This window comes from Rhinatrema bivittatum, chromosome 5, assembly GCF_901001135.1.
Source record: "Rhinatrema bivittatum chromosome 5, aRhiBiv1.1, whole genome shotgun sequence".
Lineage (NCBI taxonomy): Eukaryota > Metazoa > Chordata > Amphibia > Gymnophiona > Rhinatrematidae > Rhinatrema > Rhinatrema bivittatum.
The window spans coordinates 126,366,296-126,654,653 of NC_042619.1; the positions used below are offsets into that span (position 1 = coordinate 126,366,296).

Genomic DNA, 288,358 nt, shown 5'->3' on the forward strand with positions numbered 1-288,358 from the left:
ACAGAAGGCCCGTAGGCCACACACCATAAGCGGGGCAAGGCAGGTCAGAAGGCCCGTAGGCCACACACATACACACAGAAGGCCCGTAGGCCACACACCGTAAGCAGAGCAGGCAGGTCAGAAGGCCCGTAGGCCACACATACACAGAAGGCCCGTAGGCCACACACCGTAAGCAGAGCAGGCAGGTCAGAAGGCCCGTAGGCCAGGTAAGAAAAGCGAGGAAGAAGGCCCGAAGGCCGCGCAAGGCAAGGAAAGGCCCGAAGGCCGCGCAGGGCTAAAGCAGGGAGCCCAGGTGAGCTCGATGCCGAAGCACCGAGGGAACTGTCAGGCAGGGTTATAAGGGCCAACCCAGAACATAGAGTGGACAGGGGAGATGGCCTGGGCCTGTCAGAGGAGAGCCAGCACTAGAGGGACCCCTGGTGGTGAGGCGGTTGCACTGCAGCCAAAACTGTAACACTATGTCATACAAGCGACCGTATGACATAGTGACGTCGGGAGCCAGGACGTCGGGACGCCGTGACGTCGGGAGCCAGGAAACAAAATGGCGCCGGCGCTACCTTTGCCCTGTCACATGATAAGGGCAAAGGGCCACCGGCGCCATTTCGCAACGCAGTGGTGGCCAGAGAGCAGGAGGAGATTGCGTCAGGACCCCCCCCCCCCACTGGACCCCAGGTAATTTAAAACATTTTGGGGGGGGCGTTTGGGAGGGTGGGGGATTTGTTTTAAAGGTTTGGGTGGGATTTAGGGTTTTTTTGGTGTGCCGGTTTTCCCACCCTCCCCCGATTTACGATTTTTAACGATTTTTAGAAAAAAAAAACTTGACGATCAGATTTCCCTCCCCCCCAGCCAAAATTGATCGTTAAGACGATAAGACTAGGACGAGACCTCTACTTGGTAGCCCTTCCATACCCACCGCTAGAGAGTGATGAGTGTGTGAGGTCAAATGGAGGCAGAGGGCTGGAAATGAAGAGACAAGGAACCAGAACAGGAGACTCCGGACACTTGGGAAACATGGACAGAGTCAGTGTACTTAGAAAATTTGGACTGAGGACTCAGACGAAGACTTGAAGACTCAGAAGACTCGGTATACCTGGAAAACACGAAGAAGAGTCAGAGTACTTGGATGAGACGAGGACTCTTGGAACTTGGATGAGATGAGACTCTGGGAACTTGGACGAGACGAGGGCTCCTGGAACTAGGACGAGATGAGACTCTTGGAACTAGAATGAGACAAGACTCTTGGAATATGGATGAGATGAGACTCTTGGAACTTGGATGAGATGAGACTCTTGGAATATAGATGAAACGAGGGCTCCTGGAACTAGGATGAGACAAGACTCTAAGAGCTTGGACAAGACCAGACTCTTGGAACTTGAATGAGATGAGACTCTGGAACTTGGATGAGACGAGGGCTCCTGGAACTAGGACGAGACGAGACGAGACTCTAGGAGCTTGGACGAGATGAGACATTTGGGACTTGGATGGCACTGTCCCTCTGGGCACCCTACACAGCCCACAATGGACTGGACACAGACCACCCTGTTCCACTGCACGTCCTATACAACCTGAGAGGCTGGTTGCGGACAACGCGGAGAGCAGGACATGCACATGATGGAGAAGGGATACAGATAGCACTTGAAGAGAATTCTAGCTGGAAGGGGACTCCAGTCACCAGAAACAGTCACCAAATGTGACGGATTTACTCCCAGGAAGGTCGGCTGCAGACAAAGTCTGACGGACAGCAAGGCTGCTCATCAGGAACGGGACTGGAACGAAGGAAATTGGGTACACAGGAGACCGGTACCTCTGGACACGAGAACTTCTGGTTCTGGTGCTGAGGAGAGACATGGAGGTGCAATCGCCTGCTCCTGGGGGATAGTGAGCCCTTGGCCCATGGGGCGACTCAGGGAGGAGCCCAAGAAACACCCCAAGGGAGGTGAGCGAGTACAGGCATTGTCATGGCAGGAACACAAGAACCGGAACGAGGCAGGGTCAGCCCCCCTCTGAACCAACACGCACTAGTGAGACACAGCAATGCAATGCTGGTCTCAGGGGTAGCCCTCTGGCCACTTGTAGCACTTCTGGACCCGCCACTAGGGAGTGATGAGTGCGTGAGGGCAAACGGAGGCAGAGGGCTGAAAACGAAGAGAAAAGGAACCGGAACAGGAGACTCCGGACACTTGGGAGACACAGAAAGAGTCAGTGTACTTAAAGAATTCGGACTGAGGACTCAGATGAAGACTTGAAGACTCAGAATACTTGGAAAACATGAAGAAAAGTCAGAGTACTTGGATGAGATGAGGACGTCTGGAACTTGGATGAGACAAGACTCTAGGAGCTTGGACGAGACGCGACACTTGGAACTTACTTATTTATTTATTTATTTATTTATTTATTTATTTATTTAGGATTTTTATATACCGACCTTCTTAATACAAGTATCAAATCAGGTCGGTTTCCAAAGAACAAAACTGTCGCGGTTAAGGCGTTACAATAAACAGAGTTTCTGAACATAGGAACATCAATAAATATTACATAGGCAACAGTAACTTGACAAAGTAACGTGGATAACTATGGGTACTAGCTAAATAGGGGTAGTGTAACTTGGGATATACAGTTAATAGAATAATGTGTAGATGGGCGCAAATATGATTAGTGCATGAGCTCGACGAACTAATGCATCAACAGAAGAGTGTATTCAATACGGGTGGACTGTCCAGATCATGGGTGGTCGAGGAGCTTGTGGTGGACTATTTTGTTCTTTGACCGGTGTCAGAATGATCTTGTGATTCTGGATAGGCTTGCCGGAAGAGCCATGTTTTTAGGTTTTTCTTAAAAGTTAGATGGCAAGTCTCTTGGCGTAGATCCGGCGGTAATGAGTTCCAGGGGGTGGGCCCGGCTGTGGAGAGTGCTCGTTTTGTAAGTGAAGTTTTCATCGGGGGAGCATATAAGGAACCTTTGTATTTGTATCTGATGGGTCTTTGTGATGTATGAGGGCGGAGTTGCGAGTTTAGATTTAGATGGGCGATGCCCATAATATCCTTGTGAATCATTGATAGTGTCTTGAAGGTAATTCTGGCTTTTATAGGAAGCCAGTGAAGGCTGTGAAGAATAGGTGTGATGTGGGCTCTTTTGTTTGTGTTGGTGAGTAGCCTCGCTGCAGCGTTCTGCACCATCTGTAAGGGTTTTGTAGATAAGAGCGGGAGACCTAGCAGTAAAGAATTGCAGTAGTCTAACTTCGACAGAATTATAGATTGGACTACTAGACGGAAGTCACTAAAGTGGAGGAGTGGTTTCAGATTTTTTAGCACTTGCAGTTTGAAATAACATTCTTTAGTTGTGTTGGTAATGAAGGATTTAAGGTTGAATTTGTTGTCGAGATGCACCCCTAGGTCTCTGACGGAAGGGGAGTGGTTGATAGATAATTTTGAGAATTGTGTTGCGCTTTGGGAGTTGATGAGAGTATGGTTTTCGTCTGGCGAGATGATTAGGATTTCTGTTTTGTTTGAATTGAGTATGAGGTTCAGGCTGGATAGCAGAGAGTTGATGGATTGTAGGCAATTAATCCAATGTGCCCAAGTTCTTTGCAGAGATTCTGTGATGGGAAGGAGTATCTGAATGTCATCAGCGAAAATATAATGTTTTAGCTTGAGGTTGGAGAGAAGGTGGCAGAGTGGAAGCAGATAAATATTAAATAGCGTAGGGGAGAGGGATGATCCTTGTGGTACTCCTCGAGTTGATTTGATAGGAGGCGATTCTTCGTTGTTGATTTTAACTTTATAGAATCTATTCTCCAGGAATGATTGGAACCAGCAATGAGCTTCTCCTTGAATTCCTATATCGGATAGCCGCTCGAGAAGGATGGCGTGGTTAACTGTGTCGAATGCGGCGGATAGGTCAAGAAGAGCTAGGAGGTATGGTTGTTTTTTTTCAAGATTGAGGAGGATGGTGTCAGATAGCGATGCAAGTAAAGCTTCTGTGTTTTGCGATTTCCTGAAGCCGAACTGGAACGGGGAGAGTATGTTGTTCTCCTCCAGGTACTCCGACAGTTGCTTGTTGATGAATCTTTCCATCACTCTTGAGATCAGGGGAAGGTTAGCGATAGGGCGGAAGTTTGCAGGGTCATCTGTTGAAAGGTTAGGTTTTTTTTAATAAGGGTTTCAGAATGGCTATTTTGAGCTGATCTGGGACCTTTCCTTGAGTTAAAGAGCAGTTGATGATGTCTGCTAATGCTTTGGAAATGGTGTTGGGAATGGACTTGGACGGCAATGTCCCTCAGGGCACCCTACAGTGACTTAGGGATAACTATTGACTGTCAATTAAATTTTAAAAAACATATCACTACTAAATTAAGGGAAGGTTACTATAAACTGCTGGTTCTGAGAAGACTAAAACCTCTGCTTGATGCGAATGATTTTTGCTCAGTGTTACAAGCCTTGATTTTCTCCTCATTAGACTACTGTAATTCCCTTCTGTTGGGTCGTCCACAAACCACATTATGTCCATTGCAAGTACTCCAGAACTCTGCGGCCAGAGTACTAACAAACTGCAAAAAACGAGATCATATCACACCTGTTTTGATAAATTAAAACTGGCTTCCAATAACACAAAGAATATATTATAAAACCTGCTGTATTCTTCACAAAGCAATGTATGGGCAAAAATCTGATTGGCTGAATTTCTCTATTCGTTTACACAGTCCACATAGAAAACTAAGATCAGCCAATAAAGGATTACTTCAAATCCCTTCAGTAAATACAGCCCACCTCACGTTAGTCCATGAGAGAATCATCTCTATCGCAGGACTCAGTTTCTGGAATACTATGCCTGCTGAAATTAGACTCAAAATGTAGTTTAAAAATTTTTTAAAAGTTTTAAAGACCTGGCTTTTTGAACAAGCCTACTCACACAACCTTGTGAAAAGCTAATAACACCAAGAACCAAAGGTTGCCTTAAATCCTTATATGTTTGTATCTCTTCTTATTAAGGTGTATTTTCCTATTTAATGTGAGTTCTAGAAATTTGGATGTATACTCTGTGCTTTTATGTAATTTTATGTAAACTGTTGTGATGTAGTTTTGACGACGGTATACAAAAAAACGTTCAATTAATTAATTAATTAATTAAAGAGTGCACGTAAATATAATATGCATTTTGTAAGTGATATTGTTGCCTTAGATGACTGTACTTTTAAATGTTCTTTTTCATGTAAAATTTGTTATAAATGCATAATTTAATTGTGTGTATATAAAGGGTGTGGGAGTGTGTGAGTGTGAGTGGGGGGCAGTGCAAGGCTGTAAGGTTTGCCTAGAGTATCTAATATCCTTTTCTATCCATGTCAGTTTTAAAAAAAAGATTGCAGGACAAAGCTGGGCTTTATTTGATGGGCCCAGGCAGGCACTGAATGAATCCAGGGGAGGGGGCAGTACAATACTTTTTTGTACAGGGCACAAAAAAAAATGCTAGCACCGGCCCTGCTGACCTGCATTGCTCTAGCTTGAAAATAGGACTCACCCGGGGCTTATTAGTAACCAAATAATGACTATATATAATACTAGCGAAAAGTGTCTGGCATAGCTCAGGTAGTCTGGTCTATTACAGCATGTGTATGTGTGTGTGTGTCTGTGTGTGTGTACACCTGTCCCTGTGGGTGATGGGATCTGTGCCTGTTTGTGAGTGTGGATGCATCTGCTTGTGTGTGTGAGTGTCTGTGCATGTGAAACCCCCACTCCCAAGAGATGGAGGTTAAAGAGCATGCTAGCATTTAAGTGAACTGCAGCAGAGAAAAAATAAAGGACAATACAGCTATGTAACCAGCCGCCAACCCAGGAAACCCAGAATGAGATTGAAAAGGTTGCCAGACCACTTACTGTGAAGGAGCTTAAATGACCTTTGAATAGATGAGTCAGAGACGTAGGTAGGGGATTTGCATGTCACAGCCCCCTGGACTACTGTTGGTAAATTTCAGTGAAATATCACTTTAAATCAAAGGATAGTAAAATCCTAAATTACAGAACTATGACTGGAAAAGTCCTACATTGGAGAATTCTGAATGAGAAAGGGATTTATGAGAGAAATGTACTGAAAAACTGTCCTAGGAAGCAAACAGATACTCACCCTGACTAACAAGGGGAGTCAGATCCTTGGTTACCTAGTTCTCAGACAACAGAAAAAAAAAAAAGGCCAGGCAGGATGGAAGGGTATGCACATATTCTTTTTCCATGGTCCTACCTAGGTCTTGGCTTTTTGGCTGAGAGAAGGTGACCCATCCAGGCTGGGAAACAGCACTGGACTGCCATGAGCTTAGCAGAATTAACATCACTAAAAGCTGAGACTGTGGAGGGCTTGAATCACTGAACGCTAAATAAGCCATGAGCCTAGTGGAACTGTAAACCCAAGCCAGGGAAAACCCTCCTACCAAGGGAGAATAACTGAAGGACAGCGGGAGATCTGGAGGTGGAGCAGTACCCGAGAAGGAAGGGGACCTCAGTGGCAGATCAAGTAGTCTCTAGGTGGGTTTGGACCCCAGTGGAAGATTGGGAGGTGATCTTGGGTCCACCTTGAGCAAGGAAACCCCAGCAGCAGATTGAGTGGTTCCCCTGGAGGGTGTGTACCCCAGTGGCAGATCGAGCAGTCTGCAAGGAGGGTATGACCCCAGCAGCAGATTGAGCAGTCCCCCAGGAGGAAGGGAACCCCAGTGGCAGGTCCAGAGGGACAGTTGGCTTCCCCAGGAGAGCATGGACCCCAGCAGCATTCCAGGAGATGGACTTGGATCCTTCAGGAGGGTGAAGATCCCAGCGACGACCAGGAGATATGGATTTTTCAGCAGAGCAGAAGCAGCACCGAGGAGATGGCAGCAATTTAGATACAATGCCCCCCCCCCCCCCTCCCAAGCCAACACTGTCCACCAGCCCAGTTGCTTCATTTCACATGGGTGAGACTTGGGATAAAAGGGGGAGGATAATACTTTAATAAGCGGGAACTTAAGAGGTCCTTTCTATTCTATATGGTGGTATACTATGGGGACTAAAAATTGCCAAATATTAAATGTTCCTGCTACTTTGTAAAAATGTATGTAGTTGCATGACCTGAAACTATTAACCTTGAGTAGATAAGTGTGCTGATTGACATCCTATTAGCAAAGTACATAGTCAAGTAGAAATGTATATACTTATATAGTCTAATAAAGCAGTATATATTTGTATATACTGCCAGCCTTGTTCATAGTCCCATTTGTTTTCCTGGGGTGAAGGGAGGGAAATCCTATCCACTAACACCTTCTTCCCTAGGTGGATGCTCCAGGCATGGACCACCAGAGTCTACCCTAGAAGGGCTCCCACCAGGTCAGTCCCGGATCCAGGAACACCCTGCTTGGCAAATGGTCAAGGGGTGTTACATATTTAACACTAGCGAAAATTGCCTGGCATAGCTCAGGTAGTCTGGTTTATTATATCTAACCCAGGGCTGTCCTCCAGCAGTCATTAATCAATTCAGGTGACTCTAATAACTGATCACAGTCATGGTAGCCCTGCAGGATTCTAGTATTCTCACCTTAATCCCAGAAATGTATGGTTACATTGGACTCAGTCCCATCCCATAAGTGGATTTTATTTACTGATCCCCTCAGGAAACATACCCCTGGATGTATAGGCTCAGTTCTTCAAGGAAAATGGAATTCAGTGGTTAACTTTATCAGAAGCACAATGATAGTGTCTCATTACCAGTTAACTGCTTCCACCAACCACATGGGATCACTCTAAACTTTACTCTGCAGCAGATCTCCAACAAGAACTGACAGCAGCATCTGACAATTGTAGCACACCAGAGCTCTCCCAGGGCCTGACTACACCCTTTAACTAATCAAAGCAGCAGAGATCCCACTGAGTCTGACTACAACAATGACTCTCCAACAGAAACTCCCCAAGAACTTAGTATTCCATCCAAAGAAAATCAGAAGACCAATCCACTAGGTCTTTCTGACTCCTCCCACTCATGGTATACATTGTAAAAAATAGGCATTCAAGGCTATAATATTTTCTAACTTTCAGTAAAGTAAGAGCCCAATTTAGGGACTCTGCCACATATAAAATTATTAAAAGACTCATTAACAACATAAATGCCATACTGGGCCAGACCAATGATCCATCAAACCCAACATCCTGTCTCTGTCAGGTCAAAGTACTCAGCAGGACCCAAAAGAATAGTTCCAATCTTTCTTGTTCATAGCTAGCGATAAGCAGCGGCTTCCCAAGTCTAACTCTAGACCAGACTCGGTCATTTCACAATGTATTTAATTTAATACCCTCTTAAGGCTTCTCTTTTTCCAGCTGAATCAGCTTCCTAGTTCATGGTCCTTGTTATTATGTAACTTTTTTACTTCTCTGCTTTTGTCTTCGCTAATTATAAAAAGTTGTTCCTTATGTTACGTTATGTTATACTGATCTACCCCCTGTTCGATGTAAACCGACCTGATATGGTATTCAACCTTGAAGGTCGGTATAGAAAAATGTTAAATAAATAAATAAATAAATACATGGCTATAGTGGTTTATGGACTTTTCCTCCAGGAATTTGCCTAAACCACTTTTAAACCAGCTACGCTAATTGCTTTCACCATATCCTATGGTAACAAAATCCACAGTTTAATTGTATGCTGATTGTTGAATGAAAAATACCTTTTCCAGTTTCCTTAAAAAGTGTTACTCATTAGCTCCATGGAGTGTCCCCTAGTCCTAGTACTATGGAAAATGTAAGTAGTTTAGTTAGTTTAGTTTAGTTTAGTTTATTGACATTTATATACCATTGAATCAGACATACCTACACAGCGGTTTACAAAGTTAAAACATATTCAGAAATACAATGATTAATAAAATAGTAACAGCTAAAAACTACACAAGATAAAGGAAATAAATTAGCTGTTAATAAAAGATAATCTATAAACCAATCAATAAACTAAAAAGTGATTCTTAGGAAATAGGAATCAAATTAAACTAAAAAATAAAAAAACATAACAATAAAACAACAATAAAATACAAATAAAAATGGTAGCCAATCAAAGAAGTTAAGGACCACGTGTAGACTGGACCTTTGCTGCTCACTTGTAACATTTAAAGCTCTTATTAACGCTCTGATTTGTAGTTTCGTACTCTGTAAATGCACATTTAAATAACCAGGTCTTTAAATTGGATTTAAATTGCTTTTTTTCTGCAGCCAGTCTCAATGAAGTTGGTAAAAAGTTCCAAAGTTTTGTTCCGGCAATAGATAGAACATGCTCTCTAACATGGCTGAGCTTTGCTGATCTAATAGTGGGAACTGATAGGAGGCCCTTATCAGCGAATCTCAAATCTCTCTGTGGTACATGAAGGCGCATAGATATATTAAGCCATTCAGTATGTTCTCCATATATAACGTTGTGAATTAGGCAGGCAACTTTATATTGAATGCGATAGTGAATTGGAAGCCAATGCAGTTTGATTAACATTGGAGTAATATGGTCACATTTTCGTTGTCCTGTTAAAATTTGTGCCGCAGCATTCTGCAAGTAACCATTCCCTATTTCCCAACTCTGCTCCACTCATGATTTTATAGACTTCTATTGTATCTCCTCTCAGCCATCTCTTCTCCAGGCTGAATAGCTCTAACCTCTTTAGCTTTTCCTCACAGGAGAGTCGTTTCATTCCCTTTATCTTGGTGCTCTCCCTTCCCTGTACATTTTCTACTTCTGCTATATCTTTTTTGAGATGGGGTGACCAGAACTGCACGCAATACTCAAGATTAGGGATGTGAATCGTTTTTCAACGATTAAAATTATCGTCCGATAATGTTTATATCGTCTTAAATCGTTATAGAACACGATACAATAGAAATTCTAACGATTTATTGTTAAAAATCGTTAAATCGTGTTAGTGCGCACTAACTCGAGTTAGTGCGCACTAACTCCCCGTTAGTGCGCACTAACTCGATTTAGTGCGCACTAACTGAAAATGATACAAATAAACACTTTCCAGGTCACTGAAGGTCAGTTAGGAATGAATATGTGTTCCTATTGGCTGGCTGCCCTCTTATCTATTGATATTACCAAGGTTACCACTGAGGTGATGGTTGGGGGGATGGGAAATGGAACTGGAAACTAACGAACACCAACAGAAAATGAAACAAAGTGTTCACACTTCCCAGGTCAGTAAAGGTCACTTAGGAATGAATATGTATGTATGTATTCCTATTGGCTGGCTGTGCTCTTATCTATTGATGTTACCAATATGGTTGGGGGGATGTGAAATGGAAACAGTTGGAAGCTTGACAAAAAAAGTAATGTAATGATCAGCACTCACGTGACTAGAACTTGTTTGTTTATTATTTTTGTTAGCAGGCACCTGAAATGCTAGTGCATGTTGAATTTGCCAATCACTGTGCATTTTAGAAAGGTGGTCCTGGCTGGAACTGTACACAGTTCAAATATATGTAATTGATTGTTGGTAAGTGTATTTTTTAAGTAGCCACACTGGCACCAGTATGTTTACTTTTCCTCCTACTTAACTCACTAGCTCAGCTTTGTAAGAAGGGCTTCTCTGCTTGTGTGTTGTTTTTGTTTGGTGTGAGGAGAGCAGAAACATCAGATCTTTATTCAATCTACTACAGTCATCTCTTACAGTGCCCTATCCCTATTAATACCAGGAGTGTTGTGATCTTCCTGCACACAGTGCCCTAACCCTGATACCAGTCTGAGACAGCTCCCTCCCTGCATTACTAGTGAGAGGCTGGCTTCACAGACAGGGGGGAGCTGCCTGACCCTCACTCCTGACTTCCCCCATGTCCCAGCTAGTGAATGGTGTGTGGGTGAGGGGGGGGGGAGGATGGTGAAGTCTGAGACAGCTCCCTCCCTGCATTACTAGTGAGAGGCTGGCTTCACAGACAGGGGGGAGCTGCCTGACCCTCACTCCTGACTTCCCCCATGTCCCAGCTAGTGAATGGTGTGTGGGTGAGGGGGGGGGGGAGGATGGTGAAGTCTGAGACAGCTCCCTCCCTGCATTACTAGTGAGAGGCTGGCTTCACAGACAGGGGGGAGCTGCCTGACCCTCACTCCTGACTTCCCCCATGTCCCAGCTAGTGAATGGTGTGTGGGTGAGGGGGGGGGGGGAGGATGGTGAAGTCTGAGACAGCTCCCTCCCTGCATTACTAGTGAGAGGCTGGCTTCGCAGACAGGGGGGACCTGCCTGACCCTCACTCCTGACTTCCCCCATGTCCCAGCTAGTGAATGGTGTGTGGGTGAGGGGGGGGGAGGATGGTGAAGTCTGAGACAGCTCCCTCCCTGCATTACTAGTGAGAGGCTGGCTTCACAGACAGGGGGGAGCTGCCTGACCCTCACTCCTGACTTCCCCCATGTCCCAGCTAGTGAATGGTGTGTGGGTGAGGGGGGGGGGGGGAGGATGGTGAAGTCTGAGACAGCTCCCTCCCTGCATTACTAGTGAGAGGCTGGCTTCACAGACAGGGGGGAGCTGCCTGACCCTCACTCCTGACTTCCCCCATGTCCCAGCTAGTGAATGGTGTGTGGGTGAGGGGGGGGGGGGAGGATGGTGAAGTCTGAGACAGCTCCCTCCCTGCATTACTAGTGAGAGGCTGGCTTCGCAGACAGGGGGGAGCTGCCTGACCCTCACTCCTGACTTCCCCCATGTCCCAGCTAGTGAATGGTGTGTGGGTGAGGGGGGGGGGGGGAGGATGGTGAAGTCTGAGACAGCTCCCTCCCTGCATTACTAGTGAGAGGCTGGCTTCACAGACAGGGGGGAGCTGCCTGACCCTCACTCCTGACTTCCCCCATGTCCCAGCTAGTGAATGGTGTGTGGGTGAGGGGGGGGGGGGAGGATGGTGAAGTCTGAGACAGCTCCCTCCCTGCATTACTAGTGAGAGGCTGGCTTCACAGACAGGGGGGAGCTGCCTGTCCCTCACTCCTGACTTCCCCCATGTCCCAGCTAGTGAATGGTGTGTGGGTGAGGGGGGGGGTGGATGGTGAAGTCTGAGACAGCTCCCTCCCTGCATTACTAGTGAGAGGCTGGCTTCACAGACAGGGGGGAGCTGCCTGACCCTCACTCCTGACTTCCCCCATGTCCCAGCTAGTGAATGGTGTGTGGGTGAGGGGGGGGGGAGGATGGTGAAGTCTGAGACAGCTCCCTCCCTGCATTACTAGTGAGAGGCTGGCTTTGCAGACAGGGGGGAGCTGCCTGACCCTCACTCCTGACTTCCCCCATGTCCCAGCTAGTGAATGGTGTGTGGGTGAGGGGGGGGGAGGATGGTGAAGTCTGAGACAGCTCCCTCCCTGCATTACTAGTGAGAGGCTGGCTTCACAGACAGGGGGGAGCTGCCTGTCCCTCACTCCTGACTTCCCCCATGTCCCAGCTAGTGAATGGTGTGTGGGTGAGGGGGGGGGGGGGGGAGGATGGTGAAGTCTGAGACAGCTCCCTCCCTGCATTACTAGTGAGAGGCTGGCTTCACAGACAGGGGGGAGCTGCCTGTCCCTCACTCCTGACTTCCCCCATGTCCCAGCTAGTGAATGGTGTGTGGGTGAGGGGGGGGGGGGAGGATGGTGAAGTCTGAGACAGCTCCCTCCCTGCATTACTAGTGAGAGGCTGGCTTCACAGACAGGGGGGAGCTGCCTGTCCCTCACTCCTGACTTCCCCCATGTCCCAGCTAGTGAATGGTGTGTGGGTGAGGGGGGGGGGGTGGATGGTGAAGTCTGAGACAGCTCCCTCCCTGCATTACTAGTGAGAGGCTGGCTTCACAGACAGGGGGGAGCTGCCTGACCCTCACTCCTGACTTCCCCCATGTCCCAGCTAGTGAATGGTGTGTGGGTAAGGGGGTGGGGGGGAGGATGGTGAAGTCTGAGACAGCTCCCTCCCTGCATTACTAGTGAGAGGCTGGCTTCACAGACAGGGGGGAGCTGCCTGACCCTCACTCCTCCGGGGTATTGTGATCTTCCTGCACACAGTGCCCTATCCCTGATACCAGGGGTGTTGTGATCTTCCTGCATGCAGTGCCCTATCCCTATTAATACCAGGAGTGTTGTGATCTTCCTGCATGCAGTGCCCTATCCCTATTAATACCAGGAGTGTTGTGATCTTCCTGCATGCAGTGCCCTATCCCTGATATCGGGATGTGTGCAAGAAGATCACAACACCCCCGGTATCAGGAATAGGGCACTGTGTGCAGGAAGATCACAACACCCCCAGTATCAGGAATAGGGCACTGTGTGCAGGAAGATCACAACACCCCTGGTATTAGGGATAGGGCACTGTGTGCAGGAAGATCACAACACTCCTGGTATTAATAGGGATAGGGCACTGTGTGCAGGAAGATCACAATACCCCTGGTATTAGGGTTAGGGCACAAGTTCTAGTCACATTGACTGATCACATTACTTGTTTTGTCAAGCTACCAACTGTTTCCATTTCCCATCCCCCATATACTGTCAGTAGGAAACTTGGTAACATGAATAAATAAGAGGGCAGCCAATAGGAATACATATTCATTCCTAAACTGACCTTAACTGACCTGAAAAGTGTCAAATTGTATCATTTTCAGTTAGTGCGCACTAACTCCCAGTTAGTGCGCGCTAACTCCCGTTAGTGCGCACTAACTCGAGTTAGTGCGCACTAATCGGAAAAAACGATTTTTAACGATTTTTTAACTAAAAAATCGTGCCTAAGACGATTTTCTTGCCCTGCCACACGATTTCTATCGTTAAGACGATATGGAAAACGATTCACATCCCTACTCAAGATGCAGTTATATCATGGATACTTAGATACAGAGGCATTGTGATGTCTTCTGTTTTATTTCCATTTCTTTCCTAATCATACCTATTTGCTTTTGTGACCGCCACCACACACCAGACCAAGGAGGATGAACATGGCTATAACGAATTCATTCTGAGGACAATTTTCAAAGTCGTTTGCACCAGTAAATACTAGTGATTTAGCCATGCAAACTGGGTGTCTGAAGGCTGCCCTCCCTCAGTACAACCACAAGGACACATGGTGACCCACAATGCACACACTTCCAAATGCATTTAGGGAAGGTTTCTGGGGCCAGTTTTAGGATAGAGAGTTGCAAGGAAATCTTTGTTTTCATTTCATTTTTTCATTTTGAGCATATTTTTTATTCATGTTTGGTTTATTTTGGTTCATTTTATTTCCTGAACCAAATGAACATTAAACTTTAAAAAATGAAAGAAAAAAATAAAAGGATAAAAGAGCTAACACCCCCTGAACCCTGACAGCTCTTCCCCAAAAGCTTCCCAAAAGTCTCTTGGCCCCTTCCTGGAATCTGTGAAGTAGAAATGGCAGTTGCTTCTGCTATGCTGGTTCAGGCAGGTCCTGAGCCTGGCACTATTTTGTTATCTGGGCATGTGTTATATGTTTGCATAACAAAATGGCACTGTCCTCAGGGGTAGCTGGAACCATTTTTTAACTGGAACCTGGTGGGTCAGGAGCAACTGAGGAGTGCCCCTGCCTCTTTGTATTTCGTAGACTCCAGGAAGGGGGTAAGAGACCTCTGGGAGAGTGGGAGCTGGTGGGGGGGGGGGGGGGGGGGGAGTTATGGGAAGGTCCAAGGGGTTGAAGTTAATTTTGCTGATTTGACAATTCGCAGTTGGTATTTTTTTGGTTGACTTTCTGAAAAATGTCCAAACAAAACAAAACAAAATGAGGGTGTTTTGTCATGTTTTTCATGTTGTTTAAAAATTAATGCATATCCCTAGTTTTGGTCAAGATCAGAAAAATAACACAGGAAGATTGTATTTTCAAGTCTATTTATTATTATGTTTCCTTACAAAATCTACCCACATAAAAAAAATAGGTGAAAACATCCTCGGATGCTTTGTACCCGTGGCAAGTTTACAAGAAAACACACGTGTCTGCTGCGTCTCTGAAACCTGGAGCAAAGTCCATAGGTAAAAAAGATATTTCTCACCGCCTCCCCAAAATCTACTCAAAATGCAAGATATCTGTCACACTCAGTCTGACCAAATAAACTACAAGTGAAAAACCCAGAAAAGTACAGTTGCTTTTCTCAGTAGCTAAAGCTGTAATTCAGGCAACTAATCCAATACACTCAAAACAAAGAATCAATACACAAAACAGTTTTAGATAATAATATGTACAGGTAAGTAATTTTCCATGGTTCTTTGTAGCCATAACAGAGCATGCCAAAAGCAATTACAAAATGGCACACACAACACACACACACACACACATACACACACACACACACACACCACACGCACGCACACACACACACACACACACACATACACACATACACACACACACACACACACACACATTCTCTCTCTCTCTCTCTCTCTCTCTCCCTCACTTGCACTCCCAGTCCCTAATGAACTTTACCTGAACTGCCCGCTTCCAGGAAAGAGAAAATTAGTAAAGGCACTTCAGCTAATAGAAAATGTGTATTAAACTAATTAAAATAAATAAAAATGCCTATGTGAACCCTTATTTATTATATGGAATATATGATGACAAAGGATCAAATATAAGAAAATAAATCCTGCTCAGTGCTTTTGCAGGACAGGTTAAAGTGCTGATTTCCTTTCAAATTCATTCTTTAACCTCATTTCCTGTAGAAACCCCATGCCTGGCTTTTGGCCATTAATCTCTTCTTAGATTTTCTCCCATTTGCTTGCCATGTATGTTTTCTGTATTAAATCATCCTGAAAATCCAAGAAGTTATATGACATGGCCACTTCAACTACAGCCTGTTGTAAAGAACTGCTTTTTTGAGGGCTGGTTGTGGACTTCTGTGACTTCAACTTATTCACAGAGTCCTAAATTTGAACTTCCCCAGTGCAGAAAGATGTTTTTATATTTTGTATTCATCAAATAATAATAGAGAATTGTAAAAATGTTTAAACATTTATTATGACCTAAACCCCTGACTCTAGAATGGATAGTCCTTTAGTCTTATGTAGGAGCTTTATATATATATTTTAAGAATAATCTGAAACTATCCTAGCTTCTCAATCAGGTGTAAGGTATTCAAACCCCCTTATCTCTACATATGAGTTTTTATAGGATATGCAATGCATTAAAAATTTAAAGTATAATAATGTATATGATTGAAAGAGCTAGATAAGTGGTAAAACCATGACTGTAGCACAAATCTAAAAGGGATGAGTGCTTTAACCACTTCTGAAGTATCTTAATTGGTTTATTTTCCCATATCAGGTTTTACTGTATATTATGTGTTTTACATTTAGATTAAGGATGATCACAGTCACAGTAATTTTTGATCCTAGTGTTTTTATAGTTGAACTAGCTGACACCCATAGAAATTCCTCAGAGACCCCTATGAATTGCCCTCTCCTACAGCCCCAGCACAGCCTTCCCTCCTGCTCTGAGCCCCAATACAGCCTATTCAGCCCCATCACAGACTACTCAACTCTCCCCCCCCCCCTCCCCAAGCCTGCCTTCTCTCCTCCCCTTTCAGTCCCAGCCCAGGCTCTCCCACCAAGTCCCAGTCGCAGCCCCAGCTGCAGCACAGTCACCCATGGAAATTACCTGAAAGCTCCTATTTATTGCCCTCCCCCCCCCCCCCAGGCCTAGCCTAGCAACCTGCCCTTCCCCCTCCAGCCTCAGCCCCAGCATAGCCTGCCCTTACTCCACGGCAGTTTCAGCATAGCCTGCACCCTCCAGTAGAGCCCGCCCCCCCCCCCCCCAGGCCAAGCCCTTCCCCAACCTCAGCACAGCCAGCTCCTCCCAGGCTGAGCCCCTCCCCCAGTCACAGCACAGCCTGCTCCCTCCACCCACCCACCAGCCATTCTAACCTCCAGATATAAGGCATTCTCTGAGGGGTAGGAGCTCTTTGCACCGAGTGCACACATACAACCTCACCAACTGGTAGTTAATCATACATGTGGCACTCAGTGCAAAAGAGTGGATAGTGCCCCTCTCACTGCTGGACTATCGCCTGTATCTTAAATTTGTTCAGTTGTTAGTGATTTAAAATTTCTAAGGGAGTAGGGATATTCAAACTAATCTAAAGTACATTTAATCTATTGGTTTATTTTATATTTGGGTCAGTGATCTTCCAGAGGCTACAATTAGTCTACTTATAACTACCTGGTTTTATACCTTACTAGCCCTTGTTTTGAACTAATTCCCAATTATTGTATCAAATAAATAAATCTATTGTTGAAAATTCATAGGACGTGGTGTTTGGCATATAACCTCTGATCCTCTGCTGCTAGAAAGAAGGGGGGGTGTAGAAGCTGGCTCATGGGAGCTGAAGCCTAGAATCCTCTGCTGGGAGAGATATGCAAATAAGCTTTCTGGTCCTTAGTGCTAGAAAAAGTGTTGGGGGCTGCAAAAACTGAAACCTAGAAGGCTTCCAGTGTCCTTTGCTGGGGAAACTGAGTGAAGTATGCAAATGAGCTTTTAGAGCCTTTGGTGCGAGAAAAAGTGCTGAGGCTGTGAAAGCTGAATCCTAGGTGCCTCACAGTGTCCTCTGGAGGCCTCTGTTAGGGCTGCTTGGAAAAGTATGCAAATAAGCCTTCCAGTTTTCTGTAGCTGGAAACAGTGTGGGGGCTATGGAAGTTGAAGCCTAGATAGCTCACAGTGTCCTCTAGAGTACTCTGTTGAGACTGCAGTAAAAAGTACACAAATGAGCCTTCTGGTCCTCTGGTATTAAAAAGAGTGCTGGGACTGTGAAAGCTGGAACCTAGATGGCTTGCAATATCCTCTGGAGTCCTCTGCTGGAACTGCTAGAAAAAGTATACAAATGATTAACCTTCCAGTTTGATGTAGCTGGAAACAGAATAGGGGCTGTAGAAACTGAAAACTAGACACAGTCTGGCATCCTTTGTTTAGCCTACTAGAAGAAGTATGCAAATGAGCTTTTTGACCCTCTGGAACTTAAAGAGTGCTAAGACTATGAAAGCTGGAATCTAGATAGCTCATAATAGCCTCATATTCTCCACTGAGGCTGCTAGGAAAAGCTTACAAATGAACCTTCCAGTTTGATGCAGCTGGAAACAACATAAGGGCCTGTAGGAAGTGAAACCTAGACACCCCAGGGTTCTCTGTTTGGACTACTGGAAGAAGCATACAAGTGAGCCTTCAGGTCCTCTGGTGCTAGAAGGAATGCAGGCGCTGAGGAAGTTGCAGCCTAGACAGCTCGCAGTATCCTCTGGAGTCCTCTGCTGGGGCTGCTGGGAAAAGTATATACGGTAAATGAACATTTTAATCCTCTTCTGCAGACAGAGAGATACCACTTTCTCTTAAGTGCATTTTATAGATATAGATAGATGATTACTAGACATGTATTAAATAGTGATGGGTACCAAAGAGTTAAGAGAGTTTTTCTAAGAAGCACCTAATTTAATTGTATATGCTATATTAGTTTATGAGATTCACTTTATGTTCCTTGGTAAAGAAGATAACCTTTCATCTATTTCTGTAACAGAAATTTAGAGTAACTGTTTCAAGTTAATTAAATTACATTTCTTTAGACTATGTGTAATTTGATTAGAAAAAAACCTTTTTAAAATTATTTCATTTTCTCTATGGGAGTGTGTTTTGTATGGCATGTGTTTGGTTTCGTGGAGTCAGTGGGATGCTTTTTATAGCAATTTTTTATGGGATAAAAATGCTGAATTATTATACATAGCAATACTGATCTACTAAGGCAAAAATTTCTCATTGCTTTTAATGTTTCACTTGGATAATAAATATGGAAATTTACATTTTGCTCAATCTGTTATCTTGTTTGTTTTTTCTATTCATTTCTGGGTGATGAAGGTTAGGTGATCATGGTGTCTGCAACTTTTTTTTTTACAAAACACAACAGAAGTTTGCTATTGTTTTTCTGTAGCCCACAGTATCTTGTCTTGCCCAGTGGTTCATCATCTGATCTTAGTTCTAGCTAGGCCTAACCCTGCTTAGCTTCTAAGCTCTAACAAGTTTAGACTCTTTCAGGCATTTTTATTTTAGTTAGTTAATTCCTTTATGTTTTGATGCACCCAAAATTGTTTTTGCCTCTGGAAGGCAAAACAGGCCAAAAATCCTATAGTAACTTCTATAAAATATTTGGGAGATAATCTATAAATAAGAAAATATATATGTAAGCCCGAAAGAAAATATTTGGGGCATAAAGGAGAAAAAGTCACTACACATGCTTTGTTAATTCTCTCTACTCATTCCACACCCCTTTACCCAAATGCATGCTTATTATTTATTTTCCTCTGGCTGCTCCCAGACCCAAATATATTTACTTCCCATTCAAGGCAGAAGTAACTTGGGCAGGAACATGGCCATACACACAGAGCTTCCATTCTATGATATTGGCAGTTTTTTTAACACTTGTAAATGTTCAGTCTCATTTTCATAAACAATAGCAGACATGCTCTATTACAGTGGGTCTCAACCTTTTTTAGGCCAGGACACACCTGACAGATGGTTCTCACATGCATGAAACACTGAACATGTGACCATCATGGGGCTAAATGTAAACATATACTCTGCATCCTCGGGATCCCCCTCGACCCCCCCAACAATGCAGATCTAGGGCATTACCCTGTACAACTCACCATACAAAAAAGATATTCTGGTTCTGATGACATCTCAGTAAAAGCAAAACAAACTCCCTTTACTGGCAGGCACAAAAGTCTTCCTTATGAAAAGACAGTAATTTACCACTAATGCATGTCCTATTGAGAAAACACAACAAATAAGATTGATACAAATGCCTACATGCTAGTAAAATACCTCACCTCGGTCACACACCCAGAACTGACCTTCACCAAGTACAGAAAGACCACAAATTATAAATATGGAGACAGAAACTGGAATGGAAAACCAAAAAAACCAGTCTGCATGCAGTGCGAACCTGGAGAAATGGAAACAAAATATAGCACCTAACATAGTCCCAGGATCTGTAATAATGCACACAAACTAATCCACTCAAAGTTACACCTGTATTAAGGAACACACTCAAACAGTAACAACCCTATCTATGAAAAGGCAACACTACAAATAATAAACCAGGCCCTAAACACTAATATACTTCCTATTAGGAAAACAGAATAAGCCAAGCTGCTGTAGATTCCCACACAGAAATAATTGTAAAGCTATACTAAAAATGTTGCAAAACAGCTGCTGAACAGAATAACATCCAACAATTAAAAACTAATAAAAATTATTAAAAATTGTCCAAATATCAATAAAATATTTCAAACAGCAGACACATCACATAATACCAAATAATTAAAATGGTAGTCAATAAAGAAAAATAAACTTAAAAAGCTACTTTTGCCCTCTCCAGCAACTCTCCTACTCCTTTCCCTTGCAGGCCAATAGCACGTACGAGAAGCAGCAGTGGCTGCTGAAGTTCTGTCCTCATGGTCCTCTTTCTTTGGGCCCACAACCAATCACTCATACAAAGTCTCTGTCTCACACACACCAGTAACTACCCTAACCAGTCTCTCTTCCTCACATAGACACCAGTCACCTCCCTGACTAGTCTGTCTCTCACACACACCAGTCATCTTCCTGACCAGTCTCTCTCTCTCTCTCTCTCTCACGGAAACACATCACCTCCCTGAGCAGTCTCTCTCTCAAACACATCACCTCCGACCAGTCTCTCTCTCAATTACATACATGCTCTCTCACTTACATACAAGCATTCAATCACATACAAATGCTCTTGCTCCCATTCTACCACACACACACACAAAGCTGCCACTCATGCACCCAGGCACTCATTCTACCACACACACACAAGCTGCCACTCATGCACCCAGACACCCATTCTATCACTTGCACACAAAGCTGCCACTCACACACATACACACACACACACACACAAAGCTGCCACTCACATACATACACATACAAGCTGCCACTCACATACACACACAAGCTAGTTTCCTCTCTCACGTGGAGCTTCTTCTCATTGTTCAGCCCAATAAGCCTGGCCTCCGCATGTCAGCCGCTACCGGCCTGGCCTCCGGCAGCGGCACACAGCATCTCTTCGCTTTTCGGCTGGCCTGGCCTCCAGTGGCAGCATGCAGAATCTCTCCTCTCTTTGGCCGGCCTGGCCTCCAGCGGCAGCACACAGCATCTCCCCACTCTTCGACCGGCCTGGCCTCTGGCGGAAACGTGCAGCATCTCTCCGCTCTTCAGTCACTGCCAGCCTGACTTCCAGTGGTGGCACAGTGCCATGCAGTTTCACTCTGCTCTTCAGCCACTGCCGGCTTAGCCTCCGCAGCCCCCTACCTTAGCCGCAGCATTCCCGCGCCACGGGAGCCCTGGGGGAGGGCTCCGATCCTGGCCGTCACCCCCGCATGGCCTCCCAAGCTGCTCGCTGCAGGGGGAGCCGTTCTGCTCCCCCCTCGTGGTGTCCAGCGGCGTCTCTCCTCCGCGGGACAAAATCAAAGATGGCCACCACCATCTTTAGGCACGAGGCCGCGCCTCCTCATTAGCCTTAAAGGGACATGATCCCTTTAACCAGGCTCAGCTGTTCCCTATGAGCTGGAGCAGAGGAAGTATAAAGGGAGACTTCCTCTGCTCATTCCTCGACTTGGCAACGTCTTCGATTGCTGTCTAGTCTGCTTGCTTCGGTGAGTTCCTTGAGCTTGGCTTCTGGTTCCTGCTTCGTCTTGGTGTTCCTGGTTCCTGACTTACGGTGATTCTCTGGTTCCTGACTTTGGATTGGCTTCGGTGATTCTCTGGTTCCTGACTTCGGATTGGCAAGCGGTGATCCTCTGGTGCATGACCTCGGACTGGTGAGCAACGACCCTCTGGCACTCGACCTAGGACTCCTTCAAGACTCTGTCTCCAAGGGCCCACCTAAGTCCCAGCGGCCCGGGTCCCTACGGGCTCTTCCTGGGGGGACCGCGGGCTTCCAGGGCGAAGCTCCAGTTGGCCTTTGCACCATTACCCTGACCTCCCTAGGTCCACCTAAGTCCCAGCGGTTGGGTCCCTACGGGCTCCTCCCGAGGGGACCGCAGACCACCAGTGGTGAAGACACAGTGCTTTATCTCGTCTCTTCATCATTTCCGTGTTCACTTCAGTCTCCAGTGCCAAGGGTCAGCTGTCCTGTCTCCTGTTCTGCCTCGCCACCCGACGAGAGAGCCTACGGACCCTCTGAAAGGTATACCATCCTCTCGTCGGCCAAGGGTCCACAAGCCTGAACATAACAATGTACTATAAGATTACTTCTAATCCTTTTCTTTTTGGTAAAAATAAACTTGCTAAACTTGTTGATTAGTAATTCTTTATTTCCAAGGTACTCCAGGTAACATCCTCCCTCAGGACAGTTATCCTAAATTTCTCCCTGCTTCCCCTCACTACCCCTGGGATACTTTGCTGGGTGGGTTCTGGACCTCATTTCTGTGCAGGAGACCCAGTAGGGAACATGGCATCAAACAGTACTCCATGAGGGTCCATCTAGAGGCCTTGCAGCACAGCAACCTTTAACACCCCACCAGCCTCAGCCATGACAGCGGAAGAAGGTCTCTGCCACAGAGGCACACTGTTTAGATTAATCTCAGGTTCCCTGGGATGAGGTTTACCTTTTCCGTACTGAGTGCATATGTGGCCCCTACATGCCAGAATGAGTGTGGAAGATTGATGTTTTAAGGATGGGTATTGTAAAAGTGGAGATTTCCCCCCTAAAGGAAGTCTGCAAAGGGTGCATTGAAGTAATATCAGAAGGTTCGTCAGAGGGAGTTACAGACACTTTTTGGCACACTGGCTGTTACAGCCTCATTGAGCTTGGTTTCAGGAGAAGGTTATAAAAACACTGACAATCTATGGTCTGATGCTTCTCCACCCGTTCAGAAATAAAATAAGGATATAGCTGTGACCCTCTCCCAAGCTACAACAAAGGGGACAAGCAGGAGGGTAAGCAGAGATTCTCTCCCAGAGTCTCAGGAAGCCTAAAGGACAGACAAATAAGATGTTGTTATGCTGTTTTGAAGATTTTGAAAGAAAGCTGTACTTTAACTGTGGAGGGAGCTTACTTGGACCAGGAAGCAACTATGCCAGCTAGAACTTGCTATGGGACTCAGATTCCTGTCTGCAGAACTAGAGGACTATCTTCCTTGAGCTGATCAGGACCTTGTGAATAACTAAATTGATAATGGAAAGGAAAAGAGGGCCAAGGTAGGCTGAAGAAGAGACTATGTAAAGAGAAAGAAATATTTTGTGTTGAGAGGAGAGAAGATCTGTGATTTTTGTTTTCCTGGAGATTTATACTTCTTGTGCCGTTTCACTATGTTTTATTCTGAATCTATAACAATAAACTATTTTTATGATGGAGCACAATTATTGTTGGACATTGGTTTATTTTTGGGGAGTGTCTTTGGCCCAGTACTGGGTCCTGCAGGTTATCTTGTGCCCAGCCCAAGGTCCACCTTGGCAGAGTGGCCCCAGTGCTTCCCAAGGCTAGGAAGGTGACCCCAAGTGGAACAGGGCTTACACATAAACTGTCCCAGTGGGCCAGGAAAATCCTATTGGTGATGAAGTCCTGTAAATCCCAGAAAAAATCCTATAAAGAGGGAATCCCCTTAGTCCAAGATAGATCCTACCTTAGTCCAAACAGTTCATCCCAGCTATTGTACAGTGTCCCTTAGAGAGGAGATCCTGTTGAGTCCCCAGTCTTGCTCCTTACTCCTGAACTCCTGATAGATGTGACTTCTCTGAATAAAAAGTCTGATGTGAGCAGGAAACCAGCTATCACAACCCAGTGTCCCTGTGGAGGTGGAGGTCAGATCATCTGTAGGGGCACAGTCCACATATACTTTCTGTCTGCCATGCTCACAACTAACATCCAAGATAATGGCCAGACGCATTGAGTCAGGCCGAAATGCTGGGCGCTCCCATTCCATTTTTTTGGGATGAATCCATTGGAGGGGCTCCTATAACTATCTCTTTTTGGCAACAGTTCTGGGGCTCCTTAGGCCAGATGGCTCCTCTATTCACTCTCGCCTGAGCCCAGAACCCATTATTTGGGTATCGGGCCATAGCTGTGGAGTCAAATAATAATAATACCAAACAAAAAACAAAAATCATAAACTTTTCACAGGCAAAGACAAAATGATACAGAAGTGGACAGCTAAACAATTTACAAAAATCTCTGAATTCAAGTTGACAAATGCTATAAGAATTCCCATAGGGAATAGTTGAAAATGTAGGACCCACTGTTCTTTGGGCAATGATGAGGCAGCAGCTGCTGCTGCTTTCTCAAAACTAAGCAGGTAGGGCCTCTGTAGACCTCATGTCACTCATGTGAATTTCCTACACTAACGTGGCCACAGTTCTGCCAGCCCTGGGTAATTGCTCCCTCAATTGGAATTATAATTGCTGCTGTTGTGCCTGATTAGTTACTGTGCAGAAAATTTTCATTAATCTATTCCTCCTGGCTCCATTCTAGGAGTGATACAAGAGGACTGAAGAAAAGAGTCTGTATTTTTCTCCCCTGCTGCCTCCTTTTGATCTCATTCTGGGGAGGTGTTAGACCCTACTTTTAAGCACTATATAAGGCAGCTTAGGTTGGGTGAAACAGCACTGCTCTGCCACACCAGTTAAAGTCACAGCAAATGCTATTTTGTCGGCATTTGGCCACAAAAGAATACAGCTTTTTCAACAGCAGTAAGCAATAAAACAAGATAGTTTACTGGTATAGTGAAGGCCTCTCAAACTGAGTATCAGCTGATCAAGCTTCTTCAGCTGCTCCCTGAGGAAAGGAGTACCTTCAGTTAGAAGTAGCCAACTACACCCTACCAGCTTCACGCCTATCCTGAGAGAAGAAACATTGGCCTGGTTTTAGATATGGATTGTCTTTCTGTTACATTGAGTAACATATAGAAAAAGAGAAATGATGGCAGAAAAGGACCAAACGGTCCATTCAGTCTGCCCAACAAGCTCATGGTAGCATTTGCCACGCCATACTGGTCACCCCCATAATTAGTTTCCCAAACTGTCAAAGTCAGGGCCTTTGTAGATTGCTGTCTGAGTCTAATTCCCCGTCACTTCCTGCTGTTGAAGCAGAGAGCAATGTTGAGGTTACATCAACAGTATCAGGCTTATTGGTTAAGGATAGCAACAGCTACATCAGCTAGGTACCCCCATTCTTATTTGTTTTCCCAGACCGTAAAATTCAATGTCCTTGTGGTTGCTGTCTGAATCTAATTCCCTTGTCCTCTTTTCCCCCTGCCATTGAAGCAGAGAGCAATAATTGAGTTGCATCAACAGTATGAAGGCCCATTGGTTAAGGGTAATAACCATCGCATCAGCAAATTACCCCCATGCGTTCTTTTCTTCATTTCATCCTCTAGCCTTTATGGAACCACAGGGCCAGATTTTAAAAGCCCTGTGCGCGTAAATCCGGCCGGCCTATTTTGCATAGGCCGCCGGCACGCGCACAGCCCTGGGACGCGCGTAATTCCCGGGGCTTCGTAAAAGGGGTGGGGAGGGGGCGTGTCCGGGGTCAGGGGGCGGTTCGGGGCAGAACCAGGGGCGTGGTGCCGGCCCGGGGGCGTGGTCGAGGCCTTCGGACCAGCCCCCGGGTCGGGTGATGGCGCGGGTTGGGTGATCTGCACACTAGGGGGGGGGGTTTAGATAGGACCGGGGGGGGTGGGTTAGGTAGGGGAAGGGAGGGAACAGGCAGCACGCGCCGGGCTCGGCGTGCGCAAGTTGCACAAATGTGCACCCCCTTGCGTGCGCTAACCCCGTATTTTGTAAGATACGCGTGGCTACGCGCATATCTTATAAAATCCAACGTACTTTTGTTCACGCCTGGTGCGCGAACAAAAGTACGTGCTCACGTAAATTTATAAAATCTACCCAACAGTGTTTATCCCATGCCCCTTTGAAATCTTTCACCATTTTTGTCTTCACCACATCCTCCGGAAGGGCATTCCTCTCCATGAAGAAATATTTCCTGACTTTGGTTCAGAGTCATCCTCCCTGGAGTATGATACAGACTTTCAGGTATCTGAAGGTCTGTATCATATCTCCCCTGCACCTCCTCTCATCCAGGGTATACATATTTAGGTCCTTCATCCTCTCCTCATTTGATGGAGATCCCCCACCATTTGATGGAGACCCCCCCACCATTTTTGTTGCCTTTGTCTGGACCACCTCCATCCTGTCTCTGCCCCTTATGAGATGCAGCCTCCAGAACTGAACACAATACTCCAGGTGATGCCTCACCAAGGATCCGTGCAAGGGGATTATCACCTCCTTTTTCTTACTGGTTATTCCTCTCTCTATGCAGCCCAGCATAGCAGGTATACATACTCCATTACAGAGGGAAACGCATACGGGAAGGTGTAAGGGGAAGTGATAGGCCTATAAATAAAGGGCCTGCTTCCAGCAACAACTCCAGAACACAGAGCTGTAGCTACCCTGCGGCCATTGGCGCCATCCATCCTCTGGCGCCACTGCTCTCACACGGTGTTCCAGAAAAGCTGCCTCCCCCTCCTCCCGAAAAAGCCCAGAGGTTTGCTACCGGGAAGGGGGGAGGGCGGAGATGATGAAATACTGCACCTGTTCTTGTTGTGCCCCCCTCCCCTCAGAGCCATCCTTGAAGGGAGAAGGGGGAAATCAGGACAAAAAATATCAATGCTGCTGCCCAGTGGAGGCGGCCTGAGCAGCATTCCCCCCCCCCTTCTGCCATCTGGAACAGTGCGGTCCCCAGATTGCAAGATGAATTGTTGGCCTTCCCCGCTCAGGTAGGGAGCAGGAAAAGCAGGGTGCCCGCCGGCTTAAAGAAGATGCTTTGGTCTCCCTTCCACCCCAACAGCTGTCAGAGCAGCGTGGCCCACAGGGCTGCAAGAAGCATCAGCCTCCTTTGCCCTGGGCACTCACAAGCAGCATAGCCCGCGGTTCCATAAGAAGAATTTCCATCTTCCCCTCTTCTCCTGGCAGCCAGATGCAGAAGAGGCAGCACCACCCACCGGCCAGAAAATGCAACATTGGCTTTCCCTAAGTCTAGAGCAGGAGCAGCACAGGCACTGACACAAGAAGGAGGAGTCAGGTAGGCCCTGGGGCTGAAGAGGGAAACTGCTGTTACTTCTGTTGCTCCTTCTGCTTCCAGAAGGGGGAAATGAGTGAGAGAAAGCGAGAGTGAGTTTGTGGATGTGATTGTCCACGGCAGAGAGAGTTTGTGTGTGTGTGATTGAGTATGGGAGAGAGAGGAGAAAGTTTGTGCGCAACAATCCCCCTACTAATCCACGACAATTTCAGGGCATCTGGAAATCAAAAGTTGCCAGGTATGGAAAGCAAGGAACTTTTTAAAATTCTTATTAGTTTTAATTATTGGATGTTATTTGATGTGCCTGCTGTTTTGAAATATTTTTGAGCTTTTCATTTTTGGATTTTTTTTATCATCTGTTTTGAGATATTTGTTCTTTTTATTAATATGGTTTTACTATTATGATTAATGTTTTATATTTCTTGAGGTTGATATTCAAAAGCTAGTTAGACAGATAACTGAAAAGTAATTCGTCTAAATGGCTACCCAGCGATATTCATTCCTGTATACGGCTAAATTCTAGCCACATAAGCCAGGGACAGGCAGGAGGTGTTTCTGAGTGGAGCAGAGTTAGCCGCATAAGTTATGCAGCTCACTCTGGTTGGGCTGTAGGGCTGTCCTAAGGTTAGCCAGTTCGACATAATCAGCTATCTTTAAGATAGCTGGGTATATTCAGTGGTATATTCAGCTAATTAGCCTAGCTGCACAGCAGCTGAAAATGGACCCTCTTGATTTTATTTGATGCTTTATAAGGAATGATGTGGTTTCTGTTTTCCATTGTTGCACTGCATGCAGAGTCTGGCAAGTTGTGGTTTCCAGTTCATTTTTTGTCTGCCCATTTCTATCTATTTTTTATGATCTCTTTATTCTATGTTTGATGGTCTGTCTGTGTTCTGCATGAGTGACTAAGATGAGGGATTCTGCTAGTTTGTAGTTTCTGTATAGTGATCTATAATTGTCTGGCTTGTTCTGTTTTCCTAATAGGAGGTGTATTGGTGTTCTAGGACCTGGTGTCTTTTCATAGGTAAGGTTCTTACTGTTTATGGTGGCTTTTAGTTCTGTTTTGGTACAGGGCATTTCCTTTGTTGTAATTGTAATTCAGTTTACTCATGGCTTTCTCAGGGCCAAGCCCAAACCCAGCAAGCATTGCCATAGATGTAATACTATATGGGTTCCAAGCATATTTTTTTGCTTTGTTGTTAGTGCTATATTTACTCAGCAGACTGTACTTTGAATGTTCTTTTTCATATATTCTAAATGTATGTTTTAATTATGTGTGGGGAAGGTGTGATTGTGGAAGTGGGTAGCACAAGGTTTTAACGGGGAGGGTGGAGGCAGCAAACAACATGCTTGGATTTCGTTTTGAAATTTCTGCCCATCCTTCATGGTACTGACTTTGTATCTGCTATAAAGCAAGAGCAAATTCTGTGGGTGTGCAAGTACCCATGGCTCCAGCTGGCCCCCAGATTTTCAAAGAGAAACTTCATGGGCAGTTTCCCAGCCTCTTACAATAATGTAAGAGGCTGGGAAATTGCCCAGCCTCTTACAATATTATTAGATAAGACTATTATTGGATAAGTCTGATGATACTGAATCCTTTCATCTATCCATAAGATACAAATGAAAAGTTTGTCCATGCTCATTATTTCAATTTTAGAAACCTAACTAATTTAACCATGGTGAAAAGTATTTGATGCCTGGATGTATAAATATTTTTCTTTGTCTCATTTGTGAGCCTTTTGATGATTATACATTTTAATATATATGTAATTTTGTACCCTGCCTAGATAGAGTAGGTTATATATTTTTATAAATAAACAAGACTCATGGCGGCAGGATCCCCGTACTAGTTGCGATTGAGCTGGAAGCAGCCCAAAGGAGCAGGAGGAAACAGCTGGGTCAAAGATATAGAGAAAGTACAGAGAAGGGTGACCAAAAATGATAAGGGGATGGAAAGGCTTCCCTATGAGGAGAGGCTAAAAAGATTAGGGCAGTTCAGCTTGGAGAAGAAACGGCTGAGGGAGGATATGATAGAGGTCTACAAAATCATGAAAGGTCTTGAACAGGTAAATGTGAAATGATTATTTAGTATTTACTCTTTTGGGTAATACAAGGACTAGGGGGCACTCCTTGAAGTTAGCAAGTAGCACATTTAAAACAAATCAGAGAAATTCTTTTTCACTCAACTCACAATCAAGCTCTGGAATTTGTTGCCAGAGGATGTGATTAAGGCAGTTAGTGTAGCAGGGTTTATAAAAGGTTTTTATAAGTTTCTGGAGACGTCCATAAATTACAATTAATCAATAGGAAATAGCCGGTGCTTGTTGCCAGCATTAGTAACATAGGATCTATTTAATGTTTGGGTACTTGCTAGGTACTTGTGACTTGGATAAGCCACTGTTGAAAACAGGATACTGGGCTTGATGGACCCTTGGTCTGACCCAGTATGGAATATCTTATGTTCTTATGTTATGTTAAATAAAAATAAAGTCAAAGCCCCTACATCTTGGCTTGTGGTTTTGTATGTTGTATTCAGGGTGAGAGTACACATTTTCACTAGGCCATAGGTGCCAAATGGCCTGGCTACAGCTCTGCCAGAACCTCTGCCAGAACCCCTGGCTCTCAATAATGTCTGGGAAGGAGTTTGTGACTTCAGAGATGCCAAATGATCCAGTTCAAGGAAGGAGACTTTTGGCCAGTACTAGTTTTTGAACTTATATACCAATGCATTGTGGTATTTGTAGTTCATACATCTACCATTTGGAATCAGAGCTACAGGTACCATAATGCAGCATTGATGAGGCTGTGAGCAAACCAGGATTGCTCTAAAATTTCCCTTCTTAAACTGAGTCACCTGATTTCTCTCGTAACCTAGAGGGTAGATGTGTCTTCAGAAGGAGAGATGATGCAAAAGAGAAGTCCCAACCACTGCTTGGCGTTCAACCACTACTACCCTTTCAAAGGGTCTGAAAGACAGATTCCTGATTATCTACAACCCTTATTTCTGGCTCTGAATCTTCCCACTTCCCTAGAGATTGGAATGTTGCAATAGGTACTGTTCTAAGTGAGATGATATCATTGTTGATTTGATAGAACAGTCTAAGCGGTCTTGCTGTGTGACACTAGTAAAATAAACTAAAAACCACACCCTAAGATGTTTGTCAGAGCTTATATAGCAGAGGAATATACCATTTACTCTTTTACACTTGGGGGAGCTCTACACCCACACTTTAGTTATTATGTTTCCCTCAAAATAAAAGTGGTTTGCTCCTACACCTGTTCCTAGGGATCTCTACATACAAATGCACAACCCCTTCTAATGGGAAATGGTACAACTCACTAACACACCTCATTATACTGACCTCAACAGGTATTTTTGCCAGCAGTAGGTGTCAGAGGTCTCAATGGACCTCTGACACCTACTGTCCTATATCTTTATGGCCACTGCTGCCATAAAGATACAGATACCATTGCTAGTAAGGGGCAGATTTTGGCACCCCCTTACATGTAGATGCATGCAATAGTAGCCTCTAGCAAATCATGATTAGAATACCACTCAATGCCTACAAATAAATGACATTCAATTACTCAATTATTGTCACCCCCTTAGTTCATTATTTCATTAGTTTCTTTTTTTTTCTGTTTCATGTCTTTTAAACTCCCGTGAAAACTTGAAATCTGTTTTTCAACACTTATTCCAAAAACTTCAAATTAGGTCTCAACAAAAACCAACGAAAAAATTTTTTAAAGGTAGGAGTGGAATGGAATGGAAAAATGACAACATTTGTATAACAAAGTATTTGGAAAAAAATGAGAAAATCACAATATATTAACTGTCTGTTTAATAAGGTTGTGAATCATGTATGCGAGTAATCTGTTGACCAAAAACTCTTTACATGTTTCCTGACATGTGCACCAATTAAGCATTAGCTTGTTTCTAGGACACCAGCAGGTTATTCTTTTGCTTCCTGGAAAGAGATAAGGTCCATGTGGGGGAGAAGGTCAACGCTGCTCTCGTTTTTCCAGGGAGCACTGTCCCCGAAAGCACTTGCCTGCATAGGAGGAGGACACTGTAAGCTTTCGTCTTATGTCTGCAATTAGTATATGAGCTCACTACATATTACATCTTATTCTGAACAGAGGCTGGTCTGAAAAAAAGATCAGAAAGGGAGTTTATGTGAATTTTCTAAGACTTGCAGAGCCTTCAAGCTGCAACTTTTTAACATAAGTGATTATTTTTATTCACAGAACTCAAACTACCTTTGACCTTAAATCTTTCCTCTTCTCCAATTTGAAGGAATCAAGCCCTACTGTATGAGTTTGGTTATAGGACTGATTAACTACATTATTCTTAAACCTTCAGTGAAAATGTCAGATATGTATAATTACAAGAAATGATGCAGTGCAAGGCCAGGTAAGCTTCTTAGCCCTATGCTTTCCCATACACGGGCCGATACAGTAAAATCCGTGGGAGAGCTGGTGCTCTGAGGCAAGCACCCGCTCTCCCGACGTGCGCCCAGGCCACTCTCCTGGGTGCACTATTTAATATTCAAATGAGGGCCCGCGGTAATAAGGAGGCACTAGGGACACTAGTGCATCCCTGGCGCCTCCTTATTGGCAGAAGCGGCGGCAGTCAGCTTTTCTGTACACCCTCCGAGTTTGACAGCCGACACTTAATTTTACCTGTGTCAGTTGTCGAACCTGCTGACAGCCACGGGTTCAGAAAACAGATGCCGGCAAAATTGAGCGTCCGTCTTCCAACCCGCGAGCAGCGGGCTGAATTTTTTTTTTTTTTTATGATTTTTAATTTTTTTAATTTTTGGGACCTCCGGCTTAATATCGCTACGATATTAAGTCGGAAGGTGTACAGAAAAGCAGTTTTTTCTGCTTTTCTGTACACTTTCCCAGTGCCGGCCAAAATTAACTCCTGCCTTTGGCAGGAGTTAATTTCTGAGAGTAAAATGTGCGGCTTGGCTGCACATTTTACTTTCTGGATCGCGCGGTACTAACTAATAGGCTCATCAACATGCATTTGCATGTTGCGGACACAATTAGTTTCGGGGGGTTGGCCGCGCATTTTCTACGCGCTATTACTAACTCTTAGGGGCGGATTTTAAAAGGAGCGTGAATAGCCTACTTTTGTTTGCGCTCCAGGCGCAAACAAAAGTACGCTGGATTTTAGTAGATACGCGCGGAGCCGCGCGTATCTGCTAAAAACCTGGATCGGCGCGCGCAAGGCTATGGATTTTGTATAGCCGGCACGCGCCGAGCCGCGCAGCCTACCCCCGTTCCCTCCAAGGCCGCTCCGAAATCGGAGCGGCCTCGGAGGGAACTTTCCTTTGCGCTCCCCTCACCTTCCCCTCCCTTCCCCTACCTAACCCACCCGCCCGGCCCTGTCTAAACCCCCCCCCCCTTACCTTTGTCGGGGGATTTACGCCTCTCTCTGGGAGGCGTAAATCCCCGCGCGCCAGCGGGCCTCTGGCGCGCCGGGCCGTGACCTGGGGGCGGGTATGGAGGGCGCGGCCACGCCCCCGGACCTCCCCGGGCCGTAGCCACGTCCCCGTACCCGCCCCCAAAACGCTGCCGACACGCCCCCGAAATGCCGCGACGACCGGGCCCGCCCCCCGACACGCCCCCGACACGCCCCCCTCGGAGAACCCCGGGACTTACGTGAGTCCCGGGGCTCTGCGCGCGCCGGTAGGCCTATGTAAAATAGGCTTCCCGGCGCGCAGGGCCCTGCTCGCCTAAATCCGCCCGGTTTTGGGCGGATTTAGGCGAGCAGGGCTCTGAAAATCCGCCCCTTACTGTATAAGGGGTAAAAATAGCGCGTCGAAAACGCGCGGCCAAACGGGGGCTAACGGTACGCTCGGTCAAGCGCACCAAACTGCATCTGCCCGACAGAAAATAAAAAAGAAAACAAAAAAATCAAGAGCAGGAAAAGAAACAGCTGAGGGCGGTACTTAACAATGAATCTAAACAGCAGATGTCATTTTGTTTCCATAAGGGTTAGCATTCTGGCCTTCTCATTTTTTTCCTTAAATTCTGCTAGTCTTATTGCATCTATGACTTTTTCCAGAAAGTTGTTCTATGCATCTATCGCCCTCTCCATAAAGTAATAACTACTGATGTTACTTTTGAATCTACCCCCTTGGAGCCTCATATTATTCATTTTTGTTAGAGTTTTCATCCACTGGAAAAGGGTTTCTTCTTAAACATAATGAATAGTGTGCGTCAAAACCTTTGCTGAAATCCGAACATAATCTTGTGAGGGAATGCATTAGAAACTCCTTCAAGACCACCTTAAAGAATCATCCACAGCTAAGAGCCAACCCAGCAAGGGATTTTAGGCCAGGGAGGATCCCTGCTGCTTTGGGTAAGAAGGCAAGGTCTAAAAGGCTGGGGAGGCTCAGAGAGAAGGCAGGAAGCCAGCCTAAGCAAGAACTGCACATATTGGATTGTTGCAAGACTGCTGAGGTAAGCAACCTCTGCACTTTACTTTTGTTTTTGTTTGTAAATAAAGAGTTTCTTTGTGTGGAATCAGCCAGAGTTTGGCTTCTTTTTTGCACTCCTGGTGGTTTCCCAACTTATGGCCGCATCTAAGAGATCTCAAACCTATGGTTAAAGTGGTATGTCCCACTATTTCCTTGAACACAAACAACCTAGATTCAGAACCCAGAGTTTAACTGTGTGATCAATGCAGGGAGTGTGCAGCAGTAGGCAGCCATCCTGGAGGGTCTGTCTAAGTCCAGTGCTAGAAATACTGTACGGGCATCACAGAACCCTCCTATTAGAGAGTGGAGAAATTTACAATCCAGATCAGGGAACTGGTTGAAAAGTGAAAACCCTAGTGAGGGGAAAAGGGGATCATATGCCCTATGAGACACCTGCAGATATCCCCTCAACTCCTCTACTGAAACATAGTCCTGCTTAAGCAGATCCTTTTGAATTCTTGCATCATACTTCAACTGCTCTTCGCAGAAACTGAGAACTGCAACAATGAATTGTTTCCTGTTGGATACTACTATTATTTGTTATTGTATATAGAGATGTGCATCGTTTTTTGTGTTCGTGTCATTCTTCGTTTTTCGGCCGCCATGGAAAATGTCGGTTTTTTTCGGTTTGGGTCTTTTTTTTTTTTTTTTGCGAAAAATCGAATTTTTTTTAGTGCGCACTAACTCCCCGTTAGTGCGCGCTAACTCCCATTAGTTCGCGCTAACTCCCTGTTAATGCATACTAACAAAAACCGTTAGATTATGTTACGTTTTGTTACTTTTTGTTAGTTTTTGTTAGCGCGCACTAACTGGGAGTTAGCGCGCACTGACTCCCGTTAGTGCGCACTAACCTGAAAAACGAATTTTTGCGAAAAAACGGGAAAATCCTGATTTTTTTCGGGCTCCCTGAAACATGCTGAATTGGACAATTTCGTTGCAATTTTCCAACTCGGCAAAAATGAATGCACATCTCTATTGTATAATAGAACTCGCACCAGTAACCACAGAGAAAAATATTTCCTTTATTATAAAGCACCCCATTTGGCTGTCAGGAACACCAACAGAACATATTGGGGTAAATTTTCAAAGACTTTGTCACTTTTACATAGGTAAAAAATAGAGTTAATCCTATAATTATTGATTAACCTAAGAAATTCAGGTACCAATAGCCATTTGGACATTCCCCCCTACAGTATCAGCTTCACAAATAAACCATATCTAGGACATTCCCAGTGATTTAGTTCTCCTGTCACATAGGCAAAGATGTAGATCAGATTTGTTTGTCAATATCTCTTGTTGGTAAAATCAGGCCATTTCAGATCCTGCAACCCAAGAAGCTGCAGTAACCTACCCTTTAGTAGTCTCTCTGTCAAGTTCAGACCAACTGGCCTTTAGTGACCAACTTTCTCCCTATGTGAGTTAATGGGCTAAATTTTCAATAAGTCACCTAACTGCAAACTTTTAAGAGCACACTAAACAAGATAATTTTCAAACCCAAGGTATCCACCTAAGTTGAATCTGAAAATCAAATTGTTGCTATGCAACTAAATATATATGTGTAGAGTCTATCAAGACCTTACCAAAAGTAGTGTGTTCTAAAACAATAATTCCCAAACTTTTTATTTTGTTGCACACCCGGCCCTAGGTTTATTTATTTATTTATTTATTTATTTATTGGTTTTTATATACCGGAAGTTCCTGTATACAATACATATCACTCCGGTTCACATTTAACAGAGATAACTATCGCCGGGGAGGCGGTTTACATGGAACATATCGAATATAATGAACGGATAATCTATAATAAAGTACAATCTATTATGAAACAACTAAGATCAACTTAGAACACAACTTGGAAAATATAACTGAAGCAATATAAACATAACATTATTGCTGTAAGACAAGGGTGGTTGTTTTTCTTCTTGATTTTAGCTCTCTGGGAAAGCTTGACGGAAAAGCCAAGTCTTGAGTTTCGCTTTAAAAGTAGTATGGCACGGCTCAAGGCGGAGGTCCGGTGGTAGGGAGTTCCAGAGAGATGGGCCCGCTGTGGATAGAGCATGTTTTCTCAGGGTAGATTTTGCAGGTTGGGTGATCATTCTGTTCTGGTATGCCCTTCTGGTTGGTTTGTTAGAAGAGTGTAGTTGAAGCTGGAAGGTTAAATTGAGTGGAGAGATGTTATGTAGGGCCTTATGAATCATCATGCAGGTTTTGAACTGAATCCTGTATTTGATGGGAAGCCAATGGAGATGCTGGAGGATCGGGGTGATATGGTCCCTTTTTTTGGCATTGGTAAGGATCCTTGCAGTGGCATTCAGTACCATCTGGAAGGTTCACTTTTTTGTGGATCACCATCTCCTCCTCCACTCCCTAACCTGGCATCATTATCTTCCTTTCCTTCCTTCCCTCCCACCCCCAACATTACCACCTTCATTTACCACCCAAGGCATCACCACAATCTTCTCTTCCCTCCCACCCCCTGCTATCAACCCCTCACCTTCCCTTCCCTCCCATCCCCTGACATCAGCACCTTCTTTCCCTTCCCTCCAGTCCCCTTGAATATAAGAACGTAGGAAATGCCATGCTAAATCAGATCAAGGTTAATCGAGCCCAACAACCGTCTCTGATAATGGCCAGTCCTGGGAATTACCTGACAGATCCTATAAAGTAGATCTATTTCCTGTTACTTATTTCCAGGGATAGCATTAGATTTTTTTTAGTCTACCTAGATAATAATGTGTTATGGACTTTTCCTCCAGGAACTTGTCCAAACCTCTTTTAAAACCCACTATGCTAGTTGCCTTAATCACATCCTCAAGCAACAGATTCCACAGCCTGCATGAAAAAGTACATTCTACAATTTGTGCTGGCTATAAGTTTCATTGAGTGTCCCCTTGTTTTAATATTTTTTGAAAGAGTAAATAACTGTCCTTTATTTACCCATTCCATCCCACTCATGATTTTATAATTTTCCATCATATCTCTTCGTAGCCGACTCTTTTCCAAGCCGCATAGCCTACCATCATAAGAGAAGCCAATCCATCTCTTTATCATTTTCATTGCCCTCCTCTGCGACCAGACCTGCACACAATATGCAAGGTGTAGTCACACCATGTCTCAATGCACAGCATCACTTCCTTCCCTTTCACCCCCTGGCATCACTATCTTCCTTTTCCTTCCCCTACTCCCTGGCATCACCTTCTCTTCCTTCTCACCCTCTTGCATAAGCATCTTCCATCCAAACCATCCTGCCATAACCACTTTCCCTGCCCTCTTCCCATGCCTGGCATCAGCAGCTTCTCTTTTTTCCCATTCCTCTGACATTAGCACATTTCCTCCCCTCCTACTGCCCTGGCACATACCTGGGAAATCTCTGGATTTGGCCTGGAGACTCCAGAATTCTAAAGGGTCTCTGGGCCTAGAAAATTCCCAGTGCTGTAGCAGAAGCAGGCCTGCGGGAACATAGGAAGAAGAAGCAGCATTGGGCCTGTGTGGCTGAAGGAGGAACATCAAGTTGCGTGGTCTGGGAGAAAGAGGCGCAGCGTCACACCCTTGTGACTGAAGGAGAAGCATTGGGCCTCTAGAAGAAGAAACATCAATAAATAAAGAAGCTGCTGCTCCAGGAGCCCAAGGAGGAGGCTGATGTTTTTGGTAGGTTTTAGTGGAGGGGGAAGAAAATGAGTAAGAATGTCTGGGAGAGTGAGTGAGTGTGTGTGTGTGTGTAGGAGAAACATGAACAGTGTGAGTGAATGTGTGTTAGAGCAAATGGGCGTGTGTGTGTGTGGAAGAGGGAGAGGTGGGTGAATGTGTGTGAATGTGGAAGATTGAGAGGATTAAAGGTATAAGCATGTGAGAATATGTGAGAGAATGAGGAGGGAGAATGAACCTGTGAGAATGAGCTAGTGTGTTTTATTTTATTTATTTATTCATTTTTATATACCGACATTCGTGTACACACATCGCATTGGTTTACAATTATTATCAAATGTACAAATTAAGAACATTTGCATTTCCAAAGAAAAAAATATTGTAAATACATAAAATTCATATAAAACATATATAAAAAATAAAAATATGAATTCTAAAAATATTTAAAAGTAGCAGAAAGAAATAAAAGTTATAAAAAAGAAAACACACTATCCTGATAATGAAAAGGCTTGTTGAAACAACCATGTTCTAAGGTTTTTTTTAAAAATGTCTTAATACTTGTTTCGAGCCTGAGGTCTTGTGGCAGTGAGTTCCAGGGTTGGGGCCCAGCGATGGATAGGGCTCTCTCTATCTAACTGAGTTCAGATGGGCTGATTTAGGGGAAAAGTGTGAAAGTGCGTGTGAGCATGTGAGTATGTGTGTTAAGTATGTTTGTGTGCATCTGGTTTTACTTGCCTATCCCTGCTCCTCCTCCCCCCGCCCCTAGCTAATCCATGGTAATCTCAGGGTGGCTGGAAATCAAAAGTTCCCAGGTATATCCTGGTATCACTACCTTCCTACTCTCTGACATAAGCATCATTTGTCTTTTTTTCCCACACTCCTGGCATCAGTTTCCCTTCCTCCCTCTAGATGGTCTTCTGCCAGCAAGAGGAATCCAGTGAATGGCACTTCTTACCTGCTGCCACCAACACCTCTTCTGTCAGCTTCTCTCTGGACCTGCATTAGGACAGCAGGTCTTGTGATATGGGGCCTCCACGCCAGCAGAGGAGAAGGCAACATCAGAGGTAAGGAGTGCTGTTTGCTGCTTCCCCTGCCAGCTAGAGGCCACTGCATAGGGGACTAGGGTGGGAGGAAAAGAGAAAGCAAGACTTTACTGCCAGCAGCAGTGGCTGTAACCTATCCCCATTTGCAGGCAGTCTATGTTCTGTCCCCAGCAGTGTGTACACATTTGCATTTATTTACCTTGTGGCTGTGAACTGTGTTCAATGCTGCAGTACTGCCTTACAACTGTGAAAATTGTATTGTGGGTAACGTAGTCTTTTACATTCTGCAGCTAACCTTGCTAATGTACATACTGTGTCTTGTTGGCCTTTGTCTGCAAGGCTCGCCCCCTTTCCCCTCGTGTAGGCTTGATCATTGACTCCCCCTGACTTAGGTCCTCCAGATATGTTTCCCAGTTCAAAGACTTCCTGGATGAACCCCGTGTCACATGGGTCTTAGGCCAGACCATTGGCCACACCTTTGACCCCTGCCCCTTGAGGAGGCTGGTTTCTTGCTTCCTCGGACCATGAGGCAGTTCCTCCATGCTTGCCTGCATGTGACAGGGCTCTTCGCTATCCCCTGAAGCAAACTGGCTTTTCACCTCTCTTCTTTCATTAAATCAGCCTCATTCTCTGGATAAGTATCCTCATTTAATCTCCTCACCTCCTTATCTCTGCAATAAAGCCACACATCTCTCCAAGAATCCTCCCCCCAGCCTTTCTTCAGCTACATCTCCAAATCAAAAGATTCTTGTCCTGGGGGCACTACTTCTGAAGTGCAACAATTGTAAGTAACCGATTACTTGTACAATAAATAATTTCAGAAATACTGAATCTTTTTGCGAGTCTGATTGGGAGGAAGGTTTAGCCATCTGGATATTAAAACATTAATGTTTTATGTGGGCCAGAACAGTCAAATTTTCACATTACACGTGAGGTTCTAGTGCTGGAAATGGAGTTTATTACTATGGTCCATCCTTCTTGTGAAGGATCTCCATAGTACTATAAAAGTACTCACTCAGAGTCATTAGTCGGGATCTGTCTTGGAGTTAAGGAATTTTAGAGTAAGACGCAGTGTGTTTGCTGGCCTAGGGGGCCGATGCAATAATTGTGCGCTGAAAGCGGGCGCTGAACAGTCAGCGCCTGCTTTCCTAACGCCCCCCCCCAGGCACCCTTCCTGGGGGCGCCATGCAATTTTTAAATTAGGGGTCGTATTATCAAGAAGGCCCGTGAGCGTCGGCGGTCTGCCGGTTAGGAAAACAGACGGCAAATCGGTATTCCTAAACAGCGCAGAGCCAGGGGTCCAGGAAACGGATGCTTGTCAACTGAGTGTCCATTTCCCGCACCTGACTGCCAGCGTTTTTTTTAAACATTTTTTGTTAAATTATTTTTTGAAAGATTTTTTCCTCCTACTTAATATCGCAATGATTGCATCGGCCCCCTAGTGTCTAGGGAAATTTGCAGAGGAAGGGGAGATTGCCTTCTCTCTCCAAGTGGAGAACAGAACAAGGGTCCTCTTGTCCTGAGACTAAGATGTTGGTATTGTGAAGTGGTGAGAGAGCTGCATTCGTATCCAGAGGAGGTTATCCATTCCCAGGCTGGAGGACAGATGCACCAGCCCCCGGGAGTTGCAGATTGCAAGAATCAAAGGGAAAATCTGTAAAAGCAACAGTAGATCCTTCAATTGCTATTTAAGAAATCTAGGAAGGCAAGGCAGGCCACCAGAGACTTAGGAGCTCTAAGTGCTGAAAATGTTTTAAGCATTTTGAGTGACTGTAAATCCTAATATTTTGTACTATTTTCTGGAAGTGGAATTCATGTTACCTGCCACTTGTCTGCAACAGTAAATTGTTTTCTTTTACATGAACCACACTCTTTGATGCAAAGCCTTTTTTTTTTTTTTTTTTGAGTGACTGTGCCATAGATCCCTTGGACCTAGGAGCAGATTTCTCCCACCAGCCCGGAAGACCTCTCAGTATTGCAGCAACTTTGCGGACACTCAGCAGTTCCCAAAGGTGTGGCCTTTTCCTCAGAAAGGTACATGTGCATACTTTTAGGTGATGCAAAATGGGGATGTAAAGTTAGGAATGTTAGTGGCATGTCATGTAGGCATGCGCTTTTTGAAAATATGAGTGTGGTGGTTTCTATATGATTCTCTGCGCGGAAGAGAGAATTTAAAACTCTGAGGCAGGATTCTTCCTGGAGCAGGTCAGTCTGAAGCTAAGATGGCCACTCCTAGGGAACGATATCACTATCAAAAAATGCCCAGTAACTGTCCTTACTCCAAAGTTTAAACAACGTGAGTAGTGAGCTACTAGAATCCTATAAAGTCTCTTTAAACTCAGTGATGTTATTTATCTTAAACCTCGTATAAGCTCTTGAAACAACCCTGTTTGAAATTTGTAGACAGAGTTGCCCCGAGATAAACTGTGCGATGGATGCATTGGGAGCACTCTGTCTACAAAGTTCAAACAGGGTTGTTTCAAGAGCTTATACGAGGTTTAAGGTAAATAACATCATTGACTTTAAAGAGACTTTATAGGATTCTAGTAGCTCACTACTCACACTGTTTAAACTTTGTAGACTAGGGATGTGAATTTTTTTTGACGATTTAAAATATCGTCCAATATATTTTAAATCGTCAAAAATCGTTAGAGCCGTGATACAATAACAATTCCCCCGATTTATCGTCAAAAAATCGTAAATCGGGGGGAGGGGAAGGGGGAGGGCGGGAAAACCGGCACACTAAAACAACCCTAAAACCCACCCCGACCCTTTAAAATAAATCCCCCACCCTCCCGAACCCCCCCAAAATGCCTTAAATTACCTGGGGTCCAGAGGAAGGGTCCCGGTGTGATCTTTTACTCTCGGACCTCCTGTCCGCTACCTTTGACCTGTCATATGACAGGTCAAAGGTAGCGCCGGCGCCATTTTGTTTTTTTGTCCCCCGACGTCAGGAGCGTAGGAGATCGCTCCCGGACCCCCACTGGACCCCCAGGGACTTTTGGCCAGCTTGGGGGGGGCCTCCTGACCCCCACAAGACTTGCCAAAAGTCCAGCGGGGGTCAGGAACGACCTCCTGCAGTCGAATCGTGTTGCCGTACGGCGCCAAGCCGGCCCCCCAAGCTGGCCAAAAGTCCCTGGGGGTCCAGCGGGGGTCCGGAACGACCTCCTGCAGTCGAATCGTTTTTCCGTACGGAAAATGGCGCCAGCCATACGGCGTATGGCCGGCGCCATTTTCCGTACGGAAAAACGATTCACGGTAGGAGATCGTTCCGGACCCCCGCTGGACTTTTGGCAAGTCTTGTGGGGGTCAGGAGGCCCCCCCCCAAGCTGTCCAAAAGTCCCTGGGGGTCCAGCGGGGGTCCGGGAGCGATCTCCTACGCTCCTGACGTCGGGGGACAAAAAAACAAAATGGCGCCGGCGCTACCTTTGACCTGTCATATGACAGGTCAAAGGTAGCGCCGGCGCCATTTCTACAACGCACGGAGGTCTGAGAGTAAAAGATCACACCGGGACCCTTCCTCTGGACCCCAGGTAATTTAAGGCATTTTGGGGGGGTTCGGGAGGGTGGGGGATTTATTTTAAAGGGTCGGGGTGGGTTTTAGGGTTGTTTTAGTGTGCCGGTTTTCCCGCCCTCCCCCTTCCCCTCCCCCTTCCCCTCCCCCCCCCCCCCACTGGACCCCAGGTAATTTAAGGCATTTTGGGGGGGTTCGGGAGGGTGGGGGATTTATTTTAAAGGGTCGGGGTGGGTTTTAGGGATGTTTTAGTGTGCCGGTTTTCGATTTACACGATTTACACGATATTTAAAAAACCCAAACTGCGACGATCCGATTCCCTCCCCCTCCCAGCCAAAATCGATCGTTAAGACGATCGATCACACGATTCACATCTCTATTGTAGACAGAGTTGCCCCGAGATAAACTGTGCAATGAAAGCATTGGGAGCACTATTTTAAATGCAATTCAAAAAATATATAAAGATTTCAGAAAAGTGGACCTATATTATACAGCGTACTAGATAGAGTAGTAGCTGTCAAAGAAGGTCCTACATATTTATTAAAATTACCAAGATCTCTTTTATGTTTTTGGACTCCTAGGGAACTACATTTCCCAAAATTCTCAGGATAAGCCTGGAAGATGATGTCACCAGGGAACAGCTGATCAGGTAGGAGTCAACTCCTTGCAGCTATAGGCTGCCAGGTGCCATAAAAGGGCAGCAAAGAGACAGTGTGGGGGATGGAAGGAGAACAGAACAGCATGGAACTGCGCAAGTCTTAGACGTGGTTCCCAAACCTGTCCTGGAGGACTCCCAGCCAGTCGGGTTTTCACTGGATATCCACAGCATGCCTCCATAGCATGCAAATTTTACCTAATGCATACTCACCATGGATATATAGAAACATAGAAACATAGAAATGACGGCAGAAGAAGACCAAACGGCCCATCCAGTCTGCCCAGCAAGCTTCACACATTTTTTTTCTCATACTTCTCTTAGCTCTTTGGTTCTATTTCCCTTCTACCCCCACCATTAATGTAGAGAGCAGTGATGGAGCTGCAACCAAGTGAAATATCAAGCTTGATTAGTTACGGGTAGTAGGGGAAGTAACCACCGCAATAAGCAAGCTACACCCATGCTTATTTGTTTTACCCAGACTGTGTTATTCAGCCCTTATTGGTTGTTTTTCTTCTCCCCTGCTGTTGAAGCAGGGAGCTATGCTGGATATGCTCTGAATATGCGTGTAGTACCAGTTTTTCTTCTCCCCTGCCGTTGAAGCAGAGAGCTATGCTGGATATGCGTGAAGTATCAGTTTTTCTTCTCCCCTGCTGTTGAAGCAGGATATGCATTGAAAGTGAAGTATCAGGCTTATTTGGTTTGGGGTAGTAACCGCCGTAACAAGCCAGCTACTCCCCACTTTGTGAGTGCGAATCCTTTTTTCCACATTTCCTCTTGCTGTTGTAGCTTAGAGCGATGTTGGAGTCACAGTAACCATGTGTATGTTTATTGAATAAGGGTATTATCTCCAGGCAGTAGCCGTCATTCTGGTGAGCCACCCACTCTTTATTGACGGCCTCTTGATTTTATGGATCCACAGTGTTTATCCCACGCCCCTTTGAAGTCCTTCACAGTTCTGGTCTTCACCACATCCTCCGGAAGGGCATTCCAGGCATCCACCACCCTCTCCGTGAAGAAATACTTCCTGACATTGGTTCTGAATCTTCCTCCCTGGAGCTTCAAATTGTGACCCCTGGTTCTGCTGATTTTTTTCCTATGGAAAAGGTTTGTCGTTGTCTTTGGATCATTAAAACCTTTCAAGTATCTGAAAGTCTGTATCATATCACCTCTGCTCCTCCTTTCCTCCAGAGTGTACATATTTAGATTCTTCAATCTCTCCTCATAAGTCATTTGATGAAGACCTTCCACCTTTTTGGTCACCCTTCTCTGGACCGCCTCCATCTTGTCTCTGTCTCTTCGGAGATACGGTCTCCAGAACTGAACACAATACTCCAGGTGAGTATTGTGATATCCCGGAAACCCGACTGGCTGGGGGTCCCCCAGGACAATTTTAGGAACCTCTGTCTTAAATAATGAGGACTCTGAGCCAGGCGAACTGTTCCATTGTTAAGCTAAGTTATGCCTGGAATTACTAAGGGAACAAGCTGTGTCTATATTGAAGCAGGCTGTAGAACTGAAATACTTGCACGAGTTCTGAGGGAAGATAGACTTTAAGAAATAAAGTATGTCTGTCCAGCATGGAGAGGGGGAGCCATAAAAGAATTTGTAACTCTTTGAGGTAGGGACCCTGGCTAGCTCTTCTTTGTGCCCCTTTCCCCAGGGTGTGGATTCTTTTGGTTGGAGGGAAAAGTATACTTTCAGGGCCTAGTGCAGGGGTGACTGACTTCCTTCCTGATAATATCCCTGGGAGAGGGGTATTTTCTTCACTGTCTGTGCTGTATGCCAACAAATCACGCAGGACACACTGGGTTAGTGTCCAAAATAAAACTTTACTGTTCAGAAATGAGATGAGTAATGGCGCAATAAATATGAATCCAGCACCACAGACTTTCCTTGGTTACAGTCTTTATCCTCTATCTGTGCAGGAATCTTTTAAACAAGCACGGGATCCATCCTCCACTCTCTTGGATTAGGTAAAGTGCTGGCCCCAGTGGGCAGGGTAACCCTTAAGCTGGTCGGGGAACCCCTTCCAATGTTAACCAAAAAATCCTGCCCTCACACAGAGAGTCCAAACCTCTCCTCAGGATGAAGACTCCTGATGGGTGTCCTCAGTGATTTTTAAAAGTTTCTTTCTGACAATTAGTGGATCTTTAGGGTCTGTAAAAACGATGGGGATCCCTGTTGTATCTTCACAGGTCCTTAGATGGGTAGGAAGAGGGGCAGAAAGACACTTCCTTCCAGATCTTCAAGAAACAATTTCTTCTGGGCCCCCAAAAAGAGAATAATACCAGAGTTGCCCCTTGCAGCGGGCCACCACTTCAGAGGGCAGGTCTTCCCTATCCCTGGGTGCCCCCAGACACAGCGTCCTCCATTCCCTGAATCCGGGAAAGGCCCGGCAAGGCTCCTGCCAGGGAAAAGTCCAAAATTCCCCAAACTTCTCAGGACAACAACCCTGCACCTTGGGAGAAGATCATAGCAGTGGCGCTCTCGACCTGTCCCGAAGGATCCCAGGCAGGATGGAGCTCAGGTCCTCAGGTAGGCCAAAAACACAGCTTAGGTAAAATCTCCAACCTTCCTCCTGAACTGCAACTTATACTGCCTCCCCCAGAGCTCTAAGCAGAGATGGGATGTCCTCAAAGGGAGGGGGCCGCACATGAACGGATCCTCCGATAATCATTTCCTCCCTAACTGCACTTCTTGGCATGTCCCAGGGCTTACTGGTAACCTGGCAGGATGGCTGGGTTACACCGTTATTAGACACAACTAGTAGAAGGGGGTCTGAATACACTGCGTGCCCTTGAGAATTAGGGAAAAATGAATGAGAAAAGGCTGTAACCAAGGGGACTCTAGTAGGAAGAAAATGCAGCACTGTTACTGTGAAAGCAAAAGAATTAAACCCAGTGTGATTGTTAATGTAGGGTTAAGCTTGGCTCTGCAAATGCAAAGATGTTACTGTAAAACAAAAGTATTGAAATCAGTGTGTTTGTTAATTAAAGTTGAGCTCGGCTGTGTAAATGTAGCAGTGCTCCTGTGAAAGCTAAAGAAATTAAACCAAGAGTGTAAGCTTGGCTGTGTAAACGCAGAAGTGTTACTGTAAAACTAAAGCATTGTACTCAAGAGTGTTTGTTAATTAAGGCTGAGCTGGGCTATGCAACTGGGGAAACTAAGCATGCTGACTCCCAGTGTTTAATTCCCAATTCAGTTCAATGTGGAGTCAAAAGCAGCAATACTTGGCCTGCTAGGTTTAAACATGTTATTGTTGTGTTTAATTTAAACCATGAGAAGTAGAGCCTTTTGCTTGGAGGAGATCATTGATTAAAAGCTTAGTGACTTGTGCAGAGGTTAACCAGGACTAAGGTTGTGCGTTATTGCAGAAATGCCACGGCTGGCGAGTAAGACTGGAGCTAGTCCTAAGAACTCTGGTGTTAATAGCTAGAAATCAGAGAAAATGTTATGTAATAGAATTTTACAAAGGTGACTGCTGTGATGTATGTTTTGAGAAAACTGCTGATTTTGTAGTTCCTGGAAAGCAGCCTAGAGTTATGCAATAAAAAAGTGTTTAAAACACTAAGTGGCGAGTCAGTGAAACTTATCGGGGTGGAAGGGAACAAGGAAGTTATGAGCCAGGGGAAAGCCTCACATGTGTCTAGTTGGTAGGAGCCTGCCTTTTGATGTAAGGGGGCCTCTTATACACTCTAGGCCATCATTACCCTTTATGTTCCATGCTCCCAAAGTACACGTGTTCCCCAAGACCTACTGTGCCTAGGGGGAATGAGGCAGAACCAAAGCATGCTAATCTAAGAGGCTGATCTAACCTCTTAAAGCTATAGGAGCCACAGAACATCAGTCCTCCTACCCAGAATACACAGACATGCCTCAGACTCCATCAAACCACTCCAAGGCCAGGTGTCCCTCCATTACAATGAGATATGAGCATGCATCTAACACATACCTCTGGAATGCCTTTTTAAGGCAGCCAAGTTTGAACGCATTATGAAAGTATACATGTACATACTTTCAGGCATCTGAAAATGCATTTACCTGCATATGGCTGACTTTTGTGCATTAACTCTATCCTTTGTAAAAAGTGAAAAAGTCATTGAAAATGTACCCCAATATGTTCTGTTGGTGTTTCTGGCAGCCAAACATGTGGATAATAAAACTCATAACCATAGGAGGAGAAGTCAATTAACTACCATTAATCAAGTTGTTCTTAGGGAATGGCCTCTGCTATTACTGGCATCAGTAGCATGGGATCTTCTTAGTGTTTGGGTAACTGCCAGGTTCTTGTGGCCTGGTTTGGCCACTATTGGAAACAGGATGCTGGGCTTGATGGCCCCTTGGTCTTACCCAGCATGGCAATTTCTTATGTTCTTAAGGCACTATCAATGGCATATTTCAAATTATTATAAAGCACTTAAAATGTATATTTGCAGACACTTTATAATAAGATGTGGGGGAAGGGGGTTACAGTATTCAAGAATGCTTCAGAGAAAGTTCCCTGGCGGGCTACAGCAGAATTATCCAATTGTTGTTTCACTACATGTCTGGTCACGGGTGTAAACTTTGAGGAAGGAGGCATGTCAGTTAATTGAGCAAGTGGCTGGTTGATCCACCCTTGGTTCTCTATTATATCCATGGCCACCTTCTTTAACAGGTCCTCTGAGTATTGGGGTGGAGCAGCAGCCTTACCCATATATACATGCCAGAGTTATACAATTAATTATATGGCAGAAAAAGATCATTTGGCCCATCTAATCTGACCAGTAATTCTTGTTCACAATACCAGGCATAGAAGCTTGACTGCTTGGCGGGTTTCATATCTTATCAAAGTGGGTGTTTTGTTTTCTTCATTGATTCTCTACTATCTTGGGTGGATGAGCGTACAAGATCCTATATTCAAGCCAACTCACCGCCAGTGTTCACTCTAATTTTCTGTGGGCTGTGTGTGCAAAAAAAAAAAGTACTTTGTGTGCAACATTATAGAAGCAGTGAACAAAGTACACAGCATTCTTTGAAGCATCATTCCATTTTTCTTTTCTTGTACTTGCTAAGTTTTCCTGAGTGTGTGTTTGTTTCATGACCTGTGTGCGTACACACACGTGTGCAACTTACAAAGAAGCTTGCACCCAAGCTGACTTCCTCCTCTGCCGCCCCCAGCTCCACCATCACCATGTCCTGCTGCCAAACTCTATAATAATCTAAACAGCTACCAAAACGACTGAGGCTGTTGCCTGAACCTCTAGCCTCCTATACACCTCTAAAAGGGTTAGGTCCCCATTAAATATTATACAAAACATAGATTTACCATGGGAAACAAAAATAACATTAGCTAGTATGAAACAATTCATGTTGCCAACAGTCACAGTTTCTGTAGTGCCATATATAATAAAGTCTGCATATTTTATGAAAATAATTAACCCTATATAGAATAACAGTTCTTAGAATTTCATGAAAATAATGGGTTACTGTGCAGCATGCAAATAGTAGAAATATGTAGTTGTATGTGAGCTTTCACAACCATGTAAATCCCTTAAAAATGCTACAATCAGTCAATTCAAACAATTTAATTTAATGCATTCATCCATGCATTTCAGTAAAACAGTTGCAAAGGAAGTTGGACACCTAATAGCTGAACCAGAAAATGGAGTTTATAGGTTCTTTTTGTTTGAGCTGATATTTTCTAGAAAAGAAAAATAACATACAATCAATCCAACCTGTTCATATTTCAATGCTTACAATTTCCTTTCCAAGTCACTGCCTTTTAGGCAATGATTTCTCTGTGTTGTTGATCACATAGACAACTTGTATCACTGAAAAGCAGAGAATTATGGCTTTCTAAAGATATAAATTTTTTGTGCGACAAATCGTTAAGATTTAATGGCTTGACTCAAGGCTCTTTCCTGGGCCCTCTTCTCTTTACTTTCAACACTTCTTCGTTCAGTGCTCCGATTTCTTTCCATGGCTTTCGGGTTCAGTTCTATGCTGATGACTGCCTCGCTGCACCCTGAATCCAATCCCAAATTTCAGCCTGCTTGTCTGACACTGCCACCTGGATGTCCTGCTGCCACCTTAAACTTAGTCTCTCTTTTTCTGGCTATGTGGATGATACTCATCCTCCTGATTCTCTCGGTCAGTAACCTTGGGATCATCTTTGATGCCTCTCTCTCCTTCTCTCTACATATATGCAAAGCACTGCTAAAGTGCATTGTTTGTTTTCTCTTTAACATTGATAAAATTCATCCTTTCTTCTTTGAGCCATGCTACCAAAATGCTCAACCACTATCTTATCACCTCCCACTTAAACTACTGCAATTTGCTATTCTCAGGCCTGCTGCTGAACTGTCTTTCTCCACTGCAGACTATTCAGAATTCAGCTGTACGATTTATTTTCCTTCAGCAATGCAATGACCATATAACCCCTTTTCTCAACTCGCTACATTGGCTCCCCGTCCGCTTACTCATACAATTCAATCTTCTCTTACTCTCCTGTAATTGCATTCACTCCACAGCCCCTCATTACCAATCTTGTCTTCTCTCTTCCCTACACCCTTCCTTGTGAACTACATTCATTGAGCAAGTCACTCTTATCTGTGCCCTTCTCCCCCACCACCAGCTCCACCGCCACACTTTCCCCACCTTGCCGTGCTGTACGCCTGTTACAGACTTCCTGGATCAGTGTGCCACGATCCGTCTCTGCCCATGTTCACACCAATTTAAAACTCAGCTTTTTTTTAAAGCTGCTTTTAACTCCTTCTCTACAAGAAATACTCTTCCCATGAACTCTTGTTTGTCATGTAAGTTTGTCTTAACTAGATTGTAAGCTCCATGGAGAAGGAACTACCACTTTTATGTATCTGTACAGTGCTGTGTATGTCCAGTAGCACTTTAGAAATTAATATTTTATTTAAAACACTTGTAATTCGCCTATGTCAAACCTGTTGTTCTAAGTGGATTACAAAAATAGTTACATAAATAAACATATGTATAAAAAAAATTACATAAAATAAAAACATATTACAAAACAATACATAAGCATTAAAAACATAAAGAGTAGTTGTTTTAATATTACCTAGTATTTTGGAATCCTATTTGTGTGGTTTTTATCTTATGTGGGTGCCAAACTGTTGAGAAATTATAATTGGGTAATTTAACTTCTCTTTTGTAGCCCCTCTTCTGGTATTATTTGGGAAGGCACGGGTTACAATTAGTCCTGCACAGTCCCAGGATGTGATTCTCCAAAACAGGGGAAGGATAGACCTCCAGGGCTCAGTATGCAGGGGTGTGACACTTGCTGTTAGTGCTGAATCAGAGGGTATAAGATGGATAGGTGTAGGTACCCAAATAAACTGTCTGGACACTCTGGATGGGGGTTCCAAATAAAACCTTGAGTGCAGAAAATCTTCATATGAAATTAAATGGCACCATATACATTTATTTCTTCACATCCATATCCAGAATCAGATTTCCAAAACTTGTTTATTGCAGGAGTCTCTCAATATTTGGAGTCCCAGGGACATCTCACCCTCCAGGATCTGGAGAAGAAAACATCCCAGGTGGGCAAGGTGGTTCCTAGATGTGGGCAGGATCCCTTTCCCAAAATTACCTGAGGCACTCTTCTCAAGACAATCCAAGTCTCTCAACTTCTCTTTTCCTGGAGGAAGATTCTGGTTGGAGTGTCCAGATGAAAAAACAACTCTTATTCATTTTTCTCCTTTCTAGATGTGTCAGAACCTTTGGATGAAGAGTCCCTCATAGAATAGCTGGGAAATCCTCCTCTGTTCCCCATTCCTGGGCAGGAAGGGAGGCAGACAAATCTTCCTCCTGAACCAAAAGGTGACACTCTTAAAAATAGCTTGAAACAGATTCACACAGAGTCACCACTGTCCATACACTGGATGGGAGATGGAACAGCAAGTCTTCTCTCTTCTTAGAATGGATAGCCAGGGGGTATAATAAGACCTAGCCCACTAGGGATAGGAAAACTAGGGCAAAAAACAGCTCCTTCTCCTTTGATTGCTAACCAAAAATGCCACACAGCTGTCTGATGCAGCCTGCCCATGAGCATACTGGAACCTATCACTGCAACATATAAGGGTGATGTAGCAAATTGTTTGCTCCACTCATACATCCTCTATCCCAGGTCTGTTACTGGGGCCATCTAGTGGAGAACCCAAAGGGCTTCCACACTTAGGGATTTTTCTCTCTCACACACATAAACACACACTTATGCTCTCTCAGACACATACACACACATACGCACACACATGCTCTCACACACACACTCATGCTCTACTCTCTCTCTCTCCCCCTCCCCTTCAAGGAACACTTAAACAGCATCAGGCCCATGGTCCTGATGTCTCCTCTCTCCATGCAGGCCCAGCCAATGCTACTCCTCGCTTCCTGCCACTGCTGCGCAGGTCCAGCAAACGCCACAGCTCTCTTGGGCTGCCTGGGTGGCCAATGTTGCTCCTGCTCCTGCTCAGTGCTCCTCTTCTGCCTCTGCACACTCTTTGGCTGTGTGGGCCAAATCGATGCTGGCCCAGAGTCCTTTCTTCTGGCCCGTGAAGCTATTCTCCTTCCTGCTTCTTAGTGCTATTGCAGTTAAAACGTTTTTTTCTTCCAACCCCCACGGCCCAAGCAACATGACTCCGTCTTCCAGCCATGGGCGATGGCAAGAAGGAGGTTCAATTTGGTGAGTACCGCAATCCTGGCACCAGCCAAGAGTCCTAAGGTTTATCTGCTGCTTAAAGGTGACATCTGAGTAGGGCCGGTAGAAGTACTAGGCAGTTGCCCCAAAAAACTATGGCACTGTAGGTGGCGACCTAGTCTGCTTAGTGCTTCCACTGGCCCTGTTATTATATACATTTACAGACAGATTAGACACATATCATGCAGGTCCTTTGATTTTCCAGAATGGCTTTTGCAATCTGTCAGAGACAGCACTGTGATACTGATACCATGTAGTAACTGTGTCAATTCAAGTCACAAACTAAGCCTGGCATTGTGAATGTGTGCTGATCATCTGGAGCAAATTTCTAATCCTGTGCCTGGCTTCCAATCTGAAACTCCTTCTTTATTACCATGTCTTGTTCTTTTGGGAGGTGGAGGGGGGGGGGCGGGGGATAGAAAAGAGATTAAAAAGAGCCTTCTAAATCCAGCAAGTGCCATGTAGAATTGTAAACTGCCCAACCTGATATGAAGAGTGGTCTGAGCACTGATTTAATTAATGAATTAATACCCTTGATTTAGCATTACGGGCAGAGATCATCATATTCAGGAATCCCCAACCAAAGCATTAGGCATGACAACACACAGTCACAGACCGCAGTGAGAGAGACTCTGCACTTTTTTTTCTTTCTGCATGTCTTTGATCTGACATTTTAGAACAGGCTCACTCCCAGTCTGAAATCAAGTGATGTCTTGTTCACAATAAAGGCAAATTATCTTGCATGCACACTCCTAATCCCTTTTATTTTTATGTCTAGAACAATCCAGTGGTTAATTAGCAACATGCTACCCACCAATATGCAAATTGGTGATGATTCTGTTTGATTCGCATGCCACTTTGCCCTCTGTGTGGATTTTCTCTGTGTGCATTCATGTATCATGGATTGTATTAATTTTAGGAGTAAGCTGTGCAAATTCATATACTTTTATGGTTCCATTGTCAAATCACTGCATTGTTTGACACTCTATTTGTAAGGGAGACATCATTTTTTTTCTTAATGTATTTGTCTAAGACATCACTGGAAATATGATTTAGAAAGCATATGAGTGACATTAATCCTGTTGGAAACATAAATGCAATCTTGTTTATTGCTGTCACATTCCTATCAGAAAAGGCTGGAAATCTTCTGCCTTACCTGAGAAACATTTCATTTCCCCCCAAACCTTCTCCTAGAAGTGAAATGCAGAGCTGTTTAATCTACTTAACCACTTTCCAGCAGCTTTTTACCCATTCCCATTCAAATTTTTCCTCCGGATTAAACAGCACTTTCATGTTAAATTAAGTCAATTAATAAATGGAGACATTACGCAATCAATTTTGCTTGCTTCTCTCCACAGCGCTGCATGGAGCTGGCTGTAATCACAAGATAAATGCAATGTGCTGATGTATGGTAATGTTCAATAATACATTCTCCACCAGCCTCAATTCATCAGGGAGTTTCTGCTGGGTGGGAGGGAGGCATCTGTTATTGGCTGTCTCTGGACCTCAAGGATAACATTTCTGTCCTTTCGATTGGCCGACCCACTGCTGCAAGATTCTAAGCATCTTATTTTGATGGCGAATATGAAAGCATGCTAAGCTGTGCAGGAGAGAGTAGTGCATACAGGGCTACGCTCCCCTCCAGGACTGCTGGGCGGCTGCATTGGGTTTTCTCTAGCAAGAGGGCAAAAAAAAAAAAGTTGTGATGCTTTTCTTCACACAGTGCTTTGGAGCTGTTTTAGATCTCATTCATCTCAGGTTTCAACACTACAAAGCAAAGAGGGTCTTTTCGGCTGCCGGGCAACTTGTCTGCATAGTCAACCCAAGGCACAGCCTAAAGGTGAGTTCACTTACCATTACTTTCTATTCAGTTGTTCTCTCTGCGGGGAGAGGTCCAGTTTAAAACTAGGAGCAAATGTTCAGCCAGAAATGCCTCAGTCTTTCTCTCTCTTTGAATGATGCTCATAAACTCTTGGAAGAGGGTGGGAAGTCAGTGATTGCACTGTTAATTTTTTAAATGCCTTTTAGCATCAGTTCAATATATTGCCTGCAATTAAGATTTATGAGTAAAGCTTTGGTGAAAGGGCAGGGAAAAAAAAGTTGGCTGGATGAATATCTCTTCTTTTTTTGTGAAAGAGTGACAGCATTAAAAATACTGGCAATCATCATATCACATCCCCGTAATAATTCTGAAAGAGATTTACCAGTCCTGAGATTATGAGTAAGGAGGCACTTATCTGGAAAAGTAGCCCAGCACTTCAGCTCTTAACACAGAGGTAATTCTACTGATTGTCCTGGCATGCAGCGAGACCCCGAAAGATACAATGATAGCAAGTGTCAGTCAGAAGGTGCCACAAGAAAAATTAACTGCTCTAATGCCACTTACAGTCACCGTTTATTATATTGTATATTCTCTGGATATTATTTTTTTTTTTACTGTTGCCGCTAACTAGCTTTTGAGAGTAAATATATATATATCTATATATATATTTTTAGTCCCAGCAATTTTGATACAGGCATAAAATGAAGATGCTATCAGAGTTTCTGTTAGCAAAGTTTTCGTGTGCGGCAGTTAGTATTCACTGTCTGTATGGTATCCTGCATGCTGTGAGTTGAACCTGATCGAGAAGCAACTCTGTGGAACTTTACATTTTTGGGGGCTATGAATGCTCAGCGACATCGTAATCACGGAAACAACTTATTCACATATCACTAGGAATTCAAGCGCCTTAACCGCCATGGACTAGAGCGAGGTTAGCTATTAATGAGCTCCAACAGTCTCCTGCTAATTTGATACAGGCTCTTAAAATATGAAGATCATTCCGTTAACTGTGGCGCTTTACATTTAAAGGGTAAATTCTCAATAAGTTGCCAAGCTACAAAATACACACGCATTTTTTAGCCAGCCAAACTGAATTCGAAACACAAATTACCCACATAGTTTGTGTTTTCAGATCAAACTGTGATGTGGATATAAAGTGCATGTGTACTTAAAGTTATCTCAGATGGAGGTATCAAGCATGTGTATTGGCTATGTGCATACATTTTCGAGCCTTTGGAGGACAGTCGTGGAACACCGCGCATAGCGGTAAAAGTCTGCCTGTATCTGTCACGTGCAGACTTTGCTGCTAATTTTCAGAGTGATTTTATGTGCATAAAATTGCCTTGAACATGCTGGGAATAAAATACCCCCGGTACATGCGCACGTTACTCGCAGGAGGGTTACATCTGTTCCTAACAGTGCGTAACTTCCACATGTACACTTAGGAGCACGTGCAAGTTACGCGCAGGAGGTTACACCTGCTCCTAACAGTGCGTAAGTAAGTACCGCATGTACACCTAATGCAGATTCTTGAAAATCCAAATGTCTGCGCATAAATCCTACCCCTGCTCCAGCTCCACCTCCCTGAATGCCTATCTCAAGTGTATGTAGATGTATGTATGGAATCGGATTACGTCCATAAACCTTTGCATGCACTCACTCATTGGTGCTGTCTTCAAAGAGCTACTTAAGCATATAAAACCAGGTTTTATGCACATAAATGATTTTGAAAATGACCCGAGGTAGCTTTCATCCAAGCTCACGAGCCACACTCCTCCCTGCCCCCACTCCCCCAAGAATGCCTGATTTTACTGTAGCTAAAAGTTTGGGAGCTGTGAAACTACACATGCGTTTAGGAAGCCCAAAAATCCACTTGGACAGATTAAGTCATTCTACCATGTAATCCTTGTTTTTACCCATGTACATTCTCAATTAAGCCTTTGAAAATTACCCTTGATTCGTCAAGGTCTTTGCCCATAGATACTGAATGGGTAAAAAGCCTTAGTGAATTGGCCCCTTAAGTGTTTATAATCTACACTTTGCACAGTAGCTGCCAGTAGCTTGTACATCAATATTATAATATCATGTTTTAATAGGCTGTCTTAACCAGAACTCCCACTAACGTTCACTCAGTATTATGAATGGGTCTGCACCTACACTGTTGCTGGGTGCTCATCTCTGCAAGTCAAGGAATCTATGCCACTATCCTGCTTCAGCTGTAGTTACCCATCAGCCTGGTGTATGGTAGCTCATGCAGGACAAGCATAAATCATTTGGCATGGGATTACAATAAAGCATTTTGAAGCAAATCAGTGTCAATTTGCTTGGCTTGCATACATGGATCCCCTGCAGTGGTGAATCTACAATCCATCCTTTTTACTGAGTGCAGATGACTGTTTTCAGGCACTAGCAAATAATCACTGGCTGGCACTGAAATCCGCTTCTCTGCAGCTTTGGTGGGGCATACGCCATACATTTCTTCATTTGGATAAAGTCCCCATCTCTCATTGCATCAATAGCCGCTACTGCACTGTGCTATGTTCTGAGAAAGCCCTAAGACTTTAGCAGTTCCTACCTAAAGTAAAGCAGTATTTTTAGTACTGCATAAATAACCTTGTTTGTAGAGGGAGAGAGATGTGCTCAGTATCTGATCTGCAGCTATGCACTTGGCACCCTCCTTGTTAAATAACAAATCCAATGAGCCTAACAAACATTTAAGTACAGACTATGAAAATACCTTTAAAGTGTTCACAGTAAATTGCTGTTTAGCAGCTTTATTTACCATTAACCATCACTGTGTTCGGTGCTAACTTAGATACACCAAAAGCTGACTTTAGAAATGACTGAAAAGTGTCTACAGCCTGGAAGGGGATAAGCTGTGAGACATTCACACAAACCTGGCCTACATAAAGAAACAAAATCATACGTGTGTGTCTTTGCTGGAGGCTTTTAATGTGTGTTAAACTGTAGGTGTGAGTGGGAAAATGTTCATGATACAGATATTCTTTGGTTCAAACTGATTACATGAATTAAAACAAAGAACTTATTGCCTTCTGAAAAAGCAATAGTTCACATTTTAAGCAACTGTTGACATAAAGTGGGTAATTTTCAGTGGCTCCTGTAGGGCTATAGTTTGCATGTACAAAGTACCCACGGACTTTAGGATAAAATTTCAAAGCGGGCTTATGCACAAAAGTCTGTTTTCAAAATTCCCAGCCGTGTACAGAACCAGCGCCAACATCCACAGGCACACACATTTAGACTGGGCAGAAAATCGAAAGTACTCACGTAGATGCTTTCCCCCACCTCAACTCCGCCCTCTGAAATGCCCAACTTTTGCACGTGCTTTTACGCTCACTGAGCCCCGACTGATTTTCAAAACGCCACTTACAGGATTAAAACAGCATTTTATGTGTGGAAAAATCAGAGCCCCAAAAGTCTTTCCCTGCACCTTGTAAAAGAAATGTTATATATGCTCTCCGCCCCGAACTTTCAAGGATCTTGGGCAATAAATTAACTAAATAAATAAATAAATAACTTCAACTGAGGGGGAAAAAAATCTTTCCAAAGAACCAAATCAAAACGAGCAAACTACCACTAATCAAACTTCAAATTAGCTAAAATTAAACCAACATAGTAGCTGAGTAGAGATGATACCTTTATGAGGTTTCTGAATACTGATGAAAGATACAAGCTTTCAGGACTACTAAGGTCATTTCATCTGGCAGTTGTCCTAAAAGCTTGCATCTTTATTTATTTATCAACCTTACAAAGGTATCCTCTCTATCCAACTACTTTGCTGGTTTTCTTTTAACTAATTGTATTTTTAGAATGATAGCATGGCTCTCCCTTTGTGCTTAAACTTATTGATTCCATAATGGTAACCACTGCTGTACAGAGTGCAGCGTTGCAGTTACAGTATCTTGTGTGGTTGTGGATGAGCAGTTCAATTTTCATTTCATCAGTCCAAAGCTTTTTGTTCCAAAATTTTTCAGGTTTATCAAGGTTTGCTTTGCAGGCTTTAGACTTTTTTTATGCACCAAGAGCCAAGAAACTAAAATTCACAGTACCAAAAAGCCTCATGCTTTCAAGAGAATGGGGGTGGGGAGGTGGTTTGAACAAGGATCCTCCTTCCCCCTTATCTCCAAAGTATCTCCCTCTCAGTATCCCACTCTGTTTCTCCACCAGTCTCTATCATTTCACTCAACCTGTTCCAACCAGCCTTTCTCAATCCACCACTCTGTCCCTATCAGGTTCTCTCACTCAATCCCCCACCCTGTTCCCACCAGCCTCTCACACTCAACCCCTCCACCCTGTCTCCAGAAGTATTTCTCTGTGCCCCTCCACCTGAACCAACCAGTCTTTCTCAATCCTCCCACTGGCCTCTCTATCTTGCTCTCTATTCACCTACCCTGTACCTAACAGTTTCCCTCTCTGTCTTTCACCCTGCCCCACCAGTCTCTCTCTTTATCTCCCCATCCTGTTCCCACATTTCCCCACCAGTCTCTCTTTCACTTCCCTCAACCTGTCTCAACCAGTATTTCTATCCTCCCACTCTGTCTCCATCAGTTTCAATTTTCCCACTAGACTGTCTTTTAATCCCTCACTCTTTCCCAATCTTTCTGTTGTGTTTGGCCTTGGAAGGCCTTGCATACTTTTGTGTTTGGGACGCTAGGAGAACGATCCCAACTTGAGGGGATTGTGTGCCCATGGGCCTCGGCACGATCCCAGAAGACTCCAAGACAGCACCGAGGACGGCGAGGCATGTCCCAGCATGGGCGAAGACAAAGTCTGACCCTCTGCCGGACCTGCATGCTTCTGGAAGACCAACAACGCAATGTTGGTTATTGAACAGTCTTCCGACCGTTTCCAGCCCTTTCGGACCTGCCGCTCGATATTGGCAAGAAGCAGCAGGTCGGACTGAGGATGAGGGCAGACAGAGGCCTTGTGACACAGAAGACTCAAGACGTGGACGAGAAGACTCTGGATGTGGACAAAGAGCTTGGAAAACTCTGGACTAGGCAAGGAACTTGGAAGACTCTGGACGAGACAAGGAACTTGGAAGACTCTGGACAAGATGAGAAGCTTGGAAGGTTCGGACATTGGCACTGTCTCTCAGGGGGCCCTACACAGCCCACCGACATGGGCGGACCCAATGGGCTGGTCACGGACCACCCTGTCCCACTGCATGCCCTACACAACCTGAAGAGGCTGGTCACGGACCATGCGGAGAGTAGGACAAGCGCAGGAAGGGAATCCAGCTGAGACGAAACTCCAATGAGGAAAACAGGAACTGATGAGATGGATTTACCCCAACAAGGTGTCATCTGGAGAACCAAAGGAGCTGGAGGGTCAAGAGGACTCGAAACAAGCGAAGGAGGAACGGAACCTCGGAATATCAGGAAGCAGAACATCAGGAAGAGGAACACCAGGAGTCTGGAACATCAGGAAGTGGAACATCAGGAAGCCTGGACTAGGAACCTTGGAACATGAAGACAGGAAACAACGAAGACTCAGGCGAGACAGGACATGGAGCTCCAATGAAGACCGAAGACCTAACAGAGTGCTGGAAGATGAGACTTCCAGGAACAAGAAACTCCAATGCAAGGCAAAGCAGGACTGAACCTGAAGCCCTCTTATAGGGCTGAGATGGGAAGACATCATCAGGTGGGGCCCGGGGCATATCCGGCTGCGGGCCCTTTAAATAAAATGAAGAGGCGCATGCCAGTGCCTAGAGGCAGGAACAGAGACATGAGCAGCACCACGGACAACGGCGCCGCCGCCACTGTGCACAGGAACAGGAAGCAGGCCGAGCAGAAGCAGGACGGCATCAGGAGCGGCCTCCAGGCCGTGAAGAGAACTAAAGTCTGCGGTTACCTGCTGCTAAAGGCCAGCTGACTCGTGGCACCCTGCCACAAGGGATAACAGGGCTGGAAGTGGCCTCCTGGCCGCGTAGGAGATAGAAAACACGGTGATCCGGGCCGCGCAGATGCGGCAGGTTGGCAGCAGGTCCCGACTGCTGCGAAGCGCAGCGTTGAAGTTGGCGGCCTCCGGGCCGCATCGGGAACACAGTACAGGAGGTAAGAGAGAGGCCTGCCAGCGGAGGAAACTCCACGGGCTGGAATCATAATACTTTCCCCCTCCATTCCCACCAGTTTCTTTTAATCCCTTACCCTGTACCACAAGTTTTTCTCTCTGTCTCAGTCCTCCCACCCTATCCCAGACTCATCATCAGTTTCTGTCTCAATCCCATCCTATCCCTACCAATCTCTCTATCCTCTTATCATTCTTTCTTGCATTTCCCCTAGCCTGGCCTTACCAGTCTCTCTCTGTTTTTCCATTCTGCCCCAACCAGTCTCTCACTTAATCCCCCCACTCTTTTCCTACCTAACTCTCAGTTCTCCCTCCAGTCACTCTCTGTTCCCTCACCATCTTCTGACCAGTCTCCCTTAATCCTTCTATCCCGTCCCCATCAGTCTCTCTCTCAATTAATTCCATCCTGTCCCCAATACTCTCTCAGGCCCCCTCTCTATTCCCACAAGCCATTCTCAATACTCCCACCAGTCTCTCTTGCTCTCAGTTCCCCCACCCTGCTCTCCACCAGTCTCTCTTTACCCCTCAATACCCTATCCTGTCCTCCCCAGTCTCTCTTTCAGTTCCCTCAACCTACCCCAACCAATTTCTCTTTCAGTTCTTCAACCTTGTCCCCACCACTCTCTCTCTGTTCTTTCACTTTGCCCCACCACTCTCTCTGTCAAGTGCCCCATCCTTTCCCCATGTCTATCACTTGCAGCCATAGCATAACAACCTCTACCCCAAACATAAACAATAATGGAGGATCAGCAGCGCTAACAGAACATCTTTCATCCCATACCTTGTACTACTTTGCCCATTCCCATTTCCCTACCCACTGCTGAGCACCAATATCCCCGCCCCCCTCTTTTTTTCCTTGTCCCACAACCCCTCTCTCTCTCCTACCTGCCCTCCCACAGTGTCTGCTTCTCTATCCTCTGCCCAGCACGAGTATCCTCAGCACTTCCTTTCCTGTCCTGTACCAGTGCTGTCCAGTTCTGTGGGTACAGGAGAATAAGAGCCACATTTTGCATATAAAGAGCCACAGATTGGTTAACCCTGCTTTAGATGATAACACTTGTGATGAGGTCGTAAAAAAGATTTCCTTCTGACAACTCTCCCATGCAGATCATTATTGTGTAAACAACACTGTACTATGGCCCCACAGAGAACTACTTCAGTCAGGTCATTTCAGCAGGTCATTTGCAGTGATCTGTGGGTTCTGTTTTTTAGATCACACCAATTTTTAGTCAGGTCTAGAAGGGATTTTTCTTGAACTTCTACTAGAAGTTGTTTCACTCCAACAGTTCCATGTAACTTATTTCTTAAAAATGTTTCTGACAGTTGAAATTGCTAGCTTGACGTGTTTAAAGATTTTTTATAGCCTTCCCTTGCTTTGTAAAAGTGAATTATCTTCCTTTTCAAATGCTCAGACAGCTGCTGCTTAGAAAAGAACATGGTTGTTGAAAGTAGTCAGAACAAAATCACATCCTGAGATGTTAGAAGGGTCAGAGTATTTGTTCAACCTTAGAATTGTCTTTAACTGACCAATGAAAGTCTAACAAGTCAATCAACATTTTGGGCCTTATTAACAAATTAAAAAAAAAAAAAAAAAATCAACTAGAAGGATGTCCAAACTTTTCAATATGCCATATTCACTGTTTTATTATTTTCAATCTGTTAAAATCAGCAAAGTAATTTTCTATTATAAACTGCAGAAAGATGATGAGGTTCATATTCAAAAGCATTTAGCTGGATAATGCAGAAATGATCCAGATAAATGAAGATTTAGACAATTTGGCTAAATTCTAGCTGAATAAAAAGTCAGCTGACTAGAATTTAGCCAAATAAGATAGGGTCATTCTGGGGGTGTAACTGGGAGGAATAGAGTTAGCCGGTTAAATTATATGGCTAACTTCAATATTCAGAGTTAGCTGGATAACTTATCCGGCTAAATCTGGTCGGCCCATAGACCTGTACTAAAGTTAGCCGGATAAATTTATGTGGCTAACTTTAAGATAGCCATGCTGGCCATGCTGTTGAATATATGGGCTAAGTTCACCAGATAAATTTATCCAGCTAACTAACCAAGCTGCACAGTGGGCTGCATGTGGACCTCATTGTGTTTAACTTTTTTGTCATGTAAAGTTTGTGTCAGCTTCTGTTCACTTAGAGATTCATTGACAGCTACAGTTTGACTGGGGGTACCTATATTTTTGCATACAACTGTATATATATGTAATTATGTATGTCCGTATTCAAAGAATTTGTCTGGCTAAATTTGGCACTTAGATGGACAAACTGTGGAATGTAAAATTCCCACCACATTGACTGCCACTGATTTATATGGATAAGGTTTTAGCCAGATAAAACTTATCCAGATAAATTGTAGATGTTCTGGGGGCTTTCTAGGGTGGGGGCTACATTTAACCTTATCTGTGTAGGCCTGGTCATGCCATAGACCAGTCCTAAAGTTATTCAGATAAACTTATTCAGATAACTTGGTCTTAACCGGGTATATTCAGTAGCTTGTCTGTGCCACTGAATATCTGGTTTAAGTTATCCGGATAACATGCCCAGACAGCCTGAATATTGACCTCCTAACATATATAGGCATCTCATCACACCATTGGATGAATTATAAAAGTTCTAGACCGGTCCCAAATCTTCTTATAATCATTAAAATTGTGTCTATATATCACAATATACAGTAAAACCATGCTGACAATGTAATATATTATAATACTTTGGGAGTTAGTAATTACAAATGTAACATAACAATTAATTACTAAGCATCTCCAGCAGCAGAAATTCATGGTTATAAGGAGAAGAATACACAATTACTCTGTAACTGCATGGAACTGTAATCGAGTAGGGCACAAGTCACTAAAAATCTGCAGTTAGAAAAATTAACAGCCAAAAGCTATTCAGTGAGATTGGAGAATAAAAATAATCACATCTAATGTTAAAAATGTGTTTAAGTAGTCCTGCATATTTTAGAAAAACAGGTGAAGTCCAAGTCATCGTGTAATTAATACATTATTAGTCTCATTACAATAATCATGAGCCTCTTTGTCCCTTTCCTATTAATTAGAGGGGTTTTTCTGGTGTCGCCCACATTTGCTTAGTGTTAAGATGTACTGTGAGCATGCACAGTCTGTGCTGTTAGTGCAAACTAATGTTGAGAAGTCAGAACTGCTTGCCCATACTTCATTCAACAAACTGCCTAATTTAAGTATGCTCAAAAACACTTATGCAGCCTAACTCCATAGTAATTAATGGAGAAAAAGAAGGAACAAATGAAACAGAAATCTTTCAGTCTTGGTAGAAAAAACACTGTCATAAGTAGAAGGAAGTTAAAAAGAATACTATACAGTATATCACTCCCTTGAGAGCAGCATTGTACATTATAGGGGATCATTCGCTTTGTTATGAACACATATTAGCATTTCGCAACAATCAAGAATCACATTTGACTAAAATCATCCTAGGGCCATGTTCACTGATAAGGCTACAGAGCATAGAACTAAGCAACCTAACACAGTAAGGGCAGGGGGACATCACCATATACATGGAAGTTATGCTTGAATAAATTGATTAGAATGGATATTATATCCCTCCATCTGCATTCTTTTATTGACAGCCATTGCTTTCAATTGATATTTATTTATTTAGATTTTGCTCACGCCTTGTCATGGTGTGGGAGCCCTTACACTGTGGAGAGGTTGGCACAGCCCAACCGGGGTCCCAGCGAGTCCCCTGCCGACTGTAGGCAAACTCATGGGAACCGGGACAAGGTCTGAACTTTACCTGTGCCTGCCCCATCCTCCGCAGGTTGAGTCTTTGGAATTGAGGGCTGGCAGGACTTTTTGCGAAGGTCCCATAAGCAGTAGGCAGACGCCAAAGAGCAGGCTGTGTTCAGGGCAAGTGGCAGGCAGGCACAGTCAAGGTCAGGACAGGCGGCAGGCAGGCACGATCAAGGTCAGGGCAGGCGGCAGGCAGGCATGGTCAAGGTTCAGGCTATGGTCAGGCACGAGAGATCAGTCCGAGGAAGGGAGGGCAGACTTGGATAGGGCATGGAGGAACAAGGCAGGAGTGAGGTAAAGCTGGGCAAAGCAGGGAAGGGGCAAAACATGATCAAGGCAGAAGTGGAACAGGGAGGGCTGGAAGATGGAGAAGCAGAGCATGCCACACACTGCAAAGCAGGAGAACCTGTTGCTGAAGCGCTGGATGGGTTTAAATCTCTGGCTGGTGCTGACATCACTGGGGCAAGCCTCTTGAGTTTTCCCGCTGAGGGGTCTTGAAGTCTAGGGGCCGTCCTGCAACCAACCCAACGTTACAGGTCTTTTCATTAGTAGCTCAAGATGAGTTACATTCAGGTATAGTAAGTATTTACCTGTCCTCAGAGGGCTTACATTCTATGGCGCACATTTTCAAAGGATTGTTTTGCATAATAGCATATACATGTGTAAGTAGTATGTACTCACATATATGATATTTTATAAACATTGAGAGTATGCACGTATTTTCCATTTCACGCATACATTTTACTGGCGGAAAAAAGGGCAGTCTAGTGATGATCCAGAATAGGATTCAGAGGCACATCAGGTAGTTGCTATTTTATAAGAGAGATATACATATACATTACCTAACTTATTCATACACTTTTACACTTGCTAGTTGACTTGTGCAAGTGAAATCGGATTTGTATTTGTCAGCAGTTTTTTTTTTTGGTGGGAGGTCTAACCACATGGTTTATAAAATAGTAGCATTACTCTCTACGCTTCTACTTATGCATGCAAATGCTGTATCAAGGATAGGTTTGAAAGTTAGGCTTCCTGTTTGTACCGAAGGCAATGGAGGATAAAGTAACTTGCCCAAGGCCACAAGGAGCATCACTGGGATCTAAATCCTGGCTTGCCTGCTGCGCTAATCGCTAGGCAACCCCTCTACTTCAAGTTAATCAGTTGTGTGAACTGGCAAGCATTTTGCAATAATATATAATCATTGATTAATTTCTGCTGTCATTGCAGTCAGTTATGGAACTAGAAAAAAACTCATCCAAAAAATAATCCACACTAAGGGGGTCATTCTCTAAAGGGATCGCACGTGAAAAGGGACTTTTCATGTGCGATACCTAAATCGGGGTGGAGTCGGCCCCGGAAGAGGAGGAGTCGGGGTGGCACCGGGGCCGACGCTGCGGAGACATCGCTGGCGGCGAAAGGTAAGGACCCTTATCACCGCCAGTTTCGCACCGAATAACTACACCTTTTATGGTGTAGTTATTCGGTGCGAAAGCCGGCAGCTATCGACCTTAGAGAATCCAGGCCTAAGTGAGAGTGAAAAAATGAATCAAAACATAAGACACTCATACTTAAATATGATTGTTGAGCTAGGCACAAAATTCAATAAAGCATAAGAGTAATTTATTAGGGATGTGAATCGGGCTTCGGACGATTGAAAATATTGTCGATATTTTCAAAATCGTCAGAAATCGGGGGCTCCCCCAAAACGATAGGAAAACCCCACGATATTGTTCGTGGGGGTTCTCGTATCATTTTGAGAGAGGGTGGAAAAAACGGCACACAAAAATAACCCCTAAACCCACCCCGACCCTTTAAAATTAATCCCTTAGCTTCCCCCAATGACACGGATACCCTGTCACATGGTAAGGGCAAAGGCCATCGGCGCCATTTTTATTAGTGGCAGCCGACGGCCTGAGAGTGGGAGATCGCTCCCGGGACCCCCACTGGACCACCAGGTACCTGTAAAATGTTTTATTGGGGGGTCGGGAGGGTGGGGGAAGCTAAGGGATTAGTTTTAATGGGTCGGGGTGGGTTTTTTGTTTATCGGCTCGGGCGCAGCCGATAAACAAAACCGTGATCGGGCCAGACGAAAAAAAAAACACGATGTGAATTGGAACCGGAATCCTAACCGATTCCAGTTCCGATTCACATCTCTATAATTTATTAAAGGACCATCATAACACCGGGGCTGTTACTTGGTAAAACATTTTTCTGTGCGAGAAGGGCCATATCTAATCATGGGACCAAGGGTCTTTTTTTGACAAATTACTTATTAAGGGGTAGATTTTCAAAGGGTTGCACGCGCACAACCCCCGAAAACCTCCCCCTGCCTCCCCCTGCACGCGCCGAGCCAAATGGGTGGTCCGGGCAGGGCCGTGGGTGGGGCTGCGGTTCGGGGGCGTGTCCAGGGGCATGGCCGAGTACCCCGACACAGCGGCCTTTGTCGGGGCCTGGCCAGCCAGCATGCGCAAGTTAAGCCTGCCTCGGGCAGGCGTAACTTTCTCAACAAAGGTAGGGGGTTGGATTTATTTAGGGCTGGGGGTGGGTTAGGTAGGGGAAGGGAGGGGAAGGTGGGGGGGCCAGAAAAAAAGTTCCCTCCGAGGCCGCTCCGATTTCGGAGCGGCCTTGGAGGGAATGGAGGCAGGCTGCGCGGTTCGGCGCACGCAGGTTGCACAATTGTGTACCCCCCTGCACGCGCCGACCCTGGATTTTATAACATGCGTGCGGCAGCCGGGTTGCGCAAACAAATCTACGCCCGCGCATATGTTTTAAGATCTGCCCCTAAGTGTCCATGCAGAATCTGTGAAAGGTAACAAAGTTGTTTAAAGTTCAAAGTTCTTGAAAATATCCAAAATTCTCGGGATTGACATATGTAAAAATGCTTACTTGTGCTCAGGAATAAGGTTCAACTGTGCCCAACATGGCACCATGTTTTGGAGTACCAGCTTCAGGGGCTTCAATTGACAAGAATGTTGGCCCATGAACCCATGCAAAAATGCATCTGTACAGTTAAAGAAATGCTAGCTTGTGCTCTTGTCTTAGAATAGAGGCGGCATTGATCGCAGCAAAGCTTCAGTTGCAAAAGGTTTCCTCCTTCACTGCTGTTCATGGTTTTCCCCATTCTTGATTTATCAAGGTAGAGGCTGTAGTATCTATACTGCAAGCCCTTCTATACTTCTTCCAGCTTGTCCATCCAATCCATCCAGAGTGGTGTCATGGCACAGAATGGGTCCCCTGGTAGCATCTCTGTATAACGTTTGTGTAAGTAACATTTTACAGAATGATCATAGTTTGAGGACAGTTTATGGATTTTGTCTTTAAAAGAGGGTAATGAAAGGTTGGTCTGGTGTCTCGTGGCAAGGAAGGTGCACTGTCATATAGAAGATCTGGGTTTGATTCCCAGGTTGAACTTCTGCTCCTTGAGCTAGCTAGGGGTAGGATTGCTGTGGAGGCAATGTTCGGAGGCCCTGCGAGGGGGGGGGGGGGGGATAATCTCAACATTCACTCAATAGTAGCAGTTAGTGGCCTGATTCAGGGTACACATTAGCCAGGTTCTGGAGGAAGTTGCAGGTTGTGACTCTTTGCCAAAGACTGTGTCTGATGATGGGACCGAGTTAGGAGAAAGATATAAAAATCAGGGGAAACCCTGGGTAGTTGGAATAAAGGCTGTAGCCCAAATAAGGGTGGTTATGATTGAGATGGAAACCCAAAGGAGCTCAAGGAAACTGATGGGAAATAAAAAGAGCAGTGAGTAAGGAATGTATTGCTAATAAGTTGTTTAGAACATTTTGGGGTTGATTTTCAAAGGGGTACGCACGTAAGATACGTGCGTACCCCCTGAAAACCTACCCCAAACCCCCCCTGCGCGTGCCGAGCCTATTTTGCATTGGCTCGGTGGCGCGCGCAAGCCCCGGGACGCGCATAAGTCCCGGGGCTTGCATGGAGGGGCATGTCGGGGGGGCGTACCGGGAGTGACGCAGCGTTTCGGGGGCATGTCCGGAGTGACGTGGCATTTCGGGGGCATGTCCGGGGGCGTGGTTCAGCCCCCGGACCGGAACATGGAGCACGGCAGCCGGCCCAGCGCACGCAAAGTTACGCCTGCTTCCAGCAGGCGTAACTTTCGGGATAGAGGTAGGGGGGAGGTTTAGATAGGGCCGGGGGGGTGGGTTAGGTAGGAGAAGGGAGGGGAAGGTGGGCGAGGGCGAAGGAAATCGGAGCGGCCTCGGAGGGAACGGAGGCAGGCTGCGTGGCTCGGCTCGCTCAGGCTGCCGATTTTGGGCAGCCTTGCGCGCGCCAACCCCAGCTTTTAATGGATACGCGTGGCTACGCGCGTATCTATTGAAATCCCGCGTACTCTTGTTCGCACCTGGTGCGCGAACAAAAGTACGCGAGTGCGCAGATTTATAAAATCTGCCTCCCTATGTCATAAATGGGTGATATGATAAATGTGCTTCTTTCTGTTATTCATCTTGTGCAGACAGACACCAGTAATGAAGAAAATATCCTTACCTTAGTGCAGGACATTGACAGTGGCTACCTCCTTTTCCCATACAGGAAGGATCAAATAGAGAATGGGAGGGCACCTCGTATGAATGATCCAGTGGATACCATTCTAGGGATGGAAGCAAGTGGTCTTCTTTGTACTTAAATGAGTTATTTATAGTCATGGTATTTCATACCTGAGTTCTCTTCCAGCACCATCTGTGATGGCAGTGCGCTAGCATTTTGTAAGAAGAGTAGCTATACATGTGGCATTTATTGCAATGTCTAAGGTAAAAATCCGCCCAAAAAACAACTTGGAAGACAAACCCAACCAGCGAAGGAGTGGACTGGAAAGGCAGCTTCTTGACCTTTTCCCAGGATGACAGGCCGAAGTGCTTGATCCCCCAGAAGTAAACACAAAACAAAATAGAGGCTAAATTCTTCTGCTTCCTCTAACTCCAAAAATCAAGCTGCACTGCCTACTCTTGCACTATTGCAAGTTGCTTTTATACCATCAAGGTCTAGTCATTCCAGCAACCTCAAGGGAGGAGCTGTTATGAATGGTACCTCCCCTTTTTCTCTACTGCTGCCTCTTCTAGCTCAAAAGATGTGACTTGGGCCTTTTGGTAATGAACTCAAAAGGTTATTACAAGGGGTGTGCAGAAGTAAAAAATGTTTCATTTTTCATTTTTTGTTTTTTTTTTTATGGGGGTCCCCATGAATTTTATTTTGTTTAATGTTTATTTTGTTTATTTATTTAAAACCCCCCCAAAATAAACATTAACCCCCCCCCCCCAAAAAAAAAAAGAAACGGGGCTCCCAAGGCCTTCTGCCCTCACCACCCATCCTTACCACCCCAAAATATGCCAAAGCCAGGATCCTCCACAACCCCTGGGGGGTATCCAATGATGAGGACTAGGCCATGGTAGGTCACCGCAATCTTGGCCTAGGCCATTCGCAAGGCCCAGGCTTTGAGGCCTGATCCCAAAGTTGGGTCCTCAGTCTAGCTCAGGCCCAGGCTGGAAGCCCAGACTTTGGAAGTCCTCTTCAGATGTCTTCTGTCTTCTTTTTGAAATGATGCCATCTGCTGGGACCATGCTGGAGTAAATGAACTGCGCATGCTCCCCAGCGGAGGGCACCTTTTTGATGTACAGCAGCTAATTGAACTGCCGTAAAGTACATCAAAATGGTGCCCTCTGCTGGGGAGCATGCACTGGAATTAATTTTCTTTGGTGCGTCCTCAGCAGACGGCATCATTTCAAGAAGAAAGAAGATGGAAGATATCTGAAGAGGACCTCCGAGGCCTAGGCATTGGGACCTGACCTCCAGATCTGGCCTAGGCAACGGGACCCAGCCTCTGGGCCTGGGCCTAAGCCAAAGCCTAGGCATTGAGACACAGTCTCCGGACCAAGCCCCAGTATTGGGCCTGGTCCCAGGCCTTAGCCTAAGCCAAGGCCCAGGCATTGGGGCCTGGCCTCTGGACTGGGCCAAGACATCAGATCAGGTAAGTGCAAACATTTTGGAGGCCTGGGCCTTCAGGTCTCACCTGAGGCCCTGACATTGGGCTGGGGCCTAGGCCAAGACCCCAGTGTTGCACTTGGACATAGGCCATGGCCTATGCCTATGCCTAGGCCAAGGTGCCGGAGTCATGCTCGGACATAGGCCATGGCTCCTGCTTTGGATCTTGGCTTATTCCCAATGTGAGGCCCTGGCTTTGGGCCTAGGTCTAGGCCTAATGGGTGAATCCCCTCCCCGCCTCGATTTTCAAAATGGAATGAAATTCAGATGAATTTCATTAGAATTTAAATTGTTCCATTTTGAAAATGACACAAAATGAAATAGGAAATTTAATAAACTAATGATATATACTGGCTCAAAAAACCTCAAATGTATAACTACAAAACAAAAACAGAACGTTACAACTTGAGGTACTGCAAAATAGCAGATGTGTCCTTCTATTGCTTTTAATGTATAATTAAAAAGACTTACCAGAGAGAGTGGTATCAGAAAGATGTCAGTGTGTTCGCAGTCTCATGAGCTCTTGCCCTTACAGGGCTACAGCCCCTCTCTTGACTTCACCACTTATTAATCACGTCATTTACCTACTCTCTTCAGGTTTGTCAATTAATGTTATATTTTTATAAAGTGCAAATATGCCTCCCTTAAAATCCCTAAAACCACCCGTATTTGACCATCTAACATGCCACAACTAGTCATTAAAACATTATGTGCTTCGATTTATGCTTATCTCTCAACAGTGTTTCTACTATATTTCTTCGCCGTGTTTCTTCACTGCTTCAGATAAATCGCACGACATTGGCCATGTTTCGGCGCGCTCCTCGCGCCTGCTTCAGGGGCTACCGTTCCTTCACAAACTCTGTTACAAAAAACATAAGTCTATAAATACCTTTAAGACGATGTCTATATATATCTCACTCTACTAATGCATTGTTACTTACAAGAGACGGAAGAGTAGCGCTTGAGCGCCATTTTTGAAAGATAAAGCGGTAGGAATAACCTGTGCCACACTGAATTGTAAGTAACAATGCATTAGTAGAGTGAGATATATATAGACATCGTCTTAAAGGTATTTATAGACTTATGTTTTTTGTAACACAGTTTGTGAAGGAACGGTAGCCCCTGAAGCAGGCGCGAGGAGCGCGCCGAAACATGGCCAATGTCGGGCGATTTATCTGAAGCAGTGAAGAAACACGGCGAAGAAATATAGTAGAAACACTGTTGAGAGATAAGCATAAATCGAAGCACATAATGTTTTAATGACTAGTTGTGGCATGTTAGATGGTCAAATACGGGTGGTTTTAGGGATTTTAAGGGAGGCATATTTGCACTTTATAAAAATATAACATTAATTGACAAACCTGAAGAGAGTAGGTAAATGACGTGATTAATAAGTGGTGAAGTCAAGAGAGGGGCTGTAGCCCTGTAAGGGCAAGAGCTCATGAGACTGCGAACACACTGACATCTTTCTGATACCACTCTCTCTGGTAAGTCTTTTTAATTATACATTAAAAGCAATAGAAGGACACATCTGCTATTTTGCAGTACCTCAAGTTGTAACGTTCTGTTTTTGTTTTATAGGAAATTTAATATCATTTCCTATTTTGTTTCTCCCAATTTCCCCTCCTTTTTATGTATGTGGCTAGTTTTCTTCTATTTGTACAAAAATGGTCAAAGTTTTAAAAATGTCAAAATAATTTCTGTAGGAAGTAAGAGTTGCTGTTCAGCTAAAGCAATGCTCCAGCCGGACATGTGATCGCTTGCAGTAGGCAAAAATATCCTCCTGTCTATGTCCCATGTAATAATGTGCCCTTGGCTGTGCACACTTATCAATGCATGATTGTGTGTACAACTTTACTCCTGATTTAACAAGAAGTGCTCACAAACATGAGTAAAATTATATGCACAAATTAGCGCTCCTCCATGCAAATCTTATGTTAATCAAAGTATTAGCTCTTATTCCCCAATGTAGAGTTGTGTAGACTTAATTCATCTTTCTTTAATGCTGAAAATGTTACTCCTAGTCAGAGGAGGATTAAAGTTTCTGGGGCTCGTGTTAGTCAATAGGGCTGAACCTGAAGCTCATAGTGCGGGGGTGGGGGTGGGGGTGGGGGAATATAGTCCTGTTCTTGGGATTTATGTACATAAAACATGTTTTCTGTGAAAAAAGCATGATTTTTCTGCATAGCATATGTTTCCTGTCCATAGTTTTTGGTTACCGACCTTTTTTAAACTCCCAATGGAGTAGCACGCCATTATCTTATTGCACTGTGACTTAATTCTTTTCTTAGCGCATAAAGAAAATGCAGGCTGAAGTTCAGCGTATATTTTTTACTCATGTCTTATTACATCGGGGCCTGAGTTCTCTGGGAGAAAAATGAAAGCGTGAGCAGTTGATTGTGGATATATGGATTTATGGAAAATATTAATAAAACCTATATCATGGTTTCTTCTATTGAGAACCTGAATATTTCCCACTATTTGGCTTCCAGAGGCCAAAATGATTTTGAGTGATTTAAGCCTATAAGCATGTAAAATCAATTTAAACCAAGGCACTCAATTTCCAGGTGCTGATTTTCAAAAGGATTTATGTCCATAAAACCGATATTTCCACACATAAATTGGCTTTTGAAAACTGTCTGGGAGCCTTGTTTGTGTAAAAGTACGTGTATAACTCACTTTTTGTGCGTATTTGTGTGCACACAAAAAAAGAGGTGTTCCAAGAGGTGGAGCTGTGGCATTAGTCTGCTTTGAAAATTCAGACTAAAGTCTGCAAATACTTTCTACTCACAGACTTTAACTCTATGTGCACAGTTATAAAATTACCCTCATAATAATTTTGATACATATCCATGTATGTAATATATATATGTGAATGAATATCTATATCTATCTATCTATCATATATATATATATATATATATATATATATACACACATACACACTGCATGAAGATAATTTTATAACAACCTATGAATGCACCTAAGTCCGCTTTGAAAATAGAAGATCTATGCGACATTCTGTGTGGCAGACGCTCACTGCTCCCAAAATTGTCTGTTTGGGAGCAGGTGTACATTTCTGTGCACGCTTTCCACAATCAAGAGTATGCATGTAAATTGTTTCCCTGCCCCCACCTCCTGTCCTGGGAATGCCTCTTTCAAGAATACATGTATAAGTAAAAATTTGTGCAAAATTGCGTTCACACATAATTTTAGGTTTATAAACACCCTTTCCCCCTAGGGTAATTTCCAAAAGGGCCATATACATGCGTAAAATTTAAAAACTTAAATGCTTTTGAAAATTATTCCACTCTCTCTCTGTATGTATATATATATATATACCAAAATATACGGAATATACCCAATCACTCTATTACCAGACTTTTGCATAAATCTTTTATTTGATTCTGGTACAAAATTTATACTTTTAAAACTTGCACATTATAATGCCCACTCCCTTCTTTTAAACCATGCATACATACCTTAAACGTACCAAACACACTACACTAAAGCCCACACCATCAAACACACTTCTAAATGTCAAACCATCTTTATCATACATCCAAAATTCTCCTGAATATAACACCTTACAGAGGCTAACTTAGCAGTTTCACAGGGTAACATACTACTCATAAATTATCACATTATCCCAACATAGGCCTAAGTTTCGCTATGTAATAGGCTTCTTCAGGGGAACGCCATATATTGCACCAAAAGATTCCCTTCTTTTAAACCCATCACACTGGAAAATGTCCAGTCATTTATCTTTAAATGTGACATTTTTCCGCTTTCCAGCGCATTTCATATACAGTCTGTTAATCATGCCACATTCATCTTGCTTCAGCTGTTCTGTTCCTTCTCTATGGACTGGATTAAAATGTATTTCCAAGTGGCGGGAGAGGACAATAGTTGTCATGGATAACTCAACTTCATTATAGCCACATTTTAACTACTCAGCCATGCACTACTCCTTTTTCAGACATGTCATATCTTATGGGACCACAACAGTTACTGATTGAGATTCACACTACCACTTACTTCTAATCATAGTATCTCTCTCATGGTGAGAATAGATCCCTTACATGCGATGCATTTGAAAAAAAAAAGAAAAGAAAAAAAAAGTGTATATATATAAATATATATATATATACACACACACCACACCTCTACATTTTGACATAAATATATATGGCTATATAAAATGACTGTTGTACAATACATTTGCTTATTGTCTTATACTGTATATCTAATGTAAATATAAAAATACAATTTCTTGTATACTGTATATGTCTAATGTAAATATAAAAATACAATTTCTTGTGACCATTTTTTTGATGACCATTTTAAATAATGACATTTCCAGGACTATTAATCTCACAGATGAAAGCCATGTATCGCCAGAAAGCTTTGAGCTTTCTAGTGGATTTTGTTATTCATTGACTGAATAAATATTTATAGGTATATTTCTTAAAAATTGTAGCAGGTCAGCATACTTTCAATATATGCATCAGAGAACTTATTTGTATGGAAAGTGGCACAGACATTAATAACATTTAAATAGAAATGGGTCTGTTTACTGCATTTCAGCAATTCTGCCTAACAGAAAGGATGTTTCCTGGAAGTTAATGCCCTCACTGGAGATAGTGAAGGCTCAAGGTGAGGTGAAAAGCTTTCCCCCAAGATATGGTGGTGTCATTAGCAGCTATTACCTGCCCCCTATCCATAAAGCAAGATTTATGTTTGAAGATATAAAACAATTGATCTATATTTCTCATAATTTATAAGTAGAATTAAGATTAGTCCAATTCATAGGAATCACCTACAACTTCAATTTCATCACCATCATCCGTATTTATGTACACCATGCTTTTCCAGCAAGAGTTTAAAGCATGTTACAATGGGATTTAGTAACAGCAGTTACAACACGCAGGGATTTAAGACAAGGGGATTATAGAATATAGTTGTTAGTTCAACATAGGGTATCCAAGTGGACTAGTGTGGCAACCACAATCCTTTTCTCGTATTTTGTAAGGAGTAAGTTACCAAAATGAAAACTCTGAACAATCAGGATATCGAAACGGTGCATTTCAAAGGGGATTATGCCCTGCGTTCTAGTCAATCAAAATCTTACTAAACATTCAATGTAGAAAATTAAATGAAATAAAAGACAGACGTGAAAATGCCAGTACTGATCCACGAGTTTACCCTCCTTAAACTGGTGTAATGCTGGCAGACGGAGGCATAGATAGACAGACTCATTATAATTCCACCCTCCGTGTTAAGTATTTGATGTTAGCACAGATAGGTTTTTGAAAACTGATTTTTTTTGTTCTGGTAACCTTTAGCATTTTGTCCTTTCCCTGTGTTTCCCTGAGAATGTTTAAGGTCCTAGGAATCAAACACAGGCACCGAGTCTCAATCAAAATGCATGCGCTGACAAGAGGAAACTCATGTATTTCATTTACTCTGCTTCTATAGGTCACCTTCATTCTCCCTTATATTACTGTTGTACCCATTACTGTGCGACCGTGAATTCCTTCTGGCACAGAATCTGATGGCCATCTATTAAAACAAGAGTTAATGAGTTAATGTCTATGGGAAAGAGGAATTGCAATACACAGTGGCTGGTACTTGGTTGGTGTTGAGAACCAGTGCTCCTGGTATTTTATCTCTGTTCTCTGATTGGCCCAGTGCTTGGACAAGTCATTTTACTTCCCTGTGTACAAGCTACCCAATCAGAATGCCATGATATTACTACTACTACTAATGTTCCTATTCAAAATTGGACGCTCACTTAAATTGTGTAATTAAAAGGATAAGGGGTAGATTTTGAAAAAGAATGCGCGCGCGTCCGTGTGCCCAGCGTGGGCACACGGACTCGTGATTTTATAACATGCGCACGCTGGCGCGCGCATGTTGTAAAATCCCAGTTGGCATGCGCAAGGGGAGGTATAATTTAGTGAATTCGCGCAGCGACGCATCGTCGGGCTTCCCCAGTTCGCTCCCCCCTCCCCTAACCTCCCTTCCCCTATCCTACCCACCCCCCATCCTAGCCCCCCCCCCCCCCATTTTTTAACTTACTTTTTGCTCCTGCAAAGGAGCAGGAGCAAGTTGCGCGCGCCGGCGCAGCAGCAAATGGCCACTGTATCGGGTGTCTCTAGCCCCGCCCCTGGACCGCCCCACTGACGAGGCCTGGCTCTTGTGCGCGTAACAGGGGTTACGTGGCACGGCTGGGCTCCTTTCAAAATGTGCGCGGTGCACGCAAAGCCCGGCCACACGCATAACCCCTGTGTTTTACGCGCATGCGGGTCATTAAAAATCCAGCCTTAATTTTGTAACAGCCCACAGAAATTTGCAAGCTGTTACATGTGGAAATTACACCGATTATCAAAGCAAACTCACCATGAAAATTACCCCGGCAAAACTATTCACACAGACTTACACCTTCAGATTAGTGTGGGGAGTTTTGCAGTGGGAATTTACATGCATATTTTTTAAACTCAAAAATATAAGAACATAAGAAATTGCCATGCTGGGTCAGACCAAGGGTCCATCAAGCCCAGCATCCTGTTTCCAACAGAGGCCAAAACCAGGCCACAAGAACCTGGCAATTACCCAAACACTAAGAAGATCCCATGCCACTGAAGCAATTAATAGCAGTGGCTATTCCCTAAGTAAACTTGATTAATAGCAGTTAATGGACTTCTCCTCCAAGAACTTATCCAAACCTTTTTTGAACCCAGCTACACTAACTGCACTAACCACATCCTCTAGCAACAAATTCCAGAGCTTTATTGTGCGTTGAGTGAAAAAGAATTTTCTCCGATTAGTCTTAAATGTGCTACTTGCTGACTTCATGGAATGCCCCCTAGTCCTTCTATTATTCGAAAGTGTAAATAACCGATTCACATCTACTCGTTCAAGTAGATGTGAATCTCATTTATGCACAAAAGTATGTACATAAATGAAAAACCCACCCAGACCCTGCCCGTCCCCAAGAACGCCTCTCTCAAATGCAGGTAAATGTACAAACATACATGGTTTATGTACATATGTTTACCCACATATCAGGAGGAAGGCAATTTTGTAATATACCATTTTTTGTGCATAAACCATAGTTTTATGCACAGAAATGGCTTTGAAAATTACCCAGAAGTGTACATGCAAAGTATCTCAGGAGGTAGCTGCCAGTGCTCTATGCATATAAAGTTCTATGACTGTAAAATGTGTATTATGTTTGGGTGAGCTATTATATAATTTATTTATTTAAAAAAATGTTTTACTTGTATTCAACAAAGATTGAAGTGAGAAAAAAGCATCCATAAAATTGACATAAAAATGTATAGACATCATATAACAAAGTAAACAGAGATGACATGGAGCTGTAGATGGAAAAATGCCATTTATCTGCAAAGGATGTACAAATGCAGCCCCTCTTTTTGAAGGGTGTAGAATGGGCATCCCCCTGAGAGGTTTTTTAACCTGTTCCCTAGAGGGAGTCTGGAGGCAGTCCCTTATGGTTTGCTCAGAGTTCAGAAATAGAGAGTTTTGCTAAAGTTGTTTTCCAAGCCCAGTCAGAGGAGCCAGGTAAACCCTGCTTGGGGAGACTGACCAGGGTTGGGAGGGGGTTCCTTATCCAGTCCACTCCCTGGCTGTTTAGGATTTTCCCTCTGGGTATATTTTTTGGGTTAGAGAATTTTAGTGGTAGAAGCCTTGTGAGAACCTGTACACCACTTGCATTCAGGGCATGGGGAACCCTGTGTCTGGGGCTGTGCAGTTAGGAGAGACCTGCTCTCTATACCCTCTACAAGGAAGGAGGTGTCAGTGAACTGCAGCAAGGAGGAACTCTGGTGTTAAATTCAGTTGAAGGGAAAGATTTTGATTTAAAGATCCAGGAGGAAGTTTTGGCTGCCCTTCCTTCCTGTTTGAAGCAAAGAAAGCTGCTTGCATCAAGGAGATCCCTCCCATCAGAGATCCAGAGAGAAGAATTAAAGAGACTGTGTAAGAACCAATGAAATCCAGAAGACCATCTAACCATGAGTAAAGGGAACTTTGAGATCACTGAGGGCACCCATCAGTTTTTTTTCATATCCTGGGGAAGAAAGAGAGGATTTTCAACTCTCTGTGACAAGGCTGTTTTACCTATTTTCATCCAGGGTTGAAGGGGATCCCGGTCACCTAAAAATGGGTACTTTCCTTACCCAAGGTCTTCACTTTTCCACACCCTGGAGGGTGGAAAAACTGGGATCCCTGTGAAGAAATATCTTGCACAGATTGAGAAAAAGAACTGTAATCAAGTCAACCTCATCGGTGGAGCTTCCTCAGAATGAATTGTGCCACTACACTATTTTTATCTGAAAGTAAACTTTGATTATGCACACCACGTCAACATCTGGAGTAGTTCTTGCACAATGAGCCCGCAATGTGAATTTTCTTATTGGGTACTCCTCTTCCAGGGGTGTGCAAGCTTACAAGAGACACACTTGGGGTATTGAAAGGTAAATTTGCCACCATTCAACAAAAGACCCATGCCTTGGAGAGAAAAGAGTCAGTGTTTATTGCTAGCCAGGGTCCCTGCCCCAAAGAGACTATAAATTCTTTAATGGCCTCACCCTTGCAGGACAAGACACAGGGGTAGGGTTACACAGAGAATTCTAATTAATGTACCAACAACCAATAAAGCTCTACTACACATCTCAGCCAGATGTGTTCATTTTGGTGAAGATACCTCTAACAAACTACAAATTGCAAATCTGAGTGATCCTGATGATTTGTAGATGTGAAATTCTGAATTGATCCAAAAAGGTGACGTATTTTGGATTAACAGATGGATCAACATTAAAATTTTAAACTTGACCCACCATTGAATTGGCTGCCAATGCAAAATGTATCGGCATTATATGGTCTTCAACTGGGGAACATAAGAAATTGCCATACTGGATCAGACCAAGGGTCCATCAAGCCAGCATCCTGTTTCCAACAGAGGCCAAACCAGGCCACAAGAACCTGGCAAGTACCCAAATACCAAGAAGATCCCATGCCACTGATGCAATTAATACCAGTGGCTATTCCCTAAGTAAACTTGATTAATAGCCGGTAGAAGGCAAGATGCGAGCTGTTGTGTTCTGCACTATTTGTAACGCTCTCAAAGAGCTATTCAAAGGCCTAACGATGAGTTGCAATAATCAATCACAGGAAAAATGAATGCTTGGTGAAGGCTTTAGCCTCCACAGCAACCATAACTTTATAAAAAATTATGCTACCACATATTTTACATGGGGATGTATATACAACGGTGGCTTCGCACTTTTAGCAAAAGTTTTCTTTTTCATCTGCTGGGAGATTTTTTACTTTATGAATACTCTCTAGGTGATAGCCATTCCCCCTACTTTTGGGATTAGTTAGTAATCCCCATTATATTCTGGGGTTTGGCATGCTCAAGTCAATTTATTGAGTTCTGAAGTTGGTTTTTGATTTGTAATTTTTGTTGCCATTGTTGAGAGTTGGTTGCCTGCCTTTATAGAGTTTGAAGATCCCACGTGGACTTTTGGCCTACCAGAAAGGGAAAGCAGGAAGAAATCCTATTTTTATGCCCTCCCAATTCAAAAGGGGGTTTTCTCTGCATGCAGGGTTGAAGAGAGGAGAGATTTTTAGACTACCAGAAAGTGGACCCATTTTTGTGAGTTTTATCTATCCTTGAAGGGAAGCTGCCTTTTAGGGTAATAGCAGATTTTGAAACTGCCTGCCTACCTAACATTCAAGGGACTTGAAATGCTCAGGAAGGGAGTTCTGAGCATAAGAGAGTTTGTTGTAGAGTTTTGTGTTCATTTTGAGGAGCAGTTTCCCTTTTTCATTATTGGGAGAAGGACACTGGTTGAGGCTAAGGGTGGACAATGTGATAGTGATCTTGAGGATGATTATTTTGTTTTTCATAATGATGATTTTTGCAAATCCTCACATGGATACTTTTCTTTAAGTTACTTTAATCCCTTTTATTTTGAACACTACTGGCAAGCCTGTTGCCTGAGTTTTTGGTCTTATGGTTGGAGTGTCTAATGGAAGAGAGGTCTACTAAATGAGTACATTGTGGGACTTTGAGAGTGAGATACTGTGTGAGAATATCACTAGCAGCATAGACCTTGGAGACTGTGATCCTCCTCCCTGCTGTTGGAACCCTGGAGCCCATGGTCAAAAGTTTGGATGTGTGAGAGTAGAAGAGGAACGGGAGAGTGAGTGAGGCCCTTGGCTTTGCTTTAACCTCTGTATTAAGTGTTCTGAAACTAAGAACGGATTACACATAGACAGATCATTATTAATAATCACACCTAAATTTTGTGCTTTAGCTTTGATAGGTAATCGACAATCCTCAAAGGAAAATTCAGTAGAACTATCAGAGGAAGAAAATCTGTTCAGTACAATCAACTTTTGTTTATATTCAAATGCAGCTTATTATGACACAGCCGTTGCTTGATGGTCAAAAGGCAAATAGACAAAAAGCCCAAAGTAGATGACCATGATGATACAACTGTCATCCAGTATAGATCTTATAATTTACATGGAGTCTGGATAACAATATGCATAAAGTTGTCAAATGGATGTTAAATAAAGCTGCACATAGTGCAGACCCTGAGGAATCCCTGTAATTAAATGTTGCCAAGTAGAAGTACTAGAAGCTATACTTGTTTTCGGTCATATAGATATGAAGTAAACCATGAAAGAACAGTGCTGCCTACTCCAACGTCTGAAGCCTTCAAATCATGATGATTGGCTATGAAGATGTATATTAATATTATTATTGGAGGTGGGCAGACTAGCCTAGATTTAATTTGAACCACTTTCAAGTCAGGAAGATGACAGAAAATTGTGTAGCTTCAAGTTAACAGTCAACTCTTTCTAGCAAAGGTTTAAATAGTTCATTACAATTTGAAAAATTTGAAATTATGAGTTCAAACAAATTTCACCCCAAAAAAACCTGCCTTCTGCACCTTTTAAGAGTCATTTAAACAAAACCTAAAGAAAAAATAGATAGCCATCAGGTTCCTTATGGTATTTGTCTCACAAAAGGCAAAAATAGAAATAGCAGTTAATCCAAACTATATTTCTGTTGCGTGCCCCGTCTGCGCCTGGCCCACGCAAGGGCCTGCTCACCTCTCTGGCTTCTCTGCAGGTTTTGGGTCGGCCTCCCCAGCGGCAGCCACTAGCTCTTCCAGGCCTCAGCGTCCCGCGGCGGCAGTTGCTGGGCCCTCCACTGCGCACCAGTCCTCATGCCAGTTCGGCGTCTCCCATGGCGTTGGCCACACCCCTACACATGCATGCCCGGACTGCCTGGCCTCTTATAGGGCCAGGGGCGGGTCCTAGCTCCGCGGCGTGCCCTGATTGAAGGAACTGCTTAAGGAAGTCGCTGCCTGCACTTCCTTGCCTTGTCAATCAGGTCGGCATTGTATTATGTGCTAGATTGCCACTGTGCTCCTAAGTCTCGTTCCAGTCTCATTCCAGTCTCGTTCCAGGATCCTTCTGTTTCAGCCTTGTTCCTGCATCCTATTGTTCCAGCATCCTTCTGTTCCTGTGTTCGTCTGTCCGTCTCCCCAGGTAGTACCCCCTGGACTGTCTCTCTAGTACTGACCTCGGCCTGTTCCTTGACCACTCTGCCTGTTGCCTGCCTTGTGACCTCGTCTGACCTCCAGAACCTGACCTCTGCATTGTTGACCATTCCTCGGACTGACCCTCGGATTCTGACCTCTGCCTGATTGACTGCATCTCCTGCTTCTGGCTCTGTCCCTTGCCTTGTCATCACCTACGCTGTTCTGGTCTTCCTTGCTCCATCTGACCTACGATCTCAAGTCCGACCGCGCTCCCTTGCTGCACGTGAGAACGCCTGTCTACCACCTCTCCAGGAGACCCTGCGAGGCCCACCTAAGTCCAGGCAGCCCAGGTCTCTACGTGCTCCTCCCAGGGGGACCTTGGGCTGCCAGTGGTGAAGTTCATGTTACTTCCAATCTTTTATTGTAATACTCAAAGATGTTTTTAATTTAATTTTTTCCTATTGAATATTAGGAACCCTTATTTTTATTTTTAACATAAAAACCTAGAAACCTAGCCTGCCCATTAACAACAATTAATTCAGCTTACAGTTCCTATCACTTTCTCAGAGATCCCCTGTGTTTATCCCATGAAATCAGATATAGTTTCTTTCTCCACCACCTCCACAGGAGGCTGTTCCATGCATCTACCATCCTCCTTCTAAAGAAATATTTCCTTAGATTACTTCTGAGTCTACCCCCTTTACCCTCATCCCATGACCTCTTGTTTTAGAGCCTCCTTTCCAACAAAAAAGACTCACCTTTTGTGTTTGTAAATTAGAACTCTGTGTGCTATTTCCATTTTTTATGCATGAGATTTATCTTTCATGTGCTAACAGTGGTTTTATCAAATGTAGTTTTAGCTTTAACAAGTTAGTGCAAAAACCGTGCCAATGAGGTAGTGATGCATGTTCATAAGAACATAAGAAATTCCATACTGGGTCAGATCAAAGGTCCATCCAGCCCAGTATCCTGTTTCCAAAAGTGGCCAATACAAGTCACAAGTACCTGGCAAGTACCCAAACATTAGATAGGACACAAGCTACTATTGCTTATTAATTACCCTAACAGCAGTTTATGGATTTAACCTCTAGGAACTTATCCAAACCTTTTTTAAACCCAGTAACACTAACTGCTGAAACCACAATGAATTCCAGAGTTTATGCGCTGAGTGAAAAATAATTTTCTTTGATATGTTTTAAATGAGCTACTATTATGATGTATTTTATGTTTACATTGTAATCTGCTTAGTATAATATGTTTACTATAAGCAGCCTAGAAATATTTAAAAAAAAAAAAATCTCCCATACCAAAACAGCACTAAATGCTAGCACTCAAGAAGTAACAACCCTACCTTTGAAAAGACAACACTACAAATATTTATTTATTTATTTATTTATTTATTTATTTATTTATTTATTTAAAAGCTTTTATATACTGGTATTCGTAGGTACATCATATCGGTTTACAATGAACTTAACTTAGAAGCAGAGATGTCAACAGAACATGATAAAGATATAGAAGATACAATTTAGAATTATTAGGGTGAATTAACATAAGGCAATAACAATATGTAAAGTAAGAACAAAGATCAAGTACATTAATGCAGAATTATGAGAGCCAGGGGTGGCATGGCATGAATTGATTGAGGTGGGAGGGGGGCTAAATACTTTTCAGGGGGTGACATGGAGGTATAAAACCTGAGAGGGCTTGGGGGGAGCACAGGATTCTAAAACACCAATATACCTTCTATTAGGAAAACAAAATAAGTCAGGCTGCTGTATCTCTACACAGAAACTACATGCTAGCAGAATACGATCACACATGCAGAACACAGATGGATCGACACCAAATATAGAATAAAATATAAACAGAAATCTGCAGACAAAAAGTGAACTGGAAACTGCATGAAGCCAGACTTGTATGCAGTACAACAATGGAAAAATAGAAACATCATCATTCCTCATAAAACAAATCAAGAAATATAACATTAATCATAATAGTAAAACTATACTAATAGAAAGAATAAATATTTCAAAATGGCTGATGAACAGGACATCAAAAAAATGTTTTAATGTTCTAAAAAAAAAAAAACAAGAAAATATTCCAAACAAGAACATCAAATAACATTCATCAGTTAAATCTAAAAACAATAAAAAAAAGTCCTTACTCTCCAAACCTGATATCTTTTGATTTCCAATCACCCTAAAATTGTTGTGGATTGGGGGAGGGGAGGGCACACAAATGTTATCCTCTCTCTCTCACACATACTCACATGTCCATTCTCTCATACATACACTGTCACAAACACACACACACATACATACTCTTATACACACCCACAACCTCTCTCTTTCACAGACATTGACACAGTCTCAGGCTGTAAGACCCTCTCTTCCCTCTCTTCCCTCCCCCCCTCCCCACACACATCACACACAAGCTCTTACTCCTCTGGATTCTCTCTCACACTCACACATGCTCTCACTCTCACTGGCTCCCTCACATACACACACAACCAGGCAAACTCCCATTAATTCTCACACTGCTCCCCCCTCCCCCCAGGCATGCACACATTAATTCTCACACCCACACACAGACCCCAAGCAGGCACCAATTCATTCTCACACACACACACACACACACACACACACACACCCACCCAGAGGCAGGCACCCATTCTTACACAGACAGACCCCAGGAAGGCACCCATTCATTCACACACACACACACACACACACACACACCTCAGGCAGACTTCAATGCTGATCTCGTACATTGTGAGACTGGCATAGAGAAAGTGCTACTCTTGCACATTCCCAAAGATAAAATATGCCAATCGCTAAAAATTCAAAAATTATTATTATTATTTTTTTACCTTTGCTGTTTGATCTTAGTTTTCTAATCAGTTGGTCAGGGGCTTTTTTTTTTTTCCACTTTCCCTTTCTTGGTCTTTTGCCAATTCCTTTTACAGGGTCTCTTTTTTTTTCTGTTTCTGTTTCTTTTCTCTCCACCTGTCTTCTTCCCTTCTTCCCTCAAACACACTCTCAGGTTCTCATTCTCACATTCTCTCTCTCTCTCTCTCACACACACACACACACACACACACACACCCTTTGGCTCTCTTTCTCATACATACACACATGCATACAGGCACAGGCTCTCACACTCACATGCTGTCTCACTCTCACACACACACAGGCTTTCTTACTCTCACATGCTGTCTCACCAAACATACAGGCCCTCACTCCCACACACAGTCTCTCAACTCAATCTCTCAACTCACTCTCACCTCTGGGCCTTTTCTTCACGGGTCACAGCGGTATGGGCTCCGCAGCGGCCATGATCTTCTCAGGCCACTGTGAGGTGGGATCAGCGGTGGCCCTGCTACCGGCCTCCTCTTCTCAGCCACCGCAAGATGGGATCCATGGTGGCCAAGCCCAAAACACAGGACGCAGCTCCTCTTCTTTACGTTGCGGATGCTCCTTCTACTTCTTGCCCGTGTGGCACCGACAATGGTTTTCTTCCAGGACTGCACAGGCAGAAGGGAGGAGAAGCATCTGGAGGTGACTTTTTCTTCCGGCCATGATGGCACCACGGCCCTGTCAATTTTCTTGCTGTGCGCTGCCCCCCTGGTATGCCACTAAAGCAGTGTGAGGCGGACTCCACAGCGGTGTTCTGAGAGGGGCATTTTTTGCTGCCTCAAAATTCTGTCACCTGAAGCGGCCGTCTCACCCTGCCTTATTATATTATGCCCCTGCACATGCAGTACAATCCCTAAAGCTCTTCATGGGTTCCACGGAGGATCTGAGTTCAATAACAGCCATCCTGGGTGCGGTCATCCCCATAATCCATATCCTGAAGGAGATGTTATAGGGTTTCCAACAAGAAAAGAGTCTGCCCCCTGAGATGTGCCAGACTCTTTGCAGCTGCAAACGTATAATCGGATCAAATCCAGCTGGATTCTTATACACTAGCCAACCTGTGTGATTCACAGATGAAAGGGAGTATTGCTCACTAAAGCAATAATATGAATGACTGGAAGGAGAAGCTGATGGTTAGGGTGCAAGTATGGAAGGCCCAGAGACAGAGGGACTGTGGGAATTGAAGCAAAGAGCGAGCTCCCCATGTAGTACTATCAGCATCAATAGCATCCTGAAAGCTATCCACTACCCCCTCCATGGCCACTACACAATGGGCTCTCCTGCCACAGGCCATATCTTTAGTAGTTGGCAACAGAGACTAGTATCTTACTACTCAGCAAAAGAGACCCATACACAATTGCAGACACGCAGTACTTTGGAGAGCCTTTTAACATTATGGACTCAGACATGTTGCTATACTGGCATATAGTAATATTTAATGTTTTTATGTTATATGATGAATATTTATGGTGCTTATATGTGTCTTAATGTTTGTTTTTTAACATTGATATGATTTTGTCTTTGATGTCTATCTTTTAAGGATTTGATATTGATGTATTTTAATATTTTGATGATAAATCACCATGATAAATTATATGAAAGACATTATAATTAGATTTAATAAACTAAACTAAATACTTGAACTACATGATTGTGGTAACAAACTGGAACCAAAATCTTGACACAAGAGTTTGGAGATTCATGGTTTAGCATATAGCAAATCCAACTGTAAGAGAGCAAGTCAGCCATCAGGTTGCTGCAAACAACCTCCTGTTTCTCTACAATCCTTTTTTGACTAAGCCCCAGCCAATCCCCTATACTTAGGGTTTGGCGTTGGGGGCCATCTAACACAGTCTTCTCTGCTGCATCCCCTTGCTTCAGGTCCCCAGCTGGTCTGAGGGTTAGAATTACTATCCTGAACCCTGAGACTGACCCTAGCTCAAGACCCTGTCTGGATTTTGCCCTAACACACCCTTCTTGATGCCTCACTCTTCACTCCCTGCCTTGGGCTGTTGATGCCACTCTTCTTGCTGTCTTAGCCCTCACTCAGTGCCTGGGGATGTTGACACCACTTCTCTTGATGCCTCACTCTTCACTCAGTGCTTGGGGGTGTTGATGCCACTTCTCTTGATGCCTCGCTCTTCACTCAGTGCCTGGGGGTGTTGATGCCACTCCTCTCACTGCCTCACTGTGCAATCTGTGCCTGGGGGTGTTGATGCCACGTCTCTTGATGCCTTACTCTTAATTCTATGCCTTGGGGTGCTGATGACATTATTTGTGCCACTTTTTTGTCTCTTTGGGTGCCTTGGGATCTTAATGTCACTGTTGTTGGTAACCTTTCCTCCTTTCTTGGTGATTTGAGGTCTTCATACCACTATTATTGAAGATCTTTGCCCCTATCTTGGTGTCTTGGAGTGTTCAGGTGCAACTTTTACTCCTTTTTTGGTTGCTTGGGGTCTTCATGCCACAATTGTTAATGCTTTTTTTTCCCCCTCTTTTGGTGCCTTGAAATATTCATACAACTGTTTGTACTGCTTTGTCCCTCTTTTGGTGTCTAGTGGTGTTCCCGCTACAGTTGGTGCTGCTTTGCCTCTCTCACAGTGCCTTGGGTTGTTCCTGCCACTGTTATGGCTTTTCCCCCTCTCACAGTACCTTAGAGTGTTTTCATCTCTGTTTGTATTGCTTTGCCTGTCTCACAGTGTCTTGGGTTGTTCCTGCCACTGTTATGGCTTTTCCCCTCTCACAGTACCTTAGAGTGTTTTCATCTCTGTTTGTGTTGCTTTGCCCCTCTCACGGTGCCTTGGGCTGTTCATCATGTCACTACTGGTGTCACTTTTCTCCTCTTGGTGTCTTGGAATGCCGCTCCCTATGCTGCTGATTTCTGCCTGCTAGTTTCATTAAACTTGGATAAAAATCCCCAGTGTTAAGAGTTCAAAATAGAATGCTTGCTTCTGCCATTGACATTAATGGAAATAAATGAAATAACATAACAAATGAACTTGGGAAGTGAAATGAATGAAACAAAAATTGGCAACCAAACTGAATAACAATCTGAACCGAAATGTTTTTACATGCACACACCTTAAATACAGTATACTATTTGTGTTAGCCCAAAAAACATTTCACATTTTCTAATATAACCATTTTCTTAAAAGTGAGAAAAGAAAAGAACTTTTGCTTTGCCAACACATAACAGTTCTCAACAATATAATTCTCTTTTATTACTTTGCTTAACCAATAGAGAAATTTCATATTGTTGTTAGCCCTAGGGTAGTTTTTGTGGATGAATTTAACCATTATAACCTAAAAACTTTCATGACATAACACAAAATGTTGCTTTGCTTCTCCTTGCCAATCTAACTACCCTTTCAACAAAACAGGTACACTTAAAGGAGGGATAATGATTTAAAAGCTGTAATAATGATTTAAAAGCTACAATTGTATTAAACCCAGAAGCATAACTGCCGTCTAAACTGATCATAATGTGATTTGGAAAACAGTTTAAGCCAAAGATGGGGTCAATTTATCTTAAAAAAAACAAAAAAAAAAACAATAATAGCATCAAAATGCTCACAAATTATTGGCACTTAGGCTAAACCTACAGAGACCTATAAATGCATCATTTCTCATGGAGCCATAAAAAGCACAGCACAATTGCATTTCTTATTTATTCTTGACTTTATCATATTTGTAATGAAAAGATTGATCGTCTGGATCCCTTGGAACATATTAAAGGCCCAGTTTCATGGCCAAGCTCAACTTCATATTTCATTAGGCCAGCCATCTAAGCTGTTCCTCTTGTGGATGCTCATTTTTGTATTGTTGTTTTTTTCACCAGGCCATATTTGAGTATCAATACTTCCTGTAGAATACAATACACTATAACATTCTGGGTTGAAAAGCAGAGGTGCACGTTTGTGCCAAGGAGGCAGGGCTGGTGGAAGCACTAGGCAGACTAGGTAACCGCCTAAGGTGCCACCAATCGGGGGTGGCATCAGCATCGTCTCTCCTTCTTCCTGCCCATGCGGCTGCAAGAAAAAGCACCACGGCGTGGTCCCACGCAGGCAGGAAGAAGGAGAGACCATGCCGATGCCAATGTAGGCGGGAAGAAGGAGAGTGCGTCCTCGCCGCAAGAAGAAGCAGTACTGGTCTGGGCCGCACTGCAGTGAAGAGCAGGAAGAGTAGCAGCAGCCAAGCAGTGTGGCCACGCCCACTCAAGAAGCCATCGTGTCGGCCCCAGTGCCTGCTCAGCTGTAGGAAGTTGCGCAGGAGGCAGAGAAGCGTCGGCCCCCTCAGGCCTGAAGAAAGAGGAAGAGCACCATGGGCTGCTGCGGGCGCTGAAGGACAAGGCTGTTGCTGTTCACCTTGTGCTGTCGGGGGGAGGAGAAGTGAAGGAGAGATCATGTTGTGTGTGTGCATGTTCGACAGACAGGGCATATGTGTGTACGTATGAGAGAGCAAGCATGTGTATACACATGAGAGAAATAGAGGATAAAGTTTATGAGAAACAACTCCTCTCCTTTCCCTCTGCTAATTCACAATGATCTCAGGGCATCTGGAATTCAAAAGATCCCAGGTATGGACAGCAGGGGATTTTTTGTTATCTTTATTAATTTTAAGTATTGGGTGCTGTCTGATGTGCCTGTATTTAAATAGTTTATTGGTATTTGGAATTTATATAACTTTTAATTACTGGATGTTGTCCTATTGTCAGCTATTATGAAATATTTATTCTTATTAATATGGTTTTACTCTATTGAAAATTTATATTTCTTTATTTTATTGTTTGTTTAATGAAGAATATTTCTAATTTTCCGTTATTGCACTGCCTAAAGGGACAGATTTTAAAAGCCATATGCGCGTAAAACCAGCTGGATTTACGCTTGTATGGGGGGTTAGGTGGCGCGCGTAAAGCCCCGGGACGCAAGTAAGTCCCGGGCTTGCAAAAAGGGGCGGGTAATGGGCGGTCCGGGGCAGTCCAGGGGCGGGGCGAGGCAGGGCCGGAGCATCCATTCACAGCGGCCATTTGCTGTTGTGCCCCGGATTGCACGCCGGGGGTTTAGCTTAGGGCTGGGAGGTAGGAGAGATAGGGGAAGGGAAGGGAAGGTGGTGTGGGGGGGGGGGGGGGGTAGGGAATGGAGGAAAGGAGCACGGCTCGGCGCGCGCAAGGTGCACAATTGTGTACTCCCTTACGCGCGCCGACCCTGGATTTTATAACATGTGCGTGGCTGCGAGCAATGTTATAAAATGGGCGTACATTTGTGCGCTCCAGGTAGCGCGCACAAATGTACGCCACACGCATAGGTTTAAAAATCCGGCCCAAAGAGTCTGGCTTCTTGTGGTTTCCAGTTCAGTTTTTGTCTATACGTTTCTATTTATAGTTTATGGTGTCTTTATTCTGAATTTGGTGAAGATCTGTCTGTGTTCTGCATCTATTCTGCAGGTATTCTGCTAACTTGTAGTTTCTATATAGAGATATATAGAAACCTGGCGTCTTCTATTTTTCTAATAGAAGGGTGTATTGATGTTTTAGGGCCTGGTGTAATATTTGCAGTGTTGCTTTTTCATAGGTAGAGTTATTACTGTTTGAGTGCTGTTAATTAATACTGTTTGGGTATGGGAGGTTCTCAATAAATATAATACAGCTTATTCATGACTTAGAGGGCCAAGCCCACACCCAATAAACATTACAAAAATCAATTCTAAGTGTCCTTTTTAATTTTTTCTGCAGGTTTTTCTGGTTGGCACACAGCAGTGCATGTAAATATAATGTTTGTTTTAAGTGATATTTTTTTACCTCTGAAGGCTATACTTTGAATGCCTTTTTATGTTAAATTATTATAAATGCATAATTTTATTTGTGTGTAGGAAGGGTGCGACTCGGGGGGGGGGGGGGGGGAGGCAGCAGGCTGTAGGTTTTGCCTAGGGCACCTAATATCCTTGCACCAGCCTTGCATGGAAGGAAGGATTACTATCGAAGTTGAGATACCAAAAGAGAGAAGCATAGGGGTAGATTTTCAAATAGCGCGAATTGGCCTACTTTTGCTGGCGCATCAGGCGCAAGCAAAAGTAAGCTGGATTTTAGTAGATACGCGTGGAGCCGCGCGTATCTGCTAAAAACCTGGATCGGCGCGCGCAAGGCTATTGATTTTGTATTGCCGGCGCGCGCCGAGCCGCGCAGCCTACCCCCGTTCCCTCCGAGGCCGCTCCGAAATCGGAGCGGCCTCAGAGGGAACTTCCTTTTGCCCTCCCCTCACCTTCCCCTCCCTTCCCCTACCTAACCCACCCACCCGGCCCTGTCTAAGCCCCCCCCTTACCTTTGTCGGGGGATTTACGCCTCCCAGAGGGAGGCGTAAATCCCCGCGCACCAGCGGGCCTCTTGCGCGCCGGGACGCGACCTGGGGGCAGGTACGGAGGGCGCGGCCACGCCCCCGGACCGCCCCGGGCCGTAGCCACGCCCCCGTACCCGCCCCCAAAACGCTGCCGACACGCCCCGAAAACGCCGCTGCGCTCGGTCCCGCCCCCCGACACGCCCCCGACATGCCCCCCTCCGAAAACCCCGGGACTTACGCTTGTCCCGGGGCTCTGCGCGCGCCGGTAGGCCTATGTAAAATAGGCTCACCGGCGCGCCGGGCCCTGCTCGCCTAAATCCGCCCGGATTTGGGCGGATTTAGGCGAGCAGGGCTCTGAAAATCCGCCCCATATCATCTACCTAGGGAAGACTTGTGAAACATCTTGCAGACAGCAGAAAGCCTCATGTAAATATGCCTTTAAAAAAGACACTCCTGATTGTATATGTTATGCTTCGACTCCTGAGGAAGGGAGGAGTTAGCAATCTTATGATCTACTCCTCAAGAAGGGAGGAGTTAGCAATCTGTAATGAATCTGCTCCTATGGAAGGAGGAGTTAGCAATCTGATATGCTCAGCTCCTATAGAGGGAGTAGTAAACAATCTGTTAGGGTTTAGACTGCGGAGTAGCAATCTGTTATGAATCTGTTGCTGAAGAATCCTGATGGAGAAGGAGTAGCAATCTATTACCAGCGGAGTTCTTGGAGAGGGCACTCAGCTGTAGAGGAATGTAGATAGGTGGATCCTTGGGCCGATGGCAGATGACTGCACCCCCAGGAAGATATCCTGAGAGGGACCACCAGCTAAGCTTGAGTACGGAGACACAGATAATTCTTTTATTAGACAGGTTAGTAGAACCACCAGAGGTGGCAGTAGTGAGCTGATATGCCCGACAGGGCTGAAGTTCCTCAGGTACTGGAACAGCGATCCCAGGGTGGCTGAGCTGTAGAGAAACTATAGATAGTGAGTAGACAGGGTATGCTGTGTTCATAGCCAGAACTGGATGACAAAACTCACATAAGGTCTTTAGGAAGCTCAGTAGCTGGAAAGGGTTAGGCCCTCGAGGAGCGAGTACCTGGTTCCAGGGAAAGCTCTGAGAGAACGATGGTAACTCACAAATGTCTGTATCTGCGATAGCTTCCAGGCAGAAGAGAATTTTCAGAGTGTTCAGGAACTTGGGCCCTCGAGGAGTGAGTACCGGTTCCTATCTGCAATCTGAAATAAAGAAAAGAGAGCGAGGCCCCCGAGGAGCGGGTACCCCTGGTAAGCTTGGGAGTAAAGCCAAAGCAATCCCCCTTGCTAACTCAATTCGTTAGCGAATACTGAGACCTTTTATATTGGAAGCGGATGACGTCATCTCAGGGGGACACCCCCGAGGTTCGCGCCCTTGCTGGTACATTAATCGGAGCGCGAGCACGCGCCCTATGTCAACAAGCAACATGGCGGATCGGCAGCGTCGTGCCGGTCCATCAGACCCGGAGGGAGTCGCCACAGAGGTAAAGAGGGCGGAGTGAGGGCGTCGAGCAGCTTCAGGTGCAACAGTACTCCCCTTCAAAGGGCGATCTCCTCTTTGGGTACCAGGCTTAGGTTTCAAAGGATGCGCGAGATGAAACTGATGAAGCATCTCTTTGTCCAAGATATTGGTCTGAGGCTCCCAAGTGATCAAATCTGGGCCGAAGCCTTCCCAAATCAGAAGGTATTCAAAATTCTTGCCTCTGTTACAAACATCCAGAATCTCTTTGATCTTGATTTCTAATTCGTCTTCTACAATGGTGACAGATGGATCTTGAGATTTGGAAGAATCTTTCAGAGTGTTATCGATGCTATCAGCAGCAATGGGTAGAGCTGCTGTGGACGTCACTGAGGAATTCAGTGGAAGTGGTGAAGTTGAAGAATGTCCAAATCCACTTCTAAAGATGACTCTCCAGTAGAAGATGCTGGATGAGAGATGATAGTATTTAGCAGCAATAACAACTGCTATAGATGCCACTGAGACTTCAAGGGAAGTGGCGATGTTGGGGTACGTCCAACCCCATTTCTAAAGGTAACACTTCAGTAATGTAACTGGATGCGGTGTTGACTTCAGCAGCAATAGCTTAGCTGCTATGATGTCACTGAACCTTCAGTGGAAGTGGCGATGTTGGGGAACATCCAACCCCACTTCTAAGGGTAACGTCTTCAGTAAGGTAACTGGATGAAGTGTTGAATTCAGCAGCAATCTTAGCTGCTATGGACGTCACAGAAAATTCAACAGAAGTGGCAATGTTGGGGTACATCCAAAACCCACTTCTGGATAACTCTTCCGTAGAAGAAGCTGGAAGAGAAATAGTGGCAGCACCAGCAAATCAAACAGGCTGGTAGCTAGAGATATCTTCCTCGGATCTAATAGTGCTGTAGTGCTTCAGACATGACTTCTGAGTGAAACAATCATAGCAGATACCTCTAAGTTATAGTCCAGAAGACGGTAAAATGTAGAGCGCCATCTAGCCATGGCAAACAAAGCAACCGCTATGAATATCAGCAGCCAGGAGTAGAACGGCTGTGGACGTCATTAAGATCCTCAAGAGAAGTGACGATGTAAAGGAACGTCCAAAGCCCACTTCAAGTTGTGATGCAATAATGGATCTTCTAATTTGATGAAGGGACTCCTCAGGTCTTCCACAAGACGTCTGAGAATAAGGTTGCCTCCTGCCCCTGAGTCCAACAGAGCAGGAGTCTGAACCGTTGCTGGTTCAGAGGTCACAGAGACTGAACGAGACAGCGGAGGAGATAACGCAGTATAGCCCAAGAACAGTCCTCCTGAGGGACTTAGGCCCATCCATTTCCCGGACGAATGGGGCATGTAGAGACATCATGGCCGGGCTGACCACAGTACATGCACAGGCCGTGTTTCTTCCGAAATCTTCTCTCCTTTGAGGTCAAGTGACCATGACCAAGTTGCATCGGTGCATCTTTATCAACAGCAGGAATTGCTGGACCCATCCGAGGTGCAGGGGTACTGGCCTGTTTCAACCCAGTTACCACCTTAGGCCGGAGTTCCTTCACCTTGTCTCAGAGCAGACAATCCATCTGAGTAGTTAAGGCTATCAATTCTTCCAGCGAGTCCGGCGTCTGGCGAGCGGTCAGCTCATCTTTCAAGCAGGTATCCAGGCCTCTGCAGAAGAGAGTCTTGAGACATCTGGGATCCCAGCGAAGTTCCACTGCAAGAGTCTTGAATTCTATGGCAAATTCAGCCAATGGTCTGTTGCCTTGCTTCAAGTCCATTAAAGCAAACCCGGCCACAGACATTCGAGCAGGGTCATCAAAAACGGATTTAAACAAGTCCATAAATCCTTCTATGTCCTGCAAAATAGGGTCCTTGCGTTCCCACAAGGTAGACGCCCATGACAAGGCTCTCCCATCCAAGTATGACAGGATGTAGGTGGCTTTAGAGAGTAGAGATGTGAATCGTGTCCTCGATCATCTTAACGATCGATTTCGGATGGGAGGGGGAGGGAATCATATTGTTGCCGTTTGGGTGTGTAAACTATCGTGAAAATCGTTAAAATCGTGAGCCAACCCCCTAAAACCCACCCCCGACCCTTTAAATTAAATCCCCCACCCTCCCGAACCCCCCCCCCCAAATGCTTTAAATTACCTGGGGATCCAGCGGTGGTCCAGAACGGCGGCGGTCCGGAACGGCCCCCTCAATTGAATCCTGTTGTCTTCAGCCGGCGCCATTTTGCAAAATGGCCGCCGCAAAATGGCGGCGGCCATAGACAAAAACGATTCGACGCAGGAGGTCGTTCCGGACCCCCGCTGGACTTTTGGCAAGTCTTGTGGGGGTCAGGAGGCCCCCCCAAGCTGGCCAAAAGTTCCTGGGAGTCCAGCGGGGTTCAGGAAGCGATTTCTTGCCGCAAATCGTTTTCCGTGCGGAAATTGGCACCGGCAGGAGATCGACTGCAGGAGGTCGTTCAGCGGCGGTCCGGAACCCCCGCTGAACGACCTCCTGCAGTCGATCTCCTGCTGGCGCCATTTTCCGTAGGGAAAACAATTCGCGGCAAGAAATCGCTTCCTGAACCCCGCTGGACTCCCAGGAACTTTTGGCCAGCTTGGGGGGGCCTCCTGACCCCCACAAGACTTGCCAAAAGTCCAGCGGGGGTCCGGAACGACCTCCTGCGTCGAATCGTTTTTGTCTATGGCCACCGCCATTTTGCGGCGGCCATTTTGCAAAATGGCGCCGGCTGAAGACAACAGGATTCAATTGAGGGGGCCGTTCCGGACCGCCGCCGTTCTGGACCACCGCTGGATCCCCAGGTAATTTAAAGCATTTGGGGGGGGGTTCGGGAGGGTGGGGGATTTAATTTAAAGGGTCGGGGGTGGGTTTTAGGGGGTTTTAGTGTGCCGGTTTTCCTGCCCTCCCCCTTCCCCCGATTTACGATTTTTTAATGATAAATCGGGGGAATTGGTATTGTATCGTGGCCCTAACGATTTTTGACGATTTAAAATATATCGGACGATATTTTAAATCGTCAAAAAACGATTCACATCCCTATTAGAGAGGTCCATGGGAAACAATGAAGGCTGTAAGGTGAAATGCATGCTGCACTGGTTCAAAAATCCCCGATTCTTCTGGAGTTCTCAAGAGAAACGAATAGGAGCAGCCAGTGGAACAGCAGTCTTTAAAGTTACTTCCTGTAACTGACCTCCTTGGGTAGAAGCTGTGCCTTGTATCTTCTGTGTGTTAAGCTGATGGAATGCTGCAGTAAGTTTCTCCAAGGTTTCTTGCTGTTCTGAGATGCGTTGAGCCAGGCCCGGTATAACCTGCAAGGCGGAGAGGTGTGCCGGGTCCATGGGGTTACTGACATCCCATACCTTAAGCTGGATTCCCAGGAGTACTGCTTCTCCAATTTAAAGCCGGATCCACTGGAGTTAGCAATCTGTTATGCTTTGACTCCTGAGGAAGGGAGGAGTTAGCAATCTCTGTTATGATCTACTCCTCAAGAAGGGAGGAGTTAGCAATCTGTAATGAATCTGCTCCTATGGAAGGAGGAGTTAGCAATCTGATATGCTCAGCTCCTGTAGAGGGAGTAGTAAACAATCTGTTAGGGTTTAGACTGCGGAGCAGCAATCTGTTATGAATCTGTTGCTGAAGACTCCTGATGGAGAAGGAGTAGCAATCTGTTACCAGCGGAGTGCTTGGAGAGGGCACTCAGCTGTAGAGGAATGTAGATAGGTGGATCCTTGAGCCGATGGTAGATGACTGCGCCCCCAGGAAGATATCCTGAGAGGGACCACTGGCTAGGCTTGAGTACGGAGACAGACACAGATAATTCTTTTATTAGACAGGTTAGAAGAACCACCAGAGGTGGCAGTAGTGAGCTGATATGCCCGGCAGGGCTGAAGTCCCTTAGGTACTGGAACAGCGATCCCAGGGTTGCTGAGCTGTAGAGAAACTATAGATAGTGAATAGACAGGGTATGTTGTGTTCATAGCCAGAACTGGATGGCAAAACTCACATAAGGTCTTTAGGAAGCTCAGTAGCTAGAAAGGGTTAGGCCCTCGAGGAGTGAGTACCTGGTTCCAGGGAAAGCTCTGAGAGTGCGATGGTAACTCACAAATGTCTGTATCTGCGATAGCTTCCAGGCAGTAGAGAATTTTCAGATTGTTCAGGAACATGGGCCCTCGAGGAGTGAGTACCGGTTCCTATCTGCAAACTGAAATAAAGAAAAGAGAGCGAGGCCCCCGAGGAGCGGGTACCCCTGGTAAGTCCGAGGAGGCAGAGTAGCTTGGGAGTAAAGCCGAAGCAATCCCCCTTGCTAACTCGATTTGTTAGCGAATACTGAGACCTTTTATATTGGAAACGGATGACGTCATCTCAGGGGGACGCCCCCGAGGTTCGCGCCCTTGCTGGTACATCAATCGGAGCGCGCGCCCTACGTCATCAGGCAACATGGCGGATCACAGCGTTATGCCGGTCCAGGGACGTCAGAGGTAGACGGCAAGAAGACGTCACGGCAGCTAACCGTCCATCAGACCCGGAGGGAGACACCACAGAGGTAAAAAGGGCGGAGTGAGGGCGTTGAGCAGCGACGGACGCAACAGTATAGAATAGGGGGCAATTTTCAAAATACCCACATAGTTGCAAAGTCCACAGGTATTTTTACCTTGCATCAGTTCTCAAAGGGAAAATGCAAGCATAGTTTCCATTTGAAAATTGCCCAGGGAAAGCTGACCCATACAGACTTGCATCTTCTTTTTTATGAGTCCTTTTTGTCTTCAGAACAGTGTGTATAGTTTTGAAATGAGGTTCCCCTGAGAATGCATCCGCTCAATCCAGGAATGTCTCCGCTCAATCTGGGTAAACTTGTGTGCCTATGGAACATACGCACATAAGTTTTCCTGCATATCAGGCAGGCAATTTAATAACAATCCATTTCTGTGGGTAAAGCACTGTTTTACCCAAAGAAATGCCTTTGAAAATTATTCTCTAAATGCATTAGATGGGCAGCCCTAAAATATTTGGTTCAGTTTGTTTTTTTGATTTTTTTTAGGGGCGGGTGTTTTGTCTGGATTTGGTTCCTTACATTTTTTTCAGTATAGTTCGTTTGTCAAACTGACCAAAAATTAAACAAGAACCCCCCCCCCCCCCAAAATGAAAAAAAAAAAAGCAAACTGCTAAAAAACAAAGCAAAAAAAAAATTAAACCTGGGGCCTCCAGCGACCATGGCTTGGCTGTCCTGGGCCAAAAAATGGCCTAGGCAAGGCCTGGAGCATAGGCCCAGAGACCTGACCCTGGCACAAAGGCTCAGGCCCGAGCCCTGGTCAGGGCCCTGAGGCCTGGTCCCATTGCCAAGGTTTAGGCCTAGCCTCAAAGCATAGCCACACCACTGAGGCCTAGGATCTGTGCTGGGGCCCAGTCCTGAAGGCCAGTTCTGTCATTGAAGCCTAGGCCAGGTGCTGTGGCCCAGCTTGAGGCTTGGTCCATCACCAAAGCCCAGCACAGGGCCCTGACCCTGAAGCCTGATCCTGTTGCTGAGGCCTAGGCCTAGCCCAGAGGCCTAGGATCAGGCCTCTCAACATCTTCTGTCCTGGATCTTCAAAAATTTATACTATATATTTGGAGGGTTGTGTCATTTTGATGTACAGCCATTCAAATCTACGGCTGTACATCCAAATGGCAACATCATGTCAGTTTTTTAAGATCTTGGACAGAAGAAATCATTGGAAGGCCTGGTCTTAAGCCTCAGGGCCAGGTCCTAGGCCTCAGTGCTAGGAGTGGGCTGCAGAGCCAGGACTTGGCCTTGATGATGGATCCTAGTGCCGGAACTGGGTCTTGGCAACAGGATCAGACCTCAATACTAGACTGTAGCAATGGGACCAGACCTCAGTGCCCGGGCCCAGATTCCAGCACCAAGGTCTAGGTTTAGGCCTCAGCATCAGATCCAGGCCCCAGAGCTAAGCCTCAGCGCCAGGACCAGGCATCAGGGCCAAGCTCCGGTGATGGAACCATACTTCTGGGCTGTGTCCTGCTACCAGGACCAGGTCTCAGGACTGGGCTCCAATGCCAAGTCTAGGCCTTGGCAACAGGACTATGCTTCTGGGCCAGGCCCCAGCATTGGGTCTAGGACTGTGCACTAGGAGTGCCGGGCCCTGGCATTGGGCCTAGGCCTAGCCTTGGCAATAGGCCCAGCACCAGGTTTGGTCCCACTGGAGGCTTGGGGTTTTTTTAGAGGGGAGAGGAGTTTCAAATGCAACAAATACAAAATTACTCCAAAATTTTCGGCTATATTTGTAGGAGGCTATTGTTCATTCATTGCATTTTTTACATTCATTAAAAATGAATGCACATTTCTATTAGACTGCATCAGTCTATGGGGATTTGGAAGTTCCCTATTCATTAAACCATTATTGTTGCTGCTGTTTGACAGTACTGAGGCAGGAGCTTTATCATGTCTGGAAAAAACAATATCATCACAGGCCAAACTGGAGTTTTAAAAGCACTGATAAATCATTATCTTTCTTGTGTCATAAGTGAAGCATCTTGCACACAGCCTTACTAGTTAAGACAAGCAAACTTAAACAGAGATAATATCAATAGGGTCTCAGAATCTTCTTTTGAAAGCAGAGCTATTGTATAAATTAGCTATGTGCTATTGGCTTTCTATGCAAGAAGACTGTAGTCATTGGCAGCACCAACAGGGAACTGTAAATATGAGCCACCTGGTTAAGTCATTCACAATAATCATCAACCTCTATGGAACAGTCATGACCTCAATAGGAACAGACATGACAGCTTGCTTCTTTTTTTCCAGTCAGTTCCCGGTTGGGAGGGAATAATTGGGGAGGGCATTAAAGCACCTTAACACTACTGAATTAGTATGGAGTCTATGGATACAGATTACAGCTAGAGTTTCAGAAGCATTCGTAAATTTATTGTGCAGGGCAGTGTTCTATGCAATAATACTGTGTACTAGAATTTAATGTAAAAATAGCTGGGAATAAGCTAACAAGATGTCAACAGTGAGAGACAAGGCAGGCACAAGATCTGTGCTCAAATTTCAAGTTTTTACCAGCACACCATTAGTGCAGTAAGTTCAGCAGAGAAAACAGAGCATGAATAGAGTTTGCCTTTTTACTAAAACACACATTTTACTGTCCATGGTTTGTACAATTAATGTTTTATGGCCAGTAAATCGTGTGCTTTCTGATGAATATGTCAGGCTAGCTTACAATAGCTGTTCCCAAAAGCATTACCCATTGTGTTGAGTGTCTTCTTTGAACACTTATAAATGTTAATGTTTTATTAAAAAATATGGAACCTGATACATACTCAATTATTGGTCCGTGCATGTGTCACATAAGGTGATTTATGGACAAAAAAGACCTGCCTCTGCCAATCAGATTACCCGGTTTGGACATTTCGAGCACATAAATCATCCTACGTGACCTGAATGTGTAGTCTGAAACAGGTCTATGATATTTTTTTATTAAGAAATTCTGAATAATTAAAGAAGACTATTCCCATAAAATGAAACTATAATTCAAAAACTAATGTAAAAATTGCTTCAATTAGAATAAGTCCATAGATCAAAAGAAAGAGGCAAGGATCAAAACTAAATTAGAAAGCAGGAACATAAAACTAAGGAGCCACTGAGTACAAAGCCCTGTAACACTAATCAAAATTAATTTGCTAATGGGCTGGACCACTGGCTCAATGGCAGTGAAGAACACTGCCATGAGGAGGGAGCTGGGTTTAATTCCCCAGTGAGGTCTTCTGCTCCCCAGGATGGCCAGGGCTGGAGAAGCAGCATTTGCAAGCCCAGGAGACAGGAGGTCCTGGTCATAGCACAATGGTGACACCTAGTGGCAAGTGTTAGGCCCATGACTACAGGGCTCCAGAAGAAGCCTTGGTGCATTTCTGCAATAACTGGACTAAAGTAACTTGGGAGGGAATATAAAATCCCCACCAACTGTGAATAAATACTCATGGCACCATATCCCAGCCCTGCTTCCAACTGAGCTGGTATAGGCTGGGATCCGGTGCCTTGAGTAAGAGAGAGCAGGAGGAATGCAAAACATAAAATTAATCTCTTTCAGGCCGATACAGTACAGCCTGCTCTGGGACGTGCGTTTTCCCTTACCCCTTATTCAGTAAGGGGAGGAAAACGCGTGTCCAACCCGCGGCACCTAATAGCGCCCTCAACATGCAAATGCATGTTGAAGGCCCTATTAGGTATGCGCGCAGGATACAGAAAGTAAAATGTGCAGCCAAGCCGCACATTTTACTTTCAGAAATTAGCGCCGACCCAAAGGTCGGCACTAATTTCTTCCGGCACTAGGAAAATGCACAGAAAAGCAGTAAAAACTGCTTTTCTGTGCACCCTCCGACTTAATATCATAGCGATATTAAGTTGGAGGTCCCGAAAAGTAAAAATAGTAAAAAAAAAAAAAATTTTGAATTCGGCCCGTGGCTGTTGGGCCGAAAACTGGACGCTCAATTTTGCCGGCATCCGGTTTCCGAGCCCGTGGCTGTCAGGGGGCTCGAGAACCGACGCCGGCAAAATTGAGCGTCGGCTGTCAAACCCGCTGACAGCTGCCTCTCCTGTCAAAAAGGAGGCGCTAGGGACGCGCTAGTGTCCCTAGCGCCTCCTTTTACCCAGATCTACCGCGTCACCTAATTTAAATAGAGAATCGCGCGCACCGGCGAAGGGCCGGTGCATGCGCCGGGAGAGCGGGCATTCGTCCGCTCTCCCGCAGACTTTACTGTATCGGCCCGTCTGTAATTGTAAAAGCTATACTGAGGCAAAGCAGTTCCAGACATTCAAAACACTGTTCATCCAAAAGGCTAGATTCACTGGAAGAAAATAGTTTCTAATGCAAAGTTTACTATATAAAAGAAGACAATCAATCTGTATCTCAAAACACTCAATTCAAATCTTTAAACCTGACTAAACATTTAGATGGCTATATATCTTTTTTTGAGGAGGCCATTTTTATTGAGATGAAACCCATATGTACTTGTTACCATGGGCTTTACACCAGGTCTCAAAGTGAAAATATGTTTGTATTTTCCCATTAAAACTTGACGAGGATACAAGGGTCACTTTTTATCTGCTTTGCATGTAGGTAGATTTTTTCTGAAAAGATACTTATATAGATTTTAAAATACCACCTCCCCCTACATACACAGGCCACCAGGAACGCCTTGCCTCAACGCGGCTACAGCATTGTTTCCCAACCCTCTCCTGGAGGCACATCTATCTAGTTGGCTTTTCAGGATTGCCACAATGACAGACTGATGCAATAAGACACACGTAAAAATGTCAAACTGGGCGCCCATCTCCTGAGTGCCCAATTCAATATTTAAATGAGTCGCTGTGTTAAAAAGGATGCACTAGGAAAGATTTGTGCATCCCTAGCACTCAAATGCATCGGACGCCCAGGAGATGTTTCTGTGCATCCACAATTACAACGGGTGCCCAATACGAGCATCCATTTTATCCCGTCTCAATTGATTTTTCCCAATGTACATGCACAATATACATGCTTGGAACATGTATATTGTGTGTCCAGAAATTTTTTTTTTTTAGATCTCATTATTCCTTTAATCTTGAACACCACAAGCAATAGATCTAAGTATTGCAATGATACTTAGAAGAAGAAACCACACAGAATAGTATTTTTGCACTTCTCAAGAGCCCTTGACTGGCAGAATGACTTAATGGCAACTCCAGGCCTAGAGTTAAATTTGCCACATTGAAAAGGGTGCGTTGCTGCAAGGTTATTAGACACCCTAGGTGAACCTTCTGCCTTGCACCCACCATCCCGGTTGCACATACAACCCCCTCCATTGCGCCACCCCCTGGTCTCGGCCCTGACGTCTACCTCATTTGCACCCACCAAGTGTGTGCTTCTCTGGGCTGTGAGCAGAATGGGCACTGCTTGTGGCCCGCCAAATCTCTACTCCTTTTTGCTGCGAGCGGGATAGGCTCCGCTCATGGCTCCACATGGCTGCTCTTCGGTGCCCCCTAATGCTCGGCGCCCAAGATGACTGCCTGGTTCGCCTAATAGGATGCGCCAACCCTATCAGGGAGTAATAGCTAATAGCCTCATCTACATGGAATTTACATATGATGAGCGCTATTGGCTACAAGGTTGTTTGGACGTGCGTTTTAGATGCGCTAATCCCCTTATTGCATCGGATGCTAGTTTAGTGCATCCAAAATGCATGTCCAACCGTTCGTTTACCTATGCCCTAGGCTGGGCGCACTTTATTGCATTGGCCCCTGAATGTGCATGAGATGCAATTGCATTTACTGGGTCTCCAATTTAAACAAATCTATCTCATGCATATTCATTACGGATATTCTGAAAATCTGACTGGTTAGGTATCCTTCCGGGAGAGGTGGGAAACACTGGGCTACAGGCCATGCTGAGGGAGGCCAGTTTCCAGATAGCTGACTAGGGCGGATAAAGCACTTTTTACCCATGTAAATTGCTTTGAAAATTGTCCTCTCAACTCAAACTTGTACTGATTTTCTTAAAACTAAGTAATAAAACATTCAATAATAAAACAGCAGCTACCATTAAAACATACTTTCTGCACTCTTGCCATTTTTTACAACTAGAAGAAGAACCATAATCATGTGTGCAACAAAGGGGAAAAGTAAAAAATGAAACTCCAAGAAAAGAAACACTGAATAATATAAGGAATAAAAAAGAGAAAGAAAAATGAAGTAGTGAAATTACAATTCCAAACGTACTAACACCTTGTATATATCTTTTGTCAGGGATATTTCTTCATTTACAATCTGCCTCCCCTTCACTTTAAGAAGGTGACTTTCAAAGAGCCACATAGCTGAAAAGTACACTGGTACTCTTCCTGCTTGTACTTACAACTAATTTTCAAAGACAAATTACCAGAGTAGTTTGTCTTTGAAAATAAGCTCGTGTGAAATGAATACCTTAAAAGCACTCCTCTCTTGACCTAAATACTCCTGCCTCTTTTAAACCCAGCTAATAGTATGTCCACTATGGAAGCCCGTGTGCACCTTTACCTGGGTAAAGTCAGGCAAGTTTCAGACAGGTCAGTTTATCTGGATAATTGTTATTTACTCAAGTAAATGGGTTTGAAAATTGCCTACTAACTTCTTAATATAACACATCCTAGAGTTAAACCATTGAACCAAAGTGGTTAATTGGTCCAACCATTTACATCAATAATTTAGATGGGGTTACCCACCATCTAAATTATTAATTTAAAGGAACTGCTAGCCTGATCAATTCTTAAGCCTATATTTATGTCTGTGCCCCCCGGCTCCCATGATTCTGCAGCCATGTCTGTGAGCGACACCACAGAATTAGCCTGCTGCCACACAATCAACAATACTGAAGTTCCCCCACCTCCTAATTCAATCATCTGAAGAAAGCTACAGAGTGCCTGCCTTCAGTCTCAGCTTTCTTTCTCTCTGCTTCTAGCTAGAACTCTTCCCTCCATAAGCAGCAAACAGGGAACAAAAGGGGAGAAAGGTGAGGTTGTTGCTGAGCTGGAGCTGGCAGAGTAGAGAAAAGAAGGACCAGCGCAAGGTGTATTAGGCGCCTTAGGTGAACTTTACAACCTTGAAACCCCTCTCCCCAGGTCACACCCTCTTCATAAAATTACAATTATTTTATTTGGGGGGGGGGCATTATTCAGCCACTGAATGGCTTAGCTTGTTAGCCAGATAACTATATCTGGCTAACTTGCAGGGTATATTCAGCAGCACGGTTGCGCCACTGAAAATAACCAGCAATCTTAAAGTTAGCTGGTTATGTATAATCAGCTAACTTTAGGACAGCCCTATGGTCCGACCAGAGTTAGCTGCATACGTTAACTGGCTAACTCCAAATATCAGAGTTAGCTGGTTAACTTATGCGGCTAACTCTGCTCCTCCCTGGAATGCCTCCTACCCACCCCCAGAATGCCCCTGATTTATCCGGTTAAATTCTATCCAAGCAACTAGCTACCCAGCTAGAATTTAGCTGCATAAGTGCTTAAAATACCCAGATAAACCATTTAGATGGATAATTATTATGTTATCTATCTAAATGGTGTTTGCATATGGACTATGCATTTATGATAACATTTTACATGAAAGATTTCATTCCAAGTTTAGTCTTTTGAGGTAAAAATATCACTTACACCATGTATAATATATTTGCATGCACTGCTGTGGTGCCAACCAGAAAACCTTCCAAAAAAAGCAAAAAAGACATTTGGAAGTTCATTTGCAAACATCATTTAGAAGGAAAATGAAATAGGATATTACAGAGTTAGTCAGTTAACATATGCAGCTAATTCTGGTTGGGCTGTAGACCTGTCCTAAAGTTAGTTATACATAGCTGGGTATATTCAGCGGCACAACCATGCCGCTGAATAAACCCTGCTAGTTAGCTACATATGGTCATCTGGCTAACTAGCCGAGCCGCTCAGCGGTTGAATATGGCCCACTTGGAATCCATATGGTATGAGACTTATTGTAACATGTGTTGGGTTTAGGTTTGGTCTTCAAAGAGTCATGAGTAAACGGAATTACAATTACAATATAGAAAGCTTCCCATATCAAAACAGCACTAATTGCCAGCACTCAAACTGTAACCACCCTACCAATGAAAATGTTACACTGCAAATATTACATCAGGCCCTAAAATACCAATACACTTCTTATTGGAAAATAGAACAAGCCAGGCTGTTATAGATCTTTACACAGAAATTACATGCAAGCAGAATATTTCACCTCAGTCACACATGCAGAACACAGACATACCTTCCCAAATACAGAATAAAGAGACCAGAAAATGTAAATAGAAACATGCAGGCAAACACTGAACTGGAAATTGCAATAAGCCAGACTCTGTATGCAGTGCAACAGTGGAAAAAGAGAAATATCACCATTCCTCATAATATATCAAACAATACAATCAAGAAATATAAGACATCAATCACAGTAATAAAGCCATGCTAATAAAAAGCTGACAAACAGAACATCCAATAATTACAATCTCATAAAAATCTTTACAAATTTTCCAAACACCAACAAACACTCAATAAATTAAACTAATAAGGATAACAAAAAGCCTCCACTTATCCATGCCTGGGAATTTTTGATTTCTAGATGCCTTGAGAGTTTTATGAATTAGCAGACGAGATTTCTCCTCTCTTTCTCATGCATAAAAACACGCTCCCTCTCTCATACACACATACTCTCTCTTTTCCTCTGGAAGCACAAGCAGCAGCAGCAGCCTCTTCTTTAGCCCCTGCTGCCAATGGGACTTCTATTATTTTGAGTCATGGGAGCCAGTGTTGCTCCTTCATCTGTCTGATACTGCTCTGTCTCATGCCCCTTCTCCATTTTTCGGCTATGTGGACTGAGGTGACATTGTTTTGCCTCCTCTTCCTTTCTGATGCACGATCTAATGCTGCCACCTGCTCCTGATTCTACCCCTAGCTATGATGGACTCTCTACCTGGGTAACATCAAGCTAGGTTGAGAGAACATTGCACAAATCTCATCTTTGGGTGAGTTTCCTCACTCCGAAGGTCATCAAATCTTCACAAGAGAGCACTGTTCTATTCGTATGTCTCACTTTGAATGTCAAAGTGGCCCCTAACCCCTACACTAATACCTAAACCTCACCTCGAGTTACTAGGTGGGCTTCCCATAGAGATATAAATACCTATCTAGTGTGAGGGCAGTACAGCTTGGTGCTTGCTCTTTCTTTCTCTCTCTCTCTCTCTCAACATGGTCCCCCATTGGTTGTATGTAGGAAACACAATTCTAGCACTTAATGCAAAAACGTTATTGCAATTTGCACTAAGATAGCACTTCACATAGGTATTAGCATAAACTGCCTACTACCATAAAACATACCCCTTTTCCTACCGCCATGCGAGTTTCTTGCACCTGCATATAGGATCAACCACACACCAGCTATAAAGACCTGGATACCTTTTGGAAGATTGCAATTGCTAATGTCCCACAGCTGGCAAAGTTGGCATTCATTTCAATTCATAGAAGCCTTAATAACTGGCACTACTGCTGACAAGTTTCAAATTTGTGCTAATTCAAACACTTTTTGTGTCTATTATCATGCATCCAATATATGCTCACATATTTTTCCATGTAATTAACAGTATGACAGACTGCTGATGCTGGGGGCATTTTCAGTATACATATACTTGCAAGACAAAGACAATTTCATTTTAAAACAAAAGTGATATTTCACTTTTAAATTTATAACTTATATATCTTTACTTGATAAAGAGTTAATTATTGTACTTAGTAAATTTTGTATTTATATATAGTTTGGCTATTGTTTAAAAATAATATGAAATGTTTTAAATAAAAATTGACTTCTTTGCATAGTAATATAAATATGTATGCAAAATTATGCTAATTTAAGGCTTGGGGTGCATGGAGGTATTTTGAAAAATTTGCCACAGAATCTGCTAACTCTTGCTGAAGAATATTGAAAAATATGTTACAGGAAACCAGGGGCTGTGGTTTATGTCTCTCAAAAGCATTCTGGAAAGGATGACAAATTTCACGGAATCTATCACCATTTTCCTTTTCCTGTTTATCTAGCGTTATCTTCTCTAGACATTCCCAGACTCTTCACAGCCAGTCAATTAAGTTTGGGCCTATTACCTTTCCACTTTGCCTCCACTCAGAGTTTAACCATGACTAACTGGGTTACTCATTTTTTTCACTGGGTATATGCCCTTTATTGTTTCACCTAGTAAAAAGTCTTCTGGGGCCAAGCGGTGAGTCTCTTAAATGCAATACTGCAAAATCTTTTCACAGAAAGAGTATTAATTCATTCAAAATAATTGCAGAAAATTCTTGGAAACAAGCAAACGTGGCAAATTTTTACCATTTTGCATGTTTTTCCTGCACTAAATTTTATTCTGTGAAAAATTCCATAACTTTGAGCCAATCTATGTTATATATGCAATTTTATTTAAATGTATAAATAATGAACTGCTGTGATGCAAAAACATGCAAACCAGCTCATTATTTATGATTGTTTTGAAAACCAGTGTGCAACAAAATCTTTGCATGCTGGTTTTTGCAAAAAAGATAACCTCAATTAGGTGTAATTAGCTTTTTTGGGCTGGCCCCTAGCAAAATTTTGCAAATAAGTTCTCTATGTAGCTGAATTGCACACAAAATTGCCATTAACCTGATAGTGCATCCCCAAATGCATCCTATGACTTCTTCCACCTATCAGGTGGCAGGCTAGCAGACCCCAGCCATGCACCAAAAATGAAGTGGTGTTCCATAGCACTGGGGCAAGAGACAGCCAACATCTAAAATAGTAATGAGGAGTATCAGGGAAATTATTGCCCTTGATTTCAGCCCCTGCAGTTCTTAGAGAACGTAGGCTTAAAGTGTCTGCTGCATGTGTTAGCACACAATTACAAAGTGCCCTCCAGGACTATATTTAGTAGGAAGATCATTGTCACCTTGTACAACCAGTATTATAGTCACATCCAGGCACAGCTAGCTATGGCACCAAGAAGTAGCATGCCTGCAATAGCTAGATCAGCACGAATGCTATGCATGCTTACCTCTTGTTGACAGCACTCTGGTGTGACCTGGCTGAGGTAGAGGCTGGCAGCAGCTCTAGTGGGAAAGGAGCATCAGGATGCAGGTACACTTTGTTGCACACCCAGTTGATGTATAGCCCCTATATATAACAACTGAAAACTTTATTATTTAAAAATGCTTATGATCTGGCTGGAGAGTAAAAAATCAACATGTCTGTGTGATTCTTAAGGGCTGTTTGTTTCCTATGCTTAAAGCTATGTCATCTGGCTTTATTTTTGTTTTTATTTTGTTTTTATTTTATCTTATTTCTTTTTTTTTTATTTTAGATCTCATGTTATTTAACTTTTATTTTACCAATATTATTTTAGCTTGTTGTATTTTATTGATTTATTTTATGATATTGCATATAATTATCATGTTATAAATGTGATTATTTTACAATAAGTTTAAGTTCTACTGTTTTATTATGTAATTTTGATTGTATAATTATATAGTGTCCTCTATATAATTGAGTGTAAACCGTTGAGATTGTTCCAGATTGACGGTATACAAAACAAACAAACAAATAAATAAATATATATCATGTAACATTCTAGCAGCCATAAGAAAAATACTGGAGCGTTAGCAGCTAGACTGGAGAGGCAGGTTTCTTTGTGACAGATTATGGTGCAAAATGGTAAAGGCAATAGAAGATGGGGGGCTTTCAGGGTAACCTTTGTTTTCACACTTGCTGCATCTGGCAATGAGGGATGTCGTGGGGCTGGGGCCCAACAATGATTGGAATCCATTTCTGAAGAACCTGATAGAGAGGTTCAGGAAAATAGTGGGGCATTTCATTGAAGTTTGAAGGCAAGGCAGCCTCTCTGGGAGAAGTTGGCCTGCCACCTGATTCAAGATGTTGGCACCCACTGGAATTCCACCTATACGAGCCTGCAGAAGTTAGTGGAGCAGCAGATACCCCTTCATAATCTTTCTCTGGAAATAGCCATAGGAGTGCACTGCCCCCTCTGACATCATGGTTGGGTAGTGATGAGGCAGCTAATACAAATCCTGAAGTTGACCCCCTTCAAATTAAATTGACCCCACCCCCAAAGAAACACTCACCCATGAGACAGCCCCTCCTATCCCCGAGAAGACACCCCCCCCCCCCCCAGTAGACCCTCTACAGATACATCCAAGGACTTTTTCAAATCCATGATAAGGCTGATGGCAGGAGGAGTGTCTCTTTCCTCTTATTGACTCATTTCCATTACTGATCTAGCACTGCTTTGTGATGCTACAAACTTTGAACCGCATGCCATGCATGCGGTTCAAAGTTTGAGGTGCCATAACGTAGATCCAAATCACTTTTGGAAACCCAGCTAGTAGGAAGAAAAAGACTCTTATCCTGACTTCTTATCCTTATCAAGTTTTGAAAGATCATTGGGGGGACCGTGTCCAAGGAAAGATTACCTAAGGAGAGGTAGGGAGTTCTCATTGAGGGGAATCTCACTGAGGGGGGTCTTCTAGGGAGGGTCCCCAATGGAGGGTCATCTTGAAGGGAGCAGTCCACAAGGGGCCTTCTTGATGGGGGCAATGTGGGGAATCCAGAAAAGGAGAGGGATATAGTGTTTCACCAATTCAACTAGTCCTTCGACTTTGACCCTGCTAGTGTGAAGGAACTAAGGGGTAGATTTTATGAATGTATGCCCACGCGTACTTTTGTTTTTGCACCAGGCGCAAACAAAAGTGCGCCGGATTTTATAAGATACGTGCGTAGCCGCATGTATCTTATAAAATCGGGGTCGGTGCGCGCTGCCCGTTCCCTCCGAGGCCGCTCCAAAATCCGTGTGATTCCCTGGCCCGGGTGCGATTTTGGAGGCCTCGGCCATGCCCCTGGGCCGGCACCACGCCGGGACACGACCCCTGGAACGCCCCTAACGTCGCACCACCCCCCAGCATGCCCCCGCCACGCCCCCGCCACGCCCCCTAGCAAAGCCCCGGTACTTACGCGCGTCCCGGGGCTTGCGCGCGCCACCGAGCCTATGCAAAATAGGCTCGGCACACGCAGGGGGGTTTTGAAAGGGTTAAGCGCATAACTTATGCGCGTAACCCTTTTAAAATCTACCCCTAAGTCTATGTACTAGCAGTGTGTCATGAATGGAGTGAGGAAAGTCTAACAAAGATGAAATTTTGTACTATGTTCTTTCATTTCCTCACGCCAATTGATGTCAAATCTTCATCAAGGTATACTGCGCTGTTCTTTCGTCTCACTCTACATATGAAACTGGCCTCTAAACCCAAAACCACCATCAACACCTCACCTCGACCTATTAGGCAGCCCTCCTTTAGAGATTTAAATAGGTGCACACAGTGCAGTCCTCCCCAGAGGTTCTCTCTTTCTCTCTCTCTGCCCAGAAATGGCCAAAATGCAATTCCCAAAATTTATCGTGAATTGCATTATGGCCATTTCGGGCATATCGCACAGCTTAACACTAGGGAAAAAGATGTAGTTATTTCTGGCATTAAGACCGGGCGATAGCATGCATTATGCTATCGCACGGTGTGATATGTCCTCTAATTTAGCTACTTCCCACCCCTCCCCCCAAAATTTGCATTCGCACCGTGCATTACAGCATTTTCTGCACACGTTAATGCCATAACACATTTTGAAGAATGATGCGGTATATTGGTACTAAATCTGCTTTAACAGGCAGGTTAAGAAATGTGTGCTAAATTTTCGTGCTCTCTTAATGCATAGACCCATAACAAGGAAGCACAAATGGAAAAGGGCTGAAAACTTGGCTTAGAGTAGGGCCTTGATCCATTTTATTTTTCTTGCTAAAAAGTTCCCAGAAATCTGATTTTATGACAGCTCTGTCCAGCTTCCAGAGTCCAAGAAGAATTTGGGTGAATGGATCACAGAAAGCTTACAATTAGCCTTTGACAGACCAAAAACGAGAACTTTTCTGTTCTCTGCCTCTCTGTGAAGTTAGCTCAGATGAAGAATGAATTTACTTTCAGTTTTTACATTCTTTTTATTTATGCTTTGTGGTTGTTGCTTGCGGGCTACCGACTGAAGTGATAACATCAATACCACTTCTTTAGAAGTACATTTTAAGGCCTCAGCTGAATCTCTGCCTTCAAGAAAAAAAAATCTTATTTAGGTATTTGTCATTTTGAACCCATGTTAAAACAGCACTAATGTGTGTTGGTGCATTAGCAAGGTTTAATAAATAAGCCCCTTAGTATCCTCTGCAATAAAAGTGTATACCTCATGCATGTTACATTTTTGCCACACTAGCATTGCCAAAGTAGTGCAGACTAGCTCTTTGTAGAAGACCCCCAAGCTATCTAGCCTTTTCAGTGTGAACAGGTTTAGAAGTAGAACAAAGGGGATTTTTATCCCCTGTGCCACCATCCTCTCTGTATGCAGAACAAAGGAGGCCACATGTCTTGATCCATCCTCCCCCCTCCATCCTGAAGACCCACAGGCCACCAGCACAGATATATCAAGGGGCCACATTCCCCAATCACCTCCTTCCTATACCACACACACGCATCTTCCTCACAACAAAGTGAAGGGGTTACATGCCTGACTAATCATGGGTCCCTTCCATCCCTCCCCACCCCCGGCAAATGATACTGCATTGAAAGAGTTGCTGAAGAAGAGAGGGGCAGGAGAGAACATGACTCCCCTGTGCCACACTGCTGCCAAATTTCAAAACTGCATGGGGCAAAGTAATGCTGGACATCCACTGGCTCCGTTTAGAAATTTGGCAGCACTAACAGGCCGATACAGTAAGGTTCGCGGGAGAGCGCCCGCTCTCCCGGCGCGCGCACAGGCCAGTGTCCTGTGCGCGCGATACAGTAAAACAAAATATTTAAATTAGGGCCCGCGGTAAAAAGAGGCGCTAGGGACACTAGCGCGTCCCTAGTGCCTCTTTTTGGGCAGGAGCGGTGGCTGTCAGCGGGTTTGACAGCTGACGCTCAATTTTGCCGGCGTCGGTTCACGAGCCTGCTGACAGCCACGAGTTCGGAAACCGGACGCAGGCAAAATTGAGCGTCCGGTTTTCAACCCGCGAGCTGATTTTAAATTTTTTATTTTTTATTTTTAACTTTTTTTAACTTTTGGGATCTCCGACTTAATATCGCCAAGATATTAAGTCAGAGGGTGCACAGAAAAGCAGTTTTTAGTGATTTTCTATGCACTTCCCTGGCGCCGGCAGAAATGAATGCCTACCTTTGGGTAGGCGCTACTAGCGCGTCGAAAACGCGCGTCCAAATGCGGGTTAACAGTGCGCTCCACTGTACTGTATCGACCTGTAAGGCAGTAGGATTCTTCTTCAGCACCTCTTCCAATGGGGTAGAACTTGCTGCATCATATATATGCAGAGTCTTGCAGATTTTTTCATAATCTTCTTAATATCATACTTGTCTTAACATACACTTTAAGGTTTTACTGCACAGCATGCTATTGTTAGTGTGTGTCTTAGCATGCATATTAAAGCTTATTGCACAGGCTCCTAAGTTTTACCCAAACTTTATGAATGTACTCTGGGTAAAACTCCTTTTTGATAAGAGGGAGGATTACTAGCAAATGTGATGTGACTCAGAAAGCTGCACAAAGATTTAAAAAGTTTAATCCAGTTCCTGTATTAGTTGAGTGGAGGAGTAGCCTAGTGGCTAAGGTAGTAGAATCAGCACATAGGGAAGCGGGGGATTAAAATCCTACTTCTACTGATGTTCCTTGATGTTTCATTCTCTGTTTCCTCTGCTACAAGCATAGGGGTTGATTTACTAATTTTGTGTTAAGGCTTTAATGCACCGTAAAAGCCTTAGATCAGTGATAACATGCACTATTTAAAATACCGAATTTTACCCAGAGTACATTCATAAAGTTTGGGTAAAACTTAGGAGCCTGTGCAATAAGCTTTAATATGCATGCTAAGACACACACTAACAATAGCATGCTATGCAGTAAAACCTTAAAGTGTATGTTAAGACACGTATGATGTTAAGGAGATCATCTTCCCCTTTAAAAAAAAACAAAAAAAAAAAACCAGCACAATGCAAGAATAGTAATGAGCTGATATGCATACAAATCAGCTCTTTGCCCGGCAAAATCATGTAAATCAAATAATGAGCTTTCCACAAAATTGGCAAGTCACGTTATTTGATCTTTAATTAGCTGGAGTGGTGCTCCTGGGGTCTCCTAAAAAGACCCAAATATGCCCCCTCCTCCAAGTCTCAGAAAAGCCTTGGAAACCCCCTGTTCTACCCCACTCCCCTGCCTCCCATTATGGCAGTCAATGTGTCACCATGAAAACAAAAAAATGTAAAGTAATATATTGGGGTCTGCCTGCCTCCTCCCTCTCAAGCCCCATCCCTTTTTCTGAAAAACCACACTACCCCCCCCTCCTCCGGACTTTTTCCCCTGCTAACCCGATATAAATAGCTCTCATAAACTTAGTCCACATTTGTTAATTATTTATAATACATAACCGTAATAAACCACTGATTTATTATTCTTAAGGCAAGGCTATGCAAATGATTTCTCAAAAAAGGGCATGTGTTTTATTTTGTCATTTTTGCCTGTTTGAATATATTTGAAAACGGTTTACTTTGATAAAATCTTTTAAACTTGGCTCGCTTTTTTTTTTTTTTTTTAGAAATTTGGCAATATTATGGTAAATGTACATATGGTATAAAATATATGAACTAAATGTGATGGAGCTCGTTTCAGCATACCACAAAATTTGCAACCTGATTTTCCTATACAGGGATGCAACCAATAAAAGTGAGACGTGTACAGTAATGAAAAATAAAATAGCAGAACAAAGGTCTCCAAAGAGGACCACAAAGAGACAAAACATCTGAAGCATACAACTTCCTTGAGAAGGTCATTCCAAGAGCAAAAACCATCCACATTGAAATGTTGCCCCTCCCCCCCCATCCACACAGAACTAAATTGCAGAACCAGGGCAGGGCTCAATCCCCAGCTGGTTCACCTGCAAACAAAACATCTGCAACTTGTAACCTCCCCAAGGTCATTCCAAGCACAGAAACTATCTGTCTTAAAATATTCCGCTCCCCCCCCCCCCCCACCACCACCACCACCACCCCATCCCTGCCCAGGACAGGCTAAATCCCCGTCTTGTAAATCTGCAACTGGCCAGGACCTCACTATTTCCCCAGGATTAGCCTGGGATAGATAATTAGGATATTTACAAAATAAATCCCAAGTGAGAACAGGCCCATAGTTGCAAATGAAGAGAGCAACCTGAAGGTGTCTGAATCCCTGCTGCTCCAGTTTGAACTGAAGAACAAATGTTTATGGTGTGCCCTGTGTCCTACTGTCACTTATCATCAGATGACAGATGACATAAAAGAAAAGTCTTGTAGCTCTAACGCTAGTACGGTATACTTAAGATTAATCCACTGTAACTGAAAGTGAGTGTCCTCATAAATCACACCTTGCTTTTAAGCTAGGACATAACCCCAGTTTTATTGATATTCATGCTTGGAGTAAAGAAAAATCAATCCTGCACATAAAAGGCCATCTAGATTTTTCAGAATGAAATATTTTGTGCAGTAAAACGGCTGTTCTTTCTTTTCCCGGGCTCTGAATAGGAACAAAAGCAAGGGAGAATCATCTAGTTTTTGTCAGCAGGAAACACATTCCCAAGAGTATGTACAAAAAAAAAAAAGATGAAATCAGTTTTTCCAAGGAGCACTAAATCAAAGTCCAATGAGACCTGGACTTCTGGTGAAAAATCTAAAACAGGGAAAGAAAGAAAGCTGCAGTGTTTCGTATTTTGTCTTTTTTTTTGTAATCGTAAAAGTTCTGTGCAAAGGCTGTTGAACTTCATTGATTAGTACATCCTTCTGTTTGCGTGCTTTGTAATTTGTTGAGGATCGTGTGTCATCTGATTGGTGAGCTTGCATTCTGAGGTGTCCAAGTAATTCAATATGACACGATGTTTTCATTACTGTCTTGTTGTCCTTGCACTGTTTAGTGAGGACACTGATTAATATGCCAAGGTGGCATAGAATAGAGCATGTGGAAATGTGCATTAAAGCTGAAACACTCTTGACAACAATGGGATTTTCTTACTGGCACACCTGATCATAAGTGGCAGCCTATGTACTTTCTTTAAATCTGTTTTAATGGACTAATGCATCGTAGAGCCAAGAGTCACAAAGAGAGATATAGTCTTCTTGGCTCGTTATAATATAGCCTAACTGATGTTAGACCTATAAAAAGATCATACAAAGATAACATGGGTCCCCAGGATTTCAGCTACTCCCTTCACCCTTTTACAACAACTTTTGAAAACATTCAATAAGATTCAAAATCATCTGCTTGGAAATCAACAGGGCACAGCTTTCTTACAAACATATCAAAAACAATAACATGACAAAATGCCAAGCCCCGGTGGTCATCTGCCACACTCTATAGCAAGATGAATGCACACTGTGCTCATAGCATCCTCTCGCCACCTGGTGCACAGCCCCCATCACCACTCAGCAAGGAGCCATTCCTGGAGCAACTGCCCCCAGTCACACCAATCAACGAGTGTATCCAGTGCTGGCTCTATAACCAGACCAGCTAACCGGTCACCCCGACACTGAAACCTCAATCAGGCTCGGGCAACTCGCCCCCAATCAGCCATTACATATGTCAAAATTATAAAAACCAATAAGGGTGGATGGGAGGGATGCAGCTCACAGCATCAAAACCAAAAGACAAGGGAAAATCCCCAGTCCCTTGCCTTTTCATGCCCTTACTCTACTCCTATTCCCTTGAGTCCCTGCAAGCCTTGCCCAATCAGGTGGCCAGGAATGCATGTGTCATATTAAAAAATCTCCCCACCCCCCCAAGAATACCCAGCATTCCCTGCAGCACCTTGCCAATGGATTTTTCTCTTTCTCCCTCCCTACCACCATCTGCTCAAAGCAGCTCAAGGCCTAGCCTGGCACCCATGTTATCCTGGGCAAGCAAGTACTGCACGCTGCCTGCCCTGCAAAGAAAATTAGCTAACGTTAACATACCACCGGTGATCTATGAAAAGTGATCCATCAACAGAAAGAAAATAGAAAAATATTGTCACTCCAGATATTTTGGACCTACAGGGAAAATTTCTTTGGTTTTTCATAAAAGGGCATATTTTCAGATATTTGGGGTAGTCAGAAATATATTGGGGACATACTTGAGGTTGAGTCACTCTGGATGCTTCATTAATTCCATCAAATCCTTCCATGAATTTGCCCATAAGGGGTTATTGTCCCACACATAACCTGTCTTTTATTCATCTCCTGAAGCCCTCAAACTGAAATGTATTTATTCCAGCTGAGGACTGGAATATCTGGAAGTTGTGCAGCTTGCATTATAGTTTATGGGAGCAATTTTCACGGTTTTCTTTTCCTCTCAAAAAATCTCTATCCCATGCCATGAGAAGGGAATATGATAGTAAATTTCAGCTCTCTAAAAATCACTGGCTGCACTTTCTTATGGCGCAAGCAACTTGTAAAGAGACGGTACTGCTCTTTCTGCTGGAGATCACAACATGCCACTCACCTTAAAAAACATGCACGTTATGTAGGGATCCTGTTAGTCCCCTAGTAATACTGGGTTAGGAATGTACCATTTGGGTGTGGGGGTAGACAGGTTGGTAGCTTTTGGGTTTGTAGCTACCCCATGTGGAGCTAGCAATGGTAGTGTCCCCAGTGTTTTCTAGAAAAATCACCATTTTGCTCCCATGGATCCTTTTGATTTCAAGGAGGCAGCATGTCCTATGCTGTGCTCTCATTTTTCAAAATCTTAACTTTAAGCTCCATGGAGACTTTTGTCTTGGATGAGAGTTTCTTTCCACCCTCTCATGTCACCTTTAACTTATTTGAGTTTGAAATGCCAAATCCTTTTGGACTCACTTAAGTTGTTTTGAGTTTTCTCTTCTGACCAATGGAAGGGATTTCCTTCCTACTGGTAGAACCTGGGATCAACCGGGATCTGGGGAGAGGATGTCTGGAAGTCATCCTGGAAAAAGGTGGTGGATGGGGGGAGAGGGAGAGGGAGATGGGACCATATCAGTGGTCCTGGGTATCTGCTGAAGATGAGAGGGAGGAGTGGGAAGTATCACCCTTGCTGCTGTAGGGGGAGGTAGGAAATAGGACACTTAACACTTTTAAAGTACATTCTGATGCTTCATCCTCATTGGGAGGGAGGGAAATACCCAACTTGCCCTGAATTCCAATGGGAGGGGGGAAATTGAGTAATTAAAATAACTAATTAAAGTGGAGAAACATCTGAGCTTGAGAGGGACTGTGGGAAGTCACAAACTTACTAAAAGCACATGTATCAACTTCAAAGTAAAGTACATAGCTGTAAAGACTTTGAACTCATCATTGCACTTATCAGTAAAAAGAAATGTTGGAAACCAACAAACAACTCTCAAGTGTCTTACTGAGTATTGACTTTAATATTCTCTAGTGCTGAGATTATTAATGCTGTGTGCAAGAGACTTAACTATGGAAAGATTGAGGAGCAATGCAAGGGCCTTCTCCCCCATGCAGAAATCCAGGAAAGTAATTCTGGTGAAATAAGAACAGTGTCCACCTAAAAGGAGATGAGAGATGTGGCCTCTGGAACTGTTGTCCAGGGTCAAGCATCACAGGGGTTACACATATCCTATACTACCAGTCTATTACACTCCTGTCCTATCTTACTTCACCTGCACTTTTTCTCTTCCTCATAGACAGTACACATGCATGCATACTCTTTCACTCCTATCCAGCATTCATGCTCAAACATAGCTCTCTAGCCAAGGATGCTTCAAAGAAATCCCTGCACAAATACAATCCATCTATATATGACTTTTCCATGTATAGCCACTCTTCACCAGTTCTTTCAGAAGTGCCGCAAGCTGCGGTTTCATTTCCCAGGAAAAATAAAACTGATGAGATATATTTGTGTACACCAATTCCAATGGGTGCAATTGTATCTCATCCATATTCTTTATGGGTAACCTGAATACCTGCTATTGACTGTTGAGGACTGGAGTTGGTCACCACTTCTTTAGTAGCTGGATATGTAAAAGAGAGTGCTGAAAACATATGTCTTAGTTTGTGAACAAAACAACTTTTCTAAGACATTTCCTTGGCTCTACCCTTTTTCCTCTAACAATGCAGGGAACAGGCTGCAGCCACAATCTGGTTCTCTTAAGCTCAGCCGGTAGACTTAACCTGCAACATTAATGTCAATGTGGTTGCCTATAGACTCTTGATGACATTGATGACTGACGATACTGGATGTCAAGCTGCTCGCACATTCCCTAATCATCCGCAATTTAGCCTGGCAGTTTCATTCTAGATGAGGTACTTTCAAATCTGATCCCAAAATGATGCGTTGTCATTTAAAGCTCCGTGCCTTGTGGCATCACAGTACATTATTTTCTTTGTGCTTCATCAGCTCATGCTATTCTGCTCACTGAACTGCTGGTGTGGAACGGGAGGGATCCTGCTTGGCAGGAGGTGTAACATGACTCGCAGTATGGCACAGTCAGCAAAATGTAAAGGGGTGAATGTAATTCATACCTCTAAAAGGTATTTGACATCTTTAATACAATCTTCTAGAAATCAGTTACACTGAATTTTCTTTAACCCGTTCTGGACATGCATGACTAAAAACGGCCTCATTCCTTTTGTCTGTTTATGAGTGTCAGCTGGCTTGAAAAATAACTGCAGAATGTAAGAAAGGAGGAGAGACAGTTCTGATTTCCATTCATATAATGTGCTGATGACAAAAACATATTCAGGGGAAAAGTTAGAAATCTAAAATTCTTACAGAGGCTCATTTCAATAAGTTGCATAGTAGCAAGAACACCTGCAAATTCTGTAGTCACCTAACGTTAGCCAATCTTCAAAAACTGCACTTCACGGAAGATGTTCTCGAACCTTGGAATGACCTTTTCATTTAGAGACAATTTTCTCAAGGATATATTTAGATAGGGAGAGAAAATAAGGCATTTTCAAATCTACGTGCATTATTTTCCATGAAAAAGTGCCCACACCTAAAGCAGGTGCCCATGTCCGTGGGTACTTTCTACCCTCAGCAAATTTCAAAATGAAAGTACACACATACTTTCTCTGAAAATTGATGCAAGGTCCGCTGGTAATAGATGGACTTTATCCCAAAGCAGACAGCCTGAAAAATTGCCTCCTTGGTTAATATGGAGGTAGTGCTGGTGGTGATGTTGGGTCACAATGTCGCCTGCAACTTGATAGTCATTGCACAAGAGAGGTGAGATTAAGCCTATGTACTAGATTACTATGCCTGATGATAAGATTTAACATTGCTAATGCTCTAGATATGTCCTTTTTTAAATAAGATTTTTAGTTAATTCATTTTTTTCTGTATCTGGTCTCTATTAGTTTGCTATATAAGAAGCAATCTGCTTTATTATTTATCAGTCGCCTAGTGCAGTGCTCTAGGCAACTTACAAAATGAACATATATAAAATTCATCTGTTTCTTTCAGATTTATTTTTATCTACAGGAACTTGTTTTTTTCTGTGAGCTTACTTTTCTTTATTAAGTATTTCTGTTATATAGAACTGTAAATATGTAAAAATATGATCCTTTTAAAATACCCACTTGCTTTGCACTTGCTATTTCTGTGGACAGAAGAATGGGGACAAAAGGTGTGTATTTGAAAAAACAATTTTATGCACATAGTTTATTACCTACATATGCTCTTCGGCATGCCTTTTTTGATCTGGCTGAAAGTACATGGATCATGAAGGTACATGTGGGGATCAATATTCAGCTCCATTTAGGCCTGGATTCACTAATGCCGCAAGGTTTAGTGAATCCTGGCTGTAACGGGGGGTGGGGGGGCAAAGTGGGGGGCGGTCCTGCGCTAGCCGGCAGCGATTGCACCTCCACGGTGTGATCGCTACCGGCGTCACGCCGAATAACTACACCATAAAAGGTGTAGTTATTCGGTGCAAAACTGACAGCGAAAAGGCTCCTTACCTTTTCGCTGTCCGTGCTGTCGTTGCAGAGTCAGCCCCGGTGATGCCCCGACTCCTCCTCTTACAGGGACGACTCCGCCCTGATGTAGCTAGCGCACGCGTGCGCTAAGTTTTCTAGCTATCGCACGCTTGTGCTGGTAGCGCAAGTGTGCGATAGCTTTAGAAAATAACCCCCTTAGCCAGATAATTTCAGACTTATCCACTTAAATGGCAATGTTTGAATATTCAGCCTGCTCAGCAGCCATCACTTAGCGAAATAACTATCCAGCTAAATAGTGGGCAGACAAGTGGTGATATTCAGACTTGTCTAAATTGTTAGCTGCATTAGTTAGTCCTGCTATTGAGCAGGTCATAAACTTATCCAGCTAACTATTAGTTATCAGGGTAAATTCAGCATGGATATGTTTGAAATATGTTTGAAAGACTTCAAAGGGGCGTGGGATAAACACTGCGGATCCATAAAGTCAAGAGGCCGCCAATGAAGAGTGGGTGACTCGCCAGAATGATGGCTATTGACACAATACCCTTATTAAATAAACATACACATGCTTACTGTGACTCCTACATCGCTCTAAGCTTCAACAGCAAGAGGTAATGGAAAAAAGGATTTGCACTCACAAAGAGGGGAGTAGCTGGCTTGTTACGGCGGTTACTACCCCAAACCAAATATGCCTGATACTTCACTTTCAATGCATATACAGCATAGCTCTCTGCTTCAATGACAGGGGAGAAGAATAACTGATACTTCACACATCCAGCAGAGCTCTCTGCTACAACGGCAAGGGAGAAGAAAAAGGGTTCGCACTCAAAACGCGGGGAGTAGCTGGCTTGTTACGGCGGTTACTACCCCAAACCAAATGTGCCTGATACTTCACTTTCCATGCATATCCAGCATGGTTCTCTGCTGCATCGGCATGGGAGAAAGACTGATACATCACGCATTTCCAGCATAGCTCTCTGCTTCAACGGCAGGGGAAAAAAAAATTAACAAACAAACAAACAACAAACAACGGCAGGGGGAAAAATAAAACAAAAACAAAAAACTGATGCTTCACGCATATCCTGCATAGCTTCAACAACAGGGGTGAAGAAAAAAAGGATTCGCAATCACAAAGCGAGGAGTAGCTGGCTTGTTACGGCAGTTACTACCCCAAACCAAATGTGCCTGATACTTCACTTTCAATGCATATCCAGCATGGCTCTCTGCTTCTACAGCAGGGGAGAAGTAAAAAAAAACCAACAAGAGCTGTACAACATAGTCTAGGTAAAACAAATAAGCATGGGTGTAGCTTGCTTATCGCGGCAGTTACTGCCCCTACTACCCCTAACTAATCAAGCTAGATATTTCACTTGCATGCAGCTCCATCACTGCTCTCTACATTAATGGTGGGGGTGGAAGGGGAATAGAACAAGGAGCTAAGAGTAACAGATAAGAATGAGAGAAAAAATGTGTGAGGCTTGCTGGGCAGACTGGATGGGCCATTCGGTCTTCTTCTGCCGTCATTTCTATGTTTCTATCTATATGTTTCTATGTTTCTATATTTGGCTAACTTCTTCAGCTGGATAGCTGCTGAATATGGACCTCAAAATATTTAGGGATGAGGACACAAACTACAATGGCTGCAGCAGATGTGGAGTGAGATGGTCTGGCCCATGACATGGGATTTAGCAAAATGGTTTGCAAAAGATGAAGGTCTGGATGTAGGATTTCAAGTTGGAGATAGAAAGAGGGGAGTTTTGGAAAACTGAGAGGCGAAGCAAGTGCCGGATGTTAGATGCAAATAATAAATGAGATAGAGGTAGTAGAGTGCTTAGGCAACAAAGCAGGATTTTTTTTTTTTGGTACAGAATCACATGAACAACTTTATCAAAGTGTAATCACAGAAACAAAAAATCTATTTCCCAGACTATGTGCTATTTCATCCATATCGCCTTTCATCTTTTCAGCATATTTCCATTTCATTGATTTTAAAGAATATGTTAATGGGCTAAATTTTCACCTGTTCTGTGAGTAAAATGAGAATTGACGTGCATAAGCCAGCAAAATATGGGTAAGTAGATTTTCAGCTTTCATAATGTGCACAAATGTGGCCACGTAAAAAAGATGTTTCCCAGGGATATGTATTACATGTACATGCATACCTTAAGAACATAAGAACATGCGAACATGCCATACTGGGTCAGACCAAGGGTTCATCAAGCCCAGCATCCTGTTTCCAACAGTGGCCAATCCAGGCCATAAGAACCTGGCAAGTACCCAAAAACTAAGTCTATTCCATGTTACCATTGCTAGTAATAGCAGTGGCTATTTTCTAAGTCAACTCAATTAATAGCAGGTAATGGACTTCTCCTCCAAGAACTTATCCATTCCCTTTCTAATAATTCCCAACATTCTGTTTGCTTTTTTGACTGCCACAGCACACTGAACCGACAATTTCAATGTGTTATCCACTATGACGCCTAGATCTCTTTCTTGGGTTGTAGCACCTAATATGGAACCTAACATCGTGTAATTATAGCATGGGTTATTTTTCCCTATATGTATCACCTTGCACTTATCCACATTAAATTTCATCTTCCTGCAATTTATCACAATCTGCTTGTGATTTAACCACTCTGAACAATTTTGTGTCATCTGAAAATTTGATTATCTCACTCGTCGTATTTCTTTCCAGATCATTTATAAATATATTGAAAAGTAAGGGTCCCAATACAGATCCCTGAGGCACTCCACTGTCCACTCCCTTCCACTGAGAAAATTGTCCATTTAATCCTACTCTCTGTTTCCTGTCTTTTAGCCAGTTTGCAATCCACGAAATGACATCACCACCTATCCCATGACTTTTTACTTTTCCTAGAAGCCTCTCATGAGGAACTTTGTCAAACGCCTTCTGAAAATCCAAGTGTACTACATCTACCGGTTCACCTTTATCCACATGTTTATTAACTCCTTCAAAAAAGTGAAGCAGATTTGTGAGGCAAGACTTGCCTTGGGTAAAGCCATGCTGACTTTGTTCCATTAAACCATGTCTTTCTATATGTTCTGTGATTTTGATGTTTAGAACACTTTCCACTATTTTTCCTGGCACTGAAGTCAGGCTAACCGGTCTGTAGTTTCCCGGATCGCCCCTGGAGCCCTTTATAAATATTGGGGTTATATTTGCTATCCTCCAGTCTTCAGGTACAATGGATGGTATTATATCCCTCCTATCTTTTCTTTCCTCTAGGATATATATATTTAGGGATAGATATTCAATAGTCATTTAAATGGATAACAGCAAAGTTATCCATCTAAATGGATTAGCCACATATTTAAAAGGTAAGTCGGGGGTGTTCCTGGGATGGGAGTTAGGCGTTCTGGAGTTAACTGGAGTTAGCCAGTTAACTTAACCAGCTACCTAGATGTGCCATAGGGCAGGTCTAAAGTTAGCCGGATACCACATATCCAGCTAACTGTAATTTATCTGGGTATATTCAGCCGCAGAGGTGCAATGCTGTGCTGAATATCCTGGTTAAGTTAGCTGGATATCTGTTTCCGACTAACTTAACTAGCCGCTCAGTGGCTGAATATTTATCTCTTAGTTTTTTAAGTCTGTTTCTATATGCTTTAGAACAGTGTTCCCCAACCCTGTCCTGGGGGCCCACCAGCCAGTCAGATTTTCAGCATATCCACAATGAATATGCATGAGAGAAAATTTGCATGTTATGGAGGCAGTGCATGCAAATTTTCTCTCATGCATATTCATTGTGGATATTTTGAAAACCCGACTGGCTGGTGGGCCCCCAGGAAAGGGCTGGGGACCACTGCTTTAGAATGAAGATGACTGATCTTTTTAGCAGGGTCAGTTCTACAATGAGGCAGGGTGAGGCGGCCACCTCAGGAGACAAAATTTTGGAGCGGCAAAAAATGCCCACAAAACACCTGGTGGCCATTTCACCTTGCTGCCAAGAGGACACTAAAATCAATCTAGTGTAATAAGAGGCCCCAGGGCTGCCAATGGATCCCATTCCACCAGTGACTGAAGATTAAATGACACCATGGGGCTGGTGGTGGCTCCCAACTCTTTGGCGACTGAAGAACACAAGAGGTCAGTGGCGGCTGAAAATTAAATGAGGCCAATCAGAAGCTGGCTTACATCTACCTTGTGAGGGCTTCCTGAGAGGGGAGGTGTAATTGGCTGGGCCAGGGGCTGTGCTCTGACTGCTACCACCACCAGATTGGTTTTTCTTCCCGTGGAGCCAGTGTTACCCTGGCTGCTACTTCCTTCTTCCTTCCTGTCTCTTCCTTTCTCGCACTGTGCTCATGGCCGCACCAGTTGCCAGCAGCATGAAAAGCTTATTGCAATTTCTGAAGCTTGTAGGACAGCTGAAGGTAAGCTGCAGGAGCAAGTTGTAATAATCATTATATTTGCTTTGTATGTGTGAGGCCGGTGCCATCTTGTGCTCCTACCATGTGACAGGGGCTGACCAATGGCACCGGTAGCCCCTGTGATATAGTAAGGGCAAAGGCTATCGGCGCCATTTTGAGACCCTCCTGACCCCCACAAGACTTGCCAAAAGTCCCTGGTGGTCCAGCGGGGGTCCAGGAGCGATCTCCTGCACGCGGGCCATCGGCTGCCAGTAATCAAAATGGCGCCGATAGCCTTTGCCCTCACTAATTCACAGGGGCCGACCAATGACACCGGTAGCCCCTGTGACATAGTAAGGGCAAAGGCTATTGGCACTATTTTGAATACTGGCAGCCGACAGCCCAAGTGCAGGAGATGGCTCCCGGACCCTCTGCTGGACTACCAGGGAGTTTTGGTAAGTCTTGGGGGGGTCAGGAGGGTAGGGGGTTGTAGTTAATTAAATTTTAGCCAGGAAACAAATAAGAATGAATGCATGAACATATTGGGGGGCCCCCCTTGCCGAATGGAATGTATCTGCCCCCGACGAATACGAATACCGAATGCAATGTATGCCATCCCTCTGCACATCCCTACTGTCTGTGCTCTGCACGTGTGATTGAGGTGAGTTAGGGTTTTTGCTGTTTGAGGGCTGGCACTTAGTGCTCTTTTAGTATAGGAGGTTTACTATTTTCTAGTTGTAATTCAATTTACTCTGAGCTTTCTGAGGGCAAAGCCCATCCCCAACATGCATTACTATAGGCCTAATACCATATGCATTCTGAATGTGTTATTTTGCAGGATGTGATAACTGTGATTCCTAGGTCTGCTAATAACTACCAGGCAGCCTCAGAAGTCTGTACTCTCAATGTCCTTTTTCATGTAAAATTGATTATTATAAATGCAAAATTTGTAATTGTGTGTGGTGAGAGTGGGGGCTCTGGGCACAAGACTGTACATTTTGCCTAGGGTGCCTAATGCCCTTGCCCAGCCCAGAGAGCATGCGCTACACAAAGACCCCCACCATTCACCCATCCCCCACTTCTCCAAGGGAAAATGCTGGGGAAAAGGTGGGAGGCAGTTCTGAGGGTTCCTGGGAGCTTGGCAGAGTTGCCAGCTTCCTAGAAACATTATCACTAGCACTGTATCTTCCACTCCTCTGGGACCTCTGACTCCTGCTTTCCCCTTTCTGCAGCATTTCAAATCAACAAAAGGGCCAGGCTCCAAGGAGCCCCCTTTGCTCCTCTTGATGATTTTATCTGTACTGTACCTTCAAAGCCTGCTTTTCTTATGTGCTTAGAAGAATTTCGCTGCCAATACCGTACCTCTTACTTGGGTTTTTGTAGCCTAAATGCATTACTCTGCATTTTTAGGGGTCTTTTCTTTAGCTTTAAATTTTAGTTCCTCCTATAAAATTCTTTACATTTTCTGTACCGGTATAGTAGTTATAAATTTGCAAGGAAAGCCTATCTCAAAGCAATGGAAACTATAATAGGCATCTCTCAAAGTCAATGGTTCTCAAATTTTGTGCTGAAGACCCTCTACCAGATTTGATTTTTCATTTTCATATAAACGGTCTATAATCCAGATGAGTTAGCCACACCAAGTTGAGGGTCTGAACCTATAATATAAGAACATCTGCTCTAATTTAACAGTGTAATCCACAGAAAAGCATAGCATTACATTTGGTGCCCTGCATTTTGTCCCTCTACAGCAGTTGACTTTGTAAATTATATTGCCCTAATGTAGAGTAGACTGTACAACAGATTCCCAGGTCTGCTAATAACTACCAGGCAACCTCCTCTAACAAGATCATGCATTTTGAACCAAAGTAGAGAAAGTATGTGAAAACAGTAACAGAAAGGGCCAGATCACACTAAATTAAGGAAGGAAGAAAGGGAATATTATGTAAACCACCAAAACTAAAACAAGTTAAAAGAAAAACAACAAAATAGGTAGAGATGATACTTGTATTTTGGTAATGGATTTTAATATAATCCTTTGCTACCATTAATGATGCTTCTTCAGGTACTCTTAAAATCCAAATCTTATTGATAAAACAGAACTGTTACATGCTGCTGTCTGTTGAAATGTTGTAGAAATTAGCAGCCAATCCACAGATACCGAAAATCCTTTGTGGTTCAATTTATTTCAGGGGTGTGACCTGTGGAATTCCAGTAACTGGCTAATGAATTCCACAACACAGCACTGTAATCTAATAAGACAAAAAAGTATTATCTGCAGAGTGAAGAATAGGCATTGAGTTTAGGAACAAATGATTATATCAACAGAACACATATAAAATAAGGATGCTCAACTTAACTTGCCAGGTTCTTATGGCCTGGATTGGCCACTGTTGGAAACAGGATGCTGGGCTTGATGGACCCTTGGTCTGACCCAGTATGGCATTTTCTTATGTTCTTATGTTCTTAACTTATAGGTAGAAAATGGAATTTGTTTGACATATAGAAACCTGAAGTTGCATATTACAACTCTTAAAATAGGCATACTGACATCTGGTGAATTTTCCTTGTTACTGCAAGTTTACTTCTCAAATTAATTTCCCATTCTGTTTTTAAAGAAATACCAACACTAATATTGCAACTATTTTTTAGAGATTCCCTGTCAACCTTTTTGTTCTCTCTGACACTAAATTCACTGAATATTCTTATTAATTCCTTGGGCTACATAGTTATTCTTAATCCCAGAGACACAAACGATCCATAGATAACACTGAGATCATCATTTAAAAGAACAATGTTAGATAGTGAAGATATCAGGGTGACATTTGACATAAAAAACTAACCAAAACAAAAATAATCTCCTTGAATGAAAACTGTAATTATAAAAAATGTTGAACAAGTAGGCATGTATAAACATCTAGGAGGAGATGAGGTTGAAACAATCCATCATAAAATCTTGAGAGAGAAGATCAGCAATGACTACTGCAGAAGACTAAAACTAATATTGAAAAGTGCTTTTACAGCACAGAATTGCATACAAGCCATCAATCACAAGGATCTCAACCAGCTGGATGTAAAAACAAGAAAACTCCTCCATGTCTACCAGCTAATCTGTAGGAACCAGTATATGGTGAGAGGGTAATTTCCAAAGGCATTTCTGCAAGTAAAATGGTACTTTACCTGTGAAAATAGCCTGATATAAAATTGATAACCATTCCTATAAAAGAGTCTATACTTCTGAATGCACAATCACAAAATGTACCAATAGAGCATGCAGTAACTTTCTAGCTTTTTTCAAACAGTTTTATATGCAGGTTGATATCCTTTTAATATATGAAATGGACCTTCATGCCACCCCTATATGAGGCTCTGTTTCAAAGACAGCCTTCTTGCCCGAGTCGTAATTAGGATTTTCTGAATTTTTTAAAAATTATTACAAATAAGCTTCTAATTAACAGATTAGCATCGACTAATTAACAAATTAACTAATTAACTAACAAATTAATTAACAAATTAAATAACAAATTAATTAACAAATTAAATAACAAATTAACTAATTAACAGATTAGCATCGACTAATTAACAAATTAGCATCGACTTAACAGATGCTGACTCGGCACTCACATCATGGAACCATATCACCAACACAATTGCCAACAAGATCTGCCCCATACAGGAATGTACAATTGACATGTCCCAAAAACACAAACAACCCTGGTATACGCCAGAACTAAAAAACATGAAAGCAATTCTAAAAAGGCTCGAAAGAGCATGGCTCAAAGATCCCTCCACCACCCAACTAAATAAATTCAAATCCTACATGCACTCCTACCGAATTGCTATCGATAAAACCAAAAGAGACTTCCACTCACAATGCATACACCACCTACAATTCAACCCCAGATCCCTATTCCAACTAGTAAACAATTTAACTAAACCATGCACACCTTCCATACCAGACATAGACAACCAGACAAAATGTGAAGAACTTGCCTTATTCTTCCATAATAAAATCAGCAACATCATGTCGCGTTTCCCCCTCAAGCAAACATACAACAATACCAAACAACCTCAATCCACTTCTAATCTCTCATCATTTGACACCACCTCATCCCTAGAAATCGAATCCATCCTCAAAAAAATCAGACCCTCTACACACCCTACAGACACCATTCCTACAAAACACCTCCTCTCCATCCCCGGAATCATCGCCCAACCCATATCAAACATCATAAACAAGTCCATTGAACTTGGCAGTATCCCAAAAAACCTGAAGCATGCCATTGTTAAACCCATACTGAAAAAGCCCTCCCTCAACCCCTCTGATCTCACTAATTTCCGACCTATCTCCAACCTGCCACTAATCACAAAAGTCCTTGAGAAAGCTATAAACAAACAGCTATCAGACTACTTGGATGAAAACAACATCCTTTCCCCCTCACAGTTTGGCTTTCGCAAACACCATAGCACAGAGACCTTACTCATCTCACTCTCCGACCAAATCTTGAAAGGTCTTGACAAAGGGGTCTCACACATCCTTATTCTCCTAGACATCTCCGCTGCATTCGACACCATTAAACATCAAATCCTATTAGAACGTCTTAGTAGCATTGGCATCTCTGGCCTGGCTCTACAATGGTTTCACTCATACCTAGCTGATAGACAATTTAGCGTACAAATGGGTAACTCCACCTCCAAGCCACACAACCTCGCTCAAGGAGTACCACAAGGCTCATCTCTATCCTCTACGCTTTTCAATATATATCTCCTCCCCCTCTGCCATCTTCTTGCTAAACTTGACCTTCCGCACTTCATATATGCCGATGATGTGCAGATACTTATTCCTATCCAAGACTCAATACACAAAGCTATGGATATTTGGAAATCCGCCCTCTCTGAAATTAGCAGCCTCCTATCCAACAACTTTCTCGCCCTCAACGCCACTAAAACGGAACTCATCCTCATATCACCCCCCAACATCACCCCCACCCTCCTTATGACCCCCCCTCTCACACACAACAATGTCCCTACCACTGACCTCACCTTTCCCACCCATGTTCGGAGCCTCGGCGTATCCATTGACTGTCACCTTAACTGCAAGAAATTCATCAATAATACCCTCAAAGACTGCTTCTACAAACTGCACACCCTAAAAAGACTCAAACCCCTCCTACATCTCAATGACTTCCGTACCATATTACAAGCCCTCATACTAACAAAAATAGACTACTGCAACTCCTTGTTATTAGGCTTGCCTAAAAACACCATACAGCCTTTACAACTCCTCCAGAATGCAGCCGCCCGGATACTCACCAACACCCACAAAAATGATCACATAACCCCAGTTCTCAAACATCTACATTGGTTACCTGTAGCATCCAGAGTTGCCTTCAAAGCCCTCACCCTAATACACAAATCTCTTCACAACCAGAACATGCACTGGTACAAAGAACACTTCTCATTTCACAACAGCAATAGACCCACTAGAAAACAATATCTAGCTACACTTCACACCCCCTCACCTAAGCTCACTAAACTCCGCACCACAAACGAAAGGGCCCTATCCCTAGCAGGCCCGCTTCTTTGGAACAAGCTACCCACCTCCCTCCGCCAAGAAACTTGCCCAAAAATATTCAGGCAAAACCTGAAGACCTGGTTCTTCAAACACGCCTACACCTAATACTCACACATTTACCCTCACCCCCCCCCCCCCAACTCCCTTCCTCTCCCCTTCCCTCTCCCCCCTCCTACTTTCCACCTCCTTTCTACCCCCTCCCTTTCTACCTCCTCCCTCTACTTAAACCTCCCTTAAAGTGAATCTTATCAGGACAACATATTGTATATAAAAAATTTGTTCCCAACCATGTGTATATATACCTCCTCTAAGTGTGGATACCCTCCTATATACCAGAATCTCCCCCGCCCCCCCCCCCTTTTTAGATAACCTCTTGCTCGTATCCCACTTTGCTAATTTCTACTTGTATAATTTAATCTGTTATTTGTATGTTCTTAATGTTCCTTATTTAATTATGCAATAATTGTAAAGCCTGTTGCTAAGTTCTGTTATATGTAAACCGGCGAGATGTTCCCAACGTTCGTCGGTATATAAAAGTTATTAAATAAATAAAAATAAATTATAAGGAAAGGAATGTTACAGTTTTATTTGCAAGGCTCAGAGGCCCTAGGCTCTTAGGGTAGGTACCTTGTACAATCTCTTTCTCTACTCATCCACTCTCCCAAAGTACTCACACTTGTAGATTTCAGGAATTTTCAGCAAGCTGGTTCTCAGGTTGGAAGAAGCAAGACTTGGAGTGGTGTTCAAACAAAAAATATTTAACTGCAACTTAAAAAATAGAATTCAGGCAAGAATGACCAAAAATCATCAACATAAAAAGAAGAATGATAACTCCAAGTACTACAGTCTCTCTCTATATATTCATCCTCTGAATCAGTGTCCAAAGTCCAAAATCTCTTCCTGGTGATAGGAAAGAAAAAACTATCTTCTCTACAAAATAGGAAGGGAAATGGTGGTAGAAACATATCTCTCTCCAAGCAAAAGGAAAACCATCTTCAACACACAGCTCTTCCAAAAAATCAGTTCTTATTTATGGGACACCGTGCAACCCACTTTTACTGGGTGGAGGGTAATGTAGTACCCTGACCCTGATGACTCTGCTTTAGCTGAGTGCAGAGTACAAAAGCCAAAATCCCATCCCCTCAGTGAGAGGGGTTTGCCCTTCTGAGCTAGAAGCTAGTCAGAAAAAAACCCAATTATCTTAAAGTCCAAAAATGTTCTCTTCTACTTTCCTTCCACAAGTCAGAACATTCTAGGTCTGTGAAGGCTTTAGCAGACGTCTGTACTTGAATAATCCCACCAGTGTAGGCTGTGGGGCCCATAGGGATCAACCAGGGAAAAAAAAAACTCCACTGCTCTCCAAAAGAGAATCTAACTCCAGCCAAATAAATTCTCCACCACACTTTGAGCATGCTCAACTTCACGCGGAAAAAGTTTGCAGGCCGCATAAAGTATTCCCTAGAATACCCTCAAAGCAGCTGCCTCACCCTCACCAGCAAGAAGACCTGGAAAATAAAGATGTCCTCTGAAGATGCGCCAGCAGGATTCCCACCCCTGCAGCGAGATGAGGTCCTGTGTGGCTGAGTCTCCTGATGACGTAGTGGTGGGGCTCTCACTCCCTGTCAGAGAATTGAGGCTATGGGTGGCGGCATCATTTAATGAAGAGCTGATGGGGCACCCATCCCCTAGCCAGTGAGAAGAGGCCTGGTATAGCAGCATTGATGGGGAGGGGAGGGGCTGAGTGGAGGTAAGTGAAAGGAAGGGAGGGGGTGAGTGTTTGGGAGGGGAGGAAGGGAATGATGAGGACGTGAATGATTGGAGAGGAGGGAGTGAGTGGAGATGAGTGACAGAGGGGAGGGGATAAGGGTGAATGGGAATGAAGATGTGAGATGGAAAGAAGGGAAGGGAAGAGGGCAGGGTGAGGGAGGGGTGAGTGGAGGTAAGTGATGAAGAGAAGGGAGTGAGTGGAAGTGAGATTGTGTGTGACAAAAGGAAGGTGATGAGAATGGCCATAGGGAAGAGGGTGGGGTGGGGGAAGGGGTGCGTGATTGGGAGGAAAGAGTGTGAATGGGTGTGTGAGACAGAGAAAAGGGAAGGGGTCAGAATGAGAGAAGAGGTTGGGGTGACTGGAAGGGACTACCTAGAAGGGGAGGGAGTAAATAAAAGAAGATGTGAATGAAAGGAAAGGAAAATTAATAGGAAAGGAAGGGGATGAATAACTGAAAGGTGAGTGAGAGAGAAGAAAAGTGGAGAAGAGGGGAGTGAGAAGATAAGATAGAAAGGATTGTGTGTGTATGTGTGAGAGAGAGAGAGAGAGAATTAATTTGTGTGTATATGAAAGGGGGGAGAAAGTTTGAGTGCTCCCTTTTCCCCTGCTACTCCACCTCCCCTCCACTAATCAATGACAATCTGACTAGAAAACAAAAGCTCCCAGGTATGGAGAGTGGAACATTTTTTATCTTTATTAATATCTATTATTGGGTGGTATTTGATACATCTGCTGTTTTGAAATATTAATTGATTTTTGGGAAATATTTAATGGGGTTTTTTAAAATTCTTATTCTTAAATTATTAGATGCTGTTATGTTCATCATCTGTTTTGAAATTTTCTTTTTATTATTATGGTTTACTATTATGATTGATTTATATTTCTTGATTTTGTTTTATGAGGAATGTTGACATTTCTGTTGTTGCATTATCGCACTGCATATAAGTCTGGTTTGTAGTGGTTTCCAGTTCAGGTTTTGTCTGTACGTTTCTATTTATTCTTATTTGGTGAAAATCTATCTGTGTTCCGCAACTATGAATGGTTTTTAGTTTCTGTGTAGGTATCTGTAGCAGCTTGGCTTGTTCTGTTTTCCTAATAAGAGTTGTATTGGTGTTTTAAGGCATGGTGTAATATTTGCAGTGTTGCCTTTTCTTAGGTAGGATTGTTACTGTTTTGAGTGCTGGCAGTTAGTGTTATTTTGATTATGGGAGGTTTACTATATTTTAATTCAATTTATTCAAGGCTTTCTGAAGGCCTAGTCTACACCCAACATGATTTACAGTGGGCCTAATACCATATGAGTTCCAACTGTATTTTCTGCAGGGTTTTCTGGTTGGTCACAGTAGTACATGTAAATGTAATATACATGTTGTGTATTTTTATCTCAGAAGACTGTACTTTGAATGCCTCTTTTCATTAAAATCTCCCTTTTTTGGTTGGGGTTGGGGAATTGGTTAATAAGGAATTTTAAAATACATCATTTTTACTTGTGTGTATGTGGGGAATGGGGAGGGCTTGGGAAGGGGTTGCAAAGTTGTAAAGTTTGTCTAGGATACCTACTACCCTTGCACCAGCCCTGAGAGAGTGCACTACACACAGACTCCCACCATTCACACATCTCCCAAATCCCCAGGGGGGCAGATGCTGGGTAAGAGTGGGAGGCATGTGGTAGAACTCCCAGGAGTGTGGTAGGGTTGCCAGCTCCCTAGAAGCATTATCACTGACACTATGTGCCACTTCTCTGCGAAACCTGACTCTGCCTTCCTCCCAGCATATCAAATCGCTAAAAGGGCCAAAATCCAGAAAAGACTCCTCATCTGGCCCCCTTCCAGTAATTGTGCCTTTGGGTGGGGCGCCATCTCATCCCTCGCTTCAGGCAGCAGATTGTCTTGAGCTGCCTCGATGTTAGAAAATAGCATAGCCTGAAGAACCGAGCAAACCTTATCAAAATGCAATCGATGAAGCAGCCTCATTGTATAAACAGAAGATTTGATAATGGACTGAATATGTGGCTTCACTGAACGTTCACTTTCAATAATGACACCTAGCATTTCTTTCTTGAGAAACAACTGGAACCGTCACATCTCCAAAAACAAAGTTCAAAGGAGCATCAACCGCAGGAACACAGTTCAGCAAAATAATCTTGGTTTTATCTAAATTTAACATTAACTGATGGTAAGATAACCAGGATCTGATAGAGCTGAGACATAAAGATAAAAAATCTAGAGTGGCTTGCCATGTAGAATATTTAGGGAACACAAATTGTATGTTTTATATTTTTATTGTAAACCGATGTGATGTCTTCCATGAACTTCGGTATATAAAAACAAATAAATAAAATAAATAAATAAATAAATCAGGCCAAGAGTAGACAATAAAGTGCAAAGTAGATATTAAAAAGTGCTATAATACCAGAACAACACCAATTGTCGATAAATAGCTTTGAATTCCCATTCTCCTCTGAGATTCAAGATCAGAGCGTGATGTTGGCACTAGGTTGTCCTCCCTGCATAGGATGTATCTAAGGTGTCACACAGCCTTTTTCAAACCTAGGCTGTTGCGACATCTTAGATACATCCTAAGCAGGTGTACAACTGTCGCTGCCTGACATCTCCACTCCGCCCTCCTTACCTCTCTGGCGACTCCTCCTGCAGTTGATGGACGTTTGGCTGCCATGGCATCTGCCTGCCATCCTCTCCAGCGTCCCCGGACCGGCTTGGGCGCTGCCTCCCGCCATGCTGTTCAGCTGCCTTAGGGCGCGCTCACCGCGCGGCCCTGCTTCAAGTACCTTCAGTGGTGCGAACCTCAGGGGCGTCCCCCTGTGATGACGTCATGCATCCAGGATACCTACTCTATTTGAGGTACCCGCTCCTCGGGTGCCTCTCTCTCTTTCTTATCTTTCAGGTCGCAGTCTGGAACCGGTACTCACTCCTCGAGGGCCCATGTTCCTGGACTCGCTACTTGGACTCCACTTCTGCCAGGAAGACACTGCTGCCTATAACATCTGTGAGTTACCATCTCTGTCTCTCAGAGCTATTCCCTGGAACCAGGTACTCGCTCCTCAAGGGCCTGCCTTTACTCCAGCTCCTGTGCTCCAAGCTGGGAGACCGCTGCATTAGTACATTACCAATGAGGCTCTATTCCTTAACTCTGCATATCCTGCTACTACTCACAATCTCAGTTCTCTCTATTACAGCACAGCCATTGTTGGATCGCTGTTCCAGAGCCTGAGGGACTACAAGCCCAACCGGGCTACTTCCAGCTCACTATTGCCACCTCTGGTGGTTCACCAATCCTGTATAATAAAAGAACTAGTGTGTGTGTGTCTCCTACGCTGAGCCTGACCTGTGGCCCCTCAAGGGACTTCCCCCATGGGCGTGGTCATCTGCCACAGGTCCAGGGATCCACCTAAAACCCTTACAAATAATAACAGCAGGGAGGACTGTCATAAAGTGGTACAGTCAATAATGTTGAGTATGCTTGACTATTGCAAAACACTAAGGATGTGCAGAGGGACACCATACGTTGCATTCGGAATTCGTATTCGTCGGGGGCCAGATATGTTGCATTCAGCAAGGGGGGCCCCCGATACGTACATGCGTTAATTCTTATTCATTTTTCGGCTAAAATTGAATTAAGTACAACCCCCTCACACTCCTGACCCCCCCAAGACTTACCAATACTCCCTGGTGATCCAGCGGGGGGTCCAGGAGCCATCTCCTGCACTCACACCCTTGGCTGCCGGTATTCAAAATGGCGCCGATAGCCTTTAAACTTCTATGTCACAGGGGCTACCGGTGCCATTGGTCAACCCCTGTCACATGGTAGGAGCAATGGATGGCCGGCGCCATCTTGTGCTCCTACCATGTGACAGGGGCTGACCAATGGCACCAGTAGCCCCTGTGAATTAGTGAGGGCAAAGGCTATCGGCGCCATTTTGATTACTGGCAGCCAACGGCCCGAGTACAGGAGATCGCTCCCGGACCCTCGCTGGACCACCAGGGACTTTTGGCAAGTTTTGTGGGGTCAGGAGGGTCCCAGCGTAGGAGACATACACACACTAGTTCTTTTATTATACAGGATTGGTGAACCACCAGAGGTGGCAGTAGTGAGCAGGAAGTAGCCCGGTTGGGCTTGTAGTCCCTCAGCCCCTGTCACATGATAGGAGCACAAGATGGCGCCGGCCATCCATTGCTCCTACCATGTGACAGGGGCTGACCAATGGCACCGGTAGCCCCTCTGACATAGTAGGTCAAAGGCTATCGGCGCCATTTTGAATACCGGCAGCCGAGGGTGTGAGTGCAGGAGATGGCTCCCGGACCCCCCACTGGACCACCAGGGAGATTTGGTAAATCTTGGGGGGGGGGGCAGGAGGGTGGGGGTTTGTTTAAATTCGCCTCTTTAGATGGCTGAATTATTCAGTGAAGATTCGTTGTATTCGTGGGGAATCGTGATACGTTTTGCTTCCCCACGAATACAATGAATATTAGGGATGTGAATCATTTTAGGACGATTAAAATTATCGTCCGATAATTTTAATATCGTCTTAAACCGTTATGGAACACAATACAATAGAGATTCTAACGATTTATCGTTATAAATCGTTAGAATCGTGAGCCGGCACACTAAAACCCCCTAAAACCCACCCCCGACCCTTTAAATTAAATCCCCCACCCTCCCGAACCCCCCCCCAAATGACTTAAATAACCTGCGGGTCCAGCGGCGGTCCGGAACGGCAGCGGTCCGGAACGGGCTCCTGCTACTGAATCTTGTTGTCTTCAGCCGGCGCCATTTTCCAAAATGGCGCCGAAAAATGGCGGCGGCCATAGACGAACACGATTGGACGGAGGAGGTCCTTCCGGACCCCCGCTGGACTTTTGGCAAGTCTTGTGGGGGTCAGGAGGCCCCCCCCCAAGCTGGCCAAAAGTTCCTGGAGGTCCAGCGGGGGTCAGGGAGCGATTTCCCGCCGCGAATCGTTTTCGTACGGAAAATGGCGCCGGCAGGAGATCGACTGCAGGAGGTCGTTCAGCGAGGCGCCGGAACCCTCGCTGAACGACCTCCTGCAGTCGATCTCCTGCCGGCGCCATTTTCCGTACGAAAACGATTCGCGGCGGGAAATCGCTCCCTGACCCCCGCTGGACCTCCAGGAACTTTTGGCCAGCTTGGGGGGGGCCTCCTGACCCCCACAAGACTTGCCAAAAGTCCAGCGGGGGTCCGGAAGGACCTCCTGCCGTCCAATCGTGTTCGTCTATGGCCGCCGCCATTTTTCGGCGCCATTTTGGAAAATGGCGCCGGCTGAAGACAACAAGATTCAGTAGCAGGAGCCCGTTCCGGACCGCTGCCGTTCCGGACCGCCGCTGGACCCGCAGGTTATTTAAGTCATTGGGGGGGGGGGTTCGGGAGGGTGGGGGATTTAATTTAAAGGGTCGGGGGTGGGTTTTAGGGGGTTTTAATGTGCCGGTTTTGCGATTTTACGTTTTTTCGATTTTTCACGATTTTTCACGATATTTTACCCACCAAACGGCAGCAATACGATTCCCTCCCCCTCCCAGCCGAAATCGATCGTTAAGACGATCGAGGACACGATTCACATCCCTAATGAATATGGCCCTATACGTTGCGGATTACAAATACGTAGGAAACGAATGCACACCCCTACAAAACACTGCATGTAGAACTTCCCAAATCCTCACTGCAGTTCTGAAACTTTTACAGAATTCAGCCACTCAGTTTGTCACTGGTTGTCCAATTCAAAAACATATAACACCCAGCTTTCAGGAACTATATTGGCTCCCTGTGGCACAGAGAATAAATATTAAGATTATCATGCTAGTTTTTAAAGCCATAAATGGTGATGGGCCAAAATATCTTACCAATTTGCTTGATTTCCTTGATGTCCATTATGTTCTGTAGTTTATCATGGTTTAAGGGCCAGAAAGATTATTGATTAAAACTCAGTGTCAAAAGCTGGTGAAAAATCAAAAGCTTTAACCTTTCTTCGGAACATAATCAGGCAGAAGATCCAACAATGCAAAAAGTATGCATTTAAAACTTAAGACTTGGTTATTCAAGCAAGCTTTTCCGGACACAACCCAATGACTCCCAAAACACCTTACCATTTGTATATAACATTTATTTTGTATACTACATTTAAATTGTACATTGTTTAACCATTTCTATCCTCTCTTCTCTTTTTCCTTCTCCAAGTTTGGCCTCCATTGTTAAATGTAACTGTACCTTCTGTCACCTCAGTTCTGGTTCTATGTTTTTAAGTTCTATGTATTTATTGCACCCCCGTTCTATGTAAACCAGCAAGATATGTTTTCATGATTGCCGGTATATAAAAACTCTAAATAAATAAATAAATAAATAAATTTAGGTTTCTTTTTGCATTTCTGGACCTCCTCTCTGGAGCTCACTACCTCTGACAGTAAGAGGTCTGCCTGATTATGTTCCGAGGAGAGGTTAAAGCTTTTTATTTTTCACCGGCTTTTGACACTGAGTTTTAATCAATAATCTTTCTTACCCTGAAATTCTTCAGTCCTAGGAACATTATGAGGATTCAATTATACGTTTTGTTTTGGTTTTTTCACTCTTGGTGGGCTTGGAAGACCTGGCTCTTCCTCCAGGCCTCCCCTAAACTTTCAAAACCATGATTTGTCTACCAGACAGGACTTCGCTTACCTGACTAAGTGCCCCGCCAAGTTTAGGCGTTATATTTATGCCTCTGTTTCTTTATCTCATTGCCTTATCTAGTTTATTCAGTTATGCTGTCCTTTACCTCTGGCTAACCTAGCCCCCAAGTTAATACCTCCTTGTTATATGTAACTTTTGCCTCTTGTTAATCGATTGATTAATTTATACCCCTTGTTACATGTAAACCGATCTGATATGAATTTCTTTTCATGAAGGTCGGTATAAAAAAGTGTTAAATAAATAAATAAAAATATACTGTCCTATCCATTATTGCTGATATTTTATTGTTATAATATGTTCTAATTGTGATGCACCTAGAACAATCTTATTGAATCAGGCAGAATATAAGAACTTTAAAATTAATCAATCAATAAATAAATACGAGTGAAATGGGTTTTCACATGTACTTTTATATATACACTTTGAAAATCAAACCATAAATGTCCAATGTCAGCTGTGCATTTTTCTGCATATATTCTTGGGGATCCTTTTCTATACTCCTAATGCTGTCATTCTTATTAACAAATTTTGATTGTGAATCCTTTTTCATATGCACTCAAACTTGCAAGCTTTTTCAACATTTTGTTTCACCTATTAAGCTCTGAAAGCTTAAGATGTTTACTGGAGAGGCAGGTTCTTTTGCAGTCCTTCTGTATTTATGGCCCAGTTGTACCATATTAGATTATACAGTATATCCAAATAGTTTCTTTGATTCTGTGCCCAAGGCAAAATAAATCTTTTGAAAATAAAGCTCCTAGAGCCAGATTCTAAACCAGTATCTATAAGAGGAAGCAAGCTTGTGTTTTTATGAGCAAGTTATGTTGACGAATGCAGGGAAAAGACATTTTTGGTGTGTAATTTATCTGCATAAGTAAAATGCATTTAAACATGACATTGAGGCGAAAACCAAACTAAAAGCGTTTTGTACATCTGAGGACTAATTCTTGCAATTACTGCACTGAAGATTATACCCATTTATTGTGCTCTTTGGCACTGTACTAATAATGCAAAGAAGGTAGAAAGATGGTAAAGTCAGGCCTTGGAACTGTGCCTAGATCCCATTGTTCGAGGTCTTGTCCCTAGTTACTCTTGTTGAATGCCGCACTAGGACAGCTCGTAAAAATGAAATTCTCTCTCATTGCCAATTCTGTTCTTGTGACAGCCCTGCTAGATCTTTTAATTTCTTGTGTTAAAACAACAAATGAAATGACCCTAGCACAATCTCTATTAGATATCAGGGGTCAATGATCACTCATTTGTTATCATGCTTTTCATATGAAGGACTGAAATGAAAATTTGCACTGATAATGGCATGAGCTATAAATCACTTTTATTTCAATATTAAAGCTATAAGCGGGTGGGGAGGATAGATAAAGTAAGCAAGAAGGAGACCAAGGAAAACATAAAAGAAGACAGTGATGTTTAACCCAAATGCTTGGCTGGTGATACAGATTCCCTATAGACATTTATGCAGTATATATTTCTAAACTGTGGGGCAGGAATAGACAACTGTGGTCCTGGAATGTCGCAAACAGGTCTGGTTTTCAGGATAATCACAATGAATATCCATGAGGCAGATTTGCATGCACTGCAACCATTGTGTGCAAATATATCTCATATGTATTCATTGTGGATGTCCTGAAAACCAGACCTGCTTGTGGCACTCCAGGACTGGAGTTGCCTACCCCTGCTTTAGGGTATGTATGCCTCAAGCATGGATTTCTATAGAAAGGCCTGATATCTTGCTTAACAAGCCTACAGGTTATTACTGCTCAGGTAAGTGGAGGATTGTAAAGTCATAGAAACACAAACAGAAAAGATAATGATGGCAAATAAAGACCACAAAGCTACAAAGTCTGCCCATTTCCCCTTATACTGGAATATTGATGAGTCCATTCTAATACTGTTTTAGTCACTTAAAAACACACCCAGAAATATTTTTTTTAATTTAAATCAATTTAATTTGCTGTTTAAGAGAGACAATCATACATGGGAAAACAGAGAAGGCAACACTTTCAGAGAAAACCACTATATCTTGTAATCATAGTCCTTTAAAATTTTAAGACTTCAGCTACGACACCCAAATGTGTTAAAATAAAACTTTATCTGATTCTCTCTGTTGAATTTAATGATTATACCTCATTTTATATAGTCTCTTCCCTTATTTAGAAGAATCCCAGACAGCACACAACACAGTTCCACGTTTTGAATATTTGCTTCAGGAGTGCTGGTCTTCTGCTGCAGTGTTCTGATTCCAGTTTAATCAAGAAGCATCCACAATGTCCTTTCTTTCCATGTGTTTCTAAGGAATTAGAAAAACACAGTGTTTAAAAAGAGCACCTCCTCACTGAATAGCCAAAAAAACGCATATTTATAGCTCACATGGTCAGAGTAAAGAATTCCATTCCCGTTCCTGGTTTTTTCAAAAAGGCTCCATTGTTTTTAACTTAAAAATCCAAAACTGTTCTTTAAAATTAAAAATATTCTGTATATCTCCTCCCCACCAATGTTCTTACACACAATGGGAAACCAATGGAGCTTTTAACCACAAATTATTGAGACAACATCGATATCCTATCAACCTTACTTTCAATGATCTTCTAGACCATTCCACATATGAAAGTGCATAAGGACAAGCAATTACATATACAACAATCTCAGATGTACATGTAGTTGAGTAACATAAATTAAACTGTTCACCCATGGACAAATGCATTCACTGGACCCCTTGTAGGATCCGAGTGAAGAAAGCACAGTTCCCACAGACATAATGGCTCATATATTGTGAATATTCTTCATTTTGTTGTATGGGTAATGATGAATTCACCAAATTTCTCATGTTTTTGCTCATGTCTTAAGGATTTGAAGAGGAAAAAAATGTGTTTTCGTTATTCGGTTCATTTTCTGGAGGGGGTTTTTTCCCAAGAATTTCAATTTGTGGATTCATTGATTCGATTCATTCGTGTGAAAAAAATGAATCAAGTAATTAAAAAAAAAAGGCCAAAAAATGAAAGCAAAACCTCCCTCCCACCCTCTTGAGAAAAATGACAGGGCCAGGATACCCCCTGGCTCTCACTTACCCAGTCTGGTGAGGATCTGCTGGCAAGGACTAGGCCAAAGCCTCAGACTTGCATAGGCCGAGGCTGCAGTAGGTTGCCAAGGCCTCACCTACTCAAAACCAATGCCTTAGTCTAGGCCAGAGCCCAAGTCCAGGCCTGATACCGCACCCAACCTGGAGGCAGGATCCTGATGCCAAGGCCTAGGTATGGCCCCAGGGCCATCACTGGAGCTTCAGCCAGAAGGCCAAGACCTGATGCCTGGGCCTCATCCCGGCTTCAGGCCCAGGCCTCAGAGCCCAGGCCTGGGAGCTCTTCTTTGGCCCTCTTCTTTCTTTGGCTCTTCAATGCCAAATGACAGTGTCTGCTGGAGTCACACCAGAGTTAACTCCGGTACATTCACCCCAGTAGATGGTGCCATTTTAATGTAAATCAATGCCATACATCAGAATGGTGCCCTCTGCTGGGGTGAATGCTGGAATTTGGCATTGAAGAGCTGACTAAAGATGAGCATCTAAAGAGGAGCTCCCAAGTCTGGTTTCTGAGGCCTGCGCCTGACCCTAGGCTGAGGCCAAGGCCTAGGTGTTGGGAACCTGCCTCTTGGCTGAGGCCCCAATGTCTGGATGTTGCCTCTGGGTCGTGGCATCGGGCCTGGGCCCAAACCAAGGCCCTGGAGCCTGGACCCAGCCTTCGGATCAGGTTACAGCATTGGGCCTGGGCTCAGGCTCTAGCCTAGGCCAAGTCTCAGGTGTCAGGACCCAGCCTCCAGGTTGGATCACAGAATCATGCCTGGATCTGGGCTGATGCCCTGGCAATGGGACCCACCCTCCGGATCATATTGCAACTTTGGGCCTGGGTCCAGGCTGATGCCCCGATGCCAAGACTTGGCCACTGGGCCAAGTTATGGCGTTGGGCTTGAGCTCAGGCTCTGGCATAGGTCAAGGCCCAGATGTTGGGACCTAGCCTCTGGATTGGATCATGACGTCTGACCTGGGTCAGGGCTGAGGCCCTGGCATCGGGATCCAGCCTTCGTTGGTTACCTGATGGATCAGGTAAATTTTTGTTTTATTTTTTATTTTTAGGGGTCTCAGCTGAGGGCTCTGCTGAGACCCCCAGCATCACACTTGGGCCTAGGCCACAGGCCCTGCATTGGGCCGTGGTCTATGCCCTAGGTGACGTCCCAGCTTTGGGCCTAAGCTGAGGCACCGCTGTCACACTTGGGCCTAGGCCATGGCTCCTGCTTTTGGCCTCGGTCTATGCCCTACACAAGGCCCTGGCTTTGGGCCTAGACCAAGGCCCAATGCATTAGTTTAAAATGAAATTAATGAATAAGGTTTGTTTCATAAGCATTATTCATCGCGTTTTGCACTTTCATTTTAAATGAATGCACATCCCTATCGTGTACATGCTATACGCGGAAAGTCCTTAAAGATTGAATGGAGCGTCAGGATATGCCAATGTTTACATATAATATGCTGTATTTCCTCTGCTCTATTAGAAAACTGCAAAATGCACACTGGAGAAAGAAACTAAATCTACAAATTGGGATGTCCTGGTAGTTTATCAAAAGATAAGTATGAGAAAAAAAATGTGAAGCTTGCTGGGCAGACTGGATGGGCCGTTTGGTCTTCTTCTGCCGTCATTTCTATGTTTCTATGTTTCTATTTATGAATTTTAGAAACTATATAAATGACAGGAATTCTAGGATACTCCACTTGCAAAAACTTGATCTCTTTAGATGTAAAAAATAAATGTGCCTGCAAGTCTTCTATTAATACTTGAATCTTCCTCCATATTTCAAAAGTAGGATCAGAAGATAATTTACAATAAAATTCAGTCATTTTAGTTGTCTATTAATTTCTGTGATTTATTGAGAAGGAGATTGTATAACAATTTCCCCTCCTTTATCTGCTGGTTTTATTACAATTTCTGTGTTACGTTTCCATTGATTTAATGCATGTGAAGGAGTGGCCTTACTACCCATCCTTAACCTGTGCAGTTCCAGGCTATATGCTTGGTCCACCTTAAATCCCTACAAAGGGAGAGAGCTCTGCAGGTGGAACCCTGCTAGGCAGGAAGAGTTCTGTGGGTGGGATCCATCTGGGCAGGTTAAGAGGCAGAGCCCTGCTGGAATGAGGAGGCCCCTGCATCTCCAGGAGAAGGCAACTCCTGAATACATTGCTGACCGCACCAAAGCTGTGTGTAGACTGCTGGAGGGAAGCAGTCTGGGTATAGGAGAAGGCAAGCCCTAATTACATTGCTGTCCTAACTGAAGTAGTGAGTACTACTGCTGAAGGTAGGCACTCTACTGTGATTGCATGTTGAGAAGAATAAAAAGTAAAGCCCGAATTTTCGTTTGGCTGCGCGCATAAAATCGGGGAAGCATGCACAGGCCAGTGTGCGGAGCTTTCGTCTGCACCGGAGGAGGAGTAAGTATTGGAATAACAAAATTGGGGAAAGCTTAGGATAGGTTTAGGGGTCGGGGAGGAGAAGGGAAGAGGGAAGAAGGATAGGGTTAGGGAAGTTCCTCCCAGTCCGCTCCTTTATTGGAGAGGACTGGGAGTGAACTGATTTAGGCCCGATCGCATCGCCACGCCTATTTTTCTAAAATTCACCCCCATTGCGCGGAGGAGGCCACCCGCCCGCACATGCATGCGTGGGCATTAAAATCCGGCGTGCATGTGCGTGCAGGACCCATATTTTATAATATGCGTGTGGTGACGCGCGCATATTATAAAATAGCCATGTCCACGTGTGCACGCCGGGAACTGCATGCACATGGACGCATTGGCGGACCTTTTAAAATTGACCCCTTAATCTGTTAAGGAGAAGGCTGGAGTCAGCGTGGTTTCTGCCTCCAGCCTAAGAAAGTTGCTCGGCAATGCCACAATGCAGTATACTCCACTTGGTTCAAATTAAAATAACTTTTGGGAGGAGCAAGTTCCATATTTTCCAGATCTCATACTACTACTGGTTTTGTCTCTGCCCCCTCCCGTGGGTAGGGATCTGCTATTGTTTTTAAAAGTTAGTGAAATCATGACAACATTTGTTATTTTATTTTGTATTGTTTCCCTTCTAAAATGGCACAAATAACCAACAAAATGTTGTTTCATTTTGCTTATGTGTTTTAGATCATGTTAAATCATTGTAGTATACTAAAGGGATTTAATGCACGCTAAAACACAGTAAGGAAAGGAAATGAAAGAACAGTACATAAAAAGCAAAAAGAAAGATTTTCCCATGTACACCCCTCTCCCTGGGAAGTTGTCCCATACATCTACAACCCTGTCTGTGAAGACGTACTTCGTTTCATTACTCTTAAATCTACCCCATTCCAGGCTCATATCAGGATGATCCCTTCTGGAGCTTCCTTTCTACTATAACATTTTACTTTTATTTTATTACTACTTTTAAGGCATTTGAATATCTCTCTATCATATTCTCCCTTTTTCTTTTCTCCTCCAGTGTATATTTATTATTTATTTGTTCAAATTTATATTCCACCCCTCCCTGTAGATCCAGAACAAACATAACATATATGTAACCCTTGCTTGGAGCACATAAAATGATGGAAAGGTCTTCTTTATTGAGTAAGGATCCTCCTTTCCAAATTTGTTTGATGGGTTCTTGGATTCGTCATACAGGTGGTGAAGTGGGCCTGAATAGAAACAGCATGGGTACATAACCCTCTATTTCCCTTAGACTAGACAGGGAGGATTCCCGTCAACTCCCCTCCATGAACTCTGGTCCCTGCTTCCTGCTAAATAAAGCACATAAGGCATTTGGTTTTCCAAAACAATTAACTTTATTTCTGGATACATTGGCCTCCTCTATCATCTGCAAAACTATCCTCTACTAGAAATAGAGCCTTCTCTATAGCTGGACCGATAGAATGGAACTCCATCCCAGGATATCTAAGTTCCATCAAAGATTCCAAAACCTTCAAAAAAGAACTAAAAACATGGTTGTTTAGACAATCATTCACAGACTGATATGATCAATATCAATATCAATATCAACCTTCATCTTGAACCCTAATACTTCTTTAATACTTCTTTTGGGTACTTGCCAGGTTCTTATGGCCTGGATTGGCCACTGTTGGAAACAGGATGCTGGGCTTGATGGACCCTTGGTCTGACCCAGTATGGCATTTTCTTATGTTCTTAATAAGTTTCTTCTAAATTAAGCCTTAAATTGTCTCATACTGACATGTTATACTCTGCTTTTGCCGAGATGTTATTTCTATATTTTTGTATTGTGTTATAATTTATAACTTGTTCATTGTATGAAGTTGTTACACTGTAAACCAGGGTGAAGGCACTCAGCTATACTTCGGTATAAAAAAGAATATAAATAAATAAATAAATAAATAAATAAATAAATAGGCCAGCAAACTATTTTATATTGGCTGTGAAGCAGGTAAAAGCTTAAATGTTGAAAACATCAGAATTCATGAGATCAAGAGTGAGAATAACTTCATCACCTAATCAAATATAACATTCAAGAGGCATTCTGAGACAGCTTCTTAAACTTCACATGCAAAGTCATCTAGAGTCTTTTTCCAATAAATTTTGCATCAAATACTACCACTACCCCAATTCTTCACATATCACCTCATCCATAACAGTCCTATAGCCAGTGGGAATTTCCACATAACTTTTACGAGGCTATGGAATCTATGAGTCACTCCTGCTTCTGATTCACCCCAAAATCTTGTCTCTGGCCCATTTCTTTAGAGGAAGGAATGACTTTGCCTTCTTTCACACTCTGGTTAATACTCAAGCATGTTAGAAAAATAAATATTTCAAAAAGGGAAACCAAAAATATGAGATGAGGAAAGAGGAAAAGAACGCCTATCTCAAGAAAAACAAAAATTAACCAAGTTTCCAGACTTGGTCCACAAGGTTTTGGACACAGTCCTTCAAAAGTTGAAAGCTCTCTGTCTCTTTCCAGAACCCAGCTCTCAACCCAAGAGACCCTAGAAGCCTTCCTCCTTAATAAAAAAACAAAAATCCAGGAACAGTCAGTCCTTGGAAAGACTGACTGAAAATTTCACACGGGAAAATGGTGGCGAGGGTTTATATATCATGGGAACATACCATTCTCAATCCTCCACATGGGCGATGGGGGAGCTACAAACCCACACTATTTCCTCTATGCCAATGGTATAATCCTTTTGGTTTCTACACATATATGGTTAAATAATCAAATTATCTGCAAACCCCTCACAACATTTTAACCAGAAGGGTTTGCTGCAATAACAATATTCATACTTTTGCTTTCTTTATTGCCCCCTAAAAAATTACCCAGAAAGAATTGTGCTGCTTTCTCGGTGGGTAATTTTTCTGTCAGAAATACTACATAGTTTTTTTTTTTTTAAATAATCTTTATTCTGCATCCACACAATACATAACTATGCACATTGTTTCATCCCCTGCCCTCTTCTTTGCTATGGGAATGCCTCTTTGCAGGTAAAATTAACCCCTTTGTAGGCCTCATATAATTTTGCCTCCAAAGTGCTGTTTTACTCATGAAAACACCTTTGATTATTGCTTGCATAATGATAATTGTTAGGAAATTAGAAACAGGAGGGGCACGATAGACCATGTCACTTTGTTGTGACTTTAATTCATTTTCCTTGGTTTAATTTACTTGCCTTTGTGTTCTCGTTAGACTAGCCCCCTGGCTCCAGGTCATAAGGAATAGGTAAGTCAGTTCTGAATTATCAACTCCTAGTTCATTGTGTCCTATAAGCTTCTCGACATTGAAAACTCTGTAGCAGGCATTGAAAAGCCCAGAATTACTCATCAGTTCATTACAACAAACTGTTGCTTACTTTCTTTCCTGAACCTATGACCCAATGAGATCAAATAAGTACATTGCTGCCTTTAATGTCTCATATGTTTACATTAAATTAATCCCTTACAGGACACATACTGATATAGATTCCTCATTTCCCAAGGTTTGACAGGATGCTCATAAAAGTAGCCCTGTCAGGCTCTAAAACATCACACTCTAAAGAACTCAGGGGAGAAATTGGCAGCCCCTAGCTCCCCAGTATAGGCACAAGAACAACATCAGGAAATATTGGTTCACGGAAAGGGTAGAGGATGCATGGAATGTCCTCCTGGTGAACACCAGAATGGCAATGGAATTTGAAAGGGCATGGGATAAACACAGAGGATCCCTACTGGCTAAAGGTTGGAAATGAAGAAAATGGCTAACCTGTGTTAACTGGGGTAACCTGCACAGAGTGGCAATTATAACCCTTAACCTAAGGCAGTTACCACCCTTAACAGAAGGCATGGGAGTAACATGCATGGAACATCAGTTACTGACCTTAATGAAAAACACGGGGGTAAACTGTAGGGAGCAGCAGTTATTACCCATGAGAAAAGCAAACAAAAACAAAAAAAAACAACTCCTGGGCGGTCAGGATGGACCGCTTGGGGTTTTTTTTACTGCTGATTCTCACTAGGTTAGTCCCAGTCTACCACGGCCCCAGTTTCCTCCTCCATCAAAAAGACAACTTGGGGGAGGATTTATATTCTTAATTTACTTATACAATGAAACTAAATGCATTTTCAGTCAGATACATTAATGAGACGGATTCTTAACAAACATTTCATAGCAGCACATAGCCCAAGGAAATACCGTCACGCTCTAATGTTTCCAAGCAAGCAGTTTTGCCTTGTACCATGTTGCACCATTAGAAGTGAGGCAGATATTAACATTTTCTAGTTACATGCTCTCATTTGTGGTTATATTACAGCTGAGATCAACAAAATTAGTTCCAAAACCCTAACTGAATGTGCAAATAATCTTACAGCCCTCCTACAAAAATGTAGCACTGATGTCATTTTTACTAACACATTTGGCATAATTAATTATGATTTACTGTGACTAAAATCTCAGCTGAGTCTCTCTCGCAGGGCAACTGTTTTTAGATCTTAATTTCAGTTACGAAAGTTTGGCATATGTCAAAAATGTTTTTCTGATCCAAGATATTTATCAATTCTCATTATCATACCAAAACAAAACTCTGCCAAATGGGAAATTAACTAAAATGAATAAGAATGCTATTCTCCATGTGTTAAATTGACAGGTTGCTTAACATTTACAAATCTTTACCTATTACCTAATGGTTAGTGGATACTAGTGAACAAAATGTTTTCAAGTAAAATATAAATGTAGCATGCTAGAATTACTTGGAAAGTGTTCCCAGAGCTGCATGATAATCCCATGTAAATCAGGGGGAATGATGATAGATTTCACAGACTGGGAATTGCATAACTTAGCAAATTTCACAGTTTGTTGCAGATTAATGGATTGGATATGTAGCTGTACAGTAGGAGATAATTTACTCTCTGAAAAATGATTCTCAGAAGCTTTAAGTTCTTATCTACCCAAAGAAGTAAAAATGAATTATGAGCATGCACAGAGGATTTGGTTCATTTCTTTAATGATGTCAGGTTTTTAATGCAATGCATAAGGACAACAGACAGGATTTTAACTACCATCTATGGAGCCTATGGACTAAACGTTTTCTCCCATTTTGAGTGTATAGGAGAAAGAGGACTTGTAATGTAGAAAACAGGCCACCCACACAGGCTGATAATAGTACCTGTATAGTTGAAATCCAATTACACTGCCAGGATTTAACACAATAATTAGAATTCATCATTATGTTGGTTAATATTAGTTCATTTCTTTAGAATTGCTATAGAATATGTAGAAAGGCTGCACAGAAAAGCAGACCTGCAGTTGAAAATGGAATAGATAGTTAAATGATCAGTATTACCTAGATTAATTAAAATATCTTCTATTGTTTATTGGCTATTAATATAAAAGGTCCACCAAAAATGATGGCCTAAAGCAGTGAAGTTTCCAAGTCATGGGGCCCAACAAAGCATCCCATGGCTGCACTGACATAGTGATCCTCTGAGCTCTCCTCCACTCCTAGCTCTAAATATTTCCTGGTGGCTCCCTCCGCCTCTTCTTTCCTCAATGCGAGTTTCAGTGCAGCCCTTCTTCCCACCCAAACTCTTGAAATCCTCGCCATTTGTCTTCTTCCAGCCCACTCCTTATCCTTCCCATCTGCAGCCCACAAGACTCCTCTGGCTGCTGGGCTCCAGGCACATAGTGGGCCAGATTTTCAAAGCCCTACATGCACCGGGCCTATTTTATAAAGGGGCGGGGAGGGGGTGGGGCAGTCAAGGGGGTGGGGCAGAGCCAGAGGCCTCTGGCACAGCGGCCATTTGCCGCTGTGTCAGAGGATCTCGTGTCAGGGGTCATGGGTGGTTAGAATAGGGCTAGGGGGTGGGAAGGTTAGGGGAAGGTGTAGGAAGGATAGAGTAGGGGGAAGGGAATGGGGGAAGGCCACGGGAATCGGTGTGCATCCCCTTGCGCGTACCGACCCCCGATTTTATAACATATATGCACCCGAGCGCTCATGTTGTAAAATCGGGCTTCCATGTGCGCGCGCTGGGTAGCGTGTGCAGATGGACGCCTGCACGCTTCTTTTAAAATCTACCCCACAGTGTCCCCGCACATTTTTTTACATGCATCTCGGTCGCTCAGTTTTCTAAAGGGCCATTTCTGTGGGTAAACAACTACCTTACCTGCAGAAGTTCCTTGGAAAAACACCGTCAGTGCACACAATTTGCCTGGAGCACATGCACAGAGCAGCCGTGGAGTGAAACACACTAACGGCAATGCGACCATCACAAACCACAAACCAGCAGAGAACTGCCTTTCATAGAGAGAAAAACTGCTTTCTCTTTTGGTTTTCTTTATTCTTAGATATTTTTTTTATCCTAATATATCTTATTCCTGATATATTTTTTATAGGGTATGCCCTTTTATTATGGTCATGCCTTAGGTTTTTGAGAACTCCTTCAAAAAGCCCATTCTTCAGCTGCTCCTGATTCATTCATGGATGGTTATGATGTCTGCAAGGGGTTTTTGATAAGAAGTGCCCCCATTTTTCTTACATGTAGAAAAGTGGGATGATTAATAAGAGGAGCTTTTCAAATCTTCATATATTAAAATTGCCTCAGAAATTAAATAAGAATAAGAATGGAAAAGGAGGGACAGGTAATCTTAGTGTTGTTTGTTTTAACTGCCATCTGAGATTAAAAATGCTTTTCTAGTACTGCTGCTTTATCATTTAGAGTGCATTGCCACATTAAAAGAGTAAACCTAAAAGTATTCAAGGGGATAACGTAATATTTTGCAATACAAATTGCTACAGGTTTCCTGCAATAAATAATTCAACTCCAAAAAACATTAAATAGTGTTCAGCATCCTCTAAGATTAAGACAAGCCTCTATTTATTGGTTTATCTGTAAATAAAGTCCTTAGAATTAGTTTATTTTCAGGGATTTGGTCCCAATAGAAATAAAGGATTGACCTCTAAGTGTTGGGGATCCATAGGTGCGAACACTAGGGAGCACTCCTGATCCCCGGGAGAAGTGAGCCCTTGAGCCCCAGCGAACCAGGAAAGGAGCTCCAAGGAAGCGCCAAGCCAGGTGAGGCAATGTCCTCTGACCACTCCAAGCCTTTTCAGACCTGCCGCAGGGAACAGCAAAGGCAGCAGGCCGGACAGGAGACAAGGGCGGACGGAGACTCTGGGATTGAAGACTCAGACGTGGAACTTGGAACGAAGACTCAGATGTGGAACGTAGACAAGGAGACTTGGAAACTTGGAATGTAGAAAAGGAGACTTGGAAACTTGGAATGTAGATGAGAAGACTTGGAGACTTGGAACGTAGACCAGGAGATGTGGAGACATGGAATGTAGACGAGGAGACATGGAGACTTGGAATGTAGACGAGGAGATGGAGACAAGCAAAGTCCCTCAGGCACCTTACACAGCCTGTGGGCTGGTCATGGACCACACTGGAGACTCAGACGAGGAACGTGGACACAGAGGGGGGCAAGCAAGGCCCTCAGGTGCCCTACACAGCCTAGAAGCTGGTCGCAGATCACACTGTCCCCTACGTGCCCTGCTCAGCCGGGCAGCTGGTCACGGACCTCGAGGAGAGCGGGACATGCCCAGGATGTCTCATAGCACAGGAGTGAAGTAACCTCTCAGATCCTCCAGAGTCGGAAACAGGCGAAGATAAAATTTGGAACTTGGAACTCAGATTAAAAGCAAGGAACCTCCGGAGGCACAGGTTATTCAGGACCTGGAGCATCAGGATTGGAAAACATTAGGACTGGGAAAATCTCAGGGAACACATGGAACATCTCAGGACTTGGACTCACGGACATCAGGAGTGGAGCAAGGACATCAGGACTGGAGCACGGACATCAGGAGTGGAGCACGGACATCAGGACTGGAGCACAGACATCAGGACAAGGATTACATGGAACAGAGTGCCTTGCAGAAGCGAGAAAGGACATCATTGAAGACTCCTGGACCAGTAGCTGGAACAGATGATCCAGGAGCTGTCCAGCTAGGAATTGACTCCTGCGAAGGCCAGCTGGAATGGTTTCAAGGCCCTTAAATAGGACTGACGATGAAACTATGCCCTGGGAAGAGTTCAGGTGGGACCAGAGGGACCACTCCCTACTGGCCCTTTAAATCCGGAAAGAAGACGTGGCCGCGCCCCCTAAGCAGATGGGGCAGAACCTTGGACAGCGGCCATGCTGCTGCTGAGAGGAGAAGAGGAGATGGAGCAGGGCTGGGCCACAGAGCAGGCCCCGACATGCGAGGCGAGAGGGACTGGAGGCGGCTTCCTGCTGCAAGAAAGTCCGAGGAGTGCGGCCTCCGGGCCATGAAGCAAGATGGCGGCGGCAGCAGCTTCTGAGCTGCAAAGATGGCCTGGTCGGCGGCGTCCTGCCATGGGAGATCACGGTGGCAAGGCCCGCCATGCAGGAGGCACAGTGGGCGGTTTCCTGACTGCTCGGGATGAGGAGCAGCGGCGTCGGGGGAATCGGGCCAGTCCTCGGAGCAAGGTGAGAGGCCGCGGGAGGGGTCGCAACACTAAGTGGATGGAATATAGTGTATTATTTCCATTTTAGCTTACTATTTTCCTACTGGGATTTATATGCAAATAAGGTCAGTAGCAAAATATTGTACATAGTGTTGCTATGGCAAATTTCACAAAAAATTTAAATATACCTCATTGGGTTCATTTTTTGTGAAATTCTAAGTATGATAACACCTTTGTAAATAGTTTAGCTATATATTCATAGCTAATGAGTTGCTTTGCATAATTTTGTATTGCAGTCACTAATTATCAATGAATTTAAATAAAATTTCTACAGCTTTAAACTACAAGTGAAAAATCGCTGTTTGTAAAGCTATGATGTATGCAGCAGGGGGCGCTTTAGTGGTGTGGAATCTTCGATTCTGTGCTTGACATTCTCTTGGCTCTTGTTCTTGTCCTTTATCTTTTCTCTTTGTACAACTCCCACCTAGGTGGATACTGATGTGCATAATAAAATCGGTTAATATCTGCTGATTCTATCTGATATTCTACACCTGTTTTCTGGCGATGAGGGTGGAATCCTACTGCTGTTGATATGCATGGGCAGTAGAAGTGTGCAGTTCTTATTGGTGTGTCCAGCAAGATTAACTAGCAGTTAGAGAGCAGGGCCATGCTTAGAAATCAAAGCCACACATTCAGGAATTGATACGGCAGAGCCCCAATGCTTGGGACTCTTATACAGAGAGAGTGCCATTCTATTTGGAAGCAAATGAATCCCCGAACAGAAATGAGCTGTTCTCTTGACTATGTGTGGGCTAAAAGCATGCTCCCATGATACATTCATGGTCTCGCCAGCTTTGACAAACAATAAGACATATGAGGAGATCATAACTTTGCTAAAAGCCCATTTCTCATCTACGCCATCTGTCACAGTAGAAAGGTTTCAGCTGTATAGACAGAATCATGCAATGAGAGCATTGCTACCTATATGGCTAAGCTGTACAGAAGAATGGAGCATTGAGAAATTGGTGAACTCTTAAGTGACTTGTTTTGTGATTATTTAATATGCGAGGTCCAGAATGAAGCTCTTTGGTGCCATCTCTTTGCTGAGCCAAATCTGACTAGGATTGTCAACTGGCTACAGATTTTCAGGTTCATCCAGTCCAGGTTTTACCTGGTTGCATTCAGGGACATAGTTCTGATTTCCCTATTGTGCTCCTTATGAAAAGCAAGCCTACAAGTCCCTGAATGCAGTGGGATAAAACCAGGACTGGATAAGCTTGTTCTGAAAATCTGGAGCCAGTTGGCAATTGTATTCCTAACCTGTGCAACAGGAAGAGTCTTTGGCAGCTGGAATGGTGCTCCAGTATCATTCGAGTTACAGCTAACAATGTGGACAATGTCAGCCATAATAAGAAAGTCACTCATCAGCTAACCCAAGGGGCTATGCTTCCAAATTCATGTTTCAGCTGCAGAGGACAATATTGACACTCTATATACAGATTTAAAGGGTAAAAGCGTCAATTCTGCAAAAACTGAAAGCAACACTGAATGATTTTGTAGATCAAAACTCAGTAATGAGAGGCATAGGGGAAAAATTAAGGATTCATAAACAAATGCTCATCCCAGCAATGAGTGATGAGATTGGGAAGCTACATCACATTCAGACATGAAGTCATATAATTCAGAAGTGCTAATACTTCATATCAATAGAAATGTGCTTCGGCCGAACCTTTTGGTTCGGCCTTCAATATCGGCCCGCTGCGGGAAATTTTGTTTTCCTGCAGTTCGGGCCGATTTTTTTCGGCTGCCCCGAACAAAAAACAACAAACCCACCCCAACCCTTCAAATTCAATTACCTACAATCCCCCCACCCTCCCAAACTCCCCCAAAACTTGCCGAAAATACCTGGTGGTTCAGCGGGGGTCCAGGGAGCGATCTCCCCCTCTTGGGCCATTGGCTGCCACTAATCAAAATGGTGCCGGTGGCTCTTTGCCCTTACAATGTGACAGAGGCTACCGGTGCCATTGGTCAGCCCCTGTCACATGGTAGGAGCAATGGATGGCCTGTGCCATTTTTTAAGATGGCGCCGGCTGTCCATTGCTCCTACCATGTCACAGAGGACGGCCAATGGCATCGATAACCACTGACACATGCCCCTGAACCAGCTTCAAAAAATGAGCTGAGGTTTTTTTCAGGAATGCTAAGCGTCTATCATATGTTTTTTCCAGACAAGGCAACACTCACTGAACCACTACATATCCTTCTCCATAAAGGGGTATCATGGAAGTAGACCCATCAACAAGCAAGTGCTTTCTGTAATATTATCAAAACTCCTGACATTAGACTCTGTGCTCATTCACTATGATGAACAGAGGCCTCTCATAGTAATCTGTGATGCCTCATCATGTGGTGTTAGAGCTGTGCTGAGCCATGCTTTGCTGGATGGCATGGATGATATTGTTTCCTACTGTTCTTGACCCTTATCATCTAAACAAAATTATGCTCAAATTGATAGAAAAGCACTTACAACCAGGCTTTTGAAATCCATACTGATCAAAAAACTCTATTGGGCATATTCTCCACACCCCTTGTCTTGTTGCCACAGTGATGGAGCATCATGCTGAGGACCTATGACTATACATTGGTGTATAAGGCTGGCAAAGCAATAGTAAATACTGAAGTCTTGAGCTGCCTGCAGCTATGAGTACCAGATCTGTTGTCCACATCTGGCTGATGATTTAATGTTAAAAATACTTCCTGAGGTATCCTCCAGACTGCCCAAATAGGCTGAATGCAAAGATCCTGCCCTGGCCCATTTCCTGAACTGGGTGTGAAGGTGATGATCAAGCGGTAAACTGCCTGAGGAGTTCAGACCATTTTCAAGCAGACAGCATAAATTATCAGCCCATAAGTGCTGTCTCATTTGGAGAAATCATGTTCTAATTCTAAGGAAAGTTCAACAGATTATTCTAGTCATGTTATTCTGGCCAGAAGCTACATCTAGTGGCCTAGGATAGATGCTCTAGTGCAAAAAATATGCAAGTATTATTGAACTAAATACTTTTACAGTCCTCAAAATACAATTGTGATTATATAGCATTAAGACATGAAGGCAATTTCTTACAAAATATATTTTTAAACATTTATAACAAAATTTTTGTTTCAATGCATTATACAGATCTGCATTAAACATTTTTTCTACAAAATATATTTACATAAATCTAATATAAATAACAAAGACTCCCATACCACAATCATACCTCATATTTAGTATCTAAGTTAAAATCCAAACATCAAATGTACACACATTCAAACCACATCACAACCACACCCACTCTTAGGAAATCATCAAATCCAAGACGGGAACAGGTTTGAATCCTAAATTTCAATCTTGATACCTAAGCAAGCTCCTCAGCACAACTCACCCAAGTTCAATTCTTTGTGTTGTGAAGTCCCAAATTTTCACCCACCTCCAATACTTTCCCTTCTGTTACAGGCTGACTAATTCTCATCCACCTTCAACCGTAGTCTCTTTTATCTACCTTTAAACATTCTCCCAACCCAACATTACACTGCTTATCTTAATTAAATACCAATATTCAAAGGAATGCCATCTCCATTGCACCCAACTTTAAAACTGCATAAAACGAGTTCCTCTCCATATCAATTTAAACAGCTTCACATCTCTTTATTCCACCAATCAAAACCTATGTAGTCAACAAACTGGCCAATCAAAACTCACCCCTTCATACCGATTCCACCTTATTCACATGACATAATTCCAACCAATGTTAAACCATCTATCCATGTACACAAATCTGACTTAACTCTCCATAGACTTTAAAGGAAACACATATAAATAAGCGAGACAAACAAAATCTATGGAAACAGCCCAATCTCTATGGCAGATCCAAAAAAATAAAAGTTACACTGATACCCCACCTTCCAAAGGAAAAACTAATTTGTTAAAAAACTCACAAGAAAACTCTTATTCTACTCTCTGATTTAAGCTATTTGGTGTCACAGAATCAACCCGATATAATCACTTCTGTTCAGTCCTAAGAAGTGTAAGGATACGTTTGTCCTACGAGGATAGCTATGGACCTGCTGCATTGCAAAAAAGCCCAAATCTGAAACACTATATCTAGTCAATGTTGGACCAAAGTGGCTTCAAGATGGGCATTATTTATATTTCTACGATGTTCAATTATCCGAGTCTTCAACTTATGACTTGTCTTTCTGACATATGCACATAATATATAAAATATGCTTACATCTACCCATCTAAAAGAGACACATTATGAATTTTAAACATAGCAGATAAATAGGACTTTAACGCATATCTGGCTATATTGCTTAGCCAGATAAAGTAGTAGTTTTTGAGACCTATCCTATAAGTGGCAGCAAAGACGTCACTCAACCGGAGAAGACACAATGTATCTGTATAACAGGCACAACTCTCCTATATGTGAGTATTTGTGCTGCTAATTTTAATTATTTCCATGTGGTGATTTAACTCACTTCTTTTCCTTAGCACTTGTCGGCTTTTATGCATATAAGTCATCAAATTTTGTAACATGCGAGTGTGAAGGAACTTACCAATTTTATCAATTAGTCCACCAGTTTGCCCAGTCTGTCTCTAGGTCATCAAGACCCCCCTGGTTCTTCAGCCTGAACTCCCCCCCCCCAGTTTACCCTGACCCCTCACCCAGTCAGTATTTGGCTATAAAGATTTTTATTCTCATACCAGATAATTAGCAGATGTAAATATATGCAGGTAACATAACCAGCCACATTTTGCTGTTGTGCTTATGATTTTAATCTGTTTAATTTTTGTTTGTTTAGTTTAGGCATTGCGTTAGTTTTTGTACCTTTTGTAACTTACTGTGTTTTTATTATTCATGTAATTCTTGTTACCTGCTAAGATCTGTTGATTAGCGGGCTACAAATTTGTAAAATAAATAATAAATAAATAAACATATGTATGCACAGTGCTTTGGCAGGTTATGAAATAACATCTTAAGCGCACCATTACTTTCACGTGTATGTTCAAGGTTTCTAAAATAAAATGTACGCGAATATGTGCTAATTATGTGAACATCTGCTAATTTTTAAGCGCACAGCAGTTAGAAAATTCACCTTTAAGTTTGAATCTTACAATACCGAAATGCCCACATTTTCAAAGCACTGTGCACACTAAAACTGGAGAATACGCCCTTGGCTGGGCCGTGCACACGCCAAGAACATTTTTAAAATGTCCCGGCCACACGCGTATCCCCCGGTACACACAGAAGTGCTGGCCTGTCTCAAAGGGTCGGGCTGAGGGGCGAGGTGGTGGTCGGCCGGGACAGCGGCCATTAGGCCATGTCCTGGAGAAGCGCGCTGACTTCTTAATTGGAGCGGACTGGGAGGGAACTGGGAAAAAGTCAGATCGCATTGCTGCATGTATTTAAAAAAATTCCCCTCCTCTCCCCCCCGTGCGTGCGAATACAAAATTGGGCACGCATGTGCGTGTGGGCATCGGATTTTATAACATGTGTGCATCGGCACACGCATGTTATAAAATCGTAATGTCCATGTTTGCGTGCCAGGAACCGCGCGCACATGGATGCCCGCCCGTTTTTTTAAAATAAATCTACCCCAAAATTCCTCACATAAGAAGTATTTGGTACTGTAACATTCTCAATGTCAATTGACAATAGACCCAGTCCAGCACTAAGGCATTGGATCATGATAATCTCAGACTTCATAACATTGAGAGCAAGTTTATTGTGAAAAAGTCATCTTTTTATGGTTGACAAACAAGCTTAACATAATCAGACCACATGTATTGAATCTCAATAAAAAAAATGGATATCATCTGCATAAAGTCATAAAACTGGATACCATCTGCATATTTCATGCTCATCCCTTGCTACTGCACCAGTAACTTATGAATCTGCCCCAATGAAATTTCTCCATATCACTTCCAGCATGAAAAAAGAGTGCTTAACTACAACTAGTTCAAACTGTTCATCAAAGTTTTTACCTTGGTGTAGCTGCAGCATACCTTGAAGGCAATATGGGACTTACGTTTAAGAGAGATTTCATTTCTGAACCCCTCCTGATTCTGCTTCCCTCGTTCTTCACTGGAACAAAATTGCAAGTGCATTGAGCCAACTTGTATATCTCCCGATCTGACCTCCTCTCTCCTTGACCCTGCCTCCCCTCGGGGAAATGAAGCTTACATCATCAGCAGACATTACTGCCTCAGTGGCCTTAAAGCAAGCCAGTGCAATGTGGCTCTCTGAGGTAAAGGATAATTCAAAGTTCAATAGCGTCCGAGACTTCTCTCCTCTTGCAGGTATCACCAAGGACATTCCACCTGGAGCTAAAGTTGAAGCCCGCACCACAGGAAGCAGATATTTATCTATGAGACTTTTCACTACAGGTAAGCAGGTTCAGAGGGGAACTTCCACGCCTTCTGTTTCCACTTGAAGTAAAAACATTGGTCTCAAGAGTTGCTATGCTTGTCGCACCATAACTGCACCATCTTGGGTCTCTTGAAGCCAACTCTATTTATTTATTTATTATTTGAATTTGAAAGAGTAAAGCCAATATACATTGAGAGGCAGAACATAATGGATATGATGATACATATGTGTATATCAGGTAAATCAAGTAACTCAGGACCTTGCCATTAAAAACTTATTTTTTATTAAATGTATTAAAAATGTATTTATACTCTATGGCAAGTCAATGAAGTGCACAGAGATGCGGATAAAGCTGATCACTTAAAGGGCAACCCAAAAAAAATCACTTTCAGCTCAGCATCTGTTAAAGCAGAAAGTGATATTAGATTGTCAGCTAATTCAGTAGTACATCTTCAGCTGCCAGACTTTCATACTCACTATCTCCAGTCCACATGGCTTAAACTGAATAATTCCTAATCCATCTGCTTACTTGAGTGCCATTGCTACAGATCTGTCCTGTACTGCAGTTTTCAACAAATTTATGTTATCTAGTTAACAGAATTTACATACCTCTGGCAGAATTTGTAAGATGAGTGGCATTTTAAGAACATAAGAAATTACTGTACTGGGTCAGACCAAGGGTCCATCAAACCCAGCATCCTGTTTCCAACAGTGGCCAATGCAGGACACAAGTACCTGGCAAGTACCCAAACACTAAGTAGATCCGATGCAACTGATGCCAGTAATAGCAGTGGCTATTCCCTAAGTCAACTTGATTATTAGCAGAGAATGGACTTCTCCTCCAAGAACTTATCCAAACCTTTTTTAAACCCAGCTACACTAACTACACTAAAAGCATTTTCTGGCAACAAATTCCAGAGCTTTACTGTGAGTTGAGTGAAAAATAATTTAGTCTGATTAGTTTCAAATGTGCTACTTGCTAACTTCATGGAGTGCCCCCTAATCATTCTATTATTCGAAAGAGTAAATAATTGTTTCATATTTACCCATTCTAGACCTCTCATGATTTTAAAGACCTCTGTCATGTCCCCCATCAGCCTTCTCTTCTCCAAGCTGAACAGCCCTAACCTCTTTAGCCTTTCCTCATAGGGGAGCTGTTCAATCCCCTTTATCATTTTGGTCATCCTTCTCTGTACCTTCTCAATTGCAGCTATATCTTTTTTGAAATACAGTGACCAGAATTGTACTCAGTACTCAAGGTGTGGTCTCACCATGAAACAATACAGAGGCATTAAGACATTCTCCGTTTTATTCACCATTCCCTTCTTAATAATTCCTAACATTCTGTTTGCCTTTGTGACTACCGCAGCACACTAAGCCAACAATTTCAATGTATTATCCATTATGACTCCTAGATCTCTTTCCTGGGTGATAGATTCCATATTAGGAGCTAACCGTGTAACCACAGCATGGGTTGTTTTTCACTATATGCATCACCTTGCACTTGTCCACATTAAGTTTCATCTGCCATTTGGATGCCCACAATTTTCCAGTCTCGCAAGGTCTTCCTGCAATTTTCTGCTTGTAATTTAGCTACTCTGAATAATTTTGAATCATCTGCAAATTTGATTACCTCACTCATCGTATTCCTTTCCAGATCATTTATGAATATATTGAAAAGCTCCGGTCAAAATACAGATCCCTAAAGCACTTCACTGTTTACCCTTTTCCATTGAGAAAATTGACCATTTAATTCTACTCTCGGTTTCCTGTCTTTAACCAGTTTGTAACAAAAGGACATCACCTCCTACCCCTTCTTAGAAGCCTCTCATGAGGGATTTTGTCAAACGCCTTCAGAAAATCCAAATGAACTACATCTACTGGTTCACCTTTATCCACGTGTTTATTACCCCTTCAAAAAAACGAAGCAGATTTGTGAGGCAAGACATCTCTTGAGTAAATCCATGCTGTGTTCCATTAAACCATGTCTTTCTATATGCTCACTGGTCTATAGTTTCCTGGATTGCCCCTGGAGCCCATTTTAAATATTGGGATTACATTGGCCACCTTCCAGCTTTCAGGTGCAAAGGATGATTTTAATGATAGATTACAAATTTTAACTAATAGATCTGAAATTTCATTTTTTAGTTCCTTCACAACACCATCTAGTCCAGATGATTTGCTACTCTTTAGTTTGTCAATCGGGCCTACTACATCTTCCAGGTTCACAGTGATTTCATTCAGTTCATCTGACTCCTCACCCTTGAAAACTCTCTGGAACCGGTATCTCCACAACATCTTCATTAGTAAACACAGAAGCAAAGAATTAATTTTGTCTTTTTGCAATGGGCTTACCTTCTTTAAGAGCTCCTTTAACCCCACCAACTCCCTCACAGGTTTCTTGCTTCAGATATATTTTAAAAAGTTTTTGCCTCCACAGCCAACTTCATTTCAAATTCTTAGCCTACCTCATCAATGTTTACACTTAACTTGACAATGCTTATGCGTTTTACTATTTTCTTCAGATTGATCCTGCTTCCAATTTTTGAAGGATTGTTTTGGCTAAAATAGCTTCTTTCACCTCACCTTTTAACCATTCTGGTAATTGTTTTGTCTTTCTTTCACCTTTCTTAATGCATGGAATACATCTGGACTGTGCTTCTAATATTGTATTTTTAAACAATGTCCACGCCTGTTGTATACTTTTAGCGTTTGTAGGTGCACCTTTCAATTTTTTTTCTATTTTCATTTTATCAAAGTTTCATTTTTGAAAATGTAGATTTACATATTGTCCCCTTTCCAGCTGTAGATTTACATATTGTCCCCTTTCCAGTCATTAGTTCAGCTTTGTTCAAACATGAGTGATCAGACAAAATATGTCTGTTATATTTAATGTGTTTCAAATTAAACTATTATGCATCACAGAATAGTACAATCATTGAAAAAACCATAGCAATAGGGGAAATACATTTTCAAAATATAAGCAAATATCAATTTTGAAGAGTGAAATATTACCATGTCTCGTTGATTCATCTGAAATAGAGATCTTTACTCTTTAATATGTATAAACTTCGCATATGTTTGAAGACGCTCTGTCCTCAAACATCTACTATGTTCATACAGATTAAACACCTCTATTTCAGATGAATCAACGAGACTTAAAGGAATTTTTCATTTTTTGAAATTGATATTTGTTTATATTTTGAAATTTATCACCTTGCTTTTTGACTGTTATTTGATTGTTCTTGTAGACATATATGATGAACTTTTTCTGAAGTTAGCTTAAACATATTGTACACATCAAAACTAATTGGCACTCCATAGTGGGGCAGATTTTAAAACCTAGGCGCACAGCCTACATTTGTGCGTGCTACCCAGCACGCACAAATGTACACCCGATTTTATAACATGCATGTGCAGCTGCACGCATGTTATAAAATCCAGGGTCGGCGCGTGCAAGGGGATGCACACTAGTGGACCTTGCACGCGCCAAGCCCTAGGGGGAGCCCCGATGGCTTTCCCCGTTCCCTCCGAATCCGCTCTGAAATTAGAGCGGCCTCGGAGGGAACTTTCCTTCAGCCCCCCCACCTTCCCCTCCCTTCCCCTACCTGTACCACCCCCCAGCCGGAAAAAAATACTCCATACCTTTATCCCAGAAGTTGTGCCTGCCAGAGGCAGGCGTAACTTTCACGTGCCAGCTGAGTGCCAGTGCGCCATTCCCAGGCCCAGCAGCCAAAGAGAGGTCTCTGGCCACACCCCCACCATGCCCCTGGTCTGCCCCACCCTGCCCCCACCCCACCCTGGACTGCCCATTTTTTCAAGCCCCAGGACTTACGAGCATCCCAGGGCTTTACATGCGCCACTGGGCCTTTTGAAAATAGGCCTAGAGTGCGTAACCCCCCCTATGTGTGTAAATCCACCTGGATTTACATGCGTAAGCTTTTAAAATCTGCCCTAGTATGCTGAAGGTTGTCCTTGAATTGCTAGTGATGCAACTTCTGCCTCCTCAATTGGATCACCTAATGATTCCACATGTTATATGTCTGTAGTAGCAAACCCTTCTTTCTTTACTTAACAGTATTTATTTCACACTTAGGTTCAGTTTTCTTCAGGATATGTCCTCTATGCCTTTTCCATACAATGCCAGATGCCTTTGCCATAGTCTGATTAATAACATAATTTGCTTGTGAAGTGCTTTAGGTCTGGATAATTATATACATGGCATCTTGATTATGTTTCTTCCAGGCATTTTTTTGCATCATGTGTAGCAGTTTCTTAATTTAATCTAAATTAATTTTTAATTTATATTCCGCCTTTTGTGACTGGTCAGCCACTTCAAAGTGGATTATATTTAGGTACTATAGGTATTTCCCTGTCCCCAGAGGGCTTACAATTTATGAGGATAACTTTAAAGCAACTCCATAGGCCTCACATACATGGTAGGTGGTCATGTAGTGATCTACTATTGTATTTTATAACCCCAGTGTATTTGGTCCACACGGATTTTAAAATATGCATATGTTTCATTATGCTGCTTGTGTGGCCTCTTCACCAGTAGAGGTTCAAGGTGAGCCAGCAAAGGAGCTGGGGCCAGTATCTGTTGTCATCCTATGATCAGGCTAGCAAGAATTTCCTGGTGAGATCTTTGTTTTACTAGCCAAACTGACGGCAGTCACATTAGGCTCCATATGGGACCTGTTAACGAATTTTGGTAACTTTCTAGAAGCTTGCAATTCGAAAATAGATCTTTTATCCAACAAAGAAGAATCTCTGGGGACAAATTATGACTTTAAGATTGCTGATATTAAAACTGAAATGGCAGATATGGAAATAGCTATTAAGGACAGACAGTCTTTCAATCTTTCAGTAGTTAATGATCACAATATTCTCTCTTGGAGAATTGAATTTCTAGGAAACCATATGAGACATTTGAATCTCCGATTTTTAAAATTTCCAAAAGTAATGGGGGAGACACCTTATTTTACTTTGTGAATATCTTTTCTTGAGCTTTTGCAATTTGACACCGAGAATGTTGCTTCAATAAATAGAGTTTACTTTTTCCTGTATCAAACAGATTGCACTCCCAGCAATCTCATCCTGCGAATTATCGAAATGTTGCTGAAAATTTGACAGATTTCCTAGAAAATTCCAGTATGGAGATTATTGAGCATTCAACATTACTAATCTTATTTCTCTCTGAGCAAGAGCTAAGTGAGGTGATGCAAAGATATTTTAGGAATATATCTTCTTTATTTCTTGGTCAGTTGGTATGTATATTTCCTGATTTTGTTCATTCTGTGCAAGAGAGAAGAAAAGAATGTCTAGTTCTTAGGTCTAAGGCTGATTCTATAGGGTGCTCCTTTGTATTGAAATAACCCTACAAATGTGTTATTAGAAATCAAAATGATTGTTTCATTTTTTTTCTTTCAGAGCAGCTCAAGACTTTTTTTAAATGCTCGAAGTGCCTTAATTTCTTCTTCGGGAACCCATTCGGTCTGGTATTTGATCTGTATTTAGGAAACCACCATATTTTATGTTAAGCCTGTTTTCTTTAACAATATTGCTTTTCTTCTATTCTCCTATTTTTCATCTCTCTCCTTGTTGAATGTTTACTTCTGGAGATGGAGAATATTTCACTTTTGGCTTAATTATTGCTAAGAATTTGCATATTATGAATATTATTCTTTTTTCCTTGGATGTTGACTTAATTTCCCTATTTTTTGTATGTAAGGAATATTGCATTGTAAAATTTAAAATTCAATAAATATAATGTTAAATTAATGCCCCTAGACTGTCCCCTTATTGAGCGGGTAAATGTATATGTGAAATTGAAAATGTGCATGTACTTTTGATGTTTATCAATAGCATGTTTGCAAGAACAAGCTACTTATGCATGTACATTATATGCTAATTTTACACATGTCACTCCTTTGAAAATTAACCTGTAAGTTTGTTTCTGAGACAATGGAGAGTGAAGTGATTTGTCTCTGGTCACAAGGAGCAGCAGTGGGAATATCACGCTGTTTTCCTTTGGCCACAGTCTGCTGCTCTAGCCACTAGGCTACTCCTGTTCTTAGATGCATCACATTCTATGGTTGTCCAAAGTCCCTTAATTTTCAGAAGAACCATCATCTTAAACCTACAGACTAGATAGTTGCTGGAATTCATTGTTTTAGTATGATTTGTAGCATTTTCAGACATTTGTTTAGTTACTTTTCACTTTCAATTTGTTCACAAAAAAATCTTTTCTATGCAGGCTGCTGTTTAACAAATTATCTCTGCAATTTACCCAAAAAACCTTTGTATGGGTTTCTGTCTATAGCTTGCTTACCTGCCTTTATTATTTATTGTTTTGTTTTTTTCTTCTTTGGGAGCTTATTTCACTCTACTCCAGCTGTGGGTTATCTTTATCTGCTCTGGCTTTTTCTTTCTCTATTTTTGCACTGACATTATTTTGTTAGAGCTGTGTGCCACAATGGAGTTAGTTTAGATAAGAGAAGTCAGGGAGGCTTCCTCTTTGCCAAAGCAGTAAAACAGCATAGGTTTTATTAACAAGGTAAAATGGAGCTGTGTGCAACCAGTTGTGTGCAACGAGAAAGTCAACTCACATAGAAACAGGAAACAAGTACACATACAATGGTACGGAACAGCTAGTAACTCAAATCAATTGAGTATTAGCTTATTCATTACAGACCAGCACAGTGACATGAAATGAATTTTCAATAAAATATCTTTTCTGTTGGGTTCGCCTGGTGGTTCAGTGTAAGTACTGCGCACTATCAAGTGAAGGGTTACTGGTTTGATCACTAAGTTCAGTCTTCCATACCCCAGGTCAGTTGAGGTGGGAGATACCATGGAAGTAGCATTCACAATTCATAATGGGGGAGTCATGGTCATTGTTAAGAGTGACAACTGGTGGCTAGATTTAGAGTCCATCAGGGTTCCAGAAGAATACATGGCTCTTGACATCAGAACCATTGCTTCAAGGATTGGAATAAGAACAGTGGAAGGGTGGGTCTATTAAACTGGGGTGGGGGAGAAGAATCACCAGTTAGTCATGAATAAAGTTTAATGGCACCAGAATCCTAGTACTAGTTCCAACTGAGCTGGAAGAAAAAAGGGGCGGGGCGTGGGTGGTCCAGGGGCAGGGCAGGGCATGGCCTGAGCCTCCAGGCCGCTGTGCCTGGGATCGCAGGCTGTCGTCGGCCGGCGCATGTAACTTCTTCAACAAAGGTAAGGGACGGTTCTAGGTAGGGCTGGGGGATGGGTTAGGTAGGGGAAGGTGTGGGGGATGGTGTGGGGGCGGCAGGAAAGTTCCCTCTGAGGCCGCTCTGAAATTGGAGCGGCCTCGGAGGGAATGGAGGCAGGCTGCACGGCTCGGCGCGTGCAAGTTGCAGAATTTGCACCCCCTTGTGCACGCCGACCCTGGATTTTATAACATGCGCGCACCTGCATGTGCATGTTATAAAATCGGGCGTAGATTTATTCACGCCGGGTTGCGTGAACAAATCTGCGCCCGCGCACAGGTTTTAAAATCTGCCCCAAAATGTGTACTTTTCAAAATGTATTGAAATTGCCTGTAGGTTCTACACAGTAAGATTTTTCTTCCATTTTGAATTCATGCAAGCATTTGTGTCGAATATTAAGAGCAGCTGAATCAAAAGCTTCAATGTGAACCCTTAGCAGTAGTAGTGCAGCCAGAGGTCATCTACAACTGTACCAGAATGACTTACTTGTGAGAAGACTAAAGAGTCTCTTTACTAAACTGCATTAAAACTGGCACATTAATGCCTGATTTTAATGTGTATGTTGATGGCTGTGTTCATGGAGTATTTATAAAATAGTGATATGCAAGCTGTGTTGATGGTGCAAATTAATGTGCATGTTAATACCAGTGTTAACACAAAAAGCTACAACTCTGGAGGTATAGTAGAAGTTTTGTGTTAATGCATTATATTAAATTATGCACTATTTAACGCACATCTTGTTTCCTGTGGTAACAGAAAATGAGATAACTAGCATAGTTTTGCATCTCATTATCATAAATAATAGGATTACAACTGATGCAATTGCGTAAAGGTTGATTTAACACATGTTAGGAACCTATGTTATCCAACACAGACATTTAATGTGCATTAACACTTGCATTAGCACTAATGACTTTGGTAAACTGACTCCTAAGCTGAGTACCACAAAAAGGAATAGGGATTTTATCCGAGCTCCACAGCTGTGATCAGTAACATTTTTTTCATCTCATTCTTGCTGTTCCTTTGCACATCACGGACTGAATGTAAAACTGAAGCCAGACCTGATAACCAACTCTAGCATAAAAATTACAGCCAAACACTTGAATACACTTTTTTGTTAAGTGAACACATGTTGAACTGAATCCTGACCTTGCGTGCTTGTGAACATGAAAAAAAAAAAAATGACTTGGTCCTTAGCTGCATTCCAATTTCAGGACCAGGTTTAAATTTTGGGCAAAACAACAGAAAAAGCCCAAGAATCAACTTGATGCACACATTTTGAAAAAAAACAAAACCCAGATCTTGTACTAAAACAATTTAATTTCTGCAATGTCGGGAATGAAAACAGCTTGTCAAAAAATAATTGTGGAAGTAAAATCTTGTGCAAACTCTTCTGAAATGTTTGCCTCATTCTTCATTTTAGCACTTTTGGGCAAAAGTTTCATTTTGTAGGTGATTTAATTTGCATAGTTTTTCCTGCAGATTTTTTTTCTTCAAGTTGCAGGAAATTAAATCCTGATGCAAAAGATACACCACTTTGAAATTATGCAGGCAAACTGACCTGCAGGAGTTTTATAGTTTTTAATGCCCTACCTTTTCCTGAAACTTAAATCTAGACCTTAACCTGTATACATAAACATCAAATATGCAGGCTTCCTGCAATGTGCCAGGTTCTGAAATATTCATTTTGTAAAGCCGGACCAGACAGGGTTTCCCATTTATTTCTAATTAGAATGAAAATACAAAATAAAATTGTATTCTTTCATTCTGTTTCTCCTTTCTTCCTTCTCTTTCTTTAAAGCCGGAAAGTCATTAATAAGTCACTGCAGAATGATATTTAGAGAGATAAATTCATCCTTTCGTCAGCCTGGGATTCAACTGCATGAATTACCATTACATTCCACATCAGACCACCTTATTGAGTTAGGGTAAAGTAGTTTTAAAATCCAATTATAACGTAATTTAAAATGCTTTTGATTCTACTAATCTTTAGAAGGATAAAAACCTTGCAGTGCTCAACATTTCTTAACCTAATTTTTGAACATGACTTTAAAGGTTATTTTAAGATGCAGTTCTCCAAGGAATAAGGTTTATAGCTACATAATACTGAAATATGTTGGATGGCTGAGAGGTCTATCAGTAGTCAAGAGAGAGTTCATTAGTTTTAATTACTATAATCGCTAATGTTGCATTAAGAATCTGACTAGTGAAAGTAGTTACTCACAGCAAGTGTACTAAATGCTAGGAATAGCATTTATCTCATGGAATTACAATTTTGGCAATGAAAATGTCTCTTGTAATCCACTTTGGCTGAATGTTTGTTTACACAGCCATCCCCTGAATTAAGCATATGTTTCACACGTAAAATGCATGCAGAGAAAGGGACATAGCTCGCTCTGAACAGAAATTTTCCTCCTTGATAGATTCCACCTAAAAACTGCATTTATTCTTTTTCTGTGAAGGTGGTAGGGGTAGGAACAAACTCAAAGCATTCATTCAAATTAGGTGTGTTCCTTGACCCAAGTCAACCCTGACAGACTGATCCACTTCTGGGTTTGCATCATTGTACCTATAAATTTGTTCCAGTTTCCCTAAGAAAGACAGGCTACATATTCATAGATGCAATGGGGCATCAATAGATATATCAGCATGTCAGTGATGGCCTGGGTCAGGAGACAATACCAATCCAAATCAGGGCTGGTTCTTCCATTAAGTTAGCGCAGTGGTTGGCTATAGTGGCAAAGTTTGGGGAACAGCAAAATATCCAGTGTGACTCCCTGGCTGCCAGTAGAGCCCATCCTACTGGTATCCAAAGACTAAGAGAGAGAGGCCCAGTGGGATCACTGGTGGAAGCCAATCCACCGGCAGCTGAAGACAGAGAGAGAGGCCTGGTGGGGCCATGGCTGAAGAGGGACAGACACAGTGATGATACCAGTAGGCTCATTCCACAAGAAACTGAAGGGAGAAAGGAGCCCAGTAGGGCCACAGCTGAAGAGAAAGAGATCCAGTACAGCTGTGGCTGAAAAGGAGAAGCATGACAGGGCTGCTTACAGAGCCCAACCTGCTGGCAGCTGAAAAGGGAGAGAGAGAAGCCCAGTGGAGTCATCAGTGAAGACCATCCTTCCGGTGGCCAAAGAAAAGGAAAGGCCAATATATGTGAACCTGAATAAGGCAGAGCCTAAGCATGAGTTAAAGACCCTGTGTACATGTGTATGTGAGAGTTAAAAAAAGGAAGTGTGTGTGAGTAAATAAGAACATTTGAGAGAGAGAGAGACTATGTGTGTGTGTGTGAGTGAGTGAGTGATAGAGAGAGAGAGAGAACCTGTATATGAGAAGATCAGAAACAGCCCTTTACCAGTGCCAAATCCGAAAGTTTCTAAGCTTTTTAAAAACTCTGTGTGACCTTTTACTAGTACAGAAGTGGCTAACTCTGGTCCTTGAGACACACAAATAGGCCAGGTTTTCAGGATATCCACAATGAATATGCATGAGATAAATATGCATACAATAGAGGGAGTACATGCAAATCTATTTCATGCACATTCATTGTGGATATCATGAAAACCAGGCCTATCTGTAGCTCTTGAGGACCAAAGTTGACCACCAATGTACTAGCATATCTTTCTCTGTCAAGAGCTAGAGAGGAAATACAAACTGCTTCTTGAACATGCTCAGATTTTCCAGTGGGAGGACATCAGTGACACTTGATCAAGATAGCCGCTATAGGCTAGCTTAGAAAGATGCTTCACTGTGTTACAATTCTGCTTGCGGGCCTAGCCGCAAGCAGCCTCTCACCTTTCCAGCCATTTCCCTGCTTCCTGACACCATTGTCCTGCGGCTTGGGCCACCATCTTTCCCTCACGGACTGCAGGCTGCTACCATCACTGCTGCCATCTGCAGCAGGAGGCCTTGCTGCCGTGCTCCTATGGCTTGAAGCTGCCGCTTACCTTCTTTCATGGCCAGGAGGCCATTGTTGAAGTTACCTTCTGTGGCGGACAGAGCCACCATTGTGGGACCTTCCCGTGGCAGGGAATGCCGCCATCATTGCTCTTTTCCGCGGCCTGGAGGCTGCCCTGGAACTTCTCTTCCTTCGCGGCAGGAAGCCACCTTTTCAGCTAGGCCTGCTTCCTTCAGCTCTATCTTCTCATCATGGCTGCTGTCCCTGGTCCTGCCTCCTACCTCCTTAGGCACGAGGCCGCGCCTCCACTCTGGATTTAAAGGGCCGGAGATAGGTGAAGTTCCTGGCTCCTCCTCATGATGTTATCCTGGGTGTTCCTCTTCAGCCCTATGAAAGGGCTCAGGCTTCAGTTCCTCTTCGCCTTCGCAAGGAGTCAGTTCTGGAGTTGCACTGCTCCTGGATCCTCTGTTTCAGCTCTTCAGTCCAGGGGTCTCCGACGATGTCCTCCTCTGCATCTTCAAGGCACTCTGTTCTTCGTGGGAATTCCTTTGTCTTCCTTTGTGGTTCCTGATCCTTCATCTCATCTTCATTCCATGTTTGGTCTCTCGCCGGATCCTAAGTCTTGTCTTCAGATGTCTTCGTCATCCGACCCTCCTGATGTCTTCACCTTCAGATCTTCCTAAAGTCCTTGCCTTCCGATGTCATGTCCTTCCTGAAGTCCATCATCCTGTTGTTCTGCCTCTCGAAGCCTCTTCAATGCCCTTGGCTGGGTGACCTGGGGGTCCAAAGTCCAGATGTCCAGATGTCTCAGATGTCTTGTTCTTCAGTTTGCTCGACACCTCCTGGATGCTCTTGACTGAGTGTCTTGGGGGTGGAAGTCCAGATGTCCTGACGTACTGTTACTCCCGCCAGTCACAGAAGGCTGCAAACACTAATGATTTCCTCATTTTTTGCTGCATTATCATCCTTGGGAAGAATGGCGGCCTCCGCCAACCAGCCTGGCATTCCCGGAATGGCGTGGGTGCTGCCGACCACCATCTTGATCCAGGAATTACTTAGGCACGCACACGCGCATGAGCCACCTTTGTACACGTCATGGTGGGAACCTCGGGAGCGTCCCTTCCAAATGATGTCACCCATCTATCGTACTTAAGCTGGCTGACCCTTCGCTTAGATGAGTTATCAAGGATTTCCCTCTTGCTGAATTCTGCTCCTTGGACTTCCGGTTCCAGTTTCTACGTTGGCGTGAGACATTCTGGGTACCCACTCCTCGTGGGCCCTCCTTCGTCTCTGGTCATCTGCTCTTCGGAGGACCTTCTGCCTTGGACTGCTTTCTGTCCTGCTCCCTGGGACCTCTCCTGGAACTACCTGCTGTGAGTACCTATTCTATAGACTTCTACTTCCTAACCTCGTTGTGGGATCCTCTATGGTGTATCCCGTACTTCAGGCCACTACTGCTTAATCCCAGAAGGAACCACTCTGGTATACCCTGCTAGCAGGTCAATACCACTCCACCGCTACAGAAACCTCATCTTTTCAAAATTTCCACAGCTACACAGAAAAGACACAAGTCCTTTTTGTTGTTGAGGCCAAGAGTTCTGCAAACAGGATCAATGTTTGAACTCAGGTTTCCTTGCATCATATATCTTCTTTGAGCTTAGCCAGTTAACCATGTTTTTGTGCAGTCTGGGGTTATCCTGGCTCCTAGTTGTATATTTCCTTCATGGTTTAAGCTGTACCATTTACTCTCTCTAAAGAATATTTAGTGTTGATCTAGGTTTGCTTTTTCTTTTCTTTTTTTTTTTAGTTTAGTATATTTTTGGAATTATGATATTGCTCTCTTCCTAATTGTGGGCTTGATAGTATACATTGGCATATATTTTGGTGCAGTTTTTTTGTAAATATTTTTTCCTAAATTTTGTTTTTATGTAACTTTTGAATTTTGTTTTGTTTATTTTCTTGAAGTTTTTGTATAAAATATTATAGATAGTTTTAAAAAATGACCTGTGTAAGTGCTCCGCCAACCAAACCCCATTCCAGGGTACGTTTACCCAAGTAGAGGGGGTAATAATAATAATAATAATAATAATAATAATAATAAACATTTAAAAAGGGAAAACAGTATTTTATACATGAAAAATGGCTTTTATTATTTCCCTTCCCATTTTTTTGCTTTTTCCTCACGACCCTTCATATATTCCTTCTCTTTCTCCTCTAATTTTACAGTCCCACATCTTCCCTTCTTTCTTTCACCAATACACCTGAAACAGGAGCAGTAGAGTATATGTTTTTAGATGGAAGAGGCAAACTAACTAACCCAAGCCACTGACCTCCCAAGTTCCCTAGTTGCTAATGCTGTATGGAACAAAAAGCTGGTTGGGCCATGACTCCCTGTGGCCACCCTGTGCTGCTGCATCTGTCTGAAAAAGTCTTGTCACCTTACTTTACTATTCCATGAGTTTCTCTGCTCTCTGTACTGCCATAATTGAATTATAAATAAAGTTTATTTCTCACGAGATCAGGTGCCATGACTCAGTGCATGCCATCTCTTTTCTGAGCAATGTAGTTACCAGTGAGTTTTGAGAAGGGTGAGACATAAACGAACAGCATATACTTAAATCAAGCCTTATCTGGTGTGATCCACCCAAATTCTATTTGGCCTTTAGAGGTTGAATAGAATAAAGCACCTGAATAGCAACTGCTGAAAAAGTAGATATTCAGGAGATTGTCAGCAACAACAAAAAAAGATGTCTTTATGAATGAGAAAAAAATATTTGGAACACTCAGGAAGAAGGGCCATCGTAAATGGTGCTTTAACACCTTCTATTCTGTTAACCCCAGTATATACAGTAGGTACCTTTTAGTCACCTACAGTAGCACTCAGACCAGAATATATTTACTGTAGCTTGATGTAAGAATAACTCTGGGCGCAAGTAATTCTGGACGAAAGCATGGCCACAACTGTACTGCTCCTACTAGTTTTTATGGATCTGGTTGTGCCATATTTAAACTTTTTATGTTCTCTGGAAAAATAGGTAAGTTAGCTGTAATAAAGCATCATCATATAAGACTCCTAGATAAATTAACTATTTCTCATTATTTTTAAACATTGCTTCAAGTTTTTCATGCAAAATATGGGCAGTTTTTCTTTCTGGCTCCTCTTTTTGATATTGCACCTGCAGTTGCAGACACAACATTATAACATTAGATATGCCATATTGGGTCAGACCAAGGGTCCATCAAGCCCAGGATCCTGTTTCCAACAGTGGCCAATCCAAGTACCTGGCAACTACCCAAACATTAAATAAATCTCAAGCTACTATTGCTTATTAATTAATAGCTTTCTATGGATTTTTCCTCCAGGAACTTATCCAATCCTTTTTTTAAACCCAGTTACACTAACTGCTGTAACCACAGCCTCTGGCTATGCGCTGAGTGAAAAAGAATTTTCTTCAATTTGTTTTAAATGAGCTACTTGCTAACTTCATGATGTGCTCTCTAGTCCTTCTGTTATCTGAGAGAATAAATAACCGATTTACATTAACCTGTTCAAGTCCTTTCATGTTTTTGTAGACTGCTATCATATCCCTCCTCAGTCCTCTCTTCTCCAAATTGGACAGCCCTAACTCCCTTAGCTTTTCCTTATAGGGGAAGCCTTTCCATGCCCTTTATCCTTTTGGTTGCCCTTCTCTGCATGATCATGTGACTGCAAAAGAAGAGAAGCAACAGATATAAGAACATGGACTGAAAACCTACCTTAAGACCAAAACAATCACTTATAACACCCATCTTTAGTGTCATGCCTACAGAGAAAAAGAGAAAAGCAGATAGACAAAGGCAATGTCCCAGGCCAGAAATATTAACAAAGAAAAGAGTAAAAGGGATAGTAAAATAGGAAACATTACAGAACAAGTACAGAGGTATTATTTTGGGGATGTTTTCCAAACACAGATTTGTAGGTGTGTGGGGGGGGGGGGGGGGGGGGGGGAAGGGGTTTGTAGTAAACCTGTATTTGGGGAGTGATGGGGTTATGGATGTCTACATAATAACATAGAATCATGATGGCAGAAAAAGACCATATTGCCCATCTAATCTGCCCATCCATCCAATTTATTTAGCCCTTACAATTCCCATCACTCCCTCAGAGATCCCCTGAATTTGTCCCATGTTTTCTTGAATTCGGATACCATTTTTGCCTCCATCGCGTCCACTGGGAGGCTGTTCCATTTATGGGGGATATAAGTTGTGCGTGGGGGGGGGTGGATTTGTGACTTCAAGAGAGGGAGTGTGTATGCGCACACATGAGTTTGGGGTGTGTGTGAGTGTAAGAATGTGTGGGTTGTGTGTTTGAGGATGTACAGGATGGGGGTTTGTCTAGGAATGTGTGGTTTTAGGTTTATGTGAGAGCATGGGTGGTAGAGATATAAAAGTATATGGGGTGTATGAGGAGATTTATGTGTGTGCTGAGTTTATGGGTGTGTGCGAGTAGGAGTGTATGGGTTGTGGATTTGTGTGGGAGGTAGGAACATTTGGGGCAGTGGATGTATGAGAGCTTGGGTAGATATGAATATGGGGAATAGGGAGACAGGGAGTGGAAGTATATATAAGTGTATTTGTATGGCATGGGTGTGAATGGGTGGGTATATGTATATACATAGGTTGGTGGAGGGTGTGCCGGCATATGTGTGGGGGAAGTGTATGTGGTGAGCATGTGGGTATAGGAGCATTTGGGTTGTTGGTTTGTGTGGCTGTGTGTGTACATACATGCTGGGTGTTGAAATGTAGAAATATGTGGGTGTGTAGGATTATGGTTTTGCAGGTGTCTGATGTGCATGTAGGAGTATGTGGATTTGTGTATGTGTTGAGGGGGTTGTATGGAGAGTTGGTGTGTATGTCGCCTTGGGTGTGGGAAGTATAGGAATGTGGGGGATGCCGGTGTGGGCGTGGGTATGTGAGGGGTGATTATATGGGATGTGGGGCAGAGTATGTGTGTGAGGAGACAGTATGGGCTGTGTGTGGATGTGAGTATATGTGGGGGGGTGCAAGGGTGGGGATGGAGGTGTAATGATTGTGGTGGGTATATGTGTGTGGGTGTTTCTGTGTGTGTAAGAGAGGCAGTGTGGGAGTATAGTGTGGGGATGTGGGGATGTAAATGTGGGGTGTAGGGGGGAAATGAAGGGGCTAGTGTTGGGGTGTGAGATGTCTACGTGTGTGTGACTTTGGAAATGTGGGGAAAGGTGCCATTTTTTTTGTGCCATGCTTTGCCAGCTGCTTCTGTTATTTTTCCCCGGCTCTCTCTTGTCTGTGATGCTGGAAGGGGCTGAAGAGAGGGGTCACTTTGGAATGGAGTGGTGCTCAATATTCTACAGCTCTAACAGTTTCCCATAGAAATCAATGGGGATTTTTTTTTTTTTGAAGATTCAATTTTCTGGTTTTCAGTCTCATCTAAGATATTTACATTTTCTCCTTGCATGCCTAATTTGGTTAATTTTTGTCCTTCTTTTGGCTACAGACAGATGAACAGACAGTTCTTCATCCCTTTTGCACGATTCTTTCTAACATTCTATTTGTTGGAAAGCAAAAAAAAGGGTCAATGCTATAAACATGGGAGCTGGATGCCTCGGGGGAATGGTCACATTTCAGAGCCTTCCTCCTCTAGGTAACCAGATCAAATCCCAGCAAAGGTGGCCTATGTGAAATTGGATGGTTGCCTCAACCCAGTTCAAGAAGAGGCCATTAACAGAAGCATTCACGTTGCTGCTTCTGTCAGAGTTCCAAGAATGTGTGAATTCTGCCACACACATTCTCCCTCACTGACTTCTGACAAGAACATAATGAAAGAGAGATAACTCTGTAATCAACAATATCTGATCATGAAAGAAAGAAAAGCTTATAACAATTTAAAGATCAAAACGTGAGCAAAATATTGAACACCTGAAAAGCCCCCACTGTCCCCTATAACATAGAGGAAAACATGCAATATTGGCCCAGCACTTACCAATCAGTAGTGGGAAATGTGAAAACTCAGACAAACTTACGTACATGAAACAAACAAAGCAACCATATTGTCATACTGACATGAGCTACAAACAACAATCTTTATACATGATAAATAGTAATAGAAGTAGTAGTAGTAGCAATAGCAAATGAAATCATGCTTAAAGTCAGGCATAAATACTACACAGCCATGTTAACAAATGAAGATGCAGACCAAATTTTATTCACCACCCAGTAATTGAATACATTGCAGATGTTCCCCTGGTGTAACGTATCTGGGCACTCCTGCAGCTATTGAGGCACCCTGTCCTCCAGATGGAGCTCTAGATAAAATCTAGGAGGCAGGGAGTCTTGGCCATTCTTCCAGGCCAGACCAGAAAGATCATCCTGGCCTCACTAGAATGTCTATCAACATATCTGAAAATATACATTTTTGATATACTAGAACTGCTAGTCACTGATTACCAAAAGAAATATGAACATTCAGGACACATCATTCAACTGTAGATGACTTTCACCCAGCCTTATTTACATTTACTGCATATCTCATATATAGCACTACAAAAAACTACTCAAGGTAGAGGGCAGGAGAACTCTCAACAGTACCTTTTCTGAGTCTAGATATCATCCCATGAGCACCAGCTGTAGATTGGAGGGCAGACTTGGCTCTTGGATCAGCAGATGAGTTGCCCAGCAACTGCAATCCTGAGGAAGACCAGTAAGTCAGTGGAGAAAAACACTTACAGAGCATGGTGTGAGATTCCTCTACAGAAGGGTGGTACAGCTAAGAAATTTTAAGGACTGTTAGCCATTGAATAAAGCTGGCAGAAAAGATAAGATAAAGTATTTTAGTAAGTTGCTGTCAATATCATAATAGCCCAATTTAAGCATTGGGGACAATGTTTCAGTGCTTGTATATATGTTTTTGCTTACATGATTTGTTCTTTGGAATATTTTCTCTTAAAGAAGTTAAAGAAAATATAATCCATGGACAAAAGTTGCTAAGGTGCATTGGCAAACTAATATATATGCTATTTTTATTTTTCCCCTGTTAGAGTGCTTTGGAAATCATTGCCTCAGGTACAAAACTTAGAGCTAGATTCATTAAAATGCTATGTTTATAGCAAAAAAAAGCTGCTACGTTACAAAAAGGGGTGTACCTAGGAAAATTTGCAGCCTGCCACATTGCATTAGAAAATTAAGTCACGCAGCGTTGCAGCATTGCGGGCCACAATTTTGGCTGTGCTAATACCTTTTCCCCCAGTAGCGTCCAGAAGAAAGGTGTAGGTATTTCCAGCAAACTTTCCCGTGCTAACATGCGATACTTTATCACACGCAGTGCTAACAGCTCCTAATTTTCCTTAACCCTGCCCAAACTCCTTCCACTTAACTAGAAAATTAAAATTTGCATATGCAATGTTGGGATTCGTGGACCCTTGAGCCAGCTGCGACAGATGTTGGCCCACTGTGGGAAGGCCCAACATGGAGGTTGGAACCGGGAGGTGGCACAACGCAGGAGACCAGAAGAATCTTCACCACTGGAAGCCCGAGGTCCCCCCAGTAGGGGCCCGTGAAGACCTGAGCCGCTTGGACTTACGTGCGATCTCCTGCAGGTGAGAAGCTGAAGAGGAGTTCCAGAGTCATGAAGAGAGGAGGCACTGAGATCAGGAGGCCTACAGGAGCTTCACTACTGGAAGCCCATGGTCCCCCCCGGGAGGAGCCCATGAGGACTTGAGCCACTTGGACTTAGGCAGGGCCTCCTAAAGCAGCGGAGCCAGATACCTGGGGCGAGCCTGAAGACAGAAGCCAGAAGACGAGCCGAAGTCAGAAGCCAGTAGACGAGCCGAGGTCAGAAGCCAGTGGACGAGCCGAAGTCAGAAGCCAGTGGACAAGCCAAAGTCAGAAGCAGCAACTAGTAACTCTTGGAAGAGTGAACCTCGTTGCAAGGCAAGGTATGTGCCTAGCTGCAGGGTTTAAATACCCCTGCAGCCTCATGTGGAGGCTCATGTGGAGGCTGTCCTGCATCTTCCCATGCTGGCCCCTTTAAATCTCGAACCTCTGCGCGCGCACGCGTGCATCTGGGGGGGGGGCCAGATGTGGCAGATCGACGGCGTCTCCCTCGATGAGGGAGCGCCGTGGCAGAGGCCAGAATGGGCCTTGCCAGACGGAGAGGCATTTCAGCGGCCCAGGCCGGCCCCAAGGTTGGTGGAGGGACAGGTGCATGGCCCCAGACCATAACATACAATTTGCGATGTGCTGTTGTTTATCGCATGTGGTATGGCGTTATCGCATGTGATAACGCCATACTGTGTGCAATAACAGCCTATCACAAATTGATGAATGACCCTGTTAGATTGTAAGCATTCTGGGGATAGGGAAATACCTATAGTACTGAATGCAATCCATTTTGAAGTGGAAAATAAATAAATAAATAAATAAACTTATAAAAACAAATTCAGGGTTGCTATCATGACAAAATATGCTGAAATGCTAAAATGTAGGCCAAAAGTCAAAAAGTATGCCAAGTTTAGAATAAAGTTTCATTCCTGCCTTCTGACTTAAGTTACAAGAAATCACATGACTTACAAGAATCCCAACTCAATATATATGAAATAAAATTATAATATTACTCTATTAAGAAGATGTGTTGATGACAACCAATTAGGAAAATATGAAAACAAATTAGTCCTTATATGCCCAGGTCACTTTTTATGCCGTGTATGACAAAACAATACAAAAATCATTCCTATTTTTATATATAATTAAAATTCCAGTCTCTATTGGACCATCATACTAAGCACTACCAGTCAAATGACCTTCATTGCTTTACTTATAATCATCAGTCCTGTTATTACCACATTTTTTTCTTTTTTATTCTTTTGCATATAAAATTGCTATCCAACTTATCTTATGTTTCTGCTCTTGTATTAAAGTTGTCTTAGTTCTCCCAATACATGCTGTGTTTCGAGACTCTCATTTGCATCAGGGAATATTCAACAAAATGTTTTTCTTGTGCAGCATTTTATCACTTATTTTTCAATGCCATCTTTGGACTGGTGTATTAATTATATATAAAAACAGAAACACTTTTTGCATTATTTTGTGAATAACAAACAAACTAGGTAATTGGTGTATAAATTAGATTAATCTATTATGTAAACAATGCTCTCTGAGACTTCTTCTCACACTGTCCTCAAATATTCCATACTTTATCTAATAAAAGATTTTTCTTAAGCTGTTGGTATGAAGTGTTTATCTTGGTTAACTATAACATCTCTCCCTCCTACTCTTGCCTCAACTCAATTAACCTGCTCCTCACCAACCTCAAACTTGCTCTCAACTCAGCAAAAACGGAACTTCTCATCAACTCCATGGACAAAAGCCATGCCTCCACCCCCACCCCGGCCACACTGAACACATTGACCGCCCAACAAGTAAGGGACCTAGGTGTCACTCTGGACGATCAGTGGAACCTAAAGAATTCATTAACACCACTATAAAAGACGGCTTCTTTACACTTCAGGTTCTAAAGAAATTAAAACCCCCTCCTCCACTTCAATGACTTTCGGACCGTCCTCCAAACGACTCTGTTCTCAAAAATCGATTACTGCAACTCCCTCCTTCTTGGTCTCCCAAAGAACACCATTAAAACCCTCCAAATGATCCAAAACACAGCAGCCAGAATCCACACTAATACCCGCAAGAAGGAGCACATTACTCCTATCCTCAAAGATCTACACTGGCTCCCTATCCACTTCAGAACAATCCACAAGAGCCTCACCATCATCCACAAGTTCCTGCACAATCAACACACTCACTGGCTAAATGGCTCTTTACACTTTAGTACATCTAACAGACCCACCAGGTCCGCCTACAAAGGATCCATCCACACACCATCCCCCAAGCTATTCCGCCTCACTTCTACCAAGGAATGGGCCTTTTCCTTAGCAGGCACCAAGTTATGGAACTCCATGCCCCCAGATCTGCGCCTAGAACACTGTACTCAAACCTTTAAAAAAAAAACTAAAAACCTGGCTGTTTAAACAAGCCTTCACTTAGCCTTTTCTTAGCCATAGCCCTTAGGAGGAAGCATCTTCCTCCTCTCCCCCCAGGATTCCCCCCCCCCCTGTCTCCCCTCCTCACCCCCCTTTTTTTTTTTTTTTAGTTACCCGCTCTCCCTGCCCTGCCTTCCTCTAGTACTCCCCCCATTTCTCGTATTTAATCCCCTTCTCCCTTCCCCCCTTTTCCTCCTCCCCTCCGAATTGCAGATGACACTGTTTAGCACCCTCTGCTACATAACCACTGTATATATATATATATATATATATATATATATATATATATATTCCTTGTATATAATCCTCGGCATTTTAGCCTTGTATATCAACCTTGTATAGAAGCCTTTTGTTATGCAATCACTGTATAAATTCCTCTGTATAATGAAACCATCAGACCCTTCACTCCCTTCCCCTCTCTGGTACCCCTCTTATCTCTACCTATCTCTGTCTCCTTCCATCCCCCTAGTTATTCCCCCCCCCCCCCCCCCGTTTTATTGTAACTTTGCTTTCTGCTTCTGTGTTAAGTTACCCGAGTTCTATGTAAACCGATGTGATATGTTTCATGAACGTCGGCATAGAAAAGCTTTAAATAAATAAATAAAATATGCAACTGCTTTGGGGAAGAATATAATGCCAGTCTTTTTATACTTGTTTCATTATGAGTAACTAAAGCTACAGTATTCAATTTAACTGTACAGAGCTCTTAAAATTTCAGTTCATTCCGGTTTAATTCCAAAATCGCCTCCTCTGCACCCTGTATTAGCCAGGGTTATGGATTCTATAGAGGTAGCTTTCACAGCTCTTGGGGAAGAGGGGAGAAGAGAGTAGGGATGTGAATCGTTTTTTGACGATTTAAAATATCGTCCGATATATTTTAAATCGTCAAAAATCGTTAGGGCCACGATACAATACCAATTCCCCCGATTTATCGTCAAAAAATCGTAAATCGGGGGAAGGGGGAAGGGGAAGGGGGAGGGCAGGAAAACCGGCACACTAAAACCCCCTAAAACCCACGGCCCGACCCTTTAAATTAAATCCCCCACCCTCCCGAACCCCCCCCCCCCAAATGCATTAAATTACCTGGGAGTCCTCCGTAGCGGCGGTCCGTGGCTAAATCGGGGGAAGGGGGAGAGCACGAAAACCGGCACACTAGATCGTGAGGTCTTCAGCCGGCGCCATTTTTCAAAATGGCTGCCGCAAAATGGCGGCGGCCATAGACGAAAACGATTCGACGCAAGAGGTCGTTCCGGACCCCCGCTGGACTTTTGGCAAGTCTTGTGGGGGTCAGGAGGCCCCCCCCAAGCTGGCCAAAAGTTCCTGGGGGTCCAGCGGGGGTCAAGGAGCGATTTCCTGCCGCGAATCGTTTTCCGTACGGAAAATGGCGCCGGCAGGAGATCGACTGCAGGAGGTCGTTCAGCGAGGTCCGGAACCCTCGCGAGATTTCCGGACCTCACTGAACGACCTCCTGCAGTCGATCTCCTGCCGGCGCCATTTTCCGTACGGACAATGGCGCCGGCCTTACGCGTATGGCCGGCGCCATTTTCCGTACGGAAAACGATTCGCAGCAGGAAATCGCTCCTTGACCCCCGCTGGACCCCCAGGAACTTTTGGCCAGCTTGGGGGGGCCTCCTGACCCCCACAAGACTTGCCAAAAGTCCAGCGGGGGTCCGGAACGACCTCTTGCGTCGAATCGTTTTCGTCTATGGCCGCCGCCATTTTGCGGCGGCCATTTTGAAAAATGGCGCCGGCTGAAGACCTCACGATCTAGTGTGCCGGTTTTCGTGCTCTCCCCCTTCCCCCGATTTAGCCACGGACCGCCGCTACGGAGGACTCCCAGGTAATTTAATGCATTTGGGTGGGGGATTTAATTTAAAGGGTCGGGGGTGGGTTTTAGGGGGTTTTAGTGTGCCGCTGGACCACCAGGTAATTTAAGGCATTTGGGGGGGGTTCGGGAGGGGAGGGGATTTAATTTAAAGGGTCGGGGGTGGGTTTTAGGGGGTTTTAGTGTGCAGGCTCACGATTTTAACGATTATGACGATACTTTACACACACAAACGGCAACAATACGATTCCCTCCCCCTCCCAGCCGAAATCGATCGTTAAGACGATCGAGGACACGATTCACATCTCTAGAAGAGAGTCATGTTCATCTTTAAAAGTTACATCTAGTGGCCAGAAGTAGATCTTATGATGCATAGTTCCGATGGGAGCCCTGTTGCATGGCTCCCAGCCTCAGGATCATTGCTGCAATGACCAGACTAGGAACAGTGGGAGGGTGGATCTAAAGAAATAGGGGAAAAATCTCCAGATGGTCATGAATGAAGGCTCACGGAGCCAGTAATGCAGCACTGGTTCTGACTTGAACTGGAAGAAAAAGGAGAAAGGAGGAACGACTGAGAAAAAAATTGCAGTGTAATCTAAAGATCATTGTATCCCTATTCAAATAAATATATGCTGAACTAATGAAGTTGTTTCATTAAATGCATACAGCATTTTCCTGTAAAATGAGATTAATTGCAGGGCTCTTAATTTATTTTTCTTTCTGCAGGATGGGGCCACTGCTAGCACCTTTTTGATATAAGACTTAATCTTGTTGTGCTTGCTGCAATTTATGATTCAGAACTGTTTTCCACTTTCCATAATTCTTTCTTATTTTCTCCCCTTCTTGCAGTATGCATCAGATGGCTGTGCAATCACTCAGACCTCCGCTGATCAAAGCAATCATCGCCAATGCCATGAGGTGGTCTATGACCCGCAGCTGACTTCTTGCCCCTGCCCTTTGTTTTCTTGCAAATGGGAGGGTCAGTTGGAGGTGGTTGTATCACATCTGAGACAGACGCACAGGATCAGCATCCTTCAAGGAGCAGAAATTGTCTTTCTAGCCACTGACATGCATCTGCCAGCACCAGTGGATTGGCTAATAATGCATTCCTGCCTTGGGCATCATTTTCTACTGGTGCTCAGAAAGCAGGAAAAATATGAAGGGCATCCACAGTTCTTTGCCACCATGATGCTGATTGGTACAGCCACCCAAGCCGACAGTTTTACCTACAAGCTGGAGCTTAACAGGAATCAAAGGCGCCTAACTTGGGAAGCTACTCCCAGATCAGTGTTAGACTGTGTTGATTCTGTAATTACAGCTGGTGACTGCCTTGTCCTTAATGCCTCACTGGCTCAGCTCTTTTCTGATAATGGAAGTCTGGCTATTGGAATTGCAATAACAGCTAGTGAAGTCCAGGCTCAGGAACCAGATATGTAAAGTTCTTACAGGCTTATCACAACAACCAGAGCTGATAGGCCTTGGAACTTATTTTTGGTCTCAGGTCTCTACATTATTTAGTGCAGTGCTCACAGAGGACACCACTTAGGCACCTGTGAACAGGATTTCCACTTGAAATATTCAGTCTTTGCAAACATAATTTTATGAGAATCTTTAAAGAACATAAATACCAAAATTGTTTATATTTAAAAGGATACCTCTCTCAATACTGTACTTCATAGGAGCCGAGGAAAAAGACCACAGACAGAGACCTTGCTTTTTAGTATGAACAGTTTTTTAAATTTATTACCTTACTACATAACTAGGGAGCAACAAAATCCATTTTTTTCATGCTTTCAATTAAGTAATTCCAATAAAATTAACTTAAGTGTAGAGAAAATCAATTATATTTGATTATTCGGAGCTGCTGTGGCTGATTGTGTTATGTATATACTGGTCAGATGTAGTGTTAGTAGTTAAATGCTGTTGGGATTGGTAAAATGGAAAATCTTTTCATGTCTGACATTTGTCTATATAACTATGGTGCAGCAAAGATATGCAAACTGAAGGAAAAAGCAGTGGTGGCTCTGCAGCTGAGACAACTGCATTAGTGCCCAGCTGAAAGGTCAGAAAAGTGCTGAACGAAAGCAAAATAACTAAAAAAACATTTCATACGTGGCTGACCCAGTTACTGCTGACCAGCAGGAATCAGTTTTAGCTCTGTCTATTGGAGAGATGTCAGAAAATATTCACAGCGGATGTAAAAACAGGGGGAATTAGGGTTTTTACCTTCGCAGAACAATTTGTGGAAATGTCTGCTTTGGTGAACATTTTTTTTTGGCCATAGAATATAATTGAAACATTTTTTTCCATAATCACATGAAAGATGGTGAAATTTACCCATTCCTTGCATCAGTGATCCCACTTTTACAAATATGTATAATATTTATTTACGAGACTATCTGCAAACTGAAAACTGAACTTTTAGCACATCCATTGTCTCTTATCACTGTCTGTCCCACCGCTGGACTCTCTCTTCCTAGAAGGACAAGGAGAGATCTTTGGCAGGAGTTCAAAAAAAGAGGATGCACAGAGAAATGTCATTGGCAGTGCTGTTTGCATCTGGTAGCAGCTGCTGCAGAACAAGGGACACATGCAGTAGTGAGCGTTAATTGTGGTCTTACTATCTCCTGCTAGTTCAGATCATCAGTAGTTGGGTTACACAGGTCTCAGAATGAAAGTGCTGCCCTCTGAAGTCACAGGAACTTGCCAAAAATGTGCTTTCTTACTGGTTGAAATTTAGGCCCTATCAACCAGTAAGAAAACACCTTCCTAGATGAGGGAATTTCAGTTTTCAGCTATGCAGCATTATAGACTATTTTTCTGGTAGGACACATCCATCTCCTCCTCAGCGGCTCGGCACAGGAATAAATACCTGCCAGGGAAAAGGACCACTCCTTCAAATTCTTCTATTTTGTTTTCCTCTCACCCTTTAGGTGTGAGCAGAACTTTTATGACTATTAAATTCCTTGTAACTGGCAAGGGTGAAGCAATATTTGGTTTACCTGAATTAATTTTCTCACTTTACCAATGTGGATATTTTTGCCCTTAAGATTTATTTATCTATTGTAGTCTCCTACAGGATAAATTCTAGAAGGTAAATAGAAAGATCAAATTGTATGTATGAACAATACATTGCCATGCTAAAATTGAGGTTCTAAAGTTAACACAGAAACATCAGGACATTTACAGTAATGTGAGCTTAAGTAACTAACCCATCTGCATTTTTATTCTCTCTCAGATTATGTCATACAGTTTTCTATGACATCATACACAATGTGAACTGTAGGTTAGAATTCTTTTCCCCATCAATCAGGAGAGGACAGTTTTTAGCACTGTGATTGCATCTGAAATTGCATCAGAAGTTGATTTCAATGACATCATCAGTGATGAGAAAAATATATTGTGAAGTATATAATATCCCTGTTATTAGATCATATATTGGGGGTGGGAAACTCTGGTACCAAGAGCTACAAACAGGCCTGATTTTTAGAATGTCCACAGTAAAAATATAGTACATGAGATAGATTTACATACTCTGCCTCCAATGCATGCAGATCTATCTCATGCATATTCATTATGAATATCCTGAAAACCAGACCTGTTTGTGGCTCCTGAGAACTTGTAGATGGTCACCCCTATCAAAGATTGTTAATATGAAAACTTGCATTATTCTTAAACTCACTTTTTCATGTGATTTCCATGTGCGCACATTTCATATGATCTCCACGTACTTCTTCATACACACATTATAGATCAAGTGCATAGAGAGAGGCATAGCCAGTATAAAAAAAGTCCAGTGGTTTTCAACCCAGTCCTCAAGACACACCAAGCCAGTCAGGTGTTCAATATACCCACAATGAATATGCTTAAGATTGATTTGTAGTCACTGCCTCCATTGTATGCAAATAGCACAGTTTTTAAACTAGATAATGGGGGAAAGTTGACAATCACTCAGAAGCGCATGGTTCAGAATGATGTATCTTTGAAGGATACTTAGGGATTCATTTTCATAGCGTATCGCACGTGAAAAGGGACTTTTCGTGTGCGATACCTAGATCGGGGCAGAGTCGGGGCGGAGTCGGCCCCGCTTCGCCCCCCGCCCCTGTTACCGCCAGATTCTCTAAGGTCTGCGACCTTAGAAAATCCAGGCCTAAAAAAACTGGGAAAATAGGGCATCCCAGCAGAGAAGTTGCAATAAATGCCAAAATGGACTAGCTGTCTTTAAGTAAAGTGCAGAAAGATTCCAAATTACTCCTGCCAACTGATGAGCAGGTTAATACAAACAAAAAACATACTTTGAAATATCTGAATACAAATGTTAGAAGACTAAAAAATAGGATGGGAGAGTTAAGAGAGTATAGCACTGGATGAAGAGGTAGTGTAAATGGCATCTCAGAGACCTGGTGGAAGGAGGATAACCAATGGGACACTGTGATACCAGGGTACAAAGTATATTGAAATGATAGTATGGATCAAATTGGTAGAGGGGTGGCACTATATGTTAAAGAGAGCATTGAGTCAAAAAGGATAAAAGTTCTGCAGGAAACAAAATGCAATTCTGAATCTTTATGGATAGAAATTCCAGGTGAAAAGCAGAATAAAATAGTAGTGGGGGTGTTTTACTGTCCACCTAGCCAGAATAAACTAACAATGAAATGCTAAAAGAAATTAGGGAAGCTAAAAAAAATCAACAGCACAGTAATAATGGGTGATTTCAATTAGCCCAGTACTGACTGGGTGAATTTTACATCAGGGCATTCTATAAAGGTAAAGCTCCTTGATAAAATAAATGACTGCTTGATGGAGCAGTTGGTAAAAGAACCAACAAGAGGGGAAACTATTTTAGATCTAGTCCTTAGTGGGTCACAGGATTTTGTAGAAGAGGTAACAATGTTGGAGTCACATGGAAATAGTGATCACAACATTATCAAATTTGACTTAATAACTGGAGGGAGCATACTAAAGAAATTATCTGCGATAGAATTTAACTTTCAAAAAAGTTACTATGATATAATGAGGAAAATGATTAGGAAAAACCTGAAAGGAGCAACTGCAAAGGTTAATAGTTTAGCTCAGGCATGGACGCTATTTAAAAATACCATCTTGGAAGCCCAGACCAGATGTATTCCACGCATTAGAAAAAGTGGAAGGAAGGTTCAATGACTACCGGCATGGATAGAAGGTGAGATGAAAGAGGCTACAATATGTAAAAGAACATATTTCAAGAAATGGAAAATGGATCTAAATGAAGAAAACAGGAAACAGCATAAGCACTGGCAAGTCAGATGCAAAACACTGATAAGGAAGGCAAAGAGAAAATTTGGAAAAAAAGCTTTGCTATAGAAGCAAAAACTCATAATAAACATTTTTTCAAGTATATTAGAGCTAAAAAGCCTATGAGGGAATCAGGTGGATCATTAGATGATCAAGGGGTAAAAGGGGCACTTAAAGATAACAAAGCCATAGTATAGAGACTAAACTAATTCAATTAAATCTTTGCTTCAGTATTCACTGAGGAAGATATAAGAGATATACCCATGCCAGAAATGATATTCAAAGGTGATGATTCAGAGGAGCTGAAACAAATCTTAGTAAACCTGGAAGATGTACTAGGGCAAATTTTATTTATTTATTTATTTATTTATTTTAAAGTATTTATTTCCCACGTCCTCCAATGTTTGGGGTGGGTTACAAAACAAATGACAAACTAAAGAGTAGCAAATCACCTGGACCAGATGGTATGCATCCCAGAGTGCTGAAAGAACTGAGAAATGAAATTGCAGACCTGCTACTGGAAATTTGTAAACTGTCAGTAATATCGTCTATGGTACCTGAAAACTGGAAGGTTGCCAATGTAATGCCAAACTTTAAAGGGGGCTCAAGGAGTGATCCAGAAAACTACTGACCAGTGAGTCTGATGTCTTTGCCAGGCAAAATGGTAGAAACTATCATAAAGAACAAAACTGCTGAACATATAGATAAGCATAGTTTAATGGGACAAAGCCAACATGGATTTAGCCCAAGGAAGTCTTGCCTCACAAATTTGCTACATTTTTTTGAAGACATAAATATACATGTGGATAAAGGAGAGACAGCTGATATAGTGTATTTGGATTTCCAGAAAGCATTTGACAAAGTCTCTCATGAGAGACTTCTTAGGAAATTAAAAAGTCATGGGTTAGAGGGCAGTGTCCTATTATGGATTACCAAATGGTTAAAAGAAAACAGAGAGTTGGGCTAAATGGGAAATCATCCCAATGGAGAAAGGTGAATAGTAGACAGCCCCAGGGATCTGTTCTGAGACCACTACTTTTTAATATATTTATATATGACCTGGAAATGGGAACAAGTGAGGTGATCAAATTTACCGATCGCACAAAATTATTCAAAGTTGTTAAATCACAAAAGGATTGTGAGAAATTGCAAGAGGACATTGCAAAACTGGGAAACTGGGCATACAAATGGCAAATGAAATTTAATGTGGGCAAGTGCAAAGTGATACATTTAGGGAAGAGTAACCCAAATTATGGCTACACAATGCAAGGTTCCACATTAGGCATCACCACTCAGGAAAAGGATCTAGGTGCCATTGTTGAAAATATGTTGAAATCTTCTGCTCAGTGTGCAGCAGCAGCAGCCAAGAAAGCAAATAGAATGCTAGGAATTAGTAGGAAAGGAATGGAGAATGAAACAGAGAATATCATAATGCCTCTGTATTGCTCCAAGGTGCGACCTCATCTTGAGTACTGAGTGCAGTTCTGGTCACCACATCTCAAAAAAGATTTAGCAGAATTAGAAAAGGTACAGAGAAGGGCAACCAAGATGATAAAGAGGATGGAAAAATTCCCCTATGAAGAAAGGCTAAAGAAGTTAGAATTCTTCGGCTTGGAGATGAGATGGCTGAAGGGAGATATGATAGAAGTTTTTAAAATAATGAATAGAATGGAATGAGTAAACTTTAATCAGTTGCTTACTCTTTCAAAAAGTACAAAGATCAGTGGACACACAATGAAGTTACTAGATAATATATTTAAAATTAATAAGAGAAAATATTATTTTACTCAACACATAATTGAGCTCTGGAATTCGTTGCTAGAGGATATAGTGAAAGCTATTAGTGAAGCTGCGTTTAAAAACGGTTTGGACAAGTTCTTGAAGGAAAAATCCAGTAACCATTATTAAGGTAGAATTGCAGAAATCCACTGCTTATTCTTGGTATAAGCAGCATGGAATCTATCTACCCCTTGGAATCGTGCCAGGTATTTGTGACCTTGATTGGCCACTGTTGGAAACAGGCTGCTGGACTGGATGGACCTTTGGTCTGACCCAATATGGCAAGACTTATGTTCTTATGTATCTTATGCATATTCATTGTGGATATCCTGGAAATCTGACTGGCTAGGTGTGTCCTGAGCACTGGGTTGAGAATCCCTGCATTAGTGAGATCTCATCTGGAGTATTGTGTCCCATTCTGAAGGCCATACCCCCAACAGAATATAGACAAATTAGAGGCAGAGAAGGGCTACTAAAATGGTGTGGATCTTATGACAGGTGTCCTCAAAAATGGTTCTTGAAGGCTGCAACCTAGTCAGGTTTTCAGGATCGCCACCATGCACATGCATGAGATCTATTTGCATGTACTGCCTCCATTGTATGCAAATAGCTCTCATGCGTTTCCATTGTAGAAATTCTGAAAACCTGACTGAGTTTGGAGACACCTGTTCTATGAGATGAGACTTAAGGATTTACATATGTACAGGAAGTCCTCGATCTTACCTTGCCCAACTTGCATGATTCAATTAATGAAGCTGCCAGCAGCCGGGTGCCGACATCAGCACAACTAAACCTGTTCCCAGTCGCTCAGCGTGTAGGAGGAGTCAGGTGCTGACAGCATAACTAATCCTGGCCCCTGCTGCTCAGCATGCAGGTGGAGCTGGGTGCTGATAAAACCTGGAAGGGGAGGAAGGCGCAACTCTGCATCAGGAGCCCCAGGCCTACAAGCACCTTTGAGCTGCAGTCTGCTCCACCACCGTCCCTCTTGAGACACTGAGAAGCTGTGAAAGAAGTCATCATAGGGCTCAGTTGCCCTGCTGGAAATAGATTCACAGCATGCTCGGAAATGGGGAAAAGTTGAACAGGGCAATATATTTGCAGCAGAGTACAGAGGACATCTGGATTAAGGTGTGAGAATACCCACACTCACAACAGAACTGTTCCAGATATACATGAAACCCTCGGACTTAAGACAAAATTGGTTACTGTAATCAATTCAGGGTTGATTACAGTAACTGGAACCAATCCCCAATATATAACATCATTTACCATGGGAAAAGCAGTATTAACTTAAGTCATTTTGACATAAGAGACTGATTTCATGAACCAGTTGTGACTCGTGAGGACTTCCTATTTACCCCAGAAAATGAGAGAGAGAGAGAGAGGAAGGATATGATAAAGACATTCAAACTTCAAAAGTGCAAATAATGCATAAGTAGTAAACCTTTTCAGAGGAAAGGAAATTCTAAAAAAACGAGGTCATGATATGAGGTTCAGAGATGAACTGTGGTGTAGGTATTGCCAAGAGAAGCTAATTGGGTAGACTAAGGAAAGCATCAGTATAAGGAATTTTTGGGCTCAATGCAACATCAGATTTGGAAGCCTGTCCCCTTGTACCTTATCCCTCCCCACGCACATATTTTGTGGCAACAAAATTTATAATGACAGTATAAAGAAGACAAAATAGGGGAAACTAGACATTTAAATCCAGATTATTTTATCCCAATGGGCTTTACACATCAGGAACAAGGGAGCTATTAATAAAGCACTTCTTCTATGCTATAATCACATATCCCTAGCCTTTTTGTTTACTTTTTAACTGATTTAAAGCAATGTAATCCTAAACATGCCAACTGTACACCTTTCCAAACTTGTGCAAATTTAAAAAAATTCCAAACTGTGCACCTTTCCAAACTTGTGCAAATTTTAAAAAATTCAGTCTTATGGGCTTGATTTTCAGAATGACTTACGCATACAGGGGGTCATTTTCAAAGGCACTTACATGTATAACACCCACTTTTATGCTTCTTGAAAATAGCCACAGCGGGTATGTGCATAAAAGTACGCAAGGAACAGGATTTTGCATGTACGCCCATACAAAATAGGTGTTCTGGAGGGTAGAGTTGGGGCAGGATTGGGAATTGCACATATACTTTCAGTTTTCAAAAGTGTCTATGTCAAATCACACCCACTTTGTATGTCCCGTGCTGCACAGGGTTTCCGCGCATGCCTGCAAATTTTCAAAGCAGATTTATGAAAATTCTGTCCAAAGCCTGAGGGTATAAAATACCCACAAATGCAAGCTGTTTGAAAATTACTCTACTCAAATTCTGCGGAGCTCTGAAAATTGATCAGTGGGATTGTGTGTGGGAAAGTGTGCGTGAAACTCACATTTTGCAGGTAATTTTACCCACACTAGGAAGAGGCGCTCTGGGGACGGAGTTGCGGGTGGGGAAAGAATTTACATCCATAATTTCAATTCTTAAAACTTAGCATGTAAATGTATATGCAGCTCTCCAGGACCCATCTGCAAATTTTCCAAGTGGACTTATAAGTTCACTTTGAGAATTAGGTCAAACGTCTGTGGGTGCATGGTGCCCGCACCATTTAGCCCTACATGGCCTGTTATAACAATACCCTCCCCATGTCTAAATTCTCAAAGAGGTGAAAGACATAATACCTCCTAATAATGAAAGCTGACAGTGTCACCATGTTGGCACTTCTCTGCTCACTTCTGGGGTCATGTTGCTCGTTGTTCGTTTTAAGTAATTCATGTAAGCCTGCTATCTGTACTGAAAGAGCTGAAAGAGAAAAAAAAAATCACTGTTCATGGCCTGGTTGAATCACCGCCGTAACTATTTAACAGGAGTATACAATATAAAATTCACTATATGCAAGCCTGCTATCTTTACTTAAATGCCAAGGTTATATGATTATAACATAGAAGGAGCCCTTTATTAAAACCACTCTGTGCTCCTGATACCCATTGGAATAAAATAATCTGTATTTAAATGTCTTGCTTCCACTATTTGTAAACATAATGAAATCTATAATTACATCTCACACCTGGCTACAAAAAAAAAAAAGCTATCCCTCTCCTGTCTGCTCCTGTCTCTCAGCCTTCCCATCCCCCACACTACCCCACATTTTGTGGCAAATGTAAATGGAAATTTCATCCCTCATCTGGCACACTCAGCCATCCCACTCATCCCCCTTTTTTTTGTACCCTCACCCCTTTTTTCCCCCGTTCCTTGTAATGCACATCAGCTCTTCTCATAGAGCAGAGCGAGGAACATTTCAGCACCCAGCTGTTTCATTACTACTACAGGAAAGCAAAACAAGCAGCTTCTTTTTAAGCCCTGCAGAAGTGGCGCAGAAGCGTTAGGAGCTATATCGCATCCCCTCTCCCAGTCATTCCCCCCCCCCCCCAAATGGTGGGGTCCCAATGCAGTCACATTGATTGCTATAGCCTTAAACCAGCACTGACAACTGGGCTTATATTATGCAATAAAACTCATGCACAAATGTTTAGCATTGATGTCAGTAAAAACGTTTATGTGCATGCTAAAGTGGGCTTTAACATGCTATGCAATAAATTTTACCAAGTGCATGCTAAATGTCACCCTCAATATTGTACACACAGTATTAGTATGAATGCCAACGCAAAACGTAAAGGATCTATGCTAGCTGCTGCAAAATCTCCCATGCTAACCTGGCCCAAGCTGAAACGGCTGGTTAGAAGAAAGATTTCATCCTCTCCAACCTCCTATAAAAATCAGAACCCCCCCTCCACTCCATTAGAAACGTATCTCTCCCCCTGGTACATGAACAACACACTCCCCCCAGCATTGGCAAGACCCACTGGCACATCAAGCTCCTGAACCCCCACTTAAGGTAATCCTCCCAGTGGTTATATCCTCTCCAGCCCACCTCCAGAATGCCTTCCTGTCATTCTAAAAGGTCCCCCATGTTGATCTTCTCTAGCAAAAGGGCCATGAGAGCCCCTATTGTTGGCGCCACTGCTGAATTCTGAATGATGCCATTAGGTGGTGGTTCACCACTATGAGGAAGCACCTCTTAGTGGGCATCATTCAGAATTCAGTGGAAGTACTGGCAGGAGATCTTTCATAGTCCTTCTGCCGAGGACGATCGGCACTGGGGACCTCTGGAATGACAAGGATTTCAAAAGTGTGGTGTGTGTTTGTGAGATGGAATGTCTGGCTGTTCAGGGAAGGGCTGGGGGAGGTTGCTAATATGCCATGGGGTATTCTGAAGGTGCGGTAAGCAGGGGTTGGGGGGAGGGGGGAAGGAGATGGGTATTTCCAATTTATCGGGTGCTTAGCAGTATGAAATACCCCTTGCTATTGCTAACAGGCCTTTTGATTTCAGGCAGGTCAGCATGGATGATTTATTTATTTATATGTCACCTTCTCTTAAAAAAACAAACAAACTCAAAAGTGGTTTACAACAATAATTCCACAGCAATACACATAAGACATTAAAATTAAACTTAATCACGCATACAAAAAAAAAATCATAAGGTAGCATGCAAGTGCAAAATTTAATGCCTGGTCAGAGGGTAAGTGGTTATTTTTTGGCATTAGTGGTCAATGGTAAATTGCAAATGGAGGGTAACATAGCACTCTAGTTACCATAAACTGACTAAAGCCTCATTTCCATAAGATTCTCCCTTATTGATTTATTTATTTGTTTAGAAACTTTTTATACCATTTTCCAAGTCAGAAGAGACCGCCCAAATTAGTGCATAACAATTAAAAACAGTACATGCTAATTTTAGCCATTGCTGCTAACATGTTGTAACTTACCGTACATGATAAAGACTTATTGCATGGAATGCTATTTATAGCACATGCAAAATGGCCTTAACATGAATACTAACCTTTATTGCATAGGCCCTCTAGATGGCCTTTCATTCCTTATCTGACATCATAATCTATTTTTCTATGTCTCTCTATAAATGCAGTCCAATAGCATTTCATATCCAAGGTATTTAAAAAGAAAACTTAGCCTTTTGTATTTACATTGTTGTGAGATGATGTAAAAATCCTTTGTGATTAATATGACAATGCAAAGTGTTCTAACTTATGGTTTCCTATAACTGAATTTCTGTACTTTTATGCATTTGTGTTTGACTCATAAAACTACTCTGATAAGGTTTATTTCAATTGACTTTCCTAGTTTATTTATCTTTGCTTAGCATTCATCCATACTGTTAGTGCACCACTATGAACATGTATACTAGGAGGTTGTCTTTGTCTCTGAAGTATTACTGTCTCTCAGGACTGACATGAATAGTCTTTATTAGTGTCCAAACTGATGTTCACATTGATTACATATCGCTGTGGATTCAGCACTAACAATAACTGAGCAATTTTCAAAAGCCCATTTATGCACATAAATCCTGTTTAAAATTCAGCCCACTGAATACATAATAAGAACATAAGAAAATGCCATGCTGGGTTAGACCTAGGGTCCATCAAGCCCAGCATCCTGTTTCCACATTAGGTGTTACCATCCGGGAAAAGGATCTTGGAGGTCCTGGTGGATAACACGTCAAGCCTTTCAGTTCAGTGTGTGGCAGCAGCCTTAAATTATTCAGAAAGGAATGGAACACAAAACTGGGCCACACCTGGAGCATCGTGTACCTTTCTGGTCACCACACCTCAAAAGAGATATAAGTAGTACTAGAAAAAAGCACCAAGAAGAGCAACAAATAATGATTATGGGGAAGAAAGGCAAAACAAATTACAGATCTGCAGCTTGGAGAAGAGATGAAGTAGAGGGGATATTATAGAGGTTTATAAAATTATGGTTATGGAAAAAGTTAATAGGAAACAGCTGTTTATACTATCAAATATGACTGCGACTGGGGGATACTCTCTGAAATTAACAGGTAGCAGATTTAAAACAAGTTTAAGGAAAGTATTTTTTCAGTCACTGCACAATTAAGCTATAGAACTTGTTGCTAGAAAATATGTTTAAGACTAGTAACATAATTGAGTTTTAAAAAAGATTTGGACAAGTCCATAAACACTTATCAGCCAAATAGACTTTTGTTCCTCTACCTCTTAAATCTTGTGGAGAACAACATGAAACAGTCTTTCATATTGGGATTTTGCCAGGTATTTCCAGGGGACCCAGACTGGTCACTATTGGAGACAGGACGCTAGGCTTGATAGACCATTGGTCTGACCCAGAATGGTTGTTCTTATGTTCTTAATCTACATGGGATAGATTTGCATGCAATGGAGGCAGTGCACGCAAATCTATGTCAATGCATATTCATTGTTGATATTCTGAAAACCAAACTGGCTAGGGCATACTCCAGGATCAGCTTAAGAAACTCTGAACTAAAGGGTCTTCCCCTTTTCGTGTCTGTTTTGTGTGCTTAGGTCATCCGGTCCATACCTAAAAAAACATTATACTGTTTTATCTTCATAGTTCAGCCCACAAAGCAAAACAAGGTTCCTCTTCCACAGTGTTTTTAATATTTTTGATTGCCAGTGGTACATAAAGGAGAAATGATTCAGCTTGATTCAGCTTGGGTTGCCTCGCCGCTATAAGTAACAGAAAAGTGTGGCTGAGAATCTGGCCAGCAAGACATGAGAACTGGAGGGAACTTATTTATGGTCAAGCAAGGGTCTGATTAGACCGTGTCACTTCTTTTGATGACAGAAGACTTAAATATTTCAGCAGGTTTCAGTGTGAGTTAGAATCTAATTAAACTTTCAGCTGACTGGTGAACTCTTGATCACATTTTTTAATTAACAATAAAACCTAGCAGGCATGTACAACCAAGATAGTGACTAATAGGGATGTGAATCGTGTCCTCGATCGTCTTAACGATCGATTTCGGCTGGGAGGGGGAGGGAATCGTATTGTTGCCGTTTGGGGGGGTAAAATATCGTGAAAAATCGTGAAAAATCGTTAAAAAATCGAAAAATCGAAAAATCGAAAAACCGGCACATTAAAACCCCCTAAAACCCACCCCCAACCCTTTAAATTAAATCCCCCACCCCCAAATAACTTAAATAACCTGCGGGTCCAGCGGCAGTCCGGAACGGCAGCGGTCCGGAACGGGCTCCTGCTCCTGCATCTTGTCGTCTTCGGCCGGCGCCATTTTCCAAAATGGCGCCGAAAAATGGCGGCGGCCATAGACGAAAAAGATTGGACGGCAGGAGGTCCTTCCGGACCCCCGCTGGACTTTTGGCAAGTCTCGTGGGGGTCAGGAGGCCCCCCACAAGCTGGCCAAAAGTTCCTGGAGGTCCAGCGGGGGTCAGGGAGCGATTTCCCGCCGCGAATCGTTTTCGTACGGAAAATGGCGCCGGCAGGAGATCGACTGCAGGAGGTCGTTCAGCGAGGCGCCGGAACCCTCGCTGAACGACCTCCTGCAGTCGATCTCCTGCCGGCGCCATTTTCCGTACGGAAAATGGCGCCGGCAGGAGATCGACTGCAGGAGGTCGTTCAGCGAGGCGCCGGAACCCTCGCTGAACGACCTCCTGCAGTCGATCTCCTGCCGGCGCCATTTTCCGTACGGAAAACGATTTGCGGCGGGAAATCGCTCCCTGACCCCCGCTGGACCTCCAGGAACTTTTGGCCAGCTTGTGGGGGGCCTCCTGACCCCCACGAGACTTGCCAAAAGTCCAGCGGGGGTCCGGAAGGACCTCCTGCCGTCCAATCTTTTTCGTCTATGGCCGCCGCCATTTTTCGGCGCCATTTTGGAAAATGGCGCCGGCCGAAGACGACAAGATGCAGGAGCAGGAGCCCGTTCCGGACCGCTGCCGTTCCGGACCGCCGCTGGACCCGCAGGTTATTTAAGTTATTTGGGGGGGGTTCGGGAGGGTGGGGGATTTAATTTAAAGGGTCGGGGGTGGGTTTTAGGGGGTTTTAGTGTGCCGGCTCACGATTCTAACGATTTATAACGATAAATCGTTAGAATCTGTATTGTATTGTGTTCCATAACGGTTTAAGACGATATTAAAATTATCGGACGATAATTTTAATCGTCCTAAAACGATTCACATCCCTAGTGACTAAGTAGAAGCAGTGCAAATGCTGGCAAAAAAAAAAAAGATTGTTCACACCGTCTACTCAGCCCATCCCTGATGACGCAAAGCTTATTCAATCTCAGACTTTACTTTTACTTCCTTGCATTCAAGAATTCTCTATGCTTAATCCATCCCTTCTTAAATTCTGCTGCTATTTTGGCCTCCACCATCACTAGGAGCGTAATGTGTCCATAATCCCTTTCTGTGAGAAAGTACGTTCACATGTTATTCCCCTTTTTAGCCTCATACCATGACCTCTTCTTCTAGAACTACCTTCCTATTGGAAAATGCTTTCTTGTGCATTATTTTTACTTTTGAGTTACTTGAATGTCTGTATGATGACCCCCCCTTCCCCCCCACTTTCTCCTTTCTTCTAGGATATGCATAAATATCAGTCTTTAAGATTTACTGCACAGGGCTTCCGGTGCATAATCTGCATTATTTTGGTAGCCTCTCTCTGAACTGTGTTCATGTATATACTTTTGGAGAGAGGGCCTCCGGAACTGGCATCATACTGCAGATGAGGTTTCACCAATGGCTTGCACAGAGGCATAATTCCCACTATTTTCTACTGGTAATACCACTTTCTATGTTCCTTTCTATTTCTCTAGCTTTCATCACTGCCATGTCAGACTGCTTTCCTAAGATTAGATCATCAAGTGATCATGGTGCAATCTCTCTCTTGTTTGGTGCTTCTCGGTACCTGACTCTCCTGCTCTGGATTTCTGTACCCTTAAATGCATAAATCTACACTTTTTTGCACTAAATCATAATAAAAAAACATTCTTGACCATTTTTGTCTACTCCGTCTGGCGTGCGGTCTGGAATTGTATCACCTGTACTTCTACCAGCCACTCTGCAATATCCCTTATACAAATAGGGGTAGATTTCAAAAGCTTGCGCGCACTACCTGGCGGGCGCACATTGTTATAAAATCCGGGGTTGGCGCACGCAAGGGGGTGCACAATTGTGCACCTTGCGTGCGCCGAGCCGCGCTGCCTTCCCCCATTCCCTCCGCCCCAGCCTGACCTTCCCACCCCTTCCCCTAACCTTTCCACCCCCTAGCCCTAATCTAACCCCCCCCCCCCTGCCCTTTATTTTACCTTTTGCGTACACCGGCAGCCGGCTGGCATGCAATCCTCCGACACAGCGGCAATGGCCGAGGCCTCTGGCCCTGCCCCCAAACCCCGCCCTGCCCGGAGCGTGTAACCCTTTTAAACTCCGGCCCATATTGAACGGAAATGAACTTAGGTTCCATCTCTGAGGCATCCTATTTTCTTTACAGGAAACTCTATTTACATTATTTGAACAATAATTAAATGAATGTGCAGGAAGTATTGCTGATTTTCCTTTAACTTTTAGAACTCTGGTCCCCATTCTAGAGTTGGAATGCGGTAATCTAACAGACCAGTGTTTATTTATTTATTTTATTTTATTTATTTATTTATTTGCCAACTTTTTCAAGCCCAAGGCACACCTACATTAACAAAAGTGTTGCATGGCACACCGACCTCCGTAATGCAGCAATGCGGAAATGGGGGGACTCATATGGGCAAAAGAAGAGATAGGGAAACACTAAAAGCCCCACCAGTCTCTCTTCCAATTTTTAAAACAAAGGGAGAGAGGGAGCAGAGACGCATCTAAACACATCACAATGGGCCAGTCCCCTTTATATACAAGTGCAGGAGAAGGGAGAATTTGGTATGAAGTGAGCAGCTAGCTTGAATACCTCAAATGGCTGCCAGAATTCCTCCAGATGACTTTGCCTCTCCAAAGCAGCACAAGGGCTGTTAGACTGAAGTTGGACCCCCTGTACTATAGCCTTGAAGTTCTCATCTATAGAATTCTCTGTCTGCCTCAGTTCCTCCAGGTTTGTCACCCTGGCCTCCAGTGATCAGACTCACCTCTGAGAGCCAGGAGCTATTTGGACTGGGTGCACACATACAACCTGTCACCAACAGGTAATTCATTATTTATATGGCACTTGGTGCAAAAGATTGGGTAGCCCCTCTCTCTCGCTGCTGGACTTCTGTTTGCATCTTCATTTTTTATGAGGTGTTAAAGTTTTTAAAGCTGTTTACGGAGTGGATGTTTACATGTAAGTGTTTTAGCATTTGATTATCCATAGTAGTGACTCAGAAAATTAGAAGGTTTCATGTGGATGAAACGCGAGGCTTCTGCAAAAACGAGCTTTAAAAACTTGATTTACAAGAAGTTATGTATTATCTTACCCATGTCTGGTGCAAACGTATTTAGTGCCCCAGGTGAAGCTTCAGTCATGCACCCCTCCTCCAATTTACCTCCAGCACAGCACTCCCTTCTACTGGCAGCAGTAGCAGCAACACGGTATTCCCTTCTTTGGTGGATTTGACTCTGGTACTGCACCCCCTGGGCCTCATGCTGGTTTTATTTTGCCATTCCCAAAATTTGCCACTCTATGCAACCGACTGGTTTGCCTAATAGAAGCCCCAGCCCTGATCCTCCTGCAAAAAATATTACTTTGCCTAAATTCTCAGTTTTTTTCTTATTATTACCTTGGCTAATCTATCCTTGGTTTTCTTGTAATTGCTGTTAATAAGTAATTGTTTTATGATCCCATTGAAACACCATGGCATTTTCTTCAAGGCAAACGGATAGGTATTCATAGTAACATAGTAAATGATGGTAGATCAAGATCCAAATGATCCATCTAGTCTGCCAGTAAATGTTTAGGGTTGTAACTGTTCCTGCATGGAGGTTGCTCCATGCAGAAACATTACCCTTAAAGTTTTCACAGGTTACTTTGTTTCTCTATGTCCATCCTCCAGCCACTTGGGATTTTCATGTTTATCTCATGCCCTTTTGAACCCCACTATCATTCTTGGTCTTCACCACCTCTTCCAGGAGGGCGTTCCATGCATCCACCAGCCTTTCCATGAAGAAAAACTTCCTGACATTGCTCCTGAGTTTACCCCTTGGTGTTTCATATCAGGATGTCTTGTTTTTACAGCTTCTTTTCCATCGGAAAAGGTAAAATGACCCATTTAGAAATGAGTTGCAATCAATAATGGTTACCACAGTCACTGGACATTCTATAACTCTGTATTCTGACCTTCAAGTTGAACTCATGATAAAACAGGAAATCTTCCATCCATCCAGTGGGAATTTAAGAAATCATGTCCCACATAGCAAAGCAAATTTGACCTAATACACACAACAGCGAGGTGCTTAAGAATGAAAATTGATTTACTTTTTCTCCTTTCGTGGTGGTAAAACAGTGTGGAATGGGTGAGAGTGATAATCTAGAAAGAAAATGGGTACTGAGATATCCATACCCTGGGAGCTTCTGTTTACAATCTAAAATAATACTTAACCCAGAAGTAACTTCTCTCTTTCGATCTAGAGGGCCATACCATTAATTACCTGGGTGGAGTCTAAAAGTAGGCTATTCAAAGATGAGTTATTCAAGGTTCATTGTTTCCTGGTTCTCCTCTGTCTTCGATATTAGAATTATATAGCAGTTTAGTGAAGCAGCTTTGGATAACATTCGATAACCCCAGCCTGTAAGTTAATGACAATAGCAGAGGAATTATTTAAGGGCCACTCTAAGGAAACTCCAAAGTTTGACTCCCATGCACCAATATGCCTCGCTGTCTGTTAATGACTGCTGTAATACGTTGTTCTTATACCATACTTTATCCCATCTCATCAGGATCTCCAAAATCTTTATCCTATTATGTACCTCAGGGAAGGAGTTGGGAGAGTGAATTATTAACAGCTGGGGATGCTTCATGATGTGCTGTACTATCACTTGTTTGCAGAGCAACATTTATTTTTACATATGCCTTTATGGACTGAATGACCTTCAAGGATGAAATACTATCCTGAGACTTGAATAGCCATACATTGTTTTTATTGTATCTTCTCTATCTTCTCTAAGTTCTAAAGTGTTCATGTTTCACAAAATTTAAAATGTGTACATACTATGACTCTGATGATAAAGAAGACTTTGCAGGCTATGCATAAAGTATGCTACTAATTAGTAAAAAATCATTCACAAAATCATGCATCTACATTTCTTTCTCTCCAAGACAAATACAAAAGAAATGATACATTCAAGACAATAGTAATTCAGTGCATGCTCATTCCAGCAGGTAGCACTAGGAATCAAACAGGAATTCATATTTCTTGTTCTGAATATTTGTAGACACTGTACAATACAGATGTGGCTAAAAATGATTCCTAACCTCCAATCTGAGGGTGCTGCAGGACTGGCTGCGGCCTGAACACTATGGGAACATCTACTTATTAAAGGAAGGGACTGAGTGCAATACCAGTCTTACCTCCTCTCCTAGTTCAATCCCCAGTTCTCTCTCCCTCCCTCTTTTTATTCTTTCTTTCCTACTAGCTGAATCCTTGGATCGATCTTCCCTCTTTCCAGCTTGATCCCTTGGTCGTCTTTCCTTCTCTGCCTCCCTCTCTCCAGCTCAATCCCCAGTCCTGTCTCCCTCTCCCCTTCTGCTTTCGACACTCATCTCATTGAGCCGGCTGAGTCTGATTTTCCCAGAGGCCGCAGGCTTATTAGCAGTGTTAGCCTACCTTATTAGCAGTGTTAGCAGGCAGCCTTCAGAGCACATGGTACACAACCCCAGGAACAGTGAAAGAGCAGCAGCCCATCTCCGAGACCTCTCCTTGCTGAAACATGCTTCTGGGCACACAGGAAGTGGTCTATGCTGGTGCTGCAGAAGGAGAAGGAGGGGGACCACTGCAGAATCAGTGTTCCTCATCTCTCTTCAATAGGCCACCATGTGCAAGCCTGTCCTTCTGCACTGCACCGGCACTCCTTCTGCTGCAAGGTTTAGAGGGTTTTGACAGTTGGACCTGGGACACTTGTTCCCGTGGCATTAATAGTGAGAACAGCGATAGAGATGTTTATAAGAGATCTGGGGAAATCTCCCATGGAAATAGTTTCACCAACCTAGTCTCAATATGCATTGTTCTGATCCCTAAGTTTTCTAACCAGTTTAAGTCATCAGGGATATGTTATGATGTCAATGGAAATAGGCACCAGAAAAAGCCAAAGCTTTCTATCAAATTCAGCCTTTTCCACAACATAAATCCTCTGTTTTGGTCATAGACACAAACTATCATGCTCTGAATTGGGTCCCACGATTCTTTATATTAATTAGTGAATTGACATTCTCTTTCAGAAAATTAGATAGTTTCCCAAACTTTGGTATTCCTGGTTGTATTTTCTGCTCTACTTCTTCCATTTTTCTCATCCTCTGTTGCACTTCTCGGTACCTGTTTTTTTCTTTTGTCTCTTTCTTTTCGTGTCCTTGTTCTCCTTCTTTTTCATTTTACATTTCATGTTTTTTTATTTTTTGTCTCTTTCCTTCCATGAATTCTTCATTTATTCCCTGCTCTTTGCCTGTCTTTCTTCTCTTTCCTTGTTCTGTCGCGCTCCCCCTTTAACTTCACTGTCCTAGCCATCGCTTCTTCTTGCTCTCTTTTTCCTCCCTTAGCAGCCCTACAACTCTGACAGATACAAACAGAAAAACCCACAAAGACCTGCCTTTAAAGCACTTTGCATCTGTACTGGGACCTGTGCTTTTTAATATTTATTTATTTATTTATTTATTTTTAATTTTTATAGACCGAAGTTCTTGTAGGAACTACAAATCAATCCGGTTTACATACAACTTTTAAATGCCCAAAAAGAGTAGTGGGCTTTACATAGAACAGTTGAACAATAAAACAGGTAACAATAGAACAATAACAATAATGATGGAACAGATAGAGTAGATAACCAATTAAACATAGTAATATAGTAATAAATATTATATAGAAAATAAATATAAAAGAGATAGAGTAAATGGAGTGTGAGTACAGTATAAATACAAAAGATGAAAGAGCTCAAAAATTAAGGTACAGTTGAAAAAAATCGTAATAGGAAAAACAGTGAGATAACCCATGATTTGGGTTAAAAGACTTGATTAGGTAGCATTAGATGTCTGGGAAGGCTTGACGGAAAAGCCATGTTTTTAGCTTTTTTTTGAACTCCTGATGACTTGGTTCTAGTCTTAGATCTGGGGGGAGCGCATTCCATTGGTGGGGGCCTCCTGAAGATAGTGCTCTTTTGCTCAGTGATGATTTTACCTGTGGGGCTTGCAATGTGCCTTTGTATGCGCTTCTAATTGGTCTGGATGAAGTATTAGGTTGGAGTTGGGTGCTTAACATGATCGGAGCAAGATTGTATGTTGCTTTGTGAATAATTGTGAGCACTTTATAGAGGATCCTGTGGTTAATAGGAAGCCAATGTAGGCTACGAAGGATTGGAGTGATGTGATCTCTTTTATTAGAGTTTGTAAGTATTCTGGCAGCGGCGTTTTGAACCATTTGTAAGGGTTTGATGGTATTTGAGGGTAGACCGAGAAGGAGGGAGTTGCAATAATCGAGCTTAGATAGTATGATGGATTGAAGTACTAGCCGGAAGTCAGAGAAGTGAAGGAGGGGTTTTAGCTTTCTGAGGACTTGCAGTTTGTAAAAGCAGTCCTTTGCGGTATTGTTTACAAACTTTTTTAGGTTTAGATTGTTGTCTAGCCAGGCTCCAAGATCCCTGACGTCTGGTGAGAACTTGCTAATTGAGTTTGGTTGAGAGGAGCTTGAAGAGATGGTGAGGGGATCTTGGGAGATAATGAGCATTTCGGTTTTGTTGGCATTCAATACTAAATTGAGGCTTGAGAGTAAGTCTTTAATTGGCTGTAGACAGTCGTTCCAGTAGCTGATCGTTTTTTGAAGGGATTCTGAAATCGGGATAAGGATTTGGATGTCATCTGCGTAGAGGTAATGGATAAGCTTGAGGTTTGAGAGCAGGTGGCAAAGAGGGAGGAGATAGATATTGAAGAGGGTGGGTGAGAGTGAAGATCCTTGAGGGACTCCTTGATCTGAAAGAACTGGAAGCGATTCCTTGTTGTTTATCCTGACTTTATAGAATCTGTTGCTTAGGAAGGACTGAAACCAGCTGAGAGCTGAGCCTTTGATACCTATGTTGGCTAGTTGGTCTATAAGTATGGTGTGTTTTACCGTATCAAAGGCAGCGGATAGATCTAGAAGAATAAGGAGGTAGGATTGTTTTTTCTCTAGGTTGACGAGGATTGTGTCCGTAAGTGATAGTAAGAGAGATTCGGTGTTTAAGAGTTTTCGGAATCCGTATTGTGCCGGGGACAGAATGTTATGATCTTCCAGATAATCTGATAGTTGCTTGTTAACAGTTTTCTCCATTAATTTGGCTATGAGAGGTAGGTTTGCGATTGGTCGAAAGTTCGCTGGGTCTGATGGAGAGGCGTTTGGTTTTTTTAGTAGTGGTTTGAGAATGGCCAATTTTAACTGGTTGGGGACTTGGCCTTGAGAAAGTGATGTGTTAATTATATCAGAAATTGGTTTTGAGATTGTGTTCGGTATGGAGATGAGCAGGTTTGTTGGTAATGGATCCGATGGGTGGGATGATGGTTTGATTTTCTTGAGGGTAATTTCTATCTCCAGTGTATTTCTATCTCCAGTATATTTATAAATGATCTGGAAAGGGCTACAACGAGTGAGGTAATCAAATTTGCGGACAACACAAAATTATGCAGAGTAGTTAAATCTCAAGCGGATTGTGATTAATTGCAGGAGGACATTGTGAGACTGGAAAATTGGGCTTCCAAATGGCAGATGAAATTCAACGTGGACAAGTGCAAAATGATGCATTATAGGGAAAAATAACCCTTGCTGTAGTTGCACAATGTTAGGTTCCACATTAGGAGTAACCACCCAGGAAAGAGATCTAGGCGTCATAGTAGATAATACATTGAACTCGTCGGCCCAATGTGCTGTGACAATAAAAAAAACAAACAGAATGTTAGGAATTATTAGGAAGGGAATGGAAAATAAAACAGAGGATGTCTAAATGCTTCTGTATCGCCCCATGGTGAGACCCCACCTTGAATACTGTGTGCAATTCTGCTCATGCAACTCAGAAAGGATCTAGCTGCACCAGAGAAATTGTAGAGAATGGTGACCAAAATGATAAGGGGCATGGAATAGCTGCCTTATGAGGAAAGGCTAAAGAAGTTAGGGCTGTTCAGTTTGGAGAAGAGACAACTGAGGGGGGATATGATAGAAGTCTACAAAATCATGAAAGGACTTGAACAAGTTAATGTAAATTGGTTATTTATTTACTCTCTCAGATAATAGAAGAACCAGGGGGCACTCCATGAAGTTAGCAAGTAGCTCATTTAAAACAAATCGAAGAAAATTCTTTTTCACTCAGCACATAGTCAAACTCTGGAAGTCACTGCCAGGGGATGTGGTTTCAGCAGTTAATGCTACTGGGTTTAAAAACGGTTAGATAAGTTTCTAAAGGTTAAATACATAAACTGCTATTACGGTAATTAATAAGCAATAGGGGTACTTGCCAGGTACTTGTGACTTGGATTAGCCACTGTTGGAAACAGGATACTGGGCTTGATGGACCCTTGGTCTGACCCAGTATGGCATTTCTTATGTTATTTCTTATGTATATAAATAAATACCTCTTGATTCATGTTTTGTCTTTGACTCCAATGAGACCCTGAGCTGGTAACTGGGACTGCTCCCAGGACCTAAGGAGTGACTTTCAATTACCCTTGAAAAAAAGAATAAAGAACAATTATAGCTGGGGGTCCTCATAGACTGCTTACCTTTTGCTTGTAACCTTTTGGTTGCTGTGAGTAACTAACTATCCCAACACCCTCCTGTTTGTGAAAGGATTTGGTAAATTTATTCTGCCAGCAGAAACTGGTGGTAGGGGGGAGGGGGGAAGAAGGGCATAGGGGGAGTAGGGTGGGGGATAGAGGGGTTGGAGTAATGCCCCCTAATGTCTACCCATGATGCCTCTGCTGGGCCTGGTGTATCAGTCTCAATAAAGGGTTCACATTCCTAAATTCAGTTTTTATGTGCCCAATATTTTCAGTGGAATATGAATTAAATAATATGCTAACTATATTTTGACTGATGGCATAAAACAGTGAAGCCTGAAGGTCCAATTATCTTCTAGAAACTAGGCCTTCTACCAAGAGGAAGGCATGGTTTCAGCTCTTAGCTCAAGCTCTACTCTTCTACTGAGGCATAGCTCTCTGAGTGAACCCAGCTGGCATGTTCAGTATGGTGCTAGCATTGTAGTCCTCACCAAGAAGAAACACATCTCCAAGAAACAATTATGTATTTATTATGAGAGACTCCTATTGTCAAACTAAGACTTAGATTCATCATTTTGCTATAGATATAGCAAAAATAGCACCCATGATAAAAAAAAAAAGGGGGGCATGGTTAGGTAGTCTGGGGAGAGGGAGGGAGAGAGAGAGAAAGAAAAAGAATAAACAAGAACCTTTGTAGAGACTCGTAAAAAAATTAACTATTTATACCACTATAAAAGGGGGGCACAAGTAACTCAGGGTGACGTTTGAGAGGTGGGGTGGGGTTTGGGGGGCAGTTTTACATGCACAGTCAACCGTATGAACAGCACAATTACCATCAGCAAAGATTTAATGTGATTTTGAGGGATGAAAGGTAAAAGAAGAACAGATTTTAACACTTTACTCTCCACCTACCTTGATCGCAGCTAAGTAGAGAGAGAACATCAGGCTAGGTAGAGAGAACATGGTACAAATCTACTTTTCTTTTACCTTTCATCATTCCAAATCACATTAATTCTTCATGATGGTAACACACCCCACAAACATCACCCCAAGTTTATAATGCCTCTTCTTACAGTGATATAAAAAGTTCAATAATAAGTAACCTTCCACAGAGGTTCTCTCTCTCTCTCCACAAAATGGGATTTGTGATAAATCCTGTTTCAGCCATAATGCACAGAAAAAAGGTATGTTATTTCCTGCATTACTTTATCACACCCTATGTTAACCAGCCCTCGTTTCCATTTAATCTGCCCAAACTCCTCCCACTCAAATACTAATTTTAAATATGCATTTACGATGTGGTATTTATTGTACACGTTATTGCATGCATTAGGGCCCTAATGCGTGCGATAACACCCTAATGCATTTTGATAAATGACCCTGTTAGCTTTGAAAGTGTCAGTGTCTCCCAACTGCTTCGAGAGGGATGGAGCATACTGTGATTCAAAAGACTGGAAACAAAAACAGAATAATACAAATCAATCAAGGATGACACGTTCATAGGATAGAACAGATAGCAGAAAATATAAAAATAAAGAAGAAAATACAATTGTAACATGGAAGCCTATCAATAATTCAAAAATTCAAAGATTCAAAAAACTCAAAAATACAAAGAACCAGATAATTGCAGTCAATACAAACCATAAATATACCAGTCAATCGGGTGTAGGAGCTCTTACAGACAATACAGAAACTTTTAAGTTGGTCATAGCTGGTTTTTCGCGCAGGAGGAGACCAGTCAGCCAATCAAAGAAAAGTCATGTGATTAGATGCATCCAACCAAAGAACAAGCTGTGAAAGGATGGCAGGGCTGTCAAAATGTCATACTGTGTAGAAGGATATACTGAGCCACATTGGGGAATCAGGGGGGAGCGAGAGGAAACAAGAGGGAGGGAGTAAGATCACAAAGAATGAGACCACTGAATTTCTATATTTAGGCCTTTAAGAAATAGCGATTATAAACTGAAAATCCACTTTTGCTTTCTCTGTAAAAGTTGTATATCAAAATCACCCCCTCTATGTGAGAGGGATCAACTTGTCAATCATAAAAAACATTAAGGGCCGGATTTTAAAAAGGTTATGCGCGTAAATCCGGGCTTGCGCGCGTTGGGCCTATTTTAAAAAGACCCGGCGATGCGCGTAAAGCCCCGGGACACGTGTAAGTCCAGGGGTTTGCAAAAAGTGGCGGAGAGGTGGTGGGGTGGGGGCGGCGCCAGAGGCTCCAGGCACAGCGGCCATTTGCTGCTGTGCTTGGCATCGCACGCCGGCAGTTGACCGGCGTACTCAACTTACTTCAGCTGAAGTAAGTTTTGAAATAGAAAAAAAGAAAAGAAAACAGGTAGGAAGAAAGGGTGGGGGAGGTAGGGGAAGGGAATGGAAGGTGGGGTGAGGGCATAGGGAACGGGGAAAGGCAGCGTGGCTTGGCGTGGGCTCGGCCCTGTTTCCTCAGCCATAAGGGAGTAGCCAAAATGCCTGGCCAATAAATGAGAAGGAAATAGGAAGGGGACATGAGATAAAAGTTTCAAAGGAATCAGACTACCAGGTTATAATATCAAGGAACAGAAGTATCAAGGAAAAGGATGAAGTGGAGGGACAGTGACAGGAACAAAAAAAAATAATAAAATTGAGTGTAACCTTTCAGCATAATGCAAATAACTAGATCTATTAGGTGTCTGCCCAAAATAAACATTGAGTCACACTACTACAAACTAAGCCCTTCAGTTTCACAACAAATGCCCTGCCAATGAACCAAAGGACTGTCTAGGCTGAATTAATATGGCATTACTGTACATAAACTTTCAAGCTATATTCAAACTGAAATGATTTGGAAACCATCAATTCCTTCTCTGTGAGCCATCATATCGCATCACATCACAAAATGCCATCAATGCCACGGAGTTAGCTGAAACAATGCCATCATTCTGTGCCAGAAAAGGAGACTCTGCAATGGCAACAAACCCAATGCTAGTACAGAACGAGCCACAAGAAGTTGCAAGGGTCTGTATTTTTTTCTGTTCCTTTTCACACAAATATTCATCCAGAACTATACTAAGATGCATGGTGCCTCCGACCACTAAACCAACTTTACAAACACCTGTTTTTCTAAAAGCTTGATGTGTATTGCTGATCATTGTTGTATCAAGTCATTCTTTCTGCTATAAGCAGCTTTGAATTCTTACTGATCAGGTAAGTGTAGTCATATCAGAGAGTATGATAAGTTGAGAAAGTTCATTTTTACTTTCCTGTAAAACTTTAAAAAAAAATGTGGCAAAGGAAGAGAACAAAATGCAGTCAAGTAAGGCACTAGGGCCGGTTAAGTAAGTGCTACGGTACTGAGCAGCTAAGATAGCGAGCAATGACAGCACTCAGAGATGGCCAGTTATCTCAGCCAGCTAGTACTGAGAATTTTGCACTAGATGGTCCGGTTGATCCCCCAGACAAACCCCACCCTTGGAATGCCCACAATTTGAGTAGATGAACACAGCTTCTTAGTGAAGCTAGGGAGCTAAATTTAGCTGCTCAGTGGAGGGTTGTGTGTGTGTGTGTGTGTGTGTGTGTGTGTGTGTGTATAACAGAGAGAGGATAAAGTCTGTGTGTTTCCTCCTCCCCTGCTGCCTCACCTCCTTTCCATTATTCCTTGACAATCTCAGAATGACTGAAAATCAAAAGTTCCCAGGTGTACATGCATGCGCCCCGTGTACAACTTTACCCACAGGCACACACAGTTTCCATTCCCTCCCACCCCCACCCCCAAGCAGGAAGGCTGGTGGGTCATGGTGGAGTTCATCCCACCACAGTCCGAAGACAACAGGAGTCCATGAGTGAGCGAATGACAGCCTGTACGTATCTGTGAGAGCCTGTATGTGTGTATGTGTTTGGGTGAGAGTATGTGTTCCTGTGAATGAGTCTGTGTGCTTGTGTGTGTGTTCATGTATGTCACATATAGACTCTCACAGGCATGCACAAACACACACATAATGTATCTGTGAGGGAGAGGGAGCCTGTAAATGTGAAAGAGAGGGAGTGTGTGAGAGAATGTCTGTGTTATTGTGCATGTGTGAGAGAGACGATAAAATTTTTGCGGTCTTACCTTCCCCAATCCACAATGATCTCAGGGTGACTGGAAATCAAAAGATCCCAGGTATGGAGAGCAGGAGATTTTTTAATCCTTAATAGTTTTAATTATTGGGTATAACTTGATGTTTCTACTCTTTTGAACTACTTAGTTTTTTAGGGGAATAGTACATTTTTTAATTATTGGAATTTTTATTCATCAGATGTTTTGAAAAGTTTTATTGGTGTTTGGAAAATTCTCAATATTTTATTCATTAATTGGTTTGAAATATTCTTTTTATTAATATGATTTTACTATTATGATCTGTGTTTTATATTTCTTGATGTTATTATTTAATGTTTTATGAAGAATAGTAATGTTTCTGTTTTTCCATTGTTGCTCTGCATACAGAGGCTAACTTGTGACTTTCAGTTCAGGTCTTCTCAGCACGTTATGTTTATAATCTTTGGTCTCTTTATTCTGTGTTTGGTCAGGGTCTCTCTGTGTTTCTGCATATGAAACCGAGGTGAGGTATTTTGCTGGCATGTAATTTCTGAGTAGGGATCTATAGCAGCCTGGTTTCCTAATAAGAGCTTTTATTAGTGTTCTAGGGCTTGGTGAAATATGTGCAGTGTTACCTTTTCATATATAAGGTTGTTAGGGTTGTTTTGGTATGGGAGGTTTACTATATTGTAATGGTAATTCTGTTTGTTCATGGCTTTCTGAGGGCCAAGCTCACACCAACACGCATTTAAAAAATCTAATTCCACAGGAGTTCCAAGTGTCTTTTTTGCAGAGTTTTCTGGTTCGCACTACAGAAGTGCATGTAAATATATGAATGTTGTAAGTAATATTTTTGTTTCAGAAGACTGTACTTTTCAATGTTCTTTGTCATGTAAAATCGGTTATAAAGGCATAATTTAATTGCGTGTGTCTGTAAAGGGTGTGTGTGTGTGGGGGCGGGGGGGGGGGGGGGGTGACATGAGTGCAAGATCATAAGGTTTGCCTTAATACTCTTCCCTATCTATGGATTTCTGGGGTGGGTGCGGATGTATCAGTCTTTAAAAATATAGATTGCAGGAAGGAGCTGGGCTTTATTTGACAGGCCTGGGACAGGGACAGAGACTGAATGAATGGGGGGTGGGGGGGAGGGCAGCAGAGTAATTGTTTACACAGGGCAGTAAAAACGCTAGCCCCGGCCCTGAATCCAATCAACCCCAGGTGCAAGACATATTTGATCCAGAATAAAGAAACTGGGCATGCTCCTACAGAGGATGTGAGTTAGACAGTGAGTAATAGCTGGAGAGTAAGAAAGCGGCAGTTGGTAATGTTTCATGAAATGGCAGCTGTTTTACCAAACCAATTCCCTTTCCAGAAAGGATTATGCACAGAATTCTATGACCTTCCAGGGATCTTTGTTGAAAAGTACATCTATGTAATGTTATTCTCCTCTGAAGTGGTTAGATTACAGATGCCAAGAGAGGGATTAACACGTTAGAAGAAAAAGACACCCTTACCTCGGTGACTGAAGGGGGAAAAGAGTGTAAGAGTGCAAGATTATAAACCTGGAAGGAAGTAGGAAGGTAAAACCTCCAAGCAGCACCACTACTATGCCGGGAATATTCCTTGGGGAATTCCTGGGTAGCTGTGCACCCCAAGGCACACACAATTAATCAAATCACACTGGCTCATAGCCAGCTTTTAGAGAGTGCGACCCATGCAACCATTCAGAGTGTCAAGACTGAGAAGGTGTTGCAGCCTAACAAGAAGCCCAGTGAAGCCACGGTGGATCCCCTCCCATCGTGGCCCACAGAGAGAAAGCCCTGTGGTGCTGTGGCAGTCTTCCTCCCACCCCAACCTGAAAAGAAAAGGCCATAGTAGACTCATCCTACTGTGGTCCAAAGACAGAAGGCTAGTGGGGCCAAAGTGGACACTATCCCACCGCAACACAGAGAGGAGGAAGCCCTCAGAGAGTGTGTTTGTGTGTGAGTGTGTATGTGAGTATGTGAGCGAAAGAGAGAGACAGAGCCTGTAAGCATATGTAAGAACCTGTGTTTGTCTGTGTAGGGAGAGCCTATGTATGTGAGAGTATGGGTGTCTGTATGAGAGAGAGAATATACGAGAGAATGAACATGTATGAGAGCCTCACACATACACATGCACAGAGGTTCTCACACTCTCTCACATACATATTCATTCTCTCACATACTCCCTTCTCTTATATAGACACCCATACTTTTTCACACACTCCCTGTCTCTCACATACATAGGCTCTCTGTCCTTCACACAAACACACACAGGCTCTTACATATGCATACAGGCTCATTCTCTCACATATAAATACACACACACAAATATTCAAATATTCACCTTCTCTCAAGGCATCCCCCTCTCTGGGTTATGATGGGATGGTGTCCACTATGGCCCTTCCAGTCCTCTGTCTTCAGGCCACAGCAGGATGGGGTCCACTGTGGATCTGCTGGCCCTCTTGTTTCAGGCCACAGTAGAAGGAGAACATACTGTGTGTGTTTGTATGAGAGAGAGATAGAGAACCAGTGTATTTGAGAGAGAGGGAGTTTTTGTGAGAATATAGGGGTGTGTATGAGAGAGGGAGTGTGTGAGAGAATTAACATGTATAAATGCATATATGAGAGGCAGAATAAAATTTGTGCAGCCTCCCTCCCTCAATCCACCACAATCTCAGGGTGACTAGAAATCAAAAGGAGATTTTTTTTAATCCTTAGTTTTAATTATTGGATGTTATTTGATGTTGCTGCTATTTTTAAATATTTTATTGGTGTTTTGTGAAATTTATAAAATTTTTAAATTATTGGATGTTACATTCACTTTTGAAATATTATTTTTAATAATATGGCTTTTATTATTATGATTCATGATTTATATTTCCTGATTTTGTTTGATTTTATGAGGAATGGTAATGTTGCACTGCATACAGCATCTGGTTTGTTGTAATTTGCAGTTCAGGTTTTGTCTGCACATTTCTATTTATTCTTTATGGTGTCTTTATTCTGCATTTGTCTCAGACAGTTAGTCGACACCCATGAGTATATTTTGTTCAATTTTTGAGATGTTAAACATCATCTGAATAAGATCTTGTATCCATTTTCTAAAATTATCGATGCAATGCTGTCAGATGATTTTAAAAATAGTTTTGCTGGGTGGCTAAAACTGGCCAGGTTTCTCACCTTAAGAGTTTTTCTTGTGTATATATGGAAAGTTATCCTCTCTGATGACAGATAAGGATCTAATCTGCCCAATTTAATTCCTGAAGAAATGTGATCGACCACAGTTGATCTCTGGCTTTCCCTTCAGTTCTTCTCAATTAGGGATCCTTTGTGCTTACCCAAGGCTTTCTTGAATTCCGTTAATGCTTTTATCATGTCAGGCTCCAATCTGTTACATCCACAGCTCGTGGCAGTTCCCCACAAGCCACACAACTCACCTTCCCCCAGCATCTTCACGGCAAAACATCACCAGCAACTTTTACACGGCAGGATGCCGCCAGCAACCCTGATGTGGCAGGATGTTGCCAGCCTCCTTAGTGCATGTGCACTAATACTGTGGGATTGAAGGGCCCGCAGTGCCCTCTGATGATATCATCAACCTTTCCCTTCTTAAGGCTTCCTCAATGCTCTTCCAACACCTCAGCAACAGGTCCAGCTACATTGTAGTGCATGTTGCCAGTCTAACCTTGTCTCATCTGCTCAACCTGATCCTGCCTCATCTGCCCAGCCTGATCCTGCCTCGTCAGCCCTGTTTAACCCTTTCTTGCTCTGCCTCCCAGTTTCTAGCTCCTCGGATGGATACCAAGTATTGATGTTTGCTTGGACCTTCGTCTCACCTGATAGCTGCCTGCCTCTGACCTCTGCTTGGATTCTTATCTTGCCTGATAGCCACTTGCCTCCAAGTCCTGCCTGGATTCCTCCCCCGCCTTTCTCATCTGTTTGTTGCCTGCCTTGACCCTAGACTTACCCTGGAGTACACTACCTTGTCTACTCCCAGAAACCTTTGCCTAAGTCCTGCCAACCCTAGCACCAAAAGGCCCAACTCGAGGGGAATGAGGGCTGGCAGAGGTAAAGCCTTACTTTGGTCTTTGCCACCCTGGATCCGCCTGCTGGTGGTAAGGACCTGCAGGACCCCTCCATGCATCTTAGAGTCAACTTCTCCCTAGTCCAAGGGTCCACTGACACAACACAGAGATGGCACTACATATGTGGTTAGATCAGGGCTGTTTCTACAGTCAGGGGTAGAAGCCTCTGGGGTGAGGGACTTGGAGGTGGGTGCCCATAGCAGGGAATGTGGAGGCTGAGGGTCTTGCAGCAGGGTTCTGTTAGCAAAGGGCTGGGTATAGTGAAAACTCAGGGTACAGACCTCAGGATCAGAAGCCCAATGGCAGTAACTTGTTGCGAGTTGTGGACATAAAGCTAGACACAGGAACTTGTAACGAGCTAGTAACAAGAAATTGGAAACCGAAAGCCTCACTAGCAGCAACATTGGAGCACAAGAGATTCAGTTAGCAAGAGGCCCTCTTTAGCCCTCTGGTTCCTGGTTAAAATTTCCTGATTTCGAGTGACCCTTTTCACCTATGCCCAAGTCAATCCTAAATTCCTGAGGGTGTGGCCATACTGTATACTGACTGCAGTCTTGTTTTTCAACTGATCCAGGTCATCCTTCTCAGGCCACCCACGATGTGGAATCCGCGGTGGCCCTGCCACCGGGCCTCCTCCTCTTCTCAGCCCGCCATGACGTGGGATTTGCGGAGGACCATAAACGCTGCTCATGTGGCTCTGGCAACGTTTTTCTTCCGGGGCTGCTCAGGCAGGAAGGAGGAGGAGCACATGCAGGTTTGGACGCAACCTTTTTCTTTGGGCTGTGGTGAGATGAGCTCTACCACAGCCCCGCCAGTCTTCCTGCTGTGTGTGTTCAGCACACAGCACAACAGTAGTTCCCTGATCAGCAGCCATTGGGATGAGGTCCACCAGTGGCCGCTTGAGCCTCCATGTCGGCCATCAGCATCCCCCTGCGCCCAGGGGCATTGCCCTCCCCCCCCCAGTACACTATTGCTCTCGTCCCCTAATGGTTGGCGCCCTAGGCCCAGGCCTAGTTTGTCTAGTGCTTCCGCCGGCCCTGATGCTTACTAACCCTTTTGAAAAAAAATTCTTCAAACTCTATCTTGCCCTATTACTTTTGATCAAAACATTTTTTTTGTCTAGGTCTGAAACCAGGTTTCCCACAGAGCATCACAGGCATATTGCTGAATAGATGCAAATGTCTATACAATTGTAAGGATAGGTATGGCAATCTATGAGCAACCACTTATAAAATAATGGAATTTATTTATTTATTTATTTATTTACTTATTTGGGCATTTTATATACCGTCATTCCAAAAGATTACAACAGTTTACATTATTAGGGTTCATATTCAAGATCAACAATCATATGCTTTGTGTTAATGTTCATTTTTCGAATTCAATACCATAGAGCAGTGGTTCTCAACCTTTTTTCTGTCGGGACACACCTGACAGATGGTTCTCACATGCATGACACACTGACCCATGATCATCACGGGGCTAGATGTAAAAGTACAGTTTGCATCCATGGGAACCCCCCTGACCCACAATAATGGATGTAAAGCAAAATTACGACATTCCCCATACAACTCACCCTACAAAAAGGATATTCTGGTTCTGGTGTCATCTCAGTAACAGCAACTCAAACTCTTTCTACTACCAGGCTCAATAGCCCTACTTATGAAAAGATAGCAGTTTACCACCAATGCATGTCCTCTTGAGAAAACACAACAAATAAGACTGATACAAAAGCTTACATGCTAGCAAAATATCTCACCTCAGTAACATACACAGAACCGACCTAACATACTCCCAGGATCTGCAGTTATGCACATAAACTAATCTGCACTCAGTTACACCTGTATTATGGAATACACTCAAACAGGAGCAACCATATCTATGAAAAGGCAACACTACAATTATTAAATCAGGCTCTAAACACCAATACACCTCCAATTAGGAAAACAGAACTAGCAAGCAGCTATAGATCCCCACACAGAAATAATTGTAAAAATATACTAATAAGCAGAATAAATGTTTCAAAACAGCTATGAACAGAATAACATCCAACAATTAAAAACTCATAAAAACTATTAAAAATTCTCCAAACACCAATAAAATATTTAAAAAAGCAGACACATCACATAATATTAAATAATTAAAATGGCAGTCAATCAAGAAAAATAAACTTAAAAATCCACCTCCAGCAGCTCTCCTACTCCTCTTCCGTGCAGGCCGTAGCGCACACCAGAAGCAGCAGTAGTGGCTAAGCTCTATATTCATGGTCCTCTTCCTTAGGGTCCATGACCAGTCTCTCTGTCTCTCACACACACACCATACCAGTCACAACCCCATGACCAGTTTCTGTCTCTCACACACCAATCATCTCCCAACCAGTCTTTGACACACACACCAGTCACCTTCCTGAACAGTTTCTCTCATGCCATACACACACACAGGCATCCCACTCCCGTGTTCTATCTTACATATATGGGCTTCTCACTCCCATACTGTGTCTCCACACACCCAGGTTTCTCACTCCCATGCTCAGTCTCTCCACATGCACAGGCTTCTCATTCCCATAATCACTTTCTCTCTCTTACACACATGCACCAGTCTCTCTCTCATTCCCATGCTCGCTCTCTCCACATGCTTCTCATTCCCTTAATCATTTTCTTTCTCTCACATACACACACACCAGTCTCTCTCTCACACACCATCACCTTACCAACCAGTCTCTCCCTCATGCATGCACACACACACACACACAGGTTTCCCACTCCCCTGCTCTCTCTCACATACACAGGCTTCTCACTCCCATGCTTTCTTTCACACATACCCCCACAACACCAGGCTTCTTACTCCCATGCTTTCTCACATATCCAGATTTCTCACTTCCATGCTTTTTCTCTCTCACACACACACACACACGCCAGTCACCTCCCTGACCAGTCACTTTTATTGTCTCTCACATATACACACATCACCTCTCTGACCAGTTCCTCTCAATCACAAACATACTCTCTCTCACACACTTACACACATGCTCTCAATCAAATACATGCTCTCAATTACACACATGCTCTCAATCAAATGCATGCTCTCAATCACACACAGACTGTCTATCTTCTCTCTCTCACCCACTTCCTTCCCCCCCCCCCCCCCCCCCCCCGCCAAGGCACAAATGGTAGCTGCAGCAGCCTCCTCCAGCCCTGGCAGGCCATGAAAGAAGAATCCCAACGGCTGCGGGATACTGCTGTCTCCTTTGCCGATTACCGGCTGCTTCGATTGCTCCAGGCCATGCTACTGTTCGGGGGCCGATACTGCTGCTGCCGCCGCTGCTACTTTTCCACGCGGCACAGCTTTTTCTCTTTCCTGCGCACTACACTGTGTATCACTTCCTGTTCCAGGGCAGGCGCAGGAAGAAGAAAAGTCCAGCTGCAGGAGCCACAGCTTCCTCTAACACTGCTGCTGTTCCCTTTGGGCTTGAACATGCTGTTAGCTTGGTGGCAATGGCAGCAGGGAAGGAAGAGCAGCGGGAGGGACCAGGAACATGTGACACACCTGCCGGTGCTTGGCGACACACCGGTTGAGAAGCGCTGCCATAGAGAATACATATTCTATTTCATAATTACACATCATCATGGCTATCACAGTAGTTCCTATCTAATTTAGTTCACATTAATTCATTCTTGGTCTTCATAGCAATGAAAATAGATTCTATTCATACTGGTAATCCCTTTATGTCATTTATTATATAATGATTGTTCAACTAGCATTGTCTCTTGTATTGTTAATGCAATTATCAGCATTATAGATGTTTATGTTAAATCGTAAGCCTTTCTAAATAGCCATATTATCAGTTCACACATGAAGTTCTTTTTCTCTGTTATCTGACGTAATACCTCTGGAAGAGAGTTCTACAGCTTGGGGCCTGCTATAGCAAGCATTCGGTCTCTTATTGGCGTTAGATGTGTGTTCTGAGTGGAGGGTACCATCAGGAGACCTTTTGATTTGTGATCTTAGGTCTCCCAGTGGTGTATACCTGCAGTTATCCAAAGATTGCCAATGGGAATCTGGAGCCTTTTACTGATGCATGCTACATGCAGGAGATCTTTGAATCTAGAGAATAAGAGGTAGGTCCTTTTTTTTCCATAGACACAGGATGGGAAATAGTCTTTTCTAAATCTCTATTACTGAAGTCTGAATCAGATTCAATGAGAATATGATAATAATTTAGCATCTAATTATTATTATTATTATTATTATTAATAATAATATATTGTTTCTTTGGAATCTCCAGTGCGGTTCAGGAACCAAAATTGATAATCATGCATTCCATCACGGTAGTGGCTGCATGTATGCTTCTGCAGTGCTATGATTATCAGCAGCCTGAATGAAAGATCCTTTCCAAATACATTGCATTATTATTACTGTTGGGCAAGGACTCATGGGAGAGTAAAAATGATAAAATGGCTTGAAAATTATGCATTTATAGATGCTCGCTGGCTGTGAAAATGACTTATTTTCCCCTGATTTACAATTATAATTGGCATAAGCAAAAAAACATCACATGGGGAGAATAAAATCTTGCAATTCTCTGTGTTTATGTGCTCTCAACAGTGTGAAAATAGAAGAAAAGGAAAGATTTCTGAAAGCCTGACCTTTCTCCCCCTTTTTTGATTACGAAGAGAGGAAGGGGCTTGGGGGGGGGGGGGGGGACGACAACAGCCTGCCTTCATTTTTCTCCCCACTGCTGAGTGACAGGAGAATGCCTTTAAACTACATTTCCAAAGCTATCAGATCAGTTGTCAAGAAAATCTTCATGGTTTAATTCTTTAATTTCAAATCTCTGTTAGTTATTCACAAAAACCAGGACTGGCCAGGGCTTCTAATCCTATTGCCTGTCAATTTATTTTAACCTCAATCTCCCACTTTACTTTCTCATACCCAGAACCTGTCTACTGTTCTCATGAATTCTGATAGAATTTGACTTGAGCAGCCCTGAATTATCAGAGATGACCCTGATGCATCTTGTGAATATTCATGAATGTCCTGATTGTGTCGGCTCACTTCTCAAATCAGGGTCTGTCCTGAAGTTTCATATATTATGTGGATTAGCGGCCTCATTACAACTTAATCCTGTTTGAATCAGGCCAAGCTTCACTCGTGTTATATTAAACAATGAAGAAATAAAGGAGTATTTGCCCATATACTGTGCCGCACACATCTGAATTAAAGTCCCCCTTCCTCCATGGTCAAATCTATTCATGCTTATAGCAGTTGAAAAGTTTAAAGCTATAAATTGCTGTCTACTAAAAAGGCTATGCTAGTCTTTAAATATACCCAGTTAAATGACTCCCAGTAGTCTATAGCTACAGAACATAAAATATAAAGCTGAACAGAGACTGTCAATCCCACACTCAATTGTGTACTGAGAATATCCGGCAGAGATGATGGGGGATAGGCGCTGCCCTGTATCCTGTTTTTGCTTTAGCAAAATGGTAATTGCCAGATGATAATTAATATATTATTATACTGCTCTATCACCAAATATGTCATTCACAGCAGCTAAATTCAGAATTGCATTCATTTTCTGTTTTTGCAGTAGTTCCATTTTCTTTATTTCTCTTTGGCTTTAAAGTGTAATTTGAATTAAATCTGCTTCATGAGTTTGTAATTTCAGCCCCCATTCCCTAATGTTGCTTTGTGATTTTTTTTTTTCGTCAATGCCTAGCAGTAAGCACAAAAAAAAAGAAAACATGTGCTGTCCCCACAGGAGAATAAATATTTAAGGCCAGATCTACTAAGCATCTTTTTCAGAGGCACAAAATGGGAAAAACTCTTTAGTATATCTGGTCCTCGGTGAGCAGAACTACAAAGAAATGCTTTATTGAATAGTCCAAATCTGAAAGACAACATTGGCATCCTAAACGCTTTTCATGCAAATTTATTTTTTTACTTCACTGTTATGTATGGATAATTTCTCCAAACTGTGAAATCCTGAAGGACATCCTTGTTAATCTACAAAAATCAAATGTGCTCTTTCAAGAGGGACTTTGTCTTCTCTTGAATTGATCAAACTTGACAAGCAATTTCAACCTAATGTTCACGGCGACTGTCTCCTCTCCTCACCATCTGTAGGTGAGAAAACCTATTTTCTGGTGGTGATAAGGTACCGTAGAAGACTTCTGATGTTTGAAAACTGTTTTTGTCTGAAGAGGAAAAATACTAATATACTCTGCACATACAGTAGCTGTCCCTCTTCTGTCCAACTTAATTGTGAAAATAAATAATGACATATATCAATTGATCCTCTCTGTAAATGCTCTCTGATTGATGACTTTCTCTGCTTTAAGTCTGCTGTACCTTGGCTCCTAATTTCATTCTACTTCGATATAAATCTCTGCACCATACAAAATATGCCAATTGCTTGACTATTTAGATCAGCCTTCCTCTAGTGCATAGCACAACATTTCTAGATTTGTATTAAACACCACATAGAGAGGAAATGGAAGCATTCTAGTATAAGGGATAATTTTCAAAGCCAATTACATGCATAAAATCCAATTTTATGCATGTAAATAGCTGTTCTAAAATTAACCTGAGCTCGCATGTAAAAGTACACGTGTAACCCTATTTCGCACATATTTTTTATGCTCACTGAGGAAAGGCATTGCAAGGGGCAAAGTTGGGGTGGAGTTAGCACCTACCTGTGAACTTTTGAAGTGTGCAGGATATAAACCTTTTAAATAAATACAATTCTTTATTATTTTAAATGGATGATGGCTGTCTCCATCCCAGGGCTATCATCTTTTAAATAAGAACATAAGAACATAAGAAGTTGCCATACTGGGTCAGACCAAGGGTCCATGAAGCCCAGCATCCTGTTTCCTATCCAGGTTACAAGTACCTGGCAAGTACCCAAACACTAAGTAGATACCATGCCACTAATGCCAGTAATAGCAGTAGCTGTTCCCTAAATCAACTTCATTAATAGCAGTTAATGGACTTCTCCTGCAAAAACTTATCCAAACATTTTTTAAACCCAGATACATTAATGCACTAACTATATCCTCTAGCAACAAATTCCAGAGCTTGATTGAGTTTTGAGTGAAAATGTTTTTTATCTAATTTGTTTTAAATGTGCTACTTGCTAATTTCATGGAGTGCCCCCTAGTCCTTCTGTTACCTGAAAGTGTAAATAACCAATCCACATTTTCCTCTTCTAGACCTCTCATGATCTTAAAGACCTCTATCCTATCCCCCCTCAGCTTTCTCTTCTCCAAGCTGAACAGCCCTAACCTCTTTAATCTTTCCTCATAGGGGAGCTGTTCCATCCCCTTTATCATTTTGATCTCCCTTCTCTGTACCTTCTCCAGTTCAACTATATCTTTTTTGAAATGCGCGACTAAAACTGTACACAGTACTCAAGATGTGGTCTCACTATGGAGCGATACAGAGGCATTATGATATTTTCTGTTTTATTCACCATTCGCTTCCTAATAATGCCTAACATTCTGTTTGCTTTTTTGACTGTCACAGCACACTAAGCCAATGATTTTAAAGTATTATCCACTATGATACCTAGATATTTTTCCTGGGTGATAGTTCCTAATATGGAACCTAACATAGTGTAACTACAAACTAGGTTATTTTTCCCTATAGACCCAAAAAACAAAGCGGTAGCCCTAGGGCATCATTTAATAAAGGGCGTTTTCAACTACCGATTCACTTTGTTTCTACTGCTATTTTTCCCTATATGCATCAACTTGCACTTGTCCACATTAAATTTTATCTGCCATTTGGATGCCCAATTTTCCAGTCTCACAAGGTCCTCCTGCAATTTATCACAATCTGCTTGTGATTTAACTACTCTGAATAATTTTGTATCATCTGCAAATTTTATTACCTCACTCGTCATATTCCTTTCCAGATCCTGTAAAAGCCGTCCTACCTGTGGTGAACCACCTGACCTCCCCAAAAACCCATAGTTGACCCATAGATGTAAAAAGCTTAGGTGCAGTTTCACTCTACCTCTAGTCCTTAAGCCCCACCCTTTATTCAAAAAAGGTGACCCTCCGCATCCCCCACACTCTTCCCATACTTACCCCATAGCTTTAGGGGGCAGTTGCTCCTGCCTCACTAGTGCGATCTTTCAAAATGGTGCCAGTTGACCTATTGCACTTCTTTGCTCATCAAGGCAAAGGAGTGAATGGGTTCAGCCAACACCATTTGCAAGATGATGACAACAGAGCAGGAGCAAGGGGGTGTCACTCCTGTCCCCTTCAAACACCCTAGGGCTATATGATAAGTCTGAGAAGGATCGGGGGAGGTCACTTTTTTTTTATATAATGGGCTAAGGCTTAAGGACTGGGGCAGCATTTATTTATTTATTTCATCTCATTTATTTCCCACTCTCTCCCAAGGATCAAGGTAGGTTACAAATTAAAATGTCCATAAAACTGGAACGGACAACATTTGATTAATACAGCAATCATGCAAAACATAAAAACAAAATTTAAAACAAAAGCAGATAAACCAAACAACAAAAGTCAATAGCCATGATACACTGGTGTAGCAGAGTGACCCTGTTTTTCCCCTTGTTGTGGTTGCTGGAACAGGCTAGATGCCTGGTCCTGCATACACAGGCATAGATGCCTGTGTATGCATACACAGGCTAGATGCCTGGTCCACCTTAAATCCCACAGAGGGCAAGATCTATGGGCAGGACCCTGCTGGGGCAGGGAGAGGCCTGAGGGTGGGACCATCTGTGGAGCATTAGAGTGTAAGCCCAGTTGGGTTCAGGAGGCCCCTATGTCTCCAAGAGAAGCAGCCTCTGTAAATCTATGTTGACCCAAAGCTCAGGGAGTGGGAAGTGTACTGCTAAGGTAGATAGTCATTCTCTTTGTGTTGAAGTACTGTAATTTGAATAAAGTTTTATCTGCATTAGAAAATGCTGGCGTCCATGTGGCTTTGTGGCTGCAGCCTGGAAAACATCTCTCAGTTTCCTACAACTGGACTAAGTGAAAGCTTCACAGGAGAGAAGCATCTTCAGTTCCTTTTTAAACTATTTCAAATCGGTGAGAAGTCTAAGATGTTTGGGAAGAAAATTCCACAGGGTTGGACTTGCCACAGAAAAGGCTCAATCATTTGTCTCAGTTCAATAAGCGAGCCTAGGTGAGGGTATTTCAAGTAAACCCTTGTTAGCAGAGCAGAGGGGGGTAGTATGTTTGTAAATTCTCAACACTGCATTACACCAAGTGACCTCCGAATTGTTGATTAACTTATGTACTAGAGATAGAATTTTAAATTTGATTCTCCATGTTATTGGGAGGCAATGAAGGACAGCCAATACAGGAGAAATGTATTCAAATATAGATGTTCCAGAGAGAATATAGGCAGCTGCATTTTGTATGAGCTGAAGCACTTGGAGAACGTTAGCAGGTAAACCTAAAAAGAGGGAATTGTAATAATTGATGGAAGGAAAAATTAATATTTGTAGCATGAAAAGGAAATCCTCAATCTTAATAGAGATTTCAACCTGTGCAACAGCCTTAATTTATGAAATGCAGTTGATGTCGAGCTTTTAATATGAGGGCACATTGAAAAAGAAGCATTGGCTATAACTCCTAGATTTCTGACCTGGGTCTTAATTGTTAATGAATGACCATCAAAGATAAATTCAGATGGCACATCAACCTTGGGATATCTGGTTTTTTCAACGTTTAAGACCAGCCTATTATTGAAAAGCTATTTTTTAATGGAAGATAGCAGAGTGTTAAAAATTGAAAAGTGGAGGGCCAAGGAGATGTAATTAGAAAAAACATTGGGTATCACTGTATACATCTTATATGAGACATCTAGAGTTGTTAACATTTACAGAGCAGGGTCAGGTAGATATTAAAGAGTCCCTGCCAACAACACTGATCCCTATGGTATACAAGTCTCCATTTGTCACCAAGTTGACAAATTGTTTCCTAATCTGATCTGTTATGAGCAGTCACTAAGAAATTAAATAAATCATGATAGTACTATACCACCTATTCCAGCTTCAGCCAGCCTTAGAAATCAAAATACTATGATTAACACTGTCAAATGAGATCTAGTACAACTAAGATTGCCAACTGGCTCCAGATTTTCTAGACAGATTGATCTAGCCCTGGTTTTACCACATGGCATGCTGGGATTTATTCTGATTTCTCTATTGCTTTTCCTAAGAAAAGCAAAGCGATAAGTACCTGCATGCAGTTGAGTAAAAGCAGGACTGGATCAACCTGTCCTTAAAATCTGAAGCCAGTTGACAACCCTAAGTAGAACTCGAATGTAACTCATTCCTGTATCAAAACCATGGTGTACCATATCGAAACTCGACAAGAGTAATGCCTCTGTGCTGACATTCTTTCTAAAGCCAAATTATTGAAATCTAAAATAGACTGGGTATCTAAGAATTTACCACTAGGTTCATCAAAAAAGTCAATAATACATTGAAAAAAAGCGGTGTGTTTATGGAAATGTTTAAGTAACTGTTTTGCATAGGTATTATTGCATAGTGCACTAAACTTAGTGTACCCTGCAATAATCCCTATTTTCACATCTTGTTCTAAGGGGAGGGGGAGGGGAGTGAGAGAGAGCCTCGGGGGGGGGGGGGGGGGGGCCTCACTGTGTGCACCTATTTATATCCCTATAGGAGGGCCATCTGCTAGGTCGAGGTGAAGTTTCGGTGGTGTTTATTTATTTATTTATCAAGTTTATATACCATTGTTCGGGGTCGCTATCACAACAGTTTACAAGTTTTAGGGTTTAGGGGCCTCTTTCTCATGTAGAGTGAGACATTATGAACAGCACAGTATACCTCAGTGGAGATTTGACGTCATTTGGAGTGAAGAAAGTCTCACAAAGATGAAATTTTGTACTATGTTATCTCACCCTAGCTTGATGGTACCCTGTTATAGAGTCCTCACCTTGCCCTATTAGATGGTCCTCCTACAGGGATATAAATAGGTGCACACAGTGAGGCCCCCAGAGGCTCTCTCTTTCTCTTTCTCTCTCCCCCCTCCCCCCAGAAATGGACAAAATTTATCGCAATTGCGCTATGGCCATTTCAGGTATATTGCACAGCCTAACACCAGGAAAAAAGGTGTAGTTATTTCCAGCATTAAAACCACGCATTACCATACTTTTCGCATGCCTTATGGCATTAACGCAGGCGGTATCACGTGTGTTAACGCCATAACACATTTTCCTGAGCAATGGGGTAACTTAGTTGTTTTTAATACCACAAATTCACAAGAAACAGTAACGTAGAAATAGGCCAGTAATTACTGAGAATAGTGGGATCAAGATTAGGATTCTTTAGTAGCGGATGAACTGAAGCTCTTTTGAGCATCTTAGGAAGCTGCCCTTCAAAAAAAGGAAAAGTTTGCAAGTAAAGTTATTGTTGGGGCAAAAGCTTTCCTAAGGGCTTGAAAAAGTACAGTTATACACAGATTTAAAAAACAAGGCGATACATTCAATTTAGTGATAACCTGAAGAAATTCAGTCATAGTTATGGACAAAAAGCAATCTCAGAGCACAGATTCATTATAAGAATTCAGTTTAGGTAAATCCAACTGAATACTACTACTTAATTTTTCTATTTTATTGTAAAATAAGTCCTCAAAAGCATGGAACAAATCAGCTCGAGAAACAAAGGAAAGAATTCTTGGTGAGATTAGACCTAGAAGAATCCATACATTTCCTCACAATCCATAATCATTCCTGAGGGTTATTTAAACCGCTTTGAATTGTCTTGGTGTAAAATGTAGACTTGGCCTCATTGACCTGTGTTCGATATGAGCATAAAGCCTATTGGTACATATCATAATTATACATAACAGATGAGTGATGCCATTTCTGCTCTAGTCTACTGAAGCTCCTTCTAACATTTTTCAAATTACGAGTGAGCCAAGATAAAGAATTTATTTTCTTCCAAACAGTGATCTATTTTAGAGGACCCAACTTGAGAGAGAATGGTTTTAAAATCATCCACAGGCTGACACATATCAAAAGCAATAAAATTATTGAGATAATGTGCAGATTAAGTCTAAACTTATCAATTTGATCACATTTCCAAACAACTTTCAGCTATAGAAGTGTCTGGAAATCTAAAGGAGTTGAAGAAGAAGGTCCTAGGAACTGGAGATGAGTGTACTAGAAGGTGTCAGAGGAAGGACAGCTTGCCTGGAAAAGTCTATCAGAGTGAAGTTGGGAGCCCTAAGGAGTAGAGAATTTCCCTGGAGAGTAGGTAGACAAATGTACTGGGAGGTGTCAGAGGAAGGGGCACCATGCCTGGGAAAGTTCACCAGTCTGATTGCCCACCCACCAGCCTGAGACACCAGAGAGTGAGAGAAAGAAAAAAGAACCCTGGAAGAGGTTACAGACACCATACGTGTACTGGGATGGACCAGGATGTAAAGGGTATCCATTCCAAAAAGTTGACCTGTTTTGGGTGAAGAGAGACTGAATTTGAATTTTATAAGTTTGGATTTTGATTTCTGTGGTGCACTATGGAATTATAATTGTTTTGGACTTTATTTACCATGCCACCGGTTTAGTAAGGGATTTTAATTTTTGGACAACAGCAGTGGTGTGGATCATGTCTTCTTTAAGAGTGCCTGGACTGGTGAGCAGAGAAAGCCCCTGGTAAGCACAAAACCCCAAAGCCCTGGAAAAGATTTTTGCTTTGCTTCCCCTTTAAAAACCCAGGGAAGTCATGGACACTTGCGGGTCCGTGACTCTCCCAGTGTGCCCCCATGCTGAGGACCAGAATGGTACATGGACCAAGTGTGGCATGTGTGCGGAGGGAAGGTTCACCATGGATTATCAAGGAATTTTTACCTGGAGGAGGTAGCAAAACATTTAAAAGGCCTTGTGAACCCCTATAAATCGGCAGCCCTTGGAGGTACTTCATTCAGCTATACAATGCTCCCAGGGGAAAGTTAGCTATGCCGCTTTGAGAAGCTAACGTTTCTGGAATAGTGCAGCTCGTGAAGATATTTGTGCTCTGCGCTACTACTTGAATGCCAATGAACTGCTTTGATTGCAGTACAGCTCTCTAGCAAATCCATGTTGCATCTGATTTAGGGTCCAGGAAATAACATGCAAAAGCTTGCAATAATCATGCATTCCATGTGTTATTTGTATTTTGTCTGCAATAAAGTGTTTTACCGTGTGATAAATGCTGTTTACTGCATACAAACACTTTATTGCAGTTTGGTAAATTGGTCCCATAATAGGCTGAATTTAAATTTAATTTGCAATGTGCCTCTTCTTTGCCTTTCTGCTGCTCTGTCCAGCATGCATTCCTTGTACATTAAGGAGCAGATTTTTAAAAAGTACGCCCGCGCATATCTATTAAAATCCGGGGTTGGTGGGTGCAAGGCTGAGCAAAATCAGCAGCGTGCGGGCGCCGAGCCGCACAGCCTGCCTCCGTTTCCTCGGAGGGAACTTTCCTTCCACCTCCCCCCACCTTCCCCTCCCTTCCCCTACCTAACCCACCCCCCGGCCCTAACTAATTCCCCCTCCCTACCTTTATTCCAAAAGTTACACCTGCCTAATTTGCGCACGCCGGGCCGGCTGCCAGCGCGCCATGTTCCGGTCCGGGGGCTGGTCCGGAGACCACGGCCATGCCCCCGGGCCAGAACCACGCCCGCGGCCCTGCCCCCGGAATGCCCCCAATGACGCGCCGGCCGTGATACGCCCCCCGACGCCCCCCCCCCCCCCAGGAAAGTCCCGGGACTTACACGTGTCCCGGGCTTTGCACGCGCTGGCAGCCTATGCAACATAGGCTCGGCACACGCAGGGGGAGCTTGGGGCAGGTTTATGGGGGGTACGCACGTATCTTACGCGCGTCCCTCTTTGAAAAGCTGCCCCTAAGTGTGATGTTAAATGTGATCTCTTCTAGATAAAAAAAACTTTCAATAAATAATTATCAACCACTACACAGTCATATCAAGGATTCAGCAGAAGCTACATATGTAACTCTGACTTGTTATTTGGCATGAAACTGGCATAGGATCCTTTGCAGGGGAAGGGGTAGGGAGTAGAGTATACTCTCTAAGACCTCCTTAGTGGTGGGAACACACCATGATCCCTTAACTCCAGTTGATAAATAAAAATAATATGCTGCACACTGGATTTGTTATTCCCAAGGAAATTGTCTTTTTATTTCAAGACAGGGAGTAGAATAAAATATTTACAACAACATAGCAATCCGGGTACATTTTAATTATCTGTCCCTCTTATTACTATGGCACAAACTTCTTCACATCTATCGCTTTTCACAAGCCTCACAAGTTTTTAGAGTCATTTCCTAGGGCTACAGCAAAATCCATATAGGGACTCACCCATTCAGAAAGTTCCAGATGTGTGCTGCAATGCCATACTTCCCTCTCTTTGTTGTCACAAGAGCCCAGAAGAGCAATATAGTTCTATTGCTTCTAATTATGCAGGATTGGAAAATCTTCTCTCCCTCATTTATAGCCCCTATTTATTTATTTTATTTAAATTATTTCTATACCGTTTTAGCAATTACATAATTGATCAAAGCGGTTTACATAATCAAATAAAAATAAAACAACTAAAAATAAGTAAAAATCAAATAGTTGCACATAAGAAATGCACTAATTACTTTCCATCTTTGTTTAAACATAAATTAAATAGTAAAAAATCAAGTAGTTAAAATAAAATAAAAGATAAAACAAAAGATAGTAAAAGTTAGAGAAAAATACTATTCATTTCAAATCCCTATGCTAGTTTTATTTGCTTTCTTTATAAACTAAAAACCTAATACTCTTTACTTAACTCAAGTGAAGGAGGAAAAAATAAAAATAAAGACTACAAGAAGAGCTGAAAAACAATTCTAAAAAAGAAAAAAAGCAAAGAGGCCTACTCCAATCTGATTCGCAAATACGTATTGGCCTGTCGATCCAAATGCTTCTATAAAGAGGTATGTTTTTAATGATTTTTTAAATTCCTTATGATTTGATATTAATCTTAAGGCATTTGGCATGTGTGTGCATCTGAAAGCATGTTTTGAGAAACTGCTTTCCCAAACTAACTGGCTTTTTCATGTGATTTTGCACATCTGCTGTTTACCTCTTCCTTTCCTGCACTTGTTCACACTCACGTGTTGTGTGTCAGTGTGAAAACTCTCAGTCCACGAAAATCCTAACCTCTGAATACATCTTTAGCCAGAGTACTCAGACTTAGGTTAAGCAATTATATTACACAAACTCCCTCCTGATTCTTCTGACATAGTGGTGAGGACAGGGAGCAATTCCTCTAATAGCTCTCAAGTTTTCTCTCTTTTGTAGAGGAACTCTAAGATGCTTCTTTCTGCACTACCTCTATAGAACCAAAGTATGACACTTCCTACAGGGGTACTGCAAGATTTCATCACTCTTTTTGTAAAAGGGTATTCCTTTGTTTGTAAGGGCCTTACAAACAGAAACATCTCCAAGAATGTTTAAAATCTGGCTGATAACACCAAAGAAACAAGCAATTTTTATTGCACAGTTAATGCTGTACATACACACACACACACACACACATATAATATTTATCTATCTATATATCTATATAGATAGATACAGACAGTAGTTATAAATTAAATTAAAGACATTATACATTTTTTTCTTTATACAATACCTAAATTATCTATGATGTTACAAGCTATAATTAGGGAGAAATCAATAGAAAAATAATGACTTGTCATTTTTCCAGGTAAATAGTAAGCTTTATTTTATTTATTGAAGAAAATATATAACCCGCACACTTCATAGGAATATAGCGGGTTAGAAGCCTTCGCATATATAACATTATAAAAAAAAACAAATAACAAACAACAAAACACCTGACCAATATACAGACTGATATCTATGAAATAAGGCCCAAGATAGCTATAGGCATAGGCTGTTCTTGATAAGTTCTTGAGAAAAATGAAATATAAAGTGAAAACAAAGGTTTTTAGCTATAATATAAATGTGAGCCCCCATTCTCTCCCCTGTCTTTGTACAGGGATACGACAGATCACTGGTAGTTCCCCTCAGCACAAAGGCTGGGCTAAGGCTAGTGTTAGTTTTAAGGGAATAATGTTTATAGTACTGTACATAAATTAATCAGAAAATGTGTACATAAATAGCACCAATTTTCAAAAGAGAACTTTTGAAAATTGTGCTGGCAAAACCAGACACACATAATTACACCTGCTATTTGGTGTACATAGTTCTGCAGAGAGAAACGATACATAGGATGGATAACTTTCAAAACTATTCATAGTAGAACATTTATGCATATAAGTGGACATGCAGAGATTTACCTTAGTATTTTAATATAAGCTATGCTGTGGGACCTGGTGAAGATTCCGGGCTGCCCCCGGAATCTTCACCCACCTCGTCGGCGCTCCGCTCGGGCCCCGCGCGCCCCGGGCCTCCGGGGACCTCGGCCGCCACGGGCCCGGCGTCTCCCCACCTCGCCCGGGCCTGCAGACGCTTCCCCTGTTGCCTCCTTGCCGCGCCGGAGCAGCCGGCGTCTCGCGGCGCTAAGCCCCGCCCCTTAGATGCGCGCGCGCACGTTCCGGGTCTATATTTAAAGGGGCCAGCGCGGGAATATTCGGGGACGCCTCCTGGTGATGTCAGACGCTGCAGGGTACTTAAACCCTGCAGCTGGGCCTAGTCTTCGCCTTACAACGAGGTTCCCAGGCTTGCTCCTGTCTGCTGTTGCTGCGTTTGGGCTGTCTTGTCTCCTTTGGGCTTCGGACTCGGATTGGCTTACGTATCTTCTTGGCTCCTGACCCCGGACTGGTATTTGGTATCCTCTGGCTTCTGACCCCGGACCGGCTTTCGTTGACCCCCTGGCTTCTGACCCCGGACCGGCTTACGTTGATTCTCTGGCTCCTGACCTCGGACTGGCTGACAGCGATCCTTTGGTTCCTGACTCTGGACTGGCGAGCAACGACCCTTCGGCACTCAACCTTGGACCACAGCTGACCAGGCCCCCGCGGGCCCTCCTAAGTCCCAGCGGCCGGGTCCCTACGGGCTCCTCCTGGGGGGACTCCGGCTTCCAGGGTGAATCTCCTAAGTCCCAGCGGCCGAACTCCTACGAGCTCCTCTCGGGGGAGGATCGGCTTCCAGGGCGAAGGTTCCCTCGACACAGTGCCAGCGCTTTCATCACCTCTGCCCTCGCCAGAGCTCTTGGTCGCATAGGGCTCCCAGAGTTCCACCTTCGGCCAGCCACTAGTCTCTCCTCTCCGCCTCCCGGTCGGGGTCGCTGCTGCAAACACCTACAGCAGCTCCTCTTCAGGCTCCGATCGGCCCAAGGGTCCACGAACTCAACAGATTGCAAGACCATGGACCCGGCGGACCTTGCCAGTCTAAAGGCCATTCTGGGCATAGCCCAGAAGCTGCAGCAACAGCAGTCCTGCCTGGATACATTGATGTCTGCTGTACAACGATTGGCGGATCGTGTAGATGGGGCCTCCGCAGCTCACCCCGCAGCCTCCACGTCTCAGGCCAACCCGGCTTCCTCTGTTCCGGTACAGATGCCAGCACCCCCGAGGTACTCGGGGAATCCGAAGGCGTGTCGGGGATTCCTTAATCAGTGTTACATCCGTTTTGACCTCCTACCTGCGCAATTCACCACGGACCGGGCAAAAACGACCTACATCATTTCCCTTCTGGATGGGAAACCTTTGACTTGGGCTTCCTCCCTGTGGGAGCGCCAAGACTCCCGCTTGAATAGTCTCGTGCAGTTTGTCAAAGCATTTCGGAGGATTTTTGACGAGCCATCCCGGGCCTCCACCGCTGCCTCAGAGCTTCTTCAGTTGAAGCAGGGTAATCGCCCCCTAGAGGAATTTGCGATGGAATTCCAGACTCTGGCCACCGAGCTGGCCTGGGGCGAAGATAGTTTGCATGGGATTTTCCTGGAGGGTCTCTCTCCTCGGCTCCAGGATGAACTTGCGGCCCGGGACCTTCCCGACGATTTACAGGAACTCATCGAGTTGGCTGGACGCGTGGACCGGCGTATTCAGCGTCGGTTCCGAGAACGAAGGTCCACCCAGGGGTCGTCCGCCCGTCGAACCACGCCTCCTCGGATTCGGGCCTCACCGTCCGCGGCGGCTGGCCCTCCGCCTGAAGAACCCATGCAGTTGGGACGGGGTCCACTTTCGGCCGAGGAACGAAGACATCGACGTTCACAGGGACTTTGCCTCTACTGCGGTGGTAAGGGGCATTTTCTGGCTCGTTGCACTGAGCGTCCGGGAAACGCCAGAACCTAGAGCCAAGGGGGGAGGTGACTCTAGGCAGTATCTCTCCAGACTCCCCATTCACAGTTCCCGCTAAACTCTCTCTCCCGGGAGGAGGGTTCGACACCCTGGCTCTACTAGACTCTGGCTCTGGAGGGAACTTTATTCTCCGGGACCTGGTGCAACAATTTCACCTCAAAATTGTGCCTCAGGAACCCCCGTTGCGAGTATCATCAATCCAAGGGGTTCCCCTTCCGGGGGTCATTACCACTCGCACGAGCCCTCTCCGGCTACAGGTCGGCCTCCTTCATACGGAGGAGATCTCATTCCTCGTCTTAGAGAGATCCATTTACCCGCTCATCCTCGGACTGCCCTGGCTAAGAAAACATTCGCCGGTAATCGACTGGCACACGCTTCAGATCTCGTCCTGGGGACCCGCCTGCTTCCACACTTGCCTCCCTGCTTGTCCGCTTCAGACGCTTCCACTTCTTACCGCTCCGCTGATGGTACCATCGCCGTACCAGGTCTTCAAAGACGTCTTCTCTAAGGAAAAGGCGGAATTGTTACCGGAACATCGCCCTTTTGACTGCGCGATTGATCTGCTGCCAGGTACCACACCTCCTCGTGGGAGAGTTTATCCCCTGTCCTTGCCTGAGACCAAGGCCATGTCAGCATACATCAAGGAGAATCTAGACCGAGGATTCATACGACCATCGAAGTCCCCGGCCGGGGCCGGCTTCTTCTTTGTAGCTAAAAAGGATGGGTCTCTCCGGCCCTGTATAGACTACCGGGGCTTAAATCAGATCACCCGACGAGACCGCTACCCGTTGCCCCTCATTCCAGAACTCCTGGATCGCTTGCAGGGAGCCCGCATCTTTACCAAATTGGACCTTAGAGGGGCGTACAATCTCGTACGGATTCGACCGGGAGACGAGTGGAAGACCGCCTTTAACACCAGGGACGGCCATTACGAGTATCTTGTCATGCCATTTGGCCTCTGCAACGCCCCGGCCGTGTTTCAGAATCTAATGAATGAGGTGTTGCGCGATCTGTTATACACTTCCGTAATTGTCTACCTGGACAATGTCCTGATTTTCTCCCAAAACCTGGAAGAACATCGCCAACACGTACGCCAGGTGCTGCTAAGATTACGGGAGAACCAGCTGTACGCTAAGCTGGAGAAATGCCAGTTTGAGAAGGAATCCTTGCCCTTCCTTGGGTACATCATCTCCTCGTCTGGCTTCCGCATGGACCCTGATAAAGTAGCAGCGATCCGGAACTGGCCCCAGCCCGTAGGAGTAAAGGCGCTCCAGCGCTTCTTAGGTTTCGCTAACTTTTACCGTCACTTCATCCCGCAGTATTCCACCTTGGTGGCCCCCCTTACGGCCCTCACACGCAAGGGCGCGGATGCCCGAAACTGGAATCCAACCGCCATACAGGCCTTTCAAGCCCTAAAGGAAGCCTTTCTTCAGGACACTTGTCTCCGACATCCAGACCCCACACGCCCGTTCGTGGTAGAAGTGGATGCCTCCAGTGTGGCCGTGGGGGCTGTCCTCTCCCAGATTTCCAGAGAGGGAAAAGCCCGGCCATGTTCTTTTTTCTCCCGGAAATTCTCGCCTGCGGAAAGGAACTATGGTATTGGAGACAAAGAACTACTGGCCATTAAGCTGGCCTTCGAGGAGTGGCGCCAGTGGTTGGAGGGGGCTCAACACCCCATCGTGGTGTACACCGACCATAAGAACCAGGCGTACTTATCCCAAGCACAAAGGCTCAACCCCAGACAGGCACGCTGGTCACTCTTTTTTAGCCGGTTCAATTTCTCTCTTCGGTACCGACCGGCGGCCAAGAATATTAGGGCGGATGCCCTCTCACGAACTACGGAAATAGAAGACTCAACTGAGCCTCCTCAGTATATCCTAGATCCTGCAAAGGTCCAGTTGGCTGCCACCGGTCTGGCACCCGTGGGCAGCACGGTGGTTCCTCTCCGCTCGAGGAAAAAGGTACTAGCTTGGGCACACGACTCATTGACAGCAGGCCATCCTGGAATCGCTCGGACCCTGGAACTTCTGACCGAGTTCTATTGGTGGCCAAGAGTAAAGGAGGACGTCCGCCTGTACGTCCAGTCGTGCCCCACGTGCGCTCAGCAAAAGCCGTTACCAGGCCGTCCCTGGGGTCTCCTTCAACCCCTCCCGATTCCTACGGAACCCTGGACCCATATCTCCACGGACTTTGTGGTTGAGCTGCCACCGTCCCAGGGGAAGACGGTGGTTTGGGTCACCATTGACCGCTTTTCGAAGATGGCCCATTTTGTGCCTCTAGCCAAGTTACCCACAGCCCCGGAGTTAGCAGAGCTATTTGTCCGACACATCTTCCGCCTGCATGGTTTACCGTTACACATCGCCTCGGACCGTGGACCCCAATTTACGGCGAAGTACTGGCGGGCGCTCTTTCAGAAATTTGGGGTTCAACTAGATTTGACCACGGCGTTCCATCCCCAGGGCAACGGTCAGGTGGAACGCACAAACCGAACCCTGAAAGCGTTCCTTCGAGCCTTTGTAAAAGACCAGCAGGACAACTGGGCTGCTCTCCTTCCCTGGGCGGAGTTCTCGTACAACCGTCATCGACACTCCGCCACGCAACAGTCTCCCTTCAAGGTCGTGTATGGAAGGGTTCCCAAGCCACCACTACCACTATCCTGTTCTACGCCATCACCAGCGGCGCAGCTGACGGCCAGTCAGATTCAGCAGCTTTGGCTCTCCACGCAAGAGAGGCTCCGCCGCACTGCCGCACGCTTCAAGGCCTATGCAGACAAGTCCCGGCGACCTGCTCCTGTGTTTCCGCCCGGTTCCAGAGTATGGCTCAGTACTAGGAACATTCAGCTCCGGCTCCCGTCCATGCAGCTAGCCCCTCGCTATATAGGTCCCTTCCAGGTGGCTGAACGTATTGGCGCGGTTTCCTACCGTCTACGCCTCCCCTCTACCCTTCGCATACATGACGTCTTCCATGTCTCCCTCCTGAAGCCAGTGGTCCTCTCCCGCTTTCATCCTCTGCCACCGAAGCCTGCGGCGGTCACTGCTGATCCTGGGGCCACGTACACGGTTCAGGAGGTGCTGGATGTCCGCTTCCGCCGGCATCGGTGGGAATACCTCCTGTCGTGGGAGGGTTATGGCCCTGAGGAAAACTCGTGGGAGCCCTCCGCCCACATCCTGGATAAGGATCTCCTTCGTCAATTTCACTTGGCGCATCCTGACAGGCCGCGGCCCCCCGGGAGGGGGCGTAGGAGGGGGGGTACTGTTGCGATTCCGGGCTGCCCCCGGAATCTTCACCTACCTCGTCGGCGCTCCGCTCGGGCCCCGCGCGCCCCGGGCCTCCAGGGACCTCGGCCGCCGCGGGCCCGGCGTCTCCCCACCTCGCCCGGGCCTGCAGACGCTTCCCCTGTTGCCTCCTTGCCGCGCCGGAGCAGCCGGCGTCTCGCGGCGCTAAGCCCCGCCCCTTAGACCCGCGCGCGCGTCCCGGGTCTATATTTAAAGGGGCCAGCGCGGGAATATTCGGGGACGCCTCCTGGTGATGTCAGACGCTGCAGGGTACTTAAACCCTGCAGCTGGGCCTAGTCTTCGCCTTACAACGAGGTTCCCAGGCTTGCTCCTGTCTGCTGTTGCTGCGTTTGGGCTGTCTTGTCTCCTTTGGGCTTCGGACTCGGATTGGCTTACGTATCTTCTTGGCTCCTGACCCCGGACTGGTATTTGGTATCCTCTGGCTTCTGACCCCGGACCGGCTTTCGTTGACCCCCTGGCTTCTGACCCCGGACCGGCTTACGTTGATTCTCTGGCTCCTGACCTCGGACTGGCTGACAGCGATCCTTTGGTTCCTGACTCTGGACTGGCGAGCAACGACCCTTCGGCACTCAACCTTGGACCACAGCTGACCAGGCCCCCGCGGGCCCTCCTAAGTCCCAGCGGCCGGGTCCCTACGGGCTCCTCCTGGGGGGACTCCGGCTTCCAGGGTGAATCTCCTAAGTCCCAGCGGCCGAACTCCTACGAGCTCCTCTCGGGGGAGGATCGGCTTCCAGGGCGAAGGTTCCCTCGACACAGTGCCAGCGCTTTCATCACCTCTGCCCTCGCCAGAGCTCTTGGTCGCATAGGGCTCCCAGAGTTCCACCTTCGGCCAGCCACTAGTCTCTCCTCTCCGCCTCCCGGTCGGGGTCGCTGCTGCAAACACCTACAGCAGCTCCTCTTCAGGCTCCGATCGGCCCAAGGGTCCACGAACTCAACAGATTGCAAGACCATGGACCCGGCGGACCTTGCCAGTCTAAAGGCCATTCTGGGCATAGCCCAGAAGCTGCAGCAACAGCAGTCCTGCCTGGATACATTGATGTCTGCTGTACAACGATTGGCGGATCGTGTAGATGGGGCCTCCGCAGCTCACCCCGCAGCCTCCACGTCTCAGGCCAACCCGGCTTCCTCTGTTCCGGTACAGATGCCAGCACCCCCGAGGTACTCGGGGAATCCGAAGGCGTGTCGGGGATTCCTTAATCAGTGTTACATCCGTTTTGACCTCCTACCTGCGCAATTCACCACGGACCGGGCAAAAACGACCTACATCATTTCCCTTCTGGATGGGAAACCTTTGACTTGGGCTTCCTCCCTGTGGGAGCGCCAAGACTCCCGCTTGAATAGTCTCGTGCAGTTTGTCAAAGCATTTCGGAGGATTTTTGACGAGCCATCCCGGGCCTCCACCGCTGCCTCAGAGCTTCTTCAGTTGAAGCAGGGTAATCGCCCCCTAGAGGAATTTGCGATGGAATTCCAGACTCTGGCCACCGAGCTGGCCTGGGGCGAAGATAGTTTGCATGGGATTTTCCTGGAGGGTCTCTCTCCTCGGCTCCAGGATGAACTTGCGGCCCGGGACCTTCCCGACGATTTACAGGAACTCATCGAGTTGGCTGGACGCGTGGACCGGCGTATTCAGCGTCGGTTCCGAGAACGAAGGTCCACCCAGGGGTCGTCCGCCCGTCGAACCACGCCTCCTCGGATTCGGGCCTCACCGTCCGCGGCGGCTGGCCCTCCGCCTGAAGAACCCATGCAGTTGGGACGGGGTCCACTTTCGGCCGAGGAACGAAGACATCGACGTTCACAGGGACTTTGCCTCTACTGCGGTGGTAAGGGGCATTTTCTGGCTCGTTGCACTGAGCGTCCGGGAAACGCCAGAACCTAGAGCCAAGGGGGGAGGTGACTCTAGGCAGTATCTCTCCAGACTCCCCATTCACAGTTCCCGCTAAACTCTCTCTCCCGGGAGGAGGGTTCGACACCCTGGCTCTACTAGACTCTGGCTCTGGAGGGAACTTTATTCTCCGGGACCTGGTGCAACAATTTCACCTCAAAATTGTGCCTCAGGAACCCCCGTTGCGAGTATCATCAATCCAAGGGGTTCCCCTTCCGGGGGTCATTACCACTCGCACGAGCCCTCTCCGGCTACAGGTCGGCCTCCTTCATACGGAGGAGATCTCATTCCTCGTCTTAGAGAGATCCATTTACCCGCTCATCCTCGGACTGCCCTGGCTAAGAAAACATTCGCCGGTAATCGACTGGCACACGCTTCAGATCTCGTCCTGGGGACCCGCCTGCTTCCACACTTGCCTCCCTGCTTGTCCGCTTCAGACGCTTCCACTTCTTACCGCTCCGCTGATGGTACCATCGCCGTACCAGGTCTTCAAAGACGTCTTCTCTAAGGAAAAGGCGGAATTGTTACCGGAACATCGCCCTTTTGACTGCGCGATTGATCTGCTGCCAGGTACCACACCTCCTCGTGGGAGAGTTTATCCCCTGTCCTTGCCTGAGACCAAGGCCATGTCAGCATACATCAAGGAGAATCTAGACCGAGGATTCATACGACCATCGAAGTCCCCGGCCGGGGCCGGCTTCTTCTTTGTAGCTAAAAAGGATGGGTCTCTCCGGCCCTGTATAGACTACCGGGGCTTAAATCAGATCACCCGACGAGACCGCTACCCGTTGCCCCTCATTCCAGAACTCCTGGATCGCTTGCAGGGAGCCCGCATCTTTACCAAATTGGACCTTAGAGGGGCGTACAATCTCGTACGGATTCGACCGGGAGACGAGTGGAAGACCGCCTTTAACACCAGGGACGGCCATTACGAGTATCTTGTCATGCCATTTGGCCTCTGCAACGCCCCGGCCGTGTTTCAGAATCTAATGAATGAGGTGTTGCGCGATCTGTTATACACTTCCGTAATTGTCTACCTGGACAATGTCCTGATTTTCTCCCAAAACCTGGAAGAACATCGCCAACACGTACGCCAGGTGCTGCTAAGATTACGGGAGAACCAGCTGTACGCTAAGCTGGAGAAATGCCAGTTTGAGAAGGAATCCTTGCCCTTCCTTGGGTACATCATCTCCTCGTCTGGCTTCCGCATGGACCCTGATAAAGTAGCAGCGATCCGGAACTGGCCCCAGCCCGTAGGAGTAAAGGCGCTCCAGCGCTTCTTAGGTTTCGCTAACTTTTACCGTCACTTCATCCCGCAGTATTCCACCTTGGTGGCCCCCCTTACGGCCCTCACACGCAAGGGCGCGGATGCCCGAAACTGGAATCCAACCGCCATACAGGCCTTTCAAGCCCTAAAGGAAGCCTTTCTTCAGGACACTTGTCTCCGACATCCAGACCCCACACGCCCGTTCGTGGTAGAAGTGGATGCCTCCAGTGTGGCCGTGGGGGCTGTCCTCTCCCAGATTTCCAGAGAGGGAAAAGCCCGGCCATGTTCTTTTTTTCTCCCGGAAATTCTCGCCTGCGGAAAGGAACTATGGTATTGGAGACAAAGAACTACTGGCCATTAAGCTGGCCTTCGAGGAGTGGCGCCAGTGGTTGGAGGGGGCTCAACACCCCATCGTGGTGTACACCGACCATAAGAACCAGGCGTACTTATCCCAAGCACAAAGGCTCAACCCCAGACAGGCACGCTGGTCACTCTTTTTTAGCCGGTTCAATTTCTCTCTTCGGTACCGACCGGCGGCCAAGAATATTAGGGCGGATGCCCTCTCACGAACTACGGAAATAGAAGACTCAACTGAGCCTCCTCAGTATATCCTAGATCCTGCAAAGGTCCAGTTGGCTGCCACCGGTCTGGCACCCGTGGGCAGCACGGTGGTTCCTCTCCGCTCGAGGAAAAAGGTACTAGCTTGGGCACACGACTCATTGACAGCAGGCCATCCTGGAATCGCTCGGACCCTGGAACTTCTGACCGAGTTCTATTGGTGGCCAAGAGTAAAGGAGGACGTCCGCCTGTACGTCCAGTCGTGCCCCACGTGCGCTCAGCAAAAGCCGTTACCAGGCCGTCCCTGGGGTCTCCTTCAACCCCTCCCGATTCCTACGGAACCCTGGACCCATATCTCCACGGACTTTGTGGTTGAGCTGCCACCGTCCCAGGGGAAGACGGTGGTTTGGGTCACCATTGACCGCTTTTCGAAGATGGCCCATTTTGTGCCTCTAGCCAAGTTACCCACAGCCCCGGAGTTAGCAGAGCTATTTGTCCGACACATCTTCCGCCTGCATGGTTTACCGTTACACATCGCCTCGGACCGTGGACCCCAATTTACGGCGAAGTACTGGCGGGCGCTCTTTCAGAAATTTGGGGTTCAACTAGATTTGACCACGGCGTTCCATCCCCAGGGCAACGGTCAGGTGGAACGCACAAACCGAACCCTGAAAGCGTTCCTTCGAGCCTTTGTAAAAGACCAGCAGGACAACTGGGCTGCTCTCCTTCCCTGGGCGGAGTTCTCGTACAACCGTCATCGACACTCCGCCACGCAACAGTCTCCCTTCAAGGTCGTGTATGGAAGGGTTCCCAAGCCACCACTACCACTATCCTGTTCTACGCCATCACCAGCGGCGCAGCTGACGGCCAGTCAGATTCAGCAGCTTTGGCTCTCCACGCAAGAGAGGCTCCGCCGCACTGCCGCACGCTTCAAGGCCTATGCAGACAAGTCCCGGCGACCTGCTCCTGTGTTTCCGCCCGGTTCCAGAGTATGGCTCAGTACTAGGAACATTCAGCTCCGGCTCCCGTCCATGCAGCTAGCCCCTCGCTATATAGGTCCCTTCCAGGTGGCTGAACGTATTGGCGCGGTTTCCTACCGTCTACGCCTCCCCTCTACCCTTCGCATACATGACGTCTTCCATGTCTCCCTCCTGAAGCCAGTGGTCCTCTCCCGCTTTCATCCTCTGCCACCGAAGCCTGCGGCGGTCACTGCTGATCCTGGGGCCACGTACACGGTTCAGGAGGTGCTGGATGTCCGCTTCCGCCGGCATCGGTGGGAATACCTCCTGTCGTGGGAGGGTTATGGCCCTGAGGAAAACTCGTGGGAGCCCTCCGCCCACATCCTGGATAAGGATCTCCTTCGTCAATTTCACTTGGCGCATCCTGACAGGCCGCGGCCCCCCGGGAGGGGGCGTAGGAGGGGGGGTACTGTTGCGATTCCGGGCTGCCCCCGGAATCTTCACCTACCTCGTCGGCGCTCCGCTCGGGCCCCGCGCGCCCCGGGCCTCCAGGGACCTCGGCCGCCGCGGGCCCGGCGTCTCCCCACCTCGCCCGGGCCTGCAGACGCTTCCCCTGTTGCCTCCTTGCCGCGCCGGAGCAGCCGGCGTCTCGCGGCGCTAAGCCCCGCCCCTTAGACCCGCGCGCGCGTCCCGGGTCTATATTTAAAGGGGCCAGCGCGGGAATATTCGGGGACGCCTCCTGGTGATGTCAGACGCTGCAGGGTACTTAAACCCTGCAGCTGGGCCTAGTCTTCGCCTTACAACGAGGTTCCCAGGCTTGCTCCTGTCTGCTGTTGCTGCGTTTGGGCTGTCTTGTCTCCTTTGGGCTTCGGACTCGGATTGGCTTACGTATCTTCTTGGCTCCTGACCCCGGACTGGTATTTGGTATCCTCTGGCTTCTGACCCCGGACCGGCTTTCGTTGACCCCCTGGCTTCTGACCCCGGACCGGCTTACGTTGATTCTCTGGCTCCTGACCTCGGACTGGCTGACAGCGATCCTTTGGTTCCTGACTCTGGACTGGCGAGCAACGACCCTTCGGCACTCAACCTTGGACCACAGCTGACCAGGCCCCCGCGGGCCCTCCTAAGTCCCAGCGGCCGGGTCCCTACGGGCTCCTCCTGGGGGGACTCCGGCTTCCAGGGTGAATCTCCTAAGTCCCAGCGGCCGAACTCCTACGAGCTCCTCTCGGGGGAGGATCGGCTTCCAGGGCGAAGGTTCCCTCGACACAGTGCCAGCGCTTTCATCACCTCTGCCCTCGCCAGAGCTCTTGGTCGCATAGGGCTCCCAGAGTTCCACCTTCGGCCAGCCACTAGTCTCTCCTCTCCGCCTCCCGGTCGGGGTCGCTGCTGCAAACACCTACAGCAGCTCCTCTTCAGGCTCCGATCGGCCCAAGGGTCCACGAACTCAACAGGACCTGCGCAGTTTTTCAAAACACTGCATAGTTCTGCTCTGAAAATAGTTATATATGTCTCAATAAGTAAGAAGATTTCCAATGTGAGGAAAGCACATACTTTCTCTACCTTTTTAATAAACATACATGCATATATTTTAAGTATGAAAAATAATACATGTACATGTAAAACCCTGATTTATACATGGAAACAGGTATATTTTAAAATATGCATGTGCACTTGAAAACGCCAGTTTACCAATACCTTGCCCAGTTCACCCAGTCTGTCTCCTGTTTATTGAAACCCTTCTACTACTTCACTCTGAATTCCCCCCCCTTCACCTAGACCTCCCACTCACAAATAGTAGACAACAGATGAGTCTGAAATCAATTGCTCTAGTTAATTAGCAGATACAAAATTGTACAAATTAGTTGCCTAATGTATTCATGTAAATCTCTTTTAAAATTACAACTTCTGGATCAGGATCAAGAGGTATGCACAGAATACCCCTACTCCACCCCTTTTTTGTGCAGCTAAATGTACACACGAAACTGAAAATATGCAAACACTTTTGATGTTTATAAAATAGCATGAACGCAAATATAAATTACTTATGTGTGTATATGCTTATTTTCCACACAAAACTCCTTTGAAAACTTACTACATACTTTTTAAAATCCAAAAGTATGTGCAAAAATCTGAACCTCGCTCAGACTCCACCCCCTGGAAAGCATCTCCCATTTGTGGGTAAACGTATGTGCATACAGTCTGTATGCATGTAATTTTATGCACATATTCATCACACAATTTTCTAAAGAGCCATTTCTGCAGATAAAACACCTCTTTAGTCACAGAACTTTCTTTTAAAATTACTCCCTCTGTGACTAATTTTTTCCAGTTATCATTTGGCTGGGCAGATTCACATCAAGAACTCCATCTCTCAACTGTGTTAATAGAATGGATAAATCGATTTTGCCAACACAGTGACAGGTTGCCCGGAGGCAGATATGAGAGATTAGAAAGGATGCATTGCTGATCAGAATACCACAGATAAAGACCAGGAGGTCCATATTCAGTCACTGTCCAGATAGCAAAGTTAGCCGGATAAAGTTATTCAGCTAACTTTAAGGTGAATTTTAAAAGGATGTGCAATGCACAGAGTAGTAGATGTGAACGTAAATAGTGCATATTTGCAGAAGTACTAGTTTATAAATTTCACACATACACGCACAAGTATTGGTGCATGAATAAATGTGCTCATGTAAAAAAGGGCCGGCCTGGTACATTCCTGAATGGGGCTAACATTTATGTGCATAAGTTGCTACTTTCTAACCAGCGAAAGTGGGACACGTACGGCTGTTACCTGCGCAGATTTTCACCTACTAATTATCTGGTGTAAGACATAAATAAAACTCGTTATAGCTAAATACTGAAAGGTAAGGGGTCTAGGTAAACTGGGGAGAGTTCAGGCTGAAGAACCAGGGGGTCTTGATAACCTAGAGATAGACTGGGCAAACTGGTGGACTAACTGGTAATTTCTTTCATGCACACGTTATAAAATTTGATAATTTACACATGTAAAACAGACAAGTGCTAAGGAAAATACGCAAATTACATTTCCTCATGTAAATAATTCAAATTAGGATCACAAATATATGCACATAGCAGATGTCTGCCACTTATCTAGATAATGTTTTTACTTATTTGGCTAAGTGGTGACAAAGCTGCAGTTAAGTCTTTACTTAACCCCATATTTTCATAATTTAACTCATGGGGTTACATTTTAATCTTACAATGCCACCTCTGGCCTTCCTCTTTTCGCTGACATATTTGAAAAATGTTTTGTCACCTCACAGTGCCTTCCACTTGATCTTTTTCCACCCTGATTTCTTCCTTTGTCTCTTTTAGTTTTGCCAAATATTTTTCCCTGTGTTCATCTTTTTTGTAATCCTTTGTACTCTTTGAATGCTAATCTTTTGGCCTTTAATTTTTCAACCACCTCTTTAGAGAATGATATTGGTTCCCTTTTATTCTTCCTTTTATTTATCTTCCTTACATAAATATTTGTTGCCCTGATTATAACTCCATTTAGTCCTCCTCACTGATCTTTCACTTCACATATATCCTCCCATCCTATCAGTTCCTCGTTAAGGTACTATCCCTTTTTTGACAAATTCAGTATTTTTGAAATGCAAGACTTCAAACTTTGCATGACTCTTCTTTGCCTCTGATGATCATCAGTGCTCAGGTGGACACCAATTGGACATTAGAAACATTGCCACTCTCTATGAAGTCCACTATTACCTCTCCTCTTGCAAGTTCCATCCAACCAGCAGAGCGGCCAGCAAGGCAGAAAGCCTTCACCGACCGCTTCCTCACCAGCAGCAGCAGCAGCGCAGAGGACGCTCCCCCCGGAGCAAGGAAGGTACTCCAGTGCCACGAAGGCTAGGCCCACCCGCTGACCTGAAGAACATCGTGGCAGCGATGCCAAGGAAAGCGCGTCCAGCAGAATGGCCAGCAAGGCAGACAGCCTTCACTGGCCGTCCCCTCACTGGCAGCAGCAGCAGAGTGAAGGTCACTCCCCCAGGAGCGAGGAATGTACTCCAGCGCCGCAAAGGCTAGGCCCGCCCACCAGCAAAAGAACACCGCGGCGGCAATGGCGAAGGCACTTGCGACATGAAGTAGCACAACAAAAGAGCTTGCCCCTTTGTGCGCCCCTTCATGCAATCCCTGGAACGATGTCCAATCACCTTTAAGAAGAGACTTAAGACTTTGTTATTCGAACAAGCCTTCCCATAACTATTCACTTCAGCCTTGGTTCTTATCCGCATCATGAGTACTCTATCCAACTTGAGGCCTTCATAGTCCTCCCCTATTTAATGTCCCTGCTTTTCGCCCAAGTTATACAGACCCCATTCTCTATACTTGCTTCACCCATTTTATGTTTATCCAGGTTGCTTCTACCCTGTTCATTGTTTTAATCAGGTTACTTCTACCCTATTCATTGTAAAACAAGACTTTGTCTCTGTTATTTTTTGCTGGTTGTAATGTAAACTGAAGTGATAATTAATCTTGTTAATTGAACCTTGGTATATAAAAAGTTATAAATAAATAAATAAATAAATAAATACATGCAGACCCAAAGTGCTTACTTCTTCCATCCTAGTCATTACTGCTATAACCATGGTTCACATGCACTTCATTGAGCCTATGTTAGGATGGGGTATTTATGGAGATCTAAGAAGTGTCCCAAGAAAGAAGCAAAGAAGGATCACAAATATAGTCTTCCCTACGATAAGTAGCTACTCTTCCACTATATCTTCCTGCTTAATGTTTACTCTGCTCCTCCTAAATGTTCAGTCTCTGTCAAAAAAAACATCCTGCTGAAGAGTTAAATCCCACTATTTTTTGCATCTTTGAAACCTGGCTGAATGACAAAGATAATGTGCTCTTAAACCAAATTTTGCATCATAACTATGATGTATTCCATTTACCTAGACCTAAACGAAAAGGTGGGGGCTTATTAATAATTAGTAAAAAAGAACTTAAGCTAGTACCTTACAAAATAGAGATTAACCCTCCCCATGAGGTGATGATTCTAAAATCTCCTCTACTAGACATAGGACTGGTCTATTGTCCTCCAGGTTTATTACAAAAAGACTGCTCACTAGGGATGTGAATCGGTACCGGTTTCTGGTATCGATTTCGGGTAACGATTTACACGCGCAGGGCACTCGTGCGCTGGCACGCCTATTTTGTATAGGCCGCTGGCGTGCGCAAAGCCCCGGGATGCGCATAAGTCCTGGGGCTTCGTAAAAGGGGCGGGAGGGGCGTGTCCGGGGTCAGGAGGCGGGCCGGGGCGGGTCTGGGGGCATGGCAACGGTTCGGGGGCAGGCCGGGAGGGTGGCCTCGAGTCCCCCGGCATTGCTTGAAGCAGGCGTAACTTGCCCAACAAAGGTAGGGGGGGGGGGATTTAGGTAGGGCCGGGGGGTGGATTAGGTGGGGGAAGGGAGGGGAAGGTGGGGGGATGCGGAAGGAACGGAGGCAGGCTGCGCGGCTCGGCGCACGCAGACTGCCGATTTTGCGCAGCCTTGTGCGCGCCGACCCAGGATTTCATAAGATACACGTGGCTACGTGTGTATCTTATAAAATCCGGTGTACTTTTGTTCGCACCGGTTGAGCGAACAAAAGTATGCGCGCTTAAAGATCTACAGCTGTTGTGTATATTCGGTGATATCAACCTGAAGCGGATAAAACAGATGCTCGTATTGAGTGTCTGTTGCAATTGTGGGCGCACAGTCATGTCTCCTGGGTGTCCGATGCATTTGAGCACTAGGGATACATAATTCTTCCCTAGCACATCCTTTTTAATGCAGCAGCTCATTAAAATACTGCATCAGGTGCATTAGGAAAACGGGCACTTAATATGAGCACCTGTTTTAATGCATGTCGTATTGCATCGGTCAGTGTATGGGCAAACCTTCCCATAAGAATTCACATTTCAGACTCCCCCAAGCCATAGGAAATAGCAAGTTTTATAGGAAATTTCATCCAAGTGAAAGCTTCCATACTTTTCAGCAACAGAGCTCTGCCTTTTATTGGCTAAAAGAAATGAATAATTAATATGAAATCACCTAATATGATATAATCAGTGTGTCATTGGGTTTGACCTCTGAACAGAGAACATCTCCTGAGAGATTACCATAGGAAATGAACTTACAATGTTATTTTTCTTATAATTAAAATTTTAAAACTCTCATGTGCATTAGCCACATAGCAACTTCATTGTAACAAAATATATTTCTCATGGTAATATTTTCAGATGTCTCTGAATTATAGTTTTCATTTAAAAAAAAAAAAACAAATTAGATCACTCTTATGCTTTACAAAAATACTTTTCTTAATTGTTTTCATTCTATCTAATAAACTTTTATTTCTATACAAGTTAAGGTTACTTTCAGTGCTTTAACAATTCTCTAGAGAAATAAACTAGTCAGCAGTGTTACTCCATAACACAGCCCCATAAGTCTCTGGCTTGGATGATTGATTTCTACATAGTTCATTCTTATAGTCTGGCCATACATCCACTTGTTCCCCATCTCCTACAATGACAATGCAACACTGGGTCCTCGAAGTCCAAGTGTGTCTGTACCTTGGGTTCTTCTTCAGCATGGTCAACCCTTTTTCCTTGATCCAATTGTCCCAATTTCGCTCTACGATTTCCATAAGCCATGTAGGGACATATGGATACTGCTCCTTTCAATCATTCCTCACTCACTATCTCACAATCCTCTCTAACTTGCTGATTTTTGTCATGGCATTTTTTCCCATACCATTGTCCAGGTAAGACCCATGGGGTCTCATCCCAAATATCACATATAGATTCTTTACAGAATACATTGTCAATGTCCTGGTCATCGTCCTGATCGCTGTGCTCATCTGCACTCATGGAGTCCTCTTCTGGAGGTTTCCCTGCCAATATCCTTACTACCAACATGTTGAAATAAGGCAGGCTCCTTTGAGTTTGAGGAGACTTTGGACAACTCATACTCTCTAACATTTGCACCACTGGCATCACTGCAGACAACACTTCAGGCAAACCTCTCCCTTCTTTAGGGTCCACAGTAGAGGCAGGCTCTACCATGTACAAGGCGGATTGGCTTGGACACAAACAATACCACTGGGGTAGCATAAGGGTCAAACAAAGATTGTGAGCCTTCAATTTTTTGACTACCTATTCCCAGATAGAGGCCCCCTTCAGTATAAGTTTATGCCTTGTTTACCTCCAGCACATTGCTCACTAACTCTGTTGACTCTCCTGCTCCTTCTACAAATGAGTCTTGCACCATGCACTGGGCCGACTTCCACATGGTGACTCTTCTCCATCATTCTCTGACAATTCCTCGATCCGTACCCCAACCCTGGTCATTCTGCTTGAAGTACTCCCCACCTTTGAGATAGGCCTCACCTCTGCTGATGCCAGCTGAACCTCTGCTTTCTGCTCTACAAGGGCCCCACATGCCTTCTTGTAAGATGGGGCACCTCTGCCACTCCTTTTGCCAACATATCTCCAGCTGCCTTCAACCAATGTGCCTCCACTGCTTTCAGTGACTCTTTTTGCTCAGCCCTCTGGACATGTGGTTCATTACACTGGGCAGCAAGTGAACCCCAAGCCAGGAAGGGGAGTGTACACACCGCAGCCTGATGTCTACCTGCCCACTTTCGACAGCAAACATCAGCTTACTCCGCAGTTCCAGTTCTATCACCAGGCCACACCATGAACCCCAACTTTCAATCACCTCCTTAACTCATCAATCTCTGCAGCAAGCAACTCTCTCTGACAGGAATCTTGCACTTTTCTGACTCCTTCTCCCTCACTCAGAGGCAACTCTCCAACTCCAGATGTTTGTTGGAAACCTTCATCTTGCTCACAACAGCCACCATGATCCATTATTTTTTGCACCATAGACATGTGAGCTCCCCTACAGGAAAATGGAGACAAGGTGGCAATCAGATGTTGAAGACTTTCATGTCAGAAAGAGAGTAGAAGATCTTCTGACTTTGTGCTGATTGGAATCCAGGCAGCAGGAAGCGAAGGAAAAGCAGGTCTTCCCAATTTCCTCCACATCATGGACCTTTATGAGGTATTCCTCATATCAGAACAACCCCTTTCTCTTTCCTCCTCACTATGTCCTCTAGGGGAGGAAGCATTCCTTCTCCACCTCTATCATTCCAGCTAGTTGTAGGATGCCCAACAACCAGCTGCTCTCACCTCCAGCTTCGCAGCATGTACTGGCCCTGGTGAGACTACCCTGGGGTCTCTTAGGTGCACCCGCATGCAAGGCACAGTGCCTCTTAAAGGCCCCGAGGTGAGAAACCCAGAAGCTGGCACTCACTGATGATGTCACGCAGCTGGGTATTTAAAACCCAGCCATGTAACAGGTCAATACCTCAGCAACAGGTCCTCCTGCTCCTGTAGTGCGTGTTGCTTTTGCTGTCTTGTGCTTGCTTGGTTGTTCTTCTTGCCATGCCTTGCTGTATTTTTGCCTTGCCTTGCATCTGTGTGCCTTGCCTTGCCTTTCCTTGTTGTCCCAACAGTGTCTTGGTCCCCTATCTTTGTCTTGTCTAGTCTGACTGTCCATCTCTGCCTCACTCCTGGTTTTGACCCTGGTCTTGGACCCTGACCATGCTTTTGAACTGCCAATACCTTGACCTCAGCTTGGACCCTGACATTGCCTGATCTCCGCCCGCTCTGATCTCGGCTTCTCCTTACCGGACCCTGCCTAAGCCCTGACTGCCCCTTGAACCCAAAGACTCAACCTGTGGAGAACAGGGCTGGTATAGGTGAAGCCCTAGTCCTAATCTTTGTAATAGGGATTTCACCTGCTGTTGGCGTGGACTTAGTGGGTTCACCTGCTAGGCTGCATCAACCATGCCACAGCTAAGGGCTCTCATCCATGACCCACCCTTAACTCCTGGATATTTCCTAGGGAAAGGAAATTCATCTTCCTCTCCACAGACTTGAGCCATTTCCTTTGAGGGGAAAAACTCCTGCAAGTCCACTCAAGACTAAGGTGATCCCCGGGCCCACCAGCCCGCAGACTGGCTACTCTAGGCCACCATGTCCTGGAGAACCCTTTCACTCAGAATCTAACTGAGGAAAGAGCAAACTTCAGCCAAATCCTCCCAGTTTTATACTATGCTGAGACACATCTTCCACCAATCACCTAAACCCACACTCTTAATGGGACCAACATACCATTCTGTTTCCACAACATTATGGTTATGGTTAAAATTTATTTATATGCCGCCCCGGGATGGCTCAGAACAAAACATGCACAATAAAACATAGGTAAATAAACATAGTAAAACAACATAAAATAGGCATCATTAGCTACAGGGTGATAACTCACCATAAAATTAACATCCAATCAATCCCTCCTCATGACAACATCTGGACAACAAGGTCAAAACCATTAGAACAATAAATGCCATCCTGTGCTCATTCAGTGGTACTACACATTCAAATATTAAAACATTTTGGAATAACTGCAACCAATGAAAATTCCATGGTCTTCCCCACCCAAAAGTAATCCTTTCTGGTTCTAGATGATTTACAAGCTACAGCAGGATGAGGTTACAAAGTGTGTATTGTGAGAAAGTAGCAGTATTTAGTATCAATAGTAGTATTAGTGAGATATATATTACCTGAGGGAGGGCAGTAAAAGAGCGCTTAGAAATAGGTAATTTTAGGTTGTGATACCTGGGCTAACTCTTTAGGCCTAGAAATAATGAATACTTTGGATATTTGAACTCAAGAGACATCCAATGAATTATAAAGATGTACAATAATAATATATGTTTTGACAACTTGGGGCCTGGTTTTCAAAAGCATTTACATGCATAAAATGAGTTTTACACATGTAAATTCACTTTGCCCATATAAGTGGACTTTTGGAAATTGCTACAATAATTGCCATTGAATTGTCCATAGGATTTACCCTTGTAAGTGCACTTTTCATGGGTAAATGGCTTTTGAAAATTGCTACAAACGTAGTTGCATTTACATCTATAAATCCTTTTGAAAATTACCCCATGCTGTGAAAATAACAACTAGGTCAAAGTCATGTGGGTTGTTGTGAGATTCAATCAACCAGATTAATTTAGGCAGCAAACCATAAAAGGCCTTTGCAGGTGTTCAGATTTAAGGACTTCAGTTGCTCAAGCAGCTAAGTCTTTAAGGATTGACTTAGAGATAATTAAATATTCAGGCCCAAAGACTGTTTCAAAAAGCCACGTTTTTAATCATTCTCCCAATGCTAAGAGATCAGGAACTAATCAAATGTTAGGAGTTAGGGTGATCCAGAAGGCTAGAACTGATTCTGAAAAAGTTTTCTTGAAGCTGGTGAGACACACTTCCCTAGGGAAAAGGATGAGGAGGAGGACATGTTCCCAGGAACATAGAAGGTGGTGTCTATGGGGTGAGGCATCTGTTTATATAAATGAGAGCCCCAGGCTTTGGGTGCCTTGTAAGACAGGACCAGTGTCTTGAACTTGGCGCAGTAGAGAGTGGGGAGCCAATAAAGGGATTTTAGGGTTGGAGTTATCAAGCTGAATTTGCGTACATTTTGCATCATCCCTGCTGCTGCATTTTGTATGAGTTGCAAGCGTAAATTTAGTTTCTTCAGGATTCCATTATACAATAAATTACAATAATGCAAGAGGGAGGTGATGCATTTTTGAATAACTGTAGCAAAGTCTGGGATAATGAAGAGAAATCAGAGGTGGCAGAGTTGGCAAAAGTGGAAGGCTGATGTCACCTCATATATTTGAGCTTCCATAGTAAAGAACATAAGAACATAAGAAAATGCCATACTGGGTCAGACCAAGGGTCCATCAAGCCCAGCATCCTGTTTCCAACAGTGGCCAATCCAGGCCATAAGAACCTGGCAAGTAACCAAAAACTAGGTCTATTCCATGTTACCATTGCTAATGGCAGTGGCTATTCTCTAAGTGAACTTAATAGCAGGTAATGGACTTCTCCTCCAAGAACTTATCCAGTCCTTTTTTAAACACAGCTATACTAACTACACTAACCACATCCTCTGGCAACAAATTCCAGAGTTTAATTGTGCATTGAGTAAAAAAGAACTTTCTCCGATTAGTTTTAAATGTGCCCCATGCTAACTTCATGGAGTGCCCCCTAGTCTTTCTACTATCCGAAAGAGTAAATAACCGATTCACATCTACCCATTCTAGACCTCTCATGATTTTAAACACCTCTATCATGTCCCCCCTCAGTCATCTCTTCTCCAAGCTGAAAAGTCCTAACCTCTTTAGTCTTTCCTCATAGGGGAGTTGTTCCATTCCCCTTATCATTTTGGTAGCCCTTCTCTGTACCTTCTCCATCGCAATTATATCTTTTTTGAGATGTGGCGACCAGAATTGTACACAGTATTCAAGGTGCGGTCTCACCATGGAGCGATACAAAGGCATTATGACATTTTCCGTTTTATTCACCATTCCCTTTCTAATAATTCCCAACATTCTGTTTGTTTTTTTGACTGCCGCAGCACACTGTACCGACGATTTCAATGTGTTATCCACTATGACACCTAGATCTCTTTCTTGGGTTGTAGCACCTAATATGGAACCCAACATTGTGTAATTATAGCATGGGTTATTTTTCCCTATATGCATCACCTTGCACTTATCCACATTAAATTTCATCTGCCATTTGGATGCCCAATTTTCCAGTCTCACAAGGTCTTCCTGCAATTTATCACAATCTGCTTGTGATTTAACTACTCTGAACAATTTTGTGTCATCTGCAAATTTGATTATCTCACTCGTCGTATTTCTTTCCAGATCATTTATAAATATATTGAAAAGTAAGGGTCCCAATACAGATCCCTGAGGCACTCCACTGTCCACTCCCTTCCACTGAGAAAATTGTCCATTTAATCCTACTCTCTGTTTCCTGTCTTTTAGCCAGTTTGCAATCCACGAAAGGACATCGCCACCTATCCCATGACTTTTTACTTTTCCTAGAAGCCTCTCATGAGGAACTTTGTCAAACGCCTTCTGAAAATCCAAGTCTTGGGGGACGGGTTTGGAAGGAGGAGGTTCTAGCTGCAGCAGCAGGAATAGTGAGGGCAGGGGAGATGTGGCCTAGGATGGAGGACAACTCCACACTCACACCCTGTCATGAACCTGGTTGCACTGGGGAGAAGATTTTTGATTGAAAATAAACTGTCTAACAGGTTCAGACTTCTAATTGCCTACTACAAAACATTCTACTTAGCAATGTATTAAGGTCAATATTCAGACTTGGAGCGACTAGTTAAGTTAGCCAGATATAGCTAACCAGCTAACTTAAAGGGGATATGCAGTTGCGCTGCTAAACCACTGAATATCCCTGGCTACCTTAACGTTAGCTGGATAAGAATATCCAGCCAACTTTAGGACAGCCCTACAGCGTGACCAGAGTTAGCCACATAACTTATGCAGCTAATTCTGGCCTGCCAAGAAACGCCTTCTGCCTGCCCCAGGGATGCCCCCAACTTATGCAGCTAAATTCTAGTCCCAAAAGTCATTATGCGGCTAGAATTTAGCCACATTTGGCTTTGAATATAGCCGCATAGCTATTTAGATGGATACATTTTTAGTTACCTGTCTAAATGGCTTTTGAATATCAAACTCATATTATATTATATGTGAAATCCATATATGTATGAAAGTTTTCAATTCTTATTTTAAAATTATCAAGTGATAATTATAACCCTTCTAATTTTCCTCAAGATTATAAATATCTACAGTCAAAACTGCAGTAAAGTAATTTTGGTTTTGCATACCTGCCATTGGTTAATACAAATATAATTGGCTTGTTTCTGATCAGGGGGTTCCAAGTATGTCATCTTCTGGGAAGAAGAAACCCTGAGACAGAGGAAGGTTGGAAGTATGCACTTTCTAAAGCTGCATACTTAGATATAAACAATGTGAACTGAATTACTGGAAACTGTGGAGATTAATTTTTCAATGCAAGAACTCTTTGAAGAGGGAAATACAGAAGATGGAATTCCTAGATCAAGCCAGGGAAAGTTCATAAATAATTTCCAGAGAGAAAAAGAAAGGGAATAAGAAAATCTGTACCAGCTATCTAACCAGCATGACACAGTTTACTGCGGACGTGGACCCTTAGCCCAAGGTGGAGTTGATGCTACCCGTGGGGAAGCCCCCACGGGTCCCCACCATCAGGAGGCGGAGCAGAATGGGATGTGGAGGCCAACTGGAGCTTTGCCAATACCAGCCCTCGTTCCCCGCAGGTTGAGCCCTTGGGTACCAGGGCCAGCTGATCTTAGGTGGCCCTCTGCATGGTTGATCCCGTGGGAGGTGCTCAAGGCAGGGAGCCAGGAAGCAGTGAAGACACAGGGTACAATGAAGCTGGGTTCAAGACAGGGCCTGGATCCAGAAGCTTGGACAGGCTGAAGCAGGCTAGGAGTCAAGAACGCATTAAGTCTGGGCTTGTAAATAGGCAAAAGCCTAAGAAAGGCCAAGTCCAAGTAGTCAGCTGGAGGCAAAGTCAGATTCAAGCTGGAGTCAGGGCAGGCGATTGAAGACAAGGTCAGGTACAAGCTGAAGTCAGGGCAGGTGGCTGGAGACAAGGTTAGGTACAAGCAAGGGTCAGAGCCAGAGAATCCATCCAAGGCGTGGTCAGGAGCAAGCAAGGATCAAAGCCAGAAATCCGTCCAAAGCATGGTCAGGAGCAAGTGAGGGTCAAGCCAGAGAATCCGTCCAAAGGGTAATCAGGAACAAGCGAGGGTGAAGAACAGGAAACTGGAACTGAAGCACAAGGACTGGAACAGGAAAGCAGGCCTGGAACAGATCAGGTACAGGAACAGGAACAGGAACACGAATGAGCAGCAACTAAGCACACGACTACAAGCGTGGAGACCTGTTGCCAAGGCAAAGACTGGATGTGGAGCCTGCCTTAAGTAGCAAGGCCTGGAGACATCATCATCCGGGACCATGCGAAGGTTTCTTCCCACAGCCCCTTTAAAGTTGGGGAAGGCAAGCGCGCGCGCCTAAGGCAGACAGACTGCAACTACGTGATGGTGGTGTCTCCCCTCGACGCACGTGGGAAGACCCGACTGGGACCGGAGGGGGCCACGGAGCTGCTGGAGGAACCTGAGAGCGTAGCAGGAGCGCGAGTGCGTAGGTGACTTCCTACTGCTGCCAAAGAGGAAGGGCCAGGTCCGGGACCCAGGCGTCGGGGGGTGAGTAGAGCCGGTCACGGGCCTGCTGAGGCCGGGATATGCAACACAGTGACCGTATCCATTGTTGGAGTTAATTTCTTATAGCTACCCTGATCTATATAGCAAGTGTTGAAATGTCTGATCGGTGCCACTCAGCTGAACCAAGATGCCAGAAATGTCCTGCAATCCAAAATAAGTTTAAAATGTTCTGATTGCTGAAACTCTAGGATGTCATCTAAACGTTCTGAGACAGAAGGAGTACATTTCCAAATCCATATGATGCACACACACCAGGAAAATTTGTAATCTGTTCATCCTAACTGTTAAAATAGTGCTGTCTTGAAAAGAAGTTAAATGTACTATTTGGGAATTTCAAATGATATCCTCATTTATTTTTATATTATCCAATATAAACACTTTATCTCACTGATCTATATTTTCTGATATGTCAAATACTTATATACAATAAATATATAGCCTGTTAGCTCTTCTCTCTGCTGCCTCACCAGCTTCTATTGGTTCTGACCTTATCATCAAAACACACTGACAACAGGAGGGCACTGAGTATAAATTCCTGAAATTTAAGAGCTAAAATGGAAAAACAGAAAACAGTGATGGGGAGAAAAGAGCTGCAAATATATGTCATTTATTCTATCTGGTCTGATATCAGAGAAAATAAAATATATGACATCCAACAATTACTTCAGTGTTCAGCAGCAACATTTATTCTCCAACTCTCAGTCATTTAGTCCTCACTTCATTTTTCCTTTCCTAATAGTATTCACTTGGTATATACAGTGTGCACACTATACCTTAACAGGAAGTCCTGGGGTCATAAAGATTTATAGGCTTAGGCAAGAGTCCAACAGCCCAAGTGCCGTCAGTACTCAAGAAGTCATCATTCTTAAAGACACGTCTACACATTTTTTCTCAGATGCACAAACTGGTGGAGAAGAGGGCTTCAGTTAACATCAACCTGACAAGGGTTTTTTTTTTTCTTTCCTACAGGCAGACACACCAATTACAGAGATGACAACAGATGCTAGAGGTCGGACTGCAATGAAACACTGGTCTCCATTCCCCCCAGGATTTCCAGGCGAGCAGCATACTGCCAGTCCAGGCCAACAGTCCAATTCAACAGATTGACTTGTCTGTATGCCATCCATGATTCTACTTCCACCTGCTACCTGGCCAGGACCTAACTACCCCAGACACGGTTATAATTTGGTTTGCATATTGCTACATTGTCATTCTGAAGGCAGTGCTCCAGACTAGTCTAATGCACATAAAAAAAACTTGTTTACCCATAGATTCTACTGCATAGGAATTGCAGTGGATTGACAGATCACTTCACCTCCACTGTCATGTTTATAGCATCAAACAGGAAGTGAAAAAACAACCATACTAAATAGTTACTTCATACATCAATCACTCAGGGGTTTTTCCCCTAGTATTGGAATGGGGCATGTATACATGGTGCTTCAAATCACTCACATGGCATAAGAATTACAAATCATTTGTCAATGTGTTGCTTAGCATGTAAGTAAATATAATCTAAATGTCAATATCCATGATAATCCCACCCATGCAAATTTGTGAGCCATACGGGTTACATAATCATTTCCCAATGTAATGTCAAGGAAAGTTTCCATGTAGATAAACTGATGAGAAGCAATAACATAGCATTACGTGTGCACTTGGCATAAGCAATATATGTGAAAGTAAATTACCTCCAGATCACCAATTCAAAATCAGAACAATTCACAGGCGAACAGCTTTGAGTGCCTATCCTGATCACAACCAGCATTCCAGCACCAGTGTATGCTCATCCAAATATACAAAAGCATACAACTGGAATTGGAAGCGTCCCCAAAGAAATGTTCTTCCGTGATGGAAGTGCTGAGTAAATATGTTTTATACGCAATAAACATTACTTGAATTTCTCGTGTGCTGCCTTCAGTTACCATTTCTAGCTGGGTAATATTGCTGTTCAATGCAGATGATACTTAGGCTTCTGCGCAACGGATTGTTAATCAATAACTGCAGTGAGTGCTGGGAAAGATAACAATTTTTTGACAGTGCCATTCTAAGCATGCTTTAAAGAGGGCTGAGCCTGTGAAGTATGAGCTTACCGGCCATTCGCAGCATAGACCGGGCAGAAAATGTCTTAGTAAAATGGTTTCTTGCATCAGGGAGGACTATAATTGTTGTCCCAGAAGTCAACAAAAGACTGTATCTTATTTACTAATTGGCCCCTGTTGTTCTTGAATATTATAAATTCATTTAATGGTCTAAGGAAAGGAAGCATCATTCTTAAAGCAGCAGTCCTAGGTTAGCTCAATTTATCATGATAAAGTATGCCTATCTTCTGACTCCACTGCTTCTTCCTTGGGTATTATTTGTGTGTCCTTTGTTTGTTGTCATAGGGCCTCATTTTCCAATATTGCATTGGTAACGCAGTAGGGGGCGTTACCAATGCAAATGAGGCTTCTTTCGTGCAATGGGGAAACATCGCGTGCGGCGATGTTTTCGCCATTTGCGAAAACATTAGCACCGCACGTGATGTTTTCCCAGTGTGTGATGATTCTTTCGGTGTTTCATTGCAGTGCACGATATTTGCACTTCAATCACTGCGGGCCACAATAGTCTCAGACAGCCTGTTGAGAGAGAGAGAGAGAGACTTACTTACTTACTTACTTACTATAGTGCCTATGCCCTAGACAGGTATTTTAATCCCTATGGGAGGGCCACCTACTAACTCGGGGTGGGGATTAGGTATCAGCCCAGGTAGAGTGTCCAGCAAGCTAGGTGGAGAGAACGTTGCCCAAATCTCCTCTTGGAGTGAGTTTCCTCACTCCGACGGCCAGCAAATCTTCACTAGAGACCACTGTTCTTTCCGTAGGTCTCATGTGGAATGCGAAAGTGGCCCCCAACCCCTGACGCTGATACCTAATCCCCACCCCGAGTTAGTAGGTGGCCCTCCCATAGGGATTAAAATACCTGTCTAGGGCATAGGCACTATAGTAAGTCTCTCTCTCTCTCTCTCTCTCTCTCTCTCTCTCTCTCTCTCTCTCTCTCTCTCTCTCTCTCTCTCTCAGCTTTGCATATGCTCTGCCCCCTGACAAATTTGCAATTTGTGAATTTATCGTGCACGGTAAACTCCTTTGAAAATGAGGCCCATTGTATGTCTAACCTTGGAGGGAGCAGGTAATTATTTTACCTGTAATGTTTGGTAAAAATTCCATAAAAAATAAAATAAAATAAAATGTTATTTCTTAGGTGTGTAACTTATTCGGTCATACCTTCTTGTTTGTTTGCTATTTAGTTTTGTTTTTGTAATCTTCCTCCATAAATTTCATTTCATTTAATTATAATGATTCTTATAAACTGCAATCCCAGATGCAAGACCTGTCCTACCTTCAGTTATCTAGATTACATATCAGTGTGATGCCTGCTTGGTGCTCTGATAATAATAATTCATTGATAATATTCATTTTTATTAATATTTCATTTATTTTTTAGCTGAAGGTAGTTTGTAACATTTTTCAGCTATGATAAGGATAAGGATTAGCTCAGCAATGCCAGGATCTATTGAGTTTCCTAATGGTGGGAGAGACTAAGTAGGAGGAGCTTTTACAAACTTTAAAAACTAATATATTCTCAGGATTGAAATATAAATCAGAACTAAAAAAGAGACTGCTTAACTTGCCAATTTAATTTCTTTAGAAACAATTACAAGATATTGCTGCTTGACCATTTTCAGACCAGAAGACCCTAAAGGGTCAAAAAAGAAGGGATTCAGTTTCATGTCATTCTCATCATTATTCAAGGGGCAAGTAGATGGGGAAACTGGAATAAGCCCAACAAAATGATGACACTTCCAGTGCCTTCTCTGATTAAAACTGTAAATCCTCAAATCCATACCTAATCCCTCAGTGGAAATGAAGGCTGGAATGTCTCTGTCCAGATAACTCTATATGAGCCTTACATTCAAAGTAAAAAAAAAAAAAAGTGCCAGTGTTCTCAAGAAGAAACAGCTTGCTCTGTTTTCCAAATAAGTGTGTGTAAACAGGGAGGTAATTGGGAAAGCAAACATTGCAACTATGTATTATCATTCTAACTTTTAACTCTGCTAATTACTCCATTAGTTCAGAAAGCATTTGGATCAGCCTGAATGTATGAATAATAAGAGTTTATTTCAGGTTCTAGAAATCAATTTTTATCATGGAAAAAATAAATAAATTTTTATATTTCAGAAAGCTTTTAGTATATTCATCATGTTGAAAACTGAACTTGATTTCCTCATCCTATCTGAAGATTTGTTTTACCTTCAGACAAACATTAATACATGGGGCTCAATTCATTTCCATTGTTTTGGTTCTCCACTTGGTGATTAGCAACAGATATTCATGTTTACTTGAATAGCAGATGTCATAAAAGGGTTTCTCTGAGGACAAGCAGAATGTGAAGTCCTCACACCTGGCATGATATCATAGCTTCTAGAACCTTTTGGCATGCTGCACTGAGCATGTGCATTCTGTCTTATGTCACAGATGTTGCACAGGGCCGCCCTTCATGGAGCCCAGTGGTCACATCTTGCTTTCTCTGAAGATAATATTCTACATTCTTTATATGTGTAATAGAATTACTTAGCCTGAGTCTGAATACTCTAGCTAAGGATGCAATCAGAAGCTAGGCCTTCGTGGACTCAGGGTTCTCACACTTACACACATTACATGACTATAACAGCTGTGAGAACATAAGAGGTAAACACCAGATGTGCAGGATCTGTGGTGAGAGAATTGCAAGAGAAAGTCTGGACTGTGTTTTAGGAAAACTGCATGTGTTTCTCAAAATATGGTTTTACATATGCAGACTGAAAGAAAGGGCTAACAGGAGGAAGGGGATGGAAATGGCAAAGGGACAGACAACAAGAGAGAATATCACCAATAAAAGTAATTCAGCTGCTCTAACTGTAAGAAACGTGTTTGTACTATTATTATTATTATTACTATTATTATTGTATTATTATTATTGCAACTATTCCCTTTGCTATATCTGTGTATTCTGCCTTGCTTTCTAGAATGTAACTTTGCATTAATAATAAACACTGCTAATACTGGTACCTATTTTATGCTGACCCAGATTATGAATAAGAACTTAAGAACATGCCATACTGGGTCAGACCAAGGGTCCATCAAGTCCAGCATCCTGTCTCCAACAGTGGCCAATCCAGGCCATAAGAACCTGGCAAGTACCCAAAAACTAAGCCTATTCCATGTTACCATTGCTAGTAATAGCAGTGGCTATTTTCTAAGTCAACTTAATTAATAGCAGGTAATGGACTTCTCCTCCAAGAACTTATCCAATCCTTTTTTAAACACAGCTATACTAACTGCACTAACCACATCCTCTGGCAACAAATTCCAGAGTTTAATTGTATGTTGAGTGAAAAAGAACTTTCTCCGATTAGTTTTAAATGTGCCCCATGCTAACTTCATGGAGTGCTCCCTAGTCCTTCTATTATCTGAAAGAGTAAACAACTGATTCACATTTACCCGTTCTAGACCTCTCATAATTTTTAAACACCACTATCATATCCCCCCTCAGCTGTCTCTTCTCTAAGCTGAACAGTCCTAACCTCTTTAGTCTTTCTCATAGGGGGGCTGTTCCATCCCCTTTATCATTTAGGTCGCCCTTCTCTGTACATTCTTCATCGCAACTATATCTTTTTTTAGATGCGGCGACCAGAATTGTACACAGTATTCAAGGTGTGGCCTCACCACGGAGTGATACAGAGGCATTATGACAGTTTCCGTTTTATTCACCATTCCCTTTCTAATAATTCCCAACATTCTGTTTGCTTTTTTCATTGACACAGCACACTGAACCGAAGATTTCAATGTGTTATCCACTATGACACCTAGATCTCTTTCTTGGGTACTAGCTCCTAACAAGGAACCTAACTGTGTAACTAAAACTATAGCATGGGTTATTTTTCCCTATATGCATCACCTTGCACTTATCCACATTAAATTTCATCTGCCATTTGGATGCCCAATTTTCTAGTCTCACAAGATCTTCCCGCAATTTATCACAATCTGCTTGTGATTTAACTACTCTGAATAATTTTGTATCTGCAAATTTGATTACCTCACTCATCGTATTTCTTTCCAGATCATTTATAAATATATTGAAAAGTACGGGTCCCAATATAGATCCCTGAGGCACTCCACTGCCCACTCCCTTCCACTGAGAAAATTGTCCATTTAATCCTACTCTCTGTTTCCTGTCTTTTAGCCAGTTTGTAATCCACAAAAGGATATCGTCACCTATCCCATGACTTTTTACTTTTCCTAGAAGCCTCTCATGAGAAACTTTCTCAAACGCCTTCTGAAAATCCAAATATACTACATCTACCGGTTCACCTTTATCTACATGTTTATTAACTTCTTCAAAAAAGTGAAGCAGATTTGTGAGGCAAGACTTGCCTTGGGTAAAGCCATATTGACTTTGTTCCATTAAACCATGTCTTTCTATATTTTCTGTGATTTTGATATTTAGAACACTTTCCACTATTTTTCCTGGCACTTGAAGTCTGGCTAACTGGTCTGTAGTTTCCCGGATCGCCCCTGGAGCCCTTTTTAAATATTGGGGTTACATTCTCCACCCTCCAGTCTTCAAGTACAATGGATGATTTTAATGATAAGTTACAAATGTTTACTAAGAGGTCTGAAATTTCATTTTTTAGTTCATTCAGAACCCTGGGGTGTATACCATCCGGTCCAGGTGATTTACTACTCTTCAATTTGTCAATCAGGCCTACTACATCTTCTAGGTTCACTGTGATTTGGTTTGGTCCATCTGAATCATTACCCATGAAAACCTTCTCCAGTACGGGTATCTCCCCAGCATCTTCTTCAGTAAACACCAAAGAAAAGAAATCATTTAATCTTTCCGCGATGGCCCCTTTATCCCCTTGATCATCTAAAGGTCCAACTGACTCCCTCACAGGCTTTCTGCTTCGGATATATTTTTTAAAGTTTTTACTGTGAGTTTTTGCCTCTAAGGCCAACTTCTTTTCAAATTCTCTCTTAGCCTGTCTTATCAATGTTTACATTTAACTTGCCAATGCTTATGCATTATCTTATTTTCTTCTGTTGGATCATTCTTTCAATTTTTGAATGAAGATCTTTTGGCTAAAATAGCTTCTTTCACCTCCCCTTTTAACCATGCCGGTAATCATTTTGCCTTCCTTCCACCTTTCTTAATGTGTGGAATAATCCTGGACTGTGCTTCTAGGATGGTATTTTTTAACAATGACCATGCCTCTTGCACACTTTTTACCTTTGTAGCTGCTCCTTTCAGTTTTTCTAACTATTTTTCTCATTTTATCAAAGTTTCCCTTTTGAAAGTTTAGCACAAGAGCGTGGATTTGCTTACTGTCCCCCTTCCAGTCCAGTAGAATGTCATAAGACCAATGTTTGTCTGTCAGAGGGTGTAGATGGTTGTAGCAAACGTTCACAATTGCTGTACAGAGCACGCTGGTAAGCAGTTTTCACCGAGGATAAAGGATAACCTCTGTCCTGGCATCAACTTTTCAGCCTGAACCTTAAACACACTGAGTCAATCACAATAAGGAATGCTCTTGGTGTGCACTTAAAATTTCTGAAGATTGCATTTCTTTACCATCTGGCAGGTCTGTCTCCATGATCACAGACACAAGTTGTAAAGTATCTTTTGTGATCTACATCTTGAGTTGTCCAAGTGGTTTCTTTTACATTGGAATGACCAAATGCATGTTGCAGACCCAGTTGACTGAACAAAAAAGTTGTCTTCAAGCGGGCAAAATGGAAGCACCATTGGTTGCTCACTTTTTAGAACATCATCATTATTTTTCTGATATACGTTGAGCCATCTTAAAGATTGTGAAAAAAATGGGGGATAGGTTTCTCATTTTGGCTCAAAAAGAACAAACTTGGATTTTTAAGTTGAACACTGGCCCCTTACGGTTTAAACAAGGAAATAGAATGGGCAGTTTTCCTTTAATAAAGTCCCTGATGATGTCAGTGGGGTGTTCCCCAATGGCCATCTTTTTTCAAAGGCTGGCACACAATATCAATGCCTTTTCATGAATGGCAGTGAAAGAGGCGGTCCTTGAAGACATCGGTGGGGTGTTCCCCGACAGCCATCTTTAAAGGCTGGCACATACCGCCAGTGTCTTCTCATGAATGGCACTGGAAGAGGAGACTTTTGCAGCTGAAACTTTGCTGCGCTTCATGCCACATTTAAGACAGTAAATCTAATTTTGTTTCACTTGTCCATACTGCGGTATATTTAGTCTTTTGCATAGTCAATATTTTTTCTTGAATTAAATCTCACCTGTTAAGAACATAAGAACATGCCATACTGGGTCAGACCAAGGGTCCATCAAGCCCAGCATCCTGTTTCCAACAGTGGCCAATCCAGGCTATAAGAACCTGGCAAGTACCCAAAAACTAAGTCTATTTCATGTTACCATTGCTAGTAATAGCAGTGGCTATTTTCTAAGTCAACTTAATTAATAGCAGATAATGGACTTCTCCTCCAAGAACTTATCCAATCCTTTTTTAAACACAGCTATACTAACTGCACTAACCACATCCTCTGGCAACAAATTCCAGAGTTTAATTGTGCATTGAGTAAAAAAGAACTTTCTCCGATTAGTTTTAAATGTGCCACATGCCAACTTCATAGAGTGCCCCCTAGTCTTTCTATTATCCGAAAGAGTAAATAACCGAGTCACATCTACCCGTTCTAGACCTCTCATGATTTTAAACACCTCTATCATATCCCCCCTCAGCCGTCTCGTCTCCAAGCTGAAAAGTCCTAACCTCTTTAGTCTTTCCTCATAGGGGAGCTGTTCCATTCCCCTTATCATTTTGGTAGCCCTTCTCTGTACCTTCTCCATTGCAATTATATCTTTTTTGAGATGTGGTGACCAGATTTGTACACAGTATTCAAGTATTCAAGGTGTTTTTACATACTTTTATTTGTTTTTTTTGCTATTTTACAGAGAGCACAATTTGTCATTTCTTTAACTTTTGGAAGTACAGATGCATTTGTGTACGGGTTAATGGGCCAATATCCTTGTTAATTGAAAACCCTGAAGCAGGCATTTCAAAACATGGTGCCATGTTGAGCACAGTTGAACTTTACTTCTGAGTACAAGGGCATAGTTGAACCTGAGTTCTTAGCACAAGTAAGCTTCTTTTTCATATGTTATTCTAGAGAACCTTGGATATTTTCAAGATTTTTGAACTCCAATACAACCTTGTTACTTCTCACAGATTCTATTTGGACACTTAATAAGTATTTTGTTAAAAAAAAAAAGACCGTTCTTGTGGAGAAAAGTATCATACCAAGCAACCACTCCAGTGTTATGATGGTCCTTTAACAAATCACTTTCATGCCTTATTGAATTTTGTGCTTAACTTAATATATTATATTCTAGTGCAAGAGTGTCTCACATTTTGTTATATTCAAATATAGTCAGATTTAAAATATATCCAGCTATAGTTAGTTGAATAACTAATTGTTGATGTTCAGTGGGACAATATCCCAGATAATTTACCCAGCTAACTTTAGCTATATAAATTAGTCATTTTAGAATGTTAACCCTCATATGTTTTGACTCACCAGTTTCTTGGACACATTTAAAAATATTTAGAGTGGGTCTTCATATAGCTGGGAACTGTTGGCATTGTGAATTTATGGATGGGACCTTGTCTCATCTCTTGAATTAAAATGCATGTTTATGATCTTGAATGTGGAATGAAATAAGTAGAATCATGCATTTAAAATTCTCCATAGCTTATCAAATTATTATATCAAGATAATATGTGATAAACAAAGTTGTTATACCTAATTCTTAAGTTTATGGCTATTTTATTAACCATTGCTTTGCAGATAATTCTTAGTAATGGGAAAGATAACAATCTTCTAAATGCTACATTCTGGTGGAATACTGTTTACATGATATATAGATTTGAATGTGTTACCTACAGTAACTTTAATAGGAAACTTAAATTATCTAAAATTTGGCAGCCAATGTATGATTATTCAGCATCTAATTGAATGCTTATTCAATGTTATCAGGCTATTATGTTTTGTTTTGGGGTTTTTTTGGATAAGTAATGGTTCCAGTTGTTTATGTTTTAATATTATGATCTGTATGACCCTCTTTATGCTGGTGATTTTGTTTTCTGATGCTCTTTTATTTTTTATTGTTTAAAACTTTAAAAAAAGAGATTGAACATAAAAAAGATATACAGCATTAATAAGGCAAGTCAACAAGAGAATCTGAAAAGATGCTTGCTGGAGAGGCAAAAGCTCAAAATAAAAATGAGTTCAAGTATATTTACAGCAAGAAGCCCATGAGCAAGGCTGGCTTTTGGGGTGTGCAACATGTGTGGTCACACAGGGTACCAAGCATTAGAGGATGCCAGTGCCCTCTCACAATTTAACTGCTGAGCCAAAAAAGAACCACGGTCCCATTTCCAATAGTACTCATTGGGGACGCTGAAGAAGGGTTGATGCCACCTCCCACCATTCCCTCCACCTCTCATCTGCAGGGCAAAGAAATGTTGCTGCTGAGATCCACCCCCCAAGTGCCATGGGGCAAAAGTGGTGCTGCTTCCACTTCCACTAACAGGAGAGCAGCACTGGGGGCCTAGTGCTTCTAAATACCACTTCCTGCCATTAGTGCCTCTCTCTTCTGCACAGTACACTTCTAGAACCTCATGGGAGAGAGACATCAGTGGCAGGAAATGTGCCATGACCCCACCACTGCTCTCTTGTTAGCGGGATAGAGCTGTGGCAGGAATATAAGATAAGAGTGAGGAAGCTAGGATGAGAGGTGTGGGTCATGAGCAGGGATAGAAGGCTGCAGGTGATGACGTGGATGAAGATTTCTGGTTAAGTAGCATGCTATCTGGCCACAGAAGGCCAGATAACTTAGCTGGATATATGTGATATTCAGCCAAGTTAGCCAGACAACTCAACACCTCCCCAGAACACCCTTGGAATACCCCTTTTTTATCTAGCTAAATTATAGCCAGATAACTACTTCTCCAACTATAATTTATCCAAATAAGTGGTTAGGTATGCCTATTTTGCCATTTAAGCAGGTAACTTTTGAGTTATCCATCTAAATGGCTTTTGAATATGGACCTCAAAATTGTTAAACTCAGAAGTAATATTAGAAAAAATAATTCTTATCAGAAAAAGTTCTAGATGCATGAAACAGCCTCTCAGTGCAGGTGGAGTACCAGAATTCATAAAAGCATGGGATAAACACAGAGGGTCCTTATTTTCAAAGAGGTGAATAGAAAGCCAGAGACAACTAATGTCTATAACATGCACCAGAAAATAACTGCTACTGTGGTGACCCTCAGTTTCTCCTAACCTTCCAATGCAGTCCTTTCATCAATGATGAATCATATAGGAGATTTAGTTGGCAGCACTGCAAGCAGAGGTGTCTTGGGAACCAGCAAGACAAGTATGTGGAAAAGAGGATTTACATTCAGACAACAACCAACAAGGACTGAACTTCACAATCTGAGTAAACAAATAAACATGGGGGTAGCTTGCTTATTACGGCGGTTACTACCCTAAACCAATTAAGCCTGATACAGCACTTTGAATGCATATACAGCGTTGTTCTCTGCTTCAATGGCAGGGGAAAATGTGGAAAAGAGGATTTACATTCAGACAACAACCAACAAGGACTGAACTTCACAATCTGGGTAAACAAATAAGCGTGGGGGTAGCTTGCTTATTACGGCGGTTACTACCCTAAACCAATTAAGCCTGATACATCACTTTGAATGCATATACAGTGTTGCTCTCTGCTTCAACAGCAGGGGGAAATGTGGAAAACAGGATTTACATTCAGACAATATCCAACAAGGCATTGATCTGTGCAGTCTGGGTAAACAAGCATCGGGGTAACTTGCTTGATGCGATGGTTACTACCCTTAACCATTAAGCTCATCTTTGATGCAACTCCAACATTACTCTCTGCATCAATGACAGGGGATGGCAGGAAATTTGAATCAAACAGCTACCAACAAGGGTCCTGAACTTGGTGGTTGATGAAACTTAAGTATGGGAAAATAAGTGTGGAAGTTTGCTGGGCAGACTGGATGGGCCGATTGGTCTTTTTCTGCCATCATTTCTATGTTTCTATGTTTCTAAGTGTGGTATTTGGATACTGAGTCATGCTTTTTAGGGGCTGGGATTCACTCTCTCATGGAGAAGACTCCATCTGTTGCTGCTGCTGTTCCTCCTCATCCTTTTCCTGCTTCTTTTTGTTTGCTTCTTACTCCATCTCCTATACTGGAATCTTCAGCTCATGCCTCTTATCCTCACTCAGCAGCTGAAGGTTCTCCTCCTGGGCTAGAATCAAGGGCTTCTCTTCCTTCAGGATCAGTAACACATCCTCTGACTGTTCTGTATCCTCCAGCTCTGGCAGCTCCTCAATTTCAAAGAACTCTTTACTAAGGATATTGCAGGGAGGCAGATGAGAGAATGGGAGTGGCAGTCCTCTGTGAGCAGATGGACAGAGCTATAAAAAAAGAAGAAGAAAAAAAGAGTAAGTATTAATGATACCAGTGGTATATGATGTGGAACCCTGTAGTGTTTGCTCCCCAACTTCTATTGTAATTATCAAATAAAGAAATAAATAGGAAACCTATTGTATTGTTCTACTTTGAATGACTCAGACTCATGGGGCCTATGCAATAAACTGAAATGTACACATTAAGACCCTCTTGTGCACACTAAAAATAGCATCTCTACAAATGCAAGTGGAGGAACATCCATATACAAACAAGGCTTTATCGTGCACAGGAGTTCTTGATTACTTGAAAGTAGGAACACAATTATTTCTCCTCAGTTTGGCTATCCTCGGAGAAATTATGCAAATGGACTATGGATAGAAACCAATTCTAAGAAATCAGAATAGCCCTGACTTACTTCCCAATAACACAGGCATATCCCTAGAGAAGGCTGCTTCCACTGAAATAAAATAAACTTTGATTACCAGATTCCGACTATAAGAAAAGAGAAAGGCCAGGTAAAGAGGAGAGAGACTCTTTAAAACAAAATTTCCAGGAATGTATGGGAAAATTATCAGTGAATGGGAAGCACAATTTTCAAAGTGATTTCCCTGGGTAAAAAGCATTTTGCCAGCATTAACTTGTTGTCCTTTTAGTGGCTAATATTCTGCATGTTATTCTACCATTCTTGGACTCTTAGCTGTATTGAAAGGAGGCTATCCTAGGGGAGGGTTAATTCAGGGGAAGGAATTAAGACAGGTGGTGCAATGCATCAATCAAAATTTCATGAGATATGGTATTGAATGCAGAGCTAATATCCAACTCTATGCACATTATTTTCCATGTAGCTGCAGAATAAAGCAGGTACATATGTCTGTGGCTACTGTGCACCCAGATCAAGCTTCCAAAAAAAAGTACACGCGTGCTTCTGTTTTGATAACTAGAAAAGAGTCTGCAGGGTAAAAAGTTTCCCGCAGACTTTGTCCCATTGTGGACAGTTTAAAACTTACCCCAACAATAGTTACCCAGTAAGTAAAAAGTTTTATTCTGCCTGGTTGTTTTCATTCAGACAGTACTGGTTTTGGGGTGCTGTCCTTTCTACATGCTACTATCCTGACATGGTTTTGGTTTTGTACTAGACAGGCAGAGCGTTTAAGAAGCCAAACCAGTACTCCCCATGGCTCTTTGTGCTGCTCTGACTCAGCTCACGTGACCTGGGTAATCTGGGTTTTACTTCAGCACTGGCACATGAACCCAAGGATGTTTGCATGCATCTTTCTAAGTAGTACCTCTACAACAGTGATGTAGCCATGGGTGGCCATCAGAGGACTTGCACCCCCCTCACTTCTAGCTCAAGCCCCTACCCCTATCAGCAGAGTCATGTCCTATCAGAGTCAGCCTGTTAAGGGGGTGGGGGGTAATTTACAAAAGGATTCAGCACATAAAATTGGAAGTGACGCTTGTAAGTGACATGTACGAATGCAAGTAGTAGTTTTTTAAAGTCCGAAGTATATGCACATCCTAGCGGTGTTCCACCTAAATGTAAATTTTTTTAAAAGGGGGTGGTTTAGGGGCATTCTGGGGCATAGCTCAGTAGTTCATGTACAATTTAGTATTTTGTAAGCTGTCTGTGTGCATTCATTACCAAACTTAGGCCTGGATTTATCAAAATGCGGTAAGTACCGCATGCGATAGCAAAAGGGGTGTGTTTTATGCTAATATAGGATTTACCTGTGCGAAGAGCTAAGTTAGTGCAAATTGCGATACCATTTCAGATAAGTGCCAGACCTCTCCAAGACGAGATTTGGGCAAGGTTCTCTCAACCTAGCTTGATGGACTCTCTACCTGGGTAACATCAAGCTAGGTTGAGAGAACCTTGCCCAAATCTCATCTTGGAGTGGGTTTCCTCACTCCGAAGGCCATCAAATCTTCACAAGAGACCACTGTTCTGTTCGTAGGTGTCACGTAGCATGTCAAAGTGGCCCCTAACCCCCTACACACTTACCTAATCCCCACCTCGAGTTACTAGGTAGGCCTACCCTAGGGATACAAATACCTGCCTATGGGCCATGCTATCACGGCCAGTCTCTCTCTCTCTCTCTCTCTCTCTCTCTCTCTCTCTCTCTCTCTCTCTCTCTCTCTCTCTCTCCTTCAAATTGTCTGAAATAAGCCTTACAGGACACATTGCAAATGGTGATGAAACATCATGGCCACAATGCCTATCACATGCAAAAATGCCTTACCACAATTTGATAAATGACCCCCTTAGACACATTTGTTTACACCTGCTGAGTCACAGAAATGAAATCACACTTGCCTTTTTGCATGGGAGGTCTGGATTAAGCGATGAATGGTCTAGGTGAACTGGTGCAAGTGTGGGTAAACTGATGGAAGTGTCAGTGAATTGGTGATGAAAAGTACGTGTATGTGTAAGTATTTTCCTAAGCAGAATGTATGCCTACTTTATAAAATATCTGCCTCTGCGCATAAAGGAGCAGATTTTCAGTTCGGCGCGCAAGGGGTACATTTGTGCTCGCTACCCGACGCGCACAAATGTACACCCGATTTTATAATATGCGCATGCTGCCACTCGCATGTTATAAAATCCGGGGTCGGCGCGCACAAGGGGCTGCACACTTGTGCACCTTGCGTGCGCCGAGCCCTAGGGGAGCCCCGATGGCTTTCCCCATTCCCTCCAAGGCCGCTCTGAAATCGGAGCAGCCTCGGAGGGAACTGTTTTTCGGATTCCCCCCACCTTTCCCTCCCTTTCCCTATCTAACCCACCCCCCCCCCCCAGCCCTACCTAAATCCCCCCTACCTTTTTTCTCCAAGTTATGCCTGCCGCCCCTTAGCCCACAGCCCAACCCCCGGCCCCGCCCCCAGACCGCCCTTTTTGGAAAGCCCTGACATACGCACGTCCCGGGGCTTGTGCGCGCCACCGAACCTATGCAAAATAGACTCGGCGCACACAGGGGTAATTTTGGGGGGTTACGCGCGTAACCCTTTGAAAATCTACCTCAAAATGGGGTAAACAGGCACACATGTCACAATTATTCCATGCGTATTTCATTATACTTTTATTTCATTTCATTTTCACATGTCTATACCTCCTTACTCCAAAAAATGGACTCAGGGCAGTTTACAACATAATTAAATACTAGTCTAGACAGACCCCCCCCACTCTCTCATTTTAAGTTCAGCATTCCTGGATGCAGCAGCTAGAGTCCTGGTGGCATTAGAATCATTGCTAGTCCATGATCCCCTGCACCTTTAGCGGGATTAACTTGTGGGGAGGGGGGGGGGCTGGGAGGGGACACCACCATACTTAGTCCTCACATGAGAATGTCTGAGACCATCAAGTCTTGCTGTTTACTTTTGGCAGGTTTTTATTTATCCTCCTCCCCACCTCCTTCTTCTAAGCCCCTTAAAAGTTCAGGAATGCCTGGGCTAGATGGAAGCCTATTTGCATAATTGCTCTTTAGCAGTCTGAGAGATTAAGGCTTGTAAAAATAACAAAAAAACCTGGCTGTGTTAACCATAGAGGGAGGGCAGGGAGAGAATGAAGAGATAGGAGATACAGAAATTAAAAGGGTTCTGTAGCCACCGCTGTGAAGACCCACATACAATAGGATAATGGATGGAGGAGGGGCAGAGAAGCAGGCTGGCCACAGTGCTCACCAGGTTTAACCTTGTACCCTTCCCTCCTCCAAAAAAAAAAATAATTCAGTTCAGGCTATATCCCTATTCCACAATATCAGATAGTCAGTGCAAGTTATAGAAAAAGGTTGATACTGTCTCCCTCCCTGTGAGATAGTATGCCTAGTGTTCTCCTATTTACCTGTGCAAGGTCAGGCTAGACGCCTGGTCCACCTTAAATCCACTAATGAGAGAATGCTCTGTGGACAGGATCTTGCAAGGCAGGTCGAGCTCAGAGGGCATAACCAGAGACTGGGGAATAAGAGCTGGGATCCAGGTGGGGTACCAGGGCCAGGTCTCCAGGAGAAAGGCAACTCCTGTAACATAACACGGTCCAAACACTGAACTGAGACAAAGCTGAACTGTGAGTACTGAGGGAAGCAGTACTGAAACCTAAGTAAAGAGAGTACACTGTTCTGAAGGGAAGACAGACTACTGTTGTACATGTGTGAATCTGTAATAAAGATATATTTTTTTAAGAAAGGCTGGAATCAGACTAGTTTGTCTCCAGGCATGTGGAAATCACCGCTCGTTCCCACATATGGTGTCAGCAGTGGGATTTTTTCTAAAGCTTTGCACAGAATAAAATCCCAGCCTCCAAGAAAGTGTCTGGAGTACAGAAAGAATTGTGAAGAGGACCTTTGGTTCTAAGCATAGTACAGAATACAGGGGGCCTGTGGCTTTAAAACAAAGTACAGAACACAGGGGTGCACAGAACACGGTGGCTTGTGAAAGGGAGTGACTCGGAAGCTGCACTTAAGAAAAAAAAGTTTAAAAGTTTCAGATAGAGAGAAAACCTTGGTTACAAGGACAGCCGGAATAAAGCACAATAAAGCTCTTGAATTTGTTGCCAGAGAATGTGGTTAGTGCAGTTAATGTAGTTGGGTTCAAAAAAGGTTTGGATAAGTTCTTGGAGGAGAAGTCCATTAACGGCTATTAATCAAGTTTAATTAGGGAATAGCCACTGCTATTAATTGCATCAGTAGCATGGGATCTTCTTAGTGTTTGGGTAATTGCCAGGTTCTTGTGGCCTGGTTTGGCCTGTGCTGGAAACAGGATGCTGGGCTTGATGGACCCTTGGTCTGACCCAGCATGGCAATTTCTTATGTTCTTAGGCTTGTACTGGCTAATGGAAGAGGCCCAGCTGGTGGTAGATAGGGATTAAAAGTCTTTTTTTTTTTTTTTTGCCTTGAAAAAACAAAAGACGAAGGAACACTGGTGCACCAAGGTTGTGCTGAACAGGGTATGGCCCTGGAAAAGCTGCCAGTGTGGGCTCTGAGTGTGGTGAATGAAAGAGGGTGGGGCCCTCTTCCAGCAAGCAAGGAACTCTGCAGGGAATGTATGCAGCCATGAGAAAACCTGTAGTGGAATAGCCAGCGTTCTGCAACAACAGAATGCAGCAGTCTGAAAGCGTGAAGAAAGTTAGAAAGCGTTATTGCAGAGGCTTCTAGAATGGCACAGGAAGTTACAGGAGAACCTCATAAAGTGCCGGCTTGCCATAGCAAAGGTGAAAAAGAACCTGGAAGCAGGCCAGGCTCTTATTGATTCCTATTTAGAGAGGAACATATGTGGCCAGGGAGCTGAGGAAACAACTGCAGAGAATTCAGTGGAGGTCCAGTGCTACAGGTGGTCTTGAGGAAGACTCTGTAGAGTGCCCAAACATGACTGTTCCTGTGAGAAGCCAGGGAAAGGGGCAGAGAAGAACCCTGAGAGAAGGGTCACAGAGAGCCCTGGAGAAGGCAACACAGATTGCCCAAGAGAAGGCAATTTTGAGAAGTTGGAAGTAGGCACCAGTGAAAGTCCCAAGAAAGACTCTGTCGGGGGCCAAACACTACTGGGAGTCCAGAGACAACTCCTGTAAAATCCCAGAGAGAGAGGGCACGGAAAGGCAAGTGAGAGATGGAGAGCCCAGAGGGTGGCGCTGCGGAGACCCCAGAGAGTGAGGCTGCAGAGGATCAAGTGACAAGTGTGGGCGAGTGGCCAGATTATACAGAGGTGGAAACTGCAGAGATCCCAGGGGAAACGCTGCAGAGCCTACAGAAGAGGAAACCACAGAGAGCCCAGAGGAGGCACTGCAGAGAACTTGGAGGAAGAGTCCACGGAGAACCCAGATGATGGTGCTATGGAGACTCCAGCAACTGAGGATACAGAGGAGCCAGTGAGGGGCTCTATATCAGAGATACCAGATGCCAAGAAGCTGGCACAGCTAGTTATAGAGGAGCCAGCACTTGTGGTTCCCCAGTTGGTCCAGGAAGCTCCATCGGGGTGGAATTCAAACCCAGAACCAGCAAAAGACTCAGTTAAAGGACTAGGGATGTGTAGTGCACAAACAGAATACTGGGTGGTGGTCATGATGCTGTTGAGGATAAACCTAAGAGATGATCCCCAATCCCAAGCATAGCTGGTGGGAAGCCAGAGGAAGAGGAATGGGATGACTTGGACTCTCCTGGATGGGATCTAGGAGGACGTAGGTGTGCTTGGCCCAACATGACCATGCTGAGAGGAGGGATATGTGAGATAGTGCCCCTAGTGTTCCCCTATTTACCTGTGAATGGAATACTGCGGGGCAGGTGGAGCTCAGAGGGCGAATCCAGAGACTGGGGAATAACAGCTGGGATCCAGTTAGTGCACGTGTGAAACTGTAATAAAGATATACTGTTTTAAGAAAGGCTGGAATCAGACTACTTTGTCTCCAAGCCTGTGGGAATTACCACTCGTTCCCACACTCCCCTTCTGTTTGGGACCTAACGTGGTGACTAAGTCATAGCAATGTTGTTAATTTCTTTTATGTGTTATATGGGCTTTTGAATGGTGCTGTCCTAACTGGTAAGCTATCTTTCTTTCTGCAAGGTTGACTTGTTTATTCTATTTTGAAAGTTTATAAATATAAAAAGAAAAAAAAGCGAGAGAAAGCTGAGCACCTCTCACCTTGCAGGGCTATAGCTCCACTCATTAGCAGTTTGAAAAGTGTCCTGCTTCTCATTTCTGGAAATATGATCACCCTAGATCAGAGGTGAGCAAACTATTTGAGCCATGGGCCCCCTTCTAGTCATGCAATTGGTGGTGCCCCCCTGAGATGGGTTACTAGATAGATAGATAGATAAACACACACACACACACATATATATGTGACGTGTACTCACCAGGCAGCCACACTGCCAACCAGTGACAAAAAGCCTTCATTTTTGCTTCTCTTCAAGTTGCTGAAAGGAGTAAGCTCACACATACACATACACACACACACACACACACACACACACATACACACACAGGCATAGAGAGAGACAGACATCACATACCCAGACAGACACAGAGGGAAACAGGTTCCTCATACCTAGACAGACACAGACACCCCACACCCAGACCGACAGAGAGCGAAACAGGTACCTAAGCATACATAGACATTAGAGATGTGAATCGGAACCGGTATCGGTTCGGATTCCGGTTCCGATTCACATCGTGAAATTTTTATCTTGCAGTCCGATCGGGTTTTTTTTATCGGCTGCGCCTGAGCCGATAACCAAAAAATACAGCCTACTCTTTAAAATGAGTTTGTTAGTATCCCCCCACCCTCCGGACCCCCCCGCCCCCCCAAATTTTTAAATACCTGGTGGTCCAGCGGGGGTCTCGGGAGCATTCTCCCGCGCTCGGGCCGTCGGCTGCCAGTAAACAAAATGGCACCGATGGCCCTTTGCCCTTAGCATGTGACAGGGTATCCGTGCCATTGGCCGGTCCCTGTCACATGGTAGGAGCAATGGATGGCTGGCGCCATCTTTAAAAATGGTGCGGGCCATCCAGTGCACCTACCATGTGACAGGAGCCGACCAATGGCACCGATAGCCCCTGTCACATGGTAAGAGCAAAGGGCCATCGGCGCCATTTTGATTAGTGGCCGCCGACAGCCCGAGCGCAGGAGAATGCTCCCGGGACCCCCGCTGGACCACCAGGTATTTAAAAAATTTGGGGGGGGGGTTGGAGAGTGGGGGGATACTAACAAACTCATTTTAAAGGGTCAGGTTGTGTTTTTAGGTTGTGTCCTTTCTTCCCGCCCCCCCCCCCCCCATAACGATAAGAAAACCCACTAAATTAATCGTGGGGTTTCCTATCGCTGTCGGGGACCCCCCCGATATCTGACAATATTGAAAATATCGTCAGATAAACGATTCACATCCCTAATAGACATAGACAGAAACAGTTACACCACACTCAGATAGCAAAGGAGGCAAAAAGATACCTTACATCCAGACAGGCACAGATACACAAACATATCACACCTAGATAGAAAAACATAGACTGACACACCACTCCAGACAGAAGACAGCCACAGAGCCACACCACAGACAGTCATAGAGAGCAGCAAAGACACAACACACCCAGACAAACACAGGCAGACAAACCACACTCAGAGTCAGAGAAACACAGGCAGACAGACCACATCAAACACAGAGACAAAGACCACACACACAGACCAAAGCACACCAGAAAAACACAGAGACACACACAGATTACATACCACAGACAAAAGGTAAGGGCTGGAATATTTTTCAGAAAACTTAGGTGCCATCCCAAATTTATTAGTAGCTGAGAAAAACACCATTCCATTCTTCCCAACCTTTTTTTTTTTTTTTGCTTTTTTTATTCTGTTTTCACAAATTTTACCTATTTTTCCATTTTTGAATTTTTCTTAGTTTGCTCATCTTTTTGATCTTCTCATGTTTTGATTTGCTAATTTACCTTTTATTTACACCTTTTGCCTTTATTCTCCCTTCCCCACTTCCTCCCTCCCTCCTCCCCTCTACCTACTCATTCTCTCTGACCTCTTTGCCCATTTTCCCTCCCCTATTTCATGATTTCTTTTCCCCTGAGCTGGCGACAGCTGTGATATTTCTCCCTGAGTAGGGGCCTGCTAGCAGCAGGAGCTCCGGTTACTTATGAATTACTCAAATAACGGTTTTAAATGTATTTAGTGTATTACTGGATCCACAATTAGGGGTGAGTTTTAAAAGCATTGCTTGCGTTAAAAGGCCCATAAACTATATGGGTCACATGTGAGCAACGCATATTTTAAAAGACGCAACTTATGCATGTATATATTGCATGTGTGATTTAAAAAAAAAAAAAAGAGGCGGGGTTGGGGCATGTGAAGGACATTCCAGGAAGGGTCCAACATTCATGCGCACTAATCCATATTTTAAATCCGATAGCTGCAGCGCATGCCAGCCTGTTTGCCGCATATATTCACTTCTGCTCCTGCTGAGGTGTAAGTCCGCAGAAATCTCTTTTTAGGCCTAAAACAATTGGGCGAGGTGCCCGAGTAAACTGGGGGGAGTGCAGGCTGTAGAACCAAAGGGGTCTGGATGACCCTGAGACAGACTGGGGCAAACTGGTGGACTAATGAGTAAAACTGGGAAAGTCCTTCACACAAGCAAGTTTTAAACTCCGCTTACCTGTGCGAATTAAAGCAGACGAAGTCCTAAGGAAGATACGTGAAGTATATTTGCTTGAACAATGGCTTAAAATTAGGGGCACACATACATGCAATAGGTGTATTTTAAATCGTACACGTGCAACTGTGCACACAATTTAAAATTCCTGCTTATGTTTACTCATATGCGCATAGGCACATATGGGGCACCTTTGCACTCATTTTAAAATTACCATCTTAGGGGGTCATTTTGTCAAGCTTTTTGCGTGCGATAGCTTGCTAGGAACGGAGTCGGGGCAGTGAGGGGAGGAGTCCGTGATGTCTTCGCTAGCGGCGATAAGGTAACCCACATTATCGTCGCCAGTAGCACACCCAATAGCGCCACCTTTCACGGTGGCGCTATCTGGCAGCAATAACACCGCGGTGGTGCAATGGCTGCCGGCTTTTGCAGGCCTGCCCCCGTTTTCGCTGGATTCACCATTCTGCGATAGAAAGGTGAATCCAGGCCTTACTGAGTAATTTGTAAAGAGTTTGCATAAGAAAGTCAGAAAACACACACAGACTGTACTCTTCACCAGTTTTCAAAGCAAACTTAATATGCATAAATCTTCTTTGAAACTCAGCCTACCAAATCTGCCCACACAAATTACACCTGCTAAGCAAAAATACAAATTCTCCGTGAACGTTAACGTGGAAGTTTTTCTAAAATCCAATCCAAACCTCTCCTCAGCCCTGCCCCTGGAAATGCCTCCATTCAGTCTGGATATGCTTAAGTTTACCTGCGTATTGGACAGGCAATTATGTAAAAGGCCATTTCTGCAGGTAAAACATTGTTTTGCCCACAGCAGTTCCTTTGAAAATTACTCTCGCAATGTATAAACTTAATTTATTGATGTTTATCAATGCTCAAAAACTATAAAAATTGAAAAGGAATGAATATTTGTTTTCCAGTCACCTTTTAAATGTTTTTAATCTGACGTTGCTAAGATAGAAAGGGGGAAACATGGGATCTAAGTGCCCCTAATAATTGACACATAAGCATGTAGCATGATGTAATTAAGAAAGGAAGGAAAGTTGGCATTATGAGGCATTTTCACACTGCATATAAATTGTGTGAAAACACTGTAATGTACAGAGGTGTGAAATCTTTGATCTGCTGTGTTTAATTTGTTTCAACACTGTGCTTTCAAAATCACTCAAATTCCCCACATTGTGTTCCAGGTAATACAATGAATAGGAGATGGGATGAAGAAATACACAATAAGACAAGAGTATAGGGGGATAGGAAACAAAAATGAGAGGGAACACAGGAGCCATGGAATTATGTTTAAAATGTTATTTTAATCCTGTAATTCTTATGCCAACAGTATCCCAAAAGGCTAGTGAAGCACCCTCCTGATCTTGATGCTGTTTTTATCTTTTGACAGGATTCCACTGCAGATTGTCACACGGACTTTTAATCTAGAGATAATATTTGATTCTAAGTTAACCTTTATTCCCCAGATTGGCCAGGTAGTAAAAGAGCATTTTATAAATTAAAGGTAGTTAGACCTTTGCTTGGCCATGGTGGGGGCGCACCTCCGCAGGCTGGCAGAGCATGTTTTCCCTTACTTGGATGATTGGCTGGTCAAGAGCACCTCTCAGATGTTGATCGGTCCTTGCGTTGACCATCTGGGTGTTGGAGTCACTAAGGTTCGTCATCAACTACCCAAAGTCCCATTTCAGCCCGTCACCTCAATTAGACTTCATAGGAGCCCTGCTAGAAATGGCTCAGGCAAGAGCCTGCCGCGATGCAGGGTGGTCACCTTGGCAGCAGTGCATTGCACTGGGAAAACTGTGGTGCAAGTAAAATTTACATCAAAGACATGTCACTGCCACCATGTGTTCTGCCTGATAGTTACACTAAAAGAGCCACATATTGCGCAACACTTTGTGGCTTACCTAGCATGATGTGCTTTGCCAGCCCTCCCCAGCGAACCCCATCCTACCGCTCACCAATGTGCTGCCACCCCAGCTCCTCCTGGAGCATCGAGAGCTGCAACTATAGAAAAGCTATAAATGGGAAATAACTCTGAACCATAAGAACACACATGTGAAAAGTACAGGTACACAGTTAAAGGTTTCAGAGAACGAATTTGCTGGTTACAGCCTTATTCCAAGGTCCTGAAACGTGTGTATGTGAGGTGCTACCCCTGTATTGGGCCTGCTTACTGTCACATGGACATAGCCACCCAGAGGTGATACCACTGCCTCAGCACTTAAAGAGAAACTGCAGACTAGGAATTGAAACTGCATCCTTATTGTCAGCATATGTAGATCCAATCCTGCTCTTACTGCCATGCATGCAGATATTGACAGTCTTGGATAGGCTTGACAGACCTATAGGCTAATCACAGGAAATGCCTGCGTGTTATGGCTTCCAAGCCAGCAGAGGATTTACAAGTCACAAAAATTGAACATACTTACCGACGTCGACCCCTATGACATAGTGAGGGCAAAGGGAATCGGAACCGATTCCAATTCACATCTCTACGGATCAGATCCCCCCCCCCCCCCCCCCCCCCCCCCCCCCGCAGCCGAACCCGATCGTTAAAACGATCTGGCACACGATTCACATCCCTAATAGTTACACAATGTTAGGTTCTATATTAGGTGCTACCACCCAAGAAAGAGATCTAGGCATCATAGTGGATAACACATTGAAATCATCGGTTCAGTGTGCTGCGGCAATCAAAAAAGCAAACAGAATGTTAGGAATTATTAGAAAGGGAATGGTGAATAAAATGGAAAATGTCATAATGCCTCTGTATCGCTCCATGGTAAGACAGCACCTTGAATACTGTGTACAATTCTGGTTGCCACATCTCAAAAAAGATATAGTTGCGATGGAGAAGGTACAGAGAAGGGCAACCAAACAGCTCCCCTATGAGGAAAGACTAAAGAGGTTAGGACTTTTCAGCTTGGAGAAGAGACGGTTGAGGGGGGATATGATAGAGGTGTTTAAAATCATGAGAGGTCTAGAATGGGTAAATGTGAATTGGATATTTACTCTTTCGGATAATAAAAGGACTAGGGGGCATTCCATGAAGTTAGCAAGTAGCACATTTAAGACTAATCGGAGAAAGTTCTTTTTCACTCAACGCACAATTGAACTCTGGAATTTGTTGCCAGAGGATGTGGTTAGTGCAGTTAGTGTAGCTGTGGAGTGGAGACTAGGTGAGTTGGTAGTTGGTTGGAGGTATTTAGCAAGTTCTGAGTGAGGTGTCCTGTGGCTTGTTTCTCATCTGTTTCCCTTTCCCTTTTGTCATGTTTGTTGGAGTGAAAGTGTTTGTTACTTGTTAGTTCATTTTGTCTGTTTTTTTGTGTGGAGGTGGTGAGGAGGAGTGGAGGTGTGTGCGTTGAGGAGGTGTTTGTGTATGTCTGTGTCTGTGCGCTGAGGAGGTGTGTGTATGCGTGCTAACATATGGCCAATATGGCCTCGGCCACAGGTGCCATCCATCAGGGGCACCATCGTGTGAAAACTATCGGCCTCCTCCTCTTCCCCCTGCTCTGGCAGTAAAGAGTAGCGCGGTTCACTGGGCCATGAAAACTATCAATCTTCTCTTCCCTGGCAATGAAGAACAGCGCCACAAAAAAACATTGGTCTCCTTCTCCCTTCCTCGATAGTGCAGAGCAGTGCAACCCATATTTCTGATCCCTCCACATCCCAGCAATGAAGAGCAGTGCGGCCTTCGGGGATGTGAAAAACATCAGCCCCTCCCTGCTGCCCTGATAATGCAGGGCACCATGGCCCAGAGGACCACAAAATGCATTGGCCTCCTCTTCTTCCCTCTCCTAGCCCAGCAGTGAGGGGCAGTGCAGCAGGGTCTCAAGGAGCAGCAATGAAAAGCAGTGTGGCCCACCCAATGCCAAGAAGCATTAGACATCTTCCCCTTTCAAGAGGTCTGAGCATGTGTGTATGAATGAGCATGAGAAAGACTACATATGAACGTGTGTGTGTGTATGTGTGTGTATATGATTGAGCATGTGAGAAAGTGTATGAGCATGTGTGTGTATGATTGAGCATGTGAGAAAGTGAAGGAATGCAGGGAGGGGTCCCAGGAATGCAGGGTTCTGAAGGGAGCCCTCATACATGGTCCCCAGCTCAGAACTGATACTGCAATGATAAGAGTAAATAAGTTGGGAGGAGAAAAAACGTTCCCCAGTAATTGTGATTGAAGGCTCCTGGTGCCAGGATCTCTGCGTTGGTTCCATCTGAGCTGGCCGTCCAAAAAAGCAGGAGGAGATTTCTGGGTCACAATCAAAATAAGAATCAAAGCTCCCTATATTTAACAGCATCTCCCAGCTTGAGGTGTTCTATGTTGCATTCAGGGTGAGGGCACACATTTTCATTTGGCCCTAGGTGCCAAATGACCTGGCTATGGCTCTGTATCAACATTTTCCATCAAATTGGCTACCTGGGTGATTCTTTGCTGGGGCGTTGGGATCGTCAATGGCATTTGACATCATCAAGAGGTGCCATTTCATGCCCTTCAAATTCCAAAGCCATGCATCTATTGGGCACAACCCTGCAACAAGATTTTCTTTGGAAATACAGGTAGATGAAGATCTAGGTGGGCTGGTGAGTACTGTCCTATGTTGCACAGAATATATGAAGTTTCCTTAGTGTTTGGCTATGGGTAACAAGAGGAAAGGCACTATTAGTCCTTCCTCATCCAGAGCAACTATTAAAACCAATATGATTTTGAATGTCAGTGTTTTATCTGGGCTTAACCAGCTTGACACCACCAGTACCGCCTTGGAAGGAACTGGCATCTCTCTGAGCCCTGATGCTTGCACGCCTCCCAGTGTTGGCACTGAGTCTTTGGTAGGACCTGGGGATGTTTTTTCCTCAGTTGGGATTGCTCTGAGGAATACGCCTAGTGTTGAGGTGGTGCCTGCTTATGTGGAGATCAAGGGATAGTTTGAATGCAGATAAATCTGTTGATACCATCTCTCAAAAGGTTGCCTCCAATCACATTGGAGATGTTTTGGACTGCCATTAAAGGACTGGAGAGGTCTTTATCTGATAAAATTGATAATTCTTTTACTGGTATTGGGGATTTGTAAGTGAAAGTCGATTCTCACAAGGAACTAATTAAGGAACAAGTGGTGGACAGGAAATGGGTGTTTCAGGGAGGAGTTACTTATCTGGTTAACATAGATGGATAAGTGCTGATATTTGGATTTATTTGGTTGAAATAGATGGATAAATGCTGATATTCAAACTTATCCAGTTAAGTTAACCGAATAAGTTAGACCTGCTCAATAGCAGGTCTAAAGTTAAGCCGATAAGACTTAGCTGGCTAACTAACAACTTATTCGAGGATATTCAGCAGTTAGTCAGAGAAATCTATTTTTTAATATCTACCCTTGAAGTTTATGAGCACTATCCTTTTTTCCCTTCCCTTTTCAGTCACTTCTTTAAAAAACTACCATGGCCTCTTTTTCCTCTTACTTTTATTTACCTTCATACCTTTCTCTTATATTATCTCATTTGAGTTTTGCCCACTGCTCTTCAACTTCACATTGTTTATACTATTAAGTTAATGACTCCTTGAGGTACTCCCTCATCTTAACAAAATTAGTTCTCTTGAAGTCTAGGACCTCACCTTTGAATGACCCACCACTACTAAAATTGACCCACTCCATCCAGTGATCACAGGATCCTATGATATCAGAAACACTCTTCCCACTTATCAGCACCAGATTCAATATCGCTCCCTCAAGTGTTGATTCCATTACCAGATGTTGGAACAGTTCTTCCTGCATACAGTCCAGGATCTCCATGCTTCTAGACAATTCCACAGCCAGGATGTCCCAATGAATATCCAACAGATTGAAATCATTTAGTAATAGCTCCTTCCTTTTCATGGAAATTTTGAGAATATTTTTAATTAGATCTCTATTCATTTCTTCTGCCTAAGAAGAAGGTTTGTATATGAAACCAATATAAATAGAAGTTCCATTCCTTGTTTTCATATTAATCCACCATTCATCCTCCTTAACTCATAAACCCTATATTCTGTTGCTCTAATATTTATTTTATATAAAGCACCAATTGTCTTCTTTTTCTTCCTATTCTGTCCTTTCTAAACAGATTATAACCTGGTATAACTATTCCCAGTTGTGGTTCTCAGTGTACAATGTCTCTGCACCATCACTATATCCATGTCAGCTTCTTCCATGACTGCCTCTAGATCTGGGACTTTATTTCCCATGCTATGAGCATTAGTGTACATAGCTTTCCAGATGTTGCCCTTTTTTCTCATTTTTCTATAAGGTTTTAAAGATTTACTTATCTGAATACTTTTACTTACTTTAGGGCTTTGCCCATGCATTCCCAAAGTTCCTAGTTTAAAGCCCTCCTCAATAGGTTTGCCAGTCTGTTCTGGAATAAGTGGACTCCATCTCTTCTTAGCAGTTCTTGAAGCATCATCTTATGGCCCAGAAAGCTGAAACATTCTCATTGAAACCATCCACATAGTCATTCATTCATCTCCAGAATGTGATCTTCTATGCCTGCGCCTTTGTCCTTGACTGGAAAGACTAAGGAGAATGCCACCTATGCTCCTGTCTGCTGTGTACCTGCCTCCCAAAGCCATGAAGTCTATTTTGATATGCTCAGTTTGGTACCCAGCAGTATCATTCAGGCCAATATGGATGAGTAGCCTCAAATAGTAGGCAGAAGGCTTGATGATTCTCAAAAATCTATCCGTAATATCTCAGATCTTGGTAATCAGCAAACAGTTCACTTCCAGGGACAACACGCCTGATTAGCAGGATGACTTCTTGCCCCTCAGAAAAGTGTCACAAGTGATTACTGTCTTTCAACTCCTAGGTGTGATTGTTGTTGAGCTTGTAGCTTTATGGTTTCAAAATTTCAGTTCCTTCTCTTTGTGGCATGGTTTTTCCTCCTCTAGTTCCAAGGCTACATACTGGTTCTTCAGCTTGAGGGAAACTTTGATGCCTCAATAAGTATTTCATTGATATAGTTCTCATTCTCCTGGATGCTTCTAAGCTATGCCACTTCCTCCCTCAGTTATTTATTTGGTTAGTTTTGCCACCTGCTGTTTGAGATAGTCAAGCTGCAGATATCTTTGATATCTTATCATTTAGATAACTATAGGTATTTATGAATCTATGAGATATATAGTTTAATGTGGCTCCCCTTGTAGAATATTGCTGCTTTGGGCAAACCAGACCATCTAGAAATAATTATGAAATTATGTAATAGGTTGCTACCAAATAAACTTCCCCTAAAATTTACTTAATTTTTTATTCTGTTTGCAGATGACAAAAATCACTTATTTACTCTCCCCTTCCTAGTAGAAAGCAGTATTTTCCCCAGCCAATGACAAGCAATTCTTCCTGATCTGTTTTCCTGTGACCTATAATAGACCAATATTTCTTTAAATTTTCTTCAGGGATAATTTGGCACTTTGTGTGAGGCTACTAATAGAATATGTATCCTCTATGATAGCTGAACCTAGAAATTAGTTCCAGAGGTCATATCTCACATTTATATTTTAAGAGGTCATATCTCACATTTATATTTTAGATGGAACTCTGTTACTACGCCAAGAGATGTAATTCAGGGTTTCCTGCATGTGGGGAAAGATCTCTTTCAAGGCCCTTCACATTGCATTCAGTTGTTTCCCAATTTAAAATCTTTGAACACTGCAGTGATGATAAAAGCATAAATAATCCTTAAAATCACCAGAAAAAGAAAACACACTACAAACTTTAGATGGTTTCCAGCATTTCTCTTTACTGATAGTGTATATTTGATGAGATAAAGTTCTTTGCAGCTGATTGATTAACTTTTAGATGGTGGAGGGCTCCTAAGATGGCTGCACGCTGAGAGGCTCGGGAAGCCAGGATTCTTGAAGCTCCTGAAAATTACCTTCTTTTTTGAAATAATGCCTGCAAAAAGAAAGGGGAAAATTCGTGTTTCCCCCTCAGTCTCTTTACCTTCAGTAATGGGTCAACAAGAAATCAGAAACTTCCTTAGCCCAGCAACAAACTTTCCAAGGAACGAGGATCCCGCTGGACTAGACGGGGAGAGAGCTCCGTCTCTGTCCTTGGAGGAGTTATCCTTGAGTCCAGACCTAAGACAAGGGTCGACGCAGAGGGCTGAGACGGTGTTGCAGCACGGACCGCTTATCGGTGAACACCTTCCTGGATTGCTAGCAGAGGGAACAGCTGTAACTGCAGCTCCGAGAGAAGCGGGACTTGCGGCTACAAACAATCCAGGGACACCAAATGGTGAAGTAATATCAGGTACCGGGCTAGGACCAGGGGTAATCGGGGAAGAACCCTCGAGAGGAACTCTGCAAAATCCTGCAGGAGGAGTACCCGAATTTGCCCCTTTGGTTGTCCCTGAACGCCCTCAGGTTATAACTCTTGTCGCTTTGTGGGAAATGTTGGCAGGCATAGTGAATACCTTCAATGGTTTTAATACAAGACTGGAGCATTCAATATTACAAAGTACTACAATTACTTCTCAAATGCAAAAACAGATAAATGTGATTACTGATAAAGTTCATGCTTTGGAAGAGAAGGAGTCTGGAAATTTGGAGTTCAAAGCTGCCACAGTAAGAGAGAGAGATACCCTTGCTAAGAGGATTGAGACTCTGGAAAATAAGTCAAGGCAATTGAATTTGCGTATTTTGAATTTTCCTAGAGTGATTGGAGAGACTCCATATACCACCTTAAAGAAATTTATGGGGGAAATACTGGGAATATCCCAGGAAGAACTTCCATCTATTAATAAATGTTATTTTCTCCCAAAGTCTGCAGCAACAGCTACTGCTCAGAACTGGCAAGGGAACCTCACTGAAATAATAGAAAATTCAGATATGAATGTGCTGGAGAGAGCAACACTTCTGGTCTCCTTTATTTCCTTAACAGATTTACAACTGGTTATGAGAAAATATTTTGGTTCTTTTCCAGTTTCATATATGAATGCTAATGTTAAAATCTACCCTGACTTGGCTGCTGCTACACAAATAAGACGTAGAGGCTTTTTAGCCCTACGTCAGGAAGTGATTGCCTTAGGTTTTTCTTTATGTTAAAATTTCCGTGTAAATGCGTGCTCAAGAAAGGAGTAGATACCTTTATTCTTTTTTCTCCTGAACAGTTAAAGTCCTTTATTGATTTGAGAGAGCCAGCCACATCGACTCCCACAAATGTATGATTTTTTTTTGTTTGCTGCATAGCGTGTAAAGGCCATTTTCCTTTTGAATATTTTATTTCCTGTAATTCTCTCTTAAAATTCCATTGATATTGATTTTTGGGTAAATGGAAATATTTCGATAACAAAAGATGGTGAAGTAATGTGATAGGATTTAGTTTCATCTAGTTTTTTTTTTTTGTTTGTTTTGTTTTCCTTCTAATATTATAATTGTTTGTTCCATTTTCTCTATTGCAAAAATGATGAATTTTTGTAAACTGAAAAGCAGATAAATAAAGAATTTTAAAAAAAAAAGCTTTTATACAGTCTTGTATAAAGCTTAGAATGCTAAAACCAATTGATTCAGTTCTTTAAGTTATTAGTTTTTTCCCTCCAACTGGATACAGAGAGCAAGTTGATGGTTTCCTTCCCAATGTAGGTGAAGTATGAAAGATGAGATTAATTTTATACAGTCATTTATCTCCTACCTCCTCCATGTTGTTTTCTCAGTCTCCTCACACTCCTCAATTTCCTAACTGTACCTGAATGGCACAAGTCCTTCTCCTTCCTTTTTAGTATCAGGGTAATACCTGTTACTCCTCTCCTTCAAATCTCTAGTAGATATACACTTCCCCTTTCTCCTTCTTTCTCTCAACAGGATCACTGGAAGTCATCCTTCTCCTTGGATCTTGATGATCTTTGATTCCTCTTGCATGAAGGGAACCTCTTCCATTTGATGATAGAGCAGAGATTCAATTAACTTAACCAAGTCCCAAGTTACTGGGTTCTCCAAACTTAAGAAAATTAATTGAAGATTAAGGTGTGGATTGGGAAGGTGGAAGGAAACTCCCATCCAGATAAAAAGCTCCACAGAGGTAGCAACTCCAATCAATAGAATATGGGACAGCCAAGACATGCTGCCTCTGCAAAATCAAAAAAAAATCCACAAGGTAAAATGCTGAGCTGGCTTTATGAATCAGAGGGACACAACCATTGCTAGCTTCCACATGGGGAGCTGTAAACCCACAAGGTTATCATTATGTCTCTTCCGACACTAATGGTATCATCCTGACTACATTCTAGTAGGAGACTGACAGGATCCTTACAAATACTATTCTGCAAAATGTATTTCCCAAACAGTGCTCTCTATACCAAATTTGAGTGCAGGTTTATTTTGCACTTATTGTCCAAAGTACTATCTGGTTTCTATTATTTAAACTATATTTGTATATACATTTTCTCCTGGAGACAGAGATGAGTTTGAAAAACAAACAAGGAAACAGCTCTATCACACTGCCAAATGGAAAGCAATATAGTTCAAAGTTCAGTCAGAGAAAACTCCTATACAAAAAACAATATAGTTCAAAGCACAATCTCCCCTCTACAAGCAATATTTTAGTTAAGTTAGACCCCACTCTCAGTAATTCCTGCTTCAAAAGTTCCCTCTCTAAATATTTCTACAAATGCATAGAGATAGAAAATATCCTATATCATGCAATTCACATTTTGGCTAATAGCAGGGACCAAACAGTCCATGACTAATTTCTACATCAATAAGAATGTTGGATGCATAGATTAAACTAAATATAATGTAAGAGTTGGTAAAGATGAGGTTCTGTTTGAGGAGAGAATATGATCATTACTAAGAGAACTGAACCAGACCTTATCAGGAGATGCCAGAACTATTCAGAAATGCAGATGTTAGATGTTTCTTTTTATCCTGCTAAGTAAAATGAATGAAATAGTTATTTTAGTATTTAGGTAATGGCACACTTGCATAACTTCAGTATAATCCTATTACAACAATTTATCAAAGATCAAGGAGAGACAGAAAACCTTTTGTATGCAGAAACCAGTGTAAGATCACTCCTGTTGTCAGACATCACAAACTCCTTTTCTCCCACTATGCCTCCATTTTTTCTTACCTTCCTTGATGCTCTTACAAAATTACATCCCTTCCTACACCTGTCACAACTGTTCTTGCAACAAGGATTTGTTATGTTACTTTTTCTGGCTGCAGTTCGTATTTTTTCTGAAAGACTTCAGCAGCATATTTTTACAGAGATCTGGAGATCTATCTCAGACATCCACCCCCACCCTACTCATAAGAACATAAGATTTGCTATACTGCATCAGACCTAGGGTCCATCAAGCCCGGTATCCTGTTTCCAACGGTGACCAATCCAGATCACAAGTACCTGGCAGGATCCCAAACAGTTTGATAGATTCCATGTTGCTTATCCCAGAGATAAGGAGAGGATTTCTCTAAGTCCACCTTAATAATGATTTATGGAGTTTTCTTCCAGGAACTTGTACAAACGTTCTTTAAACCCAGCTACACTAACAGCTTTCACCACATTCTCCGGCAACGAATTCCAGAGTTAAATTATACATTGAGTAAAAAAATATTTTCTCCTATTTGTCTTAAAATGTATCATCTAGCAACTTCACTGAATGTCCCTTAAGCTTTGTACTTTTTGAAAGAGTACACAACTGATTCACATGTACCATTCAACGTCACTTATTATTTTATAAACCTCTAGCATGTCTCCCCTCAGCTGTCTCTTCTCCAAGCAGAAGAGTCCTCATCTCTTTAGCCTTTCCTCATAAGGAAATTGTTCCACCCCCTTTATTATTTTGGTCACCCTTCTTTGTATCTTTTCCAATTCTGCTATATCTTTTTTGAGATGCGATGACCAGAATTGAACACAATACTCAAGATGCAGTTGTACCATAGAGGAATACAAAGGCATTATAATATTCTCTGTTTTATTCTCCATTCTTTTCCTAATAATTTCTAGCACTCTGCTTTCTTAGCCGCCATCGCATACTGAACAGAGGATTTCAACATATTTTCCATAATGACGTTTTTATTCTTTTTCTGGATGGTGACTCCTAATGTGGAATTTTGCATTGTGTAGCTTTAACCTTTTAGATCCTGCTCATTGAAGGAATTATTTCTATTGTGTTCCACGCTTGTGGAAGGCCACGAGCGCGGCCCCCTACCTTGCCCGCGACGGCGACCCGCCGCGGGAACTCCAGGGGAGACCCCTGACCCGATGCCCAGGTCAGGGGTCTCCCCCGGGTGGGGAGACCCCTGGTGGGGAGCCGGGTGGGGAGCTGTCCCCGCTCCTCCCTCGCGGCATCCTGCAGCATTTCCTCCGCGGAGGAAATCCAAGATGGCCACCACCATCTTTAGGCACGAGGCCACGCCTCCTCATTAGATTTAAAGGAACCTGATCCCTTTAACCAGGTTCAGCTGTTCCCTATGAGCCAGAGCAGAGGAAGTATAAAAGGAGGCTTACTCTGCTCATTCCTCGAATTGGCAACTTTTGGGTTAGTCAGGTCTGCTTTCTTCGGTGAGTTCTTCTACTTCGGATCCTTGTTCCTGTCTTCTCTTGGTGTTCCTGGTTCCTGACTTCGGATCGGCTAGCGGTGATTCTTGGTGTGTGACTTTGGATCGGCTAGCGGTGATTCCTGGTGTTTGACTTCGGACTGGCAAGCGGTGATTCCTGGTGTGTGACTTCGGACTGGCAAGTGGTGATCCCTCGGTGTGTGTCCTAGGACTGGTAAGCGATGACCTTCTGGCACTTGACCTTGGACTTCCTCTTGACCATCATCTCCAAGGGCCCACCTAAGTCCCAGCAGCCCGGGTCCCTATGTGCTCCTCCCGGGGGGACCGCGGGCTTCCAGGGGTGAAGCTCCAGTCAGCCCTTGCACCGAACACTCGACTTCCTGACCTCTCAAAGGTCCACCTAAGTCCCAGCGGTCCGGGTCCCTACGGGATCCTCCTGGAGGGACTGTGGGCTTCCAGTGGCGAAGACAACAGTTCCTTTCTTCGACGTCACGACTCTTCGTCTGCCTCCACAGTCACCTCTGTCTCCAGTGCCGAGGGTCAGCTGGTCACGTCTTCTGTTCCTGCCTCACCACCCGACGGGAGAACCTACGGATCTTCCTCCTAAGGTATTCCATCCTCCCATCGGCCCAAGGGTTCACAAGCCTGAGCATAACAATTTCCTGATGCCCCTTTTTACATATCTTAGTTAACTAGACCCAAATATGGTATAAATATGATATACAAAAATTTGCAAGTAATTAAAAGTATATGAAAAAATGTTCCACTTGTGGAATGTTGGTAACTAAAAGGTTAATTTGGGTTGCTCTTCCCTATATGCATCACTCTGCACTTGCTCGCATTAAATGTCATCTGCCATTTGGTTGCCCAGTCTCCCAGTCTTGCAAAGCCCTCCTGCAATTTTTCACAATCCTCTTGTGATTTAGCAACTTTGCATAATTTTGCATCATCAGCAAATTTGATCAACTCACTTGTTGCTCCTATCTCTAGGGCATTTATGTTAAAAAGCAGTGGTCCCAGTACAGATCCCTGGAGCCCTCCACTATTTACTTTTCTCCATAGAGAAAATTGATCATT

General features: G+C 43.5%; 1 protein-coding gene across 1 annotated transcript; it reads left to right on the top strand.

The window, feature by feature from the left end:
* The first annotated feature begins 52,807 nt into the window (after positions 1-52,807).
* SIAH3 (siah E3 ubiquitin protein ligase family member 3) lies at positions 52,808-182,497 on the top strand. The gene is made up of 2 exons (XM_029603176.1): positions 52,808-52,942; positions 181,404-182,497. Exons 1-2 carry the CDS (start codon positions 52,808-52,810, stop codon positions 181,989-181,991), a joined length of 723 nt encoding a protein of 240 aa, XP_029459036.1. The 3' UTR covers positions 181,992-182,497.
* Positions 182,498-288,358: the final 105,861 nt, after the last annotated feature.

Excerpts from the sequence above, each read along its gene's own strand:
- SIAH3 (XM_029603176.1), top strand. The coding sequence starts at position 52,808 with ATGCTTTTCTTCACACAGTGCTTTGGAGCTGTTTTAGATCTCATTCAT. Across the intron at positions 52,943-181,403 it reads ACCCAAGGCACAGCCTAAAG|TATGCATCAGATGGCTGTGC; the intron begins GTGAGTTCACTT and ends CCCTTCTTGCAG.